The sequence below is a fragment of the Myxine glutinosa genome, chromosome 4 (genome assembly GCF_964187855.1).
Source record: "Myxine glutinosa chromosome 4, kmMyxGlut1.1, whole genome shotgun sequence".
Lineage (NCBI taxonomy): Eukaryota > Metazoa > Chordata > Myxini > Myxiniformes > Myxinidae > Myxine > Myxine glutinosa.
In genome coordinates, this window is record NC_136264.1 from 73,910,123 (window position 1) to 74,198,480 (window position 288,358).

At 43.5% G+C, this 288,358-nt stretch overlaps 5 protein-coding genes and 1 non-coding gene across 21 annotated transcripts in view; 2 read left to right on the forward strand and 4 right to left on the reverse strand.

Annotated features, from left to right (window-relative positions):
• LOC137424796 (cytosolic 10-formyltetrahydrofolate dehydrogenase-like) overlaps window positions 1-9,415 on the reverse strand; it is a 28,932-nt gene extending 19,517 nt beyond the window's left edge. Inside the window, exons 1-3 of one of the 4 annotated variants that reach the window (XM_068112639.2) lie at window positions 9,061-9,407; window positions 8,370-8,459; window positions 7,791-8,095 (exon numbers count right to left, since the gene is read on the reverse strand). In XM_068112639.2, the coding sequence (XP_067968740.2) occupies window positions 7,982-8,095; window positions 8,370-8,459; window positions 9,061-9,234 (378 nt within the window). In that variant the 5' untranslated portion in view covers window positions 9,235-9,407 and the 3' untranslated portion in view covers window positions 7,791-7,981. Of the gene's footprint in view, window positions 1-7,790; window positions 8,096-8,369; window positions 8,460-9,060 lie in introns of those variants that run through there. The other 3 variants (XR_010983993.2, XM_078775955.1, XM_078775956.1) reach the window with 3 other exon arrangements.
• LOC137424777 (uncharacterized) overlaps window positions 1-37,527 on the reverse strand; it is a 675,237-nt gene extending 637,710 nt beyond the window's left edge. For both annotated transcript variants that reach the window (XR_013623072.1, XR_013623076.1), the window contains exon 1: window positions 37,373-37,527. The gene's annotated coding sequence lies outside the window, so the exon portion shown is untranslated. The remainder of the gene's footprint in view (window positions 1-37,372) is intronic.
• Window positions 37,528-89,125: 51,598 nt separating this feature from the next.
• On the reverse strand, window positions 89,126-167,216 carry RBSN (rabenosyn, RAB effector). Of its 5 annotated transcripts, none has more exons than XM_068112601.2 (14): window positions 167,109-167,216; window positions 162,334-162,527; window positions 160,439-160,872; window positions 159,673-159,816; window positions 150,026-150,126; window positions 131,683-131,728; window positions 128,851-129,012; window positions 125,784-126,028; window positions 125,145-125,215; window positions 120,153-120,239; window positions 118,268-118,370; window positions 108,024-108,128; window positions 106,866-106,982; window positions 89,126-90,772 (listed from the first exon to the last, which is right to left on the reverse strand). In XM_068112601.2, exons 3-14 carry the CDS (start codon window positions 160,611-160,613, stop codon window positions 89,894-89,896), a joined length of 2,235 nt encoding a protein of 744 aa, XP_067968702.1. In that variant the 5' UTR covers window positions 160,614-160,872; window positions 162,334-162,527; window positions 167,109-167,216; the 3' UTR covers window positions 89,126-89,893. The 5 variants fall into 5 exon arrangements, with proteins under 5 accessions (XP_067968702.1, XP_067968701.1, XP_078632083.1 ...); XM_068112600.2 differs by having other exon boundaries at window positions 106,866-107,117; XM_078775957.1 differs by having other exon boundaries at window positions 106,866-107,117; window positions 167,065-167,117.
• TRNAE-CUC (transfer RNA glutamic acid (anticodon CUC)) lies at window positions 95,142-95,213 on the forward strand. Its single transcript has one exon. It is a non-coding gene; the product is annotated as a tRNA-Glu (tRNA).
• Window positions 167,217-167,395: 179 nt separating the features above from the next.
• TAFAZZIN (tafazzin, phospholipid-lysophospholipid transacylase) lies at window positions 167,396-229,656 on the forward strand. Of its 8 annotated transcripts, none has more exons than XM_068112568.2 (12): window positions 167,396-167,769; window positions 168,252-168,286; window positions 183,385-183,493; window positions 183,691-183,819; window positions 185,610-185,655; window positions 195,171-195,256; window positions 203,958-204,038; window positions 205,938-205,979; window positions 207,024-207,086; window positions 208,746-208,798; window positions 212,419-212,496; window positions 228,014-229,656. In XM_068112568.2, the coding sequence occupies exons 2-12, from the start codon at window positions 168,272-168,274 to the stop codon at window positions 228,140-228,142; spliced, it is 831 nt and encodes a 276-aa protein (XP_067968669.1). In that variant the 5' UTR covers window positions 167,396-167,769; window positions 168,252-168,271; the 3' UTR covers window positions 228,143-229,656. The 8 variants fall into 8 exon arrangements, 6 of the variants coding, with proteins under 6 accessions (XP_067968669.1, XP_078632089.1, XP_078632086.1 ...); XM_078775963.1 differs by having other exon boundaries at window positions 167,636-167,769; window positions 183,385-183,460; XR_010983984.2 differs by having other exon boundaries at window positions 167,647-167,769; window positions 208,746-208,788.
• A 36,622-nt stretch (window positions 229,657-266,278) lies between these two features.
• The window catches only part of LOC137424775 (uncharacterized), a 74,695-nt gene continuing 52,615 nt past the window's right edge, over window positions 266,279-288,358 (reverse strand). The window contains exons 3-4 of the mRNA XM_068112569.2: window positions 269,987-270,526; window positions 266,279-267,802 (exon numbers count right to left, since the gene is read on the reverse strand). Coding sequence (XP_067968670.2) covers window positions 267,333-267,802; window positions 269,987-270,526 — 1,010 coding nt within the window. The 3' untranslated portion in view covers window positions 266,279-267,332. The remainder of the gene's footprint in view (window positions 267,803-269,986; window positions 270,527-288,358) is intronic.

Genomic DNA, 288,358 nt, shown 5'->3' on the forward strand with positions numbered 1-288,358 from the left:
CCTTCATCTCCCCCAACCTTCTGCCTCACTCTTCCCCCTCCTCAAATAACACCTCACTGTGCCTCACCCAATCTCCATCAAACCTTTTGTCTGCCCCATTCTTCCCTTTCTCCAAGCTATTCTGAAATCTCTGAAATCTCTGACACACCTTCAACAGCTCTCCCTACCTCTTCCTCCTCTTCCACATCTTACCCTACCCCTCCCCCCCCTGTTCTGGACCTGATGCTCCCCCTTCCTCTTCATTAACGGTATGGACCTCAAACATCCGGGGCCTTCGCTCAAACTTGACTGATCTCTCCATACAGGTTGCTTCTGACAAACCAGATGTGATCTGCTTAACAGAAACTTTCCTCCTTCATGATGTCTCTGATGCCTTGGTATCTCTCCCAGGTGACTCCCTCCTCCGGTATGATAGACCTGAGCCTCGTCCTGGAGGTGGGGTTGCTATCTTTATAAAAACGCTCTTCCTCACTCGCCCTCCACTGCCCTCTCTCCACCTCACCCCCAGGAATACCTTTGGCTACGGCTTCCCCTTCACTCCCACCTTTTGTTCATATGTGTGTTGTACCGTCCACCAAACAGCGATGACTCCATCTACATCTCGCTGTCTGATAATATGGACCAACTTCTATCTACCCATCCCAACTCTCTCTTCCTCATATGTGGTGATTTCAATTGTCACCATGCCAGTTGGCTGGGTGTGGGTACCTCTCTCACCAGCCATGGCTCTTCAGCAAAGGACTTCTGCGACTCACTGGGACTGACACAATCTGTCAATTTCCCGACCCGGATCTCAGTCAACGGAGCATCTTCTCTTCTGGATTTGGTTATGACAAACTTCCCTGAAAATGTCTGCTGCTCTTCTTCTGCTCCAATCGGCTCATCTGATCATGTGCTTGTCAAAGTGGACATCTCTCTGACAATTCTCAGAGAGCCTCCTCAGCGTCGACGAGTCTGGCATTTCACTCAGGCCAACTGGCACGGTCTTCAAGCAGCCATCAATCATCTGGACTGGTCTCCCATCTCTACCGCCTCTAACATCAACTCATCCTGGGAATTCTTTCAAAGTAAATTGCTCTCTCTCATGCACAGATTTATCCCATCTCATCTTCAGTTGTCATACCCTTCCTTCCGTCCATGGTACACGGAATCTTGTGGTGAGGCTGTTGCCCTGAAACAACTTGCTTTCGTCTCCTGGAAAGCAAATCCAACGGAAGGAAATCTCATTTCCTTTCACAAAGCCCGAAACAAGTGTGTGTCCACCCTCAGGAGAGCCAGGAAACAATATCTCACCATTCTCAAGACCGAACTCTCTTATCTGTCTCCCTCTTCCAAATCCTGGTGGCGTCTGGTCAAATCTGTTTCTGGTGTTTGTTCCCCCTCTATCCCCTCCCTCACCTCAAACGGCTTAACGGCTGACTCCGCACGTGAAAAAGCTGAATGCCTCAACTCTGTGTTTGCCTCTAAATCTTGTGTCCCAAACCCACCCCTCTCTGTACCCACCGTACCCAGTCGTACCCAACTGCTCCTGGACTCTGTGTCCTTTCCTCCTGACAAGGTGGAAAAGTTTCTGTCAACCCTCGACTCTGATTCTGCAACTGGTCCTGACGGCATCAGCCCACGGGTCCTAAAATCATGTGCTTCCGCTCTTTCACTCCCTCTTTCTGTTCTCTTCACCCTCTCTTTTGCTCAAGGTCATCTGCCATCTGCTTGGAAATCAGCCAACATCACCGCTTTGCACAAAAAAGGTGAAAAAACAGATCCCAGCAACTACAGACCAATCAGCGTTCTCCCAATTATCAGCAAAGTCATGGAATCCATCATTGCTTCAGATATGAAATCTTTCCTCTTCTCCAATGGCTTGATCTTTGATCATCAATTTGGTTTCAGACCTGGTCACTCTACTCTGGACATGCTGCTTCTGCTTTCTCAACAATGGATGGAGGTCCTCAACGCCAAACAGGAAATTAGAGCCGTCTCCCTTGACATTTCACATGCCTTCGATACGGTCTGGCACCCTGCTCTGCTCACCAAACTCTCCTCCTTTGGTATCCATGGAAATCTCCACGCATGGCTGGCGGACTTCCTCTCTGGTCATAGTCAACGTGTGGCCCTGAATGGGTTTCTCTCATCTCCTCTTCCTGTTCAGGCTGGAGTTCCCCAAGGTAGTGTTCTGGGCCCTGTGCTTTTTCTGGTCTTCATCAATGATCTCTCTGACTCTCTTGAAAATCCTCTCTATCTCTTTGCTGACGACTCTACTCTCTGTCGCTCCATTCCTCATCCCTCAGATCGGCAGTCTGCAGCCTCCTCACTCTCTGCAGACCTGGACAAAATCACAGACTGGGCAAACAAATGGAACATGTCTTTCAATCCTGATAAATCTCACACTCTTACGATTTCTCTCCGAAAAGACCGACTGGAAAACCCTCCCATCCACTTTCTGAATAATCCTCTCCAAGAAGTTCTGTCACTCAAGCTTTTGGGTCTCACTATTTGCCATGATCTTTCCTGGGAAAACCACATTTCAAATCTGGCCTCCAAAGCCAGTCGCCGACTGGGCATCCTCCGTCGTGCGAAGTCCTTCCTTGGCACACCTGAGCTCCTCACCACATACATGGCTTTCCTCCGCAGCTCTATGGAATACTGCTCTCCCCTCTGGTCTGGTGCTCCTGCCTCACACCTAGCCCGTCTTCACGCTGTTGAAACCAAAGCGTTCAGAATCATTGGAATCTCCCGTGATGAAGCTAACTCCAAGGGCCTTTCACTCACTCACCGCAGGCAGGTTGGTGGTCTTTCCATCTTCTACCGACTCCTCTCTGGCCTTGCCCCCCCAGCCCTCTCTGGGCTCTGTCCCCCAAATATTCCTACAGGTCGCACAAGATCTGCCTGCAACCCTCTTATGGTTAAACTGCCAAAATCAAGACTTTCTGCTCACCTTCACTCCTTCATTCCTCTTTTCTCCCGCCTCTGGAACAAACTCGCTCACTCTCTTCAATCCCACTCCACCCTCCAGGTCTTTAAAACAGCTGTTCACCACCATCTCTTATCTTCCCCCATCCAAAACCGTGATCTTTTCTACCCCCGCTAATTTCGGTCCCCTTGTGTTTTATACTTCTCCCACCCCCCCCCCCCCCTTCCCACGCCTCCTGCCCCCAAGCCCTCTCCCTCCCACACTTCTCCCTGCTCTCAAATGTTGTGGTTGTGTGCTTCCCCTTCTCTCCCCATCTTGCCTTCCGCTCCCTCTTTTTGTATATTTTGTTTGTCTGGTTGATTTGTTTGTGAAATAAATGTTAGCTCTTTCACGAGCCTCGATTCAGTATACAAAAATTTTTTTTTTTTTTAAAGCGGATTTCACGATATATGCGTGGAAGGACCAAAGAAGAAGAAGAAGCTGGAAGCTTTTACCTGACGTGATCTCCAAGCAATCTTCAACCCTGCAAAAGTAACTCAATCGAAAACGGCTTTATGTACAAAATAAACGCCGGCTTTATTAAACGGAATGCTGGTAACAAGGAAAACGTGACGCTCAAATAAATAACGTCCTAAATTAGGACGTCCCCACACCAGACTTGCCATCGGAAGAAGGGATAATTTAAATGAAAAGAACTGTGGGCTTAGCTCAACCACTCGGGGTCCGTCTGCTCATCCGGTCCTTTGTGCGCAGTCTGGATGCGGCTCTGTGCTTGGCGGGAAGAAGGCCACCCGGTCATTGGTGCGAACCTCTCGTTCCGCGCTGCTAGGCCAGCGTACACTGCAGCGGCAAGCCTTGCTTGTACACTCGTCCCTCGCGCGTGAACACAGGGGAGGAGAATCGTCAGCGCTTCACCGTCTGTTGTTGTCCAACCAGCAAGAGTCCAGGGTCAATCAGAAGAACGAGGCCCGGGTGCGAAGAGATCCAAAAACGAGAGGGACAAAATATCGACCAGCCGTGGTTTTATCAACTGTGGTGTCACGTCATCGGTGCTCCCTTCCAATCAGTCCGTCGCCTCTCGACCTCTAGAATGTTCTTCCTTCATCAGTCCTTCACCATTGGCCGAGTGCTTTGTGCTCTCCTCCTCATGCCATCGGTCGGTGGCCAATCAGTCCGTTGCTTCCTTCCACCAATCAGCGGGTCGCTTCTTGCTCCACCCTTTCATTGGTCGACTCCTGCCCAATAGCAAGTCCTTCTGGTCATGGCTTTCAGCCTGCCTGTGCGATGTTTTATCGCCATGTTGGCGCAATGCGTGGGCGCTTCCTGCCTGCACTTCCGGTGAGTTTTATTGTGGGGGGGAATTTAATTAGTATGTGTGTGTTTGCTAATAGTGGGCCTTTCCTACTCTACTTGTCTAGTGCATTGCCATAAGGGATGAAGGATAAATCACAAGGTCTCACAAACAGGGGAATTAACATAATCCCTACTCTAGTTAACACAAGGCCATCCTTGTATGACCGCAAATATACGAGCTTAATCCGACATCCGGGCTATACAGGTCCTCTACTTATGTACATCAAAATGGTTCTTCTTCTTCACGACAGTTGGAGCATCATACCTACACAGATCTACCTGATCTATATATCACGCCACCCCAAAATTCATAACAATAATTAAATACTTAACATATGTATACTTAATAATAATAATAATAATAATAATAAAATACCAAAAAAGAACATAAACTCCAAAACAAAAAAAAGAATTAAATACAAAAAAGATACATCTATCTATAATTCCAGTAATCTCTGTGTGTGTGTATGCGACCGCTGTTTCTCGACAACTACCGGTCCGATATCTATCTATAATTCCAGTAATCTCTGTGTGTCTGTGTGTCTGTGTGTCTGTGTGTCTGTGTGTCTGTGTGTCTGTGTGTCTGTGTGTCTGTGTGTCTGTGTGTTTGTCTGTGACCGCTGTTTCTCGACAACCACGGGTCCGATATACTTTAAACTTGCCAGGTATATTGCTGGGGACCCGAGGATGTGCCTTTTCAAGGTTTTAAATTAATCGGACAAGTACCTACCGAGCTATGTCCAAAAAACGCTTCAACCAATCAGAGAGCAGCGAGCTATCACGTGTGCCGAACCGTTAATGCAATGCAAGCGTTAATGCGTTAATGCAAGGCTTTTCTTTTTTTCCCTCTTCTCTTTCTACTTTTCCTTGCGATTAAATTGCAAACAGCCAAAATACGTTGGCGCTAATTGAATAATTGGCCATTAACACTAAAATAATCGTAACTGCGATATGCCAACTTCCGGACAGTGAAGCCTTCCCTGTTGTTGTTGTTTGCAGCAGCTGTTTGCAGCAAGGCAAGGCTTTTCTTTTTTTCCCTCTTCTCTTTCTACTTTGCCTTGCGATTAAATTGCAAACAGCCAAAATACGTTGGCGCTAATTGAATAATTGGGCATTATGTTTTACAACTAATAAAAACGAATTTGCGATTCATTCGCTTTCCTGCGCGTTTGTGTACGCGATGGCGATTTCTTTACCAAACTCCGGAAGCCGTTCGCTTTGGACCGAACCATTGCATGTAAATAGAGGGGGGGGATTGTCACCACTCGCAAGCCGTTCGCTTTGGACCAAACCATTTCATGTAAATAGGGGGGGGGGGATATAATTTTAGATATATATATAGTACGGGCATGCCCTAGTACTTGAAACTTGCCAGGTATATTGCTGGGGACCCGAGGATGTGCCTTTTCAAGGTTTCATATTAATCGGACAATTACTTACCGAGCTATGTCCAAAAAACGATTCGACCAATCAGAGAGCAGCGAGCTATCGCGTGTGCCGAACGTGGCGAACACACTCTGCCTCGGACGGCACATTTGAGAGCGTATTCATTTATTTCACGTTGGCAAACTATGTTGCCGCTATGTTGGCGTTAAACTATGTTTTAAAACTAATTAAAACCATTTCATGTAAATAGAGGGGGGGGGGGGGGGGGGGATTGTCACTGTACTCGCAAGCCGTTCGCCGTTCGCTTTGGCGTTGCGAATGGACCAAAACATTTCATGGACCAAACCATTTCATGTAAAGCGTTCGCCGTTCGCTTTGGCGTTGCGAATGGACCAAAACATTTCATGGACCAAACCATTTCATGTAAATAGAGGGGGGGGATATAATTTTAGATATATATATATATAGTACGGGCATGCCCTAGTAATTATAATAATTGTAATATGAATAGTGATAATAAAATACAAAAAAAATAAGAAACAAAAATACAAAATTGTCTCTCTCTCCATTGTCCCCAGCTCTCTCTGGGCTCTGTCCCGCAAATATTCCTACAGGTCTCACAAGATCTGCCTGCAACCCTCTTATGGTTAAACGGCCAAAATCAAGACTCTCTGTTCACCTTCACTCTTTCATTCCTCTTTTCTCCCGCCTCTGGAACAAACTCCCTCACTCTCTTCAATCCCACTCCACCCTCCAGGTCTTTAAAACAGCTGTTCACCACCATCTCTTATCTTCCCCCATCCAAAACCTTGATCTTTTCTATCCCCGATAATTTCACCCCAATTCCACTTTTTGAAATACCAACTTCTGTCCTGGAAGTCCTTGGTGTCCTTGTGTTTTATACTTCTCCCACCCCCCCACCCCCCCTTCCCATGCCTCCTCCCCCCAAGCCCTCACTCTCCCACACATCTCCCTGCTCTTAAATGTTGTGTGCTCTCAAGTGTTTGCGTGCTTCCCATTCTCTTGTCTTCCGCTCCCTCTTTTTGGGTATTTTGTTTGTCTGGTTGATTTGTTTGTGAAGTAAATGTCAGCTCTTTCACGAGCCTCGATTCAGTATACAAAAAAAAAAAAAAAAGAATGTTTCCCCCCTGTGCTGTCTTTCCCTCGCGGTCCCCCTGTACTGTGTTCCTGGATGTCTTTTTGTTGAATGTGTTTTAATGAATGTTTCCCCCTGTGCTGTCTTTCCCTCGCGGTCCCCCTGTACTGTGTTCCTGGATGTCTTTTTGTTGAATGTGTTTTAATGAATGTTTCCCCCTGTGCTGTCTTTCCCTCGCGGTCCCCCTGTGCTGTGTTCCTGGATGTCTTTTTGTTGAATGTGTTTGAATGAATGTTTCCCCCTGTACTGTCTTTCCCTCACGGTCCCCCTGTACTGTGTTCCTGGATGTCTTTTTGTTGAATGTGTTTTAATGAATGTTTCCCCCTGTACTGTCTTTCCCTCGCGGTCCCCCTGTACTGTCTTTCCGCCGCGGTCCCCCTGTACTGTGTTCCTGGATGTCTTTTTGTTGAATGTGTTTTAATGAATGTTTCCCCCTGTACTGTCTTTCCCTCGTGGTCCCCCTGTGCTGTCTTTCCCTCGTGGTCCCCCTGTACTGTGTTCCTGGATGTCTTTTTGTTGAATGTGTTTTAATGAATGTTTCCCCCTGTACTGTCTTTCCCTCGCGGTCCCCCTGTACTGTCTTTCCGTCGCGGTCCCCCTGTACTGTGTTCCTGGATGTCTTTTTGTTGAATGTGTTTGAATGAATGTTTCCCCCTGTACTGTCTTTCCGTCGCGGTCCCCCTGTACTGTGTTCCTGGATGTCTTTTTGTTGAATGTGTTTTAATGAATGTTTCCCCCTGTACTGTCTTTCCCTCGCGGTCCCCCTGTGCTGTGTTCCTGGATGTCTTTTTGTTGAATGTGTTTTAATGAATGTTTCCCCCTGTACTGTCTTTCCCTCGTGGTCCCCCTGTGCTGTCTTTCCCTCGTGGTTGTCAGCTCTTTCACGAGCCTCGATTCAGTATATTAAAAAAAAAAAAAAAAAAAAAGACTCCATTTTGGGCTTCTTGAGGGTGCTTTGTTACAAATGTGAAATGAAGGAAAAACTTCAAATCTCGGATTTATTTCGAATAAATAGGAAGAAGAAGCTTGTACGATTTACAAAGCTCCATGGCACATCATGATGAGTCGAGAAACATTTCTAGGCCAGAACCAATCCTAAAAAGATCATCACTCCAATGCAGAATACTCGATTGAAGATGCAGACATTTGTAATTTTCCAGAGTGCTGGCGATGCCTCACATCTTCTTTGCAAAACACACCGTGGAATCTTTAGCGCCCACTAGTGGTGGCAGATGGGTATAACAGCTCAACGACCTTCCGATGAACGGTGCACAAATTGATGGCTCATTCTTCATGCGAAACACCAAGGAGACATTTCATATTTGGGGCAAGATTCGAATTTGGGGCTTCGACAGCTGCAAGCTATTTTGCCAGCCCATTGTGTTTTGACAATAATCGACTTCAATTTCACATTTACAAGAAACAATATATAAAGGATACAATTAAACAAACATCAAAAAATAATTGATAAAAAAATAGAAGCATCTGTAAAAAACAAAAGTAAATTTTTTTTTTTAAGTCACAAGACCTCATTTTACAAGATAAAAAATTGAAGATCCTTACCTGACCCTCCATAATAGTCCAAGCCCCTGGATTGCTGTCGTTCCCCCTGATCCAGTTGTGAATAGCGAGAGCTGGCTGGTCCCAGTTTATCTACGATAAGATGAAAGACAACCGGAAGGTCGAAGCACTCGTCAATTTTCTTCGTTCCCCGTTTTAGTTCCTTCTACATGTTTTACGACCATTTATCCCCTTTTTCAGAGGGATGGTCGATTCCTCTTTGGGATCTATATCCATTATATCAGTTTAGTGCAACCCCAAACATTCAATATCGGCTTTATTGATATTTTCAATCAATGCCTCACATTTTTAGAAATAGGCCGGGCGTGGAAGGCGATTGGTTACACCTGAGCTAATTTACAATTGCTATTATAAGGGGGGTGGACACTTATCCAACCAAGAAATTCTAGTTTTGTATTTTTAATTAATTTTCTGAAATTTGTATAATTTGTTTTTCACTTGGAAGTTGTGGTTACGATGTGTAAATAAAGATGGAAAATGTCTGATTTAATACAATTTAATTCCAGGCTATAAGGCACCAAAAGGTGAAAAATTTGAAATGGGTTGTAGACTTTCTACAAGTATCGTTTTTGGAACTTCCAAACTACAAACAGTTTTTTCTCACTGATATTATCCATCGAGCGTTGTTATATTTTTTTCTCCCTTATCCTTGTATAACCTTGATATTGGTTACCTTGGCAAGCTCTTTCTTCATGATTGGCTCATATGAAGCTCCCTCTTCCGGCTGGATGATTCGAGGAGCGTCACCAGAATTGATCAACTGCACCGCCTCCACCTGCCGTCGTACATCTGCACTTGGCTCTCCGCACACAATATATTGAACCCCTTTCCCAGCAGAAAGTAACATGATGTAACTTAGAGCAAAACATTGTATCAATGAGAACCACAGCTGTTCTTTGCACCAAACTATGAAACATTGGCAGAACAACTCTAATTAGTGAAACAGTACTCCAATAACATTCAAAAGGAATTTGGCCTGGATAATTGTGCCAAGTACACATTCATATAAGGTAGACCAACAAAATCGGACAACATAAAATTGACACGAATAAAACAATAAAGGAGTTAGACAATGACACATCATACAAATAAATACCTTGGGGTAGAAGAGGGCCACCAAACATGTCACAAACAAATGCACAAAACAATTACCAAAGAATGCCTGCGTAAAACGAGGCTGATGCTGAAAACAGAACTTTCTCCAAGGAACAAAATCAAAGCCATAAACCATAAACAAAGTACAGCTGCAGAAAAATAAACTGGCCACAATCAAAAATCAATAAACTGGATATCAAAACAAGGAAACTCCTCACCATCCACAAAATGTTTCACAAAAATCAATGCATCCCGAGAATGTACCTGCCGAGACGAGGAGGAGGTAGCGGCCTAATGGAGCTCAACCAAGCGCATAGGATGACAGCTGTATGATTGGCCTAATACGTAAAAAGTTCAACAGACTACCAAATCCAATTTGTAAGCAAACAGAAATACAACAAACTAGAGAAGGTATCCCTAACCCACCTGGCAAAATATTTACAAAGACAGGTGCGAATGGAAGATGTCATACAATAAACTGAAACAACGAGTCCAGCCGCAACAATAGCAAAAAATAAGAAAGAAAAATATAAAACAAAATATCAGCAGATATACACCGCCAACTGGGAAAACGATAGAGCAGGAAGGTATAAATATATAAAACTAGGCCGACCAAGTACCAAGTTTGATTTGAGTGTAATACCTGTGCCAAGTTTGATTTAAATCCATTCAGCTGTTCTCAGGTTATCACATTTTTACCTCGAATGACCTATGACCTTTGACCACTTGACCCCAAATTTTAATCAGTTCAAGTTTACATCATTATACATACCTGCACCAAGTTTTAATTTAAATCCCTTCAGCTGTTCACAAGTTATCACACTTTTTACCTGACATGACTTCTGACCTTGGGAGCCCAAAATCTAATCAGTTAATCTTTACATCATTGTACATACCTCTACCAAGTTTGAATCAGATCATTTCAGCCGTTCTCAAGTTATACACCTATTACGGACTTTGACATTTAACCCGCAAATTATAATCAGTTAATCTTTACATCAATATACATACCTGTACCAAGTATGAATTGGAGTACTTCAGCTGTTCTCAAGTTATAGATGTATTTATGTACTTTGACCTTTGAGCTTTGCCCCCAAAATCGAATCAGTTAATCTTTATATCATTATACATACCTGTACCAAGTTTGAATTAGATCACTTCAGCCGTTCCCAAGTTATAGACATATTACAGACTTTAGCCTTTGACTTATTGACCCCAAAATCGAATCAATTCATCTTTACATTATTCTCCATAACTGTACCAAATTCGGTCAGAATCCCATCAATGGTTCACAAGTTATCGCGGTAACAGGATTTTTACCTAACATGCCCCGTGACCTTTGGCCTTTGACCTCGTGATCCCAAAATCGAATCAGTTCTTCTTTACCTCATTATACATACCTGCACCAAGCTTGACTAGGATCCATTCAGCCGTTCTCAAGTTATCGCAGATACGAAAACCTATCACGGATGGATGGACAGACGGATGGACAACCTTAAAACATAATGCCTCTGGCAACTTCATCATCAGAGGCATCTATCTATAATTCCAGTAATCTCTGTGTGTATGTCTGTATGTCTGTGACCGCTGTTTCTCGACAACCACGGGTCCGATATACTTGAAACTTGCCAGGTATATTGCTGGGGACCTGAGGATGTGCCTTTTCAAGGTTTCATATTAATCGGAGAAGTAGTTACCGAGCTATGGCGATTTAGCCGTTCGCCGTTCGCTTTGGCTTTGCGAATGGACCAAACCATTCATGTAAATAGAGGGGGGGGGGGGGGGGGTTCTGTGGTCGTTCGCTTTGGCTTTGCGAATGGACCAAACCATTTCATGTAAATAGAGGGGGGGGGGGGGTTCTGTGGTCGTTACTGCCACGCGGTTTGGAATGTTTTTCCGAACGGGCACCCACGTACGGGCACGTCCTAGTAATAATAATAATAATAAAATAGAAAAAATAAAGAGTTGGACAGATTGGGAGTAGACAAAGAAGGCTCTTCGAAATGGCTAACAACAGGTCAGCTCAACTGTGATGGATAACGAATCATTATACGATTAAATGCCCAAGACCAAGGACACTGCACCAATGGCTTTATGAAAATGGTGGGACTGAGTCAATGGGACAAGTGTTGGTTCTGCAAGGTAGAAACAGAAAGTATGAGTCACCTCCTATCAGGATGTAAAAAAAACCAAAAAAAAAACCTCATGTTGGAGCAGCTGTACACCCAAAGGCACAACAAGGAATGTCGAGTAATCCGCTGCCACATCTGAAAAAGTCTCAATATCCCAGTTCCATAAAAGTCATGGAAACATGAACCAAAAGCAATCACTGAAAACAGGGACACAAGGACATGTATGACCTAATGATCAAATCAAGCGTGAACATAGAAGACAAAGCATTGCGACCAGATATAGCACTGAGGTACAAAAAAGAAGAGAAGGCATTGCTTATTGAGGCTGAGGTGTCAGTCCCCAGCAATTTTAGCCTAAACGCGCAAATCAAGAAAATGACCAAAAAACAAGTCCTCAAAAATGAAGTGAAAAGATCCTGGAAGATGAAGAGTGACACAATTGTACCAGTGATTATTGGATGTCATCGATGCCTTCATTTTAACGTCATAATTCGACAATTACGCAACGCTTAGACCGATCAATTTGAAACTTGTGGAGCGGGATCTACGCAACAATTATATTGGAGAATGTAAATGTATGACGTCATCGGTCACATGGTCTGGCAGCCATATTGGATCAAACAAAAAAACCCTTAAAAAAACAGAAGAGTTGGCTCACACCAAGTCAACTGAGTAGGGGAAGAATTCTGTGTATGAATTCTACAGGACCATGTAGTTCTTCTGAGTGCTTTCTCGGTTGGTTCTCTTGTTTTCTATTCTATAGAGATGCAGTCTTTCCCCGACTGGTATCAACCTCATCTCTGCTATTTTGTTGGCCAACTCTTCTTCCAGTCATCATCATCGTCTTTTTCTTCTTCTCTACTTTGTTGTTCTCCCTAGTCTTCATGTTCTTTATCATCTACTGTTCTTGCTCTCATCCCTTCTGTCTCTGTTGGTGTCATATGATTTAGGTCAGCAGGTGAGACTTGTTCCTTCTCTCGTGGTAGGTAGGTCTGCATCATTTCTTTCTGTTGTGTGTGAGCAGCATTTCCGAGCCAGTTGGTTTTGTGCATTTGAACACGATGGTGGAACCGTCACGTTTAGCACAACAATGTAGGTTGCTGGTCCTATGCTGTACTGAAAATGCCCTGAGGGACACTACTGGTCTACGCTGTACTGAAAATGCCCTGAGGGCCATTACTGGTCCTATGCTGGACTGAAAATGCCCTGAGGGCCATTACTGGTCCTATGCTGTACTGAAAGTGCCCTGAGGGCCATTACTGGTCCTATGCTGTACTGAAAGTGCCCTGAGGGCCACTAAATGGTAGGCCCATGGCTGCATGGTTGGGGTATCAATTTGACATTTGGACAGGGTGCCAGCACCGCGGGATATTTCATGTCCACCAGCAATGAATCCTAGCAGATGAATCCCAACCAGACTAACACAACAACGTTGGGCCAACGTCAGCACCGTCGTTGGGCCAACGTCAGCACCGTCGTTGGGCCAACGTCAGCACCGTCGTTGGGCCAACGTCAGCACCGTCGTTGGGCCAACGTCAGCACCGTCGTTGGGCCAACGGAGTTGTGTTAGCTGTGAAGCCTATCATCCCATCTGATCCATGTGAGGAATCAGATCCAGATGAGATAACTGTAATTGCAACATCCTATCGGACCATATAGTATTTGACAAGTCTTACTACACTTTTTCTTCTTTGACGACAACAATTATTCCCACGTTATTGTGGGGTTGGTTGGTGGGGGGCGGTGGGGGTGGGGGGGGGGGGGGGGGGAGAAGGAAGCTTGGCACAAGTCTTACACGAACTGGTTGGCCAAGCCTGCCATTCGGATAAGGTTATGGCAGAATTTGTTGATAGGATGGCAGAATAGATAAGATGATGGCAGGATTTGTTCCTGATGACAGCGATAACTCTCCTACTATTCATGAAGGACACCGTGGGATCTATAACGTCCATAAACGAATGTGAAACACCAGGATGGCAGTTTATACCTATGTCAGGATTCGAAGTCAGGCTAGATAGCTTGGAGGCGAGTGTGCGAACCTCCAAGTCACCCCACAGTATCTAGTGCCACATGTAAATCTGTATTGGGTACATTCAGACTTCACGCAAAGAAGGTGCTCGCACGCACCTTTGCACCTCTTCTAAGACTCCTCGCAGGACACGTCACACAAACTTCATTTTGGGGGGAAATAAATCGATTGCACGAAACCCAATTCCGTTTGGGAAGTCGAGCGACCTTCAGATTGCTAAACCCGGATTAAAACGGTGGATCTCAACACGATACTGGAGACGGTTAAAAATAAACATCTTCATATTAAATGGGGGTCAAAGGAGGGCAAAAAGCTTCTTTCGTGTGACGTAACATTTTAGTCTTCGTTCCTCATTCCCCGACCCGCAGCGAGCAATCTGACACCAGGAGGCTACAAAAAGAAAAATAACTTGGCTGGAAAACTACAAACACAAAAAAAATTAAAGTTTATAAAAGTTAAACTTTTAAAAGTTAACAAGAAAGTTTCGCACGGGCACAAGTCGTGTGCAGACGGGCTTAGGAGAGGTAGCACCAAATCCCCTGTTGTAGGTCAACACCGTTACTGGACCCCAACTCACCAGCTGTACCAGGAGGAACACACCCAGGAAAAGCAGTCGATCAAACAGCGGAAAACGAGATCGCTTCAGCTTTTGTGGAATTGAAATGGACCCATAGGGGGAGTGTTCGAGCTTCAGTCCCGACCTGGTAGGACGAGGCGAGGGGAGGAACCCGAGCCTGGAGTGTTTACCACTGCTGATCCTTTTTTCATTCCCTTCCGCAGGATCGTAAATGAAAGTTCACGGCGGTCAGGGCTTCGCAAAACAAATGGGTTACGTCGATGTAATGGGGCGTGGCCTCGTGGGGAGCTCATCATCAATATCCCACGTGACGGGGCGTGGCCTTGCGTCAATTCAAACGTGAACTTGGGAAAGTGACAGCTCCATTAAAAAAATCTCCACCACGTAAACCAATCACATTGATGGGAAGTAACCATAAAATAGATCATTACTCGCAAAATCGAAGATGTTTCAAGTATATTGGTTGGTCTTGTGCGTTATTCTGTCTGTGTCTGTCTGTCTGTTTGTTTGTCTGTCAATCGCCTTCAGGTCACAATAATTTTAAACCGATCTTCACGAACCTTCACCAGATGGTAGACTTGGTCATAAGGAAGTAGCCTATTGAGTTTGAGGTCAAAGGTCATCTTAAGGTCAATGAAATGTTAAAACATAAAAATAAAATAAATGTAAAAAATAAAATAAAATAAAAAATGTAAAAATAAAAAAATTCAATGTTGAAAAATAAAAAAAACATTTTTCAACATTCTTCCTTTTGTTTTGCACCTTGTGATCTCTCCTGTTGTCGTCTCCCCTTTAGATCTCTCCTTTCGTCCTTTATATCCAAAGTCGAGGCTCATGGAAGAGCTCGAGCATGAGAATCACAAAGAGTAAATCAGCAACGACAAATGATGGCAAGGCGAAGAGGTACTCAAACTAGGCTCTTTCAGATCCTGAGATCACAAATGCTCCATCATCAATTTTGAATGCCAGCTTTGCAGATTAATAATCTCAAAAAGTATTCATCAAGACATAAACACCCAGCATAACCTTCATACTAATACTTCATACTTCATTTACAGTCAGGTCAGTCTCTGCCGCATGGTCGGAAAATCGGCGACTAAACCGACAACCCTCACTGGCTTGCCAGTGGAGAGGGTGACAGACAGTGACACCCTGCAGGACTAAAAACCATACCTGTTAAAGGGGGGATGAGCTCCCTTCGGGAGTCAATGGCCATCCAGTAAGGACATTGTTTCTCCAAAAAAAACACCCATCCGGTTGTACCGGGTTTTTTTTTCGGTAAAACCGGTTTTTAGTTTTTTTTTAAGGCTTTTAGGGTCTTCGGGGTCTCAAAGGGTCTTAAAGGGTGTTAGGAGTCTTCAGGGATATTAGGGATCATTATAATATAAGGGCCATAGGGGTCTTTGTGATCTTCGGGTCCTAAAGGATCTTTGAGTCTGAAGGGTCTTAAGGGTCGTTGGGGTCTCAAAGCATCTTTGGGACCTTAGGGCTCTTGATGGTCTTAAGGGTATTTGGGGTCTTATGGGTCTTCGGGTTCTTACAAGTTATAAGGGTCTTGGGGTCTTCAAAGGTCTAAGGGGTCGCAGCAGTCCAACGGGTCGAAAGGTGGTACATTCCAACAGTACGTAATTAATAGACGGTTGTGTGGTGAGTGTGCCACTGATGTTCAAGCATTACGTAAATAATCTATCTAAATATCTATAAAGCTCAGTTGACTTTTTGCTCCACCAAATAACAGTGAAACGGAGTTGAGTAAAGGGGTGAAAATTCTACAGATGCTGTGATAAATAACTAACTCTGTCGGTTTGAATGTTTGAAAGAGAATAGACGTCTGGATCAATTTTTGAATTAAATTTAAATCCCGATTTATATATATATTTCTCTAGAATGCAAGCAATCTCTGTGTGTCTGTGTGTCTGTCTGTGTGTATGTCTGTGATCGCTGTTTCTCGACAACCACTGGTCCGATCTAAGTGAAACTTGCCATGTATATTGCTGGGGACCTGACGATGTGCCTTTTCAAGGTTTGATATTAATCGGACAAGTGGTTACCAAGTTATGGCCATTTATTTAGCAAACACATACGTTTTGTACGTGAACGAAGGAACGGCGAAGGACGAGAGCGAAGACCGAAGGAACGATGAAAGTTTTAATACTTACTGTCCATATACTTAGTCTATATTATAGCCGGCGAAGCCGGTGTTGTCAATAAACGCGTACGTATTATGTCGAAAACCAGATTATGCCTTGGCTTGAGAATTCCGAAGCTCAATGGAGGCCGCCATCTTGCGGATGCGGAAGTATGCATAACAAATTGAAAAACGTTCAATAGGAGTTTTTTTCACCCGTCTTTGTTTGATTTACAATCTTATGCACCTCCAATGTATTATTAAAATACAATAAGACCAACCTCGGCCCGCACGGGCCTGGTTATCTTCAACGAAAAGCGTCACCAAACACCAGAACCAATGAGATTCGAGCATTTGAAAAAATATTTCTGAAACCAAATCACGCAATCTTCCAGATGCGGAAGTTTGCATAAAACAATTGCGAAAAAGTTCAGTAGGAGTTTGTTTCACCTGTCTTTCTTTGATTCACAATCTAATGCACCTCTAATTTGTAATTAAAATACGTTAAGACCAACCTCGTTATCTTCAACGAAAATCGTCACCAAACACCGGAACCAATGAGATTCGAGCATTTGAAAAATATATTTTTAAAGCTTATTACGCGTTTCGGAGGGTGAAAACGGCGTCAAATATTCTAAAATTGACGAAGAATTAGTTTTTAGAAATCTCGCGGCCGTAGGGGATAGTTTTTCACGGCCAGAATTACGGTATAAGCGGTTTACATAAAGAAAGAAAGCTCGGTTTGATTAACGACAGTCACACATTGCCGTTGAAACGGCGCTATCGTCTGATCTGTCGGCACTGATCTTACTACAAGCTAACTTCTTCTGGTGGAGGAAGCTGCCGTGCCCGGAGAGAACCAGCCCTGACAGCGACTGAAGTTAGAAGACTACAGACATACTGTGAAAACGTATGTTAAGCCCAGTTAAAATTTCTTAAAATAGGCCCGAAGCTAGCACATCTACAGTTATTTCCTTAAGCTTCTTGTGACATTTATTGTATGTAGGTATTGGGGAGAACTGTCTGCTCTTCTCTTTTACCAAGTCTTACCAGGTACGGTACCTACACCGACCTACTATCAACTACCTAAGCTACTGATGCCATCGTGATGGGTAAAATAGTGGCAAGAGGCTTTGGCTTCGCCGGCTCATTGCGGCTTTGCAGTCGGGTACTAGTAGATTGATTGTAGTTAAACACAATGCCCCAATCCATTCGTCGTCTACGACAGCAAAGCAACAAAACTGCGCATCTAGTCAGGTTTACTATGTTTTTTCGTTCAAAATCATGGTCGATTAGCAAACATATACATTTTTGGAAACGTTATTACATGGAAAATCTGAAAATCAATGTTTACATTTGCCAATTCCGACCAATTCGATTCGACCAATTCGACCAATTCGACCAATCGACCAATTCCATTCGACCAATTCGACCATTCGACCATTCGACCAATCGCTTCGATCGACCATTCGACCATTCGATCGATTCGATTCGATTCGATTCATCGAATTCGATTCGATCGACCATTCGACCAATTCGATTTGCCAATCAATTTGACCGACCTTTGCTTGTGTGGAACGGACTGTGAAAACGATGCGGACTATATTGTCGGATACGACACACAGGACAGTGATGACGAACTCTAAATGGCATATTCTGTAATCGTGTATGTTTGATGCCATTGACTGCCTGTGTATATTTTGTCATTGACTGCCTGTGTAGATGTGAAGTTATACTGACTGCATGTGTATATATGATTTTGCTGACTGCCTGTGTATGTTTGGTGATATGAATTATTGTGACACATTTTGATGTTATTAACTGCCTGTACAAAATGATAACATGTATTCGATTATGCAACTTATCGCGAATATAAAGACAGTATTTTGCAATTCAAAACCTTTGATTCGTGTCTTACCATTCCCCATAGCACTAATTTGATACTTTCATTGGATTCCTTGTCCCTGAAAATATAGGTTTAGTATATTTTTAAAAGTTTTTAGGGTAATTGGAGGCAGAAATAGAACAAAATATGTATTTTACAGTGGCCATTTTGAAAATCCAAAATGGCCGCCATACAGGTATCTCTCCAAATGTGAACATTGATTTTTAGTTTCCTTATGCTATAACCTTTCCAAAAATGTATAGGTTTGCTAATCTACCATGATTTTGAACGAAATATAATTTATTGACATAGTGAACCTGACTAATCGTGCACGCGCAATGGAATCTGACGAAGCACGAGCTGCTCGCCTGACACGCGACGCTACGCGCGTGACGAGGCGTTGTGCAGCTGAAACGGATGAAGAACGAGCTGCTCGCTCTTTGTGCTTTTCCTTGCGATGAAATTGCAAAATGGCAAAATATGTTGGCGCTAATTGAAGAATTGGCCATTAAAACTAATTTGCGATTACGATGCGAACTTCCGAACAGTGAGGCCTTATTGTTGGTACGTACGTCAACGTACGTATGTCCACGTATTTACCTCCACGCACGTACGGGCACGCACTAGTATATATAAACGCGAGTTGTCTGTATGTGTCCGCGTTTTATTCAGAGATGGCTGAACGGATCTTCGTCAACCTTTCAGAGGTTCATCAGTGCGTGCATGGGCGTGTTCTCGGCAGGAAAAAAAAAAATTGAAAAAAAGATCGTTTTTTGGAGTTTAAAAAAAAAATCGCTCGATTGTGCCGAAGCCTTTTAAAATTAATGACAGTTATATACAAGTACACATTCGCATAAATAAATACAAAACAATCACCAGACATTTGAATACAAATAAATCAAACTATTCCGGAAGTGTACGAATTTGGTAGTACAGCTTCTTCTTCTTCCTGATCGGCATCACACTTAACTCAGAAACGTGAGCCACCTTCACCCACCATACATGAACCCCCTTCCTCTCCTGTCACCCCCACATCCTCTCCCCTTCCCCCTTCTCCCCCCTGCCCCCTTACCCCCTACCCCCTCCCCCCCGCCCCTACAGGGGGACCACGAGGGAAAGACAGCACAGGGGGACTGGACCGCGAGGGAAAGACAGCACAGGGGGACCGCGAGGGAAAGACAGCATAGGGGGACCGCGAGGGAAAGACAGCACAGGGGGACCATGAGGGAAAGACCAGGAAAATACCATGTTTGTCTTTGTCCATGTTTTCATGAGTTTTCTGGTCCTGGGATGTTAATTTTTTGCAGATATGCCAATGAATCACTTATACCGTTATAACCTACTTTGTTGTGCTGTTGTGTGTAAAGTTGTTCTGATAATTATAGTTGTTTTCACTGTTTGCACTGAGAGCAGGTGACTAGTACTTTCTGTTTCTGTACTGCAGAATCTACACTTGTCTGTCTGGATCATTTCCGCCATATTTTTAAATCCATTGGTGTGGTGTCCTTGATCTTGGGCATTTATTATGATTCGTTTGCCATCCCAGTTGAACTGACCTCTTCTTAGCCATTCCAATGAGCCTTCTTTGTCTATCCCCATTCTGTCCAATTCTTCTTTGTATTTTCCTGCTCTTTTGTCATTCTCCCAGTTGTTGATGTTTATTTCTTGATATTTATTTTCATATGTTTTTGTCTTTTTTGCAATTGTTGGGGCTGTATTTGTTGCTGTTTCATTTTCCTGTGCGGCGTCTTCTATTCGCACCTGTTTTTGGAAATTATTGGCAAGGTGAGTTCGGGATACTTTTTCAGGTTTGTTGTGTTAATGTTTGTTTGCAAATTGCATCCGAAAGTCTGTTGAGCATTTCAAATACTCAGCTAGTCCTACACTCGTTGCTCTGTGCACCTGGTTGAGTTCCATCAGGGCGCTCCCTCCCTCTCGTCTTGGCAGGTACATTCTCGGAATGCACTGGTTTTTGTAAAACATTTTGTGGATGGTGAGGAGTTTTCTAGTTTTGATATCCGTTTTAATGATTTTTGAATGTGGCCAGTTTATTAATTCCGCAGCTGTACTTTGATGTATGGTTTAGTTTTAGGATCAGCCTCGTTCTACGCAGGTATTCTTTGGTAATTGTTTTGTGCATTTGTTTGTGACATATTTGGTGGCCCTCTTCCACCCCAAGGTATTTGTATGATGCGTCATTGTCTTTATTTTTATCCACGATGATGCATCCATTCCATATCAATTATTTATCATTCGGCAAGAAGAGCTTTAAATCATCCATGTATAGTAGATGTGTCACTTTTCCTATTTCTTTGGAAGTTCCTCCATTGGTTGTTCGGGTGTATCAGTGTCCTTGTTCATTGATGAGGTTACTCAGTGGGTCCAGAGCCAGACAAAACAGAAGGGGGAAACACTGTCTTCCTGGAAGATTCCACGCCATATCTTCACATCTGGTATTTTGATATTTCCTTCTGAGTATTGTAATATCAATGTGGTATTCCAGAGCTCCATTGCTTTCTCAAGCAGTTTGATTATTTGGGGATTTATTTTGTATATCTGAATGCATTTTATCATCCACGAATGTGGGACACTGTCAAAAGCTTTCTTATAGTCTATCCAGGTGGTGGACCATTTAGTTCTTCACATTTTGCAAGTTTCAAGTATGGCCTTGTTCAGTAGTAGGTGGTCAATTGTTCCATAACACCCTCTGTTACAACCCTTTGATCCGCCTCTAAACCTCCTTGCTGTGTTAAACGATGGTGCATCATTTCTGTGATGATTCCTGTCAGCAGTTTGTATGTGGTTGATAGGCATGATATCGGGCGGTTTTTGTGGGGGAATTGGTTTTCTTCTGATTTTGGGGTGAGAAAGGTGTTCCCTTCTACGAGCCACTCATCTCCTGCCTTTTCCTCTTGGATCAGTTCGTTTAATTTCTTTGCCATTTTGCCATAAAATTTTGCCATTCTCAGAGAGGCGCCTCAGCGCCGACGAGTCTGGCATTTCACTCAGACTGATTGGCATGGTCTTCAAGCAGCCATCAATCATCTGCACTGGTCTCCCATCTCTACTGCCTCTGACGTCAACTCTTCCTGGGAATTCTTCCAAAGTAAAGTGCTCTCTCTCATGCACAGATTTATCCCATCTCGTCTTCAGTTGTCATACCCTTCCTCCCGTCCATGGTACACTGAAGCTTGCGGTGAGGCAATTGCCACGATGCAACTTGCCTTCACCTCATGGAAGGCAAATCCAACTGAAGGTAATCTCAGCTCCTTTCACAAAGCTCGGAACAAGTGTGTGTCTACCCTCAGGAGAGCCAGGAAACAATATCTCTACTCGCAAGACTGAACTCTCAAACCTGTCTCCTTCCTCCAAATCCTGGTGGCATCTGGTCAAATCTGTTTCTGGTGTTTGTTCCCCTTCCATCCCCTCCCTTACCTCAAACGGCTACACAGCTGAGCCTCTTGCTGTTCACGTGAAAAAGCTGAATGCCTCAACTCTGTTTGCCTCAAATTCTTGTGTCCCAAACCCATCTCTCTCTGTTCCCACCTTTCCCAGTCGAACCCAGCTGCTCCAGGACTCTGTGTCCTTCTCTCCTGACAAGGTGGAGAAGTTTCTGTCAAACATCGATTCTGATTCTGCAACTGGACCAGACGGCATCAGCCCACGGGTCCTAAAATCCTGCTCTGCCGCTCTATCTCACTCGCTTTCTGTTCTTTTCACCCTCTATTTTGTTCAAGGTCATCTACCATCAGCTTGGAAATCAGACAACATCACCACTTTACACAAAAAATGTGCAAAAACAGATCCTTGCAACTACAGACCAATCAGCTTGCTCCCAATAATCAGCAAGGTCATGGAATCATTGCTTTTGAAATCAAATCCTTCCTCTTCTCCAATGGCTTGATCTCGGATCATCAATTTGGATTCAGACCAGGTCACTCGACTCTGGACATGCTGCTTCTGCTGTCTCAACAATGGATGGAGGTCCTCAATGCCAAACAGGAAATCAGAGCTGTCTCCCTTGACATATCACGTGCCTTCGATGTGGTCTAGCACCCCGCTCTGCTCTCCAAACTCTTTTCTCCTATGGTATCTATGGAAATCTTCAAGCATAGCTTGCGGACTTCCTCTCTGGTCGTCGTCAACGTGTGGCCCTGAATGGATTTCTCTCATCTCCCCTTCCTGTTCAGGCTGGATTTCCCCAAGGTAGTGTTCTGTGCCCTGTGCTTTTTCTGGTCTTCATCAATGATCTCTCCTACTCTCTGGAAAATCGTCTCTATCTCTTTGCTGATGACTCCACTCTCTGCCGCTCCATACCTCATCCGTCAGATCGGCAGTCTGCAGCTGCCGCTCACTCTCTGCCGCTCCGCCTCTGGAACAAACTCCCTCACTCTATTCAATCCCATTCCTCCCTCCATGTCTTTAAAACAGCTGTTCACCACCATCTCTTGTCTTCCCCCATCCAAAACCTTGATCTTTTCTACCCCCATTAATGCACCCCAGATCCACTTTTTTAAACTTCCGACCTCTTTCCTGGAAGTCCTAGCAGTGTCCACGTGTTTTATACCTCTCCCACCCCCCTCCTTCCCGTGCCTCCTCCCCCCAAGCCCTCTCCCTCCCACAGATCTCCCGATGTCCCTGCTCTCAAATGTTGTACTTGTGTGCTTCCCTCTCTCTCCCAATCTTGTCTTCCGCTCCCTTTAGCTTATGTTTTCTGTGTCAGTTTGTCTTTTTGTGATTAATGTTAGCTCTTACACGAGCCTCGATCTTGTATACAAAAAAAAAAAAATGTCCTCATGTAGTGATTGTGAAGAGCATCCAGTTGTTTTAGCCAGAAATTTGGAATTCCATCTGGGCCTGGTCTTTTGAAGTTTAGCATTTTTTGAAGTTGTTTTTTAAATTTTCTCTCCATCAATAATAATCAATGGGGGAATCTCCTCAAGTTGTTGCTTCTTCTTTTCCAAGCTTGGGATCCATTATGCTTTCTTGTTATATTCTTTTGAATCTCCAAAAAATCCTTTCCAGAATTTTTCCAACATTTCTTTTTCAGGGGGAGTTGACACATTCTGCTTTTGTTTTCCCAGTTCAAGGTAGAATCTTCGGTTTACTTTCAAACATGCAGTTTTGTTTTCTCTCTTTATTGACTTAACCATAGTTGTTTTAATCTCTCTTGCAATCATCTGTATTTTGAGTTTGTTTTAAGCAGCCATTACCTCTCGGTCTTTATTTCCAATTTTATTTTTGTTTTTTAATATTTGGATTCCCATTCGCGTTGGGCTTCGATTTCCCCTGATAAATTGCTGTGTGTGTGTATGTGCATGCGTGCGCGTATATTTGTGTGTGTGAATGTGTGTGTCTGTGTGTCTGTCTGTCTGTGTGTATGTCTGTGACCGCTGTTTCTCGACAACCACTGGTCCGATCGAAGTGAAACTTGCCAGGTATATTGCTGGGGACCTGACGATGTGCCTTTTCAAGGTTTGCTATTAATCGGACAAGTGGTTACCAAGTTATGGCCATTTATTTAGCAAACACATACGTTTTGTCCGTGAACGAAGGACAAGCGAAGGACGAGAGCGAAGACCGAAGGAACGATGAAAGTTTTAATACTTACTGTCTATATACTTAGTCTATATTATAGATTGATTGTAGTTAAACACAATGCCCCAATCCATTCGTCGTCTACGACAGCAAAGGAACGAAACTGCGCGTCCTGCACGCGCAATGGAATCTGACGAAGCACGAGCTGCTCGCCTGACACGCGACGCTACGCGCGTGACGAGGCGTCGTGCATCTGAAACGGATGAAGAACGAGCTGCTCGCTCTTTGTGCTTTTCCTTGCGATGAAATTGCAAAATGGCAAAATATGTTGGCGCTAATTGAAGAATTGGCCATTAAAACTAATTTGCGATTACTCGTAACTGCGATATGCGAACTTCCGGACAGTGAGGCCTTATTTTTGGTACGTACGTCAACGTACGTATGTCCACGTACTTACCTCCACGCACGTCCGGGCACGCAGTAGTATATATCTATCTATAATTCCAGTAATCTCTGTACGTTTGTACGTTTGTACGTTTGTCTGTCTGTGACCGCTGTTTCTCGACAACCACGGGTCCGATATACTTTTAACTTGCCAGGTATATTGCTGGGGACCCGAGGATGTGCCTTTTCAAGGTTTCATATTAATCGGACAATTACTTACCGAGCTATGTCCAAAAAACGATTCAACCAATCAGAGAGCAGCGAACGATCGCGTGTGCCGGCGTTGCGAATGGACCAAACCATTCCATGTAAATAGAGGGGGGGGGGGGTTCTGTGGTCGTTGCGAATGGACGAAACCATTTCATGTAAATACAGGGGGGGGGATTGTCACTGTACTCGCAAGCCGTTCGCCGTTCGCTTTGGCGTTGCGAATGGACCAAACCATTTCATGTAAATAGAGGGGGGGGATATAATTTTAGATAGATATATAGTACGGGCATATATATAGTACGGGCATGCCCTAGTAATATATAAACGCGAGTTGTCTGTGTGTCCGCGTTTTATTCAGAGATGGCTGAACGGATCTTCGTCAACCTTTCAGAGGTTCATCAGTGCGTGCATGGGGGTGTTCTCGGCAGGACAAAAAAAAAATTGAAAAAAAGATCGTTTTTTTGGAGTTTAAAAAAAAAATCGTTCGATTGTGCCGAAGCCTTTTAAAATTAATGACGGTTATATACAAGTACACATTCGCATAAATAAATACAAAACAATCACCAGACATTTGAATACAAATAAATCAAACTATTCCGGAAGTGTACGAATTTGATAGTACAGCTTCTTCTTCTTCCTGATCGGCATCACACTTAACTCAGAAACGTGAGCCACATTCACCCATCATACATGAACCCCCTTCCTCTCCTGTCTCCCCCACCTCCTCTCCCCTTCCCCCTTCTCCCCCTGCCCCCCTTTCCTCCCCCCTGCCCCCTCTCCCACTGCCCCTTCTCCCCCCTGCCCCCTCTCCTCCCCCCTGCCCCCTCTCCCCCCCTGCCCCCTCTCCTCCCCCCTTCCCCCCTCTCCTCCCCCCTTCTCCCCCTGCCCCCCCTCTCCTCCCCTGCCCCCCTCTCCCCCCCCCCTGCACCCCTCTCCTCCCCCCTGCCCCCTCTCCTCCCCCTGCCCCCCTGCCCCCTCTCCTCCCCCTTCTCCCCCCGGCCCCCCTCTCCCCCCTGCCCCCTCTCCTCCCCCTTCTCCCCCCCTGCCCCCTCTCCTCCCCCTTCCCCCCCCTGCCCCCTCTCCTCCCCCTTCTCCCCCCTGCCCCCTCTCCTCCCCCTTCTCCCCCCTGCCCCCTCTCCTCCCCCCTGCCCCCTCTCCTCCCCCTCTGCCCCCTCTCCCCCCTGCCCCCTCTCCTCCCCCCGCCCCCTCTCCTCCCCCCGCCCCCTCTGCCCCCTCCCCCCGCCCCCTCTGCCCCCTCCCCTCCCCCTGCCCCCCTGCCCTCCCCCTGCCCCTCCCCTGCCCTCCCCCCTGCCCTCCCCCTGCCCCTCCCCCTGCCCCCTCCCCTCCCCCTGCCCCCCTTCCCTCCCTCTGCCCCTCCCCCTGCCCCCCTCCCCTCCCCCCTGCCCCCTCCCCTCCCTGCCCCTCCCCTCCCCTCCCTGCCCCTCCCCTCCCCTCCCCCTGCCCCCCTCCCCTGCCCCCCTCCCCCTCCCCCCTCCCCTCCCCCTCCCCTCCCCCCTCCCCTCCCCCTCCCCTCCCCCTCCCCCTGCCCCCCTCCCCCTCCCCCTGCCCCCCTCCCCTCCCCCTCCCCCCTCCCCTCCCCCTCCCCCTGCCCCCTCCCCTCCCCCTGCCCCCCTCCCCTCCCCCTCCCCCTTCCCCCTCCCCTCCCCCTCCCCCTGCCCCCTCCCCTCCCCCTGCCCCCTCCCCTCCCCCTCCCCCTGCCCCCTCCCCTCCCCCCCTCCCCCTGCCCCCTCCCCTCCCCCCTCCCCTCCCCCCTCCCCCTGCCCTCCTCCCCTCCCCCCTCCCCCTGCCCTCCTCCCCTCCCCCCTGCCCCCTCCCCTCCCCTGCCCCCTCCCCTCCCCCTGCCCCTCCCCTCCCCCTGCCCCTCCCCTCCCCCTGCCCCTCCCCTCCCCCTGCCCTCCCCCTGCCCTCCCCCTGCCCCCCTTCCCTCCTCCCCTCCCCCTGCCCCCCTTCCCCTCCCCCTGCCCCCCTTCCCCTCCCCCTGCCCCCCTCTCCTCCCTTCTGCCCCCTCCCCAATCCCCTTCCCTTCCCCCCCCCAGGGGTCGTGTCCTTGATCTTGGGCATTTATTAGAATTAATTAATCATTAATTAATGATTCGTTCGCTTTTGACTGGCGAAGAGGGTGGAAGGCGTGGCCTGCAGGATGGGCGGAGCTTATGACACCAAAATCGCGTCACAAATTTTGAAGAGTGCCCGTTTTATTATTGCCATGGCAACAATTTGTGTATCAACATTCAGACTCGGTTCTGTGTGTGTGTATGTTCAGTTCAATTGAAGCTGTTGTCGTGGTCGGTGGTGCTACACGGAGCGCGATCTTTATTTCTTCATTCGACGTGGATTTTGAGAATTTTGACTTCCTTTGGCGAATGTGAGTTTCAATTTCTCTGAAACAAAGCAAATGAAATCGACCAAATGTATTTATAACAAGCGCTGAGCATTGATTAGAGCCAAACTTGTGGTTTTTGTGATTCGGCTGAAGAATCGATTTCACGAATTGTTTATTTATTTGTTTATCAGTCTCGCTCCAAACGGGATGCGAGAATATTGCAGTGTGTGTGTGTGTGTGTTCATTCGTGTGTGTGTGTGTGTGTGTGTGTGTGTGTGTGTGTGTTCATTCGTGTGTGTGTGTGTGTGTGTTCATTCGTGTGTGTGTGTTCATTCGTGTGTGTGTGTGTGTGCATTCTTGTGTGTGTGTTCATTCGTGTGTGTGTCTCTGTGTGTGCATTCGTGTGTGTGTGTGTGTTCATTCGTGTGTGTGTGTGTGTGTTCATTCGTGTGTGTGTGTGTGTGTGTGTGCGCATTCGTGTGTGTGTGTGTGTGTGTTCATTCGTGTGTGTGTGTGTGTGTGTGTGTGTGTGTGTGTGTGCATTCGTGTGTGTGTGTGTGTGTGTGTGTGTGCATTCGTGTGTTTGTGTGTGTGCGCATTCTCGTGTGTGTGTGTGTGTGTGTGTGTGTTCATTCGTGTGTGTGTGTTCATTCGTGTGTGTGTGTGTGTGTGTGTGTGTGTGTGTGTGTGTGTGTGTGTGTGTGTGTGTGTGTGTGTGAATAAAAGAGAGAGATAGAATTGTGAGGAACAGAAATGAAAAAACGAGATGTGTGTGTGTGTGTATGTGTGTGCATTCGTGCGTGTGTGTGTGTGTGTTATCTCTTATGCCGGGTTCAGAGGGTGGAATGGAACCTCCCAGGACCCAAAGTATCCACCTCCTCTTCAGTAAGGCATCACGGTTCATGGACCAAACTGTTCAACTTTTTCAGAGTTTTGTTCCAAGTTCTCTTTCCAGGATCGTCACCGAACCCCGGATTGCATCCAGTTGTAGTTCATTTGTGGTAATATTCCCGGGGATAGTTTTTTTTAAATCTTTTTTTTTTTTTTTTGTATACAGAGTCGAGGCTCGTGAAAGAGCAAACATTTATCAAACAAACAAATCAAACAAACAAGTAAACAAAGTATGTAAAAATGGGAGCGGTCGACAAGATGGGGAGAGAAGGGGAGGAAGCACACAAACACAACATTTGAGGGTAGGGACATCGGGAGATGTGTGGGAGGCAGAGGGCCTGGGGCGAGGCAGGATAGGTATAAAACGCAAGGACACCAAGGACTTCCCGGAAAGAAGACAAAAGTCACCTCAAAAAAGTGGATTTGGGGTGAAATTAGCGGGGGTAGAAAAGATCAAGGTTTTGGATTGGGGAAGATAAGAGATGGTGGTGAACAGCCGTTTTAAAGACCTGGTCTCAACACCTTTCTTCTTCAATTTCTCAACACCTTTCTTCTTCAATTTCTCAACACCTTTCTCCTTCAATTCCTCAACACCTTTCTTCTTCAATTTATCAACACCTTTCTTCTTCAATTCCTCAACACCGTTCTTCTTCAAGTCCTCAACCTGCTCCCAGCCCCAAGTCTTTGAACCCCTTCCGCAACCCAAGTCCTGAAACTCCCTCTCCTAGCTCTCTGCCCCGTACCACAACTCTCTGTCCTTGCCCCCCTATTCTTCATCAAGCCCTGCAACCCCCAAAACCTCAACTCCCCTTCCCAACTCGTTCCCTTCTCTGCCCCCCAGTCCAAAGTCCAACTCTTTGTGCTGCAATTCCCCTTTCTTCTTGAAGTGCTCAACTTGGAGTTGATGTGGCTGCTGGTTGCATCAATTTGTGGAAGCATGGTTATTTGTCCATCTGAGGGATGTCACTCACATTGATGAATCACCCAGTCGGCGAAACACCTGGATGACAATTTATAGCTGGGTCTAGATTGGAACCCTGGCTCGACAGGTTGGAGGTGAGTTGCATACCTGGAGGAGTCTAGTCCATTCGACCAGGCCAGAATAGAGAAAGTGTGAAAAAAAACAAAATTGAAAGTAATCGTGGCTTTAATCACTTTTTTTTTAGGAAGACATGGAGGAAAAACAAAACAAGACGAAGATGACGAAGAAGAAGAACAAGAAGACAAAAGGCAAAGGAGAAAAACCTTCAGTGTGGAAAAGAGTTAAAAACTTTTTCCACAAACTGAAGGCAAAGACAGTGCCGAATCAGACCTGCAAAGGGTTAAACAATCGCGCATTGTGAGTAAATTGCTGCTTACCGTACTCGTATGCTAATAATGCACATGCAATATGCTAATAGGTATGTCTTCAGACAACATGCTAAAACACTCGGAAGAAATTACCAGCCGATGAATTTACACCATCAGTGTCCTCAGGCATGTACCCCTTATTCACACGTGTCCTCAGGCATGTACCCCTTATTCACACGTGTCCTCAGGCATGTACCCCTTATAGCACAGATGTGATGCGCCCAATGGCTCCTCCTGTACCCGAGCTCCTTGCAATATCTGGGCTCATATCACGTGTTATTGTTTACAGGTTTGAGCAGAACCAATTGTTGCAGACGTTAAATGAACAGTTGGAGCAGCAGAAGCAATTGTTGCAGACGGAAAAAGAACAGTTGGAGATACAGGTGAGAAATTCCTACTGTGCATTTTCTTGTTGTTACCAATCTTGAATTGTCCTCTTTGAATAAACACCACAGTTCCCATGAGTACGTACATCCTTTCTTATTACATGTTGTTGATATTCATTCTCGCCACACATCAACTTTAAACTAAAATTCCCTTATTAGCTCCGCCGGATTCAGACGGTAGACGGAGGTTATGTTTCATTCCTGTCTATCTATAGAAGTCTGTCTCTGAGCAGGATGTTTCAATAAGTTGTGGACGATTCGGACGAGACTTGATGGACATGTTGGTTCTGTGACAAGGACGAAACTATTCGATTTTGGTGAAGATCCAGATCCGGTATGAGAGTTTTTATTATTTTTTAAGTGATTCTTCACCATTGAGAGACGGGGCCAAAAACGATATAATAGCACGATATTTCAAAAAGTTGTGGTTGGTGGTTGCGTTGGTTTGGTGACGAGCATTTTTTTTGGTTCAGGTCCGGATCCAGATCTGGCCCATCAGTGGGATACATTATGTAAACCGTTCACCTGGCGGAGGTATGCGCTCTACCGAGTGCCATACTCTAGTATTGGTATTTGTTTCGACCTGCAAGTACAGTTTTCTCGTGTAGAATCGGAATAAAAATGCCATATTGGTGAAGCATTCACATCAGGCATACTTTACTTGTGTAAACTATACAATACTTGTATATACTTGTATATGTTGTGTAAATATTGTGTGTAATATTGTATATATTGTGTAAAGTATAGTACACTATACTTATATATTGTGTAAACTATACTATACTTGCATATTATACTTGTATATATTGTGTAAATATTGTGTGTAAATATTGTGTTTAATATTGTATATATTGTGTAAAGTATAGTATACTATACTTATATATTGTGTAAACTATACCATACTTGTATATTATACTTGTATATATTGTGTAAATATTGTGTAAAGTGTAAATATTGTGTGTAATGTTGTATATAGTGTAAACTATATCATACTATACTTGTATATTGTGTAAAGTATAGTATACTGTACTTGTATATTGTGTAAACTATACTATACTTGGAAAAATACTTGTATATACTCGTATATGTTGTATAAATATTGTGTGTAATATTGTATATATTGTGTAAAGTATAGTACACTATACTTATATATTGTGTAAACTATACTATACTTGCATATTATACTTGTATATATTGTGTAAATATTGTGTGTAAATATTGTGTTTAATATTGTATATATTGTGTAAAGTATAGTATACTATACTTATATATTGTGTAAACTATACTATACTTGTATATTATACTTGTATATATTGTGTAAATATTGTGTAAAGTGTAAATATTGTGTGTAAATATTGTGTGTAATATTGTATATATTGTGTAAAGTTTATCATACTATACTTGTATGTTGTGTAAAGTATAGTATACTGTACTTATATATTGTGTAAACTATACTATACTTGTATATTATACTTGTATATATTGTGTAAATATTGTGTAAAGTGTAAATATTGTGTGTAAATATTGTGTGTAATATTGTATATATTGTGTAAAGTTGAACATACTATACTTGCATGTTGTGTAAAGTATAGTATACTGTACTTATATATTGTGTAAACTATACCATACTTGTATATTATACTTGTATATATTGTGTAAATATTGTGTAAAGTGTAAATATTGTGTGTAATGTTGTATATAGTGTAAAGTATATCATACTATACTTGTATATTGTGTAAAGTATAGTATACTGTACTTGTATATTGTGTAAACTATACTATACTTGTATACAGTCATGTGAAAAAGTAAGTACACTCCATGTAAAGTTTTGACTTTTTCGACATATTTCAACATACAGCTATTTCATCTTCATTTCAACAATATTTATAGATAAAGGTGATATAATATAACAAATATCATGAAACATTTACATTTTGTAGTCAATTGTATAATTTAAATAAACATAAATGCAAATTTCGCATGTGGAAAAAGTAAGTACACCCTTGGCTCTAATAGGTGGTATTGCCCCCTTTGGCAGAAACAACCTCAAGGAGGCATTTCTTATAACTGTCTACCAGTCTCTGACATCGACTGGGAGAAATTTTTGCCCACTCCTCCATGCAGAATTATTTCAGCTGTGCGATGTTTGAGGGGTTTCTTGGATGCACAGCTCGTTTAAAATCCCCCCACAACATATCGATGGGATTTAGGTCCGGGCTTTGATTTGGCCATTCCAGAGCCCTCCATTTCTTTCTTTTCAGCCATTCCTTGGTGGATTCACTGGTATGTTGAGGGTCATTGTCATGTTGCAAGGTCCACCTTCGGTTGAGCTTCAACTTTCCGACAGATGGCCTCACATTATCCTCAAGCACCCTCTGGTACAATGAAGAATTCATAGTGGATTCTACGATGGTGAGCTGCCCAGGCCCTGATGCAGCAAAGCTGCCCCAAACCATAATATTTCCACCACCATGCTTTACAGTTGGTATCAGGTTCTTGTGGTCAAATGCTGTCTTTGGTTTTTGCCAAATATGTCTTCTGGTACTGTGGCCAAATAGCTCTACCTTTGACTCATCTGTCCAGAGCACATTGTTCCAGAAGTGCTGGTCTTTGCCTAGGTGTTCATTGCCAAACTTTAGTCTTGCCCTGATGTTCTTTCTGAACAGCAAAGGTTTCCTCCTGGCATACCTCCCATGTAGATCAAATTTGTGCAGCCTCTTTCCAATGGTAGACTCGTGCACTTTGACATCAACAGTGGCAACAGCTACCTGTAGGTCCCGTGATGACATTCTGGGAGTTCTTAGAGACTTATTTCAGCATCTTGCGGTCTGCTCTCGGGCTGAACTTGCTGGGGCGGCCTGGCCTGAACAAGTTGGCAGTTTTTTGGAATCTTCTCCACTTGTAGATGATCTTCCGTACAGTCGAATGATTGATTTCAAATTGTTTGGAGATCTTTTTAAATCCCTTCCCAGACTCGTAGGCATCTATAACCTTCTCTCTGAAGGCCTCAGAGAGCTGTTTTGATCTAGGCATGGTGACGCTGCACACTTCAACAACAAAGAGCAAACCAAACTAAATGTCTGAGGTTTAAATAAGACAGGTTCCTCCAAGATCCTCTCTAATGATGTTCTAATCATTTGCACCTGAGCTGGTGCACCTGATTCTAATTTGTGTAATGTGTGTATTCCAGGATAAATTTGATGTTAGGTTAATACCGAGGAGGTTTATTGAATCGCATGGTGTAATTGTGGAGCTTTCAAAGGAGATTGGAGAGTTGAGAGGAGTTTTACAGAGAGATAGGAAGGAATTGCGTATTTTATTATGATCATGCTTGATGGAAGGTCAGTGATGCCTAACAACAGGTCAAAGCAAATTTATAATGTGATTACTGATATATTGTGGCCATGAACCTTTCTGGAAAACATTTTTATGCAGACATCCATTAAATTTTCATCCTCATGATCAACTGCATAGATTGTCTTAACTCCCTCCCTCCATGCCTTTCTCTTTTCATTTATCAGAGCAAGAAAGCTCGTGAGTGTCTCCAGAACTACCACGATGAAGAAGTACAGAAGTACTTAAAGCAACTGGAAAATGAGATGGAGATTGGAAAATGCCGAGACCAGCAGTTAATACTTGCTGGGGAAGCTATTGACCAGCACCGTTTGGATTATGCAGAGGAACAGGAAAGGATCCGCATAATCATTGCTCAAGTGAGTTCTTCAACGAAACTACATGTTTATTTCTTAAAACTTCACTGTCTTTAACTTAAAACTTAAATAACTAAATATTTCATGGAACACCTTCGCCTGTGCAGTCTTGAGAAAACAAGGACTTGGGAAGTGTCTGCGAGCAGCAAATTTGATTGCTTGAGATGATCTAAAATGGCGTAAAATTTTCTCCAAATACTGCTAAACGGAAGGTGTTTGAAAGTACCACGAAGGCAATTTATGTTCTACAATGTTAAAGTACATAATTAAATCGAAATAAAACAAAGATTGTTTAAAGGTCTAAAAGGTTTTCTAAAAAAAAATCTTGTTTTCGGAAGTTCACCACTATTGATGCATCTTCTTTTACAACGCCTATTTAACATGTTGCATTAGTTCTTCGTGCCAGTTATTTGTCCTAAGGATGTCCCTAACAACATCAGGTTTACTGTTTCAAATAATTTTCAGTTTTGTTTGACTGTTTGACAGGCTGAGTGACTAGAAAAAAGAATTACCTCGTTCCTTTGCCAAATTCAGAGCCCAAGTACTTCTAAACGACAGATTCATGTTCTGATTCGTGTTCTACAATGTTCAAAATATCGTATATAATTGAAATTAAGTCGTTCTTCGATAAAAAATACTGTTGTCTGTAGGACTGTAGAGAGAAAGGACAGAGTGAACCAATTGCTTAACCCACATATTTGCTTCGCATTTGTGGGGTAATCATATTACTAAACTATATGGTATTCATAGAATACTTACCCTGTGCAGTCAACTTGGTGTGAGCCAACACTTTTATTTTTGAACGGTTCTTTTTTTTTGATCCAATATGGCTGCCAGACCACGTGAGCGATGACATCATAAATTTAAATTCTCTAAATAATGGTTGCATAGATCATGCTCAATAAATTTCAAACTGATCAGACTAAGCATTGTCCCTGTCAAATTATGACGTCATAATTATGGCACCAATGACGTCATTGTTAACAGCACCTATTCCCCATATGGCTGACACGGCACACACTTTACTTTGCTGAAATGCAAACACAAATGTTATATTTTCGTCAAAAATCGTCGGAATTTCGCCAAATATGTTTTGGTCGTGTGTTAATATACCTCAGTGATTGACAAATCTGAAATCAGAATTTTACTTGAGGTCAAAATGAACCCGTGAGATCGCTCCGTACTTTGCCAGCTTGTCATGTGCATGTGATAATTAATTCCATGCCCACTGTAGAAGACTTCTTCTTCATGCAATAACAACTTCTAGCTTCCAAACTGTACATCCAATCATCTTGAAATTTTGCAAACTTGTTACACTTCATTACCTCTACTATAATATAAAGTTTCACGTCGACCAATGAAGCGGTTCAAGAGTTATAAATTTTTTAACATTTTCGTTTAATTACTTATATCTGCCAAACCACGTCACCTATCGCAAATTCCAAAAGGTCATTTTAGTAGACTGATATGCTGAACACATCTGGGAAGTTTCCCCTCGATAGGATCAAAAATGAGGAAGGAGCTAGGTTTAAAATTTATGCTTAAAACGTCATAACTCCAAAACCATGTGACGCTTGATGTCATGCTCGTTGACTTTTTTGTTCGTCATGGGTATGCGTCACCTGCCTGCAAAGTTTGGAATCCATCTGTTCAGTCGTTTTGGAGAAAATTGGATTTTAGTGGTTTTTCAGGCTTTTTACTCCAAACAATATGGCGACCGAACCACGTGACCTACGTCATAATTATAAATTTATTTCTGCATCAATTTATACCGAGAAGATGCTCAATAAATTTCATCCTGATAGGATAAAGTTTTTTACTTGTCAAATTATGACGTCATAACAGCGGCATCTATGACGTCATCATTCACATATTTTATTCTGCATGGAGAGTTCTTTGCAATGAGACCTGTCTCAATTATTTCTGTGCAGCAGTTTTTGAGATATAGAAGTGCAAACGTTTTTGTTTTTTCCAAGATGGCGCCCATACCACGTGACTTGTGACGTCATAATATTCACCAAAAATATTCTACAGGAGGAGGCCCTCCTAGGGTAAAAAAATTCATGTCAATCGGACCAACGGTTGCCGAGAAAATGAATTTTTAAAATGCTGACACGCACACACTTTACTTTACTGAAATGCAGACACGCACGTACGTACCCGAATGCTTAACCCTGCATTTCGCTTCGCGAGCGCAGGGTAACTAGAATGGCACTCGGTAGAGAGCATACCTTCGCCTGGCTGGCCATATCACTCAATGGTGAAGAATCACTTGAAAATTACATAATTCTCATATCCGAAAACATATTCAGATCTTCACCAAAATCTAATCTATTTGTCCTTGTCAGACACCCAACCTGCCCACCACATTTCGTTCGAATCCATTCACAACTTTTTGAGATATTTTGTTCACAAACAAACAAACAAACGGATAAACAGACAGGGGTGAAAACATAACCTCCATCCATCTTTGGTGGTTGAGGTAACTGGAACGACACTCGGTAGAGAGCATACCTCCACCTGGCTGAACAGTTTATGTTTTGTATCCCAATGATAGGCCAGATCTGGAGTCAGATCGGAACCAAAATCGAATCCGTTTGTTCTTATCACCTAACCAACTCAACCGCCAAGTTTTGTCATAACTCGTCCACAAATTTTTGAAACTATGCTATATATCGTTTTAGCCCAATCTCTCAATGGTGAAGAATCACTTGGAAACTTTAAAATATATATAGTATCCGGATTTGGATCTTCACCAAAATCTCATCAATTCCTCCTTGGCACACACCCAATCTGTCCATAAAGTTTATTCCGAATCCGTCCACAATGTATTGAAACATCATGCACTTCATAACTTGTGATCTGCTTCTACATTCACGATTCGTGTATTTGCGGGTTACAGAAACCTGCTCTCTCTTTTGCACAGATTCATCCCATCTCTTCAATTATATATCTTACCCCTCTTCCTGCTCTTGGTAAACTCTGAATCCTGTGGCGAGGCAGTTTCTTTAAACCAATTGCATTCTCCTCCTCAAACGCAAATCCAACTGAAGACAACCTCAGATCATTCCACAAAGCTCGCAACAAGTGTTGTCTACTCGCTCAAGAGCCAGAAAACAACATCTGTCCAATCTCAAGAATGAACTTTCAAACTTGTCTCACTCCTCTAAAACTTATTGGTGCCATGTCAAGGCTTGCACCCTCTGCCATCTCCGTACTTTGTCCCCCTCAGGTATCTGCAGGACGCATGCGGAGCCCCCATTAAGTGAAACTGCCTAAGTCCAGAAGTACTGCTCACCTCCACTCATTTATTCCTCTTTTTCCTCGCCCGTGGAACCTTCTTCCATACTCTTTTCAATCTTCAATCAAGGTCTTCAAGATAGCTGTTCACCACCACCTCCTATCATCGTCTATCCAAAATCATGATCTTTTCGACACCTGTTAACCCCGACACCTGTTAGGTTTCATTGAAATTGTGTGCGTAGTTTCAGAGAAAAGAGGAAATACCTACTTTCGGGGGGAAACCCCCTCCCACCCCCCTGTAGACCCCTTTAGGGCCCGATTTTTTTTTAGGCTGTGATCAAACTTTCGTACAACACGGGATATTAAGGTTGTGGTAAAGTTTCACCAGAATTGTATGTGTAGTTTCTGAGAAGAAAGCAAACCCCCCCCCCCCCTTGCCCCCGCATCCTCTTAAGGCCCGATTTTCTTAATGCCGTGAACAAACTTTAGTTATAACATAACAAATATAATTTGTGCCAAATCGGGTCACAATCCCATCAGCGGTTTCAGAGAAGAAGTTGAAAGTGTTTCCAGACTGACGACACGCCATCACACAAACTCCCCCGAACTTCGTTCGAGATGAGCTAAAAAGGGGGAATTCAAACCTGATACACAAACACAACATATTTCCCAGTCCACTGATAAGAGAGGAATGATAAATCTATCTAAACAAAATACTACTGAAATATCTAAACTTAAGGGTTCCTTTATGTGTTGGATGTAACTCCCCAGGCTCTTCCAAAACCACAACCGCACATCCGCAAACTTGGTGGATTAGTTTGGTTGGTGATAAGAACAAGCCAATGACATTTTGTTTCAGGTACAGATCCACATCCGGCCTATCAGTGAGATACATATAAACTGTTCAGCCTGGCGGAGGTATGCGCTCCACCGAGTGTCATTCTAGTTTGCATTGTGCTGTCAATGTTTTGTATGGTTGATGGTTCGGATTATTTAGTGCAAGTCCTCTCCCTTTCAATGTACCTTTTTTAGGTTGAGCTTTATTCATCATTTTTTTCCACCTCATCTTGTTTTTTCACTTCTCAGTTGAACAACAAGAAGGAGCGTATCCAGGCTCAAGATTTGGATCTGCAGTTCGGGGAACAACAAAGTCAATATCTGATAAACAGAGTCGAGGAACGAGACATGCAGATTGCTATCCTAGAGCAAAATGCCATTAAGTCAGAAAAAAGTCAAGTACACAAGAATTACATCCTTCAAACTCAGGTGGGTCTTTCAGAGGAATGAGATGCCTTTCACTGAAAACAATTTAAACCTCTTTATCCACAGATACTTGTAAGATGCAAAGCTCAACAAATGTGTGATATCTTGTGGTAAGGTAATTGATTACAGAACATCATTTGGTGAGATTGCAAACCTCAAACCTGCGATATACTCGCAGATATGTACTGCATAATTATGTACTGCATACAAACATGTTATATGTGACATGTAGAGTGGTACATATTTTGTGCGCACACACACACACACACACACACACACACACACACACACACACACACACACACCAATTACATAAGCATCCAATAAGCAGATACCTATGTAATATGGCGTGTCTGACATGTAAAATGACATGTCTGATGAACCAACAATACAGATAGCTATGCAATATGACATGCCTGACATGTAATATGACATGTCTGATGAGCCAACAAATTCAAAATCTGATTTGAAAAAGGTGCAGTTTGTGAATCTGCTTTTGTGGTAGATTATGGCCAACTGTGTCAAACGCAGCACTGTTGAACATTCATCTCCTTGTACCCCATAATGATAATGATCACCTCAACTCCTCTTTTGCAATCATGCTTTCTTCACTCACCAGGTGGTTGAATTTAATAAGCGTTGTCAGCAACTTGAAGAACAAAACAAACACCTGAAGGACAAAGTGACAGAGCAATGCAAACTGAGCAACATTGGAATGGCACAAAGACTTAGCAGGGTACAAGAAAGAGGCGACAAACAACACACCATCATCAACATGCCGGCAACACTGAGCACTGTACGAGTGAGGAGCGACAAACACGACACCATCGTATTGGGTGGCTTTGTGAGTACTTTTTGAAAATAAGACGTTAAAAATAATATATTATATATATATATATACATATATATTGTTACAGACGTGGCTTAGATGTTATTTACCGAGCGGTTTGGTATGACCACGTCTGCACAAGTTACCCGATTATACCCGAACGTTGACTAATCGCGCTACGCTAGGTCAATGAAGGAAAAGGCACACAGCTGGGATTCAAATGACACGACACCAGGGTTCAGTTCTCAAGACCTCCGGAGGAGGTTATATTGTTACGGAAGGTTAGATTACAACTACAAGAGGGACAGCAGAGTAAGATAAGCACTTAGACACACTCTTATATTATTCCCAACAGACGACAGATAAACGGGACAAAAGGCTGACTCACACGGGGTTTGATGGCTAGGAAAGGCAGGATCGATGGCTCCAGGTGCACCTGGGCTCAAAGGTCAGAATCGACTCGGTCCGGTCCAGAGATGCGGGGAGGTATTCAGCGCTCGTACGTGGCAACTTCTCTCTCCAGGCTGGGGGCGCATCTGACCTCACATCCGGTGAGTCGCTTCGTATCTCCGGCGGGGCGTGACACGCCCTCGGCTCGTTAGCTCCGCCCCAGATGGAATCGGCACGTCGCCTCTCATTGGGTGCGTGCGGGGGGGGTTACCGGCTCCGCCCTTGACGGGGGACTGACAAGGAGCCCCTTCGTGGTAACCCCGTGGAGCGCATGGTCCCGAGCGCATTGTCAATGGCGGCTAACCGAGCCGGTGTGATGACGCACACTCCCCCCGCGCAGCGTCGTTGTTGTTGTAATTGTTGTTGTAGTTGTAGTTGTAATTGTTGTTTTAGTTGTAGTTGTAGTTGTTGTTTGGGGAAGAAGATGGAAGGAGGTATGGGAAAGGTCCTAAACTCACTACTGGCGCCATATAATCACATTCTGGTGCAACGAAGAGTCAGAATTAATGGAAAGGAGTCCTTAACTGACATAGACTAAGAATAACTAGCAAGATGTCCGAAAGTTGTCTACGTGAGATGCGGTGGACCTGGGCACGACATTTAATGGGGGAAAAAGGGGAAGGTCGGCTCTACTGATTGTTGTTTACAGACAATGGGACTAGGGAATGGGGGATTGGGGATAGTTGGGGAGTATTGGGGAAATAGGGGAATATTTACAAGCGGATATGGAGGCCAAATTCCATATTCGCAACATTGCACCCTTCTCTACCCTCGGGGCGTCCCGACCCGATAAATTTTTACCTACTTTAGTGTGGCACGCAATGTAGTTCCCTCTACTATTAACTCTACCCTGAGTGCGACAGTTTTACAGATATTCACAAATGAGTAAATATGTCCCCCTGCGACGTTGCACCCTTCTCCTCACAGAAACACACCCACAGGATAACCGAATCCGGAAAGAATCCTCAAACTAAACATACAGCCGGTAGGGAGCATTATTTACACAAGACTACGCTGATATTTACACTACGATCCAGGACCTGTTTTTGGAGGAACACATGCAGATGTTATGCATAGAGAGAGCACGCATGCTAGCATCGATACACCAACCCACGAGTGCTCTGTGGCCTACGGCCTTTAATAATGTGCAGAGCACCCCTTCCAAGCATCAAGCACCACCCCATCACACAGTGAGCACCATCCGGTGCACCAATAAAGTGTTTACAAATCACCGGTGGTGTCGCAGCCGGCCGATGTTCTGCCGCTGGTCTTGCCTTCATGTGGTGCACTTGGCCTTCTTACTTCTTTTAAACAAAATAAAGAAAGGCGCCAACCGCGTCCATTTCTTTATTGTGGCCGTCAGGGGGCCAACTGTTAGTGGTTCACCTGTTTGGCATAGGTGCCACGTTGACCCATAGGTCCTTCCACGGGTGGTGCTTGGCCGCAAAAGAGCTGCGGTCCATTGTGGGTGGCCACAAACATTGCGGTCCATATGGTGTATCGATCCAAGCAGCAAACAGCGAAAGTGCAGGCCCACAACTGCGTAGCCAGCACCTCTCTCTCCTCTCTCTCTACCCCAAAGCCAGATCCTCGGAGGTGGGAGACAAAAGAAGCACACAAGTGAGTAAGGTGGTAAGGGCGCAAAAGTGCACGCAATGCAAGGTAATGCACACTGGGGGCACATGGGAACCAGGTGAGACAGGTACGTTCCTACCGTACGCCCCCCCCCCCCCACCAGGTAACCTACATGGCCCCTCCCTTACCCCTTACTGCATCCACAAAACACAACACTACCCATAAACATCTACTTTACCAATCAACAAACGTCCCTACTGTCTTCCCCGTTCCTCCCATATACCAAATTCGTCTTCTCTCCCTCCTAACCAATCAAATTTGCCATTTTCAACTCTCATCAAAATTTGCCATCTCCAACTCAACATCAAAATTTGCCATTACCAATTCATCATCAGTCCCTCCTAGGGAGGGAGAGATGGAATCACCCCAATGTCTCATCCACGTCGTGATGCGTCTCACAATCCACACAGCAATTTCATTTCCTGCAACAAAACAAAGAAAACACAGGTGTGGAGTCATCATCATCACCACAGGTAAGTGGCTGCGTATGGTGCGACAGGTTCATCAATCCTAACTATTTCCTAAATGACTTTAACAACTTTACACTACCCGGGGTCTTTCTCCGGCCAACCCATTGGCCCTCTTACACTATGGGTTCTAAAAACCAATTCCCATTGGCCAAACTGTGGTGCTTTTCAATTTGGGGTCTCACTCCCCCGATTCATCTCCCGGTGCCCTCGCACAATTTCTGGGCCGCGACGTGTACCTCTCCCAGCGGGTCTACCCACCTGCACACCTCCACCACTGCAGTTGCCTCCGAGCTTACCTGCTCCTCACCCTAACCTAACTACCTGGGGAAGGCCCTCTGGCGCTCTCCCCACTCGGTGCCCTCTCTGGCACTGGGCTACCCGATCCACACCCGGGATCCTCAGGCACCCACTCACAACTACCGGCTCCCAGAGCCCACCTGCGGCCTCACCTGGCCGACATCCTCACAGTGGTGGAGTGCCCAACCAACTACACACACTAACAGGCTACACGCCCAGCCATTTCCACAACACTAATGCACCCATTCACAACACCATTCTGCCACCGCACCACAAATGCCAATATCCAACCACAATTTACCTGTACCCTCTACCTAACACTTACACTACCCGCCCCGGGTACTCGTGAAAAGGGTCCACTCTTCCCCCATCCACACCTTCGCACCATGCACACCACTCCGTACCACTTACTCCAACTCTCCCCACACACCTGTACTTGCACACCTGTGCTCTCACTCTTGGTGCCGCCTGCACCCTTCTCTCCCCAAGCGCATTCGCGCTGATCCACACACTCACTACTCATACACTGCTCCACACACCTGTCCAGTTGCACACCTGTGCAATCACACCTGTTCAATTCTCACACACACGGCATCATCTCAGTTATCTACTCCCTTCTGAAACTTGCGCTTCCCAGTCGTCCCTTTAAACTATTGCGCTCCCACGTCATTATCATCCACACTAATCTACCTGCGTCCCCACTACAGGTATCAGTCACTACCTAACCTTATCGTCACCTAATGTCATCTTCTAGGGCCCTATCAATATAACCTAACCCACCCAGGCTAGTTTTCACTGCCATACACCCCATAATCTATTGCTCCTTTGCCCCCTTATGGGAAGGGTGGCAGGGATGCCATCCCACCACATCGGGGGTCTCTCACTACCAATTTTGCACATCAAATTTCAACAAATCAAAAATTTGCCAATCATCTGCCAATCACTGTACCATTACCAATCATCACTCTGCCAATCCTTTGCCAATCATCAAATTTCGCCTTTTCCTAATTTCGGGGCCAAAACACTAACCTCATCACCCAGTCTACTCACTACTGCCTCTCGGTGCGCCAATTCCCGTCCAAAGCCCGGCTTCGTAAAGCCAAGCCATGAATGCGGGTTGTTCTGTGCCAGCGGCTGGATACGTCCGGCACTCGGTACAGGGACGGGGGCTTACCCGGGCCGAGATCCCACGCACCTCCTCGGCGTGGAGCCATCCAATGTCCCGATCTCGACCTGCCGGCACGTCTCCACAAAACGTGGTCGCCATGACGACCCTTCCTATCCAGCTGCCCGCTCCACCTAGTGGAGCCTGGACGCGGCCGTTCAAAGCGAGGCCCAGCACGCACCGAGGGCCCGCTTCGGCTAAAAGTCGACCTAACCTCTAACCTGGTTACCGTCGATGCTTCACCTGGATGCTTACATGCATATGCTACCCCTTGCTTGCTCATACCTTTCCTTACACACCCAGGTACCCTCATTCCACTCACAGCCTTGGTCACACACCTGACCACCGAACACTTTGGCACACATTCGTTGCTCGCACACCTCACCAATACACCTCTTCGCACCCCCTCCTCTGTCACCTCCTCTGTGACAATCACAGGTGTGCTCTCATTCGCACACCCAACCACGTGCCTCACTACCAACTCCAGCGTGCATTCCCACTCACGCTCTACCATTCCAGGTGTGCATCCTTCCATCCCAGGTGTACATCCTCGCTCACCTGTCACAACCAACTCACTCTCCTTGTCACTCTCACTACTCTCACCTCCATTCTTGACAGCGCACTCACCCTTACTCTTGACAGCGCACTCTTTCCTCATGCACCTGTCCGTTACACACCTTTCTCGCGCACACTCTCCCGTTACACCCTCTGTAACACTCACCACAGGTGGACACTCTTCCTTACTTCTGACAGCGCACTCTTTCCTCATGCACCTGTCCGTCACACACCTTTCTCGCGCACACTCTCCCGTCACACCCTCTGTAACACTCACCACACCACGCTTCCATGTGCTCCCTCGCACACGCGCTACGACCGACTCACTCTCGCCAGCACCCTCACTCCTTGGCACGCACTTTTTCCTCACACACCCCAGAGTCGGACTTTCTCGCACACCTCCTCTTTCGCACACCAGACCTGTCGCACACTTCACCAACGGCCTCTCACGAACACCCGGGTCCATCTCGACCCCCAAGCTTCTTAAATCCCCTGGCGCATCATACGCACGACCATATTGGTCACCACTTACACCGGGTCCTCTTCCTCTTCGCTTCTCCTCCATCACCTGCGAATCCCTCATCCGGTTAATGGGCACATCATCACGATCCAAACACAGACTTTGGACCAATTCTTTTATCTCCTCTTTTATCTCTTTCTTATCCCCTCTCCGTCGCTTCTTAATTCCGCTCACCCCTTCTTCCACTTCTTCCAATTTCTGCTTCACCTCTTTTATTCCCCGGTACGTCTCCTCAAGCTCATCCTCTAAGGCTACCTTGACCGTTTCCAGGTGCGTCCTCACCTGCCGGTCCTTCGTCTCCATTACCTCTACCACCTCGTCCAACCTCGCTGTCAGTCCCTCACGTACCATCTGACATTCCCTCTTCGTCGCTACCAAGTCATCTTTTAGTTCTTTCTGTGTCGCTTTTAAACCTCCTAATACCGCAGTGTTCCTTTGAACCTGCTCCACTAACTCCGTCTGTCCCACCGTCAGCTGCTCCACCTCCTGCGTCAGGTCCTCTATGCCCCCTTGCAACTTTACAGTCCCCTTTCTCACCTCCTTCTCCATGTGCTCCTTACAGTGCCTCACCTCCTCGCGCACTCCTCCGACCTCCTCACTCACTCCTCTTCTGATCTCCTCTCCCATCACTTGCATCTCCTGCCCAGATGCCACCCTCATCTGCTCCATTTCCTCCCTGTGAGCATCCAGTTTGGTTTCTACCCCCATTCTGACCCCCTCTATCTGCTGCCCCATTTGGTTAACTTCCCTTTCCGCTTGGTCCCTCATGTCCCTCAATTTGCCTTCCATGGTGTTTTCTAACCCCTCTAACCCTTTTTTCATCCCTTCCATTTGATTCTCTTGAGCGGCCATTCTGTTTTCTACCCCCGTTAACCCCTCCTGTATTTCCCCTAACCTATTGTCTAATCCCTCTATTCTACTCCCTAACCCTCCGATCTGGGCCCCCATGTCCTCCCTCAATTTCTCGCTATTGGACCCCATCCTTTGTTCTAACCGTTGGCTATTGGCCCCCATGTCCTCCCTCAATTTCTCGCTATTGGACCCCATCTTTTGTTCTAACCGTTCGCTATTCTGGGCCATAAGGGCCTTCATTTGTATTAAAAAAAGGTTCAAATCCCCCAGGGGCGCTGCCACGGTCGCGGGCGCGGTCGCCGTGACCAGCGAGGCGCCATTTCGCGCGCCCGCCATGTCGGGCGCAACGACGCTAATTTGTGCGTCTGCTACCCTCGCTGCTTCGCTCTCCTCGCGTCCCTCAATTTGGTCCTGGACGGACCCTGCCTCACTCTCCCCTACCGGACCCCAGCTGTCTTGATCCGCCATAGTGCGACTTTCAAAATTCGGGTTTTTATTTTCGTATAACAAAATCAAATTTCGCCGTTATAATTTCGCGCGGGAAACGCGCTCCGAATCGATTCTAATTGTTACAAATTTGGGCCTAATAAATTTAGTCCCGGGTCCGAATTCCACTCCTCGACACCAATTGTTACAGACGTGGCTTAGATGTTATTTACCGAGCGGTTTGGTATGACCACGTCTGCACAAGTTACCCGATTATACCCGAACGTTGACTAATCGCGCTACGCTAGGTCAATGAAGGAAAAGGCACACAGCTGGGATTCAAATGACACGACACCAGGGTTCAGTTCTCAAGACCTCCGGAGGAGGTTATATTGTTACGGAAGGTTAGATTACAACTACAAGAGGGACAGCATAGTAAGATAAGCACTTAGACACACTCTTATATTATTCCCAACAGACGACAGATAAACGGGACAAAAGGCTGACTCACACGGGGTTTGATGGCTAGGAAAGGCAGGATCGATGGCTCCAGGTGCACCTGGGCTCAAAGGTCAGAATCGACTCGGTCCGGTCCAGAGATGCGGGGAGGTATTCAGCGCTCGTACGTGGCAACTTCTCTCTCCAGGCTGGGGGCGCATCTGACCTCACATCCGGTGAGTCGCTTCGTATCTCCGGCGGGGAGTGACACGCCCTCGGCTCGTTAGCTCCGCCCCAGATGGAATCGGCACGTCGCCTCTCATTGGGTGCGTGCGGGGGGGGTTACCGGCTCCGCCCTTGACGGGGGACTGACAAGGAGCCCCTTCGTGGTAACCCCGTGGAGCGCATGGTCCCGAGCGCATTGTCAATGGCGGCTAACCGAGCCGGTGTGATGACGCACACTCCCGCCGCGCAGCGTCGTTGTTGTTGTAATTGTTGTTGTAGTTGTAGTTGTTTTAGTTGTAGTTGTAGTTGTTGTTTGGGGAAGAAGATGGAAGGAGGTATGGGAAAGGTCCTAAACTCACTACTGGCGCCATATAATCACATTCTGGTGCAACGAAGAGTCAGAATTAATGGAAAGGAGTCCTTAACTGACATAGACTAAGAATAACTAGCAAGATGTCCGAAAGTTGTCTACGTGAGATGCGGTGGACCTGGGCACGACATTTAATGGGGGAAAAAGGGGAAGGTCGGCTCTACTGATTGTTGTTTACAGACAATGGGACTAGGGAATGGGGGATTGGGGATAGTTGGGGAGTATTGGGGAAATAGGGGAATATTTACAAGCGGATATGGAGGCCAAATTCCATATTCGCAACAATATATATCAGTCACTATGCGACCTTCATATCATCAGTGGAGAACCGCCAGCAAGGTGTCCCATACAGCTGCTGCTGCACCTTGCTGGGAGCGATAAGCACCGCCTGCCACGCAGTGGTGATGATGATTCTCCACTGATGATATGAAGGTCGCATAGTGACTGATATAAAAACCGAAAGGGTCACAGAGTTACAAGTGTATGGAAAGCCTCACTGCGTTGCCCTGATGAAGCCCCAACAAGGGCGAAACCAGGTCGGTAACTGTGAGTTTTGCATGCACTTGTGACAGTATCTGTATTTATAATCCATAATGACGCACTGCTAGATGGTTCCTCTGGAACTTTGCAGGCAAGGCGGACGTGCATGGCGATGACGTCATGTTGTCCGCTCATTAGGTTGGAGAACCAGATTACAGATACCATTATATATATATATATATATATATAGATACGTATATGTATATACTGAACATCAAAATAAACTAATCAAATCTTTAGGACACTCATTGAAATCCTCCACGCAAAAATGAAAAATATTTGAACACAGAGGTAAAGATCAGCTATCTTTACTAAACACATGTCAATAAACAAGAGGTTGCCTCAATCACAAAAAACAAAAAGCATGAACATCACAAGGTGTGGTGCAACAAAAGTCACAGCACTACAACACAAAGGCACGCACCTGAATACAGTCAAAACAAAATGACACAGGAATGGACACAACACTCCTAACAGTCAAGGACAAAATGACAGCAGTCCTCAATATCGTGTGTGTCCTCCCTGAGCTGTGATGCAGGCTGTACACCTCCGACGCATGCTCTGTACCATCGATGCGGTCCTGGGGCTCCGTCGATGCGGTCCTGGGGAAGTCTGTCCCACTCCTCCTGCAAGCCTTGAATGAGCATTTGCCGATAGACAGCCGTTAATAGACAGCCGTTGATCTCCCCGATGCAAGATGTCGATTGCAGGCTGTGGGCAACCAAGACGTTGAGCAATTGTTCGCTGGCTTACACCTGCCTCAAGCATCCCAATTGCCCATAAACGTTGTTCAGATAAAATCAGGCGTGGCATCTGAATTTCTTGTTGTTTTCCCTGTCAGAAGCCTCTTGAGTGACTATAGACAGCAGTAAATGAATGTCTAACCACGAGAACTGAAGGATTTCATTATGAGGGTCATTATTTAAAGGGAAAGATCCCGATACAGAATCACTCAAGCATGCCATTGTTGATCAACCAGGTGATTGAAGTGAAGTTCCTGTTACATAATCAGCCATTACAATTGAAGAAACGTGTTTGTAAAGCTGCACATTTCAAAAAATGAAAGGGATAAGTTTATTTTGATGTTCAGTTTATAAATACATATATTATAATATATATTTCGAATGGTGAATTTAATAAGACAAACCACAACTGTGTTGACAAATGGCAAAATGGTTTTCAAGAACAACCAAAGAAATTCTCTATTTTGTTCATCAGGTTCATCTTGTCATGTGTTAATATTTTGAAAATTTTTCCATCTGTAGGATGATGCACTCAAAATTTGAGGGCAGCATATTTCCTTGGGGATGGCGTGTGCGCCTCCGCATTCATAAGGCATTATTTATTTATTTATTTCCTCCCCACTACAACCATCTGTAAAGCTGTTATAGATGTGTATTTTCTTAATTACGGTACTTCTGCCAACGACGGAAGTAGTTTTTCAAAAAGTAGAGTTTAGTTTGTTTGTTAGAAAGTAGAGTAAAAAAGTAGGGCACAAAAAAAAAGTCGTGTAAAAACTTTTTTTTCTGTGTTATTTGTTTAATGAGGTTCTCTTTTTCTACTTTTTATCATCACTGCATATGTCCGAAGGCTCGTAATAGAGGACACACACACACACACACACACACACACACACACACACACACACACACACACACACACACACACACACACACACACACACACACGAAGATTCACAAAACAATTAGATAAGAGATTTATGCAGCCAACAGCCCCATAATTACTAACACGGATTTATTTACTGTGTGGGGGTGATTAGTAATAACGAAAATTGTTAACCCGGTTGGAAAGAGTTTGTAAACATCGCTATAGCACATTGTCATTTAGCACAAAGTAACGTAAAACGTACCACAGTTCTTTAAGTGACGTCTCATGCTCTCACAAGTCTGTTGTATTGTAATTTATATACAACGAAATGGGGGGAGGGGGTGGGGGAGAATGTCATTTGGCACCTCATCCATGTCCCGTCGCCCCACCATCACTACGCCTTTGTGTTTACTCTAACCAGTAACCACCCAATCTGGGCCACAACTCCATGAGTTGCTGAATGTGCTGTGTGTGTGCTCACCATCCCGAGCACACAACTAATTGTAATGTTAAAACATTGAATGACCTTATTGGTGAATTAAACATCTCATAGACGAGACGGATCTCTGAGAAATGTGAATGTCAGGTGCATTTTTGGGTAAAAGTTGGGAACCTTACTTTTTAACATAATTAGGGTATGCTGAATTCGACTAACCCGGTTCTCAAGCCGAAGTTTGAGTTTTTGACCTTCTAATTAGCATAAACAAAATGGCCGCCAAATTGCCATTTTTGGACAATTTATTTGCACAAGCATTTATACAGTGCGTATTTTAAAAAAGGTAATCCAAATTCAAGGAGTTATTATGCAAAGGTTATTTATTTTGACAATTTACATGTGATTTACTAATTAAGAGGAGATCATCAGCTTTCCATTGATACAGCTTATCATCTGGACTGGTCTCCCATCTCTACTGCCTCTGACATCAACTCATCCTGGGAATTCTTCCAAAGTAAATTGCTCTATCTCATGCACAGATTTATCCCATCTCGTCTTCAGTTGTCATACCCTTCCTCCCATCCATGGTACACGGAATCTTGTGGTGAGGCTGTTGCCCAGAAACAACATGCCTTCGTCTCCTGGAAAGCAAATCCAACGGAAGGAAATCTCATTTCCTTTCACAAAGCCCGAAACAAGTGTGTGTCCACCCTCAGGAGAGCCAGGAAACAATATCTCTCCGTTCTCAAGACCGAACTCTCTTATCTGCCTCCCTCTTCCAAATCCTGGTGGCGTCTGGTCAAATCTGTTTCTGGTGTTTGTTCCCCCTCCATCCCCTCCCTCACCTCAAACGGATACACAGCTGACTCCGCACGTGAAAAAGCTGAATGCCTCAACTCTGTGTTTGCCTCTAAATCTTGTGTCCCAAACCCATCCCTCTCTGTACCCACCGTACCCAGTCATACCCAGCTGCTCACGGACTCCGTGTCCTTTCCTCCTGACAAGGTGGAAAAGTTTCTGTCAACCCTCGACCCTGATTCTGCAACTGGACCTGACGGCATCAGCCCACAGGTCCGAGAATCCTGTTTTTCCGCTCTTTCACTCCCTCTCTCTGTTCTCTTCACCCTCTCTTTTGCTCAAGGTCATCTGCCATCTGCTTGGAAATCAGCCAACATCACCGCCTTGCACAAAAAAGGTGCAAAAACAGATCCTAGCAACGACAGACCAATCAGCCTTCTCCCAATTATCAGCAAAGTCGTGGAATCCATCATTGCTCCGGATATGAAATCTTTCCTCTTCTCCAATGGCTTGATCTCTGATCATCAATTTGGTTTCAGACCAGGTCATTCACTCTGGGCATGCTGCTTCTGCTTTCTCAACAATGGATGGAGGTCCTCAATGCCAAACAGGAAATTAGAGCTGGCTCTCCTCACGTGCCTTCGATATGGTCTGGCACCCCACTCTGCTCACCCAACTCTCCTCCTTTGGTATCCATGGAAATCTCCATGCATGGCTGGCGGACGTCCTCTCTAGTCATAGTCAACGTGTGGCCCTGAATGGGTTTCTCTCATCTCCTCTTCCTGTTCAGGCTGGAGTTCCCCAAGGCAGTGTTCTGGGGCCTGTGCTTTTTCTGGTCTTCATCAATGATCTCTCTGACTCTCTTGAAAATCCTCTCTATCTCCTTGCTGATGACTCTACTCTCTGTCGCTCCATACCTCATCCCTCAGATCGGCAGTCTGCAGCCTCCTCACTCTCTGCAGACCTGGACAAAACCACAGACTGGGCAAACAAGTGGAACATGTCTTTCAATCCTGACAAATCTCACACTCTTACGATGTCTCTCCGAAAAGACCGACTGGACAACCCTCCCATCCACTTTCTGAATAATCCTCTCCAATAAGTTCTGTCACTCAAGCTTTTGGGTCTCACTATCTGCCATGATCTTTCCTGGGAAAACCACATTTCAAATCTGGCCTCCAAAGCCAGTCGCCGACTGGGCATCCTCCATCGTGCGAAGTCCTTCCTTGGCACACCTGAGCTCCTCACCACATACAAGGCTTTCATCCGCAGCTCAATGGAATACTGCTCTCCCCTCTGGGCTGGTGCTCCTGCCTCACACCTAGCTCGCCTTCACGCTGTTGAAACCAAAGCGTTCAGAATCATTGGAATCTCCCGCGATGAAGCTAACTCCGAGGGCCTTTCACTCACTCACCGCAGGCAGGTTGGTGGTCTTTCCGTCTACTACCGACTCCTCTCCGGCCTTGCCCCCCCAGCTCTCTCTGGGCTCTGTCCCCCAAATATTCCTACAGGTCGCACAAGATCTGCCTGCAACCCTCTTTTGGTTAAAGTGCCAAAATCAAGACTCTCTGCTCACCTTCACTCCTTAATTTCTCTTTTCTCCCGCCTCTGGAACAAACTCCCTCACTCTCTTCAATCCCACTCCTCCCTCCAGGTCTTTAAAACAGCTGTTCACCACCATCTCTTATCTTCCCCCATCCAAGACCTTGATCTTTTCTACCCCTGCTAATTTCACCCCAAATACACTTTTATGAAATACCAACTTCTTTCCTGGAAGTCCTTGGTGTCCTTGTGTTTTATACTTCTCCCCCCCCCCCTTCCCACGCATCCCCCCCCCCAAGCCCTCTCCCTCCCACACATCTCCCGATGTCCCTGCTCTCAAATGTTGTGTTTGTGTGCTTCCCCTTCTCTCCCCATCTTGTCTACCGCTCCCTCTTTTTATATATTTTGTTTGTCTGTTTGATTTGTTTGTGTGATAAATGTTAGCTCTTTCACGAGCCTCGATTCTGTATACAAAAAAAACAAAACAAACAAAAAACGCCTTCCATGCATCATTGCTGTCACACATGACCGAGTACATGTTCATTGAAAATGTCAAGTTCAAATCGCATTTTTGCAAGTTTGGCTAATCGATGCAAGTCAGGATAATTGGTGCAAAATGAACATCAGATGTGAACTTTTCTCAGGAATGATTGGCCTTTATGCACCCACACCTTCAACATGTCCACCTCCCCTTTCAACACAAAGCTCATAGCGGCGGAGCATACCCTGAACTGCTCGTCTCACCATAGCCGGGTCATTGCGCAAGGCATCCATTTCATGTCGAATATGGCCCTGCAATTCGTCAAGATCACGGGGAGGAGTTACGAACACCTTGTTCTTTGAATGTCCCCAAAGGAAATAATCACATGGTGCGAGGTCAGGTGAACTTGGCGGCCATTCCACTGCATGGTTGAGGGCGATGACTCGGTCTCCAAAGAGTTCCCTCAGTTGATCTCGGACAGCGATAAGACGATGTGCTGGGGCGCCATCTTGGGCCCACCAGAGATATCTGAAGACACCACAAACCTGTTGCTCAAAGTTCTCCTCCAGCTGCGTTAAAACTTCATCATTGATCATCTGCAGATACCTGTTACCATTGACATTCCTTTGAAAGAAAAATGGTCCGATCACCTGACCACTTCCACAAAGTCCCAACCAAACAGTCCACTTTTGTCGATTCATGTTGGTGTCAAAATTAAATTCTGGGGGTTGTCCTGTCGGTGCATATTCAAGAACATTATGGGTATTGACCTTGCCGTCCATGGCGAAAGCAGCTTCGTCGCCGATAAGATACCGCAGGAAATTGACATCTGCTTCGCAACGTGCTATCAACCATCTGGCAAGCACCAGCCTCCTGGCAAAATCCCCTGGCGTAGGTTGATGCCGGATGTGAATCCGATATGGATGTTGGTGGAGGTCCAGTCTTGTGATTCGGTTGAATGTTGTTGAAGGCAATCCTGTCCCATTTCGTCTTGCACTGGTATCCCTAGGATGCTCCAAAACGTGCTGCCTTACTGCTGCAATGTTCATTTCCGATCGCCCAGTGCACCTCCTACCAGCTTTTCTCCTCGTTGCGGTTGAGGCTAGTGCCATGCTCTTGGTATTTTCTAACATTCGCCCAGATGGTTTTGGCTGCTGGAGGCTCTCGTTCTGGGAAACGTTCCCTGAACGTATCAAGAGTTTGCTGCAAACTTCCAGTTTGGTGAAAGGTTGTAACCACGAAGGTCCGCTGTTCAGTCGTAAGTTGAACCATCTTTTGAATGACTCAGACTGTCTCTAAACCCATACACTGTAGGCCCATCTTAAATACCCATCTTAAACAAAGGATGACGCAACCGACGATTACCAGACCAGCTTTAAAATTTTACATAATCAACTTGGCAGTCGACAAGTAATGTGTCCATTTCAAACTGTCTTGCACCGATTAGCCAAACTTGTCAAAATGCGATTTGAACGTCATTTTCAATGAACATCTACTCGGTCATGTGTGACAGCAATGATGCATGAAAGGCATCAATGGAAAGCTGAGGATCTCCTCATAATTGGTAAACCACATGTAAATTGTCAAACTAAATAACCTTTGCATATTAACCCCTTGAATTTGGATTACCTTTTTTTTGATACGCACTGTATATCATATGTACCTAGCTCTTTTACTTTAACTTTACAACTTTTATCCCAAAGTGCACCTAGAAGCTTATGCATGGCCTTTTTTCAAAAACCCATCTTGTCTATATTATGGTTGGCGACATATTGAAAGAGACATTCAATCTGATAATGAAATTGGACACTATAAAATGGGAAATGGTTTTAATAAGACAATGTTTCATACAACCATTTATTCTAAAATTAAGTATACATGGCCATGAAGCACAAACATTCAGGAATGTCACACATGTTGTTTTGCCAAACTACATCAAATTCATATAAGGGGTCTGATCATCACTCTGTTGCTGCCAGGCACACATTGATGTGCACCTCAATTCTGAATAGCGACATTTGCAGCATCGAGTCTTGCATTGCTTCTGGCATGCACAACAAATCATCTCGAGGCAACTTTCTGGGATTGGACTCAGTGACATCAGAATAGGCTCTAGTCCTGAATCAGCACGTTTCCATCCCATTTCCACAGGTGCAGGAAGGTCAGGTATGGCACAATGAGCATTTCTCCATACCATGGCTTGATAGTGTACTTGCATCAAATAGAAATGAAGAGCATCACCTGTCGGTGACATTGCTTCTGGTTTACCAGTCTTGGAGAACAACATATGTCGTGCTGAATCAACAGAGGTTGCTCTGTGCACATTATGCATTCTGCAGACGAATGCTTCTGCAGATTTGATTGTCTCCTCTGTGAGTTCACCAATGCCCAAGTTCTTCAGCAGTTTATTCAAAACTCAAAAATAACAACTCAAAATTCGGCTTGGGAACCGGGTTAATCTAATTCAGCATACCCTAGTTATGTTAAAAAGTGAGCTTCCCAACTCTTACCCAAAAATGCACTGAGAAGCTCATACATGGCCTTTTTCCATAAATCCGTCTAGTCTATAAACTTCGAGGGCTGAGTATAAATATGTTGAACTACTTTTTTAGGACAAATGCACAGTTTTTTAGGAGTCGGAAATGCTGCTAAAGTCAATTAAAAATTTGAAATGTAGTTCAGGTGAAAAGATTCTCAAGCTTATCGCATGTTAGATGTAAAACATGTGTGGAAATTAAATAAAAGCACAAATACTGGCATTTATGAGCATTGTGATGTATACAGGAATACAGTGAATCGTAGTTATGAAGTTCAGCGATATTGCAATTCATAGATATGAAGCTTTATTGTACAGAAACTGACATGTTCTGAGGCAAGGCATTTTTTAGCTGTGCGGAAAAAATGGTGGATTTGAGACCCTGAGCTAAGCAAGCCGAACACACGTTGGCCAAAAATAAGACTTTCTAGTTTTAGTGTAAATTATCTTCAAAAAGGGGTGTTTAAACACATCCAAACACCCATTTTTCATTCATGCACTACCATGGAGTTCGACAAGAATGCAATCAAAGTTTGGGGCCACTAGGTTTCATGGTTTTGGAGTTATGGAGGAGACACACACACTCTCTTTTATTATTACAGATCTGTTACCTCTGCCACCGAAGGTGGGTGGAGGTTAAATGCTCATCCCTGTGTGGTTGTCTGTTTGTTTGTGAACAGGATATTTCAAAACGTTTGACGAATTTGAGTGAAACTTGGTGGACAAATTTGGTGTGTGACGAGAACCAATTGATTAGATTTTTGTGAAGATTCAAATCTGCATTAAGAGCCTTCATTATGACATCATAAATCAACAAGTGGAGCGCTTGATCCGTCCGGTGTATGTATGTATGTATACTGAACAGCAAAAGAAACGTCAGTCAGAATCAATATTTTGGAGTCTTTATTTTCAAGTCATGATCAACACGAATTGAGATTTCGGATCAACATGAAACATTGCAGGTATGGTCACCACAGTTCAAACAATAATGTGAAATGTTCTGAATAAGAAAAACACAAGACCAGGTGAGAACACGGGAGGTCAAAATCAGTATCTTGTGTGACCTCCGTGAGCGTTGATGACAGCCATACATCGTCTGTACATGGCGGAGATTAATCGGTTGATGAAGGCATTTGTCACTTGGGCCCACACTCTGAGAAATGCCTGACTGAGTTGAGCTGCAGTTGTCGGCCTTGGTCGAACGTCATTCAGTCTTCTTTGACCCTCGTCCCACAAGTGCTCTATCGGGTTTATATCGGGGCTGGGCGCAGGCCAGTGCATGGTTTGGATGCCATTCTGTTGCAGGAAGTCCCTTGTTGCTCTGGCAGTGTGGGCACAGGCGTTGTCCTGCTGGAAGACATGATTTCCGTGACGTCCAAAATGTGGCACAATGTGAGGTCTGAGGACTTGATCGATGTAGCGAGCAGCTGTGACACCATTGCCTCTTCCTGGACTAATATTCTGGAACACCACTGGACCGACTTTGTGATTGAGAGCAATAGCATCCCATACCATGATGTTTGGACCACCCCACGAGTCTCTTTCCATCACACAGTCATCTGAGTAGCGTTCTCCACGTCTACGCCAAACTCTCTCTGCCATCTGCCGTGGAAACACAGTATCGGCTTTCGGCTGAGAAAAGAACGGTTCTCCACTGCTGGTAATGCCAATTTTGATGTTGTGTGGCCCACTGTAGTCGGTCACGGCAGTGTCGAACTGTAAGAATGGGGCCACGATACGGCCTGTGACAACGGACATCCCTGTTCTTCAAACGTCGACGGACTGTATCACCACTAGTGTCTCTGGTGGGTTCCAACTGTTTGTCTTGCAGTTTCTGTAGCCCTGGTAAAGCGATCTTGGATGTGATGACGCACAACATGTCGATCCTCTCATGGTGTTGTTACCCTCGGTCTGCCACTGCATGGGTGGTCATCGGTGCTGTTGGAGGCCTGGTATCATTCCTGCAACCTGTAGATGGTTCTCACGTTGACATGGAAAGCATTGGCAACCATTCGTGCAGTCTGTCCAGGATGCAATCTTCCAATAGCCTGGTCTCTCTGAATCCTCGTAAATCTGGGCATGGCGCTGGCATCGAAACACGAATGATGAACACACGTTTTGGGGTGCCTTTTATTGGGAAAGTCACAAGGAGACGCACGTGCATTTTGATTTCCATGGGAATCATGCACGACTTTGTACCAGTCATTTTTTTGCCCGGGTTTTGGTGACCTGTTTTTATCCACGTGTGCACCACTGTCGGTAGTTAGGATTAAATTTAGATACAGACGAATGTAAATAATGAGATATCTAAACGAAATGCATTGATATTTCTATGGGAAATGTTCAGGAATTATTTTTATGAAGTGACGTTTCTATTGCTGTTCAGTGTATGTACGAGGTGTGTTCAAAAAGTATGCGACCTTAATTTATCATGCGTAAACAAATGAAGCTAGGGAGGCGTTGATTGGTGCACGTATGTAGGCGATCCTAATGCGCACGCGTGAATTTTTTCCCACCTGCAGAAGCTGTCATTCGACGGCAGACCGCCGATGAGTGAGGAAGTGTAAGTGAGTGCCGTCGGATTTTCGTTTTTGACAAAATGACGGAAAAACTTGAACAACGCTACTGCATCAAATTTTGTGTAAAGCTTGGCGATTCCCAAGTGGAAAACGATCCGCAAGATTCAACAGGCCTTCGGGGACGAAGCAATGAGCACCACACAGATAAAGGAGTGGTACAACCGCTTCAAAGATGGCCGCACATCAGTGGAGAGTGAAGCACGTTCGGGTAGGCCCTCAACATCCCGAAATGAGATCGTCATTGACGAATTGAGGACCCTGGTGATGCAGGATCGTCGAATCACGATCAGAGAACTTGCAGACGAGGTGAGCGTCAGCATTGGATCCGTTCATTCCATTATGAAGGAGGATTTGGGCTTCAGGAGAATCTCAGCGAAGTTCGTACCAAAGCTGCTAACGATTGAGCAGAAGCAACTCCGTTTGGAGATCGCACAGGACATGCTGGAGACTGTGAACAGCGATCCCAGCTTCCTCAACACAGTGATTGTGGTGAAAATGTAAGTTGAACCCAGGTGTGACGCTCACTTAAACGACTGGGCGGTGTCTATAAGACCGCGGGACGTCCGCGACTCGAGGCCACTCCTTCGACTTTATAGACAATGACATGTAGAATTGAATGGTACGTACCCACTTATATTCTAGGCTTGCTTGCATTGACTGACATATCCAATCTTTCTCATATGATGCCTTGATCCTGACATATATGTTGCATGGTGTATTTTACAGGATGATGTTACGATCTAATTGAAATTAAACCTATCTATGGACGAGTTGTGGATCTGGTTGATTTTTCACAACAGTGATCACTGGCGATGAGTCCTGGGTTTATGGGTACGACCCAGAAACCAAGTTGCAGTCATCACAATGGAAGCATCCAACAACCCCGAGGCCAAAAAAAGCAAGGCAGGTCCGCAGCAATGTCAAAGTCATGCTGACCGTCTTCTTCGACTCCAGTGGCGTGGTTCATCACGAGTACGCACCACACGGCACATCCATCACCAAGGAGTATTACCAAGAGGTTCTGCGTCGCCTTCGTGACGCTGTGCGACGCAAACGGCCGGACCTGTGGGCAGCGGGCAATTGGCAGCTCCATCACGATAACGCACCCGCCCATTCTTCACATTTGATAGAGTTTCTTGGCCAAACACAACACACCTGTGCTTCGTCAGGCTCCCTACTCTCCCGACATGGCTCCGTGTGACTTCTGGCTTTTCTCTAAGCTGAATTGGACCAGATTTCAGTCCAGAGAAGACATCATGCGGAATGCGACGGACCAGCTGCGCGCCATCCCAAAAGAGGCGTTCCAGCGCTGCTTCCGACAGTGGCAGAACCGTTGGGAGAAGTGTGTGGCAGCCCAAGGGGACTACTTTGAAGGAGATTAGTGTAAGTTTGTTGTATCTGGATACGAGTATTTTTTATGAACAAAGGTCGGATACTTTTTGAACACACATCGTATGTCCCTCACAAACATCCACCAGAGCTGAGGATCTGGTCACATGCGACGGACAAACAAGCGTATTATTCTATAGATAATGAAGGGGCAGTCCTGGAGCATGGAATACAGGAGGAGGATCTAGGAGAGGTAGAAGATTGAGGGGGAAGCAGTAAGCAGACAGGCAGCTATATGTAAAGCTAATGGTATTTCAAGTTGTATTTGCTGAGGAATATATCACAAACAGAGGTAGGGTTGGCACTGTGCAGGAATTTAGTGAGGCTTTACCTGGAATATTGTGCAAAGTTTTGGTCACCACATCTGAGGAAGGACGTGGCTGCCATAGAGAATGTCCAGTGTGGGGCTACGAGTTTGATTCCAGGTTGTTCAAAGCTATGAGGGTGGCTGAAGGAGACAGGACTTTATACATCAGAAAGGAGTTTATTAATATGGATATCTATAAAAACCACCGTTTAAGGTCAAAGGTCAAAGGTCAACTCGAGGTCAAACTTCTAAAATCATCAATTTTCATCTGAAAAAGTCACTTTTCATCCTATTGACCCTAGCGTTGATCAAGATTATCAATTTTAATGTTGATTAAATGGACAATTTGCTGGATTAATGGCAACCTTTTTGGGACAATAGGGGGGGTGGATTTTGCAAGTATTGTGCTCTGCATGACGTCTTCTTGTTTGTGAACAAGATATCTCAAAAAGTAGTGGACGGATTCGGACGAGATTCGGTAGAGAGGTTGTGTGTGTGAGAAGGACTAATCGATTCAAAATTGGTCAAGATCTGAATATGGATTTGGATATGAGAATTATTTAATTTTTTAAGTGATTCTTCACCATTGAGAGATAGGGCTAAAACCAACATATAGCAGGATATCTCAAAAACTTATGGATGGATTTGGATGAAACTTGGTGGAGAGGTTGGGTGTGTGACAAGGAAGAATCGATTCAAAATTGGCGAACATCCAGCTCGTATAATTTTAAAGTGACTTCACCATTGCCAAAAACGATACATAGCAGAATACCTCAAAAAGTTGTGGATGGATGATTTTGATTAAATGCGATTCTGTATTGTGATTTTCTGGTCTACTCTGGGATACAAAACGTAAACTGTTCACCTGGTGGAGGTTTGCTCTCTACTGAGTGCCGTTATAGTTTTGAAATGTTCCCAGATTGAATCATCACCTTTTCTGGCAGTATCTGGAAAACCAACCATGTAAGCCTGCGGGGAGATTGTATCAGCGAGATGCAATGCTGCAAGATTTCAACGTGTGAGGTGCCATGCTGTGAGATTTTAACGTGTGAGGTGCCACGCTGCGAGATTTCAACGTGTGAGGTGCCATGCTGCGAGATGCCAAGGTGCGCGATTCTTTGCATTCAGAGCTCGTAAACCTGATAATTTAACATTCCATTTAATTTAAACCATTTCAATTTTCCATTTTTAAACCATCCATTTTCTGACAGCTGTTAAACCTGATCTTCAATCCTTGATAAATGACTTTCCCATCTGTTGCTCTTCCTCTGCTCTTTTCCAGATCGTTTTCTGAAGCCACCTGCCTGCATCATCCTGCTTTTACACACATCTCCTGAATTTGACCCGGTTTCTCCCTTCCTAAATATCTGTCAATGTTTCTCTACTTGTGGTGCTCTTCCTCTGCTCTTTTCCAGATATTTATCTGAAGCTGCATGCCTGCATCATGGCGGCTTTCAGAGCAACATCTCCTCAATGTGACCCCTTCTCTTCCCTCCCAAATATCTCACAGCCTTTCCCTACTTGCAATGCTCTTCCTCTGCTCTTTTCGAGATATTTATCTGAAGCTGCATGCCTGCATCATGGCGGCTTTCAGAGCAACATCTCCTCAATGTGACCCCTTCTCTTCCCTCCCAAATATCTCACAGCCTTTCCCTACTTGCAATGCTCTTCCTCTGCTCTTTTCGAGATATTTATCTGAAGCTGCATGCCTGCATCATGGCGGCTTTTAGAGCAATATCTCCTCAATGTGACCCCTTCTCTTCCCTCCAAAATATCTGTCTTTTCCGATTTGTAGTGCTCTTCCTCTGCTCTTTTCGAGATATTTATCTAAAGCTGCATGCCTGCATCATGGCGGCTTTTAGAGCAATATCTCCTCAATGTGACCCCTTCTCTTCCCTCCCAAATATCTCAGTCTTTCCCTATTTGTAGTGCTCTTCCTCTGCTCTTTTTTAGATATTAGCGTGACTCGGCGCGCGGACATCGTTTCAGAGGGGATTGGCATCTTTTACCATTTTGGTGTCTTTTGGGTCTTCATGGTGTTTTGGGTCTTCAGGGCCATTTGGGTCTTCAGGGTCTTTTGGATCTGCTGGGCCTTTAAGGGTATTTTGGGTCTTTGAGGTGTTTTTGAGTCTTCAGGGTCTTTTGGGTCTTTGGTGTCTTCAGAGGCTTTTGGGTCTGCGGGGTCTTCAGGGGCTTTTTGGGCCTTCAGGGTCTTTTGGGTGTTTTGGGGTGTTTTGGGTATTTGGGGTGTTTTGGGTCTTCGGGGTGTTTTGGGTCTTCGGGGTGTTTTGGGTCTTCGGGGTGTTTTGGGTCTTCGGGGTGTTTTGGGTCTTTGGGGTATTTTGGGTTTTTGGGTATTCAGGGTCTTTTTGAGCCTCAGGGCCCTGAAGGGTATTTTGGGTCTTTGGGGTGTTTTGGGTCTTTGGGGGTCTTCAGGGTATGTTGGGTCTTTGGGGGTCTTGGTGGTCTGAAGGGTCTTGGTGGAATTAAAGGGTCGTCAAAGGTCTGAGGGGTCTCAGCAGTCTTAACGCAATTAAGAGGGTTAAGTAAGAGGGTTAAGTAAGAGGGTGGTAATTTAATTTGAAGACGAAGAAGACGTTTTCGTCGCATATAAACATACATACATACATACATACATACATACATAGCGAACCATATACATTTGCTCTGTTATAATAAGATTTATCTGAAACCGCCTGCTTGCATCATGGCGGCCTTGAGATAAATATCTCTTCTGCCGACTCCTCTCCCTGCAACAAGCCGAGCTCTGAAACAAGCCTCGACAAAAATACAAAAAAAACATTTAATACAAAAAATATGTATCATCACCCCACCTAATTTAAAACACCTCACCACCAAGTAATTCAAAACACCTCACCACCACATAATTAAAAACACCTCACCAAGTAATTTAAAACACCTCACCCCCACGTAATTCAAAACACTTCACCACCACGTAATTCAAAACACCTCACCACCACGTAATTCAAAACACCTCACCACCACGTAATTCAAAACACCTCACCACCATGTAATTCAAAACAACTCACCACAATGTAATTCAAAACACCTCACCACCACAAAAAACACAGTACTGTCCGTGAATTGAGTTCGATATCAGTTTACATTACTTTCAAGGATCAATTTATTTGCTTCGAAATGTCAAATGTGGTTTTTGTTTCTTTTAAAGGTCACATTAACAAAATCGAGAATAATTTCAACATAATTCCAATGAACTTTTGGTTCTAAGTCATCTTGAAAAGTAAGTTCACCCCCACAAAAAAAATATTCCATATTAAATGCCGTCTGTATGTATATATATGGTAATAATAATAATATTAATAATAGTAGTAATCATGAAATACAAAAAATAAAAAATACTAAAATACTAAACATATGGATACATAATAATCGTCATAATAATAATAAAATACCAAAAAAAAAAAAGATAATAAATACAAAAAAATAAAATAAAAGATAAAATACAAAAAAAACAAAAGTAAATACAATAAAGATATCTATAATAATAATAGTAACAACAATGGAATACAAAAAAGCTAATAAAACACTAAAACGTGTACACATAATAATAGTAATAATAAAACACCAATTTTTTTTTTTAAAGATAATAAACACAAAAAAAATTAAATACAAATATATATATATAATTATAATAATAGTAATACTCATCGTAATAAATAAAAATAAAAAGGAAGGTGAAATACAAAAAATATATATACAGTGAAACCTTGACTTACGAGTTTAATTCGTTCTGTGACCGAGCTCGTAACTCAATTTGCTCGTTTCTCAAATTAAATTTCCCCATTAAAATGCATTGAAATGCTATTAATCCGTTCCAGCCCACCAAAAACCACACCAAATTTTTTTTAAATATACAGTATATATAAAAATATCTCGCGCTTTATATTTCACCTGTATGCAGCATACAAGTTGGCAGGATGGCCTGGACTGGAGGTACGCACACTTGACTCTAAACTGTCCAGCCTGGGTTTGAATCCCGACCCAGCTATAACCTGTCATGGGTGAATCACAGGCAGGGTGATTCATCAATGTGTGTACCGCTAAACTGGGCCCCCCGTTTGCGTCCCATTAGTTGTTGGATGTTAAGGATCTCACCGTGTTTTCCACAAAGAGAAGGCGAGCTATCGCCGGCACTCTGAACAAGTTGTGGCCTGGCATGCTCTTCTCCTCTGCCGTTATATACGTCCTCCTCGGCATCCTGCGAGCTGCTTCTCCGTCAACCACACAAACAACAACTTCTCCATCTCTTCATGGATAGAGGTCCGGAGCTTTGAAATAATCGTAACGCCCTTGGCTGGCGTTATAGCCTTTATCGACTCCTTCTGCTTCAAAATCGTACATATCGTAGAAGTACTACGATCGTACTGCCTCACCAAGTCGACAACACGCACACCTCGCTCATGTTTTTCGACGATTGCGTGTTTTATATCCAAGCACATCATCCTCTTCTTCTTCTCAGTACTGCCCTTGGCACTCAATTTCTTAGGACCCATGGTTAAAACTAAGAAATTTTCCAAAATAACCAAAATGCGAAAACAAAGCAGCAGCTATATACGGCAGAGATGCTTGCACGGCAAGATAACCACGTGACCTGAACCCACCTGGTGGCGGGTGGCGTAAGCTCCAAAATAACCAAAATGCGAAAACAAAGCAGCAGCTATATACGGCAGAGATGCTTGCACGGCAAGATAACCACGTGACCGGAACCCACCTGGTGGCGGGTGGCGTAAGCTCCAAAATAACCAAAATGCGAAAACAAAGCAGCAGTGATATACGGCAGAGATGCTTGCACGGCAAGATAACCACGTGACCGGAACCCACTTGGTGGCGGGTGGCGTAAGCTCGTAACTCAGATCTCGGCTCGCATCTCAAAGCAATAAACCGCCCGAGCGACGGCTCGTATCTCGGAAACCTCGTAAGTTGGTGCACTCGTAAGTCAAGGTTTCACTGTATATAAATAAATACAAAAAAATACATATATATATATATATATATTGTTGTGCATATGAGGATTGTATTTTTTTTATTGTGTGTTTATTAGTATTGCTTGATTCTGGACCCTCCTGCCTCCAGTGTTGTGTAAAGGTCAAAGGGCGTCCCATAATTAGTCCATAAAGCATACACGTCAGCCAATCATAGATTTCCCCCTGGTTGATAGTTATATCTTTATTATGTGTATTAGGGTAAGGCCTTGTCTCCCATTAAGATGACACTCCATTGCACCAAGTGAAATAGATAGATTCCCTTCATTCTTCATTCCCATTCCCAAAACCTCCTTTCACACCCCCCTTTCGTCATTGCCAAGCCTCGATTGCCAATTAAATCCCCTCCAAAACCACCATTGAACATGTGCTCGGGTCGGGGAAGAAAGGCGTGCCCGCCCGTCGTCATCAAGGGCGGAGCCAGAGGGTCGTGCGACCAACCAGGGCCGAGGTGAGCACACCGATGGGCGTGTCCTGAAGGCCGGCGGCTTGATCGCCGGAGGCGCTATAAAAGCGCGCGCGCAAGGACGTTGTAGAGTGGAGTAGTTGCTGAGTTGTGTAAAAAGATCATCCAGGAGATGAGCTTTGACAAGAGTACATTGAGATCACCCAAGGAAGCTTTGTACACAGCAACGGCTGATCAAGTGGGCCGATGTTTGTTCCTGAGCTGGTGCTTTTCCGAACAGAGTCCGAGGCTGGCATGTGAGCAAAAGAACATAGAGAACATTAAGGAGATCATCATCCAGGGAAGCACAAAGCCTGTTGTAGTCCTGGCAAAGCACGCGACGTCCACAGCAGCAACAACACTCAACAGCCGCTTGGGGCCTGGACGGCGGTTTTGAGCAGGGCCGCGAAGGAACGGCGGCTGCTAAACGCGCCGATCGTGCTGCAGGACCCCTAGGACCTTCCTTTCCCTCCAGCCATCCACCTCCTGCCTTTCCATCCTTTTGGTGTACGTGAGTTTGTTCTGTTTGTTTTGTCCCTGGGTAGTTAATTAAGCTCGTATAAGCTAGCGTTGCACTGTCTCTCTAAAATCTTCTGTATATTATTTTCTTATCTTTCCTTCTCCTTAGTTATTTTTGGGTGTAAATAGAAATAAATTATATTCGTATTTCCAACCTTTTTGTCTTCTTCTTCTTCACATCCGCGTCGCCTTAGTCTTTTCCCTATTGAATATCTGTGGCGCGATCCGGCCAACGTTCGGGGATCGGGTTAATCGGGGTAACTGTTAGGCCGCGGTGCCATCCGCTCGGCAAACCAACATCCTTATCCGCGGGCCGTAACAATATTATAATAATAATAATAGTAATAATGATGAAATACAAAAAGAAGAAGATAATGTCGTGTGATTCCCCTCGGTGAAGACCGGAAAATCACGGATAGCAAATCGAGTGTTAATGAAGGCGTTCAATTCAATAGCGGATTTCACTATATATGCGTGGAAGGACCAAAGAAGAAGAAGAAGCTGGAAGCTTTTACCTGACGTGATCTCCAAGCAGTCTTCACCCCTGCAAAAGTAACTCAATCGAAAACGGCTTTATGTACAAAATAAACGCCGGCTTTATTAAACGGAATGCTGGTAACAAGGAAAACGCGACGCTCAAATAAATAATGTCCTAAATTAGGACGTCCCCACACCAGACTTGCCATCGGAAGAAGGGATAATTTAAATGAAAAGAACTGTGGGCTTAGCTCAACCACTCGGGGTCCGTCTGCTCATCCGGTCCTTTGTGCGCAGTCTGGATGCGGCTCTGTGCTTGGCAGGAAGAAGGCCGCCCGGTCGTTGGTGCGAACCTCTCGTTCCGCGCTGCTAGGCCAGCGTACACTGCAGCGGCAAGCCTTGCTTGTACACTCGTCCCTCGCGCGTGAACACAGGGGAGGAGAATCGTCAGCGCTTCACCGTCTGTTGTTGTCCAACCAGCAAGAGTCCAGGGTCAATCAGAAGAACGAGGCCCGGGTGCGAAGAGATCCAAAAACGAGAGGGACAAAATATCGACCAGCCGTGGTTTTATCAACTGTGGTGTCACGTCATCGGTGCTCCCTTCCAATCAGTCCGTCGCCTCTCGACCTCTAGAATGTTCTTCCTACATCAGTCCTTCACCATTGGCCGAGTGCTTTGTGCTCTCCTCCTCATGCCATCGGTCGGTGGCCAATCAGTCCGTTGCTTCCTTCCACCAATCAGCGGGTCGCTTCTTGCTCCACCCTTTCATTGGTCGACTCCTGCCCAATAGCAAGTCCTTCTGGTCATGGCTTTCAGCCTGCCTGTGCGATGTTTTATCGCCATGTTGGCGCAATGCGTGGGCGCTTCCTGCCTGCACTTCCGGTGAGTTTTATTGTGGGGGGGAATTTAATTAGTATGTGTGTGTGTTTGCTAATAGTGGGCCTTTCCTGCTCTACTTGTCTAGTGCATTGCCATAAGGGATGAAGGATAAATCACAAGGTCTCAAAAACAGGGGAATTAATAATCCCTACTCTAGTTAACACAAGGCCATCCTTGTATGACCACAAATATACGAGCTTCATCCGACATCCGGGCTATACAGGTCCTCTACTTATGTACATCAAAATGGTTCTTCTTCTTCACGACAGTTGGAGCATCATACCTACACAGATCTACCTGATCTATATATCATGCCACCCCAAAATTCATAACAATAATTAACTACTTAACATATGTATACTTAATAATAATAATAATAATAATAATAAAATACCAAAAAAGAACATAAACTCCAAAACAAAAAAAAGAATTAAATACAAAAAAGATACATAATTATAATAATTGTAATATGAATAGTGATAATAAAATACAAAAAAAAAAAGAAACAAAAATACAAAAAAAATAAGAGCCAAGGGACCCAGAACACACAAAAGGCCCTGAAGACCCAAGAGGCCCTGAAGACCGTAAAATACCCCAAAGACACAAAATACCCCAATGTAGGTTAGGCCAATGAAGCCTTTGTCGCTCCTGTGTGAAGCGGGGCCATCGCCGTAAAATATAAAACACACAGGAAATGGCGCATTGTGCTGAGGCGCGGCGGTGATGGTCATGGTAATTTAACCCTCGACCAGGCAAAGATCCCCGGAGGGTTAAACAACACGTAAAGGTCTGTACTGTAGTTGTGTCCTTCATCTAAGTATTCTAATCATAGACTGACGTCTGCAAACAGAGTGGACCAATTGCTTAAACCCACTTTGTGCTTTGCACGCAGGGTAAGTCGGTAGGGTAAGCATTCAAATTATTTGTCGGAAATGTATTTTGACATTTATTACCTCTGCCATCGAAGGTGCACAGAGGTTATGTTTTCACCCCTGTCTGTCTGTATGTCTGTGAGCAGGATATATCTCAAAAGTTATAGATGGATTTGGACGAAATTTGGTGGATTGTTTGGGTGGGTGACAAGGAGGAGTTCATTAGATTTTGATGAAGATCCAGATGGTATAATAATTTCAGTGATTCTTCACCTGTTTTCTGTTATTTGATTTGAAAGTGGACAGATTGGGTTTGTGCTGAGGGAGAAAAAAGTGATTTCCTGTTTCAAATAATTTTTAGTTTTCTTTGACTGTCAGACAGGCCGAGTGACTCGAAAAAATAATTACCTCCTTCCTCTGCCAATTTCAGAGCCCAAGCAGGGCCGGCGCCAGACTATTTTGCGTCCTAGGCAAGGCCAGCTAATTGCAACCCTCCCACCCCCCAAAAAAATTGGCAACTTCGATTATTAAAAACAGATGTTTTGTAGAAAAAAATAAAAGGCAGAAAACTTGAAACTGCTAAATTTATTTTAAATTGCAAGAATAAGTACCGTAAGATGCCAACAGCACCAATATTAAAGGCGCAATTTCCAATAATATGACAGTGGCCCTGTTACCCCACGCTTTGGGGCAAATGGCCTTTCACTTAAAAAAATATGGCACTCCATGTGGTTTGCAATGCAAAATAAAGAAAGTGGTCCTTTTCTGAGTGTGTGAATGGAAATTACAGATAAACAAAACAGTTTTTGGTTTGAGCAATAAGTTTTAGATGTACAAAATCAAAATTTTAAATAATCAATCTTTGAGTACACTGGTCAACAAAATTTTAAATGTTTTATGGTTCTCGTATATTTTGAGGTGATTCTAACCAACATCAACCTGTGGAGTTCGATTATGATATCCAATTTTCACGAGCACATCCAGTTTTTGAGAACCAGTATACCATAGGAATACCACTTCATTTGAAATTCACAAACCTCCTGTTGACCCTGAGAAGGTATTCTTACCACCACTTCATTTGAAACTTGGTTTGATGAAAAACTTTGTGAAGGCCATGGATCAAGATGGTGCTGGCTTCCACCACTTGCTAATGAAATTCCAAGGCATTGTATCTGAGGCCAAAGTAAAGGCGGGTGTTTTCAATGGTCCTCAAATTCGTCTTGCACTCACTAATCAGGACTTTGTAACGAGACTATCTGAGCTGGAAAGCGTTGCTTGGGATAGCTTTGTGGCCCTTGCCAACAATTAGCTTGGAAATTTTCGAGCACCAAATTATGAAGAGCTTGTGGACAAGATGGAGAAGAGTTACCAGGTGCTCGGTGCTCGAATGGAACTCAAGATACATTTCTTCGATTCTCATCTGGACTTCTTTCCACAAAATCTTGGCGATGTCAGTGATGAACATGGAGAAAGGTTTCACCAGGAAATTGCCATCATGGAGACTCAACATCAAGGCCGATTCAATGCAAACATGATGGGCGACTACTGTTGGACTTTACAGCGTCAGTGATTGCTCCTACAAACGCAAAAGTAAAGTTCAGAAGCACTTTTAATGTGATGTAAATAAAAACTTTACGTTCATATTATTTTTTGTGACAATAAATAAACTTATTGAGACTTAATCAAGAAATGAGGCAGAGAGAAATGAGACAAGAAAAAAAATAATTATTTCCCTTTCTCCACGTGTGCTGTTGTCCCATCGTGTGCTTCTGTCCACGTGCATTGTCTCACCCCGCCCCCATTATCTCCTTGCCTTCCACCTTTTGCCCTGTTCACGTGACTCGTGGTTGTCCCTCGAGGCCCTCTCCCCATTGGTATGTTTGTGAATATAAGATTGTTCTTCACGGTTCTGGTTAAATATGTTTAAACTTTCCCCTGCAGTGTTTTATTCAGTGGTATATTACAACATGCTGTTTTTCTTCCTATTTAAAAGGCTTTTTTCAATTCCCTCTTCAACTCATTCCACTTCAAAAAAATATTCAATCTCTTACAATTCAATCTCACTACATGCTCTAAATTTACATTCATTCCACCCCTCCTCCATCGTTCTTAAACGGATTGCTAACTTGAAAATCACAATAAACCCAATTTGTTGTAAATGTTTGTCTTTCATTAATCATCCACTTTCTGAACTCCCCCCTTGCCCCTCCCCTCCAAATCTCCCCCCTTGCCCCTCCCCTCCTAAACTCCCCCCTTGCCCGTCCCCTCCTAAACTCCCTCCTCGTCCCTCCCATTCAAAACTCCCTCCCAACCCCTCCCCTTCAAATCTCCCCCTTACCACCCCTCTCCAATTCTCCCCTTCCTCTTCAAAGCTGCCTCCTCCCCCCTCCTCCTCAAAGCTGCTTCCTCCCCACTTCCTCTCCCTTCTATCTCATACCTCCACCTCCCCCAACCTTCTACTTTCCTCTGCCGCCCCCCCCCCCCTCAAACAACCCCACACTGTGCCTCATCCCATCACCATCAAACCTTTTGTCCTCCTCATCCTTCCCTTTCTTGTAACTCTTCTATAATCTCTGACACACTATCAACTGCTCTCCCTACCTCCCCTCTCATCCTTCATCTGACCCTACCCCTCCCCTGTCCTGCACCCGATGCTCCCCCTCTCTCCTCATTAACGGTATGGACCTCAAACATCCGGGGCCTTCGCTCAAACCTGATTGATCTCTCCATTCAGGTTGCTTCTGACAATCCAGACTTGATCTGCTTAACAGAAACTTTCCTCCTTCAAGATGTCTCTGATTCCTTAATATCTCTTCCTGGTTACTTCCTCCTCTGGTATGATAGACCTGAGCCTCGTCCTGGTAGTGGGGTGGCTATCTTTATCAAAATCTCTCTTCCTCACTCTCCTTGCACTGCCCTCTCTCCACCCCACCCTCAGGAGTACATCTGGCTATGGCTTCCTCTCCGCTCCCACCTTTTGTTCATACTAGGGCATGCCCGTACTATATCTATATCTAAAATTATATCCCCCCCCCTCTATTTACATGAAATGGTTTGGTCCAAAGCGAACGGCTTGCGAGTGGTGACAATCCCCCCCCCTCTATTTACATGCAATGGTTTGGTCCAAAGCGAACGGCTTCCGGAGTTTGGTAAAGAAATCGCCATCGCGTGCACAAACGCGCAGGAAAGCGAATGAATCGCAAATTCGTTTTTATTAGTTGTAAAACATAGTTTAACGCCAACATAGTTTGCAAACGTGAAATAAATGAATACGCTCTCAAATGTGCCATCCGAGGCAGAGTGTGCCCGCCACGTTCGGCACACGCGATCGTTCGCTGCTCTCTGATTGGTTGAATCGTTTTTTGGACATAGCTCGGTAAGTAATTGTCCGATTAATATGAAACCTTGAAAAGGCACATCCTCGGGTCCCCAGCAATATACCTGGCAAGTTAAAAGTATATCGGACCCGTGGTTGTCGAGAAACAGCGGTCACAGACAAACGTACAAACGTACAAACGTACAGACAGAGATTACTGGAATTATAGATAGATGTATTCTGTACCATCCTCTAAACAGTGATGAGATGACTTTATTTACATTTTGCTGTCGGACAACATGGACCAACTTCTATCAACTCATCCAAACTCTCTCTTCGTCATATGTGGCGACTTCAACTGTCATCATGCCAGCTGGCTGGGTATGGGTTCCTCTCTCACCAGCCAGGGCACCTCAGCAAAGGAATTCTGCGACTCATTGGGACTGACACAATCTGTCAATTTCCCGACCCGGATCTCAGTCAATGGAGTATCTTCTCTTCTAGACTTGGTTATGACAAACTTCCGTGCAAATGTATGCTGCTCTTTTTCTGCTCCAATCGGTTCTTGTGATCATGTGCTTGTTAAAGTGGACATCTCTCTGGCCATTCTCAGAGAGCTTCCTCAGCGTCGACGAGTCTGGCATTTCACTCAGGCCGACTGGCACGGGCTGCAAGCAGCCATCAATCATCTGGACTGGTCTCCCATCTCGACTGTCTCCAACATCAATTCTTCCTGGGAATTCTTCCAAAGCAAACTGCTCTCTCTCATGCACAGATTTATCCCATCTCATCTTCAGTTGTCTTAACCTTCCTCACGTCCATGGTACACTGAATCTTGTGGTGAAGCAGACACCCTGAAACAACTTGCCTTTGCCTCTTGGAAGGCAAATCCAACTGAAGGCAATCTCAGTTCCTTCCACCAAGCTCGGAACAAGTATGTGTCTATCCTCAGGAGTGCCAGGAAGCACTATGTCTCCACACTCAAGATTGAACTGTCAAACCTGCCTCCTTCCTCCAAATCCTGGTGGTGTTTGTTCCCCCTCCATCCCCTCCCTCACCTCAAATGGCTGCACAGTTGACACCGCACGTGACAAAGCCGAATGCCTCAACTCTATGTTTGCCTCAAAATCTTGTGCCCCAAACCGATCTCTCTGTTCCCAACTTACCCAGTCGAACCCAACTGCTCCTGGACTCTGTGTCCTTCTCTCCTGACAAGGTGGAGAAGTTTTTGTTATACCTCGACTCTGATTCTGAAACTGGACCAGACGGCATCAGCCCACGGGTCCTAAAATCCTGTTCTGCCGCTCTATCTCACCCTTTCTCTGTTCTTTTCACCCTCTCTTTTGCTCAACGTCATCTGCCAGCATCTTGGAAATCAGCAAACATTACAGCTTTACACAAAGAAGGTGCAAAAACAGATCCTTGCAACTACAGACCAATCAGCCTGCTCCCAATTATCAGCAAAGTTATGGAATCCATCATTGCTTCGGATATCAAATCCTTCCTCTTCTCCAATGGCTTGATCTCTGATCATCAATTTGGATTCAGACCAGGTCATTCTACTCTGGACATGCTGCTTCTGCTGTCTCAACAATGGATGGAGGTCCTCAATGCCAAACAGGAAATCAGAGCTGTCTCCCTTGACATATCACGTGCCTTCGATACGGTCTGGCACCCAGCTCTGCTCACCAAACTCTCCTCCTATGGCATCCATGGAAATCTTTACTCATGGCTTGCGGAATTCCTCTCTGGTCGTAGGCAGCGTGTAGCCCTGAATGGATTTCTCTCATCTCCCCTGCCTGTTCTGGCTGGAGTTCCCCAAGGTAGTGTTCTGGGCCCTGTGCTATTTCTGGTCTTCATCAATGATCTCTCTGACTCTCTCGAAAGTCCTCTCTATCTCTTTGCTGATGACTCCACTCTCTGCCGCTCCATTCCTCATCCCTCAGATCGGCAGTCTGCAGCCTCCTCACTCTCTGCACCTGGACAAAATCACAGACTGGTCAAACAAGTGGAACATGTCTTTCAATCCTGACAAATCTCACACTCTCAATATGTCTCTCCAAAAAGACTGACTGGAAAGCCCTCCCATCTACCTTCTCAACAATCCTCTCCAAGAAGTTCTGTCACTCAAGGTTTTGGGTCTCACTATCTGCCATGATCTTTCTTGAGAAAACCACATTTCCAAGCTGGCCTCCAAAGCCAGTCGCCGACTGGGCATCCTCCGTCGTGCAAAGTCCTTCCTTGGCACACCTGAGCTCCGAACCACATACAAGGATTTCATGCACAGCTCAATGGAATACTGTTCCCCCCTCTGGGCTGGTGGTCCTGCCTGTCACCTTGCTTGGCTTCACGCTGTTGAAACCAAAGCTTTCAGAATCATTGGAATCTCCTGCGATGAAGCTAACTCCGAGGGCCTTTCACTCACTCACCGCAGGCAGGTTGATGGTCTTTCCGTCTTCTACTGACTCCTCTCCGGCCTTGCTCCCCCAGCGCTCTCTCTGTGTTCTGTCCCCCAAATATTCCGAAAGGTCGCACAAGATCTGCCAGCAACCCTCTTATGGTTAAACTGCAAAAATCTAGGCTCTCTGCTCACCTTCACTCTTTCATTCCCCTTTTCTCCCACCTCTGGAACAAACTCCCCCACTCCCTTCAATCCCATCCCTCCCTCCAGGTCTTTAAAATAGCTGTTCACCACCATTTCTTATCTTCCCCCATCCAAAATCTTGATCTTATCTTCCCCCACTAATACACCCCAGATACACTTTTTTGAAATTCCAACTTCTTTCTTGGAAGTTCTTGCAGTGTCCATAAGTTTTATACCTCTCCCACCTTCCCCCAAGTCCTCTCCCTCCCACAGATCTCTCGATGTCCCTGCTCTCAAATGTTGTGTTTGTGTCCTTCCCCCTCTCTCCCCACCTTGTCTACCGCTCCCTTTATTTTGTGTTTTTTGTGTCGGTTTGACTTTTTGTGTGATTAATGTTCGCTGGTTCACGAGCCTTGATCTTGCATACAGAAAATAAAATAAAAATTGCATGCTGTAAAGATTTTTTCCACACTTATGATGTACTACGTCAAGGTTACGTGGTAGCGAAATTTTAAGGTCAGATTCGGATTCGTGGGCACCAAATTAGTTAGAAACAGTTGAAAATAAGTCAGAACTAATTTGGATGTTGACCAGTGTTATCTTTCGCAAATACAAAAGAAAATATTTTGGCACACAAATCATTTTGAACTAAAGGGAACTTGATATAATGCATACCTCAGCCATTGGCAACACAACATTCAAACCTTTTACTTCACACACCTTTAAGTATATGTACCATTTCAGGATACTTGGCATAACCAACCCGTCATGTTACCGCAATATTTCGCTTACAGTCAGACAGAGAAACAAACAAAAAAAAACCAGACAGAGTTAAAAACGTCTCATAAAAGTTTCAATTTCAGACACATCAAAATCTCACTTTGCGTGCCTTTTCCTTTGCAAATTTTGCCACAAATTCAACCAGATCAAGTGCTGATGCCTGGGCATGTTCAATTTATATAGTTTACAAGCCAACTAGTCTCTTTTCCAATATTGTAGAGCGTATGTAAGTTTTTATAAGTTTGAGCTTTGAGAAACTACGTTCATCACTTGCCACTGATACTGGAAGTGTGAGAAGGATCCTTAAAGCAACGGAAACATCAGGCACATTATCCAGGAGTTTTTGTTGTAGCATGAAGAGAAGTACTTCTTGTGGCGGCATAGACTTTGGAAGTCTTCGAGCTATTGTTACAAGTTCGCAACACAGATCTTCAGCATCAATATCTTTGTTTCCATTATGCATCAATGATTTTTCCAAATTCTTGCAGTCCTTGAGTACATCTTCAGTAGATTTTCTCTTTATACTGTATATATCATACAGGAAGTCAAATAGTGAATTATATTGTTGTAGCTGTTGGAATCTCTCTTCAACAGATTGTATGGCCATGTCTAAAACAGCATAGTATAAACCTACTTTGAATTTCTGCCTTGGATCTTGTGGTGCCTCTTCTTGGGCCTCCTACTCAAACTGCCGTTTCTTTCTCCTGTTTCTAACTTGTTCTTCTGTCTCAAAGTTTGGTAGTATCTCTAGTTCCTTTACAATCTCAGTAGCATCTGTCAAAACTTGTTGAAAACTCTCATCACACCTGCACTCCACAAGATAATTCTTAGTCACTTGCAATTGTTTTGTAGCTGAATTTAAATCAGCTTCCTTATTTTGCAGTAGCTTGCTTGTAAGATTGACTTCAAAACGGATGCTGTACCATGTAACAAGGGATTCCACAAACTTGAACTTACTCATTGCACCAGCTTTCTTTACAGCTCATTCGAATAAGATCCGTTCGAATCTTACATCAGCAAACAATTAAATCTCCCGTTTTCCTGACGATGATCAATCCATGCGCCCAACGATGAAATGGCGGCAGCGTTTTAAACATGCCGGATGTGACGTATGGGAGGAGGCTACGTCAGTTTCAAACAGGATGTGACGTATGCCACGAAGCGTACATGCTCGAAATTAATCACTTACACTATTATGAACAATGAACTATTATATTTTCCTTTTATTATGTTTTTTCTTAAAACAATAATTTGGATAAAACTGTGACCCTTTAAGGTTCAGTAATGCACCCCTCTGATGTCTGCGCCCTAGATGGCTGCCTAGTTGGCCTAATGGTAGCGCCAGCCCTGAGCCCAAGTACTTCTAAACTGCAGATTCAAGTTCTGATTCGTGTTCTACAATGTTCAAAATATCGTATACAATTGAAATTAAGTAGTTCTTCGATAAAAAAAACAACTGATGTTGGACTGTAGAGAGAAAGGACAGAGTGAAACAATTGCTTAACCCACCTATTTGCTTCGCACTTGTGGGGTAATAATATTACTAAACTAGAACGGCACTCGGTAGAGAGCATACCTTCGCCTGTGTTACGGATTCGGCACTTCCGTGGTTGTGGTTTTCATCCACTTGAGACATTCCTGGTTCTAGGTATTATGGTTATTGTTGTTTAAGGGAAATGGTATTGTGGTTATTGTGGTTAAAAGCGCTCATGGTAAAAAAGAGACAGGAAGCCGGATCGAGAACCGGAAGATGAGGATAGAGGGGAGGAGGAAGAAGGCGTGAGGAGAAAGTCGGAGAAGACGCGTGTCTTGAAGCTCCATCGCGAGCGTGGTCGAGCGAACGTCGCGAGTGAACTTTGAGTCCTTGAAAGGAATTTCTTGTGATAGGTGTTATCGCTGGAGTATTGAGAATCCTGCGTAGTCAGGTATTGGCGTTGAGGTTCCGGAGAATCCTCGCCTAGGCGCTTCGACTCACGTAAGAGCCATCGGCCATTTTGCACCGCACGCTGCGTTCACCGAAAAAGGTTTTGTTACGCGTCAGCTTTTCTCACCCTCCGGTCGTCTGCCGGGGATGTGTGTGCGCGAAAGCGGTGTTTGAAGAATACATTGCGGTTCGCTGATTGAACTGCGAACGTGCACGTCTGGATCGCGCCTTTGGGATTTCCCTTTCCGCCGCCAGTTTGATGTTGGTTAGGACCACGTGACGGTCCATGCTCTGCCTGCACCTCATTACTCGCCTCATCGCCTCTTCGCCGGGATCATCTTTGAGTTATAGACATTGAGGAGTGTTCTTTTCCATTCACTGGGAGCGCAGTGAGTTATGTTACTTTAACAGATGGTACCATCTTAAGATATATTGATTGTAGTGTTGATTGCTATCATTGTTGTATCGTTATTCCTGTGTGATTTTAAATATATTTGTTTGTTGATAACCATTGGTGTGGTTTCAACATTGATTTTGACACGGAATAACATATTTTTCTGCCGTGGCTCCTCTCGGGGTTCGGAGGTATACTGAGATCAGGTCGTCGGGGAGGAACACGTAACAGAAATTGGGGGCTCGTCCAATTGACTCGTGGGCTCGAAATTGGGTCTTCGTCCGTGATAAAAATTCCCTAAATTTCGTCTGGGAAAGAATTCCCGAACATTCCCAGAATTCCCAAATTTGGAACTTTTTCCAACATTCCCAATTTTCCACAAAAAAAAGTTTTTTTTTTTTTTTTTGGAAATTTGTTGTGTGAAGGTTAACAGGTGTTAACTGATAGTCACCATGGTGTTTGACGCCGAAAAGTTTGCAGCGTCCCCGAGTGAGGCACAGTTCCAAGCATTAAAAAAATCGGACCTCTTGGTATTGGCCAGACATTTTAGCTTGGAGGTCCAAGCGAATATGAGGAAAGCAGAGATGCAGAGATTGGTGATAGAATCTCTGGTAGGACGAGGAACATGGGAAGAGGGAGCCTTGGATTGGTTATCCGAGGAACAAGAAAATGTGGAGCTCCGGAAACTGGAGATGCAATTGCAGAGCCAGGAAAGGTTAAAAGCAAAGGAAAGGAAAGCAGAAAAGGAAAGAGCAGAACAGGAACGAGAACTCGAGGAGAGAAGAGCAGAGGAAAGGAGAGTTGAAAGAGAACAGGAAGAAAGAAGAGCAGCACAGGAATGAGAACTCGAAGAGAGAAGAGAAAAGGAACAAGCAGAGGAAAGGAGAGATGAAAGGGAACTCGAAGAAAGAAGAGAAGAGAAAAAAGCAGAGGAAAGGAGAGCTGCAAGGGAACTCGAAGCAGAGGAGAGAAAAGCCGAAAGGGAGTTAAAGGAACGTGAAATGGCGCTTCAGCAGGAAATTAAATTCAAGGAGCTGGATTTAATGAAAGAACGGGGAGAGGTACCATCCATGCTGACTGGTTCGACACCTAGTCAGAACACCTGGGATGTTGGCAGACATGTGAGGCTGGTTCCACAGTTCAATGAAAAGGAGGTAGCCAAATTTTTCACACCTTGAGAAAGTGGCTCAACTGCTAAAATGGCCTGAGGAGTCCTGGACCATGTTAGTGCAAAGTGTTCTGGTGGGTAAAGCTCAAGGTATTTATTCGGCTTTACCGATTGACCAATGTGCAGATTATGAGATAGTGAAGAAAACCATTCTCAAAGCCTATGAATTAGTCCCTGAAGCTTACCGGCAAAAATTCCGGAATGCCAGGAAGAGGGAGAGTGAGACCCATGTGGAGTTTGCCAGAATGAAAGAAACCATGTTTGATCGGTGGTGTGATTCAAAAGGGGTTGGGAAAGACTTCGAACTATTGCGTCAATTGATCCTGGTGGAGGAATTCCAACAGTGTGTCCACGAGGACATTAAAGTACATCTGGAGGAAAGGAAAGTACCAAAGTTGTATGAGGCAGCAACCATGGCAGATGACTATGCCGTAACACACAGGATGGGGTTCCACAAACCTAACTTCTCGCCTAGACTTAAACAGGGGAGCTATGGTACATCCGGTGCGGAGAACGAAAATTCATGGGGGTGGCCTCAAGATGACTATGAGGACAACTCTGATACCACAACTTTTAGAAATCAGAAGACTACGGCTCCAAGACAGACCTATCTTCCGGGGGGCTCGAGGCAGACCACGAGGTTCTCCTCCGGGCCTACTTGCGCTTTTTGCCATAAACCTGGACACTTGATGTCCCACTGTTATGCTCTGGAAAAGGAAAATCAGGAGCGGAGTCCGACTAATACAACTCCGAATGCAATGGCAAATGTGAGAAATCGCCCTCAAAAGGGTTACCAACCATTTATTTCAGAGGGGTTTGTGTCACTGGATGGAGACTTGACTAACCAGAGACCTGTTAGGGTATTGAGGGACAATAACAACAAATTAACAAATAATACAACAAATAACAGTTATATGTTAACATTGTAATGTTCAGCGAATGACTATGGTTATGATACGCAGCCAGATTTGACCTGGTGAGATATTTTTTTGCTGAGATTACTTGTGGACTTTTGGTCATAACAGGAGTGGGGTTGATGATTTAAGGGGAAATGAAATCTATATTTTTCTGACTTTACTTAAGGATTGTCCAATTTTGTTTCTTGAAAAGATCATAAAGATATATCATATTACAACCATAACCGCATTTGAACAACATAAAGATGATATTGCATAATTAGTCGAAAAGCAAAAACTACATATTTCAGCGATTTTGTGTTTTGGGTTTAATAAAAAAAAAATTTTTAAATCGTACTTGAACAGCATAACGAAAATCCCCTCATACTTCCCACTATCCTTTTAATTATAATGTTGAAGAATCCCTATTGGAAGAGCTGAAAAACAAAAATACAAAAAAAAAATCGTCAATTTCGAGCTTTACGCTACCCCCTTAAAGGTCCCATGTAATTCAAAAGTTTCTGGTTATTTATATATTAACTTGACCTTCCTCGTGAAGAAATCACCCATGTTTCTTTTTTAAAATCAACAATGGGATAATTAGACCAATATTTTGAACATTTGTAATGTTTTTCACAACTTGCTATGCCCCGCCCCTCAAAAAAGTGGAGTTCAGCGAACCGCAGGTCACGTGACCTCCAGAAGCCGGATCGAGAACCGGAAGATGAGGATAGAGGGGAGGAGGAAGAAGGCGTGAGGAGAAAGTCGGAGAAGACGTGACCTCCAAAAGACGTCTGGACCGGTGACGTCACCTCCAGAACGAAGTCCATGCCATCTCGATTCGCTATGCTTCGGCCCGCGATCCGTTCCGTGTAATTTGTATGTACTCTACTTTTGATTTGCTTGATCTTGATCTGAGGTATGCTGAGACACATGTGTGTCACGCCTCGCCGATAAGCCCGCAAGGTCGTTCCGTGGAGCGGCCTGCACATATTCAACTATGGGTGAATTCTAATTTTATATATAAACGAGCCGAAACCCGTGGAACATCCACGGAAGGGAGGATGTGGTGTATGGATAGAGTGTACCATTATGGATGGCATAGGGGATTTGTTTGTCCGAGTAAGAGTTAGGAAGAAAGATGAGAATGAAGAGTGCGTATATGAACAATGTATTTATTGCAATCTACTTAAATGACAACGCTACGATATACTTTTGAAAAATGAATGGGTTCGTAATAGGAATCGGCATAGCACCACTCTGGGATTGTCCACTCAGTGAACGGCTTGCTGTCGCCTTCGACTGTCCAATCAGCGGACGGCTTGCTTTGCCTTCACCCAGCAGACGCCAATAAGATGGCATCGTATGGGCAGTTAATCGGATGCTTTTGGGCCCCAACGTCGGCTAATTCAGATTTTTTGAGTATGGCTGTACGTGATAAACAAAGAGCGCAGTTCGTAGATCATAAATCCATTAGTGCCGTGGGCATCGGGTCACGGGGTGCAGCGTAAAAGGGATAACAAAGTCGAGTCCTTACGCTATTATTATATAGATAACAACTCACGGTCTGAGGTAACTCGGCTAAAAATTATCCGATTTGCACCAAATAAAGATTATGAATGGTTTCACAGACCCCTACTTCTCACTAAAAGTGGAAACAATGTAAATTGGAGTTAAAACAAGCCTGCAAGGTCGCTCCGTGGAGTAGCCTGCACATATTCAACTATGGGTGAATTAAATAATGAACAACTCACGGTCTGAGGTAACTCGGCTAAAAATTATCCGATTTGCACCAAATAAAGTTTATGAATGGTTTCACAGACCCCTACTTCTCACTAAAAGTGGAAACAGAATGTAAATTGGAGTTAAAATAAGTGTTTGATTTATATCAAGCAAATGCACGTGGAGCATGCTTGCGAGCGAGCTGCGTTCTGGAGGTGACGTCACATGGATTACGTCATCGGCTTTGAGGTATGGGGCAGAATTTTTAGGGGCGTTCCCAGGTGGTTCGGTTTTCTTTCGTTTTTAATGTTTCAGAGTGAATATAACAAAAAATCAATGCCATATTTGAATTCACCATAAAAACTCATTTCGATGACATCAAATGCATTTTGAGCGAGATTCCGTGTCTGTGGACCTTTAATAGAAAAGTGGCTGCCATTTATTGTTACTGCCACAACCTAACTGTACATCAGGGCTGGATTTGTTCTACAGATGTATCCCAAGCACCCTGAAATGACAAACCATCTTTGTAGTGGGTGTTGCATGAAACTTTTTCTAGGCCTCTCTTGAAAACTGGCTCCTGGACTATTTAAAGACTTGGAGGGAGGAGTGGGATTGAAGAGAGTGTGGGAGTTTGTTCCAGAGTGGGGAGAAAAGAGGAATTAAAGAAGGAAGGTGAGCAGAGAGTCTTGATTTTGGCAGTTTAACCATAAAAGGGTTGCTGGCAGTTCTTGTGCGACCTGAAGGAATATTTGGGGGACAGAGCACAGACAGAGCTGGGGGAGCTAGGCCAGGGAGGAGTCGGTACTAGACAGAAAGACCATCAAACTGCCTGTGGTGAGCGAGTGAAAGGCCCTCAGAATCCGCTTCATCGCGGGAGATACCAATCATTCTGAAAGCTTTGGCTTCCGCAGCATGAAGCCGAGCTAGGTGTGAGGCAGGAGCACCAGCCCAGAGGGCAGAGCAGTACTCCATCCAGCTGCGGATGAAAGTTTTATATTTGGTGAGGAGCTCAGTTGTGCCAGGAAAGGACTTCGCATGATGGAGGTTGCCCAGTCGGCGACTGGCTTTGGAGGCCAGCTTGGAAATGTGGTTTTTCCAGGAAAGATCATGGTGAGACCCAAAAGCTTGAGTGACAGAACTTCTTGGAGAGGATTGTTGAGAAAGTAGATGGGAGGGTTATCCAGACGGTCTTTTCGGAGAGGCATAGTGAGAGTGTGAGATTTGTCAAGTTGAAAGACATGTTCCACTTGTTTGACCAGTTTGTGATTTTGTCCAGGTCTGCAGAGAGTGAGGAGGCTGGTGCCTACCGATCTGAGGGATGAGGTATGGAGCGGCAGAGAGTGGAGTCATCAGCAAAGAGACAGAGAGGATTTCCAGAGTCAGACAGATCATTGATGAAGACCAGAAAAAGCACAGGGCCTAGAACACTGCGTTGAGGAACTCCAGTCTGAACAGGAAGGGGAGATGAAAGAATTCCATTCAGGGCCACACGTTGACTGCGACCGGTGAAAAAGTCCGCAAGCCATGTGTGGAGGAGATACCATAGGAGGAGAGTTTGGTGAGCAGGGCAGGGTGCCAGACCATATCGAAGGCATGAGATATGTCAAGGGAGACAGCTCTGATTTCCTGTTTAGCATTGAGGACCTCCATCCATTGTTGAAACAGCAGAAGCAACATGTCCAGAGTAGAGTGACCTGGTCTGTATCCAAATTGATGATCAGAGATCAAGCCATTGGAGGAGAGGAAGGATTTGATATCCTAAGTAATGATGGATTCCATGACTGCTGATAATTGGGAGCAGGCTGATTCATCTGCAGTTGCAAGGATCTGTTTTTGCACCTTTCTTATGTAAAGCGGTAATGTTTGCTGATTTCCAAGCTGATGGCATATGACCTTGAGCAAAAGAGGGGGTGAAGAGAACAGAGAGAGAGTGTGTGAAAGAGTGGCAGAGCAGGATTTGAGGACCCATGGGCTGATGCCGTCTGGTCCAGTTGCAGAATCAGAGACAAGGTTTGACAGAAACCTCTCCACCTTGTCAGGAGAGAAAGACACAGAGTCCATGAGCAGCTGCGTACCACTGGGTAAGGTGGGTACAGAGAGAGATGGGTTTGGGACACAAGATTTTGAGGCAGAGTTTAGGCATTCAGCTTTTACACGTGTGGAGTCACCTGTGTAGCCGTTTAAGGTAAGGGAGGGGATGGAGGGGGAACAAACACCAGAAACAGATTTGACCAGATGCCACCAGGATTGAGAGGAGGGAGACAGGTTTGAGAGTTCAGTCTTGAGATTAGAGAGATATAGGTTCCTGGCTCTCCTGAGGGTAGACACACACTTGTTCCGAGCTTTGTGAAAGGAAGGGAGATTGACTGTCGTTGGATTAGCCTTCCATGAGGCGAAGGCAAGTTGTTTCAGGGCAACTACCTCACCACAAGATTCAGTGTACCATGGATGGGAGGAAGGGTATGACAACTGAAGATGAGCTGGGATAAATCTGTGCATGATAGAGATCAATTTACTTTGGAAGAATTCCCAGGATGAGTTGATGTCAGAGGCAGTAGAGATGGGAGACCAGTCCAGATGTTTGATGGCTGCTCGAAGACCGTGCCAGTCGGCCTGAGTGAAATGCCAGACTCGTCGACGCTGAGGAGGCTCTCTGAGAATGGCCAGAGAGATGTCTACTTTAAGAAGGAAATGATTAGATGAACCGATTGGAGCAGAAGAAAAACAGCAGACGTTATGACGAATGAAGCAGTTTCGAAAAAATAAGTGCAGACACGTTTTCTTTTCTGGTTTTTTTTCCAACAGTAACAGGACCAGCTGCTTCGGCCTGAGAGTATAAATAAGAGTGAAGACTGCAATCAGGCAGGTTTTTCAGCAGAACACTCAAATATGAGTTAATGCATGGAATGGTCTCCCTGGAGGAGTTGGAACAATCAAAATATAGACCAATTACTCCACCGTAGTCACAAGAAAGAAGCTGGTGTGGAGGTCTGAATGGACTTCCAACTGTTCGTGAGAAGTCATCAACGGCATCTCAATTGAAAGTTGTTTCACACCCCCATTAATTGTCAGGAAATAACATGTGTTGTAATGGCAAGTTTTCAGAGATTATCTTTTCCACCAATTGGCTGAGTCGTTCCACGGATCAGCCAGCCATTTATGGTCTTCAATGTATATTGCCAATAAAGGTGAAGAGTATACTTCGTGATAAATCTTTGAGTAATCTGCATTATGAATTATAGATATTGTGTGTGCGAAAAGATACTTATAGGAATAAAGTTTACATTGATAATCTGTGCAAGGAAAAGATACAATATGTTTAGGTATTAAGATATACAAAAGGGTGAACGAAGCCGTTTTCCTTATTCAAAATCAAACAGTCTCCTTCAGCGGCACCACTTAACGAAGACACCATATGTACACTCTTTCATCTCACTCTGCTTATCTTTATGGCTTGTGTTGAAATGCTAACCAGATGTTCTACCATATCCATGGGGTGCCGACTTGCCTCCAATCAGTGACCTCTCATTCTTCAGTCTGACTCCTCAAGGCACATGAGAATTTCCTTTGTGTCAGAATACTATAAAATAACTAAAATTAACAAAGACAGTAGAAGAGATTCGCTTGGATGTCATACTGTGTTTCTTGGCTGTGTAACTTGATGTATTTTGGTGCCAGCTATTGTTGTTTTCTCTTGTTGTACCAACTGACTTCTCCTGATAATAAATCTCCAATAATCGTTGCTGGTGCGTGCAGACATTCGATCTGTGTACATTTTCTTCAACACTGGACATTAACAACAACACACACACACACACACACACACACACACACACACACACACACACACACACACACACACACACACACAATATGCCTCCACCCAAATTGAATTGCAACATAAACAGTAGATGTGTATCTGATTAGAAACTCGGGATGGATGGGTACATATGCATTGGCAGGAATGGTAGATGGCTTAGGTGTGGAGGGGTAATTGTACATGTGTCGAGATTGCAATGTTTGAAAAAGGATCTCATCAAGAGTTGAATGTGTACAAAATAAATGAACCGACTCCAACCGGTCTAAACCAGATGGGTATTTTTTATGACACCATCTCCTTACTGGATGCTCGTTGGCTCCCTACATTAGCTCATCCGTCATTTCCTAGATGGTATTTTTGGTCCTGGCAGGGTGCACAGTCACCTTCCCCTCAAGCAAAACCAGTGAGGGGTGTCGGTTTAGATTGAATTTTGGGAGACTCATCAAAACTGACAGTGAATCTGGAAAAATATGAATTTGCGAGAGCACAGGAAGTGTTCTTAGGTCATATTGTGGGTCAAAGTAAGGTTCAGCCAGTGAAAACAAAGCTGGAAGCAATTAATAGCTTAACAGCACCGAAAGGTAAAAAAATAACTCGAGATTTCTGGGTATGGGTGAATGGTATCGGAGATTTTGTAAAAATTTATCTGACATTGTTGTCCCTTTGACTAATCTGCTCAGTAAATGGCAAAATTTGTGTGGGATGGCAAATGTCAGGCTGCATTCGACAGAATTAAAGCCATACTTGTGATTTATCCAGTTCTTGCCACGCCAAATTTTCAGAAAAACCTCAGATTGGCTGTAGATGCCAGCACGATGTGGGGGCTGGAGCTCTTCTGCAGCAGGGAGATGCTGTAGGCATTGATCATCCTGTATGCTATTACTTGAAGAAGCTTAACAAACACCAAAATATCTACTCGACAATAGAAAAAGAGACTCTTGCCCTTCTGCTAGCTTTGCAACAGTTTGAGATATACCTAGGTATCACTGCCTTTCCAGTAAGCGTTCTCACAGATCACAATCGCTTAATTTTTCTTCATAAAACGAGGAATAACTAGAACGACACTCTTAGCCATTGCGCTGTCAACCAATATGCCTCCACCCAAATTATTACATATGCAGTACATAATTGTACCAAGTTTGATTTAAATCCCTCAGCTGTCCTCACGTATCACATTTTTACCTGACATGACCTCTGACCTATGATGCCAAAATCTAATCGATTCATCTTTTCATCATAATATATACTTATACCAAGTTTGATAAAATCCCATCACTGCTTTACAAGTTAGCGCAGTAACAGAATTTTACCTCGTTGGCCATTTGACCTCTTCACCCTATAATCGAATCAGTTCATCTTTGCGTCATTATGCATACTTGTACCAAGTTTTACTTCATTCCCTTCAGCCGTTCTTAAGTTATTGCAGTAACAAAAACCTATTAGACTCTCACCTTTGACCTCTTTACCCCAAAATCAAATCAGTTCATCTTTGCATCATATTACACACTCGTGCCAACTTTGGTCGAAATCCCATCACTGGTTCACAAGTTATCATGGAAAAAGTATTTTTTTACCGAAAATGAAGTCTGACCTCGTGACCCCAAAATCGAATCAGCTCAGCTTTACATCATTATACATACCTGTACCAAGTTTGACTGAGATCCCTTCAGTCGTTCTCAAGTTATCGTGGTAACAAAAACCTATCGTGGACGGACGCACGTATGGATGGATGGACAACCCGAAACCATAATGCCTCCGGTGCCGTCTTCGGCAGAGGCATAAAAATAAAAAAAATCAAGAATTGATGAGATGGAGTTTGTCTTTACAGTTATTCAATTCGGAAATTAAACACATCAAGGGCAAATAATGAAATTGCAGATGCTCCGTCAAGATCTGAACAACTCTGGAATTGTTCTTGTAATCAGTTGGGAAGCAAAGAAGGATAAGCTGCTTTGTTTTTTTTGTGTTTCTAAAGGTTACTCCCAGCTGCGGAAATTTGTGTTGCGTTTAGACTTTATGTAAAAGGTAAGAAAGTTCTTGCTTTATCAAACTTTCTTCTTATAAGGAGGAGGGTGTTACTTGTCAGTATAAAATGTAATTGTGCTGTCGGTAAAAGTTAATTGAAATGTGGTGAAGCTTCAATTAATTGTAATGTGTGGGAAAGGTTTAGCAGTGGTAAAATAAATTGTTCTGTTCAAGTAATTCATGGCTGTTGATAAAAGAAAGTGTCCTTTGGCTGAGATGTCCAAGTGGCTTGATAAATGCACTCTGAAAAACCTGTTGACTGTCCAACTTCGTTTGTGGTCGGGTCACACTGAACCGAACCGAACCAAGGCCAATACACCTGCAATTGACATTGTAATGAAAACAGCTTGAGGGATACGAGGGTCAAGCAGCACCAGACCACCGTCATTGACCTTGTGAGGGAAATATAAAGTATCCACAGAGTGCCTCAAACAGAAGATAGAGACTTGTGAACCGAGAGGAGGAACAGGTGTGTGCCGCATGTCTTGTGGCAGAATTCATCGTAAAACGGAGTCATCCAGTAAATATGGAATCGGGAGTGATGCATGCACACCGGCACTGCTTCCACAACTCCAAAGCCCTGACTGAAGAACCAACTTCGCCCCCATTCTAAGCTGGTCATTCTTGCCTATGATACTGGTTGGCCGACTCGAAGAATCTGCTGCCTTGCTGGTGTCTCACAGACAACTTCCAGGTAGGGATCAAGACGAGACAGCAGTCTGCCTGGTCCTTCACTCCCCCCTCACCTGTTGACGGTATGCATGGTCCTTAACAGCGTGCAGTTCTGAATTCAACGTCACTCAACTCGATCTGTGGACTCAAGTTCATCCGCATACTTCAGTGATATGAAGCTCAACCTCCGAGGACTTTTTGCAAAGTGACTGGCTGGTCGGATTCTTTTGCGCACCATTTGGGCAAAATCCTTTCAAACGTGTTCAGAGCCAACCCTTAACCCAATTGTAACTGCTCAAGTTTATTTTATAAACTGGTTACCTAACATAAGTTTCCACCACAAAAGTCGTGAGTTAATTCAAAACTGCATTAAAATCTGTGACACTTGTATTCTATCACTTTGGGAAATCATTATGAGTTGACTTTAATCGGTATTAGTCTTTTAAAAGGCAGACAGTAGGGATTAATAAATATTACTTATTACATATCCTTCTGCCTCCTGTCGTACGTTGGTTTCATCCATAAAACAACAAAGAGTGCACCTTAGGGTGCTTCAATCTTTTCTGCCGTGACGTCCTCTGGGTAACTGGTGCATTCCTTCCAGTCCCTCGAGGTGGACACGGACACGATATTTACGATGTTATAATATGCATCTTTCACCAATACCCTTTAACCATCACATGGTAAACATTCCCAACACTAGTACTATCCACTCCGGCCATGTTTTGTAATAAGCTTCAATAATCCTATTATTCCTCCTCCACCTCCTCTTGTAGTGCAATATGAATCGCAATAACTTCAGTGGCTTCTCCATTTTCAATAAACTCAATTTAGCAGTTGTTTCCTCTCAAATATTGCTTCTACAAGACAAGATATTGCCGCAAGTATAGTTATTTCTCGATACAATGGCCACCGCTTTGGTTATGCAAGGAAGCATGCTTAAGCTGTGACTTTGGAAAGTTGAACATGCAGAAATATTTATAGTACATGTCTGAACAAGTTGGTAATGAAATGGAAAACCAAATACTGCATTGTAGTCATCCAAAGGAACGAGAAGAAGTAAAGAGCAAAGACGGAGTCATTAGGAGGAACCTGGATAGGATTCAGGTTTCAGCTGCTACTCCTCTACCCTCAAACCCATCCAGGCACACCCAAGTGAACCTTCCAGAAAAATCTCTGCAAGAATTCACTTCTCCAAAGACAGATACAGTCACGTGAAAAAGTAAGTACACCCCATGTAAAGTTTTGACTTTTTCAACATATTTCAACATACAGCTATTTGATCTTCATTTCAACAATATTGATAGATAAAGGTGATATAATATAACAAATATCATGAAACATTTACATTTTGTAGTCTATTGTATAATTTAAATAAACATAAATGCAAATTTCGCACGTGGAAAAAGTAAGTACACCCTTGGCTCCAATAGGTGGTATTGCCCCCTTTGGCAGAAACAACCTCAAGTAGGCGTTTCTTATAACTGTCTACCAGTCTCTGACATCGACTGGGAGAAATTTTTGCCCACTCCATGCAGAATTCTTTCAGCTGTGCGATGTTTGAGGGGTTTCTTGCATGCACAGCTTGTTTCAAATCTCCGCACAACATCTCGATGGGATTTAGATCCGGGTTTTGACTTGGCCATTCCAGAACCATCCATTTCTTTCTTTTCAGCCATTCCTTGGTGGATTTACTGGTATGTTTCGGGTCATTGTCATGTTGCAAGGTCCACCTTCGGTTGAGCTTCAACTTTCCGACAGATGGCCTCACATTATCCTCAAGCACCCTCTGGTACAATGAAGAATTCATAGTGGATTCTATGATGGTGAGCTGCCCAGGCCCTGATGCAGCAAAGCTGCCCCAAACCATAATATTTCCACCACCATGCTTTACAGTTGGTATCAGGTTCTTGTGGTCAAATGCTGTCTTTGGTTTTCGCCAAACATGTCTTCTGGTACTGTGGCCAAATAGCTCTACCTTTGACTCATCTGTCCAGAGCACATTGTTCCAGAAGTGCTGGTCTTTGCCTAGGTGTTCATTGGCAAACTTTAGTCTTACTCTGATGTTCTTTCTGGACAGCAAAGGTTTCCTCCTGGCACACCTCCCATGTAGATCAAATTTGTGCAGCCTCTTTCTAATGGTAGACTCGTGCACTTTGACATCAACAGTGGCAAGAGCTACGTGTAGGTCCCGTGATGACATTCTGGGGTTCTTCGAGACATTTCAGCATCCTGCGGTCTGCTCTCGGGCTGAACTTGCTGGGGCGGCCTGGCCTGAACAAGTTGGCAGTTGTTTGGAATCTTCTCCACTTGTAGATGATCTTCCGTACAGTCGAATGATTGATTTCAAATTGTTTGGAGATCTTTTTAAATCCCTTCCCAGACTCGTAGGCATCTATAATCTTCTTTCTGTAGGCCTCAGAGAGCTCCTTTGATCTAGGCATGGTGACGCCACACACTTCAACAACAAAGAGAAAACCAAACTAAATGTCTGAGGTTTAAACAAGACAGGTTCCTCCAAGATCCTCTCTAACGATGTTCTAATCATTTGCACGTGAGCTGGTGCACCTGATTCTAATTTTAGGTATTTGAAGTAGTGATAAATGTAGGGGTGTACTTACTCTTTCCACATGCGAAATTTGCATTTACGTTTATTTAAATTATACAATGGACTACAAAATGTAAATGTTTCATGATATTTGCTATATTATATCACCTTTATCTATCAATATTGTTGAAATGAAGATCAAATAGCTGTATGTTAAAAAAGTCAAAACTTTACATGGGGTGTACTTACTTTTTCACGTGACTGTAGATAAAGAAAGAGAAAAAAATAAAGAAGAAGCACGAACTGCATAGGACAATATAAGTAATAAATAAAGTGCAATACATAACACTCACGTTTAGTGCCCTCAGATGGTACCACCAGGTCAAATAGCGAATCTTTGCCCAATGACTAGAAATGTCCACCAACCAATGGTGGCAGACAGAACAGCCGTTTAACGTCCATCCGTGGGATAGCACAGACATTGAGGAATCGTCCTGCCTGTGAAACCAGGATGACAGTTTATAGCTGGGTCGAGATTCAAAACCAGGCGAGACAGCTTCGAGGCGAGTGTGCATACTTCTTGACCATCCTGTCAGCCCTTATGTTTGCTTAATGCAGACGTTTGCTTAATCCTTATGTTTGCAGAGTTTCCATCAGTAACATTTATTATTCTATGACAACAGGAACCATTTGGAAGGACACGGAAGGAGCACATCAAATTATACAGTATATAGAAATAGTCCGTGAATCAATAGAAAAACATGTGAAGGTACACATAAGTGGCACGTAAAACAACAACCACAACCAGGCCGACAGCATGTTGTAAAATATCTCTTTTTAGTGTTTCACTTCGTTTTACATCCTCATTGAGACTCACAGATAGACATGTAATATGGTTGTGAAGTACAACATGCTGTCTTTTGATTAAATTTGTTAGCAAAGCGAGGGGTCGGCCTGCTTAGTATTATCCAAACTATAAATGGACATCAAGCATCTGTTTCATTTGTCAGGATTCTTTTCTTTATTATTCTCCAAATGTCAGTCAACGGACGTAAGCAAACCCTCGTGATAACACAACAGTTGAACAACCAATTTCAAGAAAGTGTGATGGTGCAGATCCAGGAATGGTATTCACAATGCTTTGACAATGTCAAAAAGTGAACACGTTGTGGTGTATTATATTTCCTACAAAATAGATCATCGGCTGTCCTCAAACAATCAAATTCAATCAAAAGCATTTACAACACATAATGCAATTACAGCACTACTTGAACAAGGCTGTCAAGTGTGGGAGGGCGTGTTGATGTAAAAGGTTAACCATTTGAATTCTGACTGATATGAGAAGCAATCCTAATGGCAAAACACATAATCCAATCTCGTATTCAGGACTTGTGAATCAATAGTCGAATATAGAAGTCAGGTATAGGTATGTCTGTGGATACATCTGATGCAGAGAAGATAAGATATGGCAGCAGTATGATGCAAACTGCAGGTTACATAACTAGAATGTTATACAAAAGTATCACCATTTCTCACAAGAAGGAACCCTGTTCAAGACCACAAAATTGTTTCGGAATTGTGGTTGGTACAGGCAGGCACAGCGAAAATGTCAAAGCCAGCGAGTCATCTTGACGCTGACGATGACAAAATGAGCAACAGCGATGGTAACAAGCATCCGAATAAGCTTGAAAACAAAACGGTTGGTGGAAAACCCAAGACAACCAAGCAAGTTTAAAGTTGCTGTTGTTGTGGAGATGGAGGACAATCATGTGGCTTCAGCCTTGTGCAGTGCCAACTGAAGTTCGTGCAGGTGTGAAAACAACAATGCTGCCTCCTCATTACGCCCTGCTCGTCTTGCATCTGACAAGTAAGCACGAATGTTCTCAATCTGTTGCCGCAACAATGATGGCTCGATTGCAGACCCAGATCTACTTCCTTCAAAGATGCCCCCCACTTCCCTCTCCTCAACATCGCCATATTCTTCATCGAAAGGATTTAAAGACACGACACCTGGTGTCTCAGATTCCAAAAAGGGGTTTCTGACTTCATGATCATTTGCTGGAAAACCTTTGCTCGTTTTTTCCACATTTATTTCTTGCTCATTGCAATCGTCGATCCAACCATCGCCCTCAAACGGGTTTCCACTTGTCAAGGAGTTTTCCTGTTGCCTGTGTCTCAATGTGTTCGCCACTCCTCTGTTTTGACCAAAAGTGTTTTTTGCGAAACCATCGTTGCCTACTTGGCATCTTTTGCCTTTCCAAGTCCTCTGTGTTTCTTCTGTGTTTTCATTCATGTCAGCAGCAAAGGAGCGCAATGATCCTCCAAAATGTTGCTCATTCTCTTCCCCCCATTTTCTCACACCTCTTTTTGTATTATCCGCTTCATCATCATCACAATTATCAAATGGATTGCTACTCACATCCGTTATCGGCATGCTGGGGTGCACATTCACCTTGTTCTCCAGTCCAGCAGTCGCATGATTTTTAACCCCTAACCTGTGGCCCTCCACACCCCACCAAATGTCTCCCTTTTGTAATAAATGAAGTGATGGCGGTCTGAGAGTTGCGGCATCAAGGTCAGAGACTGCAGAGTCTTGAGTCTTACCCGCCGCTTCTCGCCAAGATGCTGCATCGAAATTCACCTTCTGATACACACACAAATAGCAGTCCAAATTCGAAATTCAGATGAATTCAAGGAGACTTCAAGAAACAGAAAATTGGGTTTAGCATGCAGAACCAGCCAATCAAGCTTTTATGGTGATATGTGCTCTTTGAAAATCGACTTCAAGATTCTCTTATGCGAAATTGAGTTATCCAACTGACAAGCAACTGATACATCATCTGGAATATTAAGGTATCAACCAAATATAGGTACAATGACTTCTCACTTTTCTCCACACAAAGGTGTATGAAGAGAAATTTTGTTTGCTCATTATATCTGCCGACAATCTGGCAAAGGTATCAGTTTCAATTGTTTGGACTCTAAACTTCTCAAAAATTGCTCCATCACTATTGGATTGAGGGCAAAGACCCAGGTGGTTTATTAATGATCTTCATTGAGAGTTAATGTTCCACTGTCTGATTTGGTCTTTAAATATAACATTTAAAAAAGTAATGGTTGATTATTAAATACTGTCAGACCAACTTTGGACTCGGTAGAATGCATACAGGCTGAACAGTTTACGTTTTGTATCCCACTGATCGGCCGGATCTGGACCAAAATCTAATCGGCAAACCAACTGATCCGTCTAGTTTTGTCATAATCCATCCACAACTTTTTGAAATATCATGCTCCATATCGTTTTTGGCCTTATCACTCAATGGTGAAAATCACTTGGAATAAAAAAAATAATATTTTATCCCGATCCAGATCTTCACAAAAATTGACAAACATACAACGTCCTCTGGGTCACCCTCTGGGTCATAGGGGTCTTTTGAGTATTTTGGGTCCTCGGGGTATTTTGGGTCTTCAGTGTCTTGGGGCCTTAGAGGCCTTCAGGGGTCTTAGAGGCCTTCAGGGGTCTTGGTGGTGTTCTGGGTATTGGGTGTCTTAAAGGGCATTCAAAGGTCTAAGATGTCTCATCAGTCCAACTAAGGTGTCACAAGGTACATTCCATGAGTACGTAATTGATATACCACCTAATTAATAGACAAGCTGCCACCGAGTTGAAACAGTATCTTATTATTAATATAGCAAACGTATATGGTTATGTCGCCATGTATGGATGTTTATATGCGACGAAAACGTCTTCTTCTTCTTCAAGTAAAATTAGCACCCTCTTAATTAACCCCCTTAATTGCGTTAAGACTGCTGAGACCCCCAGACCTTTGATGACCTTTAATTCCCCCAAGACCCTTCAGACCACCAAGACCCCTGAAGACCCAAAATACCCTGAAGACCCACAAAGACCCAAAATACCCTTCAAGGCCCTGAGGCTCAAAAAGACCCTGAATACCCAAAGACCCTGAATACCTTAAGATCCCGAATACCCAAAGACCCTGAATACCCCGAAGACCCTGAATACCCCGAAGATCCAAAACACCCCGAAGACCCAAAACACCCCGAAGACCCAAAACACCCCGAAGACCCAAAACACCCCGAAGACCCAAAACACCCCGAAGACCCAAAACACACCGAAGACCCAAAACACACCGAAGACCCAAAACACACCGAAGACCCAAAACACACCGAAGACCCAAAACACCCCGAAGACCCAAAACACCCCGAAGACCCAAAACACCCCGAAGACCCAAAACACCCCGAAGACCCAAAACACCCCGAAGACCCAAAACACCCCGAAGACCCAAAACACCCCGAAGACCCAAAACACACCGAAGACCCAAAACACCCCGAAGACCCAAAACACCCCGAAGACCCAAAACACCCCGAAGACCCAAAATACCCCGAAGACCCAAAACACCCCGAAGACCCAAAACACCCCGAAGACCCAAAACACCCCGAAGACCCAAAACACCCCGAAGACCCAAAACACACCGAAGACCCAAAACACCCCGAAGACCCAAAACACCCCGAAGACCCAAAACACCCCGAAGACCCAAAACACCCCGAAGACCCAAAACACCCCGAAGACCCAAAACACCCCGAAGACCCAAAACACCCCGAAGACCCAAAACACCCCGAAGACCCAAAACACCCCGAAGACCCAAAACACCCCGAAGACCCAAAACACCCCGAAGACCCAAAACACCCCGAAGACCCAAAACACCCCGAAGACCCAAAACACCCCGAAGACCCAAAACACCCCGAAGACCCAAAACACCCCGAAGACCCAAAACACCCCGAAGACCCAAAACACCCCGAAGACCCAAAACACCCCGAAGACCCAAAACACACCGAAGACCCAAAACACCCCGAAGACCCAAAACACCCCGAAGACCCAAAACACACCGAAGACCCAAAACACCCCGAAGACCCAAAACACCCCGAAGACCCAAAACACCCCGAAGACCCAAAACACCCCGAAGACCCAAAACACCCCGAAGACCCAAAACACCCCGAAGACCCAAAACACCCCGAAGACCCAAAACACACCGAAGACCCAAAACACCCCGAAGACCCAAAACACCCCGAAGACCCAAAACACCCCGAAGACCCAAAACACCCCGAAGACCCAAAACACCCCGAAGACCCAAAACACCCCAAAGACCCAAAACACCCCGAAGACCCAAAACACCCCGAAGACCCAAAACACCCCGAAGACCCAAAACACCCCGAAGACCCAAAACACCCCGAAGACCCAAAACACCCCGAAGACCCAAAACACCCCGAAGACCCAAAACACCCCGAAGACCCAAAACACCCCGAAGACCCAAAACACCCCGAAGACCCAAAACACCCCGAAGACCCAAAACACCCCGAAGACCCAAAACACCCCGAAGACCCAAAACACCCCGAAGACCCAAAACACACCGAAGACCCAAAACACACCGAAGACCCAAAACACCCCGAAGACCCAAAACACACCGAAGACCCAAAACACACCGAAGACCCAAAACACACAGAAGACCCAAAACACCCCGAAGACTCAAAACACACCGAAGACCCAAAACACACCGAAGACCCAAAACACCCCGAAGACCCAAAACACCCCGAAGACCCAAAACACACCGAAGACCCAAAACACACAGAAGACCCAAAACACACCGAAGACCCAAAACACCCCGAACACCCAAAAGACCCCGAACACCCAAAAGACCCCGAACACCCAAAAGACCCCGAACACCCAAAAGACCCCGAACACCCAAAAGACCCCGAACACCCAAAAGACCCCGAACACCCAAAAGACCCCGAACACCCAAAAGACCCCGAACACCCAAAAGACCCCGAACACCCAAAAGACCCCGAACACCCAAAAGACCCCGAACACCCAAAAGACCCCGAACACCCAAAAGACCCCGAACACCCAAAAGACCCCGAACACCCAAAAGACCCCGAACACCCAAAAGACCCCGAACACCAAAAAGACCCCGAAGACCAAAAAGACCCCAAAGACCAAAAATACCCCGAAGACCCAAAAGACTCCGAAGACCCAAAAGACCCCGAAGACCAAAAATACCCAGAAGACCCAAAAGACCCCGAAGACCAAAAATACCCAAAAGATCCCGAAGACCCCGAAGACCAAAAAAGACCCTTAAAGACCAAGATGAACCAAAAGAACCTTAAGAACCAAAAAGACCCAAAATACACCAAAGACCAAAAAGACCCCGAAGACCAAAAAGACCCTGAAGACCAAAAATACCCCAAAGACCAAAAAGACCCCGAAGACCAAAAAGACCCCGAAGACCAAAAATACCCAAAAGACCCCGAAGACCCAAAAGATCCCGAAGACCAAAAAGACCCCGAAGACCCAAAAAGAGCCTTAAAGACCAAGATGAACCAAAAGAACCTGAAGACCCAAAAGCCCCCGAAGACACAAAAGACCCTGAAGACCCAAAACACCTCAAAGTCCCAAAATACCCTTAAAGGCCCAGAGGATCCAAAAGACCCTGAAAACCCAAATGGCCCTGAAGACCCAAAGCACCATGAAGCCCAAAAGACACCGAAATGGTCAAAGATGCCTACCCCTCTGAAACGACGTGTGGTGAGGCGCACGGAGCACGTCGAGTCATGCTAGTGTAATTAATAGACATATAGTCACATGGCTGGAGAAGATAAAATAGCACGGTTTCTTCTTCTTCAAATATTTAAAAAATTTAATTCTGGCTGCCAGACCCTGCAATTGATCACGTTGAAATTTTAAACATGCATTTCGCTTGACGATGAGACCATACTTGTAAAGTTTGACTTCAATCTTTAGGGTGAAGAAATAATTATTTCAGAGAAATTATTCATTTATTTATTTTCCTTTGATTCAACATGGCTGCCAGAGAATGTGACCGATGATTTATTCGAAAACACTCTGGTATCTGCAGGGTTTGGGGAACATGTGTGTTAAATTTTCACTCGACATGTCTCGCTATTCTGGAAGAGTTGATTTTAAAGGCTTAGTGTTCTCCCTGGTGGTCTAGTGGTTAGGATTCGGCGCTCTCACCGCCGCGGCCCGGGTTCGATTCCCGGTCAGGGAACACATTTTTTCCCGGTGTGTACCCTGGTTCCCGGTGTGTTCCCCGGTTTAGAATAGGTACACCGTATCCCTGCGTGTCGTAAGAGGCGACTAAAAGGGTTGGCGTCAGGAAGGGCATCCGGCAAGAAAAACATTGCCTCGAAAAGAGAACCATGACAATTACAACAACATATGGGCAGGGTACAGCCCGAAGTACCCCATGGGGGACCCCACTCCCTCTCGTCAAAACTCAAGGTGGGGAACCCGATCGAAGCAAGGGTGGAAATCACTCCATTTATGATGACGAAACGTCTGATGCCCCAAGTGGAGATCGGTTTCTGAGGTTTGGGACATGGAATGTAGGGACAATGACAGGGAGATCAGGAGAAGTGGTGGAAGTATTGGACAGAAGAAGAGTTGACATATGTTGTGTGCAAGAGACGAGATGGAAGGGAAGTGGTGTGAGAATGGTGAAGGGTAGGCAGGGACAGAAATACAAGTTTGTGTGGCAAGGGTGCCCGGAAGGCATGCATGGCGTTGGTGTCCTGTTTTCTGAGGAGTTTTTAGACAGTGTGGTGAGTGTGACTAGAGTGAGTGATAGGTTGATGATAGTGAAAATGATGATTGGAAAGCTCTTGGTGAACGTCATCTCGGGATATGCTCCGCAGGTTGGTCGGAGCGATGAAGAGAAGGACAAGTTCTGGTGTGCAAAAGAGAAGCTGATGGAAAATGTGAAAGATGAGGAAGTTGTTGTGGTAGGAGGAGACCTACATGGACATGTGGGAAGGAGTATGGATGGTTTTGAGGGAGTTCATGGGGGTTACAGATATGGTGTGAGAAATGGAGAAGGTTAAAGGATTTTGGAGTTTGCTGATGGAGCTGATTTGTTGATTTGTAATACTCAGTTCCATAAAGAGGATAATAAGCTTGTTACATACACGTCAGGTGGGTCGAAGACAACCGTTGACTACCTGATGGTGCGTAGGCGAGATAGGGGGCACCTCCGGGACACAAAAGTGATCCCGGGGGAGGAGGCTGTTTCACAGCACCACTTGGTTGTCTGCGACATAAGGGTGAAAGGTGCGAGGAGAGCTCTGCGGGTGAAGTACCAACCGAGAATGAAGGTGTGGAGGTTGAAAGAGGTGACAGTAAGGGAGGCATTAAAAGAGAAGCTGAGTAGGGCAGAGGATGATGTGGTTGAGCTTGAAAGTGGTTGGATGTCAATGAAAGATAGTCTGTTGGGAGCCGTTGGTGAGGTATGTGGATGGACAAAAGGACTACCGAGCACTCGGAAACATGGTGGTGCGATGATGAAGTTGGAAAGAGGATTGACGAGAAGAGGAAGAAGTTCAAGAAGTGGCAGAAGGCGAAGGGTACGGGGGCAGAAAAAGCAGAGCATGAAAGTTATAAGGCAGCCAAGAAGGCTGCAAAGAAAGAGGTAGCAAAGGCACAGGAGGCATACAGGAAAATGTTCGGACAACGCTTGGATTCGGAAGAGGGTCAGAGAGCGGTATTCAGGATTGCAAAGCAGATAGCGAAAGAGGTGTGATGTGATGGGGATGAGTTGCTTGAAGGATGAAGTGGGACAAATCGTTATGGACCCAGATGGAATTAAAGGAAAATGGAAGAGATATATGGAAATGCTGTTGAATGCAGAGAATGAATGGGATGGCAACATAGAGAGTAACCCAGTTTTAGGACCGGCAGAGAAGATAACTGAGAAGGAAGTTGAGGAAGCGATAAAAGCAATGAAGAGTAGAAAAGCGGGAGGGCCGACGAGAGTTGTGGGAGATATGTTGAAGGCAGCAGGAAGTTGGGGTGTGAAGAGAATGACAGAGATCTGTAATCTGGTGGTGAAAGAAGGCCGCATTCCAGTGGATTGGGAACTGAGTACATTCGTCCCTCTATACAAGGGACGTCCCTCTATACTCCTCAGAAAACAGGACACCAACACCATTCACGCCCTCCAGGCACCCTTGCCACACAAACTTGTATTTCTGTCCCTGCCTACCCTTCACCATTCTCACACCACTTCCCTTCCATCTCGTATCTTGCACACAACATATGTCCACTCTTCTTCTGACCATTACTTCCACCACTTCTCCTGATCTCCCTGTCATTGTCCCGACATTCCATGTCCCAAACCTCAGAAACCGATCTCCACTTCGGGCTGTACCCTACCCACATGTAGTTGTAATTGTCTTGGTTCTCTTTTTGAGGCAATGTTTTATGGCAGGAAGGGCATCCGGCCATAAAACATTGCCTCAAAAAGAGAACCATGACAATTACAACAACATGTGGGCAGGGTACAACCCGAAGTGGAGATCGGTTTCTGAGGTTTGGGACATGGAATGTAGGGACAATGACAAGGAGATCAGGAGAAGTGGTGGAAGTAATGGTCAGAAGAAGAGTGGTCATATGTTGTGTGCAAGAGACGAGATGGAAGGGAAGTGGTGTGAGAATGGTGAAGGGTAGGCAGGGACAGAAATACAAGTTTGTGTGGCAAGGGTGCCTGGAGGGCGTGAATGGTGTTGGTGTCCTGTTTTCTGAGGAGTTTGTAGACAGTGTGGTGAGTGTGACTAGAGTGAGTGATAGGTTGATGATGGTGAAAATGATGATTGGAAAGCTCTCGGTGAACGTCATCATATGCTCCGCAGGTTGGTCGAAGCGATGAAGAGAAGGACAAGTTCTGGTGTGCGATAGAGAAGCTGATGGAAAACGTGAAAGATGAGGAAGTTGCTGTGGTAGGAGGAGACCTAAATGGACATGTGGGAAGGAGTATGGATGGTTTTGAGGGAGTTCATGGGGGTTACGGATATGGTGTGAGAAATGGAGAAGGTGAAAGGATTTTGGAGTTTGCTGATAGAGCTGATTTGTTGATTTGTAATACTCAGTTCCATAAAGAGGATAATAAGCTTGTTACATACACGTCAGGTGGGTCGACGACAACCGTTGACTACCTGATGGTGCGTTGGCGAGATAGGGGGCACCTCCGGGACACAAAGGTGATCCCAGGGGAGGAGGCTGTTTCACAGCACCACTTGGTTGTCTGCGACGTAAGGGTGAAAGGTGCGAGGAGAGCTCGGCGGGTGAAGTACCAACCGAGAATGAAGGTGTGGAGGTTGAAAGAGGTGACAGTAATGGAGGCATTAAAAGAGAGGCTGAGTAAGGTCGAGGATGATGTGGTTGAGCTTGAAAGTGGTTGGATGTCAATGAAAGCTAGTTTGTTGGGAGCCGTTGGTGAGGTATGTGGATGGACAAAAGGACCACCGAGGCACTCGGAAACATGGTGGTGGGATGATGAAGTTGGAAAGAGGATCGACAAGAAGAGGAAGAAGTTCAAGGAGTGGCAGAAGGCGAAGGGTACGGGAGCAGAAGCAGCAGAGCATGAAAGTTATAAGGCAGCCAGGAAGGCTGCAAAGAAAGAGGTAGCAAAGGCGCAGGAGGCATGTAGGAAAATGTTCGGAGAACGCTTGGATTCGGAAGAGGGTCAGAAAGCAGTATTCAGGATTGCAAAGCAGACAGCGAAAGAGAGGAGTGATGTGATGGGGGTGAGTTGCTTGAAGGATGACGTGGGACAAATCGTTGTCGACCCAGATGGAATTAAAGGAAGATGGAAAAGATATATGGAAATGCTGTTGAATACAGAGAATGAATGGGATGGCAACATAGAGAGTAACCCAGTTTTAGGACCGGCAGAGAAGATAACTGAGAAGGAAGTTGAGGAAGCGATAAAAGCAATGAAGGGTAGAAAAGCGGGAGGGCCGACGGGAGTTGTGGGAGATATGTTGAAGGCAGCAGGAAGTTGGGGTGTGAAGAGAATGACAGAGATCTGTAATCTGGTGGTGAAAGAAGGCCGCATTCCAGTGGATTGGGAACTGAGTACCCTCGTCCCTCTATACAAGGGGAAAGGTGACCCTCTGGAGTGTGGCTCGTACCGAGCGATAAAGTTATTGGAGCATGGAATGAAGGTATTGGAAAGGGTGTTGGAGAGGAGGATAAGGAAGAAAGTGAAGATCGACGAAATGCAGTTTGGATTCATGCCAGGAAGAGGAACGACAGACGCGCTTTTCATTGTGAGGCAGTTGCAGGAGAAGTACATGGAGAAGAGGAAGAAGTTGTTTCTCGGGTTTGTTGATCTGGAGAAAGCATTCGATCGGGTTCCACGCAAAGTATTGACATGGGCATTGAGGAAGTTAGGAGTGGAGGAATGGTTGATCAGAGTAGTGATGGCAATGTACAAAAGAGCGCGCACAGCTGTAAGGACGAAGGACGGGAACAGTGGTGAGTTTGAGGTGAAGGTGGTGGGAGTGCATCAGGGGTCGGTACTAAGTCCACTACTATTTGTAGCTGTGATGGAGGTGCTGGCTCAGAACGTAAAGGAGGGTTTACCGTGGGAGTTGTTGTATGCAGATGATCTGGTGTTGATTGCGGAAAGTATGGATGGACTGAAGGAAAAGATGCACACGTGGCAGGAATGTATGGAGACAAAAGGTCTGAAGGTGAATATCGGAAAGACGAAGGTGATGGCAAGTGGTAAAGCATATGGCGAGGTGGAAAGAACTGGGAAGTGGCCCTGTGCTGTGTGTCGGAAGGGTGTCGGAGTGAACTCCATTCAGTGTACAATGTGCGCTGAGTGGGTTCATCAAAAATGTAGTGGTCTGAGAGGGTCATTAACCATTGTGGCAGCTACATTCAAATGTAAGGTGTGCACAGAGGGAGCTGCAGATGGAGGAAATGTTGAGTTGGATCTTGGAGACGGCGTGAAGCTGGAAGGTGTGAAAACATTTTGCTACCTCGGAGACATGCTGAATGGAGAAAGTGGATCAGACTCGGCAACGGTTGCTCCAGTGAGATGTGCATGGAAGACGTTTCGGGAATTGAGTGGCATGCTGATGATGAGGGGAGTGTCGTTGAAGCTGAAGGGAAAGGTGTATGCTGCATGTGTGAGAAGTGTTATGATTTATGGGAGCGAGACATGGGTAATGAACGTAGAGCAGCAACGAAGGTTGGAAAGGGTGGAAATGCGAATGGTTCGACGGATGTGCGGAGTATCGTTGAGAGAGAGGAAGACAAATGATGAATTGCGAAAGATGATGGGAATAGAGCCTGTGATTGATGCTGTGAAGAGGAACAGGTTGAGATGGTTTGGTCATGTGTTGAGGAAGGATGAAAGTGACTGGTTGAGAAGAGTGATGGAAATGAATGTAGAAGGAAGTAGAAGACGGGGAAGACTGAGAAAGACTTGGCTAAAGATTGTGGAAGAAGAAATGCGGGCAAGGGGGTTAACAAGGAGAGATGCAGAAAATAGGGCAAAATGGAGAAGATTGTCATGGGGACCGCAAGGCGAACCCCCGCTCTCGCAGGGAAAATGGCCTTTAAAATGCATGTTGTTGTTGTTGTATACAAGGGGAAAGGTGACCCTCTGGACTGTGGCTCGTATCGAGCGATAAAGTTATTGGAGCATGGAATGAAGGTATTGGAAAGGGTGTTGGAGAGGAGGATAAGGAAGAAAGTGAAGATCAACGAAATGCAGTTTGGATTTATGCCAGGAAGAGGAATGACAGACGCGCTTTTTATTGTAAGGCAGTTGCAGGAGAAGTACATGGAGAAGAGGAAGAAGTTGTTTCTTGGGTTTGTTGATCTGGAGAAAGCATTCGATAGGGTTCCAAGCGAAGTAGTGACATGGGCATTGAGGAAGTTAGGAGTGGAGGAATGCTTGATCAGAGTAGTGATGGCAATGTACAAAAGAGCGCGCACAGCTGCAAGGACGAAGGACGGGAACAGTGGTGAGTTTGAGGTGAAGGTGGGAGTGCATCAGGGGTCGGTACTAAGTCCACTACTGTTTGTAGCTGCAATGGCGGTGCTGGCTCAGAATGTAAAGGAGGGTTTACCGTGGGAGTTGTTGTATGCAGATGATCTGGTTTTGATTGCGGAAAGTATGGATGGACTGAAGGAAAAGATGAACAAGTTTGAAGGAATGTATGGAGACAAAAGGTCTGAAGGTGAATATCGGAAAGACGAAGGTGATGGAAAGTGGTAAAGCATGTGGTGAGGTGGAAAGAACTGGGAAGTGGCCATGTGCTGTGTGCAGGAAGGGTGTTGGAGTGAACTCCATTCAATGTACAATGTGCACTGAGTGGGTTCATCAAAAATGTAGTGCTCTGAGAGGGTCATTAACAAGTGTGGCAGCTACATTCAAGTGTAAGGTGTGCACAGAGGGAGCTGCAGATGGAGGAAATGTTGAGTTGGATCTTGGAGACGGCGTGAAGCTGGAAGGTGTGAAAACATTTTGCTACCTCGGAGACATGCTGAATGGAGAAGGTGGATCAGACTCGGCAACGGTTGCTCGAGTGAGATGTGCATGGAAGAAGTTTCGAGAACTTAGTGGCATGCTGACCAGGAGGGGAGTGTCGTTGAAGCTGAAGGGAAAGGTGTATGCTGCATGTGTGAGAAGTGTTATGATTTATGGGAGCGAGCCATGGGTAATGAATGTAGAGCAGCAACGAAGGCTGGAAAGGGTGGAAATGCGAATGGCTCGGTGGATGTGTGGAGTATCGTTGAGAGAGAGGAAGACAAATGATGAATTGCGAAAGATGATGGGAATAGAGCCTGTGATTGATGCTGTGAAGAGAAACAGGTTGAGCTGGTTTGGTCAGGTGTTGAGGAAGGATGAAAGTGACTGGTTGAGAAGAGTGATGGAAATGAATGTAGAAGGAAGTCGAGGACGGGGAAGACCGAGAAAGACTTGGCTAAAGATGGTCGAAGAAGAAATGCGGGAAATGGGGTTAACAAGGGGAGATGCAGAAAATAGGGCAAAATGGAGAAGATCGTCATGGGGACCGCAAGGCTAGCCCCCGCTCTCGCAGGGAAAATGGCCTTAAAATGCATGTTGTTATTGTTGTTGTTGTAGTATTCAAAAAAGTCATACCTGCCAGACCATGTGACCTATGAGGTTAAAATTTAAACTCTATATTCCCCAAGTCCAGTCGATCATGTGCATGAAGTTTCGCATTGATCTGGTCAGCCGTTCTGGAGAAGTTCGTTCTGGGGAAGAAGTTGACTTTTAATGCTTTTATGTTCAATCTCATACGGATGCCGAACCACATGACCTATTAAGTATTGATTTACATTCTTCACTTATATGATTGCATCATATAAGATTTCCATCATATATGATTCCCGGTGTGTACCCCGATTTAGAATAGGTACACCATATCCCTGTGCATCGTAAGAGGCGACTAAGGGTTGGCGTCAGGAAGGGCATCCGGCAATAAAAACATTGCCTCAAACAGGGAACCATGATTGTCATGGGGCCCGCAAGGCTAAACCCCGCTCTAGCGGGGAAAATGGCCTTAAAACGATCATTCATCTTCATATTCATTCACTTATATGATTGCATATAACACACTAAGGAAATTTCAAACTGATCGGATAAAGCGTTGTAATTGTCAAATTATTGAGTCATAATCAAGGCACCAATGACGTCATGGTTAACAACATTTTATCGCCATGTGGAGGGCTTAACAATGAGCCACGTTTCCAATTTTTTCCATCCAGCAGGTAAAAATTCTGTCACCACACTAACTTGCGAACCAAACGGGACCTCTGACCTCTTGACCCCATAATATAATCAGTTCATTTTTACAGCATTATGCCTACTTGTACCAAGTTTGAGTTGGATCCCTTCAGCCGTTCTTAAGTTATAGCAGGAATGAAAACTTATAAAAGACGCACAGACGGACAGTCAACCTGAAAACAGAGTTCCTGTGAAGTGCTTTACGACATATCCTGGTGAAAGACACGTTACATAAATAACATTATTTATGATTTACCAGACTTGGTGGTGTAATGGTTAGAACATCTGCTGAGTCTGGGAGGTCAGTGGTTCAGACCCCGGCCGAGTAATATGAAAGACTTTTCAAAAAATGGAACGTGCTGCTTCTTCGCTTCACACTCAGCATTTAAGGATACTAGGGCATGCCCGTACTATATATATATCTAAAATTATATCCCCCCCCTCTATTTACATGAAATGGTTTGGTCCAAAGCGAACGGCTTGCGAGTACGGTGACAATCCCCCCCCTCTATTTACATGAAATGGTTTGGTCCAAAGCGAACGGCTTGCGAGTACGGTGACAATCCCCCCCCCCCTCTATTTACATGAAATGGTTTGGTCCAAAGCGAACGGCTTGCGAGTACGGTGACAATCCCCCCCCTCTATTTACATGAAATGGTTTGGTCCAAAGCGAACGGCTTGCGGAGTTTGGTAAAGAAATCGCCATAGCGTGCCCAAACGCGCAGGAAAGCGAAAGAATCGCAAATTAGTTTTTATTAGTTTTAAAACATAGTTTAACGCCAACATAGCGCCAACATAGTTGTGAAATAAATGAATACGCTCTCAAATGTGCCGTCCGAGGCAGAGTCTGTTCGCCACATTCGGCACACGTGATAGCTCGCTGCTCTCTGATTGGTTGAATCGTTTTTTGGACATAGCTCGGTAACTACTTGTCCGATTAATTTCAAACCTTGAAAAGGCACATCCTCGGGTCCCCAGCAATATACCTGGCAAGTTGCAAGTATATCGGACCCGTTGTTGTCGAGAAACAGCGGTCACAGACAAACAAACAAACACACACACAGACACACAGACACACACACACACACACACAGAGATTACTGGAATTATAGATAGACTAGGGCATGCCCGTACTATATCTATATCTAAAATTATATCCCCCCCCCCTCTATTTACATGAAATGGTTTGGTCCAAAGCGAACGGCTTGCGAGTACGGTGACAATCCCCCCCCTCTATTTACATGAAATGGTTTGGTCCAAAGCGAACGGCTTGCGGAGTTTGGTAAAGAAATCGCCATAGCGTGCACAAACGTGCAGGAAAGCGAAAGAATCGCAAATTAGTTTTAATTAGTTTTAAAACATAGTTTAACGCCAACATAGTTTGCCAACGTGAAATAAATGAATACGCTCTCAAATGTGCCGTCCGAGGCAGAGTCTGTTCGGCACGTTCGGCACACGTGATAGCTCGCTGCTCTCTGATTGGTTGAATCGTTTTTTGGACATAGCTCGGTAACTACTTGTCCGATTAATATGAAACCTTGAAAAGGCACATCCTCGGGTCCCCAGCAATATACCTGGCAAGTTTAAAGTATATCGGACCCGTGGTTGTCGAGAAACAGCGGTCACAGACAAACAAACACACACACAGACACACACACACACACACACACACACACACACACACACACACACACACACACACACACACACACACACACACACACACACAGAGATTGCTGGAATTATAGATAGACTAGGGCATGCCCGTACGTGGGTGCAATGCCCGTACGTGGGTACGTGGGTATGTGGGTGCGAGTACGGTGACAATCCCCCCCCCCCTCTATTTACATGAAATGGTTTGGTCCATGAAATGTTTTGGTCCATTCGCAACGCCAAAGCGAACGGCGAACGCTTTACATGAAATGGTTTGGTCCATGAAATGTTTTGGTCCATTCGCAACGCCAAAGCGAACGGCGAACGGCTTGCGAGTACAGTGACAATCCCCCCCCCTCTATTTACATGAAATGGTTTTAATTAGTTTTAAAACATAGTTTAACGCCAACATAGCGGCAACATAGTTTGCCAAAGTGAAATAAATGAATACGCTCTCAAATGTGCCGTCCGAGGCAGAGTGTGTTCGCCACGTTCGGCACACGCGATAGCTCGCTGCTCTCTGATTGGTTGAATCGTTTTTTGGACATAGCTCGGTAAGTAATTGTCCGATTAATATGAAACCTTGAAAAGGCACATCCTCGGGTCCCCAGCAATATACCTGGCAAGTTTAAAGTATATCGGACCCGTGGTTGTCGAGAAACAGCGGTCACAGACAAACAAACAAACAAACAAACAAACACACATACAGAGATTAGTGGAATTATAGATAGATATCAAAAAATAAAATAAAAACCACCTTTAGAGGCCATTTTTCCCCGCAAGCGGGGGTTGGCCTTTTTCGGGCACCGTGGTTGTTGTTGTTTTTCGGTCCCCTTTTTGAAGCAATGTTTTACGGCCGGATGCCCTTCCTGCCGCCAACCCTTTTTGTCGCCTTTTATGACAAACAGGGAATTACCAGTGAACTGGTACTCAATTAGCCGACCTCGGAAGGATGACAGGCTGAGTCAACCCCCCTGGCGTTAATTCAGTGATCGACCGGGATTCGAACCCAGGATCCTAAGCTGGCACCCTAGCCGCTAAGCCAACGCCAGGCTTTATTTAAGGATATAGCACGGACAAAACGCCAGGAAGGCAATAGCAAATCATCCAGTTTAACCCTTGCCAAGAAACTGCTTTAGCAGCCCCAAAACTCTGTAAAGAGTACGGCACATCAAATCAAAATTTTATCATTATTATTATTACTAGTGAGGTACCCATGCTACCCACTATTGGGAGGCCAGAAGCAAACAGACAATGCAGAAACGGCGTGAAACCAATAAATTCCACATTCCTGTAGCACCTTCAGTCGCACGTCAGACATGGACAGCAAGTTTGTAAAGGACTTCCATGAAAAACGTACCCGTTCGCAAACAAACGGGTACGTTCACGTATAGAAACATCGATCGTGGGTCCGTGGCGAATCTGCATATGGCGATCCGCGAATTTCACGTTTGGAAAGTAGAAACCATCACGGCATTCCGTCATTCACTTGAACTCAATATCTCTTTTTTCATTCCAAACAGCATAACTCCAATCACAAATTAAATAACATTAATATAAAAAAATAAACATTTAACAACATTCGTGACATAAACAAATATTTAAATCCTGATGTGAAGTTCCGTACGGTTGGGTGAACACAATTACGAATTCAAAATCGTAATTGTATTCACTCAATTCCAATTATCAATTGATACTTTAACAAAACGATTAACACGATTAACGATTTAACATTACGATTCAATGACGGTTGTATTGGGATATTATCAAACCCGCGCATTGCCGTCATCTGTCCACTTCCGCATTCACGGCAGGTTCATAATTCTCATCAAAATCTAAACAGTATTTGTAGAATTTCAATAAAAGCCACATCACTGTTCATAATCGGTAAATATTATTCCATCATGTTTGGAAAAACTGGAAAAATTGGAAAAATTGGAAAAACAATATGGCCTATTTTACTCCAGGGGGTCCCAGGATTGCCCACCCAAAATATCGTTGCGATTGGTTCAGCCGTTTTAGCGGTACCTGGGAACGGATGGACAGACAGACATTTGGTGAATTATATTAAGATTACCACTGCAGGTCCTCTTTTACCCAACAGAGTAATGATAAAGAGGAATAATTTAGCACTTATTTAAACGTATGACTATACAAAATGTCTGACTATTAAAACGTTGCAATGACATATTATTTCGAAACGGAAGAAAGACAAATTAAACCCCCAGTCATACAATGGTTCACTTACAAGTGTCCCTGAATGAGGGAACAATCTTGGAGAAATGTCTTCCCATCAGCAAATCCATTTCAAATACCAAAAATGCAAATAGAATATCCAACCAAGTGATAGCACCAAAACAACTACAGTCATGATAACAAAAGCTATGTTTGAGAGTTTATTTTAACCAGGGATGAAAATGTAATTTTCAAATTTCTTCATACCTGTCTGCGCTCATTCTCCTCTTGCAAAAGGCAAAGGTTCTCGCACAATGCCGCTGCCTCGTCTCGACGACCTGCGACTTCTGCCTGCTGCAGGAAGTAGCGAACATTTTCCAATTGCTGCAGCAAGGGATCGGTATGGTGAGGAACAGGAGCTGCCGAGGCGAGCCAACCTGAGCTTGCACGAGGTTCTGTCACTGGAGCTGCAACCATGGCAACTGCAGGCTCTGCCCGCACTTGTACTTCTACAGCGGCCTAGCAATCAAGAACATAAAGATCTTATCCAAATACAGTAAAAGCTGTCTTATCTGGCACTCATAGGACTTTGCCCCTGCTGGTTAATCAAATATGCCGGTTATCTTAAAAATATATTGATACATTGTCAAGGCTCGTGGAAGAGCTAGTACAATAAATGCATCAGGATATAACAGATAAAACCAGGATGCAAAACATGCATGCATTAAGTGGACAAGATGGACACAGAAGGGAGCTTCAAGAAAGGAAAATGTCACACAGAATGGAACAAACGAGCAACTTATTTAACTTTGTCTATGGAAAACAAATAATACTCGATGATATTCATAAAATACCCCGTGCAGTTGATTTGGTGCGAGCCAACTTTGTTTTCTAGGGTGTTTTTTTTCTTGGATCCAATATGGCTGCCAGACCACATCATAAATTTACATTCTTCAGTATCATTGTTGCGTAGATCACACTCAATAAATTTCAAACTGATCGGACGAAGCGTTGTACTCGTCAAATTATGACCATAATAAAGGCGCCAATAAGGTCATCGTTAATAACACAATGAGGAGTTCTATACAATGAGCCACGCTTCAATATTTCCATGGAGCGGCTTCGGAAATATAGAAGTCCAAAGTTTTTCGGTTTTTCCAAGATGGCATCAGCACCATATGACGTCATAATTATCACTAAAAATTCTACATGAGAAGACATACAATCGTTAAATATCAGGCCAATCACACCAACGTTTGCTGAGAAAATGAAAATGTTTTTTTCTGACATTTTCACGAGGGTTAGCCAACAGTTCTTTGAACATAGTTGAATCCAGTATAATAGGCATGACAAGCAACTAAAAACGCATTGTGTTATCAGAGCAATTAAAATAAGGCAGCATAAAGATGCGAAAAAAATCCATACCTTTCTCTCTTGCAGAATTCTTTCCTCCAGCTCCCTTTTCCTTTCAGCCTTCAGCTCTTCATACTTTTCAGGCGTGGGCAATGAGGGCAAACCTCGCAATTTATCCTGTGTCCACAAAAAGATAAAAGAAAAAAAAGTTTAATTTTCCATGTTGTGCCTCAAAGCAATGCCAGATAAAACATTGAAAAACACAAACACATTGCCATTATCATGCACTGCGATATACAACTAGAACTGCACTCGGTAGAGTGTAAACCTCCGCCAGGCTGAACAGCTTATGTTTTGTATCAGTCTGACAGGCCAGATCTGCATTTGTACCTGAGTAAAAATCTAATCAGCTTGTTCTTGTTGCCAAAACAATTCATCCACCTAGTTTTGTCATTTGTTCACAACTTTTTGAAATATCATGCTTTTTATAATTTTGGCCCTCTCAATGGTGAAGAATCACTTCAAAAATTCTCGTGTCCGAATCCATATTCAGATCTTCACCAAAATCTAATCAATTAGTCCTTGTCACACACCAATCCGTCCACAAAGTTTCGTCCGAATCCGTCCATAACTTTTTGAGCTACCTGCTATATGTAGTTTTTAGCCCGATCTCTCAATGATGAAGAATTACGGAAAAAATTATCGTAGCCGGATCAGGATCTTCACGAAAATCGAAACATTTCATCCTTGTCACACTCCCAAACTCTCCCCCAAATTTTGTCCGTATCCGTCCACAAATTTTTGAGATATCCTGTTCACAAACAAACAGACAGGGGTGAAAAGAACCTCTGTTCAGCTTTGGTGGAAATGATAACAATCTAATTGTAACACCTCTTGTTAAAAGAAAAATAATCTTTGAAATATCAGAACTACAATGTCCTGCTATAATATAAACAGCCCTGACTTTAAACAAACAATATTGTTATGTCTGGGGGTAAAGCAATATCTAGAGCCAGATAGATCTGTGTAGGTAGGTATCCGACTGTCGTGATAGGGAATCTACCTGTAATAAATTCTGTGTGTTTAGGCGGTTTGGCGGTTAAGAAGTATACCTGTGGACATACCAGGATGTTTGTGTGTTAGATAGAGTAGGGATTAAAGATAACAGCCCCTGTGTGTCAAACCTGGTAGCCAAACCTTTGTCCCTTATGGCAATGCACACCAACATAGACATTTAGACAGGCCCTTAGCGCAACATTAAATAATTCCCTTCCCTGACAAGGACTTCGGAAGAGAACAGGCAAAAGGAAACCAGGCCAGGACACCGCCGATGACGGCCGCCGCCAGTTACGCCTCCGACAGGCCTAGCCACATCGAGTGTCACGCGCTATGACCATGCTACAGGGAACGAGTGATGGGCAGCGCGGTAGGCGCGGACCTCCAGCCAACGAGCACGAGAGACGCGAAGCTGGAAGGTCCAGTGGAAGGCACTGATTGGGTGGCGCGCCAAGGCTGACGTCACCGGGGAGGTTATTTAAGGGCGCCCCGAACGCCATTTGCTCTCTTGGTGCTTGGACATCATTCGCTCTCTTATTGCTCGACTCTTGGAGATCCAGCAGTTCCTCTTGGACATCATTCATGCTTCGTGCTTGGACATCATTCGCTCGCTTCGTGCTTGGACATCATTCGCTCGCTTCGTGCTTGGACATCATTCGCTCTCTTGGCGCTTGGACATCATTCGCTCTCTTGGTGCTTGGACATCATTCGCTCTCTTGGTGCTTGGACATCATTCGCTCTCTTGGTGCTTGGACATCATTCGCTCTCTTGGTGCTTGGACATCATTCGCTCTCTTGGTGCTTGGACATCATTCGCTCTCTTGGTGCTTGGACATCATTCACTCTCTTCTTGCTTGACTCTTGGACATCCAGCAGTTCGTCTTGCATGTCCGGCGGTTCTTGCTTGCACAGCTTCCTCTTGCAGCACGTCCTTCCCTGGCTGTCGTGTGCGATCGGTGCTTCTGAAGCATGGAGTGGTGTACGGACCTCGCGGGCATTGGCTCGCCATCCGCGTGTGCTTGGAGAGGTGCTCGGTGCTGTGGTGCTGGAGCGAGGGACCTCGTGGGTGCATCGGGGCCGAACGGAGCCGTGTTGGACGGCAGACAAGACAAGACGAGGGACATAAAGGCCGCACGCACCATTTTACATTTTACACGACGAGACAATTATTTTCCTTTAATTCATTCCTGTGTCTGTTGTTGAGTCTGGTGTGTGGGATCCCAGTATAGGATTTAGTTTATTTGATTACCATCGCGTTCATCATTTCAGGTTGCATTTAATAAATCTTTATTTTTGTACATTTTAAATCTTGTGTTGTCGAGTTCGGTTCATTAATTCTCCGCAGGATCGAAGCCGCGGTCGGCGCGCTCCAGGTAAGTGCTTTTGCCGCAGCCTTCCATTTTCCTTCCTCCTCCCATGTTTCATATTCCATTTTCATTTTCCTTCCTCCTCCTCCTGGTATTAACCGAAGGGTCCGCGTGACAATATTTAACAATCTGTGATACAAACACAATCAAATGGACCACATATTGTCGTGTCAGAAGCCCAACTAACACTGGTGTACTGAGTTGGAGGTTTGCGCAACCCACGTTAGTGGCCGAAACGATCTCCAAATTATCACTGCATTCTTAATCACCTCCGCCACCAAAGGTGGATGTTTTCACCCCTGTCTGTCTGTTTGTTACTTGGCAAACAAAAAATTTTTGGACAAGTATGTTGATTACTCCAGTTTGTGTGTGTGTTCGTCTCTCCGTTCAATTATACTTGCCTACAGGTCCCAATTTTAAACCGACCTTCACGAAACTTCACTAAACGGTAAAGTTCGTGGTCCGACCAAAATCCTATATATTTGAGGTCAAAGGGTCAAAAGGTCAACATACGCCAAAGGTCAACCACTTTTTTCAAATTTCTAAAATCCTCAATTTTCATCCGATTGACTTGAAATTTGAAAAGGATTTTCATATCAGCTTACTGAAACCAACCACCAACTATTTTTGAGGTCAACATAGGCCAAAAGGTCAACATAGGCCAGATTTCTAAAATTGTCAATTTTAAACCGATTAACTTAAACTTTGAAGACGATTTGCATATCAGGTCACTGAATTCAACCACAAATTATTTTTGAGGTCAAAAGGATGCTCTACTGAATGCCATTCTATTTTGTTCTGTTTTGCCAAGTGTCACTCTATGAGTGATTTTTCATTTTGTCTGCCTGTCTGTCCGCTCACTTACACTTGCCTACAGGTCACAATTTTAAACCGATCTTCAAGAAACTTCACCAAATTTTAGTTTGTGGTCCGACAAAGTCCTATATATTTTTTAGGTCAAAAGGTCATCATAAGTGAAAGGTCAACCACTTTTTTTCAAATTTCTAAAATCCTCAATTTACATACGAGCCTGGTGTTGGCTTAGCGGTTAGGGTGCCGGCTTGGGATCCTAGGAGCCTGGGTTCAAATCCCGGTCATCGCTGAATTAACACCAGGGGGGTTGACTCAGCCAGTCATCCTTCTGAGGTCAGCAAATTGAGTACCAGTTCACTGGTAATTCCCTGTGTGTAGCAAGAGGCAACTAACAGGGTTGGCGGCAGGAAGAGCATCCGGCCATAAAACATTGCTTCAAAAAGGGGACCAAGGTGCCCGAAAAAGCCCAACCCCTGCTCTGCGGTGAAAAATGGCCTCTAAAGGTGGTTCAATTTACATACGATTGACTTGAAATTGGAATGGGCTTTACATATCAGTGAACTGAATTCAACCAACAACTATTTTTGAGGTCAACATAGGTCACAAGGTCAACATAGGCCAAAGGTCAACATAGGCCAAAGGTCAACCACTTCTTTCAAATCCCTAAAATCCTCAATTTTCATTTGATTGACTTGAAATATGAATAGGATTTGCATATCAACTTAGTGAAACTAACCCACAACTATTTTTGAGGTCAACATAGACCAAAAGATCAACATAGGACAGATTTCTAAAATCCTCAATTTACATCCAATTGACTTTAAATTTGAATAGGATTTTCATATCCGCTAACTGAATTCAATCACCAACTATTTTTGAGATTAAAATAGGCAAAAAGGTCAACATAGGCCTGAGGTCAACAACTTTTTCCAAATTTCTAAAATCCTCAATTTTCATCCGATTGACTTGAAATTTCAATAGGATTTTCATATCAGCGAACTGAATTCAACCACCAACTATTTTGGAGATCAACATAGGCCAGAGGTCAAAATAGGCCAAAGGTCAACCACTTTCTTTCATATTTCTAAAATCCTCAATTTTCATTTGATTGACTTGAAATATGAATAGGATTTGCATATCAACTTAGTGAAACTAACCCACAACTATTTTTGAGGTCAACATAGACCAAAAGATCAACATAGGACAGATTTCTAAAATCCTCAATTTACATCCAATTGACTTTAAATTTGAATAGGATTTTCATATCCGCTAACTGAATTCAATCACCAACTATTTTTGAGATTAAAATAGGCAAAAAGGTCAACATAGGCCTGAGGTCAACAACTTTTTCCAAATTTCTAAAATCCTCAATTTTCATCCGATTGACTTGAAATCTGAATAGGATTTGCATATCAGCTTACTGAAACTAACCACCAACTATTTTTGAGGTCAACATAGGCCAAAAGATCAACATAGGCCAAAATTTCTAAAATTGACAATTTTCATCCGATTCACTTAATTTGAAGAAGATTTGCCTATCAGGTCACATAATCCAACCACCAATTATTTGTGCAGTCAAAAGGAAGCTCTACCGAGTGCCATTCTACTTTGTTCTCTCATGCCAAGTGTCGCTCTATGAGTGATTTTTCATTTGTCTGTCTGTCTGTGAACAAGATATCTCAAAAAGATGTGGATGGATTCAGATGGAATTTAGCAACATAGGCCATATCTGATTGGATATGGCCATAGGCCAACATAGGCCAGTTGACACATGCTCATAAAAAAAACCAAGGGTTTGCTGCCCTCATGCACTGACACGGAGGTAGTGTATGTGACACGGACGAAATGACTAGGTTTTGGTGAAGATCCGGATTCGGATCCGGTAGTAGAATTTTTTAAAGTGATTATTCACCAATGGGAGATAGGGCCAAAAACGGCATATAGCAGGATATCTCAAAAAGTTGTGGACGGATTCGGACGAAACTTGGTGGAGAGGTTGGGTATGTGACATGGAAGAATTTGTTCAATTTTGGTGAAGATCTGAATATGGATTCAGATACGAGACTTATTTAATTTTCAAGTGATTCTTTACCATTGAGAGATTGGGCAAAAAGCGATATATAACATATTAAAAAAGTTATAGACGAGTTATGACTAAACTTGGTGGACGAGTTTGTTAGGTGACAAGAACAAGCTGATTAGATTTTGGTTCATGTCCGAATCCAGATCCAGCCTTTCATTGGGATACAAAACAAACTGTTCGGCCTGGCGGAGGTATGTGCTCTACCGAACGCTGTTCTAGTTTGCACTGCGTTCTTTACCATTAGCAAAACCTCAAGGATCGCTCATATACAAGCTGAACCTTGGTGGTTAATTGCGTGTAGAAGGCAGGAAAACGCTTCATATAATTAAAATGTTTATTTGCAATGATAAGGGGGAAAAGGATATCCAGGACGATGGATGAATAAATAAATACGGAACAAATCAAGTGGTAGATAGACACTGATAGAGATGGGGAAAATAAACACGATCTTATATACAAGAAGAACAATTGCCCACTCTGGCACCAACAATACTAGATCCACAATGAAGGGAGCAGGCGAGGACTTCAGGCAGGCACGAGCTGCTTGTGGTTGCAGGATAACAAGTGCAGGCTGGTGTGGCACAAGGCAAACTGTGGCTCGGGGAGGAATGGCAATGAGTCCAGGAGTCATGGGGATAGTAGTGAGGAGAAATGTCCCTGCGAATCTTCCGTGAGGAGTGATAAAACCGAGAGATATGGTCTTCACCGAACCCAAATGTGATTTGCTGCCCTCATGCACTGACACGGCCTTCATCACCTCCGGAACCACCCTCATGCACGGCCGTCCATCTTATTGGTCGCCCGCTGGTGTGAGCTGTGCCACCTTTTGGGCTGTCCGCCTCAAAGTCCGAGGTCCAACTTCCCAAGCCCCCTCTTGCCCCCACCTTTATCTCCTCTGCCCAGTGCCAACTCCGCATCGGCCACCCTGCACTGATTATGCTCACAGCATGGTGTTCCCTCAAAAAAGCACATACAAGACAGATGACATTGGAATAAAAACCAAGGGTATGAAGATATGGCGGTTTTAGAGACACACATGGTGAGGACACACAGACACACATGGGGTGACAGACTCTTTCTGTACATACAACACACATCTTTTACATTATCTCACGCTTATTCTAGACATGCAATATGGGAAATATCTATAGCTATATATGAAAAGTTATCCCCTGGAAGGCATTCCCACAACAAATGCATTTCATTTGATTGTTCTTGCAGCACAGATTGTTTAAAATATCGTTTGTTTACAATCAGGGGTGTAGTTCGATTCCAAAACACTACAGGTAGAGCCTACATTTCCTTTGGTCATAGCTCACTCGAGTACTGCTCTCTGGGACACCAGCTCCATATTTGTCTTTCCATTATTCTGTGAAATATAAAGCTCTCACCATTATTGGCATCTCCCAGGATGAGGCAGAAGTGCAAGTCCTGTTGCTTTAAGAAACCGCAGACTGTTCGGAGGCCTCATATTTTTAACCACCTCTTCTTTGGTCTAGCTCCCTCTGCTCTCTCAGCCCTCAAACCCTCCCCCACTATGATGGGACACATGCTTTTTCCAATCGCCCTCTCATAGTTAAAATGCAAAAAAATCCAGGTTTACCGTACACCTTTATTATTTTCTGCTGTTTGCAGAACTGCCTTATTGGGGCAGTTGAATCACGTTCTTCCTCAATGACTTCAAATCAGGGGGAGGTTTCACCATCACAAGTCATATCCCATACCAACTCAATCCTTTCTACCCCTATTTACTTTACCTAACTCAAACCTCTGACTTGCAGTTTACTGGGTTTTTTTTTTTTTTTTTTTTTTTTTTTTTTTTTGTATACAAGATCGAGGCTCGTGAAAGAGCGAACATTAATCACACAGAAAGACAAACCGACACATAAAACATATAACATAGGGAGCGGTAGACAAGATGTGGAGAGAGGGGGAAGGACACAAACACAACATTTGAGAGCAGGGACCGAGAGACATGGAGACATCGAGAGATCTGAGAGAGGGCGAGGGCTTTGGGGGGGGGGGGGGGCGTGGGAAGGGGGCAGTGGGAGAGGTATAAAACATATGGACACTGCCAGGACTTCCAGGAAAGAAGTTGGAATTTCAAACAAGGTGGATCTGGGGTGAATTAGCAGGGGTAGAAAAGATCAAGGTTTTGGATGGGGGAAGATAAGAGATGGTGGTGAACAGCTGTTTTAAAGACCTGGAGGGAGGAGTGGGATTGAAGGGAGTGAGGTAGTTTGTTCCAGAGGCGGGAGAAAAGAGGAATGAAAGAGTGAAGGTGAGCGGAGAGCCGAGATTTCGGCAGTTTAACCATCAGAGGGTTGCTGGCAGATCTTGTGTGACCTGTAGGAATATTTGGGGGACAGAGCACAGAGAGAGCTGGGGGTGCAAGGCCGGAGAGGAGTCGGTAGAAGACAGAAAGACCACCTACCTGCCTGCGGTGAGTGAGTGAAAGGCCCTCAGAGATAGCTTCATCGCGGGAGATTCCAATAATTCTGAAAGCTTTGGTTTCAACAGCGTGAAGCCGAGCTAGGTGTGAGGCAGGAGCACCGGCCCATAGGGGAGAACAGTATTCCATTGAGCTGCGGATGAAAGCCTTGTATGTGGTGAGGAGCTCAGGTGTGCCGAGGAAGGACTTCGCACGACGGAGGATGCCCAGTCGGCGACTGGCTTTGGAGGCCAGCTTGGAAATGTGGTTTTCCCAAGAAAGATCATGGCAGATAGTGAGACCCAAAATCTTGAGCGACAGAACTTCTTGGAGAGGATTGTTGAGAAAGTAGATGGGAGGGTTGTCCAGTCGATCTTTTCGGAGAGACATAGTAAGAGTGTGAGATTTGTCAGGATTGAAAGACATGTTCCACTTGTTTGACCAGTCTGTGATTTTGTCCAGGTCTTCAGAGAGTGAGGAGGCAGCAGACTGCCGATCTGAGGGAAGAGGAATGGAGCGGCAGAGAGTGGAGTCATCAGCAAAGAGATAGAGAGGATTTTCGAGAGAGTCAGAGAGATCATTGATGAAGACCAGAAAAAGCACGGGGCCCAGAACACTGCCTTGGGGAACTCCAGCCTGAACAGGAAGAGGAGATGAGAGAAACCCATTCAGGGCCACACGTTGACGACGACTAGAGAGGAAGTCCGCCAGCCATGCGTGGAGATTTCCATGGATACCAAAGGAGGAGAGTTTGGTGAGCAGAGCGGGGTGCCAGACTGTGTCGAAGGCACGTGATATGTCGAGGGAGACAGCTCTAATTTCCTGTTTGGCATTGAGGACCTCCATCCATTGTTGAGACAGCAGAAGCAGCATGTCCAGAGTAGAGTGACCTGGTCTGAAACCAAATTGATGATCAGAGATCAAGCCATTGGAGAAGAGGAAAGATTTCATATCAGAAGCAATGATGGATTCCATGACTTTGCTGATAATTGGGAGAAGGCTGATTGGTCTGTAGTTGCTAGGATCTGTTTTTGCACCTTTTTTGTGCAAAGCGGTGATGTTGGCTGATTTCCAAGCAGATGGCAGTTGACCTTGAGCAAAAGAGAGGGTGAAGAGAACAGAGAGAGGGTGAGATAGAGCAGCAGAGCAGGATTTTAGGACCCGTGGGCTGATGCCGTCGGGTCCAGTTGCAGAATCAGAGTCGAGGGTTGACAGAAACTTTTCCACCTTGTCAGGAGGAAAGGACACGGAGTCCAGGAGCAGCAGGGTACGACTGGGTATGGTGGGTACAGAGAGGGATGGGTTTGGGACACAAGATTTAGAGGCAAACACAGAGTTGAGGCATTCAGCTTTTTCACGTGCGGAGTCAGCTGTGTAGCCGTTTGAGGTAAGGGAGGGGATGGAGGGGGAACAAACACCAGAAACGGATTTGACCAGACGCCACCAGGATTTGGAAGAGGGAGACAGATAAGAGAGTTCGGTCTTGAGAACGGAGAGATATTGTTTCCTGGCTCTCCTGAGGGTGGACACACACTTGTTTCGGGCTTTGTGAAAGGAAATGAGATTTCCTTCCGTTGGATTTGCTTTCCAGGAGACGAAGGCAAGTTGTTTCTGGGCAACAGCCTCACCACAAGATTCCGTGTACCATGGACGGGAGGAAGGGTATGACAACTGAAGACGAGATGGGATAAATCTGTGCATGAGAGAGAGCAATTTACTTTGGAAGAATTCCCAGGATGAGTTGATGTCAGAGGTGGTAGAGATGGGAGACCAGTCCAGATGATTGATGGCTGCTTGAAGACCGTGCCAGTTGGCCTGAGTGAAATGCCAGACTCGTCGACGCTGAGCAGGCTCCCTGAGGATGGTCAGAGAGATGTCCACTTTAACAAGGACATGATCAGATGATCCGATCGGAGCAGAAGAAGAGCAGCAGACATTTTCAGGGAAGTTAGTCATAACCAAGTCCAGAAGAGAAGATGTTCCGTTGACTGAGATCCGGGTCGGGAAATTGACAGATTGTGTCAGTCCCAGTGAGTCGCAGAAGTCCTTTGCTGAGGAACCATGGCTGGTGAGAGAGGTACCCACACCCAGCCAACTGGCATGATGACAGTTGAAATCACCACATATGAGGAAGAGAGAGTTGGGATGAGTAGATAGAAGTTGGTCCATATCATCAGACAGCGAGATGTAGATGGAGTCATCACTGTTTGGTGGACGGTACAACACACATATGAACAAGAGGTGGGAGCGAAGGGGAAGCCGTAGCCAGAGGTATTCCTGGGGGTGAGGTGGAGTGAGTGCAGTGCAGGGCGAGTGAGGAAGAGAGTTTTTGATAAAGATAGCAACCCCGCCTCCAGGACGAGGCGGTTTCCTCCTCTCCTCCCTTTCTTATTTTCCTGTTCATTCATCACCTTGCCTTTCTTTGTCAAACTGTGGCCTGACTGTCAGGACATTCCTTTTAGTTCTAATCCTCTGTTATCTTGCTCTTCCATGAGCTTATATCTCATATTAAAATTTTTAGTACATTTGGTGAAATTTTGCACCTGCAAACTAATGATTTAGCAAACCTGAATGAAAAGGTTGACAGCATGACGAATCATTTTGTGGAGGTTCTGCATCCGGGTTGATGGTGGATTCTCCTGCTTAATTCCCAGGGTTAAAATCTTCTTTCTGGATATGAGAAAAATTATAGGTTTTATTCGCACACCCCCAGCAAATAACGTATAAATCTACAGACTTGGCATTTAATATGGAATTTTTTTTTTTCTTGACGGGTTTACTTTCTGAACTCAGTATATCAATCTGGTGAGTTTCTTTTACCCTTCGGTGATGTCTTTGTTGAAAGAACCATGTCACTGATTGTCTGTCGCAGCAAGAAGTAAACAACAGGATTATATCACAGGTGGCGTGGCAAAATGTACGGACAGGTGCATTTGATGATTGGCTTCACAGTCAGGTATACAAGGGTTGTTGCGTTCTGTATTAGTGGAAAACAACTGCTGCACGTCTACAAAAGTTATTGCCGCTTCCTCTGGAGATGGTCCGTCAACTTGACAATGCTGTTTGTCATGGAGTGGTGGCTTTACGAAATTCTGGCATGAAACAGTGTGCTATTGCTCGGCAGTATGGCATCACTCAAGGTCAGGTGTCAAAGATCCTGAAACGAAATGCTCAGAGGGGTGTCCCTCCTCCAATACCGAGGCCAGGACGTCCACGCAGAACCACAAGGAGAGATGATCGCCAGCTGCACCGGATAGTCGGCAATGGCCGTACCAAGTCAGCTAATCGGCTTAGGGCTGAGTGGCAGCAACTGACAAATGTGCCTGTATCCAGAAGGCTAGTCAACCAATGACTGGTTCAAGCAGGCTATTGTGCCAGGCATTCCCTGAGAAAGCCACGCCTGACCAGACAACACAGCCAGCGCCGATTGCAGTGGGCCAGAGAGCACCGTCAATGGCAGCCAGGACACTGGAATCATGTGACCTTCAGTGATGAGTCTAGATTTCTGGTCTATTGTCAAGATGGCCGCGTCCGAGTGCGCAGACAAGTGCATGAAGCCCACAACGAAGATTGTATAGTGCCAAGAGTCCAAGCTGGAGGTGGTGGGGTGACCGTTTGGGCTGCTTTTCATGCAGGGGGAAAAAGTGACCTGGTTGTTCTGAATGGAAACCTGAACCAGTTCAAGTACAAGGTCATTCTGGAAGAAACATTGCTTCCATTTGCTCGTGCAGCCTTTCGAGGAAACTTTGTCTTCCAAGATGACAATGCACGGCCTCATCATGCTCGCATGATCCAACACTTTCTTTCTGACCGTGGTGTAGAGCATATGGAGTGGCCTGCCATGTCCCCAGATATGAATCCGATAGAGAACTTGTGGGCAGAATTAACGCGTCAAATCGACAACTTGGACCAGCAGCCCACCTCTGTGCGTGAATTGCAGCAGACTATTGTCACTGCATGGCAAGCGATTCCTGTCCAAACCTTGGCAAATCTCGTGAACAGCATGCCTCGACGTGTACGTGCTCTCCTGAATGCTCGTGGGGGTTACACGAAGTACTGAACTGTAATTTTACTGTCCGTAATCCCAGTCATAATTTAGCTTTTGTTTTTGTTGAAATTTTTTTTGGCTAATGTGCAAAATAAACATACTTCTGGAAAACGTACAGAAGTTTAACACAGTACTGTCCGTGAATTGAGTTCGATATCAGTTTACATCACTTTCAAGGATCAATTTATTTGCTTCGAAATTTCAAATGTGGTTTTTGTTTTTTAAAGGTCACATTAACAAAATCTAGAATAATTTCAACATAATTCCAATGAACTTTTGGTTCGAAGTCATCTTGAAAAGTAAGTTCACCCCCACAAAAAAAATATTCCATATTAAATGTCAAGTCTGTATGTAAACTCAGCTAATGGTGACAACAATCTGCCATTTTCCCCGTGTATTCTTACCCAATTACATCAATCGTTTCATAAAGTTTCATGATGTCTGCTCTCGCTTTTCCTGCATCCTGCAAATTATATGTTGGTTCTCCAAGACTGTGACAGGAAGAAAAGAATGTACGAGCAAAAACAAATTAAAATATCCTTTCGTCATTATACTAGAGTAGCTCATGGTGGTTGAGTATGCACTTTATTGTACAGACCTAAACTCTTCAGGAATCCACTAATTGAAGGTCCAGGAACAATATTTGGTTGGTAACACATTTGCCACTGACGGCGAAATAGCTGAAATGGCCACACCCCTTTTTGGGCCACGCCCCCTTTTTTGCCGTGACTGTATCTACAGAACCGTTGGACCTAGGAGGTTGCCCGACCACTCAAAATTTGCGCAATGGCCACATTATGGGGGGTCAGTAATACATTTTCATATCCAAAAGTCAATGGTTTTTAAGATAATTGCCAAAAACCGATTTCAACATGTTACGAACTACAATATTATTCGTAATTGTTCCTGTTCCTGTTCCTATTGTTCAATTACTTGATTCCTGAAGAGTCTAGACTAGACTAGAGTCTAGACTAGAGTCAAGACTAGAGTCTAGACTAGAGTCTAGACTAGAGTCTAGACTAGAATTTAGTCTAGAGTCTAGACTAGAGTCTAGACATGGCTAGAAATTCCGGTCATGGATGTTTTGTCGTTGAGCCTGCATGCAGGCAGCGGTATCCCATAAAACAACATGGCGTCGCACCGAGAAGCAAGTAGAGGCCGAAGAGGCCTAGATTACAGGCAATTTAACTCTTTCTCCTCTGTTCTTAGGTGAAGGTGTTTAGGTGAAGTGTTAAAGTGTTCTCTGATGGCAAGTAATTCTACTTTCGATCCCTGCTTGCTGTGACTAAAACATGGTAAGTTTTTAAATAATAGTTGCATTTATTATATGCACATTAAATCAATCTGAAACAATATTTGTTCCATATCATTAATTAATCAAAAATATTTTGTACAGGAAACTTCAGTGTTATCAAGCCCAGCAGACGAAGCAGTTTACGATGTTTACGAAGCAGTCATCGCTTGCCTTGGGAAGTTTTTAGGCTGTATCGGTATTGATCTGGCTTTGATTGAGACTGAAGCCTTTGGCAAGCTCGTTGTAGAGAATAGTGTCATGACTGGAGGTCACTATTGCAAAGGCAAGGAGGGAATGAGTCTTGTATCAGAGGTGATGACAGTTCTTATGTTTGAGAAGTTTCAACCTGACCAGGACAGTACTAGTTGTGAATTAGACCAGCAAATAGAGACCATGGAAACTAAGATGCAGCAGGCTTTAGATAGTGACCATACAGAGTTCAGAGAGATTTGGGAAGAAAGCAAGATCTTACATGCAGACTTGAAGAAGTATTTCACCGAATGGAAAGAAACGGCCTGTAATGAGAATGTGAGGTACTGGAGCTTGTTTCTGGATGAGCTGTATCCTATCCTGAGAGATCTTACACACTCTATTCGGCAAGGCGATTGGCATCTTTTCGTTTCAGCTGTGCGGAGGTGCATGCCTTTGTTCTTCGGGTTTGGCCGGACAAACTATAGCAGATGGGGTACGCTGTTCCTTGAAGATTGCCTGGACCTACAAAGGAAGTTCCCGGGTATCTACAGATGCTTTACAGATGGTGGATGGGTGATGTACCACACTACCCGACAAGGCAGTGCAGTAGGATTTGACATGGCACTCGAGAAGTGTTACAATAAACCCGCCAAGGTTGCTGGAGGTATCATTGGGATGACCAGACAGAAAGAAGCAGTAGCCTTATGGAATCTCCTAAAGCATGAGAAAGATCTTCATGTGGCACAGCTGCTGGAATGGTGCAACTTGGGAGACAAAGATGACAGTGAGCTGAGCCTACACCATGAGTTCAATCCAAGTTCTACGAAGATTGGCCATGTTCGTGCAAAGGCCCTTCTGGATTACATAAAATCCATCAACAATCCGTTCGACGCTGGAATCAGACTTCAGAACATCTCTACTGGAGCTGACATTCCCCAGGAGGTTGTCGACGGATTACTTGAATGCCTGGAAATTGGTGAGAAGAGTTATGAAGAGTTTGTTGAGACCAGATTTCAGGATAAGGAGAAGCACCTACATGATACAATCCCTACCAACCGCAAGACTGTTTTCGTGAAACGTACTTCTACTCCGTTCACAGCGAAGAAATCGATGGCGAAAAAGGATGCAGCGGAAACGGTTAGGTACATTGACTATGCTAGAGAAAGAGGGTACAGCATGCTAGAACTCCTGAAGTATGAATTGACCAGCACATCCCAGTTCCTCACCACTGAATGTAAAGATGGCATCAAATTGAAGAAGCCCGATAAAGCCTCCTTAGCCAGGGAACTTGTCAGTGCAGTGCACATCAGTGCACATCGTGCAGGCCCGATGACCTGCCTCCTCCATGCAAATGCCCAAGAGCATGTATGAGTACCAAAACGTGCACTTGCAGAGACAGGAACATTAAATGTGTCACGTTTTGTGGCTGTAGTAAAGGCGAAAAGTGTAGAAATCCAAATAAGTAAATTCCAAAATAGGATGATGCAAAAGGTATAAGTGTCATATAATGTTGTGGCCTTGGTGGTATCATACAATTGTAGTTCGTAACATGTTGAAATCGGTTTTTGGCAATTATCTTAAAAACCATTGACTTTTGGATATGAAAATGTATTACTGACCCCCCATAATGTGGCCATTGCGCAAATTTTGAGTGGTCGGGCAACCTCCTAGGTCCAACGGTTCTGTAGATACAGTCACGGCAAAAAAGGGGGCGTGGCCCAAAAAGGGGTATGGCCATTTCAGCTATTTCGCCGTCAGTGGCAAATGTGTTACCAACCAAATATTGTTCCTGGACCTTCAATTAGTGGATTCCTGAAGAGTTTAGGTCTGTACAATAAAGTGCATACTCAACCACCATGAGCTACTAGAGTATTATTGATATCAATAAAATAACACCGAGGATCCTACTTATCATGCCAAGTAATATCATCATGTACAGGAAGCAAGCAAAACTTTTCCTTACACAGAATGGGATCGGTTTAAAAAGGTGCACCGTGGCTCATCCCTTGAAGGACACATTGGGGAAACTAAGCCGTCCAAACTAGCTGGTGTCACGTATTCTTTTCTTCCCAGTGATTGGTCTGGTGACATTACTGACTCTGCACTGATGTCTCTCAGGCCTTGCTGCAATGCCAATACCCAATCCAATGCCATGACAGTACCGTGGCCATGACAGCCAGCACTAACAAATAGTCAACAAACACCTTTGAAGACCTCCATGCTGCTCCATACACCTGTATCGTGAGATAGTGGATCATGCACGATTTATCCTTGGCCTTTGGATGTCTACTGCAGAGCGCAAAAGGTTAGTTCAGTTCTACATCTGTGGAAGCCGGCTACCACAGACACCCTTTTATTGATCCCCTTCTGGCTTTCAATGATACCTCGTCGACTTCCAAAGAGGGAAGCTGTGGCCAAATATCTCCAGCAAGCCCTCCTACTTCCACCTCCTTTTTCTTCCATCCTGCCCTTTACTCTCCTACTTCTTCTTTTGAAACTGACTAATTATTAATACAAGGCAGACATGGACAGGCTTTGCATCGAGATGCTTTCTAGTTTTGTATCCTTTTCATTTTGCTTTTGTTATCACAGTTGCAGAAATCTACGGAAGCCTCATCATTTTGCATGCCAAACAACCACTACTGCAATTTGTTTTTTATTATTTGCTTTTAAAATCTCTATGTTATTTTCTTATTTTATACTAGCAGAAGTACCTGGCGTCGCTGAGGCAGAAACGGGGAGGAGTGGTGGTGAGGAGCAGAGGGGGAAGGTGAGGCAGGAGAGAGAGAGAGAGCGGGGTGAGGAAGGGATTGGAAGGGGGAGGGGAGAGAGTGGGGAAAGATATACTACATATACATCTACTACATAGTGGAAAGATATACTACATAGAGGGGGTGGGGGGAGGGGTTGGGGGGGAGGGCTGTGGCTTTGACAGGTCCCTCTGTTTTGGAGGAGGAGGGGAAGGGAAGGAGGAAAAAATTACCCATGCAAAGAGTGCTTCATCACCTCAGTGTTGCCACAAGGAAATTGTAATACCCTCTGCCACCTCACCAGGTGGCGCTACATGGTACACATTTACATAGAGAATTTACACCCCTCTTCCAGTCTCCCACACCCTCAAATGAGGCAGTGGCCACATAGCCAATGTTACCCCCCAGACAAAGTTGTATTTGTATTTGTACCCCGAGTAAAGTATATAAACGTTTATAGCTGGAGTAATTTGTACCCCGAGCAAACGGTGTTGGTCAAGCAAAAAAGAAACATTAACATATTTGAAATGAGGACAAATATAATGGAAAAGCAATTAAATCCAAATCAGAATCCATCACAAATGTCAAATCATCATTTTACCTTTTCGTTGAATATATTCTGGTGAATGCATCATTGATCACGTTTCTGAGTTAAGTATGATGCTGAACAGGAAGAAGAAGAAGCCTTACCACCAATTTGACCTCTTTGGAATTGTTTGTTTGATTAATTATTTGTGTTCAAATGTCAGGTAATTGTTTTGTATTTATTTATGCGAATGTGTACTTGTATATAACTACCATTAATCAAAAAGGCTTCGGCACTTTAGAGCGATTTATTTTTAAATCCCAAAAAAGTTTTTTTTTTTTTTTTTTTTTTTGCCTAAAACACTCAATGATGAACTTCTCAAAGTTCGACGAAGATCCGTTCAGCAATCTGTGAGAAAAATGGCGACACAGACCAACGGCTCTCTTGTATAGTAGAAAATTATCCTGCAAAGTGCCTTGAGACATCGCCATGTGAAAGGCAAGATTTTAAAAAATGCATCAATACTATTTTCTGCAGAGCACAAATTGATGGATTCTTAATTGTTTTGCACCAAAAGAAGCAAGGCCACAGTAAAACTGAAATGTCACTGACAAGAAAAGGGCATTTAACCTACCTGAGAGACTCAGCCATAAGAACATATTCTGGGGCCAACTGTTCCACTTTCTTCATATTCTCACGCAGTTTCTGTGAAAAGAAAGAGGATACTGTAGCAGTAAGAAGGAAGGTTACAGGGAGAAGGAGAAGCCTAAGTCAAGAGGGGAGGAGAAGGAGAAGGATAATGTGCTGGAAAATAGGAAAGAAAGAAAGAAAAGGATGCACCAGCAAGTGGTCACTTGAGTAAGATGATATATCGGCAAAGAGGGAACCACGAGTATGAGGACACATCGGCAAAAAGAGGAGTAAGATGATCCATTGGCAAAGGGGGAAGCACGAGTAGGACGACACGCCAGAAAAGAGGGGAGCATGAGTTGGATGATGAAGGAAGCAAAGAGGGGATAATGAGAAGGATCAGGCACTAGCAGAAAAGAATGATGCGCCAGCAGAGCGGGAGATCGAAGGCAACACTGGTGCAAGTGGAGGAAGGATGGGCGAAAGGAAAGCATACCGGCCATGGAGAAAGTGAAAAGAAAATAAAGCCAGAGTGGAACATGATGTCACACACTCACAAGTGGGCAAGTCACACTCACAGGGCAGATACTGCACCCATATGAATCTGGAAGTAAAAAGGTGGTACAAGGGAACGATATTATACCCTGTAAAGAAGTGAGAGTACTGGTTCCTGGCTGCGCTGATCCATCTTACATTCATGCCGAAGCAGCAAAGCTTCACAATGGCCACAGCAACGCAGGCCAAACTCCTCAGGTCCCTCATGCAGACCAGAAAGACTTGCTAAACTAACAGAACTGCCTTTTCGAAAGCTCTTGGTGTTAACTGACTCAGCAAGTCCAGGTGTTTTCTCGTGCGTAAAGGTAGGGCTTGCTGAACTGCTGAGCTTGTCTACAAAGAGAGATTCAAACAAAGATTAGACATGAAGTTGGATAGGAATAGAATTTTTTTTTTTTACAGGAATTACAGAGCAAAATGAAGTCTTAAAGATAATGAAGAAAGGGCATGATGACAGTGGGATAAAAAAAAAGGTTTTTTTGTATCATGTAAATAACTTCTGCTTAAAATGTATGCCTGTTTTGGCAACTCTGCTGACTTAGGATCATCTCAAAGCAATCAATTAATCAAGTAAGGTGGAAAGTTCTGTAGGTTTGGGATAATATCCATTGGTATTTTAGAGGCAGAAGAGCAGCATTGTATATTCCATTTGCCATCATCTAATATTTCTGTATGCAGCCTCGCCTTTGTCACAAACCATGGTCGTCTCAGCCCTTTAACACCTGCACTTGAGATGACTGTGTGGCAATGGTATAATCACAATACCACAAACGAACATAACTGTGGAAGTGATAGCAATCCTGGCTGTGAATGGATGCCATGGTGTTTCCTCGAGCGCATATGGAGTACGATGACATGTGTGGATTGGCCCTTTCATCTCCTGGTGCTTTGTGGTTAGGGATCATAAGAAGCATTTTTACACCAGTAATCATCAGGTGTGATTTACCACTAGCTCTCTGTGCTAACCTGTCTTCCTGTTAACTTCACACATCCCAAAATAGCAATTTCAAAATTTGTCTAAATATCCACATTCACAGACAAGTGAAGTCTCCACACTGTTTGCAGCAACATGGTTGACATTTTTATTTTTTATTCAACCCTTCGTTATGCATGGTTCTCCTTGTACTCCTGTTCAAAATACTTATAGTTTGTTTCTTTCCAATTTTGCTTTTCATTTTCACATCAGCAGTGGTGCAGGAATATGTTCTGTGAAAGCAATTTTTCACAAGTCATCACATAGTCGCATGACCTAATATCGTACATCTTTTAACCCCACACACGGGATTAAGCATTTGGTTCACTTTGTTTATCTGAGTGTCTACAAATGTCAGTTTATGATCGAGAACAAACGTCATTTTTTGCTGTCTGTCCAGGGGCGGATCCAGAAATTTTTTAGGTGGGGTTGACTTGAGGTTAAGATGTTCACAGATCACAAAATCTACCACCAAGCCTTATTCAACTCAATGTATTTGTCTTTTATTTTTCAATTGACTATATTGAACGAAGAGAGATATTGTCCTCCATAGTGATGTATTTAAGTAAGCTTGTGCCAGCCGGCCTACTGAGTGAAATGACAGTTTCCTATTTGTACATCGTTAGATCTTGTAGTCGACTAACTCTACTAAAGGATGTCCAAAAACTCCATTCTTCATGGATTTCTCCTTGCAAAGTCATCAATGATGACATTCATATCTAAGTGCACACCGTAATGAATGTGCGTTAGTAGAAGTTAATTCATCCGATCTTTACACATTGTTGGCCTCATTTGAGTCTTAAGACATCTCAGTCCGTAGTTGTACGAGCAGGTTCTAAGTCATTGGCCGGAGCCAGCAGCGGCAGAAATATCATTGGAGGAGAGGCACCAGATGTGGAGTCGCACGATGGTGCCGCGGGCGGCTCAGATTCCAGGGCCGGAAAAGACTCTCGAGGTTGCGTACAACTTAAAACTGTAGCATGCGGCTCGTTTGCGTTCTTGTTGGCGTTTTTGTCAAAAGAGGTAGATCATGGCATGCATTATGTAGAAATGAAAGCACGTCTTACTTTGAGTCTGATAGGCCGGATCTGGATTTGAATCCCACTGATAGGCCGGATCTAGATTCGGACCTGAACCAAAAGCTAATCCACTTGTTCTTGTTACTTAACCAACTCATTCACCAAGTGTTGTCATGTCGTCAACAACTTTTCGAAATATCATGATATACATTATTTTTGGCCCCATCTCTCAATTTTGAAAAATCACTTAAAAATAAATAAATAAATCTCATATCTGGATTCGGATAGTCACCAAAATGGAATCAATTCTTCTTTGGCACACACACAACCCCTCCACCAGATTAAATCCAAAATCCATTAACTTTTTCAGATATCCTGCACACAAACAAACTGACAGGGTTGAAAACATTACCTCCATCCATTGCAAATAGTGTAAGTAAATATGGTAGCAGCAGAGGGAGGGTGAGGTGGGGATTGGGGATGGAGGGGGTGGGTTCACGGTCACGTGCACCCCCCGGGATCCACCCCAGCTGTCTGTCTACAAGCATTTTCTGATTGAACACGGATCGGAAAAAATAACCTGCAGTTCAGCAGTACTTTTGCTATGGATTCTTCCCAATTGCACATGTGAAGAGAGGAGCAAGATAAAAAATTGTTTTACTCCATCTGCCAGTCTGACAAGCAAACAAAATTGAAATTAATTCCAAAAAGGAAACTTACTGTCTTTGTTTTTTTTCTACAATCCTTAAAATCTTCATTTTATTTCAATCAAATTATATACTTGAACACGAGAACACAATTCACCTTTCGGCACTTTCAAACCTCCGTTTTGCAGTACTTGGACAAAATATTACGGCATTTTACGTCATCACGACCAATCAAATTTTCTGCTAGTAAATCTCGCCTATGTCGTTGTTTCTCAAGACTGTGGGGGGAAAGGTACCAAGACCTCTCTCATTTCAAAATGCATGCTTTGAAAACATTCCTACTTTTATTAACATAAAAGATGAGTGGGTCCTGAAAAAAATGATGTGAAATAGAAAAGGGTGGAATGGGTGCAGTATGATGGTTGAGGGGGATATTTGAATAAAAGGAATGATGCATCGCAATAAAATATAACATGTGTAATAATGTGGGAGATAAAACCCAAAGCAGGTTCTTACGAGCGAGCACAAGAGGCAATCTTCGACTACATCGGCTGCACATGATTGAGCCACACAAGCGGCAGTGGTGGCGACGACTTGTTACGCGGAATGAACTCCCACAATCAGGACACAGTGGTACATGCTGATCACTCACCCATGGTACCACTTCCCGCTCCATTGCTGCCATGCCAAAAGACATCACACAAACATGCGTCAACATTTGCCATCAGTATCTTGGCAAGACGTGCCTTACAAGGGAAACATTGTGCTAGCCTGCTTTTATAAAATACAGATTTCAGAATTCCTCTTGCTAATTCTGGCAACAATCCTCAAGTCACTTGCGCAAAAGATCAATTTGCCTAGATCCGTAACAAACCATATTGCTGTGCTGAAACAAACCTGGTATGATCCTGACAAACCATTACTCAGGTTGCATCTACTTCACCCTTCGGATTTATTGGAAGTCACCCATGATAAGGCAAGTCTCAAATTCAAGAGGTTAGCCAGCAAAATCCAATTGCAAGAACTGAACATAAATATAAACTACTTCACCGTTATGGCACCAAGAACCATTCCAACCTCTCTGTGCCAATACCGGCTCTTCCTTCTTTCTTTCACCCTCTCTCCTCCTACCACATCTTTTCCCCTCCACATTTTAACCGACTCTTTCCCAAGCCCATCCATCCCAATCTCCATTCCAACTCCCCTGGAGCAGTCCTTCCAAACCAAAAACCCACCCACTCTCCCAACCCATTTTAACCACATGGAACTCCAACATCAAAGGGCTTAAAATGAACTCCACAGTCAGTTCTTTCCAACCAAGAGGCTACTACCCTACTACCTCCCAATATGTTTATCTGAGAGGAAACTCTCTCTCTCCGGATATTCCCCATCCACACCAATAGCCACACCTCCTGTTATGACTGACCCAGCTCGTAAGTTGGCTGCGGGGTTGTTGGTTCCATTCACAACTCACTTCATTAGAATCCATACTCTACTCTACTATGTGGATTTAGTCACAATTATTCCATCTTCCATGCAATTACTGGAATGTTAAATGCTCATTCATAATATTTCCTTTGACATGACCAGAGGAGAGAACAAACCAACAGGAATTCTAAATGATTGCTCATTTTCCTCAGGATAGACTCCAACAATGATTAAGGGTGGGAGAGGGATGAGTAGGAGGAGATCCCCAAATCACACTCAATCATCAGACAAACGTAGTAAATTACAGGAAGTTGGAAGGTCTCACCTTCGCTGTGCGACATCAAAAAAAAATTCTGAGTAAATTGCTGTAATAGCATCCTATGGCTTGGGAATACCTCCTCACTTACATCTTGGCCAAATGTGTGTGTGTGTAGGTGTATGTGTATGTGTGCAAGTGTATATGTGTATTGTATGGTCATGTATGCCCCCCCCCTCACCCCCACCCACCCTCACCATGTTTATTGGGGTTTGTGGTGCTACTTTGGTGCAACTGAACTGTACGGTGTACATGGAGATGTTCTCTCTCAAATCCATGCTTTCACCCTCCTCTTCCCCTTTTTTCAGGCTGCCATCTCCGGATCATTAAGGATTAAGATGTGGTTCATTTGGTGCTCAAACAACTAGGTGAGGATAATCTGGGTTGCTACCCCGGTGAAGGCCTCCTAAACAACACTTCCTTATCTTTGTAACAAAGCTAAAAGTATGCCAGTGACAAATAAACTAAACTGATGCAGATTTCAGAATGTAATATTTTTGTTGTCTACCAAGGGGAAGACAAACTCATCACAAATGCCACATACAAGTTGCATTATATGCCATAAAACTTGTTCAAAAAAAAAAATCTAATACTATAAACAAATTGTACACTCAAAGAAATATTGAAATGACATGGCTGGATTCAGCAGATATGGTGAATTGATGGTGAAAAAAAAACCCAGGAATGAACAAGAATGTCACTCGGTAGAGCGCATACCTCCGCAAGACTCAACAAACAGTTTACATTTTGTATCCCACTGATCGACCAGATGTAAATCCAGACCGGAACCAAAATCGATTCTGTTTGTTCTTGTCACTTACCCAACTCATCTCGTCACATAGTGAGTCCTAACATTCCTTCGTTATACAGTGAAATCACTGGTAGTGAGTCCTAACGTTCCTGCGTTATACAGTGATATCAGTGGTAGTGAGTCCTAACATTCCTTCGTTATACAGTGAAATCACTGGTAGTGAGTCCTAACGTTCCTGCGTTATACAGTGAAATCAATGATGAAAGGATCATTGTGTCAGGCAGGTGCATCAAGACTCACTACTAGGACCCACTACCAGTGAACTCACTATATAACGCAGGAACGTTAGGACTCACTACCAGTGATATCACTGTTCACAGTTCACATCCACCTAGTTTTGTCATAACTCATCCACAACTTTTTGAAATATCATTCTATGCATCCTTTTGACTCCATCTCTGTATGGTGAAGAATCACTTAAAAAATAAAAAAAACTCTTGTATCCAAATTCTGATCTTCACTAAAATCGAATCGATTCGTCCTTGTCAAACACCTAACCTGTCCATCAAGTTTTGTCCGAATCCGACCATTAATTTTTGAGATATCGTGCTTTTTCTCGTTTTTGGCCCTGTCTCTCAACGGTGAAGAATCACTCAACAATTATAGTATCTGGATCTTCACCAAAATCTAATCATTTCGTCCTTGTCACACACCCAACCTCTCCACCATATTTTGTCTGAATCCATCCACAACTTGAGATATCCTGTTCACAGACAAACAGGGGTGAAAACATAACTGTGGTCCACCTTCGCTGGTGGAGGTAATAAAACAACATAAAGTACAAGATGCTTACCCTTCACTTTGGATGGCTCCAAGGTGGTTCTATCAAAAGCAGTAAGCTGAAAGAAATGAATACAATGTCATAAGAAACGAGTGACAATCAGTCATTTATGAAGATGAAAAAGTGAAATGGATACCAGTGCAATAACATGTCAACAAAAATAAAGTCGTTTGAAATACAGCAAAACATATTGTTACATTTGCAGGGGGTAGGCAGTGATTACCTTAGAGCCAGGTAGAGTGCATAGTTAGTGTGCTCTGACTGTCGTGAAGAAGAAGAAACCCCATGTAATAAGTCAGAAATTTGTGTAGACCGGATGTCGTGCAAGTGTATCTTCGTCCCCATGAGAGGGGTGGGGTTTGTTAATTAGCGAGGGATTATGGGAAATTAATCCCCTGTATGTAATTGCCTCTGTAATCTTTTCCTGTGTTCCTTATGACACCGCACTACAGACGCCGAGTAAGAAATCGGCCATTACCACACTAATTAAAAACCAACCGGAAACCAGGCATCAAGAACCATCACTGATAACACCGACTTGGTGAGCGCACAGGCACAGGCAGGGCGATGAGCCACGTCCCGAAGAGCAGTGATTGGACCGGGATTTGATTGACACAAAGACTGGTAAGATGAAACTGGCTGATAGGAGCGGAGTTGGAGACGTCGTGGGATGACGTCAGAGCCACGCATACAAAACAGTTGGAACGGCAGACATTTTTCCTTCTCGTTTCATCCGATTCTGGAGCCCATAGCGAACGGTTGCATTTTGTCTCTCTCGGCATCGACATTTTATCGCTCTCAGCATAGACGTTCTCTTGGTTCTTCTGGTTTTGTATCCCACAGCAAACGGTCACATTTTGCTCGCTTCGCGCACGGAGCCAGGAGTGAGCGGACCGTGCGGGAGGCCTACTTCGTGCCAATGAGCACGTTTTGCGCGCAAAGATGTAGAGGCCTCAGACGATCTTTGACGATTCCTGACGAGATACACCAGCTGATTTGAGCTAAGTGCCCACTACAACAAACACAACAACAACATGCATTTTAAGGCCATTTTCCCTGCAAGAGCGGGGGTTAGCCTTGCGGTCCCCATGACAATCTTCTCCATTTTGCCCTATTTTCTGCATCTCTCCTTGTTAACCCCCTTGCCCGCATTTCTTCTTCCACCATCTTTAGCCAAGTCTTTCTCGGTCTTCCCTGTCCTCTACTTCCTTCTACATTCATTTCCATCAATCTTCTCAACCAGTCACTTTCATCCTTCCTCAACACATGACCAAACCATCTCAACCTGTTCCTCTTCACAGCATCAATCACAGGCTCTATTCCCATCATCTTTCGCAATTCATCATTTGTCTTCCTCTCTCTCAACGACATTCCGCACATCCACCGAACCATTCGCATTTCCACCCTTTCCAGCCTTCGTAGCTGCTCTACATTCATGACCCATGTCTCGCTCCCATAAATCATATCACTTCTCACACATGCAGCATACACCTTTCCCTTCAGCTTCAACGACACTCCCCTCCTCATCAGCACGCCACTCAGTTCCCGAAACTTCTTCCATGCACATCTCACTCCAGCAACCGTTGCCGAGTCTGATCCACCTTCTCCATTCAGCATGTCTCCGAGGTAGCAAAATGTTCTCACACCTTCCAGCTTCACGCCATCTCCAAGATCCAACTCAACATTTCCTCCATCTGCAGCTCTCTCTGTGCACACCTTACATTTGAATGTAGCTGCCACACTGGTTAATGACCCTCTCAGACCACTACATTTTTGATGAACCCACTCAGCGCACATTGTACATTGAATGGAGTTCACTCCGACACCCTTCCTGCACACAGCACATGGCCACTTCCCAGTTCTTTCCACCTCACCACATGCCATCACCTTCGTCTTTCCTAAAGGTGGGCGCGATTCAGAAAATTTTAAGTCCGCTTACCGCTTATCCGCTCCGCCAGCCCGTGTAGTCCGATTCGCTTATCCGCTTCAGCGGCCGAAAATCTAAGTCCGCTTACCGGTTATCCGCTTCGATTCGATTTTTTTAAAGCGCTTCGACGTTTTTAAAGCGATTTTTGATGTTTCTAAAGGGAATTTAATGCTTTTTAAGCCTAAATAGCCATTTCTAACTACTACAAAGACAAACAAAGCTTTTAAGATCAAAAATATACATTTTTATTTAAATAAAATTTATTCAAAATTTATTGAAATAAAGTTTTCCACTCGACTCTACTCTACTCTACAGTTAATTTAAATATAATTTTAATATATGCAAGTTACATTAAAGAAAAATCAATTTGCCCGTCCTTTCTTTGACAAGAGAGTCTACTAGTCAACAGACTAGCAGTCTGTTGACTAGTCCTCGTCTTCCTCCTCCACCTCGTGGGCCTTCTTGAGGATTTGGAGGTTGCCCTTCATGAAGACGAGGGCCTCGAAGTTCGGTGCAGCCAGGGCCGACCTCTTAGGCCTGAGGATGTCCGACCCGTAGCTGAACACGCGCTCGACCGAGGCAGAGCTCGGGAGCGGCGTGTTATGCCTGAGAAATAGAGTTACCCAAGCATCACGGAACTCGAGCGGGAAGAGATTGGGCGAGAGCCCCGGGTTCCCCCTCAGCGGTTTCCTCGACCAGTTGTTGACCTCTTCCCTGATCTTCTCCTCGAGGTTCTCCTCCTGCTGCCCCTCCTCCATGGCGAACAGGTAGTCCGTACTGCTCGAGCCGGGCTGGGGTCCCTGCTGGGGGGCAGGGTCCAGGTGCTCGTCAGGCAGGACGAGGGCGAGCAGGTCCCTAATGAGCTTGTCCCTCACCAGGTCGCAGATGGCGTCGTTGTTCTGCCTCCTGCAGATGGCCCTGACCGTGGCGAGCTTGTGCTGGGGGTGCAGCGCCGTGGCCATCAAAAGGTCCATGTCCACGAAGAGGTGGCTGAACCTGAAGTAAAAGAAAAGTTATAAAACAAATGTCAAATAATTTCAGATTTGTAAATTGAAAAATTAAATGTCATTCAACTGATTTTAATTCATTTCAACTGAATCATTAGACCGGCAAGGATTTTTTAATCATTTAATAATAATATAATATAAGAAGAAAGAAGCACTTATTAATTTTCAACTCGTTGCGATAAAATATAATAATAATATAAGAACTAACCTGCCGTCACGTTGATCTCAGCCGACTCGATTGAGTCCAGCGACATCCTGCTCTCGCTGCGCGCGAGCTGAGGGGTCAGGGCGCAGATCTCCTGACTGTCCTCCACGTCCCCCATCATGTTGACCGCCGGGTTGTGGATGTCGCTGTGCTGGGACTGCTGGTTTGCGTCACTCGTGTGCCTGTCCCTGGCACTGCCGCTGGGCTGGAGAGTCAGAAATCTCTCCATCTTGACGTTATTGCCGCTCTAGCGTCCAATAAAATATTCAGTTTTCACTTATTATTCACTTAAATAAATATTCACAATTCTAGAGTAACGGCTCAGGCTAACAGCTGATTTGGCGAATCGCGATGCGCTCTAATTTTTCGGTAGTCCGCTTACGCTTATCCGCTTCGGTTTCCGGGGGTTGTTCCGATTCGCTTATCCGCTTCGAAAACGTTAGTCCGCTGCAGCGGATAAGCGGATAAGCGGACTTTCGAAGTGGACCGCCCACCTTTGGTCTTTCCGATATTCACCTTCAGACCTTTTGTCTCCATACATTCCTTCCACTTGTTCATCTTTTCCTTCAGTCCATCCATACTTTCCGCAATCAACACCAGATCATCTGCATACAACAACTCCCACGGTAAACCCTCCTTTACGGTCTGAGCCAGCACCTCCATCACAGCTACAAATAGTAGTGGACTTAGTACCGACCCCTGATGCACTCCCACCTTCACCTCAAACTCACCACTGTTCCCGTCCTTCGTCCTTACAGCTGTGCGCGCTCTTTTGTACATTGCCATCACAACTCTGATCAACCATTCCTCCACTTCTAGCTTCCTCAATGCCCATGTCAATACTTCGCGTGGAACCTTATCGAATGCTTTCTCCAGATCAACAAACCCAAGAAACAACTTCTTCCTCTTCTCCATGTACTTCTCCTGCAACTGCCTCACAATAAAGAGCACGTCTGTCGTTCCTCTTCCTGGCATAAATCCAAACTGTATTTCGTCGATCTTCACCTTCTTCCTTATCCTCCTCTCCAACACCTTTTCCAATACCTTCATTCCATGCTCCAATACCTTTATCGCTTGTGTTACATATTTATGGGAATGTATGTGAATTACGATTCAGGGTTGCTTATCAATGTGTAGTCGATTAAGGGTTGTTGTGGTTGGAGGGTCAGGAGCCCTTCTGGAAAAAGAGACCGGAAACGGAAGAAGAGAGACACGAGGTCGGGAGAAGCGACGAGTATTCTTCTTCCTCGCCCCGCTCCGACAAAAGGTGGGATCGATCTTGAGCCGCGTGGAAAAGCGGCGTTCCCAAGCCCGTCTGGCGAGAGAAGTTACCGGGACGTGTACCTACCCGGTGGACGCGTCAAGTTGCCGTGGGGCCGTGCACCGACCCAGCTTCTGGCACCGTTTCCCGGCACCGTCTACAAAGACGCGTACGGGTCGCACGTTGGGGCCTAAAACGCGGTGCAAGCGGCGTGTGGCTTTTGCTTGCTATACAGTACCCGCTTCGCGTGGCCACGAGGGGGCTGCAGCCGTGGTCCCCGGTACGATACCTGCCCGGTGGAAACACGTCCACCCGGGGTTCGTTCAACCGCCCGAGTGCGGCGAAGCCGACCATCATCTTGGTCAGGAGGGGCCCAGAGACATTGTGAGGGACAGAGACCAAAAGGGGGTCGTGAGTACAAAAGGGGACACACATATATAAGATGGCCATCTTAATCATCTAGGGGATTGATTGTGGATTGTGAATTGTTGATGGTGGATTGCTCGGGGAAAATATCCTTGATTGTAGCATTGAAATTGTATGGTATCATTACACTTGAAATATATCATTGAAACTCAGTTTTCTCTTGGGTGGAATTCATATGGATTGCGTGGCGAAAGCGCATCTGTGATACAACTTTCTGGCGAAGTTCCTCTCACGGTCCGGGGGTCACCGAGACCAGGTAGTCACCGAGGGGACCACGTAACACTCGGTACGAGCCACACTCCAGAGGGTCACCTTTCCCCTTGTATAGAGGGACGCGGGTACTCAGTTCCCAATCCACTGGAATGCGACCTTCTTTCACCACCAGATTACAGATCTCTGCCATTCTGTTCACACCCCAACTTCCTGCTGCCTTCAACATATCTCCCACAACTCCCGTCGGCCCTCCCGCTTTTCTACTCTTCATTGCTTTTATCGCTTCCTCAACTTCCTTCTCAGTTATCTTCTCTGCCGGTCCTAAAACTGGGTTACTCTCTATGTTGCCATCCCATTCATTCTCTGTATTCAACAGCATTTCCATATATCTTTTCCATCTTCCTTTAATTCCATCTGGGTCCACAACAATTTGTCCCACTTCATCCTTCAAGCAACTCACCCCCATCACATCACACCTCTCTTTCGCTATCTGCTTTGCAATCCTGATTACCGCTCTCTGACCCTCTTCCGAATCCAAGCGTTCTGCGAACATCTTCCTACATGTCTCCTGCGCCTTTGCTACCTCTTTCTTTGCAGCCTTATAACTTTCATGCTCTGCTTTTTCTGCTCCCGTACCCTTCGCCTTCTGCCACTCCTTTAACTTCTTCCTCTTCTCGTCAATCCTCTTTCCAACTTCATCATCCCACCACCATGTTTCCGAGTGCCTCGGTGGTCCTTTTGTCCATCCACATACCTCACCAACGGCTCCCAACAGACCATCTTTCATTGACATCCAACCACGTTCAAGCTCAACCACATAATCCTCTACCCGACTCAGCCTCTCTTTTAATGCCTCCCTTACTGTCACCTCTTTCAACCTCCACACCTTCATTCTCGGTTGGTACTTCACCCGCCGAGCTCTCCTCGCACCTTTCACCCTTATGTCGCAGACAACCAAGTGGTGCTGTGAAACAGCCTCCTCCCCCGGGATCACCTTTGTGTCCCGGAGGTGCCCCCTATCTCGCCTACGCACCATCAGGTAGTCAACAGTTGTCGTCGACCCACCTGATGTGTATGTAACAAGCTTATTATCCCCTTTCTGGAACTGAGTATTACAAATCAACAAATCAGCTCCATCAGCAAACTCCAAAATCCTTTCACCTTCTCCATTTCTCACACTATATCCGTAACCCCCATGAACTCTCTCAAAACCGTCCATACTCCTTCCCACATGTCCATTTAGGTATCCTCCTACCACAACAACTTCCTCATCTTTCACGTTTTCCATCAGCTTCTCTATCGCACACCAGAACTTGTCCTTCTCTTCATCGCTCCGACCAACCTGCGGAGCATATCCCGAGATGACGTTCACCAAGAGCTTTCCAATCATCATTTTCACCATCATCAACCGATCACTCACTCTAGTCACACTCACCACACTGTCTACAAACTCCTCAGAAAACAGGACACCAACACCATTCACGCCCTCCGGGCACCCTTGCCACACAAACTTGTATTTCTGTCCCTGCCTACCCTTCACCATTCTCACACCACTTCCCTTCCATCTCATCTCTTGCACACAACATATGTCCACTCTTCTTCTGATCAATACTTCCACCACTTCTCCTGATCTCCCTGTCATAGTCCCTACATTCCATGTCCCAAACCTCAGAAGCCGATCTCCACTTCAGGCTGTATCCTGCCCATATGTAGTTGTAATTGTCATGGTTCTCTTTTTGAGGCAATGTTTTTATGGCCGGATGTCCTTCCTGACGCCAACCCTCTTAGTCGCCTCTTACGACACGCAGGGATACGGTGTACCTATTCTAACCAGGGTACACACCGTACACACCGTAAGTGCCCACTAAATCACACCTATTTATTTTCAAGTTATTTTATCCTTTGTCTGGATTTGGGTCTGTGTGGAAGCACTCCAAGTAGGAATATAGTTTCATTTATCGTGCATTTTCTTTGTTACCGGCATTTTGGTTAATAAAGCCGGCATTTTCTTGACCATTTTAAACCTGTGTCGGTTGAATTAATTCTTTCAGGTTTAAGGACTGCCGGTGGGATCCGTGAAGGTAAGCGCTCTTCGGTTTCTCCCACTGAAGCGTATTCTCTGCTGTATTTTGACTGAACACCTCGGAGTTGAAGCTGGTTCGGCAATCCATTTCCTTCGAAGATTTTAATCACCACGAACGCGACATTTGGTGTCAGGAGTGGTATTTGAACCTCGGACACTCGGTGTCTGAAGGTTGCAAGTTCGACACCCGCTGAGGGCAAATTGCACTCAGCTTTCGGTATTCAAAATTGTTAACGATTGGCTTTCTCTCGTCGAGGGGGAGGTAAACATAGTACTGGGGTGTCCAAATTTTGTAGTTTATTGGTGTACAAAGCGCAACATCGCGTTTTTCAAAAAAAACTAAATTGCTTTTTTTTTCTTTTCGGTAAAATACGCGCGGGCGGGAACCGCTTTGTCAGTACATAATGGTGGACGTGAACAGAATGGCTGAGCGGGAAGAGGACCCCGAAGATTATGGAAGCGAGCCCGCTTGGAGTTTGCAAAAAAGCACGTAAAGGACTCTCAGACTGTGAGAAACAAGATTCTGTGGGCTTTCATGTGTCTTTCACTGAGGAGAGGCTTCCGCCTGGCCACTCTGCCATAAATCCCAGATCGGTGGAGTGTTGCAGTGATGGTTTTGTCCTTCTGGAAGTTTCTCCCATCTCCACACAGGATCTCTGGAGCTCAGCCAGAGTGACCATCGGGTTCTTGGTCACCTCTCTTCCCAAGGCCCTTCTCCCCCGATTGCTCAGTTTGGCCGGGCGGCCAGCTCTAGGAAGAGTCCTGGTTCTTCCAAACTTCTTCCATTTAAGAATTATGGAGGCCACTGTGCTCTTGGGAACCTTCAATGCAGCAGAATTTTTATTTTGTAGGCTTCCCCAGATCTGTGCCTCGACACAATCCTGTCTCTGAGCTCAGCAGGCAGTTCCTTCGACCTCATGGCTTGGTTTTTGCTCTGATATGCATTGTCAGCTGTGATACCTTATATAGACTGGTGTCTGCCTTTCCAAATCATGTCCAATCAATTGAATTTACCACAGGTGGACTCCAATCAAGGTGTAGAAACATCTCAAAGATGATCAAGAGAAATGGGAGGCACCTGAGCTAAATTTCAAGTGTCATAGCAAAGGGTCTGAATACTTATGTAAATGTGATATTCCAGTTTTTTCTTTTTAATAAAGTTGAAAAACTTTCTAAAATCCTGTTTTCTCTTTGTCATTATGGGGTATTGAGTGTGGATTGATGAAGGAAAAAATGAATTTAAACGATTTCAGCATAAGGATGCAACATAACAAAATGTGAAAAAAGTGAAGGGGTCTGAATACTTTCTGAATGCACTGTAGGTCCAATAACTATAAAAAGCACGATATCTCAAAGAAATTATGGATGGATTTGGATGACACTTGGTGGACGAGTTGTGTGTGTGTGTGTGTGACAAGGACTAATTTATTTGATTTTGGTGAAGATCCGAATCAGGATACAAGAATTTTATAATTATAAAATGATTTTTAACCGTTGAGAAATATGCCCAAAACATGATATATTGCATATCTCAAAAAGTTGTGGATGGATTATAACAAAACTAGGTGGAAGAGTTGGTAGGTGGCAATAACAAGCCGATTTGATTTTGATTGAGGTCCAGATCCAGATGTGGCCTATCATTGGGATACAAAACGTGAACTGTTCAGCCTGGCGGAGGTATGCGCTCTACCTAGTGCCGTTCTTGTTCATTTCGGGGTTTTTCCCCATCATCAATTCACCATATCTGCTGAATCCAGCCATGCGATTTCAAACAGCAATTCGAACTTTGAGAAGGAACTTGAAAGCTGAGTTTGGCTCACGGTTACCATTTGTATGGCTGGTTGGAGAAAATAAAACGTAAACTAAGAATAAATGGACCCGGGAAGGGAAATAGCCGGATATTCAAAATATCCTTTGTTTCACCACAGGAAATCATTTTCCAGAAAGTCACATGCTTTCTCCATTGGCAAATATCAGGCCATTTCAAAATCAGGTCCATTTATTATTGATTTTGTGTCCATTTGAAAAAACAACAGAAAATTTTGCAATTGAGAACCTTGTGCTACAATTGGGAATGATTCAGATATGATTCAGATATTTTATTAATGTTACTTTTTAATTGGAAAACGTAGCTTAAATGAATGGTCGTGTATAGAGGTTAGGAATTACAGATGGAAGGACAAGTTGTTTTTTTTGTTTTTTTTTGTATACTGAATCGAGGCTCGTGAAAGAGCTAACATTTACTTCACAAACAAATCAACCAGACAAACAAAATATATAAAAAGAGGGAGCGGAAAAACAAGATGGGGAGAGAAGGGGAAGCACACAAACACAACATTTGAGAGCAGGGAGATGTGTGGAAGGGAGAGGGCTTGGGGGGCGGAGGCGTGGGAAGGGGGGGGGGGGGGGAGGGAGAAGTATAAAACACAAGGACACCAAGGACTTCCAGGACAGAAGTTGGTATTTCAAAAAAGTGGAATTGGGGTGAAATTAGCGGGGGTAGAAAAGATCAAGGTTTTGGATGGGGGAAGATAAGAGATGGTGGTGAACAGCTGTTTTAAAGACCTGGAGGGTGGAGTGGGATTGAAGAGAGTGAGGGAGTTTGTTCCAGAGGCGGGAGAAAAGAGGAATGAAGGAGTGAAGGTGAGCAGAGAGTCTTGATTTTGGCAGTTTGACCATAAGAGGGTTGCAGGCAGATCTTGTGCGACCTGTAGGAATATTTGCGGGACAGAGCCCAGAGAGAGCTGGGGGGGCAAGGCCAGAGAGGAGTCGGTAGAAGACGGAAAGACCACCAACCTGCCTGCGGTGAGTGAGTGAGAGGCCCTTGGACTTAGCTTCATCGCGGGAGATTCCAATGATTCTGAATGCTTTGGTTTCAACAGCGTGAAGACGAGCTAGGTGTGAGGCAGGAGCACCAGCCCAGAGGGGAGAGCAGTATTCCATTGAGCTGCGGATGAAAGCCTTGTATGTGGTGAGGAGCTCAGGTGTGCCAAGGAAGGACTTCGCACAACGGATGATGCCCAGTCGGCGACTGGCTTTGGAGGCCAGATTTGAAATGTGGTTTTCCCAGGAAAGATCATGGCAGATAGTGAGACCCAAAAGCTTGAGTGACAGAACTTCTTGGAGAGGATTATTCAGAAAGTGGATGGGAGGGTTGTCCAGTCGGTCTTTTCGGAGAGACATCGTAAGAGTGTGAGATTTGTCAGGATTCAAAGACATGTTCCACTTGTTTGCCCAGTCTGTGATTTTGTCCAGGTCTGCAGAGAGTGAGGAGGCAGCAGACTGCCGATCTGAGGGATGAAGAATGGAGCGACAGAGAGTAGAGTCATCAGCAAAGAGATACAGAGGATTTTCAAGAGAGTCAGAGAGATCATTGATGAAGATGAAGTTAGATGTCAATAAGAGGTTTGACATGTACACCAAGATATTTTAGCTTAGACATCACCTGGGAGTTAACTTGCAGATTGCAAAAGAAAGAGGCCCAAACGTTCATATATTTTACCCCATGATACAGACAGATGTGAAAATGAGGGCATACAAGGCCACATCTATCTATAATTCCAGTAATCTCTGTATGTGTGTTTGTTTGTTTGTTTGTTTGTTTGTCTGTGACCGCTGTTTCTCGACAACCACGGGTCCGATATACTTTAAACTTGCCAGGTATATTGCTGGGGACCCGAGGATGTGCCTTTTCAAGGTTTCATATTAATCGGACAATTACTTACCGAGCTATGTCCAAAAAACGATTCAACCAATCAGAGAGCAGCGAGCTATCGCGTGTGCCGAACGTGGCGAACACACTCTGCCTCGGACGGCACATTTGAGAGCGTATTCATTTATTTCACGTTGGCAAACTATGTTGCCGCTATGTTGGCGTTAAACTATGTTTTAAAACTAATTAAAACCATTTCATGTAAATAGAGGGGGGGGGGGGATTGTCACTGTACTCACAAGCCGTTCGCCGTTCGCTTTGGCGTTGCGAATGGACCAAAACATTTCATGGACCAAACCATTTCATGTAAAGCGTTCGCCGTTCGCTTTGGCGTTGCGAATGGACCAAAACATTTCATGTAAATAGAGGGGGGGGATATAATTTTAGATATATATATAGTACGGGCATGCCCTAGTATATCAAATAAGCTTTAATGATATGACAAAAAACACCAGGCCACACACCAACCAGTCCCAGGAAAAAGATCACACACATTCAGGAAACTTGTCTTGAAAACATATGGCACCAATAATAACATATAATTGTTGATGCTGAATAATTAAGAGGACAAAAGGTTTATTCTGATTATAAACCTTCTTCGCTGAAGCTTATAAATAAATATGCAAGTTATACAAGGTCTCAACCACAATCTGATTGGACAATGACAGCAACGGGAGTTGTCAGGGCTTTACTGATAGTTAGCAGTGAACTTTCATCTGTCCGGAAAAGATGAGTAGTGTTAGGGTTGCTCAGGGAAAGTTGGCACAATGGCCATGGACATATTCAACATATGTCACAACTTTCTGGCAATGATGTTTCTCACACCGCTGCCAGGTCACGTCACTAGCAATTGCCATGCCAACAGTTGCCCATAATGACTTCACAGCTTAAAGGGCCACAGACCCAGAAAATAATGTTTGGTTTAATTAACAGATATGGCTTCAATTAACACTTAATCATTGTTCTTTTTTGAATAAATATCATGGAAGGAAGATATTGATGTTTTTCAGTGTCCTTTTACGCTCGATTAGCCCTACACCCCCCAAAAATCGGCAATTTGATTACCCACATGACCCGCCACGTCATCTCGAGGATAGTTTTGCTGTGGGTAGATTTATAATTATTTTGACCATCGGAGGTGTTACGGATTCAGCACTTATTATTGTTGTTATTATTATTATTGTTGGTTCTAAGTATTATGGTTATTGTTGTTCAAGGGAAAGGGTTATTGTGGTTAAAAGGTTAAAAGCGCTCATGAAAAAAACGAGACAGGAAACGGGATCGAGCACCGGAAGACGGGGAGAGAAGAAGAAGAGGGCGTGAGATGGAAGTGGAAAGACGCATGTGTTGAAGCTCCGTACTGAGCGTGGTCGAGCGTACATCGCAAGTGAACTTTGAGTCCTTGAAAGGAATTTCGTGCGATAGCTGTTATCGCTGGAGTATTGAGAAGCCTGCGTAGTCAGGTATAGGCAAAGAGGTTCCGGAGAATCCTCGCCGAGAGGCTGCGGCTCGAGTAAGAGCTGTCCGCCATTTTGCCCCGCGCGCTGCGTTCACCGAAAAAGGTTTTGGTACGCGTCAACCTTTCTCACCCTCCGGCCATCTGCCGGGGATGTGTGTGCGCAAACGCGGCGTTTGAAGATTACGCTGCGGTTCGCTGATTGAACTGTGAACGTGCACATCGAGTTTGCCCTTGGTTTTGGACCATGTGACTTGCTACGCTTTGCCTACGCTTACGCCTCGTCAGCATCAACGGGGTGTGGGTCTCGATTCGATCTCGCTCTGACACTCGCTGGAGGGGATCACCTTTGAGTTATAGAGACATTGAGGAGTGTTGGGTTCCATTCACTGGGAGCGCAGTGAGTTTATGTTACTTAATAAGATGGTACCATCTTAAGATATTAATTGTATGGTTGATTGCTATCATTGTTGTATGGTTATTCCTGTGTGCTTTTTAATATATTCTTTGTTTGTGGATAACTCTTGGTGTGGTTTTCATATTGATTTCGACACGGAATAACATATTTTTCTGCCGTGGCTCCTCCCGGGGTTCGGAGGGATACCGAGACCAGGAGGTCGGGGAGGAACACGTAACAGGAGGGTTTTTGATCAGAAAAAATTCAACATATTCACTTTCTGACGAGTCTGAGGTGAGTTGTGCAGCCATTATCCGTTGCGTGCTGAGACAACCTTGCCTTTGATTATGTCACGCAATTTGATTATGTCATGACCATCACAATTTTTAGGGACGGTACCCGACAGATCTGCTTTTTCAACTGTAACACCTCAAAAAATTATTAGAATTAAAAATCACGTTCAGTTCGTTATTTATTACTTAAAAATCTATATACAAATCACATCAAAAAAATAAACTGTGTCTGTGGACCTTTAATTTTCTTTCCTTAGAGTTTGTTGAACCCTATTGATTCACTTCCGACTTCCGGTCCCTCGAGCGACGAGGCTTGCTTCGATCTCTCCACGGCATCAAAGTTTGAGTGTTTTCCCGTTCGTGTCTTTGTCAAATTTCCGCTGGGTATTTTGTTGTGTATGTGTTATTGTGTGTTTCTATTTGGTTTTGGTTTTGTCGTTGTTGCAAATTTGTGTGTAATTAGTCGTTTTTTTTTGTTCGCGCCTCGTGCGCGGCCTGGTCTCTCCGGGCTCCCTCCCCCCCGTCAGTGTTTTGTGAATATGGGTTCTTTCCTTCATAGTATTTGCTTGTTTCTTTGATTTTCTTTTCTCCCCCCTACCTCTCACGAACATCTTACCCTTTGTCCAGCGTTTTGAAAACAGAACAAACAAATAAACAAACAAACAAAAAAATTCTATATTAATTCTTTCTCTCCTCCCGGACACGTGCTTGTTCGCTCTCCTCTTCGTCTCGACTTGTGCCCCGCCCCATATATCTCGTTTTTCTTCCACCTCTGCTCCTGCTTTCTCAAATCCACGTTCTCACTTTGAGACTTTTCCCAGATTGTTTTTCATGGTTTTGTTTAAATATTATTTAAATATGTTTAAACCGTAGCCGTGATGCTAACGCCGCCCTCCCCCCCCCCCCCCGAATTTCCATGTTTTAAACGTTTCCCAGTGTATACCCTGGATTAGAATAGGTACACCGTATCCCTGCGTGTCGCAAGAGACGACGAAGAGGGTTGGCGTCAGGAAGGGCATCCGGCCATAAAAACATTGCCTCAAAAAGATAACCATGACAATTACAACGACATATGGGCAGGGTACAGCCCGAAGTGGAGATCGGTTTCTGAGGTTTGGGACATGGAATGTAGGGACAATGACAGGGAGATCAGGAGAAGTGGTGGAAGTATTGGTCAGAAGAAGAGTGGACATATTTGTTGCATGCAAGAGACGAGATTGAAGGAAGTGGTGTGAGAATGGTGAAGGGTAAGCAGGGACAGAAATACAAGTTTATGTGGCAAGGGTGCCTGGAGGGCATGAATGGTGTTGGTGTCCTGTTTTCTGAGGAGTTTGTAGACAGTGTGGTGAGTGTGACTAGAGTGAGTGATAGGTTGATGATGGTGAAAATGATGATTGGAAAGCTCTTGGTGAACGTCATCTCGGGATATGCTCCGCAGGTTGGTTGAAGCGATGAAGAGGACAAGTTCTGGTGTGCGATAGAGAAGCTGATGGCAAACGTGAAAGATGAGGAAGTTGTTGTGGTAGGAGGAGACCAAAATGGACATGTGGGAAGGAGTATGGATGGTTTTGACTGAGTTCATGGGGGTTACGGATATGGTGTGAGAAATGGAGAAGGTGAAAGGATTTTGGAGTTTGCTGATGGAGCTGATTTGTTGATTTGTAATACTCAGTTCCAGGAAGAGGATAATAAGCTTGTTACATACACGTCAGGTGGGTCGACGACAACCATTGACTACCGGATGGTGCGGAGGCGAGATAGGGGGCACTTCCGGGACACAAAGGTGATCCCGGGGGAGGAGGTTGTTTCACAGCACCACTTGGTTGTCTGCGACATAAGGGTGAAAGGTGCGAGGAGAGCTCGGCGGGTGAAGTACCAACCGAGAACGAAGGTGTGGAGGTTGAAAGAGGTGACAGTAAGGGAGGCATTAAAAGAGAGGCTGAGTAGGGTCGATGATGATGTGGTTGAGCTTGAAAGTGGTTGGATGTCAATGAAAGCTAGTCTGTTGGGAGCCGTTGGTGAGGTATGTGGATGGACAAAAGGACCACCGAGGCACTCGGAAACATGGTGGTGGGATGATGAAGTTGGAAAGAGGATTGACGAGAAGAGGAAGAAGTTCAAGGAGTGTCAGAAGGCGAAGGGTACGGGAGCAGAAACAGCAGAGCATGAAAGTTATAAGGCAGCCAAGAAGGCTGCAAAGAAAGAGGTAGCAAAGGCGCAGGAGGCATGTAGGAAAATGTTCGGAGAACGCTTGGATTCGGAAGAGGGTCAGAGAGTGGTATTCAGGATTGTAAAGCAGATAGCGAAAGAGAGGTGTGATGTGATGGGGGGTGAGTTGCTTGAAGGATGAAGTGGGACAAATTGTTGTCGACCCAGATGGAATTAAAGGAAGATGGAAAAGATATATGGAAATGCTGTTGAATACAGAGAATGAATGGGATGGCAACATAGAGAGTAACCCAGTTTTAGGACCGGCAGAGAAGATAACTGAGAAGGAAGTTGAGGAAGCGAGAAAAGCAATGAAGAGTAGAAAAGCGGAGGCCTGACGGGGGTTGTGGGAGATAAGTTGAAGGCAGCAGGAAGTTGGGGTGTGAAGAGAATGACAGAGATCTGTAATCTGGTGGTGAAAGAAGGCCGCATTCCAGTGGATTGGGAACTGAGTACCCTCGTCCCTCTATACAAGGAGAAAGGTGACCCTCTGGAGTGTGGCTCATACCGAGCGATAAAGTTATTGGAGCATGGAATGAAGGTATTGGAAAGGGTGTTGGAGAGGAGGATAAGGAAGAAAGTAAAGATCGACGAAATGCAGTTTGGATTTATGCCAGGAAGAGGAACGACAGACGCGCTTTTCATTGTGAGGCAGTTGCAGGAGAAGTACATGGAGAAGAGGAAGAAGTTGTTTCTTGGGTTTGTTGATCTGGAGAAAGCATTCGATAGGGTTCCACGCAAAGTATTGACATGGGCATTGAGTAAGTTAGGAGTGGAGGAATGGTTGATCAGAGTAGTGATGGAAATGTACAAAAGAGCGTGCACAGCTGTAAGGACGAAGGACGGGAACAGTGGTGAGTTTGAGGTGAAGGTGGGAGTGCATCAGGGGTCGGTACTAAGTCCACGACTATTTGTAGCTGTGATGGAGGTCCTGGCTCAGAACGTAAAGGAGGGTTTACCGTGGGAGTTGTTGTAGGCAGATGATCTGGTGTTGATTGCAGAAAGTATGGATGGACTGAAGGAAAAGATGAACAAGTGGAAGGAATGTATGGAGACAAAAGGTCTGAAGGTGAATATCGGAAAGACGAAGGTGATGGCAAGTGGTAAAGCATGTGGTGAGGTGGAAAGAACTGGGAAGTGGCCCTGTGCTGTGTGTAGAAAGGGTGTCGGAGTAAACTCCATTCAATGTACAATGTGCGCTGAGTGGGTTCATCAAAAATGTAGTGGTCCGAGAGGGTCATTAACCAGTGTGGCAGCTACATTCAAATGTAAGGTGTGCACAGAGGGAGCTGCAGATGGAGGAAATGTTGAGTTGGATATTGGAGACGGCGTGAAGCTGGAAGGTGTGAAAACATTTTGCTACCTCGGAGACATGCTGAATGGAGAAGGTGGATCAGACTCAGCAACGGTTGCTAGAGTGAGATGTGCATGGAAGAAGTTTCGGGAACTGAGTGGCGTGCTGATGATGAGGGGAGTGTCGTTGAAGCTGAAGGGAAAGGTGTATGCTGCATGTGTGAGAAGTGTTATGATTTATGGGAGCGAGACATGGGTAATGAACGTAGAGCAGCAACGAAGGTTGGAAAGGGTGGAAATGCGAATGGTTCGACGGATGTGCGGAGTATCGTTGAGAGAGAGGAAGACAAATGATGAATTGCGAAAGATGATGGGAATAGAGCCTGTGATTGATGCTGTGAAGAGGAACAGGTTGAGATGGTTTGGTCATGTGTTGAGGAAGGATGAAAGTGACTGGTTGAGAAGAGTGATGGAAATGAATGTAGAAGGAAGTAGAGGACGGGGAAGACCGAGAAAGACTTGGCTAAAGATGGTGGAAGAAGAAATGCGGGCAAGGGGGTTAACAAGGAGAGATGCAGAAAATAGGGCAAAATGGAGAAGATTGTCATGGGGACCGCAAGGCTAACCCCCGCTCTAGTAGGGAAAATTGGCCTTTAAAATGCATGTTGTTGTTGTTGTTGTTGTATTGGTTCACCCATCAAAACACTAGGATCTTTGCCCTGACTGGAGAAAATAATTTTTCCCAAGGTATGGAAACAAAAAAAGAAAAACAAGTACAGGTACATTCAAAGTTCACCACCTTCAACGCCCGGCAATACCGCCGTGCAGCACATAGAGACAGTATTGGGAGGGAGAAGTGTACAATAATTGATTGATTAATTGCGTTATTAAAATCAATAAGCAATAATCGTAAAATAATGTCTTAATAAATTGGCTGATAGCATACCTCAACCACCAGCGTTTCATCCGAAGCTGTAACCTTTAGAAAATTAAACAAGTTATCAATGGGGGAAATTAATTAATTAATTAATTAACCAATCAATAAATAATTAATCGATTAATTGATTAATCAATAAATCAAAAATACCCTTTACAGCCAAATCACTTGATCATTGTCTTGTCCAAATATCAGCTTCCTACCTCAAAAGGTGCCTGAGATATTGCCCAGATGAGAAAGGAAATAAATAAGTATTTAATAAATCGATAATAATTAAGTAACTAATCAATTAATTAATCAAAAAACAAAAAATACCACTTTTGCCAAAGCAAAAACCATGGTCACTGTCATGTACGAATATCAGCTTTTTTTGAGCCGATATTCGGCCATGACAGTGAGGACTTATACAAGGTCAATGATTGGTGAAGACCAATGCTTCATTGGTGAAACTCACTAATGTGCCCAAATTTAAGCTTCCTAGCTCAAAGGATGGCTGAGATATTGCCCGGACAAACAAGAAAGAAAACGAGAAACCGGAGTGAAAACTGAGTACCCCCTTTCAGCGCGCGTCATCACCGGGCTCCCTTCGGTCCCAGCGATGACGTCATGCAGCGTCTGGAGATGGAATAGGAAGGAGCCGTGTGTACAATTGGAACAGTAGTAGAAAATCTCCATAACCCAAGGCATAAACACAACTTTTAGCAGCAGAAAGGCACTATTACTGTGCAGCCACTACCACTCACTGTTTCCCACTTGGCTCTCATTACAGACTAACAAGCACAACAGCCATTTAGTAAATAGTTTTGCAAGGCCTTTCCATAGTGGCCAGAAGCCTAGTATTTCACCAATAATAGTAAAAAGTACATCAACAAAAGCTGACAAGGGAAATTTAAAATACAAGAGGGACAGAGAGGGAACAGAAGCAGCGACATGTTACCTTTCCCAGTCGAATAATCAACTTGTTCATTTCAATGACAAAGCGTTCAATTCTTGCTGCCCGGATCCTTTTAAACTCTTCAGTGTGGCTCCGAGTCATACCTGGAGAGTCCAGTTACAATGTGCACACCCATTCACTTCGGTTTGCATGCAATACAAGTTGGCAAACAAGAAAAAGCAATTATTATTATTTTTACATTGATCTAAAGCTCATGGAGAATACATTCGTAGGCATCAGTACACTTTATATGAATTACAAGGATTAACAAGAAAGAGCAATCAGAGATTGCAGACCCTCACCAGGATGTGTTTGTAGTGGTTTTAAGGCTTTTGTGGTAAAACAAATATGGTGGCCGAACCACGTGACCGATGACGTCATCATTTTTTTTTTCTCCATCAATTTATACCTACATGACGTTCAAGAAATTTCATTTTGATCGGATGAAGTTTTGCACTTGTCGAATTATGACGCCATAATGGAGGCACCTATGACATCATCATTAACATATGTTATTCCACATGGAGAGTTCTTCACAATGAGCCATGTCTCAATTTTTTCTATTCAGCGCTTTCGGAGATATAGAGGTGCAAAGTTTTTTGGTTTTTCATAGATGGTGCCAAACCACGTGACCTATGACATCATAATTATCATTAAAAAATTATACAGGTGGAGTTGCACCTATGGTGAAAATTTCCTGTCAATCGGACCAACAGTTGCAGAGAAAATCATATTTATTCTGCGCGGACAAACAAACAGACAAACAAATGAAAAATCGGTCAGAGACCGAGGACTTGCCGGAATATACGTTTTTTAAAATCCGCCATTTTGGATCAAAATATACATTGTATAGATTTGGATCAAATTTTGGTTTAATGGACATGTTGATCCGGATTTTGGATCAAAATGGCGGGAAATCTATACAATGTATATACGCTAAGCAATGGAAGGCAACAGAGTAAGTGTATGCATATCTCTTGTCCTTTCAGAGTTATAGTCGTTTGAAATATATTTTCAATGAAAACTTGGCCCCCTGACCTTTGACCCCAAAAAATAATTAAAACTAAGCATTTTTGACCATTTTATGCCACATGTTATTTTTTGGGAATTGAATAATGAACATTTTGGTGTTGGTTAGAAGGGAATTGGATAATGTTTGACAGAGTTATTAGTAAAAAAAAACAATTTTTGACCTTGAGTTTGACCTTTCAAGGTCACTCAAGGTCAAAGGTCATGGGGCCAAATGAAATGTCGTATGTGACTTCATATATGTCAGTGACAGTAAATTTGGCTTTTAGCCTTCACAACTGTATGGTAAAGTATGGCGATTCTATGTGCAACGATGTAGACGTAGTACTGCGCACAGACAGACAAACAGAGACAGACAAACAGACAAACCAACCAACCAACATACTTGCCGGATAATGAGCATATCCCTTGTACTTTTAGAGTTATAGTGGTTTGAAATATATTTTAAATGAAAACTCGACCACCACCCCCCCCCCCCCCCCCCACCCCGATTTAACGTTCTGGGTGACCTTGACTTGACCTTGGGCCTAGAGAGTTAAAAATAGGGCACAGTCTACTCTAGGGCAAGGCAAATATATGTGTAAAGTATGGTGATGCTATGTGCAACGATGCAGACGTAGCAATTATTATTATTTTAAATAATAATACGCACAAACAGACAACAGACAGACAAAAAGACAGATGAAAAATCAGTCAGAGACCGAGGACTCGCCGGAATGTACTTTTTTAAAAATCAGCCATTTTGGACAAATATGGCGGCCGAACCACATGACCGATGACATCATCATTATTTGTTTTCTAAACTAATTTATTCCTAGATTATGCGCAAGAAATTTCATCTTGATCGGATGAAGTTTTGTACTTGTCGAATTATGACATCATAATGGAGGCACCTATGACATCATCATTAACATATTTTATTCCCCATGAAGAGTTCTCTACAATGAGCAATGTCTCTTTTTTCTATTCAGCACTTTCGGAGATATAGAGGTGCAATTTTTTCGGTTTTTCCAAGATGGCGGCCGACCCACGTGACCGATGACGTCATCATTATTTGTTTTCTCCACCAGTTTATGCCGACATGGCGCTCAAAAAATTGCATCTTGATTGGATGAAATTTTGTACTTGTCGAATTATGACGTCATAATGGAGGCCTTGGGCCGAGAGAGTTAAAAATTGGGCACAGTCTATTCCAGGGCAAGACAAATATGTGTGTAAAGTATGGCGATTCTATGTGCAACGATGTAGACGTAGTACTGCGTACAGACAAATAGACAAACAGACAGACAGACAAACCAACCAACCAACATACTTGCTGGAATCTTTTCCGGCAAGTAACTAGAAATCGGTCAGAGACCGAGGACTTGCCGGGATAAAAAATATGGCGGCCGAACCACGTGACTGATGACGTCATTATTTTTGTTTTCGAAACTAATTTATTCCTAGATTATGCTCAAGAAATTTCATCTCGATCGGATGAAGTTTTGTACTCGTCAAATTATGACGAATGATTATGATGAATGGAGGCACCTATGACATCATCATTAACATATTTTATTCCCCATGGAGAGTTCTTTACAATGAGCCATGTCTCAATTTTTTTCTGTTCAGAACTTTCGGAGATATAGAGGTGCAAAGTTTTTCGGTTTTTCCAATATGGCGGCCGAACCACGTGACGAATGACGTCATTTGTTTTTTCTCCACCAGTTTATGCCGACATGGTGCTCAAGAAATTGCATCTTGATCGGATTAAGTTTTGTACTTGTCGATTTATGACGTCATAATGAAGGCACCTATTTTTTTATATATTTTTTTGTATACAAGATCGAGGCTCGTGAAAGAGCGAAAGAGCTATGACATCATCATTAACATTTTATTCCCCATGGAGAGTTCTTTACAATGAGCCATGTCTCAATGTTTTCTATTCAGCACTTTCGGAGATATGGAGGTGCAAAGATTTTCGTTTTTTCCAAAATGGCGGCCGAACCACGTGACCGATGACGTCATCATTAATTATTTTTTTTCCCCCACAAGTTTATGCCGACATGGTGCTCAAGAAATTGCATCTTGATTGGATGAAGTTTTATACTTGTCGAATTATCGAATTATGACGTCATAATGGAGGCCTTGGGCCGAGAGAGTTAAAAATTGGGCACAGTCTATTCCAAGGCAAGACAAATATGTGTGTAAAGTATGGCGATTCTATGTGCAACGATGTAGACGTAATACTGCGCACAAACAGACAGACAAACAGAGACAGACAGGCAAACAGACAAACCAACCAACCAACATACTTGCCGGAATTTTTTCCGGCAAAAAACAGACAGACAAACGGACTCAAATTCAATACCCTCTCCTCAAGCGAGGGTAATTAGAATACAAGATAAAAGAAAACTGAAAAACGATGTTCAAGATCTTAAGAGGGGGTGGAGGGGGGGGGGGGGGGGAGGATTTTTTTTTTTTTTTGTATACATAATCGAGGCTCGTGAAAGAGCTAACATTTATCACACAAACAAATCAAACAGACAAACAAACAATGTGTATAAAAAGGGGATCGGTAGACAAGATGGGGAGAGAAGGGGAAGCACATAAACACAACATTTGTGAGGGACATCGGGAATGTGTGGGAGGGAGAGGGCTTGGGAAGAGGCGGCGTGGGAAGGGGGGTGGGGGGGGGGGTGGGAGAAGTATAAACACAAGGACACCAAGGACTTCCAAGAAAGAAGTTGTTATTTCAAAAAAGACGATTTGGGGTGAAATTAGCGGGGGTAGAACAGATCAAGGTTTTGGATGGGGGAAGATAAGAGATGGTGGTGAACAGCTGTTTTAAAGACCTGGAGGGAGGGGTGGGATTGAAGGGAGTGGAGGAGTTTGTTCCAGGGGCGGGAGAAAAGAGGAATGAAAGAGTGAAGGTGAGCAGAGAGTCTTGATTTTGGCAGTTTAACCATAAGAGGGTTGCAGACAGATCTTGTGCGACCTTTAGGAATATTTGGGGGACAGAGCCCAGAGAGAGCTGGAGGAGCAAGGCCGGAGAGGAGTCGGTAGAAGACAGAAAGACCACCAACCTGCCTGCGGTGAGTACGTCAAAGGCCCTCGGAGGTAGCTTCATCACGGGAGATTCCAATGATTCTGATCGCTTTGGTTTCAACAGCGTGAAGACGAGCTAGGTGTGAGGCAGGAGCACCAGCCCAGAGGGGAGAGCAGTATTCCATTGAGCTGCGGATGAAAGCCTTGTATGTGGTGAGGAGCTCAGATGTGCCAAGGAAGGACTTCGCACGACGGAGGATGCCCAGTCGGCGACTGGCTTTGGAGGCCAGATTTGAAATGTGGTTTTCCCAGGAAAGATCATGGCAGATAGTGAGACCCAAAAGTTCGAGTGACAGAACTTCTTGGAGAGGATTATTCAGAAAGTGGATGGGAGGGTTGTCCAGTCGGTCTTTTCGGAGAGACATCGTAAGAGAGTGAGATTTGTCAGGATTGAAAGACATGTTCCACTTGTTTGCCCAGTCAGTGATTTTGTCCAGGTCTGCAGAGTGAGGAGGCTGCAGACTGCCGATCTGAGGGATGAGGAATGGAGCAGCAGAGAGTGGAGTCATCAGCAAAGAGATAGAGAGGATTTTCAAGAGAGTCGGAGAGATCATTGATGAAGACCAGAAAAAGCACAGGGCCCAGAACACTGCCTCCAGCCTGAACAGGAAGAGGAGATGAGAGAAACCCATTCAGGGCCACACGTTGACTATGACTAGAGAGGAAGTCCGCCAGCCATGCGTGGAGATTTCCATGGATACCAAAGGAGGACAGTTTGGTGAGCAGAGCGGGGTGCCAGACCGTATCGAAGGCACGTGATATATCGAGGGAGACAGCTCTAATTTCCTGTTTGGCATTGAGGACCTCCATCCATTGTTGAGACAGCAGAAGCAGCATGTCCAGAGTAGAGTGACCTGGTCTGAAACCAAATTGATGATCAGAGATCAAGCCATTGGAGAAGAGGAAAGATTTCATATCCGAAGCAATGATGGATTCCATGACTTTGCTGATAATTGGGAGAAGGCTGATTGGTCTGTAGTTACTAGGATCTGTTTTTGCACCTTTTTGTGTAAAGCGGTGATGTTGGCTGATTTCCAAGCAGATGGCAGTTGAACTTGAGCAAAAGAGAGGATGCAGAGAACAGAGAGAGGGAGTGAAAGAGCGGAAGAACAGGATTTTAGGACCCGTGGGCTTGCCGTCAGGTCCAATTGCAGAATCAGTCGAGGGTTGACAGAAACTTTTCCACCTTGTCAGGAGGAAAGGACACAGAATCCAGGAGCAGCTGGGTACGACTGGGTACGGTGGGGACAGAGAGGGATGGGTTTGGGACACAAGATTTAGAGGCAAACACAGAGTTGAGGCATTCAGCTTTTTCACGTGCGGAGTCAGCTGTGTAGCCGTTTGAGGTAACGGAGGGGATGGAGGGGGAACAAACACCAGAAACAGATTTGACCAGATGCCACCAGGATTTGGAAGAGGGAGACAGATAAGAGAGTTCGGTCTTGAGAACGGAGAGATATTGTTTCCTGGCTCTCCTGAGGGTGGACACACACTTGTTTCGGGCTTTGTGAAAGGAAATGAGATTTCCTTCCGTTGGATTTGCTTTTCAGGAGACGAAGGCAAGTTGTTTCTGGGCAACAGCCTCACCACAAGATTCCGTGTACCATGGACGGGAGGAGGGGTATGACAACTGAAGACGAGATGGGATAAATCTGTGCATGAGAGAGAGCAATTTACTTTGGAAGAATTCCCAGGATGAGTTGATGTCAGAGGTGGTGGAAATGGGAGACCAGTCCAGATGATTGATGGCTGCTTGAATACCGAGCCAGTTGGCCTGAGTGAAATGCCAGACTCGTCGACGCTGAGGAGGCTCCCTGAGAATGGTCAGAGAGATGTCCACTTTAACAAGCACATGATCAGATGAGCCGATTGGAGCAGAAGAAGAGCAGCAGACATTTTCAGGGAAGTTAGTCATAACCAAGTCCAGAAGAGAAGATGCTCCGTTGACGGAGATCCGGGTCGGAAAATTGACAGATTGTGTCAGTCCCAGTGAGTCGCAGAAGTCCTTTGCTGAGGAGCCATGGCTGGTGAGAGAGGTACCCACACCCAGCCAACTGGCATGGTGACAATTGAAATCACCACATACGAGGAAGAGAGAGTTGGGATGAGTAGATAAGATTTGGATGAGCCAAATTAACCCTGCTCCATGCCCCCTCCCCCACCCCCCATCCAGAGCCCAAACATACTCTACTTCAAAAAAAAGCCGTCTGGATAGGGTTAACGCCTGACTCTCCCTTCCTTTATTATGAATTATTATCACTATTTTAGAACTCTCACCACAACTTTGTAGAGATGATAAATATTGGTGTCATTTAATATTCTGACTTGTGTGCAGTACACAATCTTATTTTACCCCTTAATTTTGTATCACTATGGGAATATTGAAGTTGATAATTCTATAGCTTTCAAACCATCAACATACTTCCATTTAAATATGTACAAAAAAAATCCCCTCCACCACTAACTAACTAACTACCCATTTCATTGAGAAACATGTTACCGGAAACCTAAAAAATTTTTTAGCACGGGGGAAACCCTTGCTTCAAGATAAACATATTATAATTTGGGAACTTGCGAAAGCGTCCGGAATACCAATGTCAACAGAACGTTGCCTTGTAACCGATGATCTGGGTAAAGGAAACGTAATGGCAAAATGATTGCCACACACCACCATGGAGGAGGAGAAGCCGGACTGACTTGATCTGTATCATCACCGGCATTTTCGGCAGGAAAGGTTTTGTGGAACACATCATTCATTGGTGAAGGTGAAACCTGGTGCCACAACTTTATGTCAGAATAGAAATCTCATTCAGTAGAGTGGAAAGGGCTGACCTCTCAGCATCTAAAAAAATGCCCAGAGGCTGAAAGGGCTGACCTCTCAGCATCTAAAAAAATGCCCAGAGCCAACCAGGGGAGCATCAATTGGTGCTTTCTCAAGACTGCAATGTAATTTTACAAAACTCTTCAGTTCTAGCCTGTGTTACAGTGATTGTCGACTAAGGTATGATAATATTGGTGCGGAAACATGATAAGAGGGTAATGGGGGTAATATAGCCTAGTTTTGCCAATAGTACCTGTTTAGCACAACTGTATGGTGTCTGTGTGAAAATGCTAGAATAAGTGTCAAAAATGTTTTAAGAAATGACAACCGTGACCCCTCCCTTCCATTTGTGTGTCAACCCTTCCCAATTCCTTCGTTAAAATCCTTACACCATTTCCTTTGTAATCTGTGTACGTGGTTTCATTACACCAAAATGTGAGCAAAACTGGTCCAAAGATGACCTGGATATACCATGCGGCCTCACGTTGGGGTAATAAGCTGCTTCGAGCTGCTAACAGCAGTGGGCAGGTCATGTGTTTGAGCGTCCTGTGTGGAGAGCCAATGAGCGTGCAGTCGCGGGGTGAATAGGCCAGAGGGGGCAGTACAGCTAGAGAGAACGTGGAGTACGTCAAACAGGTCAGGACCCCGAGGAGCTGGAGCGGGTTAAGAGGAGGGAGCCCCACACGAGAGAGGTTGGCAAAGTGCGGGCATGTAATTTTGGAATGATAGGACTTCGAGGGAGTCAGATGAGGGTGCGCTGAGTATGTGCTACTGTGCTGGGATGATATTGGGCTACTTGGCTTCTCTGCTCCTTTAAAAAGCCCACTTCTGGTGAAACTATGCCCCTTCCATCCCCAAAAAATATTTAGAATACCATGGACAATTTCATTATTTCCAAACTGCCGGAACCCCATCTGTGATCAGTCATTTTGGGGTATGGCTTTGAAATCTTTGTCAGCTATATTGGAAGACCGGAGAAAGGCAGAGCGTGACGCGAGTCTAAACATGTTTTTATTTTCAATCAGCAAAAGTGTATTTATGATCGAAAAATATACCCTCGTCACAGCAAAGAAAACGGCAGAAAGAAAAGTTAACAGCCGATATTTCAAAGGAGAACCAACGTCTGGACAACCTATTTTCAGCACAAGCGTGTATGACAGACATTACAGAATGCAGAATTTTGTTCCTAGATCACTATGCAGGTTTTGTATATATTGTCAAGTACGTGGCCGATGAAAACCAGCCTTGGACGGATAGCCGGTCTGTCTTTACTTCGAGTCGAGCAAGCTGAAAATTGGCGGTACTTTTTGGTGCACGCAGGACGGGGCCAAAGTTCTGACCTACACTTTATCCTCGGACCCACGGACAGAGACACACGACACAACAAATAGAATGCAATACAATAATGGTTTAATAAAAATAAATGCACTGCGATAGAAATGAAAGGTGGTGAAAACTATAATTCCTATGGTGAGGGACCCGCCATGCAGATACAAAAACAGACAGGGGTATGATAAAAGAAAATAAATGTCTTCAGCCGGCTGGCATCTCAGCTTTGCATCCCAAATGGCCTTTTGGAACCGGGTGGTCGTTGGAACTCCGAGTCACCACGCGGGAAGCGCACAAGATGGCGCGGAGTCGCACCCACAGCCAGCCACCGGCGTGAGGCAAGCAGACAGGACAGCCTCCTTCGGTTTGCTAATGACCTCCTCCGTCTCCGAAGAGCATCACCGTCCAAAACACCCCCTCCTCCAACGTTGCCAAAAGTTATATGAGCTCCCAACAGTTCTCCCCAAACCACGCACACAAGCCAGCTGCAGCCGAGAGCCAGAAACAAAAGCGTCCGCCCGCCACAAAGCCATCACAAGAGAGCGAGGCAAAGAGACGCCTTCTTCTTCTCTTATCCTGCTCGAACCTTCGCTCTGACGTCACACCGACAATTGCCGAGTTCCACTCAATCGCTCCATGGTCGGGCTCGACCAATGACGAAGCTCGGGGCATGGTCTGCCGTTTAGGATAGTTTCCACGCCCCTCGTCCCACTCTGGGGGTGTGGCCTTGTTCCTAAGTTGGTTGGTGAGGTGGGGTTTATTTGTCGATCATAATGTTCGGATCCTCTCGGCGGTGGTAGGGCGGAGTTCAGCCCGTTCGGGAATGTTCGGGTTTCTGTCGGCATTTATGCCGGTAGTTGTGGTTTAATGGAGCGCTTGTTGTTATTGTTGTTGTTTGTAATTGTAAAGATGTGGGTTTTCATGGCCGGCCTGTTATAATTGCAAGAACACATAGGGAAAAATCACAGGAGGCAATCACATACTGGGAGAAACTTATCTTAACCTTACCTAGTTAACACAAGCTCCACCCCCCGAGTGAAGACACGTAAACGATCTTAAGCTCACAGTTTTTCTTCTAAAGTACATAGAAATTGGCTTCCTACGCGTCCACAGTCCATGCTAATTTATACAACCCTATCTGTACTAGGGTATTTCTTCCTCTACCCCCACAAACGTAACAATATTTTGAAGAGTGGTGAAACAGCATTTGCTCATTTGAGTACCTTTAAAACAAAGAAGTAAATAATGTATGCACATCTGGAACCATTCGCGCCACGGTTCCCCACATCCCACAACCAATGGTCAATGCCCCATCCTGCTCACAAGTGCCTCTTTGGAATACGACTTGCACCAGGCCTCTGTGTACAATAGCTTATTTGCTTACCCAGCTCCTGTGGCTCCCACATCCATAAGTCGACACCGCTGAGCGCACCTGCAGCACAACTCGCTGTCACGTTAGATACATCCTGGTTCTCGCCACAGGAGCCTTCCTTTCGCAGCAACTTGCTCTTTGCACGGCCCAGCAGGTCTGGTAGGGCACAGCAACATATGGCAAGGAGCACCCAATAAACGACACACATGTGATGCTGTCAGTATGGGCTGTGTTGCAGAAAGGTAATTATAATATCCATAAACTTTAACATGAATGAAATATAAATGAATGAGCGTTTTAAGGCCATTTTCCCCGCTAGAGCGGGGGTTAGCCTTGCAGGCCCCATGACAATCATGGTTCCCTGTTTGAGGCAATGTTTTTATGGCCGGATGCCCTTCCTGACGCCAACCCTTGGTCACGCCCTTACGATGCGCAGGGATACAGTGTACCTATTCTAAATCGGGGTACACACCGTGATCATTCATCCCAGCAAGCTGGTACTCAATTTGCCGACCTCGGAAGGATGACAGGCTGAGTCAACACCCCTGGCGTTAATTCAGCGATCGACCGGGATTCGAACCCAGGATCCTAGGATCCCAAGCCAGCACCCTAACCGCTAAGCCAACACCAGGCTTATAAACTTTAACATGAAGCCACTAAAAATCAGGTGTGGGTCCATCAAATCAAATTGAACCTCTTTTCATCCTCCTTATTTGTTCATGAAGTAGAACCATATCTAAAGAAGTTTGGGGGTGGATGGGGTAAAACTCCCCCTTACCTTGTGCTTTGCTCTTGAGGTCTTGTGCCACATCCTTGCTCTCATGTTCATCTCCCCAATGTGCACTAAGTTGATACACAGATGGAAAGTCCCTCATGCAGAGGGGACACAGAAACCCCTCACGCACCATTTCCTCAGTCTCATCACCACCAATGTACCCACCTGAAGATGACATCTTTTCCCCACCTAATGTAGCTCTCAGATCTTCCTCAAACACTTTCCCTCTCTCAAACCAAAGTGCAATTGTACCTTCCTGTTTTTTTTATTCAATCCAAAATTAGCATCCCTTCCTCCCTTCAAGATCCCAAACACTTTTTCCAGGACAATTTCAAGTTTGTCTTTCCTACTGATATTGGATAAAAAAGAAACAAGCAGCAACAAGTGATAAACGAGAAGGGGACAATTTCCATTTGAGACTGGCAAGCCGCTCACTCCTGAGGAGAAAATAAGAAGGAATGGAATGAAGGAGGTTATAAACATATTGTTGTTATTCATTCATGATTATAAACAAACTCAAAGCATCTGAAGCAATCTCTTTGAACAAGTCCTCAAAAAAACTAAGTACAGTGAAATGAAACCCTCCTCCTTCCCCTGCCCCCCTCCCCTGCCCCCCCCCCCTCCCCACCTCGATTTTTATTTTATTTTTTATTTTTTTACATTTTTACATCAATTCACATGTCAATCACGTATCTGTCTAAGCTTACAAGAGTTGCATCTTAACTTCTGCAGGAGAACACAAACTCTCTGCCTCCTGTAACACTTTAGGTCATCCCATAAGGAAATACAGCCTTTTGAAGATTATAATTTCTTTATTCCAATATAGGAGGAGGGTCTGGAAGGATGGCCTAGATGTAGAAGTACACTCGCCTCTGAGCGTGTGTTCAACCGAGTAACAATGTCTCCATTACGTATCACAGCTATCAACAGCTCGGTAATCAAAATGTGAACTGAGTCTACTCTAAATCTATGTGCAGAGAAACATAAACATTGAAATACAAAAGTCACAGTGGCAGACTAACACAGAATAAATCTTAGGAGTGCAAAATCCATCTCCGTTCTCAAAGCTAAATGCAACAAAATGCTTGTTGCCAGCGACACCCAACTGCAATACGCACACAGTGGCCCACTTTTGCTTAAAAAAAAAAGAAAAGAAAAAGACACAAAACGGTTGAAAGTAGGATTTAAGTTGTCATCTGACAAATATAAATAGAAGTCTAATTTGGATTTGTTTGTTTTTTGAATGAGTCAAAAAACTCATTTGCAGAGAGGATTGTTAAACATGGATGAGCCAATGTTGTCAGCAAGAAATATGAACATGCCGTGTGTTTATAATTCCTTTCTAATCACTCTCAGATATTTGATCTGGTCCATCTAGCTGATTTTATTATAAAATTGTGAGATGGTTAATCAAGAGATCCTCAAGGTGCAATCACCAACAGAAGACCTAGACGGGAGGATCGGAGAATGCCAAAAGAGGAAAGCTTTTCCGTGACCAGTCGCAGCTATCCTGTCCATCATCAGCTCGAGTACAATGAATTCGGTGGTGAGGCAGTTGCAGTCAGGTTCCTTGCTTTTTCAGCATGGCATACAACAAACCCGACTAGAGACAAGCGTAAAGTCACTCCACAAGGATCGCAACATGTGTTTTCAGCCAGAGGTAAGCAAGAAAACATCGTCTTGCAAAATTAAAGACTGAATTCTTGAACCAGTCTTTTTCCCTCAAAGTCATCGTGGCACCAAATCAAGTGCACCTCTGGGGTATTCTACCCATCCATCCACTCAATCATCTTAAATCGCATATCTGTAGACTTTGCCTTAGAGAAGTCAGAATGCCTTAACAATGTTTGCCTCCAAATCTCATGCTCTTAACCCATCCCATAGTTATCCCCACATACCCCCTCATGCACATTGTCCACTGAACTTTGCATTCTTCTCAGCCAACAAGGTAGAGAAAGTTATACGTCCAGCCTTGATAGTGCTTCGACAACGGGCCCAGATGGCATCAGTGCCCATGTTCTAAAACCCTGCTCTGCTGCTATTCTGCTTGCTTGATTCAACTGCTCTTCACCTTTGGCTGCCTCCTCTCCGCCTGCAAGTGGGTTAGACAACAAAAACATCAAACCACTTTCAATCAGTGTGCATAATTGTATTTGTACACATGAAGAAACAAGGAAACGTGGACTTTCTCATGGTCCACTGAGGGGTCTTCACAATCCACCAGTTAATGGCAGTCAGACTTTGGACCTAAGCTACAACTGGCAGCCAGAAGACCAGTGTGATTATACTGAAAGGTCTTCAGCTCACCAATAGAGGGTTTTCAGAGCTATCCCATAATACCGTGCGCGCCGCCATGTTGGTTGTACTGCATTCACTTCCCTGGCAACGACAGCATCACCAGCTCCACAATCTATCAAGTTTGTTTCGCTATTCTGACTTACAGCAATGAATGGTTTGGCCTTGTTTTGGCCTTTTCTCGTTTGTTTAACTTGCCAACCAACATGGCGCCCACGCACTGCATCATGGGTACTAAAACCTCTATATACATCACAAAAACGGAAGTGTAAGTCAAACGGTTGGATGGTTTAGAACAACAACAACTACAACAACATGCATTTTAAAGGCCATTTTCCCGACAAGAGCGGGGGTTAGCCTTGCGGTTCCCATGACAATCTTCTCCATTTTGCCCTATTTTCTGCATCTCTCCTTGTTAACCCCCTTGCCCGCATTTCTTCTTCCACCATCTTTAGCCAAGTCTTTCTCGGTCTTCCCCGTCCTCTACATCCTTCAACATTCATTTCCATCACTCTTTTCAACCAGTCACTTTCATCGTTCCTCAACACATGACCAAACCATCTCAACCTGTTCCTCTTCACAGCATCAATCACAGGCTCTATTCCCATCATCTTTCGCAATTCATCATTTGTCTTCCTCTCTCTCAACGATACTCCACACATCCGTCGAATCATTCGCATTTCCACCCTTTCCAACCTTCGTTGCTGCTCTACGTTCATTACCCATGTCTCGCTCCCATAAATCACAACACTTCTCACACATGCAGCATACACCTTTCCCTTCAGCTTCAACGGCATCATCAGCACGTTGAAGCTGATGCTCAGCGTTGCACGTTGAAGCACGTTGAAGCTGAGTGTTGAAGCTCATCATCAGCACGCCACTCAGTTCCCGAAACTTCTTCCATGCACATCTCACTCTAGCAACCGTTGCCGAGTCTGATCCACCTTCTCCATTCAGCATGTCTCCGAGGTAGCAAAATGTTTTCACACCTTCCAGCTTCATGCTGTCTCCAAGATCCAACTCAACATTTCCTCCATCTGCAGCTCCCTCTGTGCACACCTTACATTTGAATGTAGCTGCCACATTGGTTAATGACCCTCTCAGACCACTACATTTTTGATGAACCCACTCAGCGCACATTGTACATTGAATGGAGTTCACTCTGACACCCTTCCTACACACAGCACAGGGCCACTTCCCAGTTCTTTCCACCTCACCACATGCTTTACCACTTGCCATCACCTTCGTCTTTCCGATATTCACCTTCAGACCTTTTGTCTCCAAACATTCCTTCCACTTGTTCATCTTCTCCTTCAGTCCATCCATACTTTCCGCAATCAACACCAGATCGTCTGCATACAACAACTCCCACGGTAAACCCTCCTTTACGTTCTGAGCCAGCACCTCCATCACAGCTACAAATAGTAGTGGACTTAGTACCGACCCCTGATGCACTCCCACCTTCACCTCAAACTCACCACTGTTCCCGTCCTTCGTCCTTACAGCTGTGCGCGCTCTTTTGTACATTGCCATCACTACTCTGATCAACCATTCCTCCACTCCTAACTTCCTCAATGCCCATGTCAATACTTTACGTAGAACCCTATCGAATGCTTTCTCCAGATCAACAAACCCAAGAAACAATTTCTTCCTCTTCTCCATGTACTTCTCCTGCAACTGCCTCACAATGAAAAGCGCGTCTGTCGTTCCTCTTCCTGGCATAAATCCAAACTGCATTTCATCAATCTTCACTTTCTTCCTTATCCTCCTCTCCAACACCCTTTCCAATACCTTCATTCCATGCTCCAATAACTTTATCGCTCGGTACGAGCCACACTCCAGAGGGTTACCTTTCCCCTTGTATAGAGGGACGAGGGTACTCAGTTCCCAATCCACTGGAATGCGGCCTTCTTTCACCACCAGATTACAGATCTCTGTCATTCTCTTCACACCCCAACTTCCTGCTGCCTTCAACATGTCTCCCACAACTCCCGTCGGCCCTCCCGCTTTTCTACCCTTCATTGCTTTTATTGCTTCCTCAACTTACTTCTCAGTTATCTTCTCTGCCGGTCCTAAAACTGGGTTACTCTCTATGTTTCCATCCCATTCATTCTCTGTATTCAACAGCATTTCCATATATCTTTTCCATCTTCCTTTAATTCCATCTGGGTCGACAACGATTTGTCCCACTTCATCCTTCAAGCAACTCACCCCCATCACATCACACCTCTCTTTCGCTATCTGCTTTGCAATCCTGAATACTGATTTCTGACCCTCTTCCGAATCCAAGCATTCTCCGAACATTTTCCTACATGCCTCCTGCGCCTTTGCTACCTCTTTCTTTGCAGCCTTCCTGGCTGCCTTATAACTTTCATGCTCTGCTGTTTCTGCTCCCGTACCCTTTGCCTTCTGCCACTCCTTGAACTTCTTCCTTTTCTCGTCAATCCTCTTTCCAACTTCATCATCCCACCACCATGTTTCCGAGTGCCTCGGTGGTCCTTTTGTCCATCCAGATACCTCACCAACGGCTCCCAAAAGACTAGCTTTCATTGACATCCAACCACTTTCAAGCTCAACCATATCATCCTCGACCCTACTCAGCCTCTTTTAATGCCTCCCTTACTGTCACCTCTTTCAACCTCCACACCTTCATTCTCGGTTGGTACTTCACCCGCCGAGCTCTCCTCGCACCTTTCACCCTTATGTCGCAGACAACCTTATGTCGCAGACAACCAAGTGGTGCTGTGAAACAGCCTCCTCCCCCGGGATCACCTTTGTGTCCCGGAGGTGCCCCCTATCTCGCCTACGCACCATCAGGTTGTCAACGGTTGTCGTCGACCCACTTGACGTGTATGTGACAAGCTTATTATCCTCTTTCTGGAACTGAGTATTACAAATCACCAAATCAGCTCCATCAGCAAACTCCAAAATCCTTTCACCTTCTCCATTTCTCACACCATATCCGTAACCCCCATGAACTCCGTCAAAACCATCCATACTCCTTCCCACATGTCCATTTAGGTCTCCTCCTACCACAACAACTTCCTCATCTTTCACATTTTCCATCAGCTTCTCTATCGCACACCAGAACTTGTCCTTCTCTTCATAGCTTCGACCAACCTGTGGAGCATATCCCGAGATGACGTTCACCAAGAGCTTTCCAATCATCATTTTCACCATCATCAACCTATCACTCACTCTAGTCACACTCACCACACTGTCTACAAACTCCTCAAAAAACAGGACACCAACACCATTCACGCCCTCCAGGCACCCTTGCCACACAAACTTGTATTTCTGTCCCTGCCTACCCTTCACCATTCTCACACCACTTCCCTTCCATCTCGTCTCTTGCACACAACATATGTCCACTCTTCTTCTGACCAATACTTCCACCACTTCTCCTGATCTCCCTGTCATTGTCCCTACATTCCATGTCCCAAACCTCAGAAACCAATCTCCACTTCGGGCTGTACCCTGCCCATATGTAGTTGTAATTCTCATGGTTCTCTTTTTGAGGCAATGTTTTTATGGCCGGATGCCCTCCCTGACGCCAACCCTCTTAGTCGTCTCTTACGACACGCAGGGATACGGTGTACCTATTCTAATCCAGGGTACACACTGGGAAACGTTTAAAACATGGAAATTCGGGGGGGGGGGGGGGGGGGGAGGGCGAATGGTTGGATCCATGGAATGGATGGTTTAGAACACAGGACACAAATTAATGTTAACAGATGAGACACCGTCCACTTGAGGGATGGTGATGATGCATCGCCCTGCCGGCGAAACGCCAACCCGAGCCCAGATAATACTCCTCAAAGACAAGCTACCCCTGCACAATCCCACCAGACCAAAATACCCCACAGGACCATATGATCGATCATACAACGTCACCGGCACGAAGTCAGATTACCTACGAACATCACAAATAGTCACGACGATGTAAATGTGCTACATCGCAGTATGCTACTTCAAGGTGAAAATGGTCCTTTGTTGGAACGTTGCACTTGCTGTGAACAGGTGCAACCAGTGGAATACCGACTTCAAAATAGCGGCACGCAAAGGATTGTGGGTGTCGTGGCGACGATCGCGAAACGCTACAACCAAAGGCATAGGTTGGCTACAATAGCGCAAGCCAAATTAAGTTCTGTGTAAGGAACTCATATTATATCATTATCACAACAAACGAGCCATAGGCATAGCCATAAGCACCGGGCCATGAAAAATATTCATGAAAATATTCATGTTCCATCTTCATCAAAATCACTGAATGTTGCGTTCTCACTCAAAACATCAATGTATTCCAATAGATTGACGTGATATCGGCAACATACTTAACATGAATAAACGAACCAACATTACGACAATCTTTACACACCTTCACCACAACTACGGTATCCGATAGTGATCAAACTTTCTTGTGTATTTTGCGCTTCCAATGATCGAGGGGAAGTGACGTCATTGCCTGTTTCATCTTCTTCCTCTTGCGATTTGAGATTGAGCTTTCAGAGATGCTAGGCTCTATATACGCCACGGACATTAATGCATTAGCAGTAGCCGACAAGTCCTGACAGACTCTATGTAGTTTGACTCGTTACTTTAACGAATTTTAAAAACAATTTAGGAAGTCAAGGGTACTTATGTTTCAACCGGCATAGTATATCCGGTCCATAGATCGAACCACAAGAAAGAACCAATTGCCAAGGTTCTTGTGGAGCGCTCGCCAAGTGGCTTAAGCACTCTATGCGAAACGGTTGCTAAGGAACGGCTGGCTTGGCAAGCGATAGCAGGCTGATTAGTAATGGGACAAACTCTTACCCTGCCCTTTAACCAATCAAAGTTTCTGTGTTCAGGCTTCTGTGGACGATAACAAAACTTCCGCTTGCCGGAAGTTGATGTATCCCAGAATGCAATCTGATGCGGAAGTGGTTGTTCAGTGCGGACTGGATGATCAGTTTTGTTATCGTTTTCTGAACATAGAATTCCCTGCGTCGTTTCAAATTAAATGCGCAATTGAAAATACCAACAGAATAGCTAAGGTGCGTGGCATACAGTTTCTCATGACTATTTTACATTCTGAAATATTCCAATTACACTTATACTTATACTTTATAGTAAGTAACACGTCAATCACAATGTTTTAATGCTTACGAGTTGCGTTTGTTTAAAACAAGCTTCATTTCAATTTTCACGAGTGTTTAAGTTGAATTTTGCTAATTCTAATATATCCGTGGGAGATTGCCCTCTAACAAATTTCACAAATTTCAGATTTTTTCAGAAGTAACAAATTCCAGATTGCCTTATAAATTTCTTACAAATTTTTCTGGACGAATAAAAAAAGCAATGTTAGGCCGAAAAAAATATATTGCTGGTCTCTGGTCAGATCAAAGTTCCAGAATTGATGCGGCGATGCGGTTTTTTTTTCTTTTTCTTTTTTTGAAAAGCATGGATTGCACATATAGAGGTGTTGTTTGTGTCCTCATGCCTTGCGGTCCTCCTCATCTGCCGTGGCGCCGTCCAGAGGGAAATTAAAGACAGCCAATGGGACTGGTACTGGTACGTGGTAAGCCTTTTTGTAAATAAGGAACACAAGCTTAATAAGTTATTTTAAAATGTATTTATTTTGAAAATCATTAAGTTCTTCAAGCATATTATAGACTGCCATTTCATTCTTGAGGTCGCCTCGAAGCAGGGTCGGTGTCATGGGAGGGCATTCGCGGGCCATGCCCCCCCCCCCCCAAATGAATTATTGTGCCCCCCCATCCCCCATCCCCAGGCCAAGCCTTTGGTGCCAAGCTTACTTTACTTAGGCAGTTAAGACCGAAAAATAGGGCGTATCGTTCATTTTTTCAGGAAAGCACCAAATTTGGCACAGATGTAGTATGGACCTATACAATTGTTTTCCTGAGGGGCGCCCAAAAATTCAGAACCCCTGGTGGCCGCCATATTGAATCTCAACATGACCGCCCTGTGACCTATTTCCCTCAATAACTTCTATACTATGAGCGATAACACCACAGTTCCAGTGTCTTACCCCATGTTTTCATGGTCTCTGAATCCAATGGGATCAATTGCATAAAGATTTGCATCCATCATCTTTAATTTCAAGATGGCCGCCATGGTGTTTCCATTTTCCTTGAATCTCTCATAGTATTTTAGGTAAAATTTCAATTCCAAGTGATACACATTGTTTTATTGGTCTCTGATAACAATGAAATGGTATTAATTAATCAAAGTTACACACAGTTGCAGTTTTAACTTAAAATATTGTGGGCACTTGAAAGGTGGAGGCTCTCGCACAGACGCGTAGTACTACAAGCACTGTCCATCGCAGTCACACAGTGATGTGCAGGGCAGATTTGCCCTGGAGCATTTACAGTTGCCTTTACAGGCTGACTTACAATGGCAGCTTGTAAGCTCTGAACATGCCTCCTGTATCAGTGGTATTGTGGTCCAAATTGGTGTCCAAGAAGTCCCTGTTTTCATCCAGCCCCAATCAGCTGGTGATGGAAGTTCTGGGTAGGGCACAAGTGCCTGACTCCATACGTGTCCAGCCTGAAAACGTGCACGTTTTAGGTGTTGTTCGAAGGCGTCTGCTGTTGGGGGAATGTGATCAATTGTTCTTGCCTTCTTCGTGAACAAGTGTCGGCGCATGTCATTCACTGTCTTTATCTCGGTAGTCCGGTCATAGAGGATGGCAACATATCTTTCTATGCTCTGTAGTTCCATAGTAATAGCGTCCACAGATGGCCTATAAGCGAGAGCATGAAAGGTCTGCGTGATGCTGGGGTATGCCTCCCAAGCCTTCCAGGCTGTCTTTTTCCCAATTTGGGCAAAAAATGACACTGTGTCACAGCCAGTGAAGGCATGAAATAATGGCAAAGACTCGGACTTCCTGCGGCCAAGGCCGGTGGCAATTTTATGGATGGCAAGGTAGCGGTAGCTTTTACCAGTGCCAATGGCAATCCAGAGTTCCTCCACACCGTGTGACTGGTAGGTAAAGTAGTGTGCTATTGCCAAGACCACAATATCAGAATCTACAGTTCGAATCAATACCCGTTTTCTCCCCTTTTTCACGGCATCCAGGACATTTTTTGGGATTTTTTGAATTTTCTGAATTTTTGGGCGCCCCTCAGGAAAACAATTGTATAGGTCCATACTACATCTGTGCCAAATTTGGTGCTTTCCTGAAAAAATGAACGATGCTTCCTCTTAACTGCCTAACTACTTTGCCAGCCTTGGTTTTCATGATTATTATGCAAAATGTTGAATGATTTTTGGGTCTGTCTGCTTTTTAAGAGTGGAGTATACAGTCTATTTCAAATGATGTTCTAATGACGTGCACAGTGCAGTGTGTGTGAGAGAGGGAGAGAGCGACAGAGAGAAAGAGAAAGAGAAAGACGTGGCTTGCACGTAGGCTGTGTGTGTGTGTGTGTGTGTGTGTGTGTGTGTGTGTGTGTGTGTGTGTGTGTGTGTGTGTGTGTGTGTGTGTGTGTGTGTGTGCGTGCGTGCGTGCGTGCGTGCGACTTTGCAGCATGTTTTTAAATTCGAACTGGGTTGGTGTGCTGGTTGTTGAGGGCAAACTCTTATTATCAAGCATTTACATCATAGATTGAGTTATCGAACGGCAGTTTGTGCCCCCTCCCTCCCCCGCGGTTACCCTAATGCCCCCCGATTAGATTTGTTCTAACGCCGAGTCTGCCTCGAAGTACCATCAAACATTCCAATGCGTCGATCGCGTCAACACTGCGCATGCGCAAGTGGTCTAACAGGCCGATGGTCTCCCACGATCTCTTCTCCCAGTCCACCAGATTATCACAGACACCTACAAATTCATGACAAACGAGATAGGATCCAGGCCTAACTAACGAGACCACCCGCAGCTCTCTAGGCCTTCTGGCTGCTTCACACGAACCCGACAAAGAACGTGTTCGTTTCAATAAATGACAATATCCAGCCGATTGGATTCATGACGTCACGGCACACAAAACTACTCATATCTTTGGAATCTTTGGATATGCAAATCCTAAAGTAAACGTAGTTTTGTAGGGGAGAACCGTGCGCGAACGTCGATACCAATGGCGACCTTCACAGACCCGTATTTCCCGAGATAGCGCGCCGGCCCGGCAACAACAGGTGTGCACTGTTGTAGGTACCGTTGGAAATTTGAAAAAAAAGAAAAAATTGTTAACGCGCAGGGTCAAAATCGATGCGCGCGCTGACCAAAGACCGGAAATATATTTTTCTCGGCCTTAACAACAGATGAAATACTGATATATTTTGCAAAGTGATGTGCTTTTCTACTGGTCAAAACGCTATTTGTGAGTTTTTTATCATAAACAACAAGAAAGAGCAATCAGAAATTGCAGACCCTCTTCAGGATGTGTTTTTAGTGGTTTTAAGGCTTTTGTGTTAAAACAAATATGGCTGCCGAACCACGTGACCGATGACGTCATCATTAAAAAAATTCTCCACGAACAAGAGATGACGCTCAAGAAATTTCATCTTGATCGGATGAAGTTTTGTACTTGTCGAATTATGACATCATAATGAAGGCACCAATGACATCATAATTAACAGATGTTATTCCCCATGGAGAGTTCTTTACAATGAGCCATGTCTCAATTTTTTTCCATTCAGCGCTTTCAGAGATAGAGGTGCAAAGTTTTTTAAAATGGTTTTTCCGAGATGGCGCCCCTGCCACATGATCTATGACGTCATAATTATCATTAAAAATTATACAGGAGGTGGTGCACCTATGGTGAAAATTTCCTATCAATCGGACCAATGGTTGCAGAGAAAATTATATTTATTCTGTGTGGACAAACAGACAGACAAACAAACAAACAGACAGACAAACAAACAGACAGATGAAAAATCGGTCAGAGACCGAGGACTTGCCGGAATGTACTTTTTATTGGCCATTTGGGACAAATATGGCGGCCCAACCACGTGACCGATGACGTCATCATTAACATATTTTATTCCCCATGGAGAGTTCTTTACAATGAGCCATGTCTCAATTTTTTCTATTCGGGACTTTCGGAGATACAGAGGTGCAAAGCTTTTCGGTTTTTCCAAGATGGCGGCCGAACCACGTGACCTATGACGTCATCATTAACATATTTTATTACCCATGGAGAGTTCTTTACAATGAGCCATGTCTCAATTTTTTCTATTCAGCACTTTTGGAGATATGGAGGTGCTAGGTTTTTCGGTTTTTCCAAGATGGCGGCTGAACCACGTGACATATGACGTCATTATTAACATATTTTATTCCCCATGGAGAGTTCTTTACAATGAGCCATGTCTCAATTTTTTCTATTCAGCACTTTCGGAGATATGGAGGTGCTAAGTTTTTTGTTTTTCCAAGATGGCGGCCCAACCACGTGACCGATGACGTCATCATCAACATATTTTATTCCCCATGGAGAGTTCTTTACAATGAGCCATGTCTCAATTTTTTCTATTCAGCACTTTTGGAGATATAGAGGTGCAATGTTTTTCGGTTTTTCCAAGATGGTGGCCGAACCACGTGACTGATGACGTTATCATTAACACATTTTATTCTGCATGGAGTGTTCTTTACAATGAGCCATGTCTGAATTTTTTCTGTTCAGCACTTTTGGAGATATAGTGGTGCAAAGTTTTGCCGTTTTTCCAAGATGGCGGCCGAACCATGTGACTGATTACGTCATTATTAACATATTTTATTCCTCATGGAGAGTTCTTTACAATGAGCCATGTCTCAATTTTTTCTGTTCAGTACTTTCGGAGATATAGAGGTGCAAATTTTTTCGGTTTTTCCAAGATGGCGGCCGAACCACGTGACAGATGACGTCATCAATTGGGCACAGTCTATTCCTGGGCAAGACCAATATGTGTACAAAGTTTGGCGATTCTACGTGCAACGGTGTAGGCGTAGTGCTGCAAACAGACAAACAGACAGACAGACAGACAAACAAATGAAAAATCGGTCATAGACCGAGGACTTGCCGGAATGTACTTTTTTATCGGCCATGTAGAACAAATATGGCGGCTGAACCACGTGATAAATGACGTCATCATTAACATATTTTATTCCCCATGGAGAGTTGTTTACAATGAGCCATGTCTCAATTTTTTCTGTTCAGCACTTTTGGAGATATAGTGGTGCAAAGTTTTGCCGTTTTTCCAAGATGGCGGCCGACCACGTGACTGATGACGTCATCATTAACATGTTTTATTCCCCATGGAGAGTTCTTTACAATGAGCCATGTCTCAATTTTTTCTGTTCAGCACTTTTGGAGATTTCGTGGTGCAAAGTTTTGCCGTTTTTCCAAGATGGCGGCCGACCACGTGACTGATGATGTCATCATTAACATATTTTATTCCCCATGGAGAGTTCTTTACAATGAGCCATGTCTCAATTTTTTCTGTTCAGTACTTTCGGAGATATAGAAGTGCAAAGTTTTTCGGTTTTTCCAAGATGGCGGCCGAACCACGTCACCGATGACGTCATCAATTGGGCACAGTCTATTCCAGGGCAAGACCAATATGTGTGCAAAGTTTGGCGATTCTACGTGCAACGGTGTAGACGCAGTGCTGCAAACAGACAGACAAACAGACAAACAGACAGACAAACAGACAAATGAAAAATCGGTCATAGACCGAGGACTTGCCGGAATGTACTTTTTTATCGGCCATGTAGAACAAATATGGCGGCTGAACCACGTGATAAATGACGTCATCATTAACATATTTTATTCCCCATGGAGAGTTGTTTACAATGAGCCATGTCTCAATTTTTTCTGCTCAGTACTTATGGAGACATAGAGGTGCAAAGTTTTGCCGTTTTTCCAAGATGGCGGCCGACCACGTGACATATGACATCATCATTAACATATTTTATTCCCCATGGAGAGTTCTTTACAATGAGCCATGTCTCAATTTTTTCTGTTCAGCACTTTTGGAGATATAGTGGTGCAAGGTTTTGCCGTTTTCCCAAGATGGCGGCCGACCACGTGACTGATGACGTCATCATTAACATATTTTATTCCCCATGGAGAGTTCTTTACAATGAGCCATGTCTCAATTTTTTCTATTCAGCACTTTGAGATATGGAGGTGCAAAAATTTTCGGCTTTTCCAAGATGGCGGCTAAACCACGTGACCGATGACGTCATTATTAACATATTGTATTCCCCATGGAGAGTTCTTTACAATGAGTCATGTCTCAATTTTTTCTATTCAGCACTTTCAGAGATATGGAGGTGTTAGGTTTTTCGGTTTTTCCAAGATGGCGGCCGAACCACGTGACATATGATGTCATCATTAACAAATTTTATTCCCCATGGAGAGTTCTTTACAATGAGCCATGTCTCAATTTTTTCTGTTCAGCACTTTTGGAGATATAGTGGTGCAAATTTTTTGCCGTTTTTCCAAGATGGCGGCCGACCACGTGACATATGACATCATCATTTACATATTTTATTCCCCATGGAGAGTTCTTTACAATGAGCCATGTCTCAATTTTTTCTGTTCAGCACTTTCGGAGATATAGAGGTGCAAAGTTTTTCCAAGATGGCGGCCGAACCACGTGACTGATGACGTCATCATTAACATATTTGATTCCCCATGGAGAGTTCTTTACAATGAGCCATGTCTCAATTTTTTCGGTTCAGTACTTTTGGAGATATGGAGGTGCAAATTTTTTCGGTTTTTCCAAGATGGCGGCCGAACCACGCGACTGATGACGTCATCATTAACATGTTTTATTCCCCATGGAGAGTTCTTCACAATGAGCCATGTCTCAATTTTTTCTGTTCAACACTTTGAGATATCGAGGTGCAAATTTTTTCGGTTTTTCCAAGATGGCGGCCGAACCACGTGACCGATGACGTCATCATTTGGGCACAGTATATTAGAGGGCAAGACCAATATGTGTGCCAAGTTTGGCGATTCTACGTTCAACGGTGTAGACGCAGTGCTGCAAACAGACAAACAGACAAACAGACAAACAAACGAACAGATCAACATACTTGCCGGAAAATTTTTTCCGGCAAGTAATGAAAAATCGGTCAGAGACCGAGGACTTGCCGGAATGTACTTTTTTATCGGCCATTTAGGACAAATATGGCGGCCGAACCACGTGACCGATGACGTCATCATTAACATATTTTATTCCCCATGGAGAGTTCTTTACAATGAGCCATGCCTCAATTTTTTCTATTCAGGACTTTTGGAGATGTGGAGGTGGAGTTTTTCGGTTTTTCAAAGATGGCGGCCGAACCACGTGACCGATGACATCATGAACATATTTTATTCCCCATGGAGAGTTCTTTCCAATGAGCCATGTCTCATTTTTTCTGTTCAGCACTTTTGGAAATATAGTGGTGCAAAGTTTTTCCGTTTTTCCAAGATGGCGGCCGACCACGTGACATATGACATCATCATTAACATATTTTATTCCCCATGGAGAGTTCTTTACAATGAGGCATGTCTCAATTTTTTCTGTTCAGCACTTTTGGAGATATAGTGGTGCAACGTTTTGCTGTTTTTCCAAGATGGCGGCCGACCACGTGGCTGATGACGTCATCATTAACATATTTTATTCCCCATGGAGAGTTCTTTACAATGAGCCATGTCTCAATTTTTTCTGTTCAGTACTTTCGGAGATATAGAGGTGCAAAGTTTTTCGGTTTTTCCAAGATGGCGGCCGAACCACGTCACCGATGACGTCATCAATTGGGCACAGTCTATTCCAGGGCAAGACCAATATGTGTGCAAAGTTTGGCGATTCTACGTGCAACGGTGTAGACGCAGTGCTGCAAACAGACAGACAGACAAACAGACAAACAGACAAATGAAAAATCGGTCAGAGACCGAGGACTTGCCGGAATGTACTTTTTTATCCGCCATTTAGGACAAATATGGCGGCCGAACCACGTGACCGATGACGTCATCATTAACATATTTTATTCCCCATGGAGAGTTCTTTACAATGAGGCATGTCTCAATTTTTTCTATTCAGCACTTTTGGACACATAGAGGTGCTAAGTTTTTCGGTTTTTCCAAGATGGCGGCCGAACCACGTTACATATGACGTCATCATTAACAAATTTTATTCCCCATGGAGAGTTCTTTACAATGAGCCATGTCTCAATTTTTTCTGTTCAGCACTTTTGGAGATATAGTGGTGCAAAGTTTTGCCGTTTTTCCAAGATGGCGGCCGACCACGTGACATATGACATCATCATTAACATATTTTATTCCCCATGGAGAGTTCTTTACAATGAGCCATGTCTCAATTTTTTCTGTTCAGCACTTTTGGAGATTTCGTGGTGCAAAGTTTTGCCATTTTTCCAAGATGGCGGCCGACCACGTGACTGATGACGTCATCATTAACATATTTTATTCCCCATGGAGAGTTCTTTACAATGAGCCATGTCTCAATTTTTTCTGTTCAGTACTTTCAGAGATATAGAGGTGCAAAATTTTTTCGGTTTTTCCAAGATGGCCGCCGAACCACGTGACTGATGACGTCATCATTAACATATTTTATTCCCCATGGACAGTTCTTTACAATGAGCCATGTCTCAATTTTCTCTATTCAGCACTTCCGGAGATATGGAGGTGCAAATTTTTTCCAAGATGGCGGCCGAACCACGTGACCGATGACGTCATCATTTGGGCACAGTATATTAGAGGGCAAGACAAATAAGTGTGCAAAGTTTGGCTATTCTACGTATAGAAAGATTCTACATATAGAAAGTTTTCGGGTTTTTCCAAGATGGCGGCCGAACCACGTGACCAATGACGTCATCATTAACATATTTTATTCCCCATCTAGAGTTCTTTACAATGAGCCATGTCTCAATTTTTTCTGTTCAGTACTTTCGGAGATATAGAAGTACAAAGTTTTTCGGTTTTTCCAAGATGGCGGCCGAACCACGTCACCGATGACATCATCAATTGGGCACAGTCTATTCCAGGGCAAGACCAATATGTGTGCAAAGTTTGGCGATTCTACGTGCAACGGTGTAGACGCAGTGCTGCAAACAGACAGACAGACAAACAGACAGACAAACAGACAAACAAACGAACAGATCAACATACTTGCCGGAATCTTTTCCGGCAAGTAACAAACGAACAGATCAACATACTTGCCGGAAATTTTTCCGGCAAGTAACAAACAAACGAACAGATCAACATACTTGCCGGAAAAAATCGGTCAGAGACCGAGGACTTGCCGGAATTTACTTTTTTATCGGCCATTTAGGACAAATATGGCGGCCGAACCACGTGACCGATGATGTCATCATTAACATATTTTATTCCCCATGGAGAGTTCTTTACAATGAGCCATGTCTCAATTTTTTATATTGAGCACTTTCGGAGATATGGAGGTGCAAAGTTTTTCGGATTTTCCAAGATGGCGGCCGAATCACGTGACCGATGACATCATCATTAACATATTTTATTCCCCATCAAGAGTTCTTTACAATGAGCCATGTCTCAATTTTTTCTGTTCAGCACTTTTGGAGATATAGTGGTGCAAAGTTTTGCCGTTTTTCCAAGATGGCGGCCGACCACGTGACATATGACGTCATCATTAACATATTTTATTCCCCATGGAGAGTTCTTTACAATGAGCCATGTCTCAATTTTTTCTATTCAGGACATTTGGAGATATAGAAGTGCAAAGTTTTTCGGTTTTTCCAAGATGGCGGCCGAACCACGTCACCGATGACGTCATCAATTGGGCACAGTCTATTCCAGGGCAAGACCAATATGTGTGCAAAGTTTGGCGATTCTACATGCAACGGTGTAGACGCAGTGCTGCAAACAAACAGACAGACAGACAAACAGACAGACAGACAGACAGACAGACAAATGAAAAATCGGTCAGAGACCGAGGACTTGCCGGAATTTACTTTTTTATCGGCCATTTAGGACAAATATGGCGGCCGAACCACGTGACCGATGATGTCATCATTAACATATTTTATTCCCCGTGGAGAGTTGTTTACAATGAGCCATGTCTCAATTTTTTCTATTCAGGACTTTTGGAGATGTGGCATTGCAAAGTTTTTCGGTTTTTCCAAGATGGCGGCCGAACCACGTCACCGATGACGTCATCAATTGGGCACAGTCTATTCCAGGGCAAGACCAATATGTGTGCAAAGTTTGGTGATTCTACGTGCAACAGTGTAGACGCAGTGCTGCAAACAGACAGACAGACAGACAGACAGACAAACAGACAGACAGACAAACAGACAGACAAACAAACGAACAGATCAACATACTTGCCGGAAAATTTTTGGTGGTGGAAACCTATTACATGGTAGAACTACTTCCTCAAATGTTCTTTACTTGCCGGAATCTTTTCCGGCAAGTAACAAAAAATCGGTCAGAGACCGAGGACTTGCCGGAATGTACTTTTTTATCGGCCATTTAGGACAAATATGGCGACCGAACCACGTGACCGATGACGTCATCATTAACATATTTTATTCCCCATGGAGAGTTCTTTACAATGAGCCATGTCTCAATTTTTTCTATTCAGCACTTTCGGAGCTGTTGAGGTGCAAAGTTTTCGGTTTTTCCAAGATGGCGGCCGAACCACGTGACATATGACGTCATCATTAACATTTTTTATTCCCCATGGAGAGTTATTAACAATGAGCCATGTCTCAATTTTTTCTGTTCAGCACTTTCGGAGATATGGAGGTGCAAAGTTTTTCGGTTTTTCCAAGATGGCGGCCGAACCACCTGACCGATGACGTCATCATTAACATATTTTATTCCCCATGGAGAGTTCTTTACAATGAGCCATGTCTCAATTTTTTCTGTTCAGCACTTTTGGAGATATAGTGGTGCAAAGTTTTGCCGTTTTTCCAAGATGGCGGCCGACCACGTGACATATGACATCATTAACATATTTTATTCCCCATGGAGAGTTTTTTACAATGAGCCATGTCTCAATTTTTTTCTGTTCAGCACTTTTGGAGATTTCGTGGTGCAAAGTTTTGCCGTTTTTCCAAGATGGCGGCCGACCACGTGACTGATGACGTCATCATTAACATATTTTATTCCCCATGTGGAGTTCTTTACAATGAGCCATGTCTCAATTTTTTCTGTTCAGCACTTTTGGCGATATAGTGGTGCAAAGTTTTGCCGTTTTTCCAAGATGGCGGCCGACCACGTGACATATGACGTCATCATTAACATATTTTATTCCCCATGGAGAGTTCTTTACAATGAGCCATGTCTCAATTTTTTCTGTTCAGCACTTTTGGAGATATCGTGGCGCAACGTTTTGCCGTTTTTCCAAGATGGCGACCGAACCACGTGACTGATGACGTGATCATTTACATATTTTATTCCCCATGGAGAGTTCTTTACATTGAGCCATGTCTCAATTTTTTCTGTTCAGTACTTTCGGAGATATAGAGGTGCAACGTTTTTCGGTTTTTCCAAGATGGCGGCCGAACCACGTCACCGATGACGTCATCAATTGGGCACAGTCTATTCCAGGGCAAGACCAATATGTGTGCAAAGTTTGGCGATTCTACGTGCAACGGTGTAGACGCAGTGCTGCAAACAGACAGACAGACAGACAGACAGACAAACAGACAAACAGACAAATGAAAAATCGGTCAGAGACCGAGGACTTGCCGGAATGTACTTTTTCATCGGCCATTTAGGACAAATATGGCGGCCGAACCACGTGACCGATGACGTCATCATTAACATATTTTATTCCCCATGGAGAGTTCTTTACAATGAGCCATGTCTCAATTTTTTCTATTCAGCACTTTTGGAGATGTGGAGGTGCAGAGGTTTTCGGTTTTTCCAAGATGGCGGCCGATCCACGTGACCAATGACATCATCATTAACATATTTTATTCCCCATGGAGAGTTCTTTACAATGAGCCATGTCTCAATTTTTTCTATTCAGCACTTTCGGAGATATGGAGGTGCTAAATTTTTCGGTTTTTCCAAGATGGCGGCCGACCACGTGACATATGACGTCATCATTAACATATTTTATTCCCCATGGAGAGTTCTTTACAATGAGCCATGTCTCAATTTTTTCTGTTCAGCACTTTTGGAGATATAGTGGCGCAACGTTTTGCCGTTTTTCCAAGATGGCGACCGAACCACGTGACTGATGACATCATCATTTACATATTTTATTCCCCATGGAGAGTTCTTTACAATGAGCCATGTCTCAATTTTTTCTGTTCAGTACTTTCGGAGATATAGAGGTGCAAAGTTTTTCGGTTTTTCCAAGATGGCGGCCGAACCACGTCACCGATGACGTCATCAATTGGGCACAGTCTATTCCAGGGCAAGACCCATATGTGTGCAAAGTTTGGCGATTCTACGTGCAACGGTGTAGACGCAGTGCTGCAAACAGACAAACAGACAGACAGACAGACAGACAGATGAAAAATCGGTCAGAGACCGAGGACTTGCCGGAATGTACTTTTTATCGGCTATTTAGAACAAATATGGCGGCCGAACCACGTGACCGATGATATCATCATTAACATTTTATTCCCCATGGAGAGTTCTTTACAATGAGCCATGTCTCAATTTTTTCTATTCAGCACTTTCGGAGATATGGAGGTGCAAAGTTTTTCGGTTTTTCCAAGATGGCGGCCGAACCACGTGACCGATGACGTCATCAGTAACATATTTTATTCCCCATGGAGAGTTATTTACAATGAGCCATGTCTCAATTTTTTCTGTTCAGCACTTTCGGAGATATGGAGGTGTAAAGTTTTTCGGTTTTTCCAAGATGGCGGCCGAACCACGTGACTGATGACGTCATCATTAACATATTTTATTCCCCATGGAGAGTTCTTTACAATGATCCATGTCTCTATTTTTTCTGTTCACCACTTTCGGAGATATGGAGGTGCAAAGTTTTTCGGTTTTTCCAAGATGGCGGCCGAACCACGTGACAGATGACGTCATCAACATGTTTTATTCCCCATGGAGAGTTCTTTACAATGAGCCATGTCTCAATTTTTTCTATTCAGTACTTTCAGAGATATGGAGGTGCAAAGTTTTGCCGTTTTTCCAAGATGGCGGCCGAACCACCTGACCTATGACGTCATCATTAACCTATTTTATTCCCCATGGAGAGTTCTTTCCAATGAGCCATGTCTCAATTTTTTCTGTTCAGCACTTTTGGAGATATAGTGGCGCAACGTTTTGCCGTTTTTCCAAGATGGCGACCGAACCACGTGACTGATGACGTAATCATTTACATATTTTATTCCCCATGGAGAGTTCTTTACAATGAGCCATGTCTCAATTTTTTCTGTTCAGTACTTTCGGAGATATAGAGGTGCAAATTTATTCGGTTTTTCCAAGATGGCGGCCGAACCACGTCACCGATGACGTCATCATTGAGGCACAGTATATTAGAGGGCAAGACCATTATGTGTGCAAAGTTTGGCGATTCTCCGTGCAACGGTGTAGACGCAGTGCTGCAAACAGACAAACAGACAGACAAACAGACAAACAGACAAACAAACGAACAGATCAACATACTTGCCGGAAATTTTTCCGGCAAGTAACAAACGAACAGATCAACATACTTGCCGGAAAATTTTTTCCGGCAAGTAACAAACGAACAGATCAACATACTTGCCGGAATCTTTTCCGGCAAGTAACAAACGAACAGATCAACATACTTGCCGGAAAATTTTTCCGGCAAGTAACGAACAGATCAACATACTTGCTGGAATTTTTTAACGGCAAGTAACAAACGGACTCAAATGCAACACCCTCTCCTCTGGCGAGGGTAAAAATCGGTGGAACTATAATAATAATAATAATAATAATAATAATAATAATAATAATAATCTAAACATTAAGAATAGTTGACTTGGAAGTCGAATTGCCTTTTACCAAATGCATAAAAATCATAACATTGGCCCAAATGTTAACAAGTTTGTTAAAATATTGAATCTTTATTTGTGCCCATCTTTGCAATAAATATTTGAGATCAATGTGAAGTGGAGTGTTGATTCTTTTTCCCGCCTGTTTTCACCCTCCCCCCAACCCCCTGCCCAAAAAACTAAAACAAAATCGCTGCTGTACCATCACATTCTCCCCTATCGGCCCTCATCCCTATCTGTGCATCCCTTGTTGTCCGTCTCTGTTTATTTTCTCCCACGGCCCTGCTGTTGGCATTTCCCCCCTTCTCTTTCTGCTGTTCCTTTTGTTTTATTGTGTCCGGATCTGTTCTTCTGTGTTTGAGCTCTTCGACAAGCGTCGACTTTGTACACCAAAAATGCCCCATGGTATTGTGTTGGGTCCAGGGTTGAACCTCATCTCTTACGATCTCTCAGATGCTCTGCAAAACCCTGTTCCTTTTTCAGCGCAATACTGTGTCGTACAGTACCACCTCCCACTGTTACGCAGTCAACAGTTGCGTCACTCTGTTGATCCGGAAATGAGTCCAATCTGGTGCATCTGAAGATGCTGGTCTGATAAATGGAACACGTCGTTCAATCCAGAAAGATCTCAATCTCATCCTGTCCCTCTGGAATGTTCATCAATTGAACCCACCTCTCTATTTCCATGATCAGCCACTGGAAGAGGTTCAATCTCTTGAACGTATAGGCCTCACAATCAGCCGTAACCTCAACTCGGCTGTTCACATTGCAAAGCTGGCCTCCCAAGTCGTCTGAAAACTGGGCATCCTCCATCATTCCTAGTCTTTGGATGTAAAATCCAAACTACTCGGTCTTTAAGGCCTTTGTCCGTAGCTCAATGGAGTAATGTTTTCCCCTATGTATTACAGCCCCCGCATCACATGTGTCTCTTGTGGATTCTATGGAATCAAAAGCTCACAAAATTATTGGAAACTCCCACAATGAAGCTGAAACACAAGGTCCGTTGCACTCGTATCACAAGTAGGTTGGTGGCCTCTGTTCCTTACTGCCTCACCTCTGGTTTAGCTCACTCTACTCTCTCTCAGCGCTCCTCCCTAACATTTCCAAGATGTATGGGTTCCACCAGTAATTCCTTCCTGGCTAATGCTCCAAAATTCTGTCTGATTGCACACCTCAACTCTCTTGCCCCACTCTTCTTCCATTGGTGGAACCGCCTCCCAGAGGCTATGTTATCCCATTCTTCCATCCAGGGCTTCAAGCAGCTGGTGCCATTTTATGTCAAAACACTTCCATGTCATGTCATTCCCCAACCTTACCCACAATCTTTATTACCCTAATTAGCTCTCCCTAACACAACCCTCCTACTTTCAGGTCCAACTTCCCTCTTTTCTTTCATCTTTACTCTTTGGCCATTCTCTTGCTTATTGTGTCCAAAAGTTGCCCCGTTGCCTTAGTGTCAGCCTCTGTCACCCTGCTCTTCCATGGACCTTAATCTTGTAGAGAAAACGCCAACGAAATGTTCACAAACTGGACTAATAATTCCTGTTTGTTGCCATACGATCATTCAATGTTTAATTTCTGCAGAAAAAACTTACTTGTTATCCATAATTGTTTGCCTTTGTTAAATATAAGTAGTTAATATCAGCACTTGAGTTTCCTCTTTCTTTACTATCAAATGAGCAGGTGTCAAAAGTAACAAGCAATAATAATAACAATATATTGATTACTGAACTAACACATGGTTGTTTTGGTGCAGATGCCTCTTGAGGTTGCCTGGCCACTCCCTGCAAGGCCTGGCCCATTGTGGGTATCAACCAGCACCATCATAACAGGTCTTGTTGGAATGTACAGCAAACTGTGGATGAGTATGTGCACAACGTTATTTATTAAAACAACTATAGTTAAAGATTGCGATCTCCACTATCACATGCTCTTACTTTTTAAGTCACTGGCAACAGATGTATTTCTTACATTTTCAAAGAATTTATTAAATTGTAGTGCGTGCCTTGTTAATTAATTATTTATTCCATTCATGTTATGCGTCTTTTGATGTCTTTTGCAGAAGCGTTGAACAGACTAGACGTGTACAACGGTAGCTCCTTACAGAGCTTGCTAGATCGACGACCACTGAGCACCCCACTCATCACATTGGCCAATCATCAATCGTGCATGGATGACCCCCTCCTCTGTGGTTTGCACTGAATTTTCTGGAGTCTTCATCATCATCACTCCACTTCACATTTATCTCAAATATTTATTGCAAAGAGGGGCACAAACAGTTTCTATATTTTGACCAACGAAACGATTGGATCAGTGCTGTGGTTTTTATGTATTATGTAAAAGATAATTAGGCTTCCAAGCGAACTGTTCTTGTTAGAATTACTAGAAACTCCCTCTCCCTTCAGGAGCAGCCTTGGGAGGGGGGATGAGGGGGGGAAGTGAGTGGGGACATATCGGGGTAGGTGGGACAAATATATTTTGCGCTGCAGCTAATAAACGCCCCCTGTCTGCAGCAGGGGTGTCGTACAGTTGCTGGAGGCATTATGTTTTTGGGTTGTCTGTCCGGCCCTCCGTCAATGCGTGCATGCTTTTGTCCGTCCGTGATAGGTTTTCGTTACTGTGATAACTTATGAACGGCTGAAGGGAACTAAGTCAAACTTGGTACAAGTATGTACATGATGCAAATGATGATGCAAAGATGAACTGATTAGATTATGGGGTCAAAAGGTCAAAGGTCCCATTAGGTAAAAATACAGTTACCGCACTAACTTTTGAACCAGTGATGGGATTTTGACCAAACTTGATATAAGTATATATTATGATACAAAGATGAACTGATTAGATTTTAGAATCAAGAGGTCAAAGGTCAGAGGTCTTGTCAGGTAAAAATGTTATCGAGTTCAGGATTCTAACTAAACTAAGTACATGTATCATGATACATATTTGCAGATTAGACATTGAGGTCAAATGGTCTTGAGATTTTAGGTCAATGTTAGAGTAAGCAAAGACTTAATGTGAACAGAGGCATATTGGTCGACGTTGCAACGTCAAATTATGTCTACATTGAATTCTGTCCTGAATTGGTGGCCATCTTTGGATTTGTCCCAAACTTTAAACAATCTCCTCCAGAACTACTAAACAGATCACCATTAATTTTTTAGACAGCTTAAACACCCCTAGGCAGTAATGAAGTGTGAGTTTTAAGCTTCTGCTTTTAAAACTGTGGAAGCTCACGATTCGTTGAATATGTTACGCAATCACAAAATGCTGAAATATGACAAAAGAAGTCGCTTACTTTATGTAGTTTTGCCCTCTATTACTGAATAGGCCACAAAATGTAACATATTTTATGTATTTTGTCCTGCCAATGATGGATTTGAGCTCCAATTTCTGAAAAAACAAATAGAACTCCATGTGTTTCACCGGCAGATTCCGACTGCTTGGAAGTCGACAACTCTGCTTGCAGTTCCAGTTTATTTGTTTTTATGCCTCGAGGCAATAGTGGGATTTTAATATCAACAATCATTGATATGCCAATGTGTTTTTAAACAACCCCCTTTTTGAACATTTCACCCATAATCTGATACAAAGCTTAGGGTGAACCGTATTAGGCATGAGGCATTGGGTGGTTTGCCTTTTCCTTCTCAGTGGTAGATATAGCAGCATCTTGGAATGTGGCCACAAGTACCAGCAATCAACAGCCTGCCTTTTTATAAATGGCATTGTATGGTCTTTAACATCCACATGCGAATGCTAATCGATGTGACAATCAGCTAAAAGTCTCGATGAGATATTCTAGGACCGAGTTTTAGTCACTGCCTGCAAAGTTCTGGCATGACAGTTTGTATTCAGATACTATTCCATCAGGAATTGAACACAGTCGAGACAACTCAAAGGCAGATATGCTACCTGTGAGTCATAGTCATTTTGATGATACAGTACAGAAATTAATGATTTTTTTTTGCTGTTTTGTTTTTGCAGGTATGTTAAAGGTCCGACATTTTTGGAATTGGAAGTTGATGCGATGGTAGGCACAAGAGAGATACATCCTGTTTTGTAATCTTTTGTGCCAAATTTCTGCCTGAATATTTGGTCTTCCCCATAAGTAAATAAACAAATACCTTAATAAGCAATTTATGTGCGATTGTCAGGCTCACCTCTTTTTCCACTTTTGATAAAATTTACATTTGGCAATGGGTTTTGAGACCTCTTTCCTACCTTTGATGTCGCTTTCACTGCTATGCAGTGGTGGCAACAGCTGCCAATTTATGTATCTGTTAAGGCCTTCTATTTATTATGGATACACAGTGCAAAGAGGGTAGTGGCGTAGGTTAGGGGAATTTATATTTTGCATATTCATGCATACAGAGAAAGGAAGAGGCAGGGTTGTGATAGCGAACCTAGATATGGATGATTTGGTAAGTTGATAGTTTTATTGTTTTGCCTAAATAACATCTTTTAAGTCAACAGCATTTTATGTCTTCCAAGCACAGAAAGAAAATGTACTTTGCTTAATCAGAATATGTGAAATGAAACTAACAAATTTCCACCCAGTAAATCAACCAGCTTTTCCTTCACCAAAATCCTTCTAAAGACAAATAAAGAGGACAAAAAACGAAAGTAAATTGTACATCAAAGTTGCAAAGGTAAAAAGAACATATCCATCTTCCTATCCTTAGTAAGTCCTCCCCTCCCCTCCAAACCCCTCCAAATATTCCCCATCACCCATCCCTTTCAGATCTCCCCCCTTGCCCCTTCCCTCCTAAACTCCCCCCACACCCCTCCCCTCTGAGACCCTCCCTCACTCCTCCCCTCCTAGACTCCCCTCTCACCCCTCCTCCTCAAAGCGTCCTCCCCGCTTCTTCCCCCTTCCAACTATCACCTTCAGCTCCCTCAACCTTCTGCCTCACTCTTCCCCCTCCTCAAACAACACCTCACTGCGCCTCACCCAATCACCATCAAACCTTTTGTCCGCCCCATACTTCCCTTTCTCCAAGCTGTTCTGAAATCTCTGACGCACCTTCAACAGCTCTCCCTACCTCTTCCTCCTCTTCCACATCATACCGTACCGCTCCCCCCCCCCCCCTGTTCTGTATCCGATGCTCCCCCTTCCTCTTCTTTAACAGTATGGACCTCAAACATCCGGGGCCTTCGCTCAAACTTGACTGATCTCTCCATACAGGTTGCTTCTGACAAACCAGACGTGATCTGCTTAACAGAAACTTTCCTCCTTCATGATGTCTCTGATTCCTTGGTATCTCTCCCAGGTTACTCCCTCCTCCGGTATGATAGACCTGAGCCTCGTCCTGGAGGGGGGGTTGCTATCTTTATAAAAAACTCTCTTCCTCACTCGCCCTGCACTGCCCTCTCTCCACCTCACCCCCAGGAATACCTTTGGCTACGGCTTCCCCTTCGCTCCCACCTTTTGTTCATATGTGTGTTGTACCATCCACCAAACAGTGATGACTCCATCTACATCTCGCTGTCTGATAACATGGACCAACTTCTATCTACCCATCCCAACTCTCTCTTCCTCATATGTGGTGATTTCAATTGTCACCATGCCAGTTGGCTGGGTGTGGGTACCTCTCTCACCAGCCATGGCTCTTCAGCAAAGGACTTCTGTGACTCACTGGGACTGACACAATCTGTCAATTTCCCGACCCGGATCTCAATCAATGGAGCATCTTCTCTTCTGGACTTGGTTATGACTAACTTCCCTGAAAATGTCTGCTGCTCTTCTTCTGCTCCAATCGGCTCATCTGATCATGTGCTTATTAAAGTGGACATCTCTCTGACCATTCTCAGAGAGCCTCCTCAGCGTCGACGAGTCTGGCATTTCACTCAGGCCAACTGGCATGGTCTTCAAGCAGCCATCAATCATCTGGACTGGTCTCCCATCTCTACCGCCTCTGACATCAACTCATCCTGGGAATTCTTCCAAAGTAAACTGCTCTCTCTCATGCACAGATTTATCCCATCTCGTCTTCAGTTGTCATACCCTTCCTCCCGTCCATGGTACACGGAATCTTGTGGTGAGGCTATTGCCCAGAAACAACTTGCTTTCGTCTCCTGGAAAGCAAATCCAACGGAAGGAAATCTCATTTCCTTTCACAAAGCCCGAAACAAGTGTGTGTCCACCCTCAGGAGAGCCAGGAAACAATATCTATCCGTTCTCAGGACAGAACTCTCTTATCTGTCTCCCTCTTCCAAATCCTGGTGGTGTCTGGTCAAATCTGTTTCTGGTGTTTGTTCCCCCTCCATCCCCTCCCTCACCTCAAACTGCCACACGGCTGACTCCGCGCGTGAAAAAGCTGAATGCCTCAACTCTGTGTTTGCCTCTAAATCTTGTGTCCCAAACCCATCCCTCTCTGTACCCACCGTACCCAGTCGTACCCAGCTGCTCCTGGACTCTGTGTCCTTTCCTCCTGACAAGGTGGAAAAGTTTCTGTCAACCCTCGACTCTGATTCTGCAACTGGACCTGACGGCATCAGCCCACGGGTCCTAAAATCTTGTTCTTCTGCTCTTTCACTCCCTCTCTCTGTTCTCTTCACACTCTCTTTTGCTCAAGGTCATCTGCCATCTGCTTGGAAATCTGCCAACATCACCGCTTTGCACAAAAAAGGTGCAAAAACAGATCCTAGCAACTACAGACCAATCAGCCTTCTCTCAATTATCAGTAAAGTCATGGAATCCATCATTGCTTCAGATATGAAATCTTTCCTCTTCTCCAATGGCTTGATCTCTGATCATCAATTTGGTTTCAGACCTGGTCACTCTACTCTGGACATGCTGCTTCTGCTTTCTCAGCAATGGATGGAGGTCCTCAATGCCAAACAGGAAATTCGAGCTGTCTCCCTTGACATATCACGTGCCTTCGATACGGTCTGGCACCCCGCCCTGCTCACCAAACTCTCCTCTGTTGGTATCCATGGAAATCTCCACGCATGGCTGGCGGACTTCCTCTCTAGTCGTAGTCAACGTGTGGCGCTGAATGGGTTTCTCTCATCTCCTCTTCCTGTTCAGGCTGGAGTTCCCCAAGGCAGTGTTCTGGGCCCTGTGCTTTTTCTGGTCTTCATCAATGATCTCCCCGACTCTCTTGAAAATCCTCTCTATCTCTTTGCTGATGACTCTACTCTCTGTCGCTCCATTCTTCATCCCTCAGATCGACAGTCTGCAGCCTCCTCACTCTCTGCAGACCTGGACAAAATCACAGACTGGGCAAACAAGTGGAACATGTCTTTCAATCCTGACAAATCTCACACTCTTACAATGTCTCTCCGAAAAGACCGACTGGACAACCCTCCCATCTACTTTCTGAATAATCCTCTCCAAGAAGTTCTGTCACTCAAACTTTTGGGTCTCACTATCTCCCATGATCTTTCCTGGGAAAACCACATTTCAAATCTGGCCTCCAAAGCCAGTCGCCGACTGGGCATCCTCCGTCGTGCGAAGTCCTTCCTTGGCACACCTGAGCTCCTCACCACGTACAAGGCTTTCATCCGCAGCTCAATGGAATACTGCTCTCCCCTCTGGGCTGGTGCTCCTGCCTCACACCTAGCTCGTCTTCACGCTGTTGAAAGCAAAACATTCAGAATCATTGGAATCTCCCGCGATGAAGCTAACTCCAAGGGCCTTTCACTCACTCACCGCAGGCAGGTTGGTGGTCTTTCCGTCTTCTACCGACTCCTCTCTGGCCTTGCCCCCCCAGCTCTCTCTGGGCTCTGTCCCGCAAATATTCCTACAGGTCGCACAAGATCTGCCTGCAACCCTCTTATGGTTAAACTGCCAAAATCAAGACTCTCTGCTCACCTTCGCTCCTTCATTCCTCTTTTCTCCCGCCTCTGGAACAAACTCCCTCACTCTCTTCAATCCCACTCCACCCTCCAGGTCTTTAAAACAGCTGTTCACCACCATCTCTTATCTTCCCCCATCCAAAACCTTGATCTTTTCTATCTTACCGATAATTTCACCCCAATTCCACTTTTTGAAATACCAACTTCTGACCTGGAAGTCCTTGGTGTCCTTGTGTTTTATACTTCTCCCACCCCCCACCCCCCTACCCCTTCCCACGCCTCCTCCCCCCGAGCCCTCTCCCTCCCACACATCTCCCTGCTCTCAAATGTTGTGTGCTCTCAAGTGTTTGTGTGCTTCCCATTCTCTTGTCTTCCGCTCCCTCTTTTTATATATTTTGTTTGTCTGGTTGATTTGTTTGTGAAGTAAATGTCAGCTCTTTCACGAGCCTCGATTCAGTATACAAAAAAAAAAAAAAAAAAAAAAAAGTCTTTGTTTTTCTTATTAAATAAACAAATGCAAACAAAGTTCAGCTGATTTTCAAAAACCAACAATTCTCAGACACACGCACATGCTCATGGGTATGCATGCACACATGCACCCAAACACAAACGCTTGGTGCACCGAAAAAAACACATTCATTCAACGAAACACATGCATACACTGAAACACACACGTATGCACTGAACACATGCACACGTGCATCCAAACACACACCCATTTCATGACATCATGCAAACGACACGCACACACAGAAAACACACATACAACACACGGGGATACTTTGAGACCTCAAAGGTCTCCGTTCCATCTCGTGAAATCCACCCACGTATGGAGATAGCAGGCAACAATACCAACTTCCACGCGCACACTTACACACATACATGTGTATATATATATATATATATATATATATAATCGTTAGATTAAATAAGACGCGGACGTAGCTTCAGGACGTCGATCTTTAATTGTCGACAAGCTTTCGACCAACAAAGGTCTTCTTCTGAGTCAGCCCCAAGTTCGACGGAAGTGCTTGGGGCTGACTCAGAAGAAGACCTTTGTTGGTCGAAAGCTTGTCGACAATTAAAGATCGACGTCCTGAAGCTACGTCCGCGTCTTATTTAATCTAACGATTATATATTCAATACAAATGAGACGCCCTGCTCGTACTTTGGAGTTTCTACTATTTCTTACAGTTATATATATATATATATATATATATATATATATATATATATATATATATATATATAAAACACAGTTTGTGTGTGTGTGTGTGTGTGTGCGTGTGTGTGTGTGTGTGTGTGTGTGTGTGTGTGTGTGTGTGTGTGTGTGTGTGTGTGTGTGTAATGTCACCGATAGACTCCGAAACGGAGAGGCTCACGTGCTTGATATTTGGCATGGACATGGCCATTGAGCCTGGGACGAACATGGCCGAGACAATATTTGACGAGATCCATATTTTTTATTCATATTTACCTCAGCGCATTTCAGCGAAGTACCCGCTAATCTCAGCCAGTGCGAGCAGCTCACTGATTTGCTCAGAGCGATCACGTGATGTTCCATCCCGTCACACGTCACACGTTTGCACGTAATTCAGGGCGAAAAGCCATTGCGTTTTTTCACCTTTATGCGACCGTGTTTTGTGTCGATTTTGTGCGATATGAATTAAATTTTAATTCATATTTCGTGTTTACGAATTCGAATACGAAGCATTTCCCCTTTCGATTTCGAATACGAATCGAATACGAGCTTGAGTCGAGAGGGCGAATGTACGGGTTGGGAATGTGCGGGTCTCCCTTCCCCCGCCCGGCAACGCCGGTACTGGAGGACGTGGGTCACAGGATCGGTGAGTCTCCAAAATCCGCTTCGTGCTCTTTCGAAGATGCAGGACGATGTCGCGATTGTTGTGCTGCTCTCCGACCATGAGAACTGCAACGTCATTGTTGACTGTCCCTCCCCCTTCCCCCTCCCCCGTCCGTCCTCCCCCTCCCTTCCCCCTCCGTCCTCCCCCTCCCTCCCCCCTCCACCCTACCCCTTCTCCGCTCCTTGGTGGATTTACTGGTATGTTTAGGGTCATTGTCATGTTGCAAGGTCCACGTTCGGTTGAGCTTCAACTTTCCGACAGATGGCCTCACATTATCCTCAAGCACCCTCTGGTACAATGAAGAATTCATAGTGGACTCTATGATGATGAGCTGCCCAGGCCCTGATGCAGCAAAGCTGCCCCAAACCATATTATTTCCACCACCATGCTTTACAGTTGATATCAGGTTCTTGTGGTCAAATGCTGTCTTTGGTTTTCGGCAAACATGTCTTCTGGTACTGGGACCAAATAGCTCTACCTTTGACTCATCTGTCCAGTGCACATTGTTCCAGAAGTGCTGGTCTTTGCCTCGGTGTTCATTGGCAAACTTTAGTCTTGCCCTGATGTTCTTTCTGGAAAGCAAAGGTTTCCTCCTGGCACACCTCCCATGTAGATCAAATTTGTGCAGCCTATTTCTAATGGTGGACTCGTGCACTTTGACATCAACAGTGGCAAGAGCTACCTGTAGGTCCCGTGATGACATTCTGGGGTTCTTAGAGACTTCTTTCAGCATCTTGCGGTCTGCTCTCGGGCTGAACTTGCTGGGGCGGCCTGGCCTGAACAAGTTAGCAGTTGTTTGAATCTTCTCCACTTGTAGATGATCTTCCGGACAGTCGAATGATTTATTTCAAATTGTTTGGAGATCTTTTTAAATCCCTTCCCAGACTCGTAGGCATCTTTCTGAAGAATCATCCTTCTTTCTGAAGTCCTCAGAGAGCTCTTTTGATCGAGGCATGGTGACGCCGCACACTTCAACAACAAAGAGCAAACCAAACTAAATGTCTGAGGTTTAAATAAGACACGTTCCTCCAAGATCCTCTCTAACGATGTTCTAATCATTTGCACCTGAGCTGGTGCACCTGATTCTAATTTTAGGTATTTGAAGTAGTGATAAATGTAAGGGTGTACTTACTTTTTCCACATGTGAATTTTGCATTCATGTTTATTTAAATTATACAATGGACTACAAAATGTAAATGTTTCATGATATTTGTTATATTATATCACCTTTATCTGGCAATATTGTTGAAATGAAGATCAAATAGCTGTATGTTGAAATATGTTGAAAAATTCAAAACTTTACATGGGGTGTACTTACTTTTTACGTGACTATATATATATATACATACATACATACATACATACATACATACATATATATATATATATATATATATATATATATATATATATATATATGTGTGTGTATATATATATATATATATACACATACAGTGGGATCCCGCTATTCGCGGGGGATACGTTCCTGGAAAATGCTGTGAATTGCGAAAACGCAAATGACGGGGCATTGTTTCAATGGAAAAAGGGGGGATTGGTTCCTGAATTGCAAAAATCCGCGAAGATCGAGAATTAAACCACGAATGGCGAGGCAAAACCTGCAAATGTCGGCGATAATCCGCAAATGTCAATGAAAGTCCTGGAAATGGCGAGGAAAACCCCGTGAATGTCAGCGATAATCTGCGAATGTCGATGAAAGTCCCGGAAATGGTGAGGCAAAACCCGCGAATGTCGGCGATAATCTGCGAATGTTGGTGAAAGTCCCGGAAATGGCGAGGCAAAACCTGTGAATGTCGGCGATAATCTGGCGAGGCAAAACCCGCAAATGTCCGCAATAATCCGCGAATGTCAATGAAAGTCCTGGAAATGGCGAGGCAAAACCTGTGAATGTCGGCGATAATCTGGTGAGGCAAAACCCGCAAATGTCGGCGATAATCCATGAATGTCAATGAAAGTCCTGGAAATGGCGAGGCAAAACCTGTGAATGTCGTTGAAAGTCCTGGAAATGGCGAGGGGAAATCCTGTGAATGTCGACGAAAGTCCTGGAAATGGTGAGGCATAACCCAAGAATGTCGGCGATAATCCGCGAATGTCGGTGATAATCCGCGAATGTCGATGAAAGTCCCGGAAATGGCGAGGCAAAACCTGTAAATGTCGGCGATAATCCGCGAATGTCGATGAAAATCCGCGAATGAATGCCGTGCCATTGTTTCAATGGGGAAAGGTGAGACAGCTAATTGCACTAATAGATACTGTGGAGTGTTTTCATTCTGTACAGTAACTTGCAGGGGTGACGTGTTATGCAGCTGGTGGGATATCCCTCAAAGCTGTTTACAGTGTGAATGATGGGATATCACGCGAAAGCCATGAAAACCCAAATCACAGCGCAGCGAATGTAGAAGCAGGTCATACTCACGGCTCATAGAAGATGTTTTTTTACATATGTCCAGCTGCTCTGTGCATGGCTGGTGAAAGATGGGTTTTATAAATGTGTCAAGCTAGCGGCTCGTGAAAATGTTTTTTTTTGTGTCCCCCAAAAACCAGGATTTTGTGGGACACGGCCACGAATTGAAAAAAATCCGCGAATTTACGGGACACTTTTCCGCAAATAGAGAAACAGGTCGCATTTTATCAACCGCGAATACGTGGAACTCGTGAATAACGGAACTGCGAATAACGGGGTCCAACTGTATATATATACACACATCCACACACGAATGTAGATACTTTGAGACCTGGGAAAGCTCTATTCCACCTTCTGAAACCCGCATATGGAGATGACAACCAACACGCACACATACACGCACACATATTGATACACACAATGAAATTATGAGTATGGATGGAGGATGACATGAGGTGGTAGTGCACCGCCTCCTTGAAGCCCTAGAAGGAAGGGTGAGATTGAACAGCCTGAAGATGGCAGTTCCAGAAATTGAAGAAAAGAGGAACAAAATAATAGTGGTTTGCTGTAAGCTGGATTTTGGAAGTTTAACTCAGATGGGGTTTCCTGTGAAAATATTTGTATCCACTCGAAGCTGGGTGAGGGTCTGCATGCTGAGAAAGCAGATTGAGCTTGACTGGAAGATAGGTGGTGAAAAATAGAGAGGCCACCAATCTGTTTGCCATGTGAGAGCAACATGTGCCTTGTGCTTCATTGTAGGAAATGCAAAATATGTTGAGATCTTTAGACTGTGCGGAATTCAGGAGATATAGATCTGATGCTGGGTTGTCAGCCCATAATGGAGAGCAGTATTTCATTGATCTATCAGCAAAGGCCTTGCAGGATGTGAGTCGCTCTGATTTTTCAAGGAATGACTCAGAATAATGGAGGATACCCAGTCTGTGGCTGGCTTTTGAGGACAGTGAGATTGGTTTCCCAGAGCATGAGGCAGTTTTCTTTTTCTTCTAATGCTATGAATGGCTGGCAAGATTGCCTAGATGTGTACAAACTTGCCTCTGAGCTGTGTAGCCTGGGTTTGAATCTTAGCCCAGCTATAACCTGCCATCCTGGCATTTTGTAGGCAGGGTGATTCATCAATGTGTGTTCCATCCCTCGGATGGATGTTAAACTGGGTGTCTCATCCGTCAGTATTGGTGGGCATTAAAGATCCCACGGTGTCATTCACAAAGAGTAGATGAGCTTTCACCAACGCTTTGGCGAAATTCCAAATTCATGCCCAGACTGACTGCTTGGAAGGCAACGGCAAAGCATCCAGCATAATCCCTGCCAAATAGATCAGCAGCTCCATTATTCTGTTGTGCATCTCATGTCATCATCAATGCTAGGACTATTTTTATTTTCTTGCAAGAAGTTTTGCGAGCTGAAATTATCTGTGCGTATTTTGTTTTCTTTCGGTAGGATCCCTGCTGCTGCAGACATCTGCTTCACAGGAGAGTTCCACTCTCGATTCTTTAGCCGGGGCAAGTGTGTGCCTGTGTGCAGAGGTGAGTTAAAAGATTAATCTAATCTGCCAGAGATTAATCTTTACACCTTCATTGCTGCATAGCATGTGCGAGGGTGATTCAAGGTTTATCTGGATGAGTGCATGTGGGGTTGATGAAACTTCACAATTCTTTAGGTATGTGCCTTGATGCCATCTGTAGAGATATCTCTGGTATGGATATTTTAGGATACGTGCTTTGTCATCTTCATCAATTGTGAACTTAATGTGACCCAGTTGCCCTTTGAGTGGTCCAAATAGATTAAAATCACAAGAGATTAAGGTCCCAAAGCAATTTTGCCATAAGCCTTTATGACTGATGGCTGAACCTCAAAAAGTTTTTTGGTGGGGACCAGAAATGTCTTCATACCATGCAAGATTGCTTTGACTCTGGTGTGGAATGATGGGCCCAAGTCTCATCACATGATATAATCTGCAAGAAATCATTTCCCTCCATCTGGTAGCATCATCATCAGACGAGGAGGGGAGTGTCGTTGAAGCTGAAAGGGGTGTATGCTGCATGTGTGAGAAGTGTTATGATTTATGGGAGCGAGACATGGGTAATGAACGTAGAGCAGCAACGAAGGCTGGAAAGGGTGGAAATGCGAATGGTTCGGTGGATGTGTGGAGTATCGTTGAGAGAGAGGAAGACAAATGATGAATTGCGAAAGATGATGGGAATAGAGCCTGTGGTGGATGCTGTGAAGAGAAACAGTTTGAGATGGTTTGGTCATGTGTTGAGGAAGGATGAAAGTGACTGGTTGAGAAGAGTGATGGAAATGATTCGAGAAGGAAGTAGAGGACGGGGAAGACCGAGAAAGACTTGGCTAAAGATGGTGGAAGAAGAAATGCGGGCAAGGGGGTTAACAAGGAGAGATGCAGAAAATAGGGCAAAATGGAGAAGATTGTCATGGGGACCGCAAGACTAACCCCTGCTCAAGGAGGGAAAATGGCCTTAAAATGCCTGTTGTGTTGTTGGTAGCATTCCAATGGCTCTGTTGCAGCGGCTGTGCCAGTTAACTTTTGATCAACCGTGAGCTCCTTCAGTATGCACTTTCCATTTACATTATTGAAAATTCAAAATGAGAACAAATGATTGTTTCATCACCATCAACAATGAAATTAAACGCCTCTGCAATTCCACATATCGTATTCTGGCAAATCACTGAAGTTTGCGAAGTTTGCATGTCTACTTGAGTGCAGTCGGTTGGTTGCACTCGAGACCATCAGTAGTTGGTTACATGTTAAAATTTTCAAGATCACTCACCAATTCACAGACATGGTTTTCTTTAATTCACTGCACCATTTGAACATCCATCTTCACGAAAGGGCATGCTTCACCAAACTGAGCATAGTCTCCTGTGAATTTCAGCAGTTTTGATGTTCCACTTCACAAGAAACCTATTCATACACGCCTCTACTCCACAACACCCATGACTATGTTGGTCACCATCCTCGTTTTACCAATAATGCTTTGTCTCACAGGATATGATATCACTTCCTGTATAACTTCATCAGAGTACACTGTGGAAGTCTATTTTTTTTTAAATCTGACTTCCATCAAGTAGTTTTTGGGTAGGAGAGTTATCTCTGGCACTTTGAGTTAAATTGGGGTTGGGTTCCCAGTGGTCTCTTTCCAAAAGCAATAATTTAAACACTCTGAATCAAATAATCCAAATGAATGAGTTGAGAATAAATGAAAGCTTATAGTTTATTATGGTTTTGATCAAAAGTTAGTCTGCATTCAAGAAAGAAGGTGTAGAGAAATCCTAAAAGCCGATCCCAAATAACGACCACGTGTACAGCTCTTTCCTCCAGGCATATGTCCTTTAACTGATAATCCCCTAATCTGTTTTTATGCAATTCCTTTTTGTAACGACATATATATACAAGTTTATACTTTTTTTTAAACTACAAAATATATTCATATATTCCATATAAAAAAATCCTTGTCTTTAGTAGTAAAATAGAGAGTGCTTGTATATTATTTCCATTTATATATACTAGGGCATGCCCGTACAAAATTATATCCCCCCCCTCTATTTACATGAAATGGTTTGGTCCATTCGCAAAGCCAAAGCGGACGGCTTGCGAGTACGGTGACAATCCCCCCCCTCTATTTACATGAAATGGTTTGGTCCAAAGCGAACGGCTTGCGAGTACGGTGACAATCCCCCCCCCCCCCTCTATTTACATGAAATGGTTTGGTCCAAAGCGAACGGCTTGCGGAGTTTGGTAAAGAAATCGCCATAGCTCGGTAACTACTTCTCCGATTAATATGAAACCTTGAAAAGGCACATCCTCGGGTCCCCAGCAATATACCTGGCAAGTTTCAAGTATATCGGACCCGTGGTTGTCGAGAAACAGCGGTCGCATACACACACACAGACACACACACACACAGAGATTACTGGAATTATAGATAGATATATACTGTATATATATATATATATATATATATATATATATATATATATATATATATATATATATATATATATGTATATATATATATAGTGAAAAAGTAAGTACACCCCATGTAAAGTTTTGACTTTTTCAATATATTTCAACATACAGCTATTTGATCCTCATTTCAACAATATTTATAGATAAAGGTGATATAATATAACAAATATCATGAAACATTTACATTTTGTAGTCCATTGTATAATTTAAATAAACATAAATGCAAATTTCGCATGTGGAAAAAGTAAGTACACCCTTGGCTCTAATAGGTGGTATTGCCCCCTTTGGCAGACACAACCTCAAGTAGGCGTTTCTTATAACTGTCTACCAGTCTCTGACATCGACTGGGAGAAATTTTTGCCCACTCCTCCATGCAGAATTCTTTCAGCTGTGTGATGTTTGAGGGGTTTCTTGCATGCACAGCTCGTTTCAAATCCCCCCACAACATCTCGATGGGATTTAGATCCAGGCTTTGACTTGGCCATTCCAGAACGCTCCATTCTTTCTTTTCAGCCATTCCTTGGTGGATTTACTGGTATGTTTAGGGTCATTGTCATGTTGCAAGGTCCACCTTCGGTTGAGCTTCAACTCTCCGACAGATGGCCTCACATTATCCTCAAGCACCCTCTGGTACAATGAAGAATTCATAGTGGATTCTATGATGGTGATTTGCCCAGGCCCTGATGCAGCAAAGCTGCCCCAAACCATAATATTTCCACCACCATGATTAATTTACAGTTGGTATCAGGTTCTTGTGGTCAAATGCTGTCTTTGGTTTTCGCCAAACATGTCTTCTGGTACTGTGGCCAAATAGGTCTACCTTTAACTCATCTGTCCAGAGTACATTGTTCCGTAAGTGCTGGTCTTTGCCTAGGTGTTCATTGGCAAACTTTAGTCTCACCCTGATGTTCTTTCTGGACAGAAAAGGTTTCCTCCTGGCACACCTCCCATGTAGATCAAATTTGTGCAGCCTCTTTCTAATGGTAGACTCATGCACTTTGACATCAACAGTGGCAAGAGCTACCTGGAGGTCCCGTGATGACATTTTGGGGTTCTTAGAGACTTCTTTCAGCATCTTGCGGTCTGCTCTTGGGCTGAACTTGCTGGGGCGGCCTGGCCTGAACAAGTTGGCAGTTGTTTGGAATCAACTCCACTTGTAGATGATCTTCCAGACAGTCGAATGATTGATTTCAAATTGTTTGGAGATCTTTTTAAACCCCTTCCCAGACTCGTAGGCATCTAGAACCGTCTTTGTGAAAGCCTCAGAGAGTTCTTTGGATCTAGGCATGGTGATGCCGCACACTTCAACAACAAAGAGCAAACTAAACTAAATGTCAGGTTTAAATAAGACAGGTTCCTCCAAGATCCTCTCTAACGATGTTCTAATCATTTGCACCTGAGCTGGTGCACCTAATTCTAATTTTATGTATTTGAAGTAGTGATAAATGTAGGGGTGTACTTACTTTTTCCACAAGCGAAATTTGCATTTATGTTTATTTAAATTATACAATGGACTACAAAATGTAAATGTTTCATGATATTTGTTATATTGTATCACCTTTATCTATCAATATTGTTGAAATGAAGATCAAATAGCTGTATGTTGAAATATGTTGAAAAAGTCAAAACTTTACATGGGGTGTACTTACTTTTTCACGTGACTGTATATACAGACTTGGCATTTAATATGGAATTGTTTTTTTTTCTTGACCTGGGTTTAATTTCTGAACTCGGTATATCATTCTGGTGAGTTTCTTTTAAGCTTTGGTGATTTCTTTGTTAAAAGAACCATGTCACTGATTGTCTGTCGCAGCAAGAAGTCAATAACAGGATTATATCACAGGTGGCGTGACAAAATGTACGGACAGGTACATTTGACGATTGGCTTCACAATCGGGTATATAAGGGTTGTTGCATTCTGTATTAGTGGAAAACAACTGCTGCACGTCTACAAAAGTTATTGCCGCTTCCCCTGGAGATGGTCCGTCAACTCGACAATGCTGTTTGTCATTTAGTGGTGGCTTTATGAAATTCCGGCATGAAACAGCGTGCTATTGCTTGGCAGTCTGGCATCACTCAAGGTCAGGTGTCAAAGATCCTGAAACGAAATGCTGAGAGGGGTGTCCCTACTCCAATACCGAGGCCAGGACGTCCCTGCAGAACCACAAGGAGGGATGATCGCCAGCTGCACCGATTAGTCCGCAATGGCCGTACCAAGTCAGCTAATCGGCTTAGGGCTGAGTGGCAGCAACTGACAAATGTGCCTGTATCCAGAAGGCTAGTCGACCAACGACTGGTTCAAGCAGGCTATCGTGCCAGGCGTCCCCTGAGAAAGCCACGTCTGACCAGACAACACCGCCAGCGCCGATTGCATTGGGCCAGAGAGCACCGTCAATGGCAGCCAGGACACTGGAATCATGTGATCTTCAGTGACGAGTCTAGATTTCCTGTCTATCGTCAAGATGGCCGCGTCCGAGTGCGCAGACAAGTGCATGAAGCCTACAACGAAGATTGTATAGTGCCAAGAGTCCAAGCTGGAGGTGGTGGGGTGACCGTTTGGGCTGCTTTTCATGCAGGGGGCAAAACTGACCTGGTTGTTCTGAATGGAAACCTGAACCAGTTCAAGCACAGGGCCATTCTGGAAGAAACATTGCTTCCATTTGTTCGTGCAGCCTTTCGAGGAAACTTTGTCTTCCAAGATGACAATGCACGGCCTCATCGTGCTCGCATGATCCAACACTTTCTTGCTGACCGTGGTGTAGAGCATATGGAGTGGCCTGCCATGTCCCCGGATGTGAATCCGATAGAGAACTTGTGGGCAGAATTAACGCGTCAAATCGACAACTTGGACCAGCAGCCTGCCTCTGTGCGTGAATTGCAGCAGGCTATTGTAACTGCATGGCAAGTGATTCCTGTCCAAACCTTGGCAAATCTCGTGAACAGCATGCCTCAACGTGTACGTGCTCTCCTGAATGCTCGTGGGGGTTACATGAAGTACTGAACTGTAATTTTACTGTCCGTAATCCCAGTTGTAATTTAACTTTTGTTTTTGTTAAAAACATTTTTGGCTAATGTGCAAAATAAAGATATACTTCTGGAAAACGCACAGAAGTTTAACACAGTACTGTCCGTGAATTGAGTTCGATATCAGTTGACATCACTTTCAAGGATCAATTTATTTGCTTCAAAATGTCAAATGTGGTAAGGTCACATTAACAAAATCTAGAATAATTTCAGCATAATTCCAATGAACTTTTGGTTCTAAGTCATCTTGAAAAGTAAGTTCACCCCCACAAAAAAAATATTCCATATTAAATGCCAAGTCTGTACATATACATATATATATATATATATATATATATATATATATATATATATATATATATATATATATATATATATATATATATATATATATATATATGTATATATATATATATAATAATAATAATAAGAATTCATTTATTTTGTATAGCGCTTTTCATGAAGCCCAAAGGCGCTTTGACAGAGTGCAAAACATAATGCATAACAAAACATGAAAACAACAAGTATATATATATATATATATATATATATATATATATATATATATATATATATATACAGATATATATATATATATATATATATATATATATATATATATATACAGTATATATATATATATATATATATATATATATATATATATATATATATATATATATATATATATATATATATATATATATATATATTCATTATAATGATCTTTTGCCTTGTAAGGGAAATGATGAGTTTGCAATTTGACAAATAATGTGGTTGTCATAGCAACCGAGTGATAATTGTTTCCCTGAGGCAACAAGCTCCGCATGCAACAATTTGTCTTATGACTGAGTTTTAAAGTCTTGCGTATGGTTTCTCATATATCACAAATTGGGAAATAAATACATATACATTAAATAAGGACTTTCTTATTTAATTGCATGCCTGTTTGAAGTTTTAACATGACTTATTAAGTTCTCATGTTACTATTGTGTCAATTTGCAATATAATATGATAGCCCTTACAACAACTAGCAGAATATTCAGGTCCTGTGAACAATAATGTTAAAAGATCAATGAATTACGGATATGTGCTTGCAAAACTCATTCACATATTTCTAAATTTCTATTTAGAAATTTGATGAGTAAAAGATACAGTGCATTCAGAAAGTATTCAGCCCCCTTCACTTTTTTCACTTTTTGTTATGTTGCAGCCTTATGCTGAAATCGTTTAAATTCATTTTTTCCCTCATCAATCTACACTCAATAACCCATAATGACAAAGAGAAAACAGGATTTTAGAACGTTTTGCAAATTTATTAAAAAGAAAAAACTGAAATATCACATTGACATAAGTATTCAGAACCTTTGCTATGACACTTGAAATTTAGCTCAGGTGCCTCCCATTTCTCTTGATCATCTTTGAGATGTTTCTACACCTTGATTGGAGTCCACCTGTGGTAAATTAAATTGATTGGACATGATTTGGGAAGGCACACACCTGTCTATCTAAGGTCTCACAGCTGACAATACATATCAGAGCAAAAACCAAGCCATGAGGTCGAAGGAACTGCCTGCAGAGCTCAGCGACAGGATTGTGTCGAGGCACAGATCTGAGGAAACCTACAAAAAAAAATCTCTACTACATTGAATGTTCCCAAGAGCACAGTGGCCTCCATAATTCTTAAAATGGATTAAGTTTGGAACAACAAGGACTCTTCCTAGAGCTGGCCGTCCGGCCAAACTGAGCAATCCGGGGAGAAGGGCCTTGGTAAGAGAGGTGACCAAGAACCCGATGGTCACTCTGGCTGAGCTCCAGAGATCCTGTGTGGAGATGGGAGAAACTTCCAAAAGGATAACCATCACTGCAACACTCCACCGATCTGGGCTTTATGGCACAGTGGCCAGACGGAAGCCTCTCCTCAGAGAAAGACACATGAAAGCCCGCTTGGAGTTTGCAAAAAAGCACCTAAAGGACTCTCAGACTGTGAGAAACAAGATTATGTGGTCTGATGAAACCAAGATTGAACTGTTTGGCTTCTGTGGTTCGACGTGGTACTTGTTAACTTTATTCAAGTTATCTTCACATTTTATTCAAGTTATCTTTACCAATTAATCCATGCAGCTTTATTCGAAGAAAATATACATTTTCTCTCATAAAATAAATCCAGTATTTACACTCGCACTTAAACTTAACTCAACATGGGATTTCTGAGAAGTTTCTCTTTCTCTGGTGATATTGTTGGGTACTACGTTGTATCATAACAAGTAAAAGTATTACCTCTGTCACCTGTGAAAAACATTGTAAAAGAGTGCTTTTTCACAGGCTGGTGCTAATTTTGAAAAGACATTTTGAAAAGACTCATCATGAAAAGTCAGATCGGAAGTTTTCATATATTACTAGAGGGAAGGGAAAAGGCAGTGTCCCTGATCAGATGATCATTCATGCATCTGGCCCTTATATGAGCGCACGATGCTTTTAGCATCAAATTTTTGTGCTTCTTCATGAAAGTTTTTATCATGCATTGCTCTTTACTGACTCTTTCACAATTTTGGAGGTGCAGCAAATAACAGCGCCTTTTGGAAGAACTCGTGTTTTCAGAGAAAATGATTTTTAAAGGTTTTCCTTCAATCCAATATGGCTGCCAAACTACGTGACTTATGACATCATTGTGATTACAACTTTCTCCACATGGGTAGTGGATGATATTTTAAAAGTTTCGCATCAATTGGTGAAGTGGTTACAGAGAAAAAAATGTTTAAATGTTTTCCATCTATTCAATATGGCTGCCAAACCACATGAAACTATGATGTCATACTTAAACTTTATTCTTTGTTGCTTGCAGTTTTGTAAGCGCCCACGTCAAAATCACTGCTCGCGGTTATAAGTGGCAGTTCTTGGGATGGACTAGCCTTGAGAAATATATTTTGATAAAAATGACAAAATAGGATGGCATCGACATTGCAACGGGCGGCGGGCGATGGTATCGTCATCAGAACAGGTGGTGTAGGATGGCATCGTTATTGGCACAGGTGTCGTTCGGTACCCAGCATAACTGCTCGCAGTTATAAGCGGCCGCTCTCGTTTCTTTTGTGTTTCTTTTCTTTTGAGACAATTGCAAAACATTTAGCTCATTGTTTCCTGTTCTCCTTATAGTTGAATCGAATTATGCAGCCTTGAATCGAAGAAAGCACTGATTCATTTGTGCCCGGCAGGGGAGGGTGTGTATCAAAGAGGAATGGATGTACTTCTGGAAAAACTTAACTCTGGAGACTGGGTCCACATCTTTCCAGAAGGTGAGCTTTCCAAATGAAGAAGCTGTCTTCTTCCATGGTTTCAGTTAAATTTATATGTGGAGTTCCTGCATAATCAGTCAAATTATTATAGTTTGAATGTTAAGCATAATTTGCTTCCTCCTGTTGACCATTAAAGTGCAATGATAATTGCATAATAATAATAATAATAATAATAATATTATTATTACATCATATTTATGAATATGAACTATGAATAATATAAATATCAACAACAGTAATAATAATTTTTTTTACCCTCGCCTAAGGAGAGGGTATTGCATTTGAGTCCGTTTGTTTGTCTGTTTGTTTGTCTGTTTGTCTGTCTGTTTGTTTGTCTGCACAGAATAAACATGATTTTCTCTGCAACCGTTGGTCCGATTAACAAGAAATTTTTTTACCATAGGTGCAACTCCACCTGTAGAATTTTTGTAATGATATTTATGACATCATAGGTCACGTGGTATGGGCACCATCTTGGAAAAACCGAAAAACTGCACCTCCATATCGCCGAAAGCGCTGCATAGAAAACATCGAGACATGGCTCATTGTAAAGAACTCTCCATGGGGAATAAAACATGTTAATGATGATGTCATAGGTGCATCCATTATGACGTCATAATTCGACAACTGCAAAACTTCATCTGATTAAGATGAAATTTCTTGAGCTTCATCTAGGGATAAATTGGTGGAGAAAAAAAAAAGAATGATGACGTCATCGGTCACGTGGTTCAGCCGCCATCTTGGAAAAACTGAAAAATTGCACCTCTATATCTCCGAAAGTGCTGCATATAAAAAATTGACACATGGCTCATTGTAAAGAACTCTTCATGTGGAATAACATATGTTAATGACGATGTCATTGGTGCCTCCTTTATGACGTCATAATTTGACAAGTACAAAACTTCATCCGATCAAGATGAAATTTCTTAAGCATCATTTAGGGATAAATTGGTGGAGAAAAAAAATAATGATAACGCCATCGGTCAAGTGGTTTGGCCGTCATATTTTGTTTTAACACAAAAGGCATAAAAAAAACACTGAAAATACGTCCTGGCGAGAGTCTGCAATCTCTGATTGCTCTTTCTAGGTTAAATATGTATTGATGGCATAGCTTGAGCGTCATTTCATGTTATCATAGTGTTTTTCCAAGGCCGCTTCTAATAACAACAGTAAATATAGTAACAACAATAACAATGATGATAAATTGCATAATAATGATAACATTATTATTTGAAAATAATAATGGTATTAATAATAATAATAATAACAATAATTATATAAATAATAATTCATATTAATTATAATAATCAAGCAAGATAGCAAACTCGGTTTTATATGTAAGATGAGCTTCACTTCTACGTCAGTAATTCTGCAATGCTAATCTTTCATATTTGCAATTTTTGTGCAGTCTCATCATAACTTCTAAATTAATAGCCATGCTCTCATCCGTGGCCATTTATTTAGTTTACTGTGTCATTATTGCATATGTGGCCTTCCATACATTACATAATGCATTTTTTAGCAATTTTAGATACCTTCCCACTCCTGCCTTAACACGAGGCCAATGCCAAAGACCGACCCAAAAATTTAATAATGCTTTGTGAGACAACACCCTCCCTCCACTGTCCCTGCCCCACCCCCTTCCCCCTCGCCCCCCCCCCCCCATCTCCCCCACACCCCCACCAAATACTATATAACCCACCCAATACTATATAACGATGGCAACCCACCCACTTATGTATTACATAAATATATGGAGGACCCCTACAAGTGTTGTCAGGCCTCAAAGAATAATGGAGACTTCATATCACCATTCACCATTTCTTGACAAATTTGGTTTTCATTGGATTGTTTGTGCTCTAACTCTAATGTTTTTATTCAATTTAACGCTGTCTGCAGGCAAAGTGAACCTCACCCAGGAGTTCCTCCGAATCAAATGGGGTATGTGTAACATATTTAACATTAGCAAATGGGATAAGCTGTATTTGACCAGCAGCTGCAAAAGCATTGCAACACAAATCGTGACACGTGGCTGTAATTTTGTGTGTTTATGACCTGTATGCCCTCTTAGCTGAGGAACCCTGAAAACACCCATATAGATGAGAAAAATATGACAACTGGACCTGTAGCTTATCTGGATGCTGGCATAAGGTAACCCAAATTTGGTAGCATTCTAACTGGTCTGGAGAAATTTTTTTTTTCAGAATTTACTAAGTCCGCCATTTTGACACACTTCCAGGTACGTGATCGGTGTGGCTTCTGCATTTAACATCAGGACCATGTACTATTGTACTGATGTTGTAACCCAAATTTAGTAGCATTCTGACTGGTGGGTCTGGAGAAGATTTATGGAGGAATTTACACGATTTTCCCCAAAAATGACTAAGGCGGCCATTTTGACACACTTCCGGTCACCTGACCGGCATGGCTTCCACAAATTAACATCACTGGATATCCAATTTTAGTGTTTTTCTGAAATTGCATTAGTTTCTCCAAGTTGGTCTAAGGCTGCCACACACTGGCCGACACAATGCAACAAGTCTGTCTGCAAGTTTAGTTTGTGAACGTCCTTGACAATCATGTAATGGGCAGTGGTTGATGACCATAATCAACAAGGTTTTCAGATGCATCTTCAATCATCGTCAAAGAACATGTTCATTGAACATGTTCAACTTTTACAACTAGTTGTTGGCAACAGTCGTGCACCGTCGTGTAGTGTCCGGCAGTCTACGACGATCTCCATCACGTCGATATGTATTGACCAATTGAAGGGTTCTATGTGCACATGTAAGATGTAAGTGGCCACAAAATTACGATTCCACTTTTATTTTGATAAGGCATTTCTTACTGTTACTTCCTAAAGGCTTTCACTCTTTGTTTAATTTTGTTTGTTTATCTTTTTATTTACAACTGTAAATGCTATTTTGATGAGGAACTGATTTTATGTATAAGTAAAATAACATTTTGTTCTCTTTGTTTCTGCAGGGATCGGCCGTCTGCTTACAGAGTGTCGACGAACCCCCATCATTTTACCATTTTGGCACGTTGGTAAGTTTACATACATGTTTCTATACAGATTTACTTTTTGTCCCCCGTCGCACCGCGGAGCGAAAGGGGGATTATGGTTTTCCCCTCCGTCCGTGTGTCCGTCCATGTGTGCATGCGTGCGTGTGTGCGTACATGCGTGCGTGCGTGCGTAAGCGAAGGACCGAAATCTAATTTGGTGTGTGGGTGCAACCCACGTCAAAATCCAAGATGGCCGCCGCCATGTATGTCTGACGTCATGAATGTCTGAACCTTGTGAGCGGAATATCTTGAAAAATAAACGAACTACTAACTTCTAATCTGGTGTGTGGGTGTATCTCCGCATAAGGAAGAACGCTAATGAAAATTGGGTCACCACGTCAAAATCCAAGATTGCCTCCGCCATGTATGTCTGAACCTTGTGAGCAGAATATCTTGAAAAATAAACGAACTACTAACTTCTAATCTGGTGTGTGGGTGTATCTCCGCATAAGGAAGAACGCTATTGAAAATTGGGTCGCCACGTCAAAATCCAAGATGGCTGTCACCATATCTAAACCTTGTGAGCGCGATATCTTGAAAAGTAGATGTCTGAACCCTGTGAGCAGAATATCTTGAAAAAGAAATGAACTACTTACGTCTAATCCGGTGTGTGGGTGTATCGAGGCATGAGGAAGAACGCTATTGAAAATTGGGTCGCCACGTCAAAATCCAAGATGGCCGCCACCATATATATGCCTGAACCTTGTGAGCGAAATATCTTGAAAAATAAACGAACTACTAACTTCTAATCTGGTGTGTGGATGTATCTACGTATAAGGAAGAACGCTATTGAAAATTGGGTCGCCACATCAAAATCCAAGATGGCCACCGCCATGTATGTCTGAACCTTGTGAGCGAAATATCTTGAAAAATAAACGAACTACTAACTTCTAATCTGGTGTGTGTGGGTGTATCTACCCATAAGGGAGAACGCTTTTGAAAATTGGGTCGCCACGTCAAAATCCAAGATGGCCGCCTTGTGTCTTCCACTTTGTCAACTCACATCACTTCACCGACGGGGGACCTAGGCGTAACGCTTGTTTAATGCATGTTGATCAGCATCTGTGAATCTTTAGATGTGATACAAGTCCGAATTTGGCTTGGCACCAATTTCCTGAAGCATCACAAACATGGTGGTCCTTAGCTGAGGCCCGCATATCTTCACATAGACCTAGTGGCTTGATTTATGCAGGAATACTTATGTATAGGAGATGGTTATGTGCCCTATCATGTCTGTGCCTTATCCATATATGTATATCCTTTTATAACTTAATGTATTAATTGCTTGGCATCCATTACAAATCCTATTCATACCCTTGACATCATCTAAGTAAACATTCATATTCCTTTACAATTAGCTCACATATTGCATTTGACCTATGGACAAGGAAAAGGAGACTTCACTGGCACACAATTGACCTACACATTTCAAGAGAAAATGTGGAAACTGTAATATTCCCAGTTCCTTATTCCCCATTCCAATCTCATTCATCATCTCAACCTCTTCATTCCCCATTGTAACCTCTTCTCTAATCCAATATCATGCTGTATTTGCTGGTTGTCCCCCACTGCTGTATTTTCACACTGCACCTGCTAATCCTCTTTTTCTGCTGTACTTGACATGTCCATTCTGTTCTTTAGGGATGGACGAAGTGTTGCCAAATGAGTCTCCATATTATCCACGGTATGGAAAGGTCAGTCTGTTCTAACTTGCTGTTCACCATCTTTTGACTTGACCATCAATACTGCCTACTCTCCATCTGCTAGCTGCTCACTTGACATCCACTTCCCACTGATGTGATATCCATTGTGCTCTCAATTGCTATCCAATTCCCTCTCATGTGTCATCCAAGACACACACACACACACACATGCACGATGGCGTTGAGACGTAAATACCTCGTCTCACCATCTTTCTCACCTTCCCCCCCCCCCCCCCCCCTCCTCCTCTCCACTCTCTGCCCGAGTCCATTAGTGATGATTACAGGGCCTCAATATTGGCGGTGAAAGGAGGGATAAGTGAAGGGGAGTGCTCTGGAAGTGAAGCTGGCAATGTGAACGAGGGGGAGACGCTCGCTGGGAGGTGGAGGCATAAGCCTCAGAGAGGTACTCGCAATTTTGAGGCCTGCATGCTATCAAGACGTCATTTCATGGTTGGTCATGTCTCCAGTGGATCGCATGGACCCCCTGACATCTGAGTTGAGAGCTTGGAGAGCGAGGAGGGTGCCGTGGCCAGAGAAGAGGGACTCAATGGGGCGTGAAACAATGGGTCGCCGCGGGGCTTACACAGCTTTGCAGATCGGGGAGGAACTCCACGATTGGGCGTATGTCTGACGGATTGCCTGGAGCGCCGAATGTTTTTCATGCTGGCGACGGATGCTGCTGGTTTTGTAGGCCATAGAGAGGCAAGAGGGAAATAAGCCCTGAGTGATTATGATGCTGCTCTCGCCTTGGTCGGGCTGTCTAATGGCCTGCACAGCTAATCCCAGAAGGAGAAACCCTTACTGAAGCACCGGAGAAGGATGGGGCGCAGGGATCTGCACCGAGACAAGAAGCTGGAAAGGCGCTACCTCTCTCAGAGGAAGAAATTAAAAATAAAGCTCCAGAAAATAAGCTTAAATAAAGAAAGCTGTAGTGTCGAGGACAATGAAATCATCCTTCACTGTAAAGCGTATTATACGCATGAGCAGTGGGGATATGTGGTTAGGGAGGGATGGGGGGGGGGGTTGGGGGGGAGGGGAAGGGAAGAGTGATGGACCAACTGAAGAAAACAAAATTGGCCATCAGGAAGGAGTTGGTGCCACTTCATAAATTTGAGAGGATTGCTTCAACAATCCATAGATACCTGACTGAGAATAAAATGGAGGAAATAACAGCTTGAGGGCAGACAACAAGTTGCAATATGAGGATGATGGGAGCTGAGGGATCGCGGGAGAGGAGGAGGGGAGTGGAGAGAGGGATTGTGGGGACTTGGCAGTGGGCAAGGGCTATGCGGCAAAGCTGGAGCTGAAAACACGAGGCAGCACTGGGAGCCCAGTGAAAGAGGATGTGTGATGGAGATTGCAGATGCATGCCCACCCCAGGGAGAGGTAGCAGACCCGGCATTCTGGCATGGACCGGGTACACCTATACATATGGAGGAGATGAAAACGAGAACGGCGGATGGTGATGAGCGGAAAGAGGAGGGAGAACGACAGAATGGAGGAGAAATGGGAAGACGAGGATGATGAAGAGCAGTGTAGATTGGAAGAATAATGGGCCAACAAAGCAGAAGAAATCAGATTGACCGAACTCAGTGAACAACCACAACTCTATCAAATAGAAAACAACAAACGTAAGAAATGCTAGTTAGGAGAACCAGCCGATCAATTGGTAAAACTAGATTGGCACTCAATAGAGTGTATTAATCAATAGTGTATAGAGTGTAGAGTGCATACCTCAGGTAGGCTAAAAAAATGTTTTTTTAACTCTCGTATCCAGATCCGGCTTCGGACTTCACCAAAATCGAATTGATGTGTCTTTGTCACACACCCAACCTGTCCACCAATTTTCTCCGAATTTGTCCACAACTTTTTGAGATAGGCCTATCATGTGATGTAGCGGTTTTAGCCCTATCACTCAATGGTGAAGTATCACTTAAAATTCGCTGATCCGGATTCGGATCTTCACCTAAATTGAAGCAACTATTCCTTGTCACACACCCAACCTGTCCACCAAGTTTCATCTGAATCCATCCATAACCTTTTGAGATATCCTGCTATTTATCGTTTTTGGCCCTATCTCTTAATGGTGAAGCATCACTTTTAAAAATTATATGATCCGGATCTTCACCAACATCTAAACATTTTCGTCCTTGTCACACACCAAACCTCTCCACCAAATTTTGTACGAATCCGTCCACAACTTTTTGAGATATCCTGTTCACAGACAAACAGACAGGGGTGAAAACATAACCTCCATCCACCATTGGTAGCAGAGTTAATTACACAAAAATCGTCCCTCCTTCTTCTTCTCATGGCAGCCAATAGCTGCAGGTCCAATGGCAGCAAGCTCCTACCCTGCCTTGACCCCGATGCTCCTCCACTCCCCTCTGGCCTCAGCCAACTCTCTCCCCTCTCTCACCACACCCACCTTACTGATATTCCTCTTCACACAATCCTCCCATCTCAACCATGGTCTACCTCCTTTCCTCCTACCTTGTTCCCTCAACCTATCCGCTCTCTTTGCCATTCTCTCTTCCCCCATCCGCACCAAGTGATCAGCCCATCTCAGCCAGCATTTCACATATCCCACCCAGAATATCTTTCACGTTTTCTTTCCTGCTCACTAGCTCCATCACCATGATAAACAGGAATGAGCTGGGAGCACTTCCTTGCCTCAAACCGATGTTCATACTAAACTCTTCTGACATCCCAGGACCAACCAAAACTCTTCCCCTTTGTTCTCTTGTACATCCCTTCCACCAACCTAACTTCTGCTTCCGGCACACACATCCATCTCAGTGTCACCATCACCATCTCTCTCGGGATCAGTATCTTAGGCCTTCTCTAGATCTGCAAACCCCAATGCCATTTCATCTTGCACCTCAAACCTCTTCTCCACCAGATGTCTCAGTGCAAACATCCCATCTTTCGTTCCCCTACCCTTTCTGAATCCCTACTGCTCTTCTCCATTCTCCTTTTCCACACTCTTCCTTCCGTCCATAACCCTCTCCAGCACCTTCATGACATGACTTAGGAGTGAAATGCCCCTGTACTTCCCAGGATTTTGAACATCTCCCTTCACCTTCCATATCGGCACAATTAACCCTGTCCTCCACTCCTCCAGAATTTAATCCTCTCTCATAAATACATTCAACAACCTCTTTGTCCAACTGACTCCGACTTCTCCCACTGCATTTATCATCTCTGTACACACTTCAACAATGCCTGGCACCCTTCCCTTTTCACCCTCTTCAATGCCTTCAATAAATCAATACTGTGCTTTGCAGTCTCACTACTCATTCAAGAAAAGCGTGCCAGGTCTACCTCTTTTCGCTATCCAATCTCGCTATCCAATTACACGAATGTTGATTGAAATTCGCCATAAACAAGGCTGAGAGCCACTAAATATGAAGGGCTCCAAAAAAAAAGAAGACGAAAAACTAGCAGAACCTTCACCTCGTCTTGAAACAAGGAATCCTCTTCAAAGGACCTCTGTGCAGGAGGCAGTAACTTGACCGGGCAGGAAATAAATTTTTCCTACTCCCATTTTGCATAAATATTGCTGTGTCCCACTTTGTGAGAGTGCTCAAGCGATTATTCTTTCCCTGCAGAGAGTAACGGTGCTGATAGGAAAACCCTTCACTGTTCAACCCCTCCTTGCACATCTCAAACAGGAAAACTTTTCTCAGGTGGGTGTGCATAACCCATATGCTTTTTGCACGGAGTGGAATTTTTTATCTGTGTTTCTGCGCATCCTGATATAACAATGTCCTTGCTATAAATGTATCGTTTTAATATAACTTTGATTTTTGTAATAGTCGTTTAATGTGTAAAAGTATTTTTATTGCATTACATTGTCACCATTGAGTACCAGTTCACCATTACATTGAGTACCAGTTCACTGGTAATTCCCTGTTTGTCGCTAAAGGCGGCAAAAAGGGTTGGCGTCAGGAAGGGCATCCGGCCGTAAAACATTGCTTCAAAAAGGGGACCAAAAAACAACAACAACCACAGTTCCCGAAAAAGGCCAACCCCCGCTTGCGGGGAAAAATGGCCTCTAAAGGTGGTTTATTGTCACCATATTTATATGACGATGCAGAATCTTCAAGATGTATTTTTCAGCTGAGTTCATGACAGACATTGCTTTGATGTCAATATTGATGATTGGTATGACCTGTTTCAGTGACTTAGGGTCAAAGCATGTTACTTTGTTACTGTTACTTTGTTACATGTTACTGCTATCCTCTCCCAGCTCAAGGATGGCCTAAAGGTACGCACACTCTCCTCCGAGCTGTCTAGCTTGGATTCTAAACTTGGCCTAGCTACAAATTGTCATCATGCTGTCTCGCAGGCAGGGTGAAGCATCATTGTGTCTGCTGTCCCTCGGATGGACATTAAACTGGGTGTACCGTCTGCCGGCATTTGTGTTACCTCCGCCAGAGTTTATGTTTTCACCCCTGTCTGTCTGTCTGTCTGTCTGTTTGTCTGTGAACAAGATATCTCAAAAAGTTGTGGACGGATTTGGATGGAATTTGGAAGAGCGGTAGTGTATGTGACAAGGACGAAATGATTAGGCCTCGGATGGACATTAAACTGGGTGTACCGTCTACCGGCATTTGTGTTACCTCCGCCAGAGTTTATGTTTTCACCCCTGTCTGTCTGTCTGTCTGTTTGTCTGTGAACAAGATATCTCAAAAAGTTGTGGACGGATTTGGATGGAATTTGGAAGAGCGGTAGTGTATGTGACAAGGACGAAATGATTAGATTTTGGAGAAGATCCGGATTCGGATCCGACCAGTAGAATTTTTCAAGTGATTCGTCACCATTGGGAGATAGAGCCAAAAACAATACAGAGCACAATATCTCAAAAAGTTGCAGACAGATTTGAACGAAACTTGGTGGACAGGTTGGGTGTGTGACAAGGATGAATCAATTCGATTTTGGTGAAGATCTGATTATTATGGATTCGGATATGAAAGTTATTTTAAAATTTTAAGTGATTCTTCACCATTGGAAGATAGGGCCAAAAACGATATATAGCAGGATATCTCAAAAAGTTATGGACGGAGTTGGACGAAACTTGGTGGATAGAATGGGTATGTGACAAGACCAAATCGATTTGATTCTGGTGAAGATCTGAATTGGGATTCAGATACGGGAGTTAATTAATTTTTAAGTGAATCTTCACCATTGAGAGATCAGGCAAAAAGCGATATATAACATGATATTTAAAATAGTTATGGACGAGTTATGACTAAACTTGGTGGATGAGTTGGTTAAATGACAAGAACAAGCAGGTTAGATTTTGGTTCAGGTCCGGATACAGATTCGGCCCATCAGTGGGACACAAAATAAACTGTTGAGGTATGCGCGCTGCCAAGTGACGTTCTAGTTAGCTCACCTGGAATGAAGTTCAGGGGAGCTTATGCGATGGCGCATCGTCAGTCTGTCCGTCCATCCTTAAAAACTTGCAACTTCGTTTCCGAAACCGCTGAAGGGATTGTGACCAAACTTGGCACAAATTATATTTGTTGTGTTGTGACTAAAGTTTATTCACGGCATTAAAAAAAATCGGGGTCTAAGGGGGTTTGCCGGGGTCAAAGTGGATCCAGGTTTGACCTCTCAAAATAGGAATTTGCTTTTTCCCCCAAAATTCCATAATGGAGGATGCTCATTCAGTGACTGACCTTGGAGGCCAACTTTGAAATTTGCTTTTTCCCCCAAAATTCCAAAATTTCCCCCAAAATAAGAATTGTTTGACCCCCCAAGATAGGAACAATGTTTGAACCCATTAAGGAACAATACATAAGCAAAATTGTGGGAGGGGTTGGGGTGGTTTAATGGGTGTAGAAAACATCATTCTTTTGGAAGGGGGATGACCTGAGATGGTGGTGAACAGCTGTCTTGAAAACCTGGAGGGAAGAATGAGATTGAAGAGAATGTGGAGGTTGGTTCCACTGGCAGGAAAAAGAGGAACAAATGAGTAGATGGGTGATTCTGGATCTAGGCAGTTTCATTAGGAGGGGGTTGCTGGTGGACAGAGTGTGTGTCCAGCAGATACTTGGGGGAGGGGTGGGGGGAAGAGGAAGGGGGAAACAGAGCAGGGATAGGGCAAAAGGTGCAAGACCAGAAATTAGGTGGAAGAAGACAGAGAGATCAGTGACCTGTCGGCAATGGCGAAGTGATAGGTCCATATACTCAGCTTCATCACGAGAGATTCCAATGATCTTGAAGGCCTTGGTTTCCATGGCATTAAGCTAAGCATGGTGTGAGGCAGGGCGCCAGCTCGCTGGGGAGAGCAATATTCCTTCAAGCTGTGGCATCAAGCCTGGTGTTGGCTTAGTGGTTAGGGTGCCGGCTTGGGATCCTAGGATCCTGGGTTCGAATCCCGGTCAATCGCTGAATTAACACCAGGGGGGTTGACTCAACCTGTCATCCTTCCGAGGTCGGCAAATTGAGTACCACTTCACTGGTAATTCCCTGTGTGTCGCAAGAGTCGACTAACAGGGTTGGTGGCAGTAAGGGCATCCGGCCGTAAAACATTGCTTCAAAAAGGGGACCATGGTGCCCGAAAAAGGCCAACCCCTGCTCTGCGGGGGAAAATGGCCTCTAAAGGTGGTTCTGTGGCTGATGGCCTTGTAGGTGCATACGAGTTCAGGTGGGCCAAGGAAGGACTTTGCATAATGGAGGATGCCCATTCAGTGACTGACTTTGGAGGCCAACTTTGAAATGTGGTTTGCCCAAGAAAGATCATGGCTGATAGTGAAACCCCAGAAAGATTATGGCTGATAGTGAAACCCCAGAAAGATCATGGCTGATAGTGAAACCCCAGAAAGATCATGGCTGATAGTGAAACCCCAGAAAGATCATGGCTGATAGTGAAACCCCAGAAAGATCATGGCTGATAGTGAAACCCCAGAAAGATCATGACTGATAGTGAAACCCCAGAAAGATCATGGCTGATAGTGAAACCCCAGAAAGATCATGACTGATAGTGAAACCCCAGAAAGATCATGGCTGATAGTGAAACCCCAGAAAGATCATGGCTGATAGTGAAACCCCAGAAAGATCATGGCTGATAGTGAAACCCCAGAAAGATCATGACTGATAGTGAAACCCCAGAAAGATCATGACTGATAGTGAAACCCCAGAAAGATCATGGCTGATAGTGAAACCCCAGAAAGATCATGACTGATAGTGAAACCCCAGAAAGATCATGGCTGATAGTGAAACCCCAGAAAGATCATGACTGATAGTGAAACCCCAGAAAGATCATGGCTGATAGTGAAACCCCAGAAAGATCATGGCTGATAGTGAAACCCCAGAAAGATCATGGCTGATAGTGAAACCCCAGAAAGATCATGGCTGATAGTGAAACCCCAGAAAGATCATGGCTGATAGTGAAACCCCAGAAAGATCATGGCTGATAGTGAAACCCCAGAAAGATCATGGCTGATAGTGAAACCCCAGAAAGATCATGGCTGATAGTGAAACCCCAGAAAGATCATGGCTGATAGTGAAACCCCAGAAAGATCATGGCTGATAGTGAAACCCCAGAAAGATCATGGCTGATAGTGAAACCCCAGAAAGATCATGGCTGATAGTGAAACCCCAGAAAGATCATGGCTGATAGTGAAACCCCAGAAAGATCATGGCTGATAGTGAAACCCCAGAAAGATCATGGCTGATAGTGAAACCCCAGAAAGATCATGGCTGATAGTGAAACCCCAGAAAGATCATGGCTGATAGTGAAACCCCAGAAAGATCATGGCTGATAGTGAAACCCCAGAAAGATCATGGCTGATACTGAAACCCCAGAAAGATCATGGCTGATAGTGAAACCCCAGAAAGATCATGGCTGATAGTGAAACCCCAGAAAGATCATGGCTGATAGTGAAACCCCAGAAAGATCATGGCTGATGGTGAAACCCCAGAAAGATCATGACTGATAATGAAACCCCAGAAAGATCATGGCTGATGGTGAAACCCCAGAAAGATCATGACTGATAATGAAACCCCAGAAAGATCATGACTGATAGTGAAACCCAAGAGTTTGTGTGACTGAAATTCTTTGAGAGGATTGTTAAGAAAGTATATGGGAGGTTTTACCAGATGGTCCTTTTGGAGAGAGAGAGAGAGACTTTGACTTTTACATCCTTTTATTACAAAAATATCAAAAAGTATATTTTGTAAAAGTATAAATAAAACCATTTCACAAATCAAATGTAAAAAACAAGCAAAACCATTTCAAAGGGAACATTTACATGAAGACCATTAATACATCAAGAAAGGAAACAAGAAAATAATAGAGTGTTTTGTTCCTCACAAAAATTCATATTATGTTCGAGGAGTGATCAATCTGTGATCAACACACCATTTTGCACAGAGCAAAGCGCATTATTCAATGCCCATATGCTTTTAAAGATCAGTACTTTATCCATAGATGTATAGAAACAAAATTCCATTTTAAAACGGGCAAATACAAGCCCTTTAAAACAGGCCGGAAGGTTATCCGCACATCTTAAAGGATTTTCAATTTGCATTTTTCTCGTGCGATATATTGATTTCTTTGCCATGGCAACGAGATTTTGTCTGTTGGAGACAAAGCCAAAAATAAAAGAATTCAAGGTAAAGTTTAAAGAAAGCTTCGTGCACATTTCATGAAGCAAAACAAATAAAGGAATCAAGCGTGCACATTCAACATAAGCATGTGACAAGGTCTCAAGAGCACCACAGAAGGGACAATGGTCAGATATTTCAGGAGAAAAAACATGTAAGAGCTTATTAGTGGGTAATATCCAATTTGAGTACCAGTTCACTGGTAATTCCCTGTTTGTCGTTAAAGGCGGCAAAAAGGGTTGGCGTCAGGAAGGGCATCCGGCCGTAAAACATTGCTTCAAAAAGGGGACCGAAAAACAACAACAACCACGGTCCCCGAAAAAGGCCAACCCCCGCTTGCGGGGAAAAATGGCCTCTAAAGGTTGTTTTTTTTTTGTTTGTTTTTTATCCAATGTGCCAACCTCCACGACAGGTCGGCAGTTTTCTTCGGAATTAGTACATGATAATAGGCTTTCCAGTTAGGTTGGAAGGGGTATTCTGTAGGCAAGCAATTGTGCCACTTCCTCAACTGCCACGTTCCAAAGGAGGGCCGGATTGCTTTGATGCAGGCCTGGTATATAACACGATTTTCCAGACCTGCTGATCCAAAACGTATTTTTGGTAAATATTTTATTATTGTACCAGAATTCATTACAGTGGGGGTGAGTTCTAAATTTGGGAAACAGAGGCTTGGTTCACAAACAATTGGGCCATCACCAGTGCGAGGAGATTGCTCCCAGTGCACCTTAACTCTGCGGTATACGTTAAGTATTTCACATAGTACAGCAGATATTATGAGGTTAGACCGCATGCCAACTTTATTCGCAAGTGCTGCAGCACTTAAACATCTCTTGTTGTCAATCATTAGATCAGCAACGCTGTGGACACCATTCTGAACAAAATAATCAACAAAGGAGCGTTCCGTTCTTATTCTTTTGAAAAGAGAGTTGTAGAAAAGAGGCTCACTGAAAAACATCTCTTTGGTGTAGGAAACATAATCACGGTCGACCATGAAAACACGCCAAGCATTTAAAATTATATTGTAAAATGGTGGAAGCAGGGACAAATCAATACATTTCATGTTCATTAGAAATAGAACAGGTGAATAGTCTAACATGCCAGCTTGACGGAGGAGGAGGAGAGCAGTGGACCTCCATGCTAGGTCTGATGGACCATAGAGAAGCCGCCAGATTGAGGCGATGCCAAATGCCATTGCCCTGCATACGATGTCCACAAGACCATGCCCGCCTTCCTCTTAGGGAAGATTCAAGATCTCTGGAGGAAGCCAATGTTTTCCACTCCAGAAGAAGTTTATTATTGTCTTCTGTATATTCAGCAGAAAGTGTTCAGGAGGTGGAATGGCTTTGATTCTGTGCCACAGTATAGATGCTGCTAGATTGTTGATGACCAGGACTCGTCCCCGGTATGAAAGCAAAGCCAGCAACCCTTTCCATTTCCGCAGCTTTTGTTCGAGAGAGTCAGCGAGACCCTCCCAATTTTTCGCTTGTGTTGCTGCATCACCGATGAAAACACCAAGGTGCTTCATTCCATTGAGGGACCAGGTGAGGCGTTTCGGAAGGACAGGCATAGGCAGCTGGCATGAGCCCATCCACATCGCCTGGCACTTGTTCCAGTTTACCAAAGCTGAAGAAGCTAAACCTAACCATAACAGTCCAAGCAGTCCACCAGTTTCTTGATCTCATCGCTATTATGTACGATGACTCAAATATCGTCAGCATATGCAGAGACTTTCACAGGTCTTGTGAGCAAATTTCTGCATCCGGTTAAGATGCTGCGGACTTTGATTAAAAGAGGCTCAATGGTTAAAGAGTACAGAATACCGGATAAAGGACATCCCTGATGGATACCCCTTCCAACCTTTACAGGTGAAGTCAGTTCAGAGTTTACTCTGAGTATTGAGGAGATGCCATTATAGAGCAGTTTTACCAACAACAACACAACATGCATTTTAAGGCCATTTTCCCTGCTAGAGCGGGGGTTAGCCTTGCGGTCTCCATGACAATCTTCTCCATTTTGCCCTATTTTCTGCATCTCTCCTTGTTAACCCCCTTGCCCGCATTTCTTCTTCCACCATCTTTAGCCAAGTCTTTCTCAGTCTTCCCCGTCCTCTACTTCCTTCTACATTAATTTCCATCACTCTTCTCAACCAGTCACTTTCATCCTTCCTCAACACATGACCAAACCATCTCAACCTGTTCCTCTTCACAGCATCAATCACAGGCAATATTCCCAGCATCTTTCGCAATTTATCATTTGTCTTCCTCTCTCTCAACGATACTCCGCACATCCATCGAACCATTCGCATTTCCACCCTTTCCAGCCTTCATTGCTGCTCTACGTTCATTACCCATGTCTCGCTCCCATAAATCATAACACTTCTCACACATGCAGCATACACCTTTCCCTTCAGCTTCAGCGACACTCTCCTCCTCATCAGCACGCCACTCAGTTCCCGAAACTTCTTCCATGCACATCTCACTCGAGCAACCGTTGCCGAGTCTGATCCACCTTCTCCATTCAGCATGTCTCCGAGGTAGCAAAATGTTTTCACACCTTCCAGCTTCACGCCGTCTCCAAGATCCAACTCAACATTTCCTCCATCTGCAGCTCCCTCTGTGCACACCTTACATTTGAATGTAGCTGCCACACTGGTAAATGACCCTCTCAGACCACTACATTTTTGATGAACCCACTCAGCGCACATTGTACATTGAATGGAGTTCACTCCGACACCCTTCCTGCACACAGCACATGGCCACTTCCCAGTTCTTTCCACCTCACCACATGCTTTACCACTTGCCATCACCTTCATCTTTCCGATATTCACCTTCAGACCTTTTGTCTCCATACATTCCTTCCACTTGTTCATCTTTTCCTTCAGTCCATCCATACTTTCCGCAATCAACACCAGATCATCTGCATACAACAACTCCCACGGTAAACCCTCCTTTACGTTCTGAGCCAGCACCTCCATCACAGCTACAAATAGTAGTGGACTTAGTACCGACCCCTGATGCACTCCCACCTACACTTCAAACTCACCACTGTTCCCGTCCTTCGTCCTTACAGCTGTGCGCGCTCTTTTGTACATTGCCATCACTACTCTGATCAACCATTCCTCCACTCCTAACTTCCTCAATGCCCATGTCAATACTTTGCATGGAACCCTATCGAATGCTTTCTCCAGATCAACAAACCCAAAAAACAACTTCTTCCTCTTCTCCATGTACTTCTCCTGCAACTGCCTCACAATGAAAAGCGCATCTGTCGTTCCTCTTCCTGGCATAAATCCAAACTGCATTTCGTCGATCTTCACTTTCTTCCTTATCCTCCTCTCCAACACCCTTTCCAATACCTTCATTCCATGCTCCAATAACTTTATCGCTCGGTACGAGCCACACTCCAGAGGGTCACCTTTCCCCTTGTATAGAGGGACGAGGGTACTCAGTTCCCAATCCACTGGAATGCGGCCTTCTTTCACCACCAGATTACAGATCTCTGTCATTCTCTTCACACCCCAACTTCCTGCTGCCTTCAACATATCTCCCACAACTCCCGTCGGCCCTCCCGCTTTTCCACTCTTCATTGCTTTTATCGCTTCCTCAACTTCCTTCTCAGTTATCTTCTCTGCCGGTCCTAAAACTGGGTTACTCTCTATGTTGCCATCCCATTCATTCTCTGTATTCAACAGCATTTCCATATATCTTTTCCATCTTCCTTTAATTCCATCTGGGTCGACAACGATTTGTCCCACTTCATCCTTCAAGCAACTCACCCCCATCACATCACACCTCTCTTTCGCTATGTGCTTTGCAATCCTGAATACTGCTTTCTGACCCTCTTCCGAATCCAAGCATTCTCCGAACATTTTCCTACATGCCTCCTGCGCCTTTGCTACCTCTTTCTTTGCAGCCTTCCTGGCTGCCTTATAACTTTCATGCTCTGCTGTTTCTGCTCCCGTACCCCTCGCCTTCTGCCACTTCTTGAACTTCTTCCTCTTCTCGTCAATCCTCTTTCCAACTTCATCATCCCACCACCATGTTTCCGAGTGCCTCGGTGGTCCTTTTGTCCATCCACATACCTCACCAACGGCTCCCAACAGACTAGCTTTCATTGACATCCAACCACTTTCAAGCTCAACCACATCATCCTCTACCCTACTCAGCCTCTCTTTTAATGCCTCCCTTACTGTCACCTCTTTCAACCTCCACACCTTCATTTTCGGTTGGTACTTCACCCGCCGAGCTCTCCTCGCACCTTCCACCCTTATGTCGCAGACAACCAAGTGGTGCTGTGAAACAGCCTCCTCCCCCGGGATCACCTTTGTGTCCCAGAGGTGCCCCCTATCTCGCCTACGCACCATCAGGTAGTCAACGGTTGTCGTCGACCCACCTGACGTGTATGTAACAAGCTTATTATCCTCTTTCTGGAACTGAGTATTACAAATCAACAAATCAGCTCCATCAGCAAACTCCAAAATCCTTTCACCTTCTCCATTTCTCACACCATATCCCTAACCCCCATGAACTCCCTCAAAACCATCCATACTCCTTCCCACATGTCCATTCAGGTCTCCTCCCACCACAACAACCTCCTCATCTTTCACGTTTTCCATCAGCTTCTCTGAAAAGTATTGAGGAGATGCCATTATAGAGCAGTTTTACCATGGAGAGGAAAACAGGACCAAGTCCAAAACACTCTAGGACCTTGAATAGATATACATGACTTACACGGTCAATAGCCTTCTCTTGGTCAAGCACAATCAAACCAAGATTGTCATTTTTTATTTTACACACATCCCAAAGATCTCTTAATAAAAAAATGTTATCGTGTATCTGTCGGTTAGGGATACAAAAAGACTGATCACTTTGAATCAACAACTCTAGAAGTGGGGCGATGCGTCGAGCTAGAACTTTAGAAAATATTTTATAATCTGAAGTTAGAAGAGAGATTGGATGCCAATTATCAATGAGCTGAGGGTCTCCTTTCTTAGGTAATAAACTAATTACTGCTCTTCGGCAGCTCATCGGCAAGTCACCACAACGTAATGAACTATTGAAGACCTCTAATAGTTCTGGGCCTAATAAGGGCCAAAAGGATTTATAAAAATCTATTGGGAGGCCGTCCAATCCAGGAGATTTACCCGAAGGTAAAGAAGCAAGGGAAAGTGTAAGCTCTTCCAAGGAAAGTAAGGAGCCAAGCTGATCCCTTTGAGCAGCACTTAGCATGGGTAGGTCAGATGTGAAATAACTTATTGAGCCATCGTCAACATCATTAGCCATAAACAAGCCTGAAAAGAAGTTATAAACCTCCCTCTTTATATTATCTTGTGACGTCACAGTGTTCCCAGTTGAGAGCTTTAAGGTTTCAATTTGCCTTTGATTGGTAGTCTTTTTATCAAAATGGGAAAAAAAATTTGGTCGATGCATCTAAATTATATAGCTGATCCATCCGTAGACGGACCATTGCACCTTTTGCTTGGTATTCGACTAGGTTTTTAGTAGAGTCTTCTTTTCCATAAGCAAATGATTATATTTGTTCTATTGGGGTTATTTGCCACGTCAGTTTGCAACTTCATTATTTCCTTTTCTCGTGCGAACCTCTCCCTTTTTACACTAAAAGAAAAGAAATAGTTAAACTGTTGGCAAAAGACAGTGATCTGTGCCTTAGCGTAGTCCCACCATAATATCGGGTTATCAAAATTATTCCTTCTTTCTTTGAGGCTAATCCAAAACACTTTGAAGGACTGGTTGAGAAGAGTGATGGAAATGAATGTAGAAGGAAGTAGAGGACGGGGAAGACCGAGAAAGACTTGGCTAAAGATGGTCGAAGAAGAAATGCGGGCAAGGGGGTTAACAAGGAGAGATGCAGAAAATAGGGCAAGATGGAGAAGATTGTCATGGGGACCGCAAGGCTAACCCCCACTCTAGCAGGGAAAATGGCTTTAAAATGCATGTTGTTGTTGTTGTTGTTGTTTACAGAAAACAAAATGAAGCCTTCAAAGAAAAGAACACCTTCCCTACAGTCAAACATGGAGGAGGTTCAGTGATGTTTTGGGGTTGCTGTGCTGCCTCTGGCACTGGGTGCCTTTTATGTGTGCATGGCATCATGAAATCAGGAGATTAGCAAGGCATTTTGGAGTGCAATGTTCAACCCAATGTCAGAAAGATGGGTCCCCATCAAAGATCATGGGTCTTGCAGCAGGACAATGACCCCAAACACACTTCAAAAAGCCCCCAGGAATGGTTCAAGACAAATCGCGGGACTGTTTTGAAGTGGCCAGCAATGAGTCCAGATCTAAATCCCATTGAACACCTGTGGGGAGATCTGAAAACAGCAGTTGCGAGAAGGCACCCTTCAAATCTGGGAGAACTGGAGAAGTTTACACTAGAAGAGTGGGCCAAACTGCTAGTAGAGACGTGTAGAAAGCTCATTCATCGCTATTAGGAAGCACTTGACTGCAGTTATTTTGTCCAAAGGCTGGAAGCACTACCCAAAATTAAGTCTTGGGTGTCAATAATTTTGTCAATGCCATTTCTTTTTATTTTCTGATTTAAAAGGATATATTAAGTTCTGAATCAAAAACAAAGGTTCTGCAATATTAACAGTGAAATAAAGAATTGTGGACACCAAATACTTTTGTCAATTTCAATTTATTTTTCGAGAAAATTGTGAGTTATTTGAAAAAAGTGTAAGGGTGCCAATATTTTCCAAACTTGAAACACCCACTTGGGGGAGGGGATTTTGCAATAGTTGTGGCAAATATATTTTGTGCCATGGCTAGTAATGCCCCCTATCTCCAACAGGGGTCAATAAACTACTTCCACTGTGCCACGTGTATGTGCAAAAATCGCAAATCGCCTTCCCTCTCCCCCCCACCCCCATCTCTCTGTGGGGGGAGTGTGCGTATACATATGAGTTGACCCTGTGTACACCCAGCACCTATGCAAAATTTGGTCAACATTGGCTCAGCCGTGTTTTTTTCTATTATTATCAGATTATGCATGATGCATACATAAGTACAGAGAATTGCTCAGAGTATTTCTTCTCAATAACCTCATAGAGTGGGTCCCGGTGTCCCACCGTCCATTTGTAAGTGCAGGTACATACATACGTACATCTGTTACGACTTGAGTAAAACATCTCACAAATTATCCAACCGATATGGGCCAAATTTGGTACGATGCATCAGGACAGCAAGGTCTCATGGGTTGTGCTCCGGATCCAGATGCGCCCCCTAGGAAGGGGATAAAAAAGGTGGATTGTGCCCTAAATATTGGTATTTCATTCATAAATCTTCTCAGAACCCGCCAGACAGATCCAGACCAAACTCGCCACGAGGCATTGGGGCCTTGCCCTAACTTTGAAGTGTGCTCCTCATGGTCGTATCTCCCCCAGAGAGGGGGCCATGGGCACCTTCCCTGAATCCCCCATTTTCACTAAAACATCTTCTCCACAACTACCTGAGCAATACGGACTAAATTTGGTACAATGCATCAGGACAGTAAGGTTTCATAGGGTTGTGCTTCCCATCCGGATCTGCCCATTTTGAAGGTGGTAAAAGGGGGGGAGGTTGCCTCAAATTTTGGTATTTCATTCAAACACCTTCTTCACAGAAACCGACAACTGTTCCAGACCAAACTATCCATGCAACATCGTGACCTTAAGTTGTGCTCCCCATGGCCGTATCTCACCTGGAAAGGGGGCCACGAGCTCCCTCCCCTAATCCCTCATATTCACTAAAACATATTTTCCTCACAAAATACATGACAGATATGGACCAAATTTAGTACGATATATCAGATCAGTAATGTCTCATGGGGTTGTGCTCCACATCTGGACCCCCCCCCCCCCTTAAAAGAGGCTGAAAAAGGGGGGGGGGGTCATCAAATTCAGGTAATTTAGTTTTAAATCTCAGAAAGTATGGGGAAATAACCGTCAGTCCCCCCACGGTGCTATTTTCTATATAGTAGGATTTTTTTTTTTTTTTTTTTTGTATACTGAATCGAGGCTCGTGAAAAAACTAACATTTATTTCACAAACAAATCAACCAGACAAACAAGATATATAAAAAGAGGGAGCGGAAGACAAGATGGGGAGAGAAGGGGAAGCACACAAACACAACATTTGAGAGCAGGGAGATGTGTGGGAGGGAGAGGGCTTGGGGGGAGGAGGCGTGGGAAGGGGGGGGGGGGGTGGGAGGGAGAGGTATAAAACACAAGGACACCAAGGACTTCCAGGACAGAAGTTGGTATTTCAAAAAAGTGGATTTGGGGTGAAATTAGCGGGCGTAGAAAAGATCAAGGTTTTGGATGGGGGAAGATAAGAGATGGTGGTGAACAGCTGTTTTAAAGACCTGGAGGGTGGAGTGGGATTGAAGAGAGTGAGGGAGTTTGTTCCAGAGGTGGGAGAAAAGAGGAATGAAGGAGTGAAGGTGAGCAGAGAGTCTTGATGGAGAGAGCATGTGGAGTTTTGTTGCAGCTCTTGCATATTAATTGGCAGAGATTGGCGTTTCCGCACCTCTCAGTCCACATGTTCTCTGTCATGTATGATGGTGTTCATGTCATGACCCTGTGACGCCCAGAACAGAAACAGAATATTATTAATTTGATGCCTTCATGGGTTCAAGCACCGCATGATACCAAAGGACATGCTATCAGATACTAATATGCATAGTCCATTTGATTGTGTCCATATCACAGATTGTGAAAATGAAGTTTGTTTGTTTTTACCATCAGGGGTGATAATTTTATTCTGGGAGGGCACTACTGAAATTTACATTTATGTTTATTTAAATTACTAGGGCGTGCCCGCACGTACGGGCACGCCCGTACGTGCTTGCCCGTACGTGCGTGCAAAAAAACATGCGTGCAAACAACAACAACAAAAAAAAACTTTGAAACCACGTGGCAGTAACGACCACAGAACCCCCCCTCTATTTACATGAAATGGTTTGGTCCATTCGCAAAGCCAAAGCGAACGACCACAGAACCCCCCCCCCCCCCCCTCTATTTACATGAAATGGTTTGGTCCATTCGCAAAGCCAAAGCGAACGGCTTGCGAGTACGGTGACCATACCTTGGGAACCACTTGTCCGATTAATTTCAAACCTTGAAAAGGCACATCCTCGGGTCCCCAGCAATATACCTGGCAAGTTTCAAGTATATCGGACCGGTAGTTGTCGAGAAACAGCGGTCGCATACATACATACAGACAGACACACACACACACACACACACACACACACACACACACACACACACACACACACACACACACACACACACACACACACACACAGAGATTACTGGAATTATAGATAGATACACTGGACTACAAAATGTGAATGTTTCATGATATTTGTTGTATTATATCACCTTTATCTATCAATATCGTTGAAATGAAGATCAAATAGCTGTATGTTGAAATATGTTGAAAAAGTCAAAACTTTACATGGGGTGTACTTACTTTTTCACGTGACTGTATATCATCTGTGTTTGCCTATGGTCTACGTTTCCCAGGTAATAATAATATCCGTTAATAAAGGAATATAATCTGCGTTTCCTGGGTCTCAAAGGTCCTACAATTCCGTCACGATCTCTTGTGGGAATGATCACTTGCTTCTGTCGTAAACTTCACCAATGTGAATCCCAATTGGTTGACCGCAAACAATAAACCACCTTTGGAGGCCATTTTTCCCCGCAGAGCAGGGGTTGGCCTTTTTGGGGCACCTCGGCCCCCTTTTTGAAGCAATATTTTACAGCCGGATGTCCTTCCTGCCGCCAACCCTGTTGGTCGCCTTTTGTGTCACACAAGGAATTACCAGTGATCTGGTACTCAATTTGCCGACCTCAGAAGGATGACAGGCTGAGTCAACCCCCCTGGCGTTAATTCAGCGATCGACCGGGATTCTAACTCAGGATCCTAGGATCCCAAGCCAGCACCCTAACAGCTAAGCCATTGACAGCAAACAATGAGGTGTGAAATAAATAAATAAATGAAGCCTTAAAATTTTGATTCTTTTTTTAAAGTTGATCTGCTGCAATGCGATTACTGTTGCGAATGTCCAAGTCGCAATATGCCATCCATTGCCAATAACTCAAAAATGTGAAATTCCCTTGGCAATTCCCGGCTCCCACCGAGCAACTCGCATTTCTCTCCATTGACTCTCAGAGCTGCCTGATAACCTCTTACAGCTTCATTCCTAAAGCCGTATGAAGATGTCACCTTCCTTACAACTATGGATAAACCTTGAATGAACATGAAAAAGCCTTTATATGTCATGAAGTGAGGCGATGTGATCCAATGAAACCACAACTACAACTCTGCTGCCTGCCTTTTCCCTTGTTTTTCTTTGCCAGTGACTAATGCTTTTGGTTTGTTTGTAACAACAACTTTGGCATTTGTAGTGTCAGAAAGCAACTTGTTTGCAGAAATGCAGAACAATTATCTGCATGATTTGATCAATCGAATGCTGCTGTTGTGAATTGAGATTGAAGGTATTTAGTTGAAGGTGAAAATATTATAGTTTGACAACAGCGACAGCACACACATACTGTATGCCTTGCTCTTTTGCTCTTTTCCTAGTTGGAGGTGCGAAAAGCCGTTGCTGATTTTGTACAAGAGCAGCTCCGAGCGTTGAAGGCCCCAGCTGAAGCGTTGCACCGCGTCTGCACCACCAGTGCGCACCAATCACGGCAGTCCTGCACGGTGTAACCCAGGATCTATCTACCTTTAAATGATTCTGCCTCGATGACCAGGTCCTGCCCCACCCCTTCCTACTGACCCCTTACCTCAATGATCAGATTAATTTTCAAATTGCGCCACAAATTGCAGATGCTGGGTTCAGGGGACAACTTGGTATTGACGGACGTGCCGTCAACATGTACTGCGTCAGGCGGTGCAGTTCACAGAAATGGAGGCTTCTTCTTCTTCAGGCCAGCGCGTTGGTTTCTGAAACCACACTGTGGAGTAACTACATTGTCAACTTCCATTTTGGCATGATCAACCTCAGCCTGTAGATGCTGAGGCAGTCGCATTGGTTTTATCCTGATATATTCACAAACAAGGAGAGATCAGGCAAAGTGCAAGTTTGTGCCTGTCGCTCCAAACCTGCATGGGACATTGGGACATCTCAGGCCTTTTTTGCAGTCATATTATAGCTGTTAATTTAATTTCCTGGTGAGGGCATAATATCTATGGAATGCTGAGGCTGCATAAGAGTGCTTCGAGAAATTGGATTTATATTGAAGCAATGAGCATATTTAACAAAGAAAAACATTTGCATGGAAAAAGGTAATGGCATTGCCGGTGAAACTTTACATGGGTGTGGGAGCGTATACATTCAACAAAAAGGCCCAAAGCAAACATGAAGGTCATTTCCTGTGTCAATATTTGCCCTTTCATTCAAAGAACGAGGTGAATGCAAAGTATCAGGTTATTTCTGTACCAAATTATGCCAGGTCTGAGCCTGGCAATGGAATGCGGTCGCAAGTCCAAGGCCTTGAAAACAACCTTGACTTGTACATTTCTGCTGTGCTGTATATCTACATTCTGAACGAGAAAAACTCGACAGACTTCTCTTTTTGTTACACACATTGTGTTTACCTTTAGCTGTATGTACACCGAGAATGGAATGCGCTGGTTATTTGCATTTTCGTAAAACAGTTACAGGTGTCCACTTTGACCTGGGCATCGGGGCACGGTTTTGAAACGCTCAGATTGGAAGGCTGACCTTGCGTAATGGTTGACTGAAGATTGTGCCAGGAGTCGATCGAAATCACAACAAGGGCAGCACCACACATCAGCAGGCAGGTCTAATAGTTATTACAGTTAGTTGGGAAAGGGTTGGGTTAATGATGATGATGATTTATCACTTTGTCTTTTTTTTTTTAAACCCATACATTCTATATTATACATCCAGGTAGCTGCACAGTTTTTTGGTTACAAAGCTTCTCTCCCCAGATTCACAGACTGTGACACATTTAATGACCACATATATTTTTGTATTGACTGTGCAACTCAGAAATCATTTTCTTTGTTCTATCTCTTGGTCCGCACCAGCCCCCGCCCCAACCCGTTTCACATTTTAGTAATTGTCAAATTACACAAATTTATTTGAATTAATAAAGTGCCACACCCTTTTTCTCTTTTCTTCCTGCAGGTACACAATATACTTGTGTTGTTACCCTGTGTCCGTGAAATGTTAATAAATTTGACGCATTCATAAATGTTGACGGCCCATGTTTATGATAAATTTTGAACATGATTCGGAACATGAATAGGAAGACAAGTTCGCCGTTTTACCGTACCTTGGCTCAAAATTCGTCCCGATCGCACATGCGCAGAGGAATGAGAATATTTTTACTCTGCCTGCCTGGCATTCAAACAAAATTGAAAATCATTCAAAACGGGAAACTTGGTGTTTTGAAGGACAACACAAAGGACACAAACAACAGGCACGAATAACTAATGTTACGTGTTTGATGGGGTGGTGTAATAGACGCTGGGGAAAACGGCGGTAAAAACCAGAATTAATTTATTTATAAGCCTTTTTTTTGTATACACTATACAGGATCGAGGCTCGTGAAAGAGCTAACATTTATCACACAAAAAAAATCAAACAGACACACAAAACATATAATAAGGGTAGTGGTAGACAACATGGGGAGAGAAGGGGAAGCACGCAAACACAACATTTGAGAGCAGGGACATCGGGAGATCTGTGGGAGGGCTTGGGGGGAGGAGGTGTGGGAAGGGGGGAGGGGTGGGAGAAGTATAAAACAAAAGGATACTGCAAGGACCTCCAGGAAGGAAGTTGGTATTTCAAAAAAGTGAATCTGGGGTGAAATTAGCGGGGGTAGAAAAGATCAAGGTTTTGGATGGGGGAAGATAAGAGATGGTGGTGAACAGCTGTTTTAAAGACCTGGAGGGAAGAGAGGGATTGAAGAGAGTGAGGGAGTCTGTTCCAGAGGCAGGAGAAAAGAGGAATGAAGGAGTGAATGTGAGCAGAGAGTCTTGATTTTGGCAGTTTAACCATAAGAGGGTTGCTGGCAGATCTTGTGCGGCCTGCAGGAATATTTGAGGGACAGAGCCCAGAGAGAGCTGGGGGAGCAAGGCCGTTCATTCATCACTTTAAACATTCATTTAAACTGAATTATATACTTGAAGACTGGAATACAAATCGCCTTCATAATACTTCCAAGAACTATGCTATATATCGATATACCGTGGGACCCTGCTATTCGTGGGGGATACGTTCCTGGAAAATCGGCGAATAGCGAAACCGCGAATAATGGGGCATTGTTTCAATGGAAAAAGGGGGGATAGGTTCCTGAGATGAAAATTTGCGAATGGAGAGGAACAAACCGCGAATGGCAAGGCAAAATCCGCGAATGGTGAGGTAAAATCCGCAAATAGTCAGGCAAATCCAGAGAATGTCAACGATAATCCACGAAGGTTGATGAAAGTCCCGCGAATGTATGCCGTGGCATTGTTTCAATGGGGGAAAGAGGGATAGATTATAGATTCCTGGCGGTTCCCGATTCATAGAGCCAAATTTTTTAAGTTTTAAATGTTTTCGACTACAAATGCACATGATTGCAGTTTCACAAAAAATGCATTAAAAAAAAACGATGAAAAGTCTAACAGCGGCGTAGCCGGGCTTGTAAAATATTATAAACCACAAACACATATGATTAGCTTTTTAAACAGTCGCTAATGCTGTTTATAACATTAAACAAAGAAATTTGGAGGAATCCCGACATCCGTGAGGTGAGTTTTACTTACAGAACTGGGCGAAGATCTACTGTAATCTATATACCCCACAAGGGTTGGAGGTGTCCTCATTTACCAAGCAGCTAGCTAGCGCTTGCCAAGCCAGCCGTTCCTTAATGGTTTTGAATGGAGTGCTTGCTCTAATGCTTTAACCACTTGGCGATCTCTCCACAAGAAACTTGGTAAATGAACACACACCCAATGTTCTTGAGACCCCACCATAGAGAGACTGTAATATATGTACCCCAAAGACGAATGACCTTTCCTGCCGCTCTCGAAGTGAGCAGGTGTTTACGCCGTAATGACATGGTATACGTAATGACGTAGCATGACGGCCGGACACAAAACTTCCGCTACTTTAATATATATATAAGATATATATTTAACCTCCAGTAACGTTGCAGTCACTACAAAGGGATTAGTGTTACGATTAGATTTACTATAATAATAACGTTACATTATTATTATGAAAATTATATATATATTTTTAAACCGAGGTGAATTCCTTACTTCCGCGGTTACACCGCTTCAATCCGTCAACTTTCCATTCATGACATTGGGATTAAAGTGTTATGGTTATATTTACTATAATATTATTATTCCTACGAAAACGATACTACTGAGACGATACCACTGTATAAAGAAACCTGGGTTTAATTTGTCCGAAGCGGCAGGTGAGTCATAACGCCTAAGCCCTAAGGCCTATACGTACCGACCATATTGTTGGAAGAGACGTAACGCCGATGCTTTTGATATTTGATGATCATTTTAACAATCGGTTTGTTTGTGTTTCACACTGAATGAAAAACGTGAAGGTAGAGCATGGCAATTGTGATATATGACAGGTTCGACTATATGTTCGGCAATAACGGCATATTAATCAAAATGGCGGTGCGTGGAGAGTCAGCCGCAGCACCGCCATAATGACATCAGACGTAATCACATCACCCTGTTATGTGACCAGTTTCTCAGCTCTGATTGGTATACGTTTGAGAGGACATACATACATACATACATACATACAGACGGACAAACACTGTTCTCGACGGCTCTGCCTGATGGGCCACGCCGTAAAAAAGAAAAAGAAAAAAAGGACAACACCAGGTACCATTTCCAATTTATTGAAGGAATACGCTTACAGTTTATTAAAAGTGCTTAACCATACCGTAAAGTGAAAGTAAAAAAAACAACACAACACCATCATGTACCATTTCAAATGTTTATTTTACAAACACATGCAACTTTCAAATGATGATGATGATTAATTAAAATCCCATAAATTTCTCGAACTCTGAGGGGACCCAAATGATGGTGCAGCAAAATCGTACACGAAGGGAGAGGTAGGAGAAGGTGAGGATGCTGGTAAGGACGCTGAGAATGCAGCAGGAGAGGGTGTTGATGGTCTTGATGTGTTGGGAGCAGGGCTGAAGAAATGGGTAATGAGGAGCTGCCTGACAAGATTGCCCAACATTTTTATGTAGCTCTTTGTACCGGAGGAGCGCATCATCCAAGGCCCTCTTGAACTTGAGGTACCTCTCCACGACTGGGTCAGCGTCTTGCATCCTGTCGACAATCGCCCGCATGTCCTGCAGCACCTCGTCCAGGAACTAGACTGTGAGGTTGGACCTCAGCACCTCTTCATCACTGCTAACCTCCTCTCCCTCCTCGGAAACGTTTGCAATGGTCTCCAACTCGTCCTCAGTGAGCGAGTTTAGGGAACGGTTCAGCATCATGGTTTTCAGCATGAAGTCCCTCGTCTGCGTGTTGTCCTCGATCCATATTCTGAGAGTCTTCTCCATCCTTTCCATGTGGACATTCTGGACATGGGTGACCACCTTCGCACTCAATACAGCTCTCGCTGAAGCTTTCTCACGAATCGCTTCTCCTTCATCCATATGTAGCGAACGGTGGATTTGCTGATGCCATAATGCCTGCCCACAGCGGCTGCACTCTCTCCTCTCGAAAGCCGGTCGAGCAGACCACTTTCTCGCTCCGACACATTACTTTTTTCTTCCCTTTGGTAGTCGACACATCTCCGGCACTGGTCTTGCGCTTGGGAGCCATGATTGAACGATGAGCACAGCAAGAGTCAAAAACGCAGGTCAAAGCAACGGGACGAGAACTATGATCAGGATCGCGGACAGTCTGTATCTGTAGGAATGCGAGCATTGTGGGTATCTGCGGGAGGGGTGAATACTCTGCCCATTTTTTGTGGGGGATGTTATCGGATGATGCCGTATTGAGTCTATCTGCTAATTTCACGAATAGATTTAATGAAGCATTTGCATTCTATAATTCACGGGGTTGACTTGTTTTCGTAGCTGGCGGAACATGCCGCGAAGCTCTCTGTTATAGTCTGGCTAAAATTCGCAGTAGCCCACAGCAGTGAATGTATAAGCATGTCATGCTCACGGCTTGTAGATGTTTTTTTGCATACGTATGTCCAGCTGCTTTATACATGGCTGGTGAAAGATGGGTTTTGTAAATACGGTACCGTACAGGTATGTCAGGCTAGCAGCTGCAGAAGCAGGTCATGCTCGTGGCTCGTAGAAGATTTTTTTTTGCGTATGTCCACCTGCTTTAGGCAAGGCTGGTGAACGATGGGTTTTATAAATACCGTATGTCAGGCTAACGGCTTGTGAAAAAAAAAATTGCGCCCCTGAAAAACCGCGAATTCGTGAAACGCGGCCACGAATAGGAAAAAAACCCCGTGATTTCACGGAACACGGCCGCGAATAGAGAAACAGGTCGCATTTTATCACCCGCGAATATGCGGAATCTGCGAATAGCGTAACCGTGAATAGTGGGGGTCCGACTGTATGAGCGGGCATGGCATGTGTGTTTCGCATGAGAGGGCAAGGCATGTTTGTTTCGGTGTGAAGAAGAGGCCGTCAATATGGCCATGTATGATGCTGATTGACGCTGCATTCGATGGTAATCAGTAAAACTTCTACGTACGAAGCATGGGCTGTCAACACAATAACCCCCTCAAAACCCTGAAAATCATCATCTCCATCACCTCATCTTGATCATCAACATCGCCATCGCATTATTGGATCAGGTTCATCTTCATTATTATTAAAGGTAAGTTTCACGATCTTAATAACTCAAGAAAACTAAAACGGCACTCAGTAGAGAGCATACCTCCACCTGGTTGGCCATATCTCCCAACGGTGAAGAATCACTTAAGAAATTAAATAATTCTCATATCCGAATACATATTCAGATCTTCTTGTCTGACACCCAACTGGTCCATTAAGTTTCGTCTAAATACGTCCACAACCTTTTGAGATATCCTGCTATGTATCGTTTTTGGCCCGATCTCCCAATGGTGAAGAATCACTTTAAAAATTCTAGTAGCCGGATCCGGATCTTCACCATAATCTAATCATTTCGCCCTTGTCACACATGCTACCTCTCTGCCAAATTCCGTCCGAATCCTTCTACAACCTTTTGAGATATTTTGTTCACAAACGGACAGACAAACGGACAGTCAGACAGGGGTGAAAACATAACCTCCATCCACCTTTGGTGGCGGAGGTAATATACTTTTTTAAATTTTATTAATACAGGAAAATAAGCCTAATGTTGGCTTAATGAGTAAAGTGGCTGGTTGACAGATTTAGGGTCTTGAGTTCACGTTGTATTGTTAAATAACATCAGGTGGGTTGACTCAACCTGTCATCAATCCAAGCTTGGCTAAATGATTATTAGCTGATTGAAGACAGGGGGCACTGCATCAGTGGCACAGCTGCACTCCCAACAATTATGCAACCAGCAGCCATTGGCTACATATGAAATAAAAACTGAAGAAAAAATACTTTATTTTATGTTCTTAACTGTTTTATTATTGAAAATAAACAGCACAAAAACGATGCACACACATGTTAATTCAGGGTATAGTTTGGAGAAAGTCCCTAATCCTATTTTCCCCATTACCCCATAAGTTTGCGGATTTGCGGTTCACGGTGATTTTCAAGAACATAACCCCTGCGAACAGCAAGGCCCTCCAGTATATACCTGAACACTGCACAGAGTATCGTGTTCTATGAACTCTAGTTTTTCTAGATTTATCGTTTAAAATGGTTTATGAGGAAGGTTGCAAATATAAGAAATCTGTCTTCCTTTTTATTTTTTTTACAGGCCTTACATAGGCTCGTGGAAGTGTCACATGCAAACCAATCCAGACGGAGATGTTAGAAAAAGAACTTGACGACTTTTAACATGACACCAAGACAGCTGTTCACATTGTCAGAAGTAACTTCCCAGGGCACTGGGTGTCGGCGATGCCATCTTGCGATGTCCTGCCCGACGTAGCCCAGGCTTTTCTCTCTGTAGTCGGCGGGGCAAGTAAGAAGACATTTCCTCCTACCCATGAAATGTCGGATGTTTACACACACACACCCACCCCTACACAAATTTTTTTTTTTTTTTTTTTTTGGCAAGGAACGGGCACCCACGTACGGGCACGTCCTAGCTTATATATAGTACGGGCATGCCCTAGTCTATCTATAATTCCAGCAATCTCTGTGTGTGTGTGTGTGTGTCTGTGTGTGTGTGTGTGTGTCTGTGTGTGTGTTTGTTTGTCTGTGACCGCTGTTTCTCGACAACCACGGGTCCGATATACTTTAAACTTGCCAGGTATATTGCTGGGGACCCGAGGATGTGCCTTTTCAAGGTTTCATATTAATCGGACAATTACTTACCGAGCTATGTCCAAAAAACGATTCAACCAATCAGAGAGCAGCGAGCTATCGCGTGTGCCGAACGTGGCGAACACACTCTGCCTCGGACGGCACATTTGAGAGCGTATTCATTTATTTCACGTTGGCAAACTATGTTGCCGCTATGTTGGCGTTAAACTATGTTTTAAAACTAATTAAAACCATTTCATGTAAATAGAGGGGGGGGGGGGATTGTCACTGTACTCGCAAGCCGTTCGCCGTTCGCTTTGGCGTTGCGAATGGACCAAAACATTTCATGAACCAAACCATTTCATGTAAAGCGTTCGCCGTTCGCTTTGGCGCTGCGAATGCACCAAAACATTTCATGGACCAAACCATTTCATGTAAATAGAGGGGGGGGGGATTGTCACCGTACTCGCACCCACGTACCCACGTACCCACGTACGGGCATTGCACCCACGTACGGGCATGCCCTAGTCTATCTATAATTCCAGTAATCTCTGTGTGTCTGTGTGTTTGTGTGTTTGTCTGTGACCGCTGTTTCTCGACAACCACGGGTCCGATATACTTGAAACTTGCCAGGTATATTGCTGGGGACCCGAGGATGTGCCTTTTCAAGGTTTCATATTAATCGGACAAGTAGTTACCGAGCTATGGCGATTTCTTTACCAAACTCCGCAAGCCGTTCGCTTTGGACCAAACCATTTCATGTAAATAGAGGGGGGGGATTGTCACCGTACTCGCAAGCCGTTCGCTTTGGACCAAACCATTTCATGTAAATAGAGGGGGGGGATTGTCACCGTACTCGCAAGCCGTTCGCTTTGGACCAAACCATTTCATGTAAATAGAGGGGGGGGATTGTCACCGTACTCGCAAGCCGTTCGCTTTGGCTTTGCGAATGGACCAAACCATTTCATGTAAATAGAGGGGGGGGGGGGTTGTCACCGTACTCGCAAGCCGTTCGCTTTGGCTTTGCGAATGGACCAAACCATTTCATGTAAATAGAGGGGGGGGATATAATTTTAGATATATATATAGTACGGGCATGCCCTAGTCTATCTATAATTCCAGTAATCTCTGTGTGTCTGTGTGTGTGTGTGTGTTTGTCTGTGACCGCTGTTTCTCGACAACTACCGGTCCGATATACTTGAAACTTGCCAGGTATATTGCTGGGGACCCGAGGATGTGCCTTTTCAAGGTTTGAAATTAATCGGACAAGTGGTTACCGAGCTATGGCGATTTAGCCGTTCGCCGTTCGCTTTGGCTTTGCGAATGGACCAAACCATTTCATGTAAATAGAGGGGGGGGGGGTTCTACCGTACTCGCAAGCCGTTCGCTTTGGCTTTGCGAATGGACCAAACCATTTCATGTAAATAGAGGGGGGGGGGGGTTCTGTGGTCGTTACTGCCACGTGGTTTCAAAGTTTTTTTTTGTTGTTGTTGTTTGCACGCATGTTTTTTTGCACCCACGTACGGGCACGCCCTAGTTGAAGAAATGCCGGGAACAAAATAATGCACAATAAAATTATATCTCTAATTGGGACGTCCCCACACAGACTCGTATACAACACAAGTGAAAATATAAAAGAACGAAAGTAAAAATGTGTGTGTGGGGGCACTTAGCTCTGAGCGGCTCCTCAACCCAGTTGGGAATAGTCCAGGACCTGAGCGCGCAATCCGGGTGCGGCACAGGCCCTGGCGGGAAGTAGGCCTCAGCGTGCCCTCGTTCATTCAGCCCCGCTCGTCCTCGTGGTCCGACTCACCAGCACCCACGTCTCCCAGCGCAAGAGCGCTGTGAACTGTGGCTGTGCGGCACCAATGCTCCAACGCAAGAGCTTATCGGTGACCGTTCACCTCTGGTCGACAAGCCAAGAGAAAGCCAAGAGCGCTCATGAACTTCGACCGTTCGTTGTGAAATCCCGAAGCAGAGAGAGATATAAAATCGTGACCGTTCTCAATGAATGTCCCTCGCTCAAGAGCACACCGTATATGTGACCATTCGCTATGGAAGCCAGCCCGGAGAGAGTGATCGAACCAAAGAGACAAAATGTCAGGAACACAACCGTTCGCCACTAAACCCAGGAAATGAGAGAAAATGTCGGCCCTCCAACTCTTTTGTACTCAAGGCTTTGACGTCATCCGACCCGCCCGTGTCTGCTCCACCAATCCAATAGTCCCATCTTAGCAGTCCTTGCTCGAACCAATCCCGGACCAATCACTGCTCTTCGCGGCGTGACCTTACTGACCTGCCGTGCCTTTATGATCACCAGGTCGGTGGTATCAGTGGACGTGCTCAATGTCCTGTTTCCGGTTGGTTTTATTTAGTGTTATAAATACACGATTTCCTGGTTATGTGTGTGTGCTGCTGATGTCATAAGGAACAGAGGAAAAATAACAGAGGCCATTACTGACAGGAGATTCATTACCCATAATCCCTAACTAATTAACATAACCCCACCCCTCTCATGGGGACATTTATACGCGCTTACACGGCATCCTGTCTAAACAAATTTCCTACTTATGATACATGAGGGTTCTTCTTCTTCACGATAGTCGGAGCACACTACCTATACAATTCTACATGGAATAAGGTAATCATTGTCTACCCCCCACAAACGTAACAATAAGTCTGGTGTTGGCTTAACAGATAAGGTGTATATATGTTGGGTCTTGAGTTCAAGCACCTATTGTGCTGTTAAATAACACCAGGTGGGTTGACTCAGGCTGTCATCATTTTCTGATTGGCTAAATGATTACCAGCTTACTGGAGACAGGGGGCACTGCATCAGTGGCACAGCTGCACTCCCAGCCTCCAGCAATTGAAAACCCATTGAGGCTCACTTTTGAGGTGGGGGTCTGGTGGGGGCTTTGGCATCTAGGACATCTCGGAAACATGAGTTTACTTTTATGTAAACTACAAGGGCAGTAGACAAGGGACATAGTATCTGAGATTTGAATAAGGTACACGCACCTGCCTCAAACCTGTCCAGCCTTGTTTCGAATCCGGACCCAGTTATAAAATGTCATGGTGGTGTTTCACAGGCAGGATGATTCATCAAGGTGTGTGCTGTGTGCCCTCTATCAGGTGGGCGTTAAACTGGACGTCCCATCTGCCAGCATTAGTTGGCGAACGTTAAAGATCCCACGAAGAGTGTGCGATCTATCACCGGCACCATGAACACATTCCAAATACCTGCCCTCACCTACACAAGGTATTGCATCAGCGACAGCCCCGCCTTCAGCCAATGATGCTTCCCTGCAACCTTGTGTTGCATATGTAAGAAGAAGAAGAAGATTGCTCTCTGGATTCATTTGGATTTGAGATATATAGGAGTCGTTTAGGATCTATAGGAGTCGGAGGACAGTTTTATTAACATTTTATTCAAACCTTCGCCATTCATTCTTAAGATGAAGTGCTGCTCTGATACAATGTGAGGCCTTAAAATTGAGTTGACTTCAATCGACTGCAAAAAAAGGCCTGAGGCCTTAATTTTGGAGGGTATTTTAAAAAGGGCCAGATGTTTATAGGCAACACCAACATGTACATAAAAAGAAAGTCGATTGTGATTGGTTGTCACCAAACAGCATATGGGACAAATCGCCATCACATTATATGAGTAGCCTTGTATATAAAAGCTGTTCGATGGGCAGTTATGGCCGCCATTACCGAGATGTTTGGAGGTAATGCGTGTTTGCTTGCTTGCTTTGCTCTTGAGGTCTTAAAAATGTCTCCAATTAGTTCATATGGATAAACATTTCCCAATAGATAAAGTGTTATAAAGGTAGTGTGGGCTGTTAGTGGTGAGTAAAGGAACACGTTCTTCATGCACCGACAAACAGTAAAAGGACGATGGAGGTAAAGATACAGTCTCCAACTAGAACGCCACTCATTAGAGCGCATACTCCCGCCGTGGGTTTAGTTGGAATAATACGTTTTGTTTAACATCCCCTCTCCCCAAAACAATAAATGAAAAAGAAAGTAAGCCCTAACTGTCAGAAAATTTATTTTGATATATCTCGGAATTAGAGGAGAAAAACATCATTTAAGAATAAGAATAAAAGCTTTAATGCAGTAAAACAGAAAAAATCTTTCCCAAAAAAAATTCCTGGATCCGGAATAATATCCTGAGCTTCACCAAAAACTAATCAATTCTTCCTTATCCCAAGGGCAATCATCCCACCAACTTTCATCCAAATATCTTGTTCACAAACACATGAACATACGAACACACACACACACGGACGGACACGATCGAATGCATTACTCCCTTGCGGGAGTAATAAACCTAAAATCGCAGAGCCAGAACCAGAATTATTTATTTGGTCTGGGAAGCCCATGCGAGGTTTCTTCTTCTTCAGCCTCTCACAACCCTGAGTGAATATGCGCTATTTTTTTTTTAAGTCGGAATTTTGCCAAATCTGTTTTATTCGTTTGTTAATATACCTCAGCCATTGACAAATCTGGAATTATAATTTTATTTGAGGTTCAAATTAACCCGGGAGATTGTGTCAAACGATGCCTGCAAGTCTGTACATGTGATAAATAAATTAATCGTCCACAGTCGAAGACTCTTCTTCTTCATGAAATAACAACATCTAGCTTCCAGACCGTACATCCAATAATCTTCAAATTTTGCACACTTGTTACTCTTCATGACTTCTATTACAGTATGAAGTTTCACAGCGATCAATGAAGTGGTTCAAGAGATATAAATGTTTTTATTATTTGCGTTTAATTAACTATGTCTGCCAAACCACGTGACCTATCGCAAATTCCAAAAGGACGTTTTAGTAGACTGATATGCTGAACAGATTTGTGAAGTTTCCCCTCGATTGGATCACAAATGAGGGAGGAGCTAGGTTTTAAATGTTTGTGCTTAAAAACGTCATAACTCTGAAACCATGTGATGCATGACGTCATGCTCGCTGACTTTTCTGTTCGTCATGGGTATGCGATTCTGCCTGCAAAGTTTGGCCTCGATCTGTTCAGGCGTTTTGGAGAAAATTGGATTTTAGTGTTTTTCACTCAAAACAATATGGCGGCCGAACCACGTGACCTGTGACGTCATAATTACCATAAAAATATTCTACAGCCCGAGTCCCTCCTATGGTAAAAATTTGCTCTCAATCAGTCCAATTATTGCAGAGAAAATTGTTTTTAAAGGAAAACAGAAAAAAAAATTCCCAAAAAAATTTCCTGATCCGGAATAATATCCTGAGCTTCACCAAAAACGAAACAATTCTTCCTTATCCCAAGGGCAATCATCCCACCAACTTTCATCAAAATCCGTTCAGAACTTTTCCAGATATCTTGTTCACAAACACACGAACACACACACACGGACACGATAGAATGCATTACTCCCTGGTGGGAGTAACCAGCCGACATATTGAAACAACATCCACTTTAACATATTGAACTGAAACTTCATAGGGGACATGTACAGCAAAGAACTTCTCCCTCTACATACCCACGCCTGAGGAGAGGGTATTGCATTTGAGTCTGTTTGTCTGTTTGTTTGTCCGCACAGAATAAATATGATTTTCTCTGCAACCGTTGGTCCGATTGACAGGAAATTTTCACCATCGGTGCAACTCCACCTGTAAATGTTGTAATGATAATTATGACGTCATAGGTCACGTGGTTCGGCCGCCATATTGGAAAATCCGAAAAAAATTGCACCTCTATATCTCCGAAAGCGCTGAATAGAAAAAATTGAGACATGGCTCATTGTAAAGAGCTCTCCATGGGGAGTAAAATATGTTAATGATGATGTCATTGGTGCCTCCATTATGACGTCATAATTCGACAAGTACAAAACTTCGTCCAATCAAGATGAAATTTCTTGAGCATAATCTCGGAATAAATTAGTTTAGAAAAAAAAATAATGATGACGTCATCGGTCACGTGATTCGGCCGCCATATTTGTTTTAACACAAAAGCCTTAAAAACCACTGAAAATACATCCTGGTGAGGGTTTGCAATCTCTGATTGCTCTTTTTCTTGTGTATTCTTGTCTTTAAGTGGAAAAAGTCTGGAAAACGACCCATGTATAATATGTGGCATTTTCTAAGTTCAAAAAGGGCATAACTCCATGAAAAATTGGTGAAACGTCCCAAAACTTGAACTTTTTCTGTAAATTATCAAAATAAATCCGTGCACCAAGTTTCCGTTGAATATGTTAAAAGGGTGCTGTATTATATTTTTATGTTAAAAGGGTGTGGGGAAAAAGTGCAGAAAACCACAGGTGGGACGGACAGACGGAGGGATGGACAGACAGATGGACAGACAGACGGACGGACAGACAGATGGACAGACAGACAGACGGAGAGCAAAGGTATAGTCCCCCCCAGGTAGGAGCTTGGTAAACAGCATACGTCCACCAGGTATGAACAGTTTATATTTTGTATCCCACTGATGGGCCAGATCTGGATTCAGACCTGAACCAAAATCGAATCAGCCTATTCTTATTGCCTAACCAACTCATCCACCATGTTTCGTCCAAATCCGCCCACAACCTTTTTGAGATATCGTGCTCACAGACCTTCAGTGGTGGAGATAACAAGTGTAGAAGAGGAAGATGCAGCTGTGAAAGGTTGTGAATGTTGAAAGTGCATGAGCAGGTGTGGGATGTTCATTTGAGAAAATGACGAAATCACATCATTGCATCAGCTGCAGTTTCTCTTGCTTGCACATCGTGGTGGTTTAACAAAGTCAGGGACGTGTCACGTGTTTCTCTGGATTTCCACAGATGTTCTTCCTCACAATGTTAGAGTGAGTCAAATGGTCTGGTGGAGATGTCAAATGTCCACTCAAAAAAAAGCAGATTCTTTTTATTCAAGATCTATGCTGTAGTGGAAGAGTGAGGTGACGGAGGGTAAAAAAAGCATTGGTTGGATACATCAAGCAAAGGAAGGAAGGAACAGGAAAAGAGGTGAGGAAGCACAACAACCTGCAGGTGAAGGAATTGGGTTAGGTAGAGGTGAATAGGGGTAGAAAAGATCCAGTGATATTGCGAGAAAACCATGCAAACGTATTAGTCACTCTTGCATCATCAAAATCATCATCATCACCATCATCATCCGATGGCATTTGTCCAGATGAATCACAACAGTGTGTGGCAGGCCCCTCATGTTCTAACTACCTTTATTACTTTGGTTGCGTACATGTGTACATATTTTGCGTACATGTGTACCTGACTCAAAGAAGAGGAGGTGTGGCTGGCATACGTGTCTGCATTTTTAAAAATTATTTCTTGGCAACGGTTGGTCCGATTGGCACGAAATTGTACCAGAGAAGCGCCTCCGCCTGCAGAATGCTTTTCTCATAATTATAACGTCATAAGTCACGTGGTATGAACGCCATCTTGGAAAAACTTTACACCTCCATATCTCCCAAACCGCTCAATGGAAAAAAGTTGAAACTAGGCTCATTGTCAAGGACTTCCCATGTGGAAGATATGTTGATGATGATGTCATCAGTGCCTTAACTATTACGTCATAATTCGACAAGTACAATACTTGATCTGATCAGTATGGAAAAAAAAATTCCTCTGCAAATATTGGACTGATATCCACGAAATTTGTACCATAGGAGCACCTCCTCCTGTACAATATTTTAATGATAGTTATGACGTCATAGGTCACGTGGTACAGGCACCGTCTTGGAAAAATCGAAAAACTTTGCACCTCCATATCTCTGAAACCGCTCCATGGGAAAAATTTAAATATGGCTCATTGTAAAGAACTCCCCATGGTGAATAAGATATGTTAATGATGATGTCATCGGTACCTTACTTATGACGTAATAAATCGACAAATACAGCGCTTGACTTGATCAGTATGAATTTTTTTTCTCTGCAATTCTTGGTCGGATTGACACGAAATTCTCTCCATAGGAGCGCCGCCTCCTGTAGAATATTTTAATGCTAATTCTGATGTAATAGGTCACATGGTACAGGTGCCATCTTGGAAAAACTGAAAAGGTTACACCTTTATATCTCCAAAACCGCTGCATGGATTTTTTTTTCACGTGGCTCATTGTAAAGAACTCTGCATGGGGAAAAGGTGTTTCTAACGATGATGTCACTGGTGTCGTAATTATGACGTCATAATTTGACAGGGACTTCGCTTAGTCTGATCAGTTTGAAATGCATTGAGCGTGATCTATGCAACAATTATATTAGAGAATATAAATTTATGATGTCATCGCTCACGTGGTCTGGAAGCCATATTGAATCAAAGAAAAGAAAAACCTTCAAAAACAGAGGAGTTGGCTCGCAACAAGTTGACTGTGCAGGGTAAGTATTCTATGAATACCATCTAGTTGATTTATTTTTACAGGCACCGAGGCTCATGGAAGACCTGGACAATACAGGGTGGAAGGCCAGAAAAACATTCCATGTTCTCCTCATTATTTTTGAAGGCAACAGATGGATAAAGAGGACAGAGGAACAAAGGGAAAGGATGCCAAGCAACATCAATGGGTGTGACAGACTTGGAGTCCAAATTGTGATTTGGCAAACCTTTACCAGCCACATTAGAAAGCCGTATTCCACTTGGAACTTCAACAACAACAACAACAACATGCATTTTAAGGCCATTTTCCCTGCTAGAGCGGGGGTTAGCCTTGCGGTCCCCGTGACAATCTTCTCCATTTTGCCCTATTTTCTGCAACACTCCTTGTTAACCCCCTTGCCCGCATTTCTTCTTCCACCATCTTTAGCCAAGTCTTTCTCGGTCTTCCCGGTCCTCTACTTCCTTCTACATTCATTTCCATCACTCTTCTCAACCAGTCACTTTCATCCTTTCTCAACACATGACCAAACCATCTCAACCTGTTCCTCTTCACTGTATCAATCACAGGCTCTATTCCCATCATCTTTCGCAATTCATCATTTGTCTTCCTCTCTCTCAACGATACTCCGCACATCCGCCGAACCATTCGCATTTCCACCCTTTCCAGCCTTCATTGCTGCTCTACGTTCATTACCCATGTCTCGCTCCCATAAATCATAACACTTCTCACACATGCAGCATACACCTTTCCCTTCAGCTTCAACGACACTCCCCTCCTCATCAGCACGCCACTCAGTTCCTGAAACTTCTTCCATGCACATCTCACTCTTGCAACAGTTGCCTAGTCTGATCCACCTTCTCCATTCAGCATGTCTCCGAGGTAGCAAAATGTTTTCACACCTTCCAGCTTCACGCCGTCTTCAAGATCCAACTCAACATTTCCTCCATCTGCAGCTCCCTCTGTGCACACCTTACATTTGAATGTAGCTGCCACACTGGTTAATGACCCTCTCAGACCACTACATTTTCGATGAACCCACTCAGCGCACATTGTACATTGAATGGAGTTCACTCCGACACCCTTCCTGCACCCAGCACAGGGCCACTTCCCAGTTCTTTCCACCTCACCACATGCTTTACCACTTGCCATCACCTTCGTCTTTCCTATATTCACCTTCAGACCTTTTGTCTCCATACATTCCTTCCACTTGTTCATCTTTTCCTTCAGTCCATCCATATTTTCGGCAATCAACACCAGATCATCTGCATACAACAACTCCCACGGTAAACCCTCCTTTACGTTCTGAGCCAGCACCTCCATCACAGCTACAAATAGTAGTGGACTTAGTACCGACCCCTGATGCACTCCCACCTTCACCTCAAACTCACCACTGTTCCCGTCCTTCGTCCTTACAGCTGTGCGCGCTCTTTTGTACATTGCCATCACAACTCTGATCAACCATTCCTCCACTTCTAACTTCCTCAATGCCCATGTCAATACTTCGCGTGGAACCCTATCGAATGCTTTCTCCACATCAACAAACCCAAGAAACAACTTCTTCCTCTTCTCCATGTACTTCTCCTGCAACTGCCTCACAATAAAGAGCACGTCTGTCGTTCTTCTTCCTGGCATAAATCCAAACTGCATTTCGTCGATTTTCACCTTCTTCCTTATCCTCCTCTACAACACCATTTCCAATACCTTCATTCCATGCTCCAATAACTTTATCGCTCGGTACGAGCCACACTCCAGAGGGTCACCTTTCCCCTTGTATAGAGGGACGAGGGTACTCAGTTCCCAATCCACTGGAATGCGGCCTTCTTTCACCACCAGATTACAGATCTCTGTCATTCTCTTCACACCCCAACTTCCTGCTGCCTTCAACATATCTCCCACAACTCCCGTCGGCCCTACCGCTTTTCTACTCTTCATTGCATTTTTTTTTTTTTTTTTTTTTTTTTGTATACAAGATCGAGGCTCGTGAAAGAGCGAACATTAATCACACAGAAAGACAAACAGACACACAAAACAAATAACATCGGGAGCGGTAGACAAGATGGGGAGAGAGGGGGAAGGACACAAACACAACATTTGAGAGCAGGGACCGAGAGACATGGAGACATCGAGAGAACTGTGGGAGGGAGAGGGCTTTGGGGGGAAGGCATGGGAAGGGGGGGGGGGGGGTGGGAGAGGTATAAAACATATGGACACTGCCAAGACTTCCAGGAAAGAAGTTGGAATTTCAAACAAGGTGGATCTGGGGTGAATTAGTGGGGGTAGAAAAGATCAAGGTTTTGGATGGGGGAAGATAAGAGATGGTGGTGAACAGCTGTTTTGAAGCGAAGCATTTATCGCTTCCTCAACTTCCTTCTCAGTTATCTTCTCTGCCTGTCCTAAAACTTCTTCTCTGCCGGCATCTTTCACGTTTTCCATCAGCTTCTCTATCGCACACCAGAACTTTTCCTTCTCTTCATCGCTCCGACCAACCTGCGGAGCATAACCCGAGATGACGTTCACCAAGAGCTTTCCAATCATCATTTTCACCATCATCAACCTATCACTCACTCTATTCACACTCACCACACTGTCTACAAACTCCTCAGAAAACAGGACACCAACACCATTCACGCCCTCCGGGCACCCTTGCCACACAAACTTGTATTTCTGTCCCTGCCTACCCTTCACCATTCACACACCACTTCCCTTCCATCTCGTCTCTTGCACACAACATATGCCCACTCTTCTTCTGACCAATACTTCCACCACTTCTCCTGATCTCCCTGTCATTGTCCCTACATTCCATGTCCCAAACCTCAGAAACCGATCTCCACTTCGGGCTGCACCCTGCCCATATGTAGTTGTAATTGTCATGGTTCTCTTTTTGAGGCAATGTTTTTATGGCCGGATGCCCTTCCTGAGGCCAACCCTCTTAGTCGCCTCTTACGACACGCAGGGATACGGTGTACCTATTCTAACCAGGGTACACACCGGGATCCACTTGGAACTTCATTCAACATTATCAGGTATTTTCTCACTGTATACTTTTTTCTCACTGCATATCCTGATAGGATGGCCTAGAACATTGCTTCGCAACTTGTGTGCCATGACAAAGTCCCTAATGTGTCGCACCACTTTCGTAATGCAAGGAAAATAAAGAACATCATGACCGCATTCTTAAATCGCACTCTGAAACTGCAGTCTGAATCTTGAGGTCCGTCAGGTTCCTATGGACCCATTTTGACTGCAGTTGAAAAAAGATCATTCAACCATCTATTTTAATTGTGCCATCGATGTGTTGCTACCTTTTTCAACAACATACCTTTGTGAAGTGAGATTCTCAACATTGACACATATCAACATATATCCATATTGTTATGAGTTTTGGGGTAGGGTGATGTATAGATCAGGTAGATCTGTGGAGGTATCATGCTCCGACTGACGTGAAGAAGAAGAACCATCTCGATGTACATAAGCAGGGACCTGTCGAGCCCGGATGTCGGATTAAGTGTATATTTGTGGTCATACAAGGATGGCCTTGTGTTAAATAGAGTAGGCGTTATGTTAATTCCCCTGTTCGTGAGACCTGTGATCATCCCTGTGTCCCATATGGCAACGCACCATCGACATTAGTTTCGGCCCATTAGTTACACCACACACACTACTTAAATTACCCCCCTCACAATAACAAGAAAACTAACCGGAACCCAGATGACGCACTTGGGCTGACAACCCCGACTTGGCAGACACACATTGCTCAGGCAGGCTGAGGCCACACCCACCTCGCGAAGGATTGGTCGAATCGTTTGATGGGGAGATCACACCATTGGACAAGACACCACCAATGGGGAGATGAGCCAGGGTGAAGCTTGTGATTGGTCAAGGCAGGGGCAAGAAGCTGGCCACTGATTGGTGGAAGGAAGCAAACGAACTGATTGGCTACCGACCGATGGCATGAGGAGGAGAGCGCGAAGTGCTCGGCCAATGGTAAAGGACTGATGGGGGAAGAACATTCGAGAGGTCGAGAAGCGATGGACTGATCGGAGAGAAAGAGAAGAGAGCTGACGTCATGAGATGGCCGATAAAGCAACTCGCTGGCCGACATTTTGCCCTCTCGTTGTTGGATCCATGAGTGCCTGGACCCCGTTCGCTCCTGCCCTCACACCTTCCTTCACCCTCAACCCTCTCTTCCTTCTGAACCGAATGTTGGGTGCATCACAGTTCTGTGCCGAATCCGCGAGGACATTGCACGGCTGAGGAGGCGGGTTGCACGCCCGCTCGCTCGCTTAGCGCGGGAGGCCTTGTCGAGGCCTTCTTCCCACCAACCAGCCTGACAACCCCTGACACACCTCAGCCAGATTGAGATAAGCTCACATCATACACAATGCTTCTTTTCATTTGTTTTCCCTTCGTCGGTGTGATACGCCTGGTGTGAGGGATCCCGATTTAGAACATTTATTTACCGGTGCGTTTCATTGTTCTTGGGTTACGTAAAATAAACGTGTATATTTTTGTACATAATTCCGTCTTCGTTTGAGTTCATTTCCTGCAGATTTGAAGACTGCTCGATCATCCACGTCAGGTTAAAGCTTCCCGCTTCTTCTTCTAATTTCTCCCCGTGCTTGTATAGTGAGTCCGTGTTTGATCATCGCCTCAAAGTAAGCTCAATTGGTCATCCGTGGTGTGCTCCATTTTAATAGAGCCGTCCACACGACAACATGTATATATATATGTATAAATATAATTATATATATATATATATATATATATATATATATATATATTAGGGTGGTGCTCAAAATAATTTTTTTAAAATATTTACTGGGACATGGCTTTATGTTGTTCCTTTTGTTCCAAAATGAAAAGACACCAAATATGAAAGCAATCTGATTTTATTTAGGGGTGCCACATCAGCCTTCAAACTAAAGGTGTCTACAAAACTTTTCTATATATGGATCGAAAGCAAAACCAGAAGTTTGTTTTATGAAAATCCACCCTCCACTCACTTTCTATGTATTCTAGCAAACACAAGTTACAATAGCTGCACAAATAGCACTATATTGCTATGAAAACTCAAATTCAATGATAACAATCCAAATGTTCAGTTCATAAAATGAAGAGACACCATATCACATAATATTAAAAAACCCCAATATAATGAGAAATGTAACTCCTATTTCTGGGCCTGTTTCACCATTGTTGCCTTCTTGGCATCGGGGTACATCTTCCTGTGAGCAGCAACAACTTGGAGCAGAGCTTGCTTTTGCTCTTCATCCTTTGTAAGGAGCTTATTGTAGTCTTGTATCAATGCGACACCCCTTTCTGCCCTGTCGTTCACCACGACTAAGCCACTGGCGGCTTTCTTTGCTTCCTGAAAGCTGGTTTCTTGCTCCCATGAACCAGGATCCTTATCCATCCAATCAGTTGGGGTCCCTACGATGCTGAAGAAATGCTTGGTGTGTTTTGTTATGAGGCCAGCGATTGACAGGGCGGTTCCTCGTTTGATAGCTGGTCTCTTTGGAGAGGGGTTTTCACCATCATTTTTCAATGCTTCAATCATATTGATCTTGCTTTCTTTGTCAATTCTGGTGTCAAAGAATGCAAATGCCACTAGTACTGGGCTCATGTACCACGTGTGGCGGCCAAGTGCCTTCAAGGCTGCCTGAGCCATCTTCTGATTGATTTGTTCAAACTTTTCCAACTTCTTGAAGAGGTTAATGTCATTCAGGGGAGCCTCAATAGCTTGTGGAGCCCGAAACCAAGCCTGTACATACACAAGGCAGACAAAAATGTTGAAGGCTCGGAGTTCTCTCGCCTCTCGAAGTGTCAAGTGGAACTCTGACCGAAACATGAACACCTGTAGTGAATATAGTGCTTTTGCCATCCATCTGGCTCTGTGCATTGCTCCTGGAGCCATGATCCGGATTCCACGAGGTGGGATTCCTCCCATGTAGATGACAGTCAGTTCTAGGAGTTCACGATAATCATCTCGTGGCTGCTGATCTTTCAAACACACAAGAGCAAATTCCAGAGCTTCATCCATCATGTCATTGTTCTGTGCAAACTCAGCTGCCGTATCAGGATCTGTGAATCCATTTTTTGGTTGGTGATGGGCAATGGACGGCCACTTCGCCTGAAACCGCTTAAAAAGCTGGATGTCAGGGCCTGATGAAGGACCGAAAAGAGTGGTGAAAACATCTCCCAGAATGATTTCGTGCGCATGATGGCGGCAAGCCAAATGAAGTAGTTCAGTCTGTAGCTTCTTTTCAATGAGGACAGCAGCCCCTCCACGAACACCTGAATTGCTGGCCGTTGTGTCAAAAGACAAAGCCTTCACCTTGCCCACAAGGTTCCAGCTCTTCAGTGTGTCCACTACAGCGGTTGCCATAGCTTCTCCTCCCCTGTCAGGTAACTTGGGAACATTCAACAGCTGCTCCATTCCATGGTACTGTTTGGACACAAGGATTGGAAGACGATCCACCTTCACATGCACAAAATCTCCAATGACATCGGGAAGAAGCTTTCCATCCCAATGGACCACTAAAGGACCCTGCACATTATGATGAAATGCTTCTTTTATTTCGTCCATGGTTTTGCATCGATGCATCATGCGATTCCGCCGCACTGTCCATCGGTTCAGTGCCAGCTCTGCAGGATCCCATCCTACTGCTCTACAAATGGATGCCAAGTTGTGGACAGCCATTCGGTCACTTGTTTTCGTACGATCCAAAGAAGCTGCGACTTCAGGAGTGACAATGTTGATAGGCCTTCTTTTCTTGGGACGAGATATCCCACCATCAGATGATGAAGAACCAGCCTGTGCCGTGGTCTCAGAGTCAGAGTCTGAGTCTGTGACTTCCATAGCAGTAGCACCCTTCATGACCATTTCCTGTCTCTTATTTTCCTTCTCTGCCTTAGTCTTCTCCTTTTTTCTTCCCTTTCTTTCTTTTGCTTCGTTTTTGCTTCCAACACAGTGTCTACAGATCCCATTGAAGCCTTCCTCTCTGAGAATTGATCGTGAAGAAACTTCCTGTCCTCGGGGTTGGTGATTATGGCCTCCGAATCTGCATGCCTAAGATCAAACGTCTTCTCCAAGGAGGCCTTGAAGGATGCTTCCTTTTTCTCTTGGGTCGCACCACCCCGCTTTGCACCTTTTTGGAGGCTCCTCCATTCTTCATATAGCCTCTCCAAACGATGGATGCAGTGCTGCTTCGTCATTGTAGGTAGGTGAGCTTTTTCCCAGAACTTCACAACCTCTTCAATGGTGAGGGTTGCACTCTCCCGGGCAGTGCGATTCTCCTTCTTCAGGTGATGGAAAAACAGGACAAGAGATTGATGCACAGTCGGGAGCTTGGCACCTTTGATGGCATCTCCAGAAGTGGACCCAATGAGATACACATTATCCTGAGCCCGAGTTTGCAATGAAACACTGGTACTAGCACATGCCATATCTGCAAAATAAGCAAGAATGTGGGTAAAATCCTGTTAATTCTTACTCCACAGGGTCACTCTCTACAAAAGAACCACAGTCAATAAGTTAGGCCTACATATTACACACTAAAAAAGCGTACCCCTGACCCCGGGAACCTGTACAAAACATGCATGAAAATTGCCCAGATAGTGATCATAGGAAGTCTCAAAACTGTATGTATAATATATTGTATATAACTATATATATAATGTATAATGTGTATTTATGTATATTTATTATTTAATGTATATTTACTATATATTTATTTTTAATATTATATTTAATGTATATATATAATTATGTATTTATTTTGTGTATATACAGCCCAAAAAATGGGAATTCCTATTTTTGCATGGGGGAAAATTCATCACTGATGTGGCACCCCTAAATATTATTGGATTCCATTCAAATTTGGTGTGGTTTCCTTTGACACCAAAAGGAACAAAAATAGACCATGTCACGGAGAAACTCTGCATTTTGATTCTTTGAAGCCCACCCTAATATATATATATATATATATATATATAAAATATATTATATATACCCTGCAAAAAAAGAGGAAACGCAAAAGTAGTAAAATCGTAAATATCTGACAGAGTGTTGCCGATATCCATACAAAATTAATACCAAAAATGAATCGGTCATTTCTGCATGGATTGGGATTGATTTGTGTGGATAGAATGAGGTACTGCAGAAATTTGGCGAAAAGATGGAACAATCGCAAAATCACAACCACGTGAGAGCCTGGCACCGAAACACACCAACATGACATGCACGTGCAACATCACTTGTGGGACTATAAAAACGTTGGGTTTTCATTTGCATGCCATCACAATCTTACAGCAAGTGAACAGCGAAAACATGCCACGACTCACGGATGAGATTCTTCGACCACACGTCCTTCCCATTATGCAACAAGCGAACGTCATTTTCCAACAAGACAACGCCCGACCTCACACGACAAGACTGACAACAGCCTTTTTGAGGAATCGCAACATCCAGGTCCTGCCATGGCCCTCCAGGTCTCCAGATTTAAACCCAATCGAACATTTATGGGATGCACTGGATCAACGACTGCGAGCACGTCAGCAACAACCACAGAACCTCCGACAGTTGGCACAAGCACTGCAGGCAGAGTGGGTGAACATTCACCAGGCCACAATTCGGGATTTGATTGCTTCCATGGGACGACGATGCCAGTCAGTTTTGGACTCCAATGGTGGCCATACAAGATATTGAGCACGGATGACCTTCACCTTGAAAATCTACTGTTCCATGTGTGCCATATGGAACCTGGGTCAATGAGAATGATGTGTGCCAATTTTGAACAATCGATTAACATCTGTTGATTATTTATATGATATATAAAATATACATCTAAAATCACTTTTGCGTTTCTTTTTTTTGCAGTTTTGTGTTTCTTTTTTTGCAGGGTATATATATATTGTTATGAATTTTGGGGTAGGGGCATATATAGATTTAGGTAGATCTGCATAGGTAGGTGCTCCGATGATCGTGGGTAGCAAGAACCATCTCGATGTAAATAAGTGGAGGACCTGTCTAGCCCGGATGTCAGATAAGTTGGATATGTGTCCCCACCACGAGGGGGCGGGGCATGTTAAGTAGTTGTGGGGATTATGCTAATTCCCCGGTGTGCCGTTCCCTCTGTGATCATCCATTTGTCCCGTATGGCAACGCTCAGACACGTACATTAGGAATCCATCCTCATTAGGGCATACACACTAATGAATTCCCCTCTCACAACAAAATCCACCGGAAGAACAGTCAGAAAGCGGCTGCGCATTGCGCACCATGACGATGGAACATGCTGAGGCCACACCCACCTTGCGAAGGATTGGTCGAAGGGTTGATGGGCAGATCGAGGCAGGCCGAGTAAGCAGGCTGCCAATTGGCAGAGTAAGGAAGAGCTCGTGATTGTTCATGGGAGGGGAAGAAGGGACACACTGATTGGAGGAAAAGAGGGCTGACGTCACGAGATGGCCAGTAAAACCACTTGCTCGCCGGCATTTTGCTCTCTTCCTTCTGCCCTCTCATGTTGGACTGCTCCCTTGCATTTGGACATTCGGCTTGCCATGGACTTTCTTCTTTTCTTGCCCTCCGCCATTGCTCTCTGACCCTGGACCCTTGCTTGTTGGACGTTGGAGTGCTGACGATCCTCTTACCCTGCATCCATGCACGGGACCTCACGAGCGATCGCACGGGGCCGCGAGGCTTGCTGCGCAGTGGAGTACGTTGGCCCAGCAGCGCGCGGACAGGGGCGTATCAAGGCCTACTTCCCGCCAACATCGGAACCGCAGCGGGCTGGTGCGCTTGGAGCCGACGATCCCTGACATCCAACCAGACATAGATAAGCTCACACCACACGACGCGGTTCCTTTTGTAAATTCTCCTTTGTGTTTGTTTTAGAAGTCTGGTGTGGGGATGTCCCGTTTTAGGAACATTATTTATTTACCGGCGCATCCATTGTTCTCAGGGTCCGGCAATAAAGCCATGTTATTTTGTACAGCAATTCCATTTTTGGTTGGATTTATTACTTTGCAGGTTTGAAGACTGCGCGCGGGACCGACAGGTAAATCTGCCGCTTCTTCTTCCTCTATCTTTCTGCCCCCGTGCATATATCTATCTATATATATATATATTTGTCAATATATATATTTGTCATATATATATATATATATATATTGTCACCGTACTCGCAAGCCGTTCGCTTTGGACCAAACCATTTCATGTAAATAGAGGGGGGGGATATAATTTTAGATATAGATATAGTACGGGCATGCCCTAGTATAGTCAAATCCACCATTGATCGTCGCTTCATTAACGCCCGATTGCCATTCGTGATTTCCCGGGATTAACCGAGGGGAATTACGCGACAATATATATATATATATATAATATATATACTGTATATATATATATATACACTATACATATATATATTGTTGTGGATATGAGAATTGTGTTTTTTTTTAGTGTGTTTTTTATTATTATTGCTTTATTCTGGACCCTCCTTACTCCAGTTATGTATAAAGGTCAAAGGGCGTCCCATAATTAGGTCATAAACAATCACGTCAGCCAATCATAGATTTCCCCCTTGTTGATAGTTATATCTTTATTATGTGTATTAGGGTAAGGCCTTGTCTTCCATTAAAATGACACTCCATTGCACCAAGTGAAATAAGATAGATTCCCTTCATTCCCCATTCCCACTCCCAAAACTTCCATTGCCAAGCCTCAATTGCCAGCTACATCCCCTCCAAGCCTCCATTGCCAACTGCACTGGGCAGTTTGCCAGGTTTGCTACAGCTGTGGTTGTTGATTTCGCCCAAAAGCCGCCATTAAGCATGTGCTCAGCTCGGGGAAGAAGGGCGTGCCTGCCCATCGTCATCAAGGGCGGAGCCAGAGGGCCATGCCGACCAATCAGGGCCGAGGCGAGCTGACCGATGGGCGTGTCCTGAAGGTCGGCGGCTTGATCGCCTGAGGCGCTATAAAAGCGCGCGCGCAAGAAGCGAAGGTGTGGTTGGACCAGACGAGTCCTGGAGAAAGCACGCGACGTCCACGCAGCAGCAGCAGCAGCAGCAGCCACAGCAGCAACAGCGGCAGCTTCAGCAGCAGCAGCAGCAGCCACAGCAGCAACACAGCAGCTTGGGGCCTTGACGGCAGTTTTGAGCAGGGCCGCGAAGGAACGGCGGCTGCCAAACGCGCCGATCGTGCTGCAGTATCCGTGGACCTTCCTCTCCCTCCAGCCATCCACCTCCTGCCAGTCCTATCATCATTCCCCGCGTGAGTCTGTCCTTGTTTGTTCTGTCCCTGGGTTAATTAAGACTGTAGGTAAGCTAGCGTTGCACTGTGTCTCTAATATCTTCTGTAAATTATTTTCTTATCTTTCCTTCTTCCTTGGTTACTTTTGGTTGTAAATAGTAAATAAATTATATTCGTATTCCCTACTTCTGTCTTCTTCTCCTTCACATCCGTGTCGCTTTTGTCTTTTCCATATTGAATATCTGTGGCGCGATCCGGCCAACGTTCGGGAATCGGGTTAGTCGGGGTAACTGTTCGGCCGCGGTGCCATCCGCTCGGCAAACCAACATCCTTATCCGCGGTCCGTAACAATTGGTGTCGGGAGTGGGGTCGGACCCGAAGCGCGCTTAACGCGCTCAAAATTACAAGCTGCTGAAATTTGTTTTAAAGAAAAACCCGAATTTTGAAATCGCGCCATGGATAGTCAAGGCGATCGGATGCCGGTGGGGGAACTAGAAGAGGGGTTAAGGGTAACCCAGGATCAGAGGGAAGAAATAGAGGAGAGCCATGATGAGGTGGTTGAGGAGGTATCAGGCGCACAAAATGGCGTCCTCGCGCACATGGTTGTTGCGGCACCAAATTTAGCCACGCCTGTGGTCGCGGCAGCCGAGCCAGAGATGCCGGAGTACATGCGATTTTTTATGGACCAAATAATGGCCAAATTCGAAGAAATAAGGACTAATGGTGAGCGATTGGGAGGCCAAATTGAAGCAATAACGAACGACATGAGGGCCGATAATGAGGGACTGGCGAGGGACAGAGCCACATACGAGGTAAGGGAGGCTGAGAAGGAGGTTAACCGCAGGTTGGGCGAGCAGGTCCCAGGGGTGCACGAGGAGGTAACGCGGGTCGAGAAGCGTTGGTTGAGCGAGGTGGAGAAAAGCGTGGGTACAATGACGGAAGTAGAAATCGCGACCCGGGGTATGGGGCAGCCGGCGACCGCTGAAGTAGAGGGAATTTTAATAAAGCCAGCGGTCGAAAAAGCAAAAGTAGCGGGTATAGTTAAAATTGAAGAGACGACGGAGGTAGCCCGGGAATTGCAGGGAGAAATGGAAAATGTGCAAAGTCCCTGCTCACATCACGATGCTGTGCTTAATAACACCAATGAAAGTTTGCAGGTGGTGTTGGAGCGAAGGAGGAGGATCCCCCAGGTGAGTCGTGCTGTGTATTGTGCGGGGAGATTTTGTCGAAGGATGTTTGGCGACAAAAGAATTTTCGCGCGATTGGGGTCAATATGGCACCCGGGCGTTGGTGAAGGATCCCGTGTGAGTGGAAATGGCACGCGTGTGAAAAAAAGTGTGCGTCGGCGAGTGGGTGTGTTATAAAGTGTGGGAGTGAAACCGAGTGCGAGCGAGAATGCACGTCGGGGTGTACGGAGTGCGACATGAGGAGTGAGTTGGTGGTGGAGCGGGTGCGAGGATGCACGTATGGGATGAACGGCGAGGGTGTGCGAGAAAGCACACCTGAGTTGGTCGTGGCGCAAGTGCGAGGGAGCACATCGGAGCGCGGTAGTGGGTGGATGCAAGGGTGCACGCCCATGGTGAGTGGTACGGAGTACGTACCGAGGGAGAGTACGCAAGACGGTGCACGAGGTGTGTTAAGGGAGTGTGCGAACGGCGAGTGTGCGCGAGAGGTGTGGTGTGTAACGGGGAGTGCGTTGGTGGAATGGACGGAGTGTGTGGAATGTACGGACGGCGTTGGAACGCCGGGTTTTGTGAGTGTCAAAAGGGTCGCGTGTGCGTGTGGGCATGCGAGTAAAGCATCGACGTTGAACGGGGCAGCGTTTAGGGCGACGGATAGCCGATGCGAGCACTCGGGGCGCGGTGCGCTTTGTTGGATGCCAGGCCCGGCGCGGATCGATGCTGCGTCGCTTCTCTTCGAAGCGTCGTTGCCGATTCGGGCTTGGCCCCGCCCTGCACGGTCGAGTCCGGGCCTTGTCGGGCGAGGCGACCGGTCCGGTTCAAGGGCGAGTGGGAGGAAGCGGAACGGTGCCCCCTGGCGGGGGCGGGGTTCCGACCGGGCGAGCCTCGGTCATCGGGCCCGGGACCGCAAGGTACCGCGCCGAGATGATGCGTGGATTCTCGGCCCGACCAAACCACCTCCCTTGAACCGAAAGCCGGACGGATTCAACCTGCAGGCGACCAAACCACCCGAATTCATTGCTCGGCTTTACGAAGCCGAGTTTTAATGATGTGATGACTCGTAGACTACGGATTTTTATGTTAAGAAAATAGGCCTTTTATGTTTTGAAAAGCGGGAAAAAAAATTTTTTAATGTGAAAAAATCCCGAAATATTTTTTTTCCCCGTTTTATTCATTTTTTATTATTACCAAGTTTTTCAGAAATCAGTCAAAAAAAGAACAAAAAATGGTAAGCTTTTTCCTGCACAACATTAAGCACTCTGGGCTAGTAAACAGGTAAAAAATGACGTTCAGGTACCTTTATTGCAACCGCATTGTTTGATAAGTGAAATTGACAAGACCCTTTTAGGAACGGTTAAAGTAGGTGTTTGAAGTCATTATCTTGGTAATGTTCTCCTTGGTGAGGCGGTGTCGGCGGTCGGTGAGGACGTTTCTGTAGACGGAGAAGGACCTTTCCACGTCGACGCTGACGATGGGGCAGTACCTCAAGAGGGGGATGTCAGCAAGCTTGACTCCAGCCGGCACATCAACCTCAGATCCGTGCTGATCTCCATCCAGGATCAAAGCCACTGTCCTCAGCACACCAATGTCGGGATTGCGCTGCAGCACCGCCTTGAACTTGGTGAGCAGGATCTCCTTACGGCAGCCTCGGATCTTTTCGAGCTCCTCCTTGGCCTGATCAAGGAGCTGGAAGGCCTTGGCCAGCTCCATGCCGGCCTCCTCCAGCTGCTTAAGGATCTTCGGGATGAACGACACGTGGGCATTTAAGAAGACCAAACTGAGCTTGATGTCCGCCTTTCCGAACAGGTCCTTGGCACTCCGGATTGCCATCGCGTCGTCATCGTTCAGCTGGTCCACAATGTCCTTGACGGCCTCGAAGTGCTAGGCGTAAAATACCGCGGCGTCGATCCACGTCCCCCACCGAGTCAGATGGGCTCCGGGGGGAGAGAAAGATTGGGCTGCTGCTCCTTCCAAAAGACAACACGCGACGGGGCTTTGACGAACACCTTCTTCGTCGTGGCAATCAGGTCGTTGACGTCCTTGAACATTTCTCGGACTGTCTCACAGACACGGTGGAGCGCGTGGGCAACGCAAGTCACATGCAGCAAGTCCGGGAAGAGTTCCTTCAGGGCATGGCCGGCCTTGATCATATAGGCCGCGGCGTCGCTGACGAGGACCTTGAGGCACTCCGGCTTGAAATCAGGCCAAAGATAGCGCAGCGTGTCATTGACTGCACGCACGATCTCCCCGGAGTTGGTCTTCTCCAGAAACATGCACTGGACGAGGTGGGGACGAAAGTACCCCTCCTTGGACAAGCGTCCCGCGATGATGTTGGGCGCATATCGACCTGCCGAATCGGTCGTCTCGTCGACGGACAGCCAGATGGGCTGCTGTCCGAGGTCGGCACGGATCCCCGCCAAGGCCTCGTCGTAGCACTTGTCGAGGTAGTGCTTTCGAATCCAGCTTTCATCGGGGATCTGGAGAGTGATGTGCTTCTCCAGGAACGACCGGAGGGCAGGGTTTTCCAATTTCGACCATGGGATGCCAGCGGCCAGCATGGCCTGGCACAGCTCCTGAGCCACGACGTCGCACTTGTGCCTCTTTCCGCCACCAAAGTCCTCCATGGTGGCTTGCGTGACCGTCCTCTTCTTCTTCAAGGCCAAGTTGCTCTTGTGGCGGTCTCCTCGGACATGTTGGGCCAGCTCAGACTTCTGCTTCGCCCGGAAAGTCTTTTCACAAGCTCGACAGAAAGCCGTGTCACTCGACATGTACTTGAAGGTGGCCCCATCGCCGCCAGCGTTGAATTCCTTCAGCCACTTGTCACGAAGAGTAGCACTCATCTTGATAGGAGACTTGTTCACACTTTGTGTACACTCTCTCACTGTAGTACACCGCCTCACTGCTGTACACGCTGGGGACGCAACGCACGCAACGTTTTGTTTTTGAGATCGATCGCAGTTAAATATTTCGATCGCAGTTAAAAATTTCGAAAAATTCCCTAATTTTTTTTAGCATTGCCAGACATTTTCGACCAAAAAGGGCATTTTATTTTATTTTTCCCGAAAAAGGGCGAAATTCTTTTTTTCTCCGAAAATAGCAAAATAATTTTTTTGCGCGCAAAAAAGCCGTTTTATGTGAAAAAATATTTTTCATTTTTTCACATAAAAATCCGATGTGCAGTGATGACGCACCGAGGCTCAGATAAAGCGGACTGTGATGATGATGATACTGATAGTGTTTTTGATCCGAAATTTAGAAAAGTGAATAGAATTGGCAGTGATTGGAAAATTTTTGATTGGTTGCAATTTGGTGTGCAAAATTGGTAGTGGACGATGCCCAATGTGGTGGGATGGCAACTCTGCCGCCATCTCTCACAGCGGGGGCAAAGGAGCACTAGACTTATGGGGTTTATGGCAGTGAAAACTAGCCCGGGAGGGTTTGGATAATGTGTAGGGATCTAGAGAAGATCTGTAGTGGGGACGGAATGATAGGTAACGTTAAGATTAGTTAGTGACAATGATACCTGTAGTGGGGACGCAGGTAGATTAGTGTGGATGATAATGACGTGGTATGTGCTTAGTTTAAAGGGAAGACGGGGAGCACTAAGTTAGCAGGGCAACAGGTAGATTAGATGATGCCGTGTGAGTGTTGGAGGTGTATTCAGAAGTGTATTGTGAAAAGTGTGTGAGGAACAGGTGTGATTGCACAGGTGTGCAACTGAACAGGTGTATGGAGCAGTGTATGAGTGAGTGATAGTGATGTGAGTTGTGCTGACCAAATGGTCCAGGAAGGAAGAAGGGTGCAGGTGGCACCAGGTGTGATTGCACAGGTGTGCAACAACAGGTGTATGGAGAATGGTTGTGTGGAATACATGGAGTGTGGAATACATGGAGTGTGGAATATATGGAGTATTGGAATGGATGGTCGTGGAGTGAGTATGATGGAAACTGTGGAGTGGAGTGGATGGTGCGAAGGTGTGGATGGGGGAAAGGAGGATGGACCCCCATCACAAATACCCGGGGAGGGTAGTGTAAGTGTTAGGTAGAGGGTACAGGTAAATTGTGGTTGGATATTGGCATCTGTGGTGCGTGGTGAAAGAATGGTATTTGGATGGGTGCATTAGTGTTGTGGAAATGGCTGGGCGTGTAGCCTGTTAGTGTGTGTAGTTGGTTTGGGCACTCCACCACTGTGAGGATGTCGGCCAGGTGAGGCCGCAGGTGGGCTCTGGGAGCCGGTAGAGTTGTTGTGGATGGGGCCCGAGGATCCGGGGGACGGACCCGGGTAGCCCAGTGCCAGAGGGCACCGAGGGGTGACAGAGCCAGGAGGGGCCTTCCCCAGTTAGATAGGTTAGGTAAGGAGCAGGTAAGCTCAGAGGCAACTACAGTGGTGGAGGTGTGCAGGTGGGTAGACCTGCTGGGAGAGCTGCACGACCCAGCCCAGAAATTGTGCAAGGGCACAGGGAGTTGAATCGGGGGAGTGAGACCCCAAATTGAGAAGCACCACAGTTTGGTCAATGGGAATTGGTTTTTAAAACCACATAGAGTAAGATTGCCAATGGTTTGGCAGGGAAAGACCCCGGGTAGTGTAAAGTGTGTTAAAGTCATTTAGAGGATAGTTAGGATTGAAGTCTCCTCGCACCATCTGCATCCACTCACCTGGGATGACGTACCTCCACACCATGCCAGGTTGTTTTATTATTTTTGATGCAAATGTTTGGATTGTGAGACGCATCATGACGTGGGTGTGACATTGTGCTTGTTGTTCCATCTCTCCCTCCTTATGAGGATTGATGATGAATTGGGTGATGGCAAATTTTGAAGTAGAGGGAGTGGGGACGAATTTGGTATTAGGGAAAATATAGGGAGGACGAGACGTAGCGACAGATTTGTAATGTGTAGATGTTGTAAATATGGGGTAAGGGCAAGGGTAGAACAGGTGACGGGTGGGGTGACATACGATAGGGACGAGCTTTTCTCCGCTCAGTCTCCAGATGCACCTCACCTTGCATTGCCTTTATTGATGTGTACCCTTGTGACCTTACCCCTCGCTCACCTGTCTTCTTTGTCTTCCTTCCACGACCCATGGATCGTGCTCTCTGGACACCGAGGGGAGCGTGCGGGAGTCCGCCATTGTGTGCCAAAACCCCCGCAACCAGCTGTCTGCATCGATGCACCACTTATGGACCACATGTCTGTGGCCGAGCACCACTTATGGACCCCACGGGTTGGGGCATGGCCCCTCTGCTGGAACCGGCCACGATGGCCCAGGATCTTGCTTGCGGACCTCGGTGACGTGGCACCTATGCCACACAGGTGAACCACCCCTAGTCGGCCCCTGTGGGCCATAAATAAAAAGTGGACACGTTCTGTGCTTTTTTATGTCCAAATAGGCCGCCAGTAAGAAGATGAGAATGACAACATCAGGAAGAACATTGGCCAGCAGAGGGAGCCGAAGAGCAAGACCACCAGCAGGGGTTTGTTTATTTGAATTGTGGTGCCTGTGCACTCCGGTGCGTTTTGGGGCTTTATGGTGCTTTGGTGATTATTGGTGCTGGTGCGTCGATGCAGCTCAGGCTGTCTCCCCCCCCCCCCCCCCTCCCCAAAAAGAACAATCGCAGGTCCTGGGTTGCGTTGTGTAAATAGTCCAAGTAGCGTCACTTGTAAATAATGCTCCCCACCGTTCATGTTTAGTTTGAAAACCATTCCGCAATTCGGTTAGCTGTGGGCGTAAATCTGTTAGGCAGGGTGCAATGCAGCAGGGGGACATACTTATTTGTGTTTTAAAACTGTCACACTCAGGGTCAGGTTAAATGTAGAGGGAACTACACCTACGTGCCACACTAAGTTAAAGTTTTATAGGCCCGAGAACGTGCCTAGAGGATGAGGGTGCAGTGTTGTGGATTTGAGAATATGGTTGTAAATATCACCCTCTGTAAGTGTCATGAATTCTTGTAAATATCTCCGTTTTGTGTGTAAAGGTCAAAGGTCGTCCTCTTAGTTAGTCCATATACATGCACGTAGCAAATCATATACCCTTCTAAATAGTTATTTCCTTATTATGTGTATTAGTTTAAGGCTGTGTTTCCCATTAATTGACTCTGCATTGCACTGAATTCAAATAAGATAGATCCCCTTTCAATTCCCCATTTGTCCGCAATTGCCAACTGCATTCGCCCTCCATTGAACACGCGGTCGGTTCGGAGAAGAAAGGCGTGTCTCCGCCCTCGTCATCGGAAGGAGGAGTGAGCCAGCCCTTGCCGACCAATCAAGCACGAGGGGTTTGGCTTGAGAGGGCGGAGAAAGAACGATCGGGGAGGTTCGCGGAGATTTGAGGGTGTGGCCTATATAACCCGTCACGCGACGCCCCCACCGCAGATGCGTCAGAGAGTTGGAAGTCCACCGAGAGTTGTTGTTGAGTTCAGCACAGCAGTCCACCGGGATAGAGTTGAGTGGTTGTTGTTGAGAGTTCAGTGGAGGAGCAACAAAGTCATGCTCAGTGGAGGAGTGAGCACTGCGAAAGTTAAGGAACAAACCGCAGCTTCGAGGCCTCCGTAGTCCGGCCCCCCTGTGACACGCAGCTTCGACCCGCTGCGACAAAGCGACGCCGCCGTGCGAACACACCTGCGGAGGGGCGGCGGCTGCTCACTCCCGGCCCGACCATTCTCCTGCTCCAACTGAACCTTCCTCCCCTTCCAGCCATTCGTGCCATTCATCCCTGCCTTCATTCCCTGTGTAAGTCTGATTGTCGTCCGTCTTCTGTGTTGTCCTGGGGGTATAAGTAAGACTGTTTAGGTAAGTTAATATTGCACTGTCTTCTGGTCCTTCCACCCTTCTGTCTTTATTTTCTTATCTTTCCTTCTCCTTGGTTACATTTGGTCTTGTACATAATAGTTAGTAATAAATCATATTTGTTCTTCCTAGCTTTTTTTTTTTTTTTTTTGTATACTGAATTGAGGCTCATGAAAGAGCTAACATTTACTTCACAAACAAATCAACCAGACAAACAAAATATATAAAAAGAGGGAGCGGAAAACAAGATGGGGAGAGAAGGGGAAGCACACAAACACAACGTTTGAGAGCAGGGAGATGTGTCGAAGGGAGAGGGCTTGGGGGGAGGAGGCGTGGGAAGGGGGTGGGGGGGTGGAGGGAGAAGTATAAAACACAGGGACACCAAGGACTTCCAGGACAGAAGTTGGTATTTCAAAAAAGTGGAATTGGGGTGAAATTAGCGGGGGTAGAAAAGTTCAAGGTTTTGGATGGGGGAAGATAAGAGATGGTGGTGAACAGCTGTTTTAAAGACCTGGAGGGTGGAGTGGGATTGAAGAGAGTGAGGGAGTTTGTTCCAGAGGCGGGAGAAAAGAGGAATGAAGGAGTGAAGGTGAGCAGAGAGTCTTGATTTTGGCAGTTTGACCATAAGAGGGTTGCAGGCAGATCTTGTGCGACCTGTAGGAATATTTGCGGGACAGAGCCCAGAGAGAGCTGGGGGGGCAAGGCCAGAGAGGAGTCGGTAGAAGACGGAAAGACCACCAACCTGCCTGCGGTGAGTGAGTGAGAGGCCCTTGGACTTAGCTTCATCGCGGGAGATTCCAATGATTCTGAAAGCTTTGGTTTCAACAGCGTGAAGACGAGCTACGTGTGAGGCAGGAGCACCAGCCCAGAGGGGAGAGCAGTATTCCATTGAGCTGCGGATGAAAGCCTTGTATGTGGTGAGGAGCTCAGGTGTGCCAAGGAAGGACTTCGCATGACGGAGGATGCCCAGTTGGCGACTGGCTTTGGAGGCCAGATTTGAAATGTGATTTTCCCAGGAAAGATCATGGCAGATAGTGAGACCCAAAAGCTTGAGTGACAGAACTTCTTGGAGAGGATTATTCAGAAAGTGGATGGGAGGGTTGTCCAGTCGGTCTTTTCGGAGAGACATCGTAAGAGTGTGAGATTTGTCAGGATTGAAAGACATGTTCCACTTGTTTGCCCAGTCTGTGATTTTGTCCAGGTCTGCAGAGAGTGAGGAGGCTGCAGACTGCCGATCTGAGGGATGAAGAATGGAGCGACAGAGAGTAGAGTCATCAGCAAAGAGATACAGAGGATTTTCAAGAGAGTCAGAGAGATCATTGATGAAGACCAGAAAAAGCACACGGCCCAGAACACTGCCTTGTGGAACTCCAGCCTGAACAGGAAGAGGAGATGAGAGGAACCCATTCAGGGCCACACGTTGACTACGACTAGAGAGGAAGTCCGCCAGCCATGCGTGGAGATTTCCATGGATACCAAAAGAGGAGAGTTTGGTGAGCAGAGCGGGGTGCCAGACCGTATCGAAGGCACGTGATATGTCAAGGGAGACTGCTCTAATTTCCTGTTTGGCATTGAGGACCTCCATCCATTGTTGAGAAAGCAGAAGCAGCATGTCCAGAGTAGAGTGACCAGGTCTGAAACCAAATTGATGATCAGAGATCAAGCCATTGGAGAAGAGGAAAGATTTCATATCTGAAGCAATGATGGATTCCATGACTTTGCTGATAATTGGGAGAAGGCTGATTGGTCTGTAGTTGCTGTGATCTGTTTTTACACCTTTTTTGTGCAAAGCGGTGATGTTGGCAGATTTCCAAGCAGATGGAAGATGACCTTGAGCAAAAGAGAGGGCGAAGAGAACAGAGAGAGGGAGTGAAAGAGCGGAAGAACAGGATTTTAGGACCCGTGGGCTGATGCCGTCAGGTCCAGTTGCAGAATCCGAGTCGAGGGTTGACAGAAACTTTTCCACCTTGTCAGGAGGAAAGGACACAGAGTCCAGGAGCAGCTGGGTATGAATGGGTACGGTGGGTATGGGACACAAGATTTAGAGGCAAACACAGAGTTGAGGCATTCAGCTTTTTCACGTGCGGAGTCAGCCGTGTGGCCATTTGAGGTGAGGGAGGGGATGGAGGGGGAACAAACACCAGAAACAGATTTGACCAGACGACCAGATGATTACCTTGCCTTTCTTTCCTTTACATCCGTTTCGCTTTAGTGATTTCCCCATTGGATACCTGTGGCACGATTTGGCCAACGTTTAAGAATCGGGTCTAGTTTCTGCTAATGGTTCGAGCCGCGGGCTGCCATCCGCTCGGCAAATAACATCTTGTCCACGGTCTCGAACGAGGTTGCTCACCTGCCTCTCCGGAGGGAGCTTGAGCAGCTTCAGGACTCACGTCGGTCAGTCGCACACAAGGGGATTAATCCCCCCTTCTTTAGGGGAAAAAGGCCGACGTAGAGATCCATAACAATATATATAATGAAAAAAAAAAGATCGTTTTTTAAAAGTTTAAAAAAAAAGAAAATCGCTCGATTGTGCCTAAGCCTTTTAAAATTAATGACAGTTAAAAACAAGCACACATTTGCATAAATAAATACGAAACAATCACCAGACATTTGAATACAAATAAATCAAAATTCCGGAAGTGTACGAATTTGGTAGTACGGCTTCTTCTTCTTCCTGATTCCATCACACTTAACTCAGAAATATGAGCCACATTCACCCACCAGCATATATATGAACCCCCTTCCCCCCTCTCCCCTCCCCTTCCCACCGCTTTCCCCCCTTGCCCCCTCCCCTTCTCCCCCCTACCCTTTCCTCTCTCCCCCCCTCACCCTCCCGGCAACGCCGGGTACTTCTTCGAGTATATAATATATGCAGAATAAACCTATGCCAAGGTGTTTTATTAGAGTAGAGTAGGTGTTTTATTTCATAAGCACAAAAAAAATAAAACATTCTGATGCTAAGCATTGTGGAAAAATGTATTACAGCAAAGAGGTGATATAGCATCATGCTGCGACTGCAATAAGGAACATGGCAAAGCATACCAAAAACATTCTTTCCTCAAACAAGTTTGGCTGGTACTGCAGGTTAAGTCACCATCAGAGCTGTTGACTCAGTGTCATGGTCATTGCAAAGGTCACATGAAAGATTAGTTTATAAATATATCTGAAGGTAATGTAAAGGCTAACCTCTCCCCCTTAATATAAGCAATTGAGACTTGCATGTCATTCATTGTCATATATGACATGCATCGTTCATACTGTAGCAGTTTATAGTTTTGGTAAACACTTGTAATCTTTATTTCATTTACTCTAGCCTTGGCTATCCAAGGCAACTTGCGAAACTGTCAGTGCCACACTTCCGGTTCGTATTCATTGGTAGTTCCATAATGGGGGGGGGGGGGGGAGTAAGTGGGGATGGGGGGGAGTAAGTGGGGATGGGGGGGGGGGGGGGAGTAATGTCATTAATTTACTCATAAATTAAGTTATGATTAGAAACTCATTAAGGAGACGTGATGGGTAAAACATTAGGTTTAAAAAGTAAAAGAAAGCTGAAACCAGTAGGAAATGTTGCTGTTGAGGCAGAAATGATACCCCATGAATAACGTTGATAAAGCATGGGATTATACATAAGACTTATAAAAAAAATTATACGTTGATAAAGCATCCGGGGTACCAAACCTGCAAAACTGCAACTATTTGGCAGTAAAGCACAATTCCAAATGGCACAGACATCTATACATAGTATACAAACAATAAGAGAAAAATACTTTAAAAAAAAACATAAAGATGGCTTGGAGCAGGCTCGGTTTTACACTTGATGTTTGACGGGTCTTGTTAGCAGTAACGTAACCCCCGAACACGAGATGAAGTGCTCTGCAAGTTTCTTGCTCGAGCTTTCCTTCTTTCATCACAACTTGAGGGAAGTTAGCTTTTCGGCGCAACAACCTTCCAATGCCCTGGCCCTACCATTGTTATTTGTTGAGGGACAGGCTTTTGAAGTGGACTGGTACTTGTTTTATTTTCATCTTCGAAAGATGGATATTTGGCGAAGGTTTTCCCATTCAACATAATGCGGCGCTCGTCAGACTTTGTGCGAGAGATTTGCCACATCTTGGGTGGAACTTCGCCAAAAGAGCGTGAGCGAGATGGTGTTTGAGAGGCCGAATTGGAGCCCTTTTGGTGTCGAAACTCAGGTCTATCAAAATATACGACGTCACTTTTTACAAAGGCTTGCTCGGTGAAGTGGGGAAAAGGGGAAGAGGGAACATAAAGATTCTGATCCCTTGGGCTATGACCCAAGCCTGTATCGCTATCGTTGCTGTTGTTGTTGTTGTGGTTGTGGTTGTTGAGAAGACCCAGCATCAATGCCCTCCGTCTCTGCACATTTACTCCAGCTACAACATTGTGAAATAGAAGAAAAAAGTTATGGAAAAAAAGACCGAAAAACTACACAGTAGGGAAAGAGAAAATATAAAAGGCAGGAAGGGCAATAAAATGGCTTCAACATTTTGAATAGAAGTGGCAGAAAGAGGATGAAGAGATACAAGTGTAATGATGGTAATGATTTATTATTATTATTATTATTATTATTATCATTATTATTATTATTATTCATGCCATAACCGCTTCTGGTGGCCATTGGCGATAGAAAGCACATACAGCGCTTTCAGAAAGTATTCACACCCCTTGACTTTTCCACATTTTGTTGTGTTACAGCTTGAATTTAAAATGGGTTCAATTGAGATTTTTTGTCACTGATCTACACATAATGCCCATCATGTCAAAGTGGAATTTTGTTTTTTTTGGAAATTTTTACAATATAATTAAAATTAAATACAGAAATATCTAACTTACATAAATATTCAACCTCCTGAGTCAATACTTTGTAGAAGCGTCTTTGGCAGCAATTACAGCTTTGAGTCTTCTTGGGTATGTCTGCATCAGCTTTGCACATCTGGATTTGGGGAGTATCTCCCAATCTTCCTTACAGATTTGCTCAAGCTCTGTCAAGTTGGAGCGTTGGTGGACAGCAATCTTCAAGTCTTTCCACAGATTCTCTATTGGATTCAAGTCTGGGCTTTGGCTGGACCACTCAAGGACTTTCACATTCTTGTTCTGAAGCCATTTCAGTGTTGCTTTGGCTGTATGCTTGGGGTCATTGTCCTGTTGGAACGTAAATCTTTGCCGCAGTCCAAGGTTTTTTGCACTCTGAAGCAGGTTCTTCTCGAGGATTTATTCACTCTATCCTTACAAGACTCCCAGTCCCTGCTGCTGAAAAGCATCTCCTTAGCATGATGCTGCCATCACCATGCTTCATGGTAAGGATGGTGTTCGATGGGTGATGAGCTGTGCTCAGTTTCCGCCAGACGAAGCGCTTTGCATTCAGGGTACAGAGTTCAATTTTCGTCTCATCAGACCACAGAATATTTTGCCTTATGCTCTCAGTCTTTCACGGGCTGTTTGCAAACTCCAGGCATGCTGTCATGTGCCTTTTTCTCAGGAGTGGCTTCTGTCTGGCCACTCTCCCAAAATGCCGAGATTTGTGAAGTGCTGCAGAGATAATTGTCCTTCCGAAAGGTTGTCCCATCTCAGCCAAGGAACTCTGTAGTCTGTCAGTGGTCATTGGTTCTTGGTCACCTCCCTGACCAAGGTCCTACTTGCCCAGTTTGATCAGACAGCCAGCTCTAGTCAGAGTCTGGGTAGTTCCATATTTTTCCCATTTCCTAATGATGGAGCTCACTGTGCTTTTGGGAACTTTCAACACTCTAGAAATAGTTTTATTCTCTTCCCCAGATCTATGCCTCCTCACAATTATATATCGGAGTTCTCCGGACAGTTCCTTGAATTTCATGGTAAAGTTTCTGCTCTGAGATGCATTGTCAACTGTGGGACCTCATACAAAGGGGGCGGTTTCTTTCGAAATCATGTCCAATCAATTGAATTGGCCACAGGTGAACTCCAATGAAGTTGTAGAGCTATATCAAGGATGATCAAAAGAAACTGGATGCTGTTGGAAATTGGACCTGAGCTAAATTTGGAGTGTCATAGCAAAGGGTTTGAATACTTATTAACTCGACACATTTCAGCTTTTTATTTTTTAATTACTTTGCAAAAATTTCTAAAATAAAAATTACACTTCGACATTTTGGGGTATTATGTGTAGACCAGTGAAAAAAAAAATCTCAATTAAATCCATTTAAAATTTAGGCTGTAACACAAGAAAATGTGAAAAAGTCAAGGGGTGTGAATACTTTCTAAAGGCACTGTACATGCAATCTATCTGTAAGCTATAATCTTGTTTGGTGCTACTCTGCATCAGATGTGGAATTTCCAATACCCTGGTACTCATTGCGCCAACCTCGGAAGGATGGCAGGCTGAGTCAATCCCACCTGGTGTTCATTCAACAGCCGACCAGGATTCAAACTCGGGACCCTAGGATCCCAAGCCAACCACCCTAGCCGTTAAGCCAACGCCAGGTCTTATTGTGATGTAATATGTAATACAATGTAATACAGTGTTGTAATACAATGTAAATTGGCAGTCAGATTCCTTGTAAAATTAAGATTACGATAAGTACCTTTTACGATTGTATTGAAGTTCTTTGGTTGTGCAGGAGCAATGCGATGAGCAGCACTGCAGTTATGAGGCCCCTTGGGATCCGATGGAGATAATGGAGTTTGAATGGTCTCTCGAGGTGAATGTGAAGACACATCACTATCACTGCCTCGTCCTTGCTCATCACTACTGCCTCCAGCTTCCCCCATGTTTTGCATAGACAGCTTGTCTGGAGAAAGATGGTTCCCATTCTCTAGCGTTTTTGATGGTGTGGGAGCTTCAGGGGATGCAGGGCCAAAGACTTGTGCATGTTGCTGCTGTTGGGCTGGGTGAGCGGTCCTGTCATTTTCCAAGGCTAAAGTTAATGAGGCTTCTCTGCTCTGTTGAGATGATGAGTCTGGCAAGTTGCGCTCCACATGGTCTGCTTCTGATGTTTCTTCAGTGCTGGTGCATACAGCAGCAGCAGCATCAGCATCAGCAGCATCAGCATCAGCATCAGCATCAGCAGCAGCATCAGCAGCATCAGCAGCAGCAGCATCAGCATCAGCAGCAGCAGCCTCATCTGCATAAACAGAGAGCTTTGTCAGCCACGCTGAACTTCCACAGCTATAACCTCAACAATCATTCATCCAATATTTTCATCATAAAGTGCTCATTACTATGTTTTTAAAAGACTACATTTTTCACATCTGTACATTCCATTTGTGATCAAATATTGTCGAGTATGAAGAAGTTGTCACAAGTACAAATTTGTGACAACTTCATCATACTTGACCATCATTGTTCTCTTTTGTCTGAAGATTACACAAGTTGTACTCGTTTTTTACCTCATCATTTGCAACTCAATCTTTTGTTCAACAAACATGACAAGTACCTGGAAGGTTTGAGTTTCAATTTCAGGTAAAACAAGTAAAAAAACTAGAGGTTCCCAGGAACCTGAACTCAGCTGGTCTATATCAATATGGTTAGAATATGCATAATAGAACCACAAACTATATAGTTTATATGTGCTAAAAATATATGGCAAAAATTGATTTTTCAATATGGCCGCCCTGCCACGCCAATTTTTGGGCGTGCAACGCCCAAATGCAATCCCAAACTAGTTTATGTCTTAAAGATGCTGCATAACAAGTTTCATCAAATTTTATCAATATTTGTGACTTTTAGAGCGTAGACGTCGAATTGTTTACAGACGACAGACAGACAGACAGACAGACGATAGACGGACGACGGACACTGCGTGTCGACAAAAACTCAGCTGGACATGGTCTAGTTGAGTTAAAAAGCAAAAATCACTTCGTCATGATGCAGAGGGGGATATAACTCCTGTGTGATGCAGGAAATATAAAAAGTAAGAATTCAGGAAACTTGAGGATAAAATGTGTTCCACATCAAGGAATTGGTGAGTGCCCGACATGGTAGTACAGAGGTACTTATCTTTGAGCTCTCTAGCCTAATTAAATTTTCAATCCTCACTATAGAATATAGACTGTCAGATTGGTGCTCCTTAGGCAGGATGTTACGTCACACCGTACGCCACCCTTCATGTGAACTTTAGAGCTTGGTGTCCTGTCTGCTAGCACGAGTTGGATCTGCAATACCTACTGTGTCGTTCACAAAGAGTTAACGACTTGAATCAGCACCCTGAACAGATTCCAAAATGGCCAGCCAGTTCGTGAAAGACTTGGGTCACAAACGTTCCACTACATCAACCCCACACGTTGGGAATAATTGGGGCTATTGAAGTATTAGTCATAGTAGCAGTCGGTAATATAGGACAGGGGCAATCTTAAAATGGCCATACCCTTGGGTGCTCACCTGGTAGAATAAAGCAGTATACCACACTTACTAAAGGTATTTTAAACAATATCAATGTATTTTAATCCAATTTAAATGGTTGCTAGAAGAAAGGGCAGCATGTAGAATCATAATAACATAATCATAAGATTATATAAACCAAAAAAAACCAACCTATTTTGGGGGGGCAACCCCTTCCTCACCCCCCCCCCCCCCTCCTCCCCCTTTCCCCCGACGCTCCCCCTCCGTAGAAACGCTTCGACCGCAAATTTTCTAAAGCCGTGAATAAACATTAGTACATCACGGGTGGTAAAGGTTGTGATCAAGTTTCATCAAAATTGTGTGTGTAGTTTTGGTGAAGAGAGCAAAGACCTATTTTATGGGGTCAAACCCCCGATATACTCCTTAAACCACGATCTTTTTATGCTGTAAACAAACTTTGAGACATCACGGGTGGTGAAGGTTGTGGTGAAGTTTCATCAAAATGATGTGTGCAGTTTCAGAGAAAAAAGCAAATACCTATTTTGGGGGGCTCAAACCTGGACCTACTTTGACCCCCGGTAGAACCCCCGAGACCTCGATTTCCTTAATTCTGTGAACAAGCTTTGATATATCACAAGTGATGAAGGTTGTGGTGAAGTTTCATCGAAATAGTGTGTGTAGTTTCAGAGGAAAAAGCAATTTCCTATTTTGAGGGTCAAACCTGGATCCACTTTGACCCCAGGTAGATCCTCTTGGACCCCGATTTTTTTCATGCCGTGAACAAACTTCAGTCACAACACAACAAATATTTTCTTCTTTTTTTGTGTACAATATCGAGGCTCGTGTAAGAGCTAACATTAATCACAAAAAGACAAACGGACACATAAAACATATGATAAAAGGAGCGGGAGACAAGATGGGGAGAGAGAGGGAAGCACACAAGTACAACAGGAGAGAACAGGGACATCGAGAGATCTGTGGGAGGGAGAGGGCTTGGGGGAAGGAGGCACGGGAAAGGAAAGGGGGGGGGGGTGGGGGAGAGGTATAAAACACATGGACATTGCTAGGACTTCCAGGAAAGAAGTCGGAATTTCAAAAAAGTGGATCTGGGGTGAATTAACGGGGGTAGAAAAGATCAAGGTTTTGGATGGGGAAAGACAAGAGATGGTGGTGAACAGCTGTTTTGAAGACCTGGAGGAAGGAGTGGGATTGAAGGGAGTGAGGGAGTTTGAAAGTTTGGTTGCAATCCCATCAGCAGTTACGGAGAAGAAGTTGTAAGTGTTTACAGACCGACGGGACTGACGACACACCATCCCATAAGTTCCCCGGAACTTTGTTCCAGGTGAATTGAAAATTCAATGGAGGATTAAAATGAGAAAAATACAGCAAAACATGCATGTTGCATAAAACTAATCAGATGAACAGCCAGAGGAAATACAGTGCATTCAGAAAGTATTCAGACCCCTTGACTTTTTCAAATTTTGTTATGTTGCAGCCTTATGCTGAAATCGTTTAAATTCATTTTTTCCCTCATCAATCTACACTCAATACCCCACAATGACAAAGAGAAAACAGGATTTTAGAAAGTTTTGCAAATTTATTAAAAAGAAAAAACTGAAATATCACATTGACATAAGTATTCAGACCCTTTGCTATGACACTTGAAATTTAGCTCAGGTGCCTCCCATTTCTCTTGATCATCTTTGAGATGTTTCTACACCTTGATCGGAGTCCACCTGTGGTAAATTCAATTGATTGGACATGATTTGGAAAGGCACACACCTGTCTATATAAGGTCTCACAGCTGACAATGCATATCAGAGTAAAAACCAAGCCATGAGGTCGAAGGAACTGCCTGCAGAGCTCAGAGACAGGATTGTGTTGAGGCACAGATCTGGGGAAGCCTACAAAAAAATCTCTGCTACATTGAAGGTTCCCAAGAGCACAGAGGCCGCCCGGCCAAACTGAGCAATCGGGGGAGAATGGCCTTGGTAAGAGAGGTGACCAAGAACCCGATGGTCACTCTGGCTGAGCTCCAGAAATCCTGTGTGGAGATGGGAGAAGCTTCCAGAAGGACAACCATCACTGCAACACCCCACCGATCTGGGCTTTATGGCAGAGTGGCCAGACGGAAGCCAAACAGTTCAATCTTGGTTTCATCAGACCACAGAATCTTGTTTCTCACAGTCTGAGAGTCCTTTAGGTGCTTTTTTGCAAACTCCGAGCGGGCTTTCATGTGTCTTTCACTGAGGAGAGGCTTCCGTTTGGCCACTCTGCCATAAAGCCCACATCTGTGGAGTGTTGCAGTGATGGTTGTCCTTCTGGAAGTTTCTCCCATCTCCACACAGGATCTCTGGAGCTCAGCCAGTGACCATCGGGTTCTTGGTCACCTCTCTTACGAAGGCCCTTCTCCCCCGATTGCTCAGTTTGGCCGGGCGGCCAGCTCTCGGAAGAGTCCTGGTTGTTCCAAACTTCTTCCATTTAAGAATAATGGAGGCCACTGTGCTCTTGGGAACCTTCAATGCAGCAGAATTTTTTTTTGTAGGCTTCTCCAGATCTGTGCTTCGACACAATCCTGTCTCTGAGCTCTGCAGGCAGTTCCTTCGACCTCATGGCTTGGTTTTTGCTCTGATATGCATTGTCAGCTGTGAGACCTTATATAGACAGGTGTGTGCCTTTCCAAATCATGTCCAATCAATTGAATTTACCACAGGTGGACTCCAATCAAGGTGTAGAAACATCTCAAAGATGATCAAGAGAAATGGGAGGCACCCGAGCTAAATTTCAAGTGTCATAGCAAAGGGTATGAATACTTATGTAAATGGAATATTTCAGTTTTTTCTTGTTAATAAATTTGCAAAACTTTCTAAAATCCTGTTTTCTCTTTGTCATTTTGGGGTATTGAGTGTAGATTGATGAGGAAAAAAATGAATTTAAACGATTTCAGCATAAGGCTGCAACATAACAAAATGTGAAAAAAGTGAAGGGGTCTGAATACTTTCTGAATGCACTGTAAATAAATGGTTGGGCGAGTGGGGGAGGGGAGGGGTTTCGGAGGAGGCAGGACAGGTAAGCAAAGCTTAAATCTATAGGCACGATCAGAGTATGCACTGCCAGAGATGGCATGCAGAAAGAAAAAGAATGCAACATGCTGAAAGCTAAATTATGCAGGTTGATCGTCGAAACAAACAAAATGTCAGCAAACTATAATAGAACAAAACTGACGTTCTTGTCTGATCAGTAAGAAAACGTCGCTGTGTGATAAATATTCCAGTTTTGATCGAACACTTGCGATTTCCTGTACCTTCAAACTATCCCCATGGCCAGGTGAACACAAGTGTAACTCTATTCTGAATACTGTCCAATGTCCTCGTTTAATTCTGCCAAACTACGTTTCCAAAGAAGAGGATTACAAGATCAAGTAAAAAAAAAAAAATTTTTGAGGCACAAATGGGGAAATGGGTATTTTGGTCTGACGAATCAAAAGGAATCTCATGGAAAACTACGTTGCATCTGATCGTAGCCAAATGTGAAATTAAATAAACAATGGCTCTGCTAGTGAGAGGGCTAAATGTATTTATTCCGTTTTTGTTTCCAAATCTCTCGTACTCTACCCCACATTCCATGTACCCAGCCTACCCGCTTACAGCGAAATGCTCAACAGTCTTTCTCACTTTGGTGGTGAAATCTCTTGCAACCCGAGACTCCGATTCAGTGACGAAACCAGATGGCATCAGCACAAGTGTCCTGAAAACCTGCTCTGCCACTCTTGCTCATCGTCTCTCCGCTTGGTTCAACTTGTCCCCGAGTCCCCGTCAGTCTAATTGGAAGTCAGCAAACACCGCAGCATTGCACAAAAGTCACAAATCGTCTAAACTACAGACATATGAGGTTAATTCCAATCATCAGCAAGGTCATGGAATCCATCGTCACAGTCAAATCCTTCCTTTCCTCCAACGACCTGATCTCAAACCCGGTCACTCTACCCGAGATATGCTGCTTCTTCCCTCCCAACAATGGATGGAGGCCCTCAATATTAGACATGAAATCAGAGCTCTCAATGCATCTCGAGCATTTGACACAATCCGGCATCCTAATTTCTGCTCAAACTCCCAGCCTACATCATTCAAGGCCACCTCCTCCCAAGGATTGCTGGTTCCCGCAACTCTCACAATCAGCACATGACACTCAAAAGCATTCTCTTTTTCAAAGGCAGGCAATTCTAAAGTGTAATTCTAATGGGTATTGTTAAGGGTTCTCAAGAGTAATTTTAAAGGTTAATTCTAAAAAGTAATTCGAAACGGTATTTCTAAAGGGTAATTCTGAAGGGTATTGTTAAGGGTTCTAAAGGGTGATTTTAAAGGGTTCTTAAAAGGCAATTCTAAAGGGTAATTCTGAAGTGTAATTCGAAAGTGTAATTCTAAAGGGTAATTCTGAAGTGTAATTCTAAAGTGTAATTCTAAAGGGTAATTCTAAAGGGTAATTCTGAAGTGTAATTCTAAAGTGTAATTCTAAAGTGTAATTCTAAAGGGGAATTCTAAAGTGTAATTCTAAAGTGTAATTCTAAAATGTAATTCTAAAGTATAATTCTAAAGGGTAATTCTAAAGTGTAATTCTAAAGGGTAATTCTAAAGGGTAATTATAAAGTGTAATTCTAAAGGGTAATTCTAAAGTGTAATTATAAAGTGTAATTCTAAAGGGTTATTCGAAAGTGTAATTCTAAAGGGTAATTCTAAAGTGTAATTCTAAAGTGTAATTCTAAAGGGTTATTCGAAAGTGTAATTCTAAAGGGTTATTCTAAAGTGTAATTCTAAAGGGTTATTCTAAAGTGTAATTCTAAAGGGTTATTCTAAAGTGTAATTCTAAAGGGTAATTCTAAAGTGTAATTCTAAAGGGTTATTCTAAAGTGTAATTCTAAAGGGTTATTCTAAAGTGTAATTCTAAAGGGTTATTCTAAAGGGTTATTCTAAAGTGTAATTCTAAAGGGTTATTCTAAAGTGTAATTCTAAAGGGTTATTCTAAAGTGTAATTCTAAAGGGTAATTCTAAAGTGTAATTCTAAAGTGTAATTCTAAAGGGTTATTCTAAAGTGTAATTCTAAAGGGTTATTCTAAAGTGTAATTCTAAAGGGTAATTCTAAAGTGTAATTCTAAAGGGTTATTCTAAAGTGTAATTCTAAAGTGTAATTCTAAAGTGTAATTCTAAAGGGTTATTCTAAAGTGTAATTCTAAAGGGTAATTCTAAAGTGTAATTCTAAAGTGTAATTCTAAAGTGTAATTATAAAGTGTAATTCTAAAGGGTTATTCTAAAGTGTAATTCTAAAGTGTAATTCTAAAGGGTAATTCTAAAGTGTAATTATAAAGTATAATTCTAAAGGGTAATTCTAAAGTGTAATTATAAAGTGTAATTCTAAAGGGTAATTCTAAAGTGTAATTATAAAGTGTAATTCTAAAGGGTAATTCTAAAGTGTAATTATAAAGTGTAATTCTAAAGGGTTATTCTAAAGTGTAATTCTAAAGGGTAATTCTAAAGTGTAATTCTAAAGTGTAATTCTAAAGGGTTATTCTAAAGAGTAATTCTAAAGTGTAATTCTAAAGTGTAATTCTAAAGTGTAATTCTAAAGGGTAATTCTAAAGTGTAATTCTAAAGGGTAATTCTAAAGTGTAATTCTAAAGTGTAATTCTAAAGGGTAATTCTAAAGTGTAATTCTAAAATGTAATTCTAAAGTGTAATTCTAAAATGTAATTCTAAAGGGTAATTCTAAAGTGTAATTCTAAAATGTAATTCTAAAGGGTAATTCTAAAGTGTAATTATAAAGTGTAATTCTAAAGGGTAATTCTAAAGGGTAATTCTAAAGTGTAATTCTAAAGGGTAATTCTAAAGGGTAATTCTAAAGGGTAATTCTAAAGGGTAATTCTAAAGAGTAATTCTAAAGGGTAATTCTAAAGTGCAATTCTAAAGGGTAATTCTAAAGGGTAATTCTAAAAAGTAATTCGAAACGGTATTTCTAAAGGGTAATTCTAAAGGGTAATTTTAAAGGTTAATTCTAAAAAGTAATTCGAAACGGTATTTCTAAAGGGTAATTCTGAAGGGTATTGTTAAGGGTTCTAAAGGGTGATTTTAAAGGGTTCTTAAAAGGCAATTCTAAAGGGTAATTCTGAAGTGTAATTCTAAAGTGTAATTCTAAAGTGTAATTCTAAAGTGTAATTCTAAAATGTAATTCTAAAGGGTAATTCTAAAGTGTAATTATAAAGTGTAATTCTAAAGGGTAATTCTAAAGGGTAATTCTAAAGTGTAATTCTAAAATGTAATTCTAAAGGGTAATTCTAAAGTGTAATTATAAAGTGTAATTCTAAAGGGTAATTCTAAAGTGTAATTCTAAAGGGTAATTCTAAAGGGTAATTCTAAAGTGTAATTCTAAAGGGTAATTCTAAAGGGTAATTCTAAAGGGTAATTCTAAAGAGTAATTCTAAAGGGTAATTCTAAAGTGTAATTCTAAAGGGTAATTCTAAAGGGTAATTCTAAAAAGTAATTCGAAACGGTATTTCTAAAGGGTAATTCTGAAGGGTAATTCTAAAGGGTAATTTTAAAGGTTAATTCTAAAAAGTAATTCGAAACGGTATTTCTAAAGGGTAATTCTGAAGGGTATTGTTAAGGGTTCTAAAGGGTGATTTTAAAGGGTTCTTAAAAGGCAATTCTAAAGGGTAATTCTGAAGTGTAATTCTAAAGTGTAATTCTAAAGTGTAATTCTAAAGGGGAATTCTAAAGTGTAATTCTAAAATGTAATTCTAAAGTGTAATTCTAAAATGTAATTCTGAAGTGTAATTCTAAAGTGTAATTCTAAAGGGTAATTCTAAAGTATAATTCTAAAGGGTAATTCTAAAGTGTAATTATAAAGTGTAATTCTAAAGGGTAATTATAAAGTGTAATTCTAAAGGGTAATTCTAAAGTGTAATTATAAAGTGTAATTCTAAAGGGTAATTCTAAAGGGTAATTCTAAAGTGTAATTCTAAAGTGTAATTCTAAAGGGTAATTCTAAAGTGTAATTATAAAGTGTAATTCTAAAGGGTAATTCTAAAGGGTAATTCTAAAGTGTAATTATAAAGTGTAATTCTAAAGGGTAATTCTAAAGTGTAATTATAAAGTGTAATTCTAAAGGGTAATTCTAAAGGGTAATTCTAAAGTGTAATTATAAAGTGTAATTCTAAAGGGTAATTCTAAAGTGTAATTATAAAGTGTAATTCTAAAGGGTAATTCTAAAGTGTAATTATAAAGTGTAATTCTAAAGTGTAATTCTAAAGGGTAATTCTAAAGTGTAATTATAAAGTGTAATTCTAAAGGGTAATTCTAAAGTGTAATTATAAAGTGTAATTCTAAAGGGTAATTCTAAAGTGTAATTCTAAAGGGTAATTCTAAAGTGTAATTCTAAAGTGTAATTATAAAGTGTAATTCTAAAGGGTAATTCTAAAGTGTAATTATAAAGTGTAATTCTAAAGGGTAATTCTAAAGTGTAATTCTAAAGGGTAATTCTAAAGTGTAATTATAAAGTGTAATTATAAAGTGTAATTCTAAAGGGTAATTCTAAAGTGTAATTATAAAGTGTAATTCTAAAGGGTAATTCTAAAGTGTAATTCTAAAGGGTAATTCTAAAGTGTAATTATAAAGTGTAATTCTAAAGGGTAATTCTAAAGGGTAATTCTAAAGTGTAATTCTAAAGTGTAATTCTAAAGTGTAATTCTAAAGTGTAATTATAAAGTGTAATTATAAAGGGTAATTCTAAAGGGTAATTCTAAAGTGTAATTCTAAAGTGTAATTATAAAGTGTAATTCTAAAGGGTAATTCTAAAGTGTAATTATAAAGTGTAATTCTAAAGGGTAATTCTAAAGGGTAATTCTAAAGTGTAATTATAAAGTGTAATTCTAAAGGGTAATTCTAAAGTGTAATTATAAAGTGTAATTCTAAAGGGTAATTCTAAAGTGTAATTATAAAGTGTAATTATAAAGTGTAATTCTAAAGGGTAATTCTAAAGTGTAATTATAAAGTGTAATTCTAAAGGGTAATTCTAAAGTGTAATTATAAAGTGTAATTATAAAGTGTAATTCTAAAGTGTAATTCTAAAGGGTAATTCTAAAGGGTAATTCTAAAGTGTAATTATAAAGTGTAATTCTAAAGGGTAATTCTAAAGTGTAATTCTAAAGGGTAATTCTAAAGTGTAATTATAAAGTGTAATTCTAAAGTGTAATTCTAAAGTGTAATTCTAAAGGGTAATTCTAAAGTGTAATTCTAAAGTGTAATTCTAAAGTGTAATTATAAAGTGTAATTCTAAAGGGTTATTCTAAAGTGTAATTCTAAAGTGTAATTCTAAAGGGTAATTCTAAAGTGTAATTATAAAGTATAATTCTAAAGGGTAATTCTAAAGTGTAATTCTAAAGGGTAATTCTAAAGTGTAATTATAAAGTGTAATTCTAAAGGGTAATTCTAAAGTGTAATTATAAAGTGTAATTCTAAAGGGTAATTCTAAAGGGTAATTCTAAAGTGTAATTCTAAAGTGTAATTCTAAAGGGTAATTCGAAAGGGTAATTCTAAAGTGTAATTATAAAGTGTAATTCTAAAGGGTTATTCTAAAGTGTAATTCTAAAGTGTAATTCTAAAGTGTAATTCTAAAGTGTAATTCTAAAGTGTAATTCTAAAGTGTAATTCTAAAGGGTTATTCTAAAGAGTAATTCGAAAGTGTAATTCTAAAGGGTAATTCTAAAGTGTAATTCTAAAATGTAATTCTAAAGTGTAATTCTAAAATGTAATTCTAAAGGGTAATTCGAAAGTGTAATTCTAAAGGGTAATTCTAAAGGGTAATTCTAAAGTGTAATTCTAAAGTGTAATTCTAAAGGGTAATTCTAAAGGGTAATTCTAAAGTGTAATTCTAAAGGGTAATTCTAAAGTGTAATTCTAAAGTGTAATTCTAAAGGGTAATTCTAAAGTGTAATTCTAAAATGTAATTCTAAAGTGTAATTCTAAAATGTAATTCTAAAGGGTAATTCTAAAGTGTAATTCTAAAGGGTAATTCTAAAGGGTAATTCTAAAGTGTAATTCTAAAGGGTAATTCTAAAGGGTAATTCTAAAGGGTAATTCTAAAGGGTAATTCTAAAGTGTAATTCTAAAGGGTAATTCTAAAGGGTAATTCTAAAGTGTAATTCTAAAGTGTAATTCTAAAGTGTAATTCTAAAGGGTAATTCTAAAGGGTAATTCTAAAGTGTAATTCTAAAGGGTAATTCTAAAGGGTAATTCTAAAGGGTAATTCTAAAGTGTAATTCTAAAGTGTAATTCTAAAGTGTAATTCTAAAGTGTAATTCTAAAGTGTAATTCTAAAGTGTAATTCTAAAGGGTAATTCTAAAGTGTAATTCTAAAGGGTAATTCTAAAGTGTAATTCTAAAGTGTAATTCTAAAGGGTAATTCTAAAGTGTAATTCTAAAATGTAATTCTAAAGTGTAATTCTAAAATGTAATTCTAAAGGGTAATTCTAAAGTGTAATTCTAAAGGGTAATTCTAAAGGGTAATTCTAAAGTGTAATTCTAAAGGGTAATTCTAAAGGGTAATTCTAAAGGGTAATTCTAAAGAGTAATTCTAAAGGGTAATTCTAAAGTGTAATTCTAAAGGGTAATTCTAAAGTGTAATTCTAAAGGGTAATTCTAAAGGGTAATTCTAAAGGGTAATTCTAAAGGGTAATTCTAAAGGGTAATTCTAAAGTGTAATTCTAAAGGGTAATTCTAAAGGGTAATTCTAAAGTGTAATTCTAAAGGGTAATTCTAAAGGGTAATTCTAAAGGGTAATTCTAAAGGGTAATTCTAAAGGGTAATTCTAAAGGGTAATTCGAAAGAGTAATTCTAAAGTGTAATTCTAAAGAGTAATTCTAAAGGGTAATTCTAAAGGGTAATTCTAAAGAGTAATTCTAAAGGGTAATTCTAAAGTGTAATTCTAAAGGGTAATTCTAAAGAGTAATTCTAAAGGGTAATTCTAAAGTGTAATTCTAAAGGGTAATTCTAAAGAGTAATTCTAAAGTATAATTCTAAAGGGTAATTCTAAAGAGTAATTCTAAAGTGTAATTCTGAAGTGTAATTCTGAAGTGTAATTCTAAAGGGTAATTCTAAAGAGTAATTCTAAAGTGTAATTATTCTAAAGTGTAATTCTAAAGTGTAATTCTGAAGTGTAATTCTAAAGTGTAATTCTAAAGGGTAATTCTAAAGTGTAATTCTAAAGTGTAATTCTAAAGTGTAATTCTAAAGAGTAATTCTAAAGGGTAATTCTAAAGTGTAATTTTAAAGGGTAATTCTAAAGTATAATTCTAAAGTGTAATTCTAAAGTGTAATTCTAAAGTGTAATTCTAAAGTGTAATTCTAAACGGTAATTATAAAGGGTAATTCTAAAGGGTAATTCTAAAGGGTAATTCTAAAGTGTAATTCTAAAGTGTAATTCTAAAGTGTAATTCTAAAGTGTAATTCTAAAGTGTAATTCTAAAGTGTAATTCTAAAGTGTAATTCTAAAGTGTAATTCTAAAGTGTAATTCTAAAGTGTAATTCTAAAGGGTAATTCTAAAGGGTAATTCTAAAGGGTAATTCTAAAGGGTAATTCTAAAGTGTAATTCTAAAGGGTAATTCTAAAGTGTAATTCCAAAGGGTAATTCTAAAGAGTAATTCTAAAGGGTAATTCTAAAGGGTAATTCTAAAGGGTAATTCTAAAGTGTAATTCTAAAGGGTAATTCTAAAGGGTAATTCTAAAGGGTAATTCTAAAGTGAAATTCAAAGTGTAATTCTGAAGTGTAATTCTAAAGTGTAATTCTAAAGAGTAATTCTAAAGGGTAATTCTAAAGTGTAATTCTAAAGTGTAATTCTAAAGGGTAATTCTAAAGGGTAATTCTAAAGAGTAATTCTAAAGTGTAATTCTGAAGTGTAATTCTAAAGTGTAATTCTAAAGTGTAATTCTAAAGTGTAATTCTAAAGTGTAATTCTAAAGTGTAATTCTGAAGTGTAATTCTGAAGTGTAATTCTAAAGTGTAATTCTGAAGTGTAATTCTAAAGTGTAATTCTAAAGTGTAATTCTGAAGTGTAATTCTAAAGTGTAATTCTAAAGTGTAATTCTAAAGTGTAATTCTAAAGTGTAATTCTAAAGTGTAATTCTAAAGTGTAATTCTAAAGTGTAATTCTAAAGTGTAATTCTAAAGTGTAATTCTAAAGTGTAATTCTAAAGTGTAATTCTAAAGTGTAATTCTAAAGTGTAATTCTAAAGTGTAATTCTGAAGTGTAATTCTAAAGTGTAATTCTAAAGTGTAATTCTAAAGTGTAATTCTAAAGTGTAATTCTAAAGTGTAATTCTAAAGTGTAATTCTGAAGTGTAATTCTAAAGGGTAATTCTGAAGTGTAATTCTAAAGTGTAATTCTAAAGTGTAATTCTAAAGTGTAATTCTAAAGTGTAATTCTAAAGTGTAATTCTAAAGTGTAATTCTAAAGGGTAATTCTAAAGGGTAATTATAAAGTGTAATTCTAAAGGGTAATTCTAAAGGGTAATTCTAAAGTGTAATTCTAAAGAGTAATTCTAAAGGGTAATTCTAAAGGGTAATTCTAAAGAGTAATTCTAAAGAGTAATTCTAAAGGGTAATTCTAAAGGGTAATTCTAAAGGGTAATTCTAAAGGGTAATTCTAAAGTGTAATTCTAAAGGGTAATTCTAAAGGGTAATTCTAAAGTGTAATTCTAAAGAGTAATTCTAAAGGGTAATTCTAAAGGGTAATTCTAAAGAGTAATTCTAAAGAGTAATTCTAAAGGGTAATTCTAAAGTGTAATTATAAAGTGTAATTATAAAGTGTAATTCTAAAGGGTAATTCTAAAGTGTAATTCTAAAGGGTAATTCTAAAGGGTAATTCTAAAGGGTAATTCTAAAGAGTAATTCTAAAGGGTAATTCTAAAGTGCAATTCTAAAGGGTAATTCTAAAGGGTAATTCTAAAAAGTAATTCGAAACGGTATTTCTAAAGGGTAATTCTGAAGGGTATTGTTAAGGGTTCTAAAGGGTGATTTTAAAGGGTTCTTAAAAGGCAATTCTAAAGGGTAATTCTGAAGTGTAATTCTAAAGTGTAATTCTAAAGTGTAATTCTAAAGTGTAATTCTAAAGTGTAATTCTAAAGTGTAATTCTAAAATGTAATTCTTAAGGGTAATTCTAAAGTGTAATTATAAAGTGTAATTCTAAAGGGTAATTCTAAAGTGTAATTCTAAAATGTAATTCTAAAGGGTAATTCTAAAGTGTAATTATAAAGTGTAATTCTAAAGGGTAATTCTAAAGTGTAATTCTAAAGGGTAATTCTAAAGGGTAATTCTAAAGTGTAATTCTAAAGGGTAATTCTAAAGGGTAATTCTAAAGGGTAATTCTAAAGAGTAATTCTAAAGGGTAATTCTAAAGTGTAATTCTAAAGGGTAATTCTAAAGGGTAATTCTAAAAAGTAATTCGAAACGGTATTTCTAAAGGGTAATTCTGAAGGGTAATTCTAAAGGGTAATTTTAAAGGTTAATTCTAAAAAGTAATTCGAAACGGTATTTCTAAAGGGTAATTCTGAAGGGTATTGTTAAGGGTTCTAAAGGGTGATTTTAAAGGGTTCTTAAAAGGCAATTCTAAAGGGTAATTCTGAAGTGTAATTCTAAAGTGTAATTCTAAAGTGTAATTCTAAAGGGGAATTCTAAAGTGTAATTCTAAAGTGTAATTCTAAAATGTAATTCTAAAGTGTAATTCTAAAATGTAATTCTGAAGTGTAATTCTAAAGTGTAATTCTAAAGGGTAATTCTAAAGTATAATTCTAAAGGGTAATTCTAAAGTGTAATTATAAAGTGTAATTCTAAAGGGTAATTCTAAAGTGTAATTCTAAAGGGTAATTCTAAAGTGTAATTATAAAGTGTAATTCTAAAGGGTAATTCTAAAGGGTAATTCTAAAGTGTAATTCTAAAGTGTAATTCTAAAGGGTAATTCTAAAGTGTAATTATAAAGTGTAATTCTAAAGGGTAATTCTAAAGGGTAATTCTAAAGTGTAATTATAAAGTGTAATTCTAAAGGGTAATTCTAAAGTGTAATTATAAAGTGTAATTCTAAAGGGTAATTCTAAAGGGTAATTCTAAAGTGTAATTATAAAGTGTAATTCTAAAGGGTAATTCTAAAGTGTAATTATAAAGTGTAATTCTAAAGGGTAATTCTAAAGTGTAATTATAAAGTGTAATTCTAAAGTGTAATTCTAAAGGGTAATTCTAAAGTGTAATTATAAAGTGTAATTCTAAAGGGTAATTCTAAAGTGTAATTATAAAGGGTAATTCTAAAGTGTAATTATAAAGTGTAATTCTAAAGGGTAATTCTAAAGTGTAATTCTAAAGTGTAATTATAAAGTGTAATTCTAAAGGGTAATTCTAAAGTGTAATTATAAAGTGTAATTCTAAAGGGTAATTCTAAAGTGTAATTCTAAAGGGTAATTCTAAAGTGTAATTATAAAGTGTAATTATAAAGTGTAATTCTAAAGGGTAATTCTAAAGTGTAATTATAAAGTGTAATTCTAAAGGGTAATTCTAAAGTGTAATTCTAAAGGGTAATTCTAAAGTGTAATTATAAAGTGTAATTCTAAAGGGTAATTCTAAAGGGTAATTCTAAAGTGTAATTCTAAAGTGTAATTCTAAAGTGTAATTCTAAAGGGTAATTCTAAAGTGTAATTATAAAGGGTAATTCTAAAGGGTAATTCTAAAGTGTAATTCTAAAGTGTAATTATAAAGTGTAATTCTAAAGGGTAATTCTAAAGTGTAATTATAAAGTGTAATTCTAAAGGGTAATTCTGAAGGGTAATTCTAAAGTGTAATTATAAAGTGTAATTCTAAAGGGTAATTCTAAAGTGTAATTATAAAGTGTAATTCTAAAGGGTAATTCTAAAGTGTAATTATAAAGTGTAATTATAAAGTGTAATTCTAAAGGGTAATTCTAAAGTGTAATTATAAAGTGTAATTCTAAAGGGTAATTCTAAAGTGTAATTATAAAGTGTAATTATAAAGTGTAATTCTAAAGTGTAATTCTAAAGGGTAATTCTAAAGGGTAATTCTAAAGGGTAATTCTAAAGTGTAATTATAAAGTGTAATTCTAAAGGGTAATTCTAAAGTGTAATTATAAAGTGTAATTCTAAAGGGTGATTCTAAAGTGTAATTATAAAGTGTAATTCTAAAGTGTAATTCTAAAGTGTAATTCTAAAGGGTAATTCTAAAGTGTAATTCTAAAGTGTAATTCTAAAGTGTAATTATAAAGTGTAATTCTAAAGGGTTATTCTAAAGTGTAATTCTAAAGTGTAATTCTAAAGGGTAATTCTAAAGTGTAATTATAAAGTATAATTCTAAAGGGTAATTCTAAAGTGTAATTCTAAAGGGTAATTCTAAAGTGTAATTATAAAGTGTAATTCTAAAGGGTAATTCTAAAGTGTAATTCTAAAGTGTAATTCTAAAGGGTAATTCTAAAGGGTAATTCTAAAGTGTAATTCTAAAGTGTAATTCTAAAGGGTAATTCTAAAGGGTAATTCTAAAGTGTAATTATAAAGTGTAATTCTAAAGGGTTATTCTAAAGTGTAATTCTAAAGTGTAATTCTAAAGTGTAATTCTAAAGTGTAATTCTAAAGTGTAATTCTAAAGTGTAATTCTAAAGGGTTATTCTAAAGAGTAATTCGAAAGTGTAATTCTAAAGGGTAATTCTAAAGTGTAATTCTAAAATGTAATTCTAAAGTGTAATTCTAAAATGTAATTCTAAAGGGTAATTCTAAAGTGTAATTCTAAAGGGTAATTCTAAAGGGTAATTCTAAAGTGTAATTCTAAAGTGTAATTCTAAAGGGTAATTCTAAAGGGTAATTCTAAAGTGTAATTCTAAAGGGTAATTCTAAAGTGTAATTCTAAAGTGTAATTCTAAAGGGTAATTCTAAAGTGTAATTCTAAAATGTAATTCTAAAGTGTAATTCTAAAATGTAATTCTAAAGGGTAATTCTAAAGTGTAATTCTAAAGGGTAATTCTAAAGGGTAATTCTAAAGTGTAATTCTAAAGGGTAATTCTAAAGGGTAATTCTAAAGGGTAATTCTAAAGGGTAATTCTAAAGTGTAATTCTAAAGGGTAATTCTAAAGGGTAATTCTAAAGTGTAATTCTAAAGTGTAATTCTAAAGTGTAATTCTAAAGGGTAATTCTAAAGGGTAATTCTAAAGTGTAATTCTAAAGGGTAATTCTAAAGGGTAATTCTAAAGGGTAATTCTAAAGGGTAATTCTAAAGTGTAATTCTAAAGTGTAATTCTAAAGTGTAATTCTAAAGTGTAATTCTAAAGTGTAATTCTAAAGGGTAATTCTAAAGTGTAATTCTAAAGGGTAATTCTAAAGTGTAATTCTAAAGTGTAATTCTAAAGGGTAATTCTAAAGTGTAATTCTAAAATGTAATTCTAAAGTGTAATTCTAAAATGTAATTCTAAAGGGTAATTCTAAAGTGTAATTCTAAAGGGTAATTCTAAAGGGTAATTCTAAAGTGTAATTCTAAAGGGTAATTCTAAAGGGTAATTCTAAAGGGTAATTCTAAAGAGTAATTCTAAAGGGTAATTCTAAAGTGTAATTCTAAAGGGTAATTCTAAAGGGTAATTCTAAAGTGTAATTCTAAAGGGTAATTCTAAAGGGTAATTCTAAAGGGTAATTCTAAAGGGTAATTCTAAAGGGTAATTCTAAAGGGTAATTCTAAAGGGTAATTCTAAAGTGTAATTCTAAAGGGTAATTCTAAAGGGTAATTCTAAAGTGTAATTCTAAAGGGTAATTCTAAAGGGTAATTCTAAAGGGTAATTCTAAAGGGTAATTCTAAAGGGTAATTCTAAAGGGTAATTCTAAAGAGTAATTCTAAAGTGTAATTCTAAAGAGTAATTCTAAAGTGTAATTCTAAAGGGTAATTCTAAAGGGTAATTCTAAAGAGTAATTCTAAAGGGTAATTCTAAAGTGTAATTCTAAAGGGTAATTCTAAAGAGTAATTCTAAAGTATAATTCTAAAGGGTAATTCTAAAGAGTAATTCTAAAGTGTAATTCTGAAGTGTAATTCTGAAGTGTAATTCTAAAGGGTAATTCTAAAGAGTAATTCTAAAGTGTAATTATTCTAAAGTGTAATTCTAAAGTGTAATTCTGAAGTGTAATTCTAAAGTGTAATTCTAAAGTGTAATTCTAAAGGGTAATTCTAAAGTGTAATTCTAAAGTGTAATTCTAAAGTGTAATTCTAAAGAGTAATTCTAAAGGGTAATTCTAAAGTGTAATTTTAAAGGGTAATTCTAAAGTATAATTCTAAAGTGTAATTCTAAAGTGTAATTCTAAAGTGTAATTCTAAAGTGTAATTCTAAACGGTAATTATAAAGGGTAATTCTAAAGGGTAATTCTAAAGTGTAATTCTAAAGTGTAATTCTAAAGTGTAATTCTAAAGTGTAATTCTAAAGTGTAATTCTAAAGTGTAATTCTAAAGGGTAATTCTAAAGGGTAATTCTAAAGGGTAATTCTAAAGTGTAATTCTAAAGTGTAATTCTAAAGTGTAATTCTAAAGTGTAATTCTAAAGT

Excerpts from the sequence above, each read along its gene's own strand:
- TAFAZZIN (XM_078775960.1), top strand. The coding sequence starts at position 167,638 with ATGCAATCTGATGCGGAAGTGGTTGTTCAGTGCGGACTGGATGATCAG. Across the intron at positions 204,039-205,937 it reads GGTCCACATCTTTCCAGAAG|GCAAAGTGAACCTCACCCAG; the intron begins GTGAGCTTTCCA and ends CGCTGTCTGCAG. Across the intron at positions 207,087-208,745 it reads TTTACCATTTTGGCACGTTG|GGATGGACGAAGTGTTGCCA; the intron begins GTAAGTTTACAT and ends TCTGTTCTTTAG.
- RBSN (XM_068112600.2), bottom strand. The coding sequence starts at position 160,613 with ATGTCATCTTCAGGTGGGTACATTGGTGGTGATGAGACTGAGGAAATG. Across the intron at positions 150,127-159,672 it reads GTGGGAGCCACAGGAGCTGG|GTATGACTCGGAGCCACACT; the intron begins GTAAGCAAATAA and ends TGGACTCTCCAG. Across the intron at positions 125,216-125,783 it reads TACTCTCACTTCTTTACAGG|AAACTGCGTGAGAATATGAA; the intron begins GTATAATATCGT and ends TTCTTTTCACAG.